The sequence below is a fragment of the Hevea brasiliensis genome, chromosome 9 (genome assembly GCF_030052815.1).
Source record: "Hevea brasiliensis isolate MT/VB/25A 57/8 chromosome 9, ASM3005281v1, whole genome shotgun sequence".
Taxonomy (NCBI): Eukaryota; Viridiplantae; Streptophyta; class Magnoliopsida; order Malpighiales; family Euphorbiaceae; genus Hevea; species Hevea brasiliensis.
Genome location: NC_079501.1, coordinates 4,881,946 through 5,168,526, shown reverse-complemented (window position 1 = coordinate 5,168,526; position 286,581 = coordinate 4,881,946). Strand labels below are relative to the sequence as shown.

Below are 286,581 nucleotides of genomic sequence, written 5' to 3'. Positions count from 1 at the left end.
TGTTATTGGTTTTTGTCCATTTGAATCTGATTCTTCTTCTCCTTCTTCTTCTTTGCCAATGAAGAAACAAGATAGTACGTAGACCTTAGAGCTCCACCACAAAATAATTCAACCCACCACGCCACAAAGAGGGGCACCCCTAACTCCCATATAAGCCAGGGAAAAGCAGTAAACAGTCCCAATTTACGCTATGGCTTATCTGGGGATTTTCATGGTGGCTTTCACGGCTCTTCTTATCTCAAAGATTTGGCAAGTGTTGAAGGTTTGCTTGTGGAGACCCTATGCTTTGACTAGAAGCTTTAGAAATCAAGGAGTTAAGGGGCCATCTTACTCCCTCTTCTCAGGTTCTCTAAAAGAAATGAAAAGGCTGAAGATGGATGCCATTCAACTTGTTTTGGATACAACCTCTAACGACTTCACTTGCAAAGTTCTGCCTCACTACCACAAATGGTGCCCACAATACGGTGAGTTTCACCTATAATAAATTTCCATTTGTTCAGAACAGAGGGCATATACTCACTGCTTACTGCTTAGGTGTGTTTTTGGCTTTATGGTCATTTGCCTATTAATTATCAGAGTAATTAGCTACTAGCCAACTAGTTAGGTGCTGTAGTATTATTGTCTATGATGGAGCACTGGTGTTTCTTATGACCCAGGAGAAACAATTCTTTATTGGCGTGGGACTAGGCCAGTGGTTTGCATAACGGATCCTGATTTGGCCAAGCAAATATTATCAAACAAATTTGGTTTCTATACGAAGCCCAAGTTTAATCCTGCAATAATAGCACTGACAGGGAATGGAGTAGCCGTAGTCAATGGACATGAATGGGTTAGACGCAGAAGGATTGTCAATCCTGCTTTCTCTGCCGACAAGCTCAAGGTCTTAATGGATTTGGAATACACTTATAATATATATATATATTTGTCTTTTTTCGAATTGATTATGCATTTTTGTGTCCATTGATCTTGGTGGTGACAGGTTATGATAAAGAAAATGGCAACATGTACTGTATCCATGCTTGAAGAATGGAAAAATCAGGCCAATGCTGCCGAGGATCAATGTAAGAAGATAGAAATTAATGGAGAATTTTGAAAGCTTACTGCTGATATAATAGCCCACACTGCCATTGGCAGTAGCTATTCTCAAGGGAAAGAAGCCTTTGAAGCACAAAATGAGCTCCAACATTATTGTGCAGCTTCAATTCTGGATATTTTGATCCCTGGCAGCCAGTAAATACCTCACTCCTAACCATATAATTTTCCTTACAATTTTGAATTTATCAAGTTTTCCTCTTGACTTTTTCTTTTCTTTCCTCCCTTTTTGGTTCTTTAATGATCAAGTTATCTTCCAACTTCATAAAACCTTCAACTATGGAAGCTAGATAGAAGAGTACGGGATTCTGTGAGGGACATCATAAAGAGAAGACTGAATTCCACCAATTCAGAATGCAATTATGGAGATGATCTACTTGGTTTGATGATTGAAGCATCAGAAAACACTGAAAGCAATAAGAGCACCAAGTTAAACATGGATGAAATAGTGGAGGAGTGCAAAACATTCTTTTTGGCAGGGCATGAAACCTCCTCCAATTTGCTAACTTGGACAGTCTTCTTGTTGAGCTTACATCAAGACTGGCAAACAAGACTCAAAGAAGAGGTGCTGAAAGAATGCGGAATGGGGATTCCTGATTCAGACAGGTTGGCCAGGTTAAGATTGGTAAGTAACCATTTCAATCATTCTAATTTATAAGGTTTCTTTGCTTGTCAAAAAAAGGTCTATATTGGCTACAATTCTATAGGTAAATTTGGTTCTGCTGGAGGCCTTGAGGTTGTACTGTCCTGTAGTAGAAATGTTCAGGGAAGCATCAAAAGACATGAAATTGGGGAACTTGATGATTCCAAAGAATGTACTAGTATCAATTCCACTTGCAAAGATCCACAGGAGCAAAGAATACTGGGGAGAGGATGCAAACGAGTTCAATCCAAATAGGTTTACGAATGGGATTTCCAAGGCAGCAAAACACCCAAATGCTTTTCTCGCCTTTGGAATGGGTCCAAGAACTTGTGTGGGGCAAAATTTTGCTATGCTGGAAGCAAAAGCAGTTCTTGCAATGGTTCTTCAGAGGTTTTCTCTCTCCGTCATCTGATTATAAACATGCGCCAGTAGACAACATAACTTTGCAGCCACAACATGGCCTCCCCATTGTCGTCAAGCCTTTGAACCCGAAGAACATGTAGGGCTATGGCAAGGCCTAAATGGGAAAGATGGTGTTGGTCTATAGCTAATCCATGTGAATTCTACATGTACGAATGACAAGGCCCAACAAGTCATTTCAATCAACAGCCCATTTACACCACTTATGGGCCTTGTCAAGAATTCATAAAGCTAGAAGTAAAATTTTCGAACTAAGTTGAAGCCCACCATAGTAAATACTAAATATATAGCCCGAGTAGTCTTTACACGATGTTTGAAAAAGGTTTTTTTGAATGATTTTGTATTAAAATGAATTATTTTTTGAGTCTCAACGGAAGTTAATTATGAAAAAAAAAAAGAAAAAAAATAAATTTATGTGAATAATATTATTAATTGATTATTTATTACATTGAAAATGGTAGATTTGAATATAATCATATATAGAAATGATGTGGGATGTCTTCCTTTTTGGGAATTCTTCCTAAAATGTTCATATTTGCTGCCTGTTTAGGATGTAATTATCGTCCTAATAAAAAGAGGTTTGTAGATATAGAGTATGTATGAGAGATTAGTGTTAGAGTTGGAGAATGGAAAACAAAGATCCTTGGTATTATGATTTCATGAAGGTAGGCAATAGCGAGCAAGAATCTGCGAAGAGTGGCGTCCCAACAATTTCAGACAATACCCCATCTTACAACTTCATCCAAAAACAAGCTTCTTCGTCTCAAGTTCAAGTTTATGCAACTGAGAAGCAATCCGAAGGAGGAGGCAATGTGAAAAGTGGAAATATCCGTAACATATTGAATAATCCAAGGGCCAAAGATTTTGCTCAAACAGTGTTGCGTAGAAGCCAGTGATTTATATATATACTTATGATCCAACTCCAGGGCCTCAAATTATATGGTATAATGATAAGGTGTATATATATATATATATATATATATTGCCTCCTTGATGCAATTCTTGAGACACCCACTAGCTTTTTGCCAATATTTGTTTATATTATGCAGAGGCTTTCAAGTAAAAATAAAAGAAAAGGGTTCCCAGTAGGGATTGTTTAAGAAACTTGCATATCTTGACATGAAGTATGAAAGAATAATTAGCTGATTAGAAAATCTAGTAAGCATTACTTTGATTATTATAATTTATCAAAACCACTGGACTGATTGGACTCAACTCATCGATTGCCGACCAAAATTAGATTAAGCAAAAGAATATGTATAATTATGGATCATTAGGGGATTAATTATGGATCATTAGGGGGATTAATTATCCCCTTAATCAAGGTCAATGATATTAGGGGGATTAATTATCCCTTAACCAAGGTCAATGATGTAATCTGCAATGCAAGTTGACTATCATTCCCCACTATACAGGCAAAAGGAGGACATCTAATTATTCTTAGTTAAGGGGGACAACCCCAAGTAAATTTACTTGGCAAACCCTTCTTTGACACAACTTTTTTAATAATTTAATTGAAGGGGGTTAATGCCTTAATGGTGTTTAATCCTCCCTTAAGATGCTGTCTTCCATTTCATTAAAAAGTCAATTTATCAATTATGATATCAACTTTCAATTTTATATTTTTAAAATATTCACTTTTAAGCAAATATGATTAAGGGCTTAATTAAAAAGTCAATGTTATTATTATAAATTGAGAATTGATGTAAATTGTGAACCAAGAAACTATTAGCTAATGAAAAGGACATGGGATATTTTTTTTTCTTAGATATGATTAAAGCTAATATGATTTCAATTGAAGGTTTAAGAAAAATACACAAGGGTGCCATGTGCAAATGTTGCTTGTTATACTAATGGGCCTAATAAGAGGGTTACATTAAGGGACATCTTGAATAGACCCTTCTCTGAGTGGAAGGACTTTAGCTAGGCACTCGAGAAGGTGAAAGGAACGTGGTGTCCTCCCTAAGAGAAATTATGGGTCATGATAATTTCTATTCAATTCATCTTACAAATATTTTTGTCATTTAAATAATAGATAATAATTTAGTGGTCGTGAGTCCTTATGTCGCAATACATGTAAGAGATAAAAGATTCAATTCCTTAACTCTTATCACCTTTGAAGACATGCAGTATATATTAATCAAAGAAAATATACAAATCCTTTCTTTAAACTAAAATCAGGTTAGCAGACTTCCTAGTATGCTCAATATGAATAAAAATTCCCATAATAAAAATTCAATCGCAATATCATATTTACTAAAAATTCGTCCTACACTTTCATTCCATTATTGGATTTATATTTGTATATCATCAAGGGCAGAACTATGCGACATCGCAAATTTGATGGGAAAAACATAGAACTATATGCATAGGTAAAGAAGAAATAAAATTCCAGAACTCAGAGAGAGTAGATGATAGAGATGGGACGGGACAGACCCAGTCGTGTGGACAACTATGCACCTATAAATTTATTTATGGTGATGGAAGAGAAATATAGCAAATCAAACAGCGAGCGTCATTCATTCATTGTCTAAATGGATATTTCCAAATCTCCACCAGGCCCCAACTCTGATACTATTAACACACCCTGCAGGGTACGTGCCCTTCATTATTTTTGCAATGAATTAGCTCCATCTCAATAATGCCTCTTTATCCACTATTTTGCAATTTTGTATTTGGAGTTTGGACCCTCCAATCATACCTCCAGGACCCTCTCATCATTTATGCAGATTCAATAAAACATAGCCTATTTTTCTATCTACATATCTACTCTACCCATTTCTTTTTGTTTTTTTCTTCCACTCTTGAATTTCACTTCAAATTAAAAATGTCAAATTCGTATGAAAATAAACCAGTAATTAAATATAAGTTTATATATATATATGAAATATGCAAAGTCAAAAAGTGGCAATTATTATTGTGGGATCCAAACATCAAACAGGAATAGCAGCCTTTCCTGTTCCGAGGACCTATGGGGGGGGGGGGGGGGGAGGGGGAGGGGAGGGCAACCAAAAAGAAGTACGGAGAGGAATGTGACGTTGGATTTACAGTTGGCTGAGGTAGTTGATGGGTCCCACTTAAGAATCGAGCGAAGAAGGTCGGTCCATGTATTTTTGGTTTGGTGGGTAAAAAATTTGGTGAAAATTAACAAACCAAAGCTTCTTTGGGCAATCATTGAACCGTTACGACACAAAATCTTTCCACCTTTGGTGGCTTGCGGGCCATGCTTTCTCTCTCTCTTTTTTTTTTTTTTTTTCCCTCAATTTTCAACTAAAAAGGCTGCGTTTGGTCCGTCTTCTACGTATTTCTCTCATATATATTTTGTATCATCTGATTAAATTACCATTTTTTTAATTAAAAAGACATGTGCTTTAAATGTCAAGATACGAACACCATCACTAATCAGGGATAATAATTTTCCTTAAATTTTAAAGTGTAAAAGGTAAAAAAATTTTAAATCCGAATCTCTTTAATTATTTATTTTAATATAATTTATTTTTATAATAAAAAATAAAATAATTATTTTTTATGTAATTTATTAATTATTATTTAATTTATTTAACCTTCATTAATGTGCTCTATGATATAAAATTTCAGAACATTTAATAATTTTTCAAATAAAAATTTAGTGAATATATATATATATATATAAAGAGTGCTGCTAAATAGCTCAATTTGAGCTGGCTCAAATGGTATTAATGTATGTAGTTTTACTATTATACCCTTAAAAGAAAGAGAGGAAACAATTTAAAATAAGATAGCTCATTTCATGGCTCATAGGAAAGCGTGCATGCAACAAGCTATTATTGCATGCACACCATTCAAGAACCGATGATTCGATGAGTGATTAATGCATGCACATATGAGCTAACACGATGAGCATGCCTTGGTTTTGCCTTCCTTAAAATATTTTGATACTTTGTTTTTGCCTTACTTAAAATATTTTAATTCTTTGTTTTTTCTTTTAAAGTTGATTCATTCTCTCGCTTTTTCAATTTTTGGAAGGTCATATCGTAGGCAATTGTTTGATGAGATATTTGATTTTAGTGAAGATGATAGTTTGTTCATCAAGATGTGGAGGAAGATGAATCACCGTGATCAAGATATGAACGAAGGAGGCATTAGAGCAAGAGCAAACACTAATGCTATTGAAGAAGGTCCTCTAACAGGATGTTATTTCACTATGTTCAACTTCTATAAAGAACATGCTAGATTGAAAGGTTTTAGTGTTTTCAAAAGATCGGTGGATCTCGCAAATATCAAACAATTAGTTGCGATAAAGGAAGGAAAGCAATTGGTGCGAAATCATCAAAAGGATAAATTGTCTGCAAAGATTAATGCAATCCTAAGAGAAAATGGAATGATTTCAAAAGTTATTTCAAGTCACAATCACGAATTGGAACCTTCTATGTCTAGATTGATGGTTGCTAATATGGATATGAAGAGGAGATTGGAGGCAAACGATATAGCATAAGACGCATTAGGTTGCTTGAAGTTAAACTTCATTGAGCGAAAGAGGAGGCTACGACTTGGTGATGGTGATGAGGCTATACGTAAGTTGTTTGTGAGAATGCAATAAACGATCCCGAAGTTTTTCTATTCATTTGATCTTGATGATGATTTTTCAAATGTTCTATGGGTTCATCAATTCAATGATGTTGTTAGTTTTGACACTACTTACCTTGTTAATCGATACAAGTTGCCATTTGCCACCATTGTTGGAGTAAATCATCATGGGCAATCTATTTTATTAGGATCGCCTTGATCTCACATGAAGATGTAAACACTTTTAAGTGGTTGTTCATGACGTGGCTTGAAGCAATGGAAGATGTTCATCCTAATTCTATTCTGATCAATGCGAGCATGAGGAAAGCCATTAGGAGGTAATGCCTAATACTAGAGATTTTGCTTGTGGCATATATTATGCAAGGTACCGAGAAGTTTAAATGATAGTGCATGCCTTGAGTTTAAAGTCAGAATATATGATAGCTTAACCATCGAGATGTTTGAGAGAAATTGGAATGAGTTTGTGGTGAAGCATGGGTTGGAAAGAAATGAATGGCTTTCCAAACTATATGTTGATAGGGAGTATTGGGTTCCAATTTATCTCAATCACACATTTTGGCTGGAATGGTTTCGACTCAAAGGAGTGAGAGCATGCATGCCTATTTTGATGGGTATGTTAACTCAATGAGCACACTAAAGCAATTTGTGGAGCAAGATGAGATTGCTATGTGTGACAAGAATGAAAAGGAGTTCTATGCTGATTTCAAATCAAAATAAATTGCATATCTGTTTTTAAATGGGAACAAAAAGGCATTTACTAATTCAATATTCAAGCTCGCTCAAGAGGAGATTAAACGAATGTGGTATTGCCATGTCATTCACCCAATCAAGAGGGAAGATAATGAGCCAGAATTGAGAGACATAAAATTATGGAGAAATCCATAATCAACAATCGTTTTCAGAGGGAGTTTGTTTATGATGTAAAATGGCCAATATTAATTGTAAGAAATTCGAATCAAAAGGAATATTGTGCTGCCATATCATGAGGTTGATGTCACTCAAAGACATAAAGTTCATCAACGAACGATATTTGCTTAGGCGATGGAGAAAAGATGTTAACCGTGTCCATAGTAAAAGTTTTTTCATGAGGGGTACCCACATATGACAGAGGAGTTTGAGAAATACAGGAGATGGAGAGGTTATTTCAAGAAGCATCCGATTTGGCTTACGATGACAATAAGATCAAATTTGTGAAACAACGTGGCTGAATTGAGCGGGATTTATTGAGCTGGAATGATGGAATGATTGTCCTACCAAGAATGCGTTACTATTGACACTAACAATGTTGATGAAAACGAAGAAAATGAAAGAGTTATTCTTAATCCACATGTGACTCGTCGTGGGACGGGCCACGAATAAGGAGATCACTCAACGAGCAAATTACGGTAGGAATAGAACCAAGAAACAATATTAACTCGAATATTGTATATATATATTTTTTAAATCACTAATGTTATTTATTTCATTTTTTTAGATATTTCATGTAACTTGTGTCCTTTTACATGTAAAGGTTGATAATAGCCAAACACCAAACACAAGGAAATGTAATTAATCCGATTGTTGGAACTATACCAAGCCATCATAGTATTAGGCATTAAGGAACCCATTATACTACTAAGCATTACAATGGAGTTAAGAAATTAGAATAATATCATCAATGTAATAGCAATTTTTTAAATTTTATTACAACTTATCTTATGAAATAGTCGAGTTGCGTTTATAACTTATCAAAATTAGTTAGCTAATTTTAGTCCTTATGTAAGCAAGACGTAGCATATTATATAATTTATTATAACTCGTAAGATCATTTTTCTTGTTAAGTTGAGATTACATTTCTGGATTATAATCATAGCCATTAAATGGCACAAATGTTGTGGCACAAATAGCACAAATGCTTATAAAATGACATAACTATCCTTATTAAAATTTTGAATGGAAGAGATGTCAAGAGATAGAGTATAATTTGAATTTTCATTATCTCTCTTCTATTTAACAACTACTTGAGTAAATAGGATGAAAGTTCCCATGCTTTCCTTGAGCTACCCACCATAATTAATATTATGTGAGTTCCAATTAATATTTTAATAATTAAGTGTTTATTATTTATGATAACACATAATAATAATTAAATATTATTTCTCATTAATTTAAAATAAAATATTTATATTATATATAAGATTTTTAAAAAATTTTATCATCTTAAGTTAACTTTTAAGATATAATTAGATTTAATTTATTTTCTTAAATATGATATCAGATTGAATTACTTATAAATGTGTTTGTCTATAAATTTTATCTTCAGATATTCATATTCTAAATATGTTCTCCTTGAGACTTTTAGAGTGAATTAAACTCAATTTATTTTTTTAATTTTAAATTTTTAAGAACCTCTTTTAACAAAATTTCGGTGAATTAAAAATGATATAGGAGATTTATTTCAATAGAGAAGACTAGTAAAGACATGCACCCCATCTACATATAAAAATGTAAACAGAATCATTCAAGTCATGTTCACTTTTTCTTTGTTTGAAATAATTTTCTTGGTTTCTTTCGATGACTTTGGCTCTAATATGTGTCTCTCTGCTTCGAAAACATCTTTGTATGGACAAATTTAATTAATTTATTTTCTTTCCATTTATTTATTTTTTTATCTAAGAAAGGAAAATTAATACAAAAATAGAAATTTACTAAGAGGACACACTATAAAGCCATTAAAATAAATGGCACAAATGTTGTGGCACAAATAGCACAAATGCTTATAAAATGACATAACTATCCTTATTAAAATTTTGAATGGAAGAGATGTCAAGAGATAGAGTATAATTTGAATTTTCATTATCTCTCTTCTATCTAACAACTACTTGAGTAAATAGGATGAGAGTTCCCATGCTTTCCTTGAGCTACCCACCATAATTAATATTATGTGAGTTCCAATTACCTTTTTGAAAAAGTTTAAAGAAGTATACTATTGTTTTATTGAACAAACCCTTATTTGCATCTATCTTCATCTTCTTTCTAAGAAACTCTTTATTGTAAAGCATTGTATCTATCTTTATCACCTTAGTAGATGTGACGGTAAAACAATAAATAAGCCTCAAGCTACAAAATGTCGAGAGGGGGTGCTAGAGATCAGTGCTTTCCTCTTACTCAATAGTTAATGCATATACACCAATTAGAAGATGCATAATTGGAACAAATTTTTTATTTATATATAACATCCTATGTATTCTTATAAGGACTTAATTTTCACAAATGAGGAAAAGCATTCCATCGAATTTTAATATATTGCGATATGCAATAACTTGAGTTTGAAAAGCAAAGGCTTGGTAACATAATTCATATACAATAAGCCAATGAAAATAAAAAAAAATATCCACTTCCAAACTTGGTAAGGATAAAAATTATGGCAAAACATTCGACACACATAGAGGATAGCATAGCATATTGTCTCATGAAACATAAACTTAGCATACTATATACATAAGACAACACCAAAAGGACCCTATCGAAACTCAATCCTATAGTCATCATCACAAAGTGAATTCCACCTCATCATCCTTTCCCAATTGGTTTTCCCGCACAAATGCACGCCATCCTTTTTCAAATCTTGCTTTCTTGAAGACTCCTCTTGACTAAACGAGTCACATATCGAACTTGAAATTGTTTGTACTTGTATGTGAACCAACCTCCCATTCAAGCCAAGAAACGCCTTCGCAAATTCAATTAGAATATTCTAGTAAATAACACAAGATACATTTTATACATGTCAATAACTATTTGAAAAATAATTTACATAATCAATAAAGTTTTCAACATAATTCGTAAATGGCTAGTTTACCACTTTGTATTTCCAATCGCGGTGTTCATCATACAAAGTTTGACCGAGTAGGAAGGGGTCTATAAAAACATGAAATTTAATAATAATAAAGAGAAAACAAAGCAAGTTCTTATTATTTTATTGGTTGCATGAAAGAAATAAAAAAAAAAACTCATAATGCGAAAGTCAAGACATTCACCTATTACATCATCATCATCCAAGATATTTGAATTACTTCCTAAATGGTGGAAATCCATAATCAATCTCAACTCCTTTTTATCGAACATTAACATCTCAAAAAATATGTTTCAACTTGTAGTATTTGATAAGTTCATCAACACCATCTGTAAAATATAAATTCCCATCTTTCTCATCCACTACAGCCATGAGTGACCTTCCAAACCTTTGACAAAAAGTGTTATGGTATCAAAATTTAAATCGCCAGATGAGTAACATGATTTGGAATATATCTCTAAAAAAATGGATGAGAAACAAATATCATATCAAATTATCACTTATTTCTATTTTATATTGACTAAAGAAAAAATTAGATAAAAGGATATAAAGAGCTTACGATCTGCTAGTGTTGCGCTCAACAATGAAATAGAACCTATCCTTTTCTCCCATGGTGCTCTTAAGAGAGGATTCTTTCTCTTTTAAAAATGATTATTAATGTTTGAAAGGAAAGATCTCACCATTTTCGATTCTCTCTCTCAATCTCTACGTTAGGTAGATCTTTGAACGTTTATTATTGTTTGAAGGGAACTTAATGGCAGTCAACAAACCCTCTCAACACTCATCTGGATATTAATTGCCCATTTAATAAACGGAAATGTAGTGGGAATAGTGATATTAAAAAGGAAAAAAATCCAATAATTTCTTCAATGGAAATGACTTTATCTTGTTAAGGTGTGTTTTAAAGGAAAAGAATAAGCATATTAGCCCTCATCCGATAATCTTTTGTATGAAAAATATATATACACACACAAGAGTTATTAAAAAATAAACACATATATTGATTTATATATTTCTATATCTCTCTCTCCACATGTTTATCTCTCTCTCCCTTTATTTATCTTTATATATGTGATAATCTTAATATCTCTGCCTATAACTCTTTTTATTTCTATCATTCTCTAAATATCTTTGACTATCTCACTCTATATTTATCTTGTTAAGGTGTGTTTTAAAAGGAAAAAAAAAAAAGAAATGGGAGAGGAGGGTTCAAACCCTAACCAATGGGGAAGCATGCTTGATCCAGTCGGGCAAATAGCCCTCATACGATAATTTTTTGTATAAAAAATAAATATACACACACAAGAGTTATTAAAAATAAACACATATATTGATTTATATATTTCTATATCTCTCTCTCACATGTTTATCTCTCTCCCTTTATTTATCTTTATATATGTGATAATCTTAATATCTCTGCCTATAACTCTTTTTATTTCTATCATTCTCTAAATATCTTTGACTATCTCACTCTATATTTATCTTGTTAAGGTGTGTTTTAAAAGGGGAAAAAAAAGCCAGTCGGGCTATTAGCCCTCATCCGATAATCTTTTGTATGAAAAATATATATACACATACAAGAGTTATTAAAAAATAAACACATATATTGATTTATATATTTCTATATCTCTCTCTCCACATGTTTATCTCTCTCTCCCTTTATTTATTTTTATATATGTGATAATCTTAATATCTCTGCCTATAACTCTTTTTATTTCTATCATTCTCTAAATACCACAACCCCCACCACCACCACCACCACTATCACTCCACTACCGCCACCACCACCACCACCACCACCACTTTACCACTACTACCACCACTATCACTCTACTACTACCACCACCACTACTACTATCACTCTACCACCACTCCATCAACACCACCACCACCACCACCCCACCACCACCACCCCCCACCACCACCACTACTCCACCACCGCCACCACCACCACTATCACTCTACCACCACCACCACCACCCCCACCACCACCACCACTCTAACACTACTACCACCACTATCACTCTACTACTACCACCACCATCACTCTACTACTACCACCACCACTACTACTATCACTCTACCACCACTCCATCACCACCACCACCACCACCACCAAACAATCCCCCACTATCACAGTACCACCACCACCACCACCCACCACCACCACTATCACTCCACCACTGCCACCACCACCACTATCACTCTACCACCACCACCACCACCACCACCACCACCACCACTCTAACACTACTACCACCACTATCACTCTACTACTACCACCACCATCACTCTACTACTACCACCACCACTACTACTATCACTCTACCACCACTCCATCACCAGCACCACCACCACCACCTTCCCACCACTATCACACTACCACCACCACCACCACCCACCACCACCACTATCACTCCACCACTGCCACCACCACCACTATCACTCTACCACCACCACCACCACTCTACCACTACTACCACCACTATCACTCTACTACTACCACCACCATCACTCTACTACTACCACCACCACTACTACTATCACTCTACCACCACTCCATCACCACCACCACCACCACCACTACCACTATCACTCTAACACCACCACCACCACCACCCCCACTCCATCACCACCACCAATAACATTATACCACCACTAGCACTCCACCACCACTACCACTCTACCACCACCACTATCACTCCACCATCGCCACCTCATCGCCTACCACCACCATCACCACCACTACCACCATCACTTCACCACTACCACCACCACCACCACCACCACCACTATCACACCACAACTATCACTTCACCATTACTACCACTCTATCACCACCACCACCACCAATACCCTATCACCACCACCACCACCACCACATCACTCTACCACCACTACTTCAACAACACCACTCCACCACCACTATTAAATAATTTAATATATATTCTTAACTTGATATATATACTTTATCTTTTGAAATTTATATCATATTTCAATATTTTATATATTGAAAAATTATAAATATAACTAGTTTGACCACACCCTACCCACACTAATCTAGCACCTCCATCATTTTCACTCCACCACCAATATTAAATTTCAAACCAATTTTAATATGATAATTACTTTAATATCAATATTTATTGTTATAATATTTAATTTCATTTTTAAATGCTATTTACTTCACTCAAATTAATATATATTAAATTTATATCATATTTCAAGTTAAAAAAATAAATATAACTTATAGTATAACTTAACATTAAAAATCAATATCTCTTATCTTATAACAAACATATTAAATGACATAACTTATAGTGTATAATATCTCTATATTTGCATATTTCCCATAGCATTAAATCAAAGATATTAATCGGATTGAATAACGAATTCCCTTGCTTTTGGAGATAGAACCACCATAACTCATCTCTTATCTCTACTCTCTCCTATTATCATTCTTATTATCATTCTCGGTTTCTCAATTCATAGTATTAATTATTATATCTTTATTTATTAAAATAATATTTTTAATTTATTTAAAATATAAAATAAAATAATTAAAATTTAAAGAAAATTTGGACGCTACTATAAGTAGCGCCCAACTTTTCTTAAATATTTTTAATTATTTTTTTAATTTTAATTTTTATTTTATTAAATTTTAATTTAATTTTAAATTAAAAATAATATTTATAATAAAATATTATAATATATAATATTATATATTATAATTTTATTTATTAAAATAATATTTATATTTTATTTAAAATATAAAATAAAATAATTAATTTATTTTTATTATTTAAAGGAAAACCTTTTTTGGTATTATTTTGTTTCGATTACACATTTTTGTCAAAAGCCCTTATTTCGCCTTGTGTGTTTTCTTTGTTTGGCTAAGGGACAATAGGGTTATTTTAGTTGGATGTGATGGGTTTTTAAACTATCTTTCATAAGACAATATGCTCTGTTTTCCTTTGTTTTTTAATGTCAATGTCAAACATTATAAATAACCATTGTTGTCACTTTTAATGTTCTTCCTTTTCTTTTATAACCAGATAATCCTTGCTTATGTTAGTAAAGCATAATAATTGAAAAACTATAAATTTTCTACTTGTTTGCTATAAAGCACTAAGAGCACCCATTTATTTCTTTATCTAATTTGAAAGTGGTGTTAAATATCTCTTGAAGCAAAGATTGTAGAAGAATATTGAACTAAAGCCTAGCATAAAAGGCACATAAAACAACAACCATAACGTAAACCACCATAATTTTAAAACAACCCAATAAAGCACACCAAATGCAACCAATAATAACAGACACCAAATTTGAAGAAGCAAGTACACACCAAGATGAGAAAAGCAAACAAGTGGATGACAAACAACCTAAGGACGACAAAAATAGATAAAACAATCTCATAACCATAGAATGAATAAGCCAACACAATCAACAAAATAATTTTTTTCTCATAAGCATAATCATTAAAATAGAATCAAGATATCCACCACAATGAATGTCCATTGCATGTCTATCATGCATGCACGTTAAACTAAGCTAAGAACCCTATATGAGAGCTACTTTACTCACCAACATGTCTTATTAAGTCTCACGTTAAACAATGAAACATTCATTCCCAATGTAAAAGTCTCCACGTTCAACATATATATATGGAGATTAAGCGAGTTTAGTGGTATCAATCTAATTACATTCATTAGCTCAATTCTTTCCCATGGATACAACAGAAGGATTAGGAGGTCCATTAACTTAAACAATGTACAATAGCACTATTGGAAGAGCTAAAAAAAGATTGGTTCTTGATATGGGTAAGGAATACATCTACCTTATTGGATGAGCCACCACTCTTGAAGTCTTATGATATCTTCTCAAACAAATGGAAATTCAACAAACAATGACAACAATGTTATTATCATCCAATCATTACCCTGTTGAGTCATTACTCATCTTTGAATGAAGAATGTCAAGTTGGCGTCTTGTGTGAAGCTATGGAAAGGATTTGTTTTCTAATTCTATGTTTCGTGGATATGTTTTGTTATCTATGGTTATGTTTCAAAAATTAGCTTGTTATCTTGTTTATCTTATTCTCTTGTCATGTTTCTCTATTATCATATTTCATTTGTGTTGTTTTTGTGTTAACTTTTTTGTTAATGAAGAGCTATGTTCCATGTTGTGTTAAATAATGTCTTATTTTGCTCAAACACGAAAAATGATTATGTTTTATAAAGATAAAGATTTGAAACTTTAAATGTTATATGTAAATATAAAACTAAGACCTTAAAATCTAAAAGCTATAGCCCTCCATGATTCAACAAGAAAGATTAGTAAGGTGATCCTTCAAACGTGGCTATCATATTTTTTTTTTACAATTGTTTTCCTTGTAACTTGCTTCATTTTATGCAAGCAATTTTGAATTGTCTTATAATCTCCTATGCTTCTTTGGCATTGTAATTCAAATCATTTTGATTGTAAAAAAAAATAAAGAAACACAATTTGCAAAATTTTTGCAGATATTTTAAATTTAAGGAAGTCATACCACAATTAAATATTTCTAGAAAATGAGAAAAATATCATGACAAAATCTTTAATCCACCAAAACAATTTCATAATTTAAATCTACTAATATATACATTAGGCTTTAAGATAACACATCAAAAGGGTAATCACTTCAGTTTTCTATAAACTACATCAAGTAACATCCGAATAAAACCCCAAAATGATCAGAAAAAGCACTATAATCCAATTTTTTGGACTCCATATTTCTTAATTACTTATTGAAGGAGATTCTTCACGTGGGTCTTCCTTTCCAAACATTAAGGATTTCTTTGACTCCATATTGATTGTCGAAAGATATTGTTGACATGGCTCTTCATTACCCAAAGTTGTTGAGATTCGATGAAGCAACAAGAGACATTCCATCACCACCACGATATGAATTCAATTGTTAGCATGATTGAATGCATGCAAGGCCTCCTCCATTGTGTCATATGATTTGTACAAGATTCTTGCCATGAGGTGTAAATCGTTGAAGACCATGGAAGACAACATAAAATTTTTCTTTTCTTCTATTGCTTGTGACCTCATATTTTGAGAAGGATATGAACGTTAGATGAATGGAAGAAGGAAGGTTATTCATCTCCATAAGTCATGAAGTAGGTATAGTCATAAAGAGTTTTCATGGAAGCTTTCAATTTTTAGAGTTCAAATGTATTAATTTCACATTGAAAAATGTTGTAGTTAAGTGGCTTATAAATGTTGTAGGTAAGTAGATATTAAATGAACAGACTTTATAGTTAAGTGGCTTATAAATGAGCTAAATGGCTTATAAATCTTATATCTTATAATAAATTTATTTTTGATATATAAAAACCCGAAAAGGCATGATATATAATAATGGCGGACAAGAGGGTGCAAAATCCATCACCGAACCGAAGACATAAATTCAAAGAGGTTAACAGTTAGACTGGTTAAAAATGGGTTTGCCGACAATAACTGTTATTAGTGATGTCACTTAATAGATATATTATCCTGTATTGCCTGATGCAAATGTATTGAAAGTAATTTCCAATTACGCAGTTGCTTGCATCCATCGTGTTTGCCGATTAGGGTGTAAACACAGAGAAAGCTGGGATGTCAGAATTTACCTAAAAGGAGCACAATAATGGAAATTTTCACCTTCGCATTTGCATGAGTAATGATAATCAACAATTATATATTGGGATTTTCTTTTTTTTTTTTTAACCTTTTCCATGCTATGCATCGCGTCATAGCATGCTCATTAGGGGGTCCCATGCATGCACGGCCGCGATCGCGAAGGCTCCACGTTACAGCTTTTGCTTGTAAAATATAATTGATGAATGGCTGTCCTGCAATTTTCTCCGCTTATCTTTTTTGTAATGATCGTTTTGCTCCGTTTTTGTGTACTTGACCGCAAGAATGCGACGCATGGTGCGCTGGGTCTTCTTTTTTCTTTTAAGGAAATTTCTCATAAATCTGAGTTATAATAAAAAAATTAAATTAGAGCTTCGACTAGTTCCACAGTTGTGCATGTTGCTACTGACGAAATTGATGCCATGTTAGAGTTTTTCTCAAGTTTTTAGGAGTTTTGCTCTTCACTCTTAAATTTGCCAACCTCACTCTGCATTTTCTGCATGCCATTAGACACTTTTGTCGAGAAGCTTCTCCTTTCTTTACAGTAGCCCATTCCTCCGAAAACTCTCCATCGCCTCACTGGCCTCACCTTTGTCGTCTCTGATATGTATTTGCTAAATTTGATGAGAAATTAATGCACTTTTCATCAATATGATAAGATTCATATCATTCTGATTTTCAAATAACATTAATGATATAACTATCGTAAAAGTAATTTGAAATTTCATCGTCAAGTTAAAAAAAAAAAAAAAAAAGTTTACTTTAGTTGGCTAGCCATACTGCAGGCATACATTTGTATTTCATAGTTTTGAGAGCTGCGAACTATATATATCCTATATCCCAACAGAGAAGCCTGAAACAAGAAGGGTGAAGCACAGTACAACTCCTATTTGAAGGCACCCGGCAGCTCAAGTTTTTGTGTAAACTTATTATATAAATCATAACAAATTTCCTTGCTGAGAATGGTTCTTCTCATTTTGGCTTTATTTTTGGAGCAAAATGATTGAGTATATGGCCCTATGTGGGGTTGAACTGGATTAATTAATGTCACATATTAAAAATAAAAAAAGACCCCACCAACACCCAAACCTTATCTAATTTTCTCCATTCATTTCCTTTCTCAAGTGGGGATAAACATGAAGTGGGCAGTGCTTTAATGAAGGGTTAGATTTCAGCAAGTTAAAAAATCCTCGAGTATAGCTTGTCAGCTCTCAGCCACTTGGGGCCTGGGGGGGACAAATCTGTACCATATACCTCAATTATATGATTCAAATTGGATTCGGTGATTTGAACACTCGTTTAAGCAATGAACCTAGACTACCCTAAATTCTATCTCACTCATGCTCGTATCAGATCTTCTATTGCATCTTGTCATTCCTGACTGACAACCCTTCTTGGACATTACCAGATCTGTGCTCTCAATTTCCCACTTGACGTTCAAAAAGAAGAAAAAAATTGCTGTCTTCCAGGAACCTTGGTCTCGTCTTTTCCAAGTTGGAGCCCCAGAAATGGGACGTCATGAGAAATTGGATTATATATTTACACATGGGTATGGGCTTTATATATACTGATTTGTAAAGCACTGTCAGTGCCCCCTCTTTCCAAGTATTTATTTTGGAGGTTTATTCATACAACATTTAGCATGTTTGTGCTTGGAACATTTCATGATCTCTCTTGGATTAATATCTTAACTTTGAAGGCCTACTCAAAAAGTGATTAAAGATAGATAATATAAGAAATTTAAATAATTACATCCTTGCAACTTGCAAAGTAAATGGAAACTCAATCATCTAATAAATAAGTCAACTAATTCCGCAGGAAAACAACAGGACAACTCTGAAAGTTATAAATATTCTCTTAAGAATTTTCTTGTTTTCTTATGAGGATTGAAACGTGTAGAAGAATTAAAGCAAAACCCAAAATCAATTGCGGTCCCGCCGCCATGGCAGCACTAGGACATGATAATTATTAACGCATGCTTTTTTTTTTTTTTGTATATCTTACTTAATTTAAGTGCCAACTGAGCTTATTCTTGAGATTAACAAATGCTTAATATTAATAAAACAGGAGTTAAGACTTAAGACAATGGTTGACGAGAGGAAACACCACATGTGCTTGCATATGATTAGCTCACGAGTATATGATGAATTATGGAGATTATAATTAAGCATCTTTTTATGGGTTTTAATTAATTTATAATTTGATCTTGTTGGAACTGGGACGTTGCTAAGGTCAAGGCCACGTTATAGCCTTACAAGCAGACAAACCATAACACCAAAATCAATTACTTATTATTTAGGGTTTTGCTTAGGGCTAGCTTTTATATAGTATTTTCTCTTTCTTTCCCAGTTAATCATTTGAGGAGAGGGAGATTCTCTCTTCACTATGGCTTTCATTGTCTCTATACAGAGCCGCAAACGATTCATGGAATATTTGCCTTTCCACGAACTATGCAATTAGCTAAATGTTTCTTTGCAATGACTTGTTTTTCTTTCATCGTTTTCATTTTCATTACAAGTAATTAATATATAATCAAAACCATTTATCACCCATGGAATCTTTCCAAGTCGCATTTTATTTAATATGACAAAAACGTATAGAATTTGCCTAAGTCGTTACAATATTAACGAAAATCAACTTTGTCCATTTCGACAAATAAATATACTTAATCAATAAATGAGTTTTATTATGTAATTAAAGCAGAAATTATAGATTAATATCTTAATCCAAGAATTTTATATAGAGAGAGAGAGGTTGGTTTCATATCGGCTTTGTCGGTGCAATGCGAGAATCTTAATTATTGGAGTTGTCCTGAAAATATTGATTGGCTGAGTTCTTAGTAATAAAAGTCAAGAGAAAGGGAAATGAATTAAAAAGTCAAAAAAATAAAAATATGAATAATAAAAATGAAGAAATAATTGGTGTAAAATGGCTGAAAAAGGCCTCAATCATATGAACAAATGTTTCCTTTTCATAATTTGAGACAGAAGGGGGCCCGGAAAGATGGCGTAGAGTTGTGTTATCTGCACAATATTTGCACATGCAGATGTTGTCTAGTGCCAAACGGGGTCCAATCCTCTTTCCAAACTTTTCCATCATATAATGCATCAATTATATATATATATAATTTTAATTAATAATATTATATCAATTGCATTTACAAAAACCCTGTGACCATTTGAGGCAACTATTAGTGGATTTGAATAATTGCATGACTTATTAAACAGGCCAATGTGATAAACTCACAAGGAAACATACATAAAAGATTAATTTGTGAAGGGAAAAATGATATAATTTTCTTTGTTCAAAATGATCAACGGCTAGAAGAAGAAGGATATGTTTAATTAATTAGTTTATAATAAAAAAATTATGAAGATTCCTGCAGGAGGCTTCATATTTTCAATGAGGGCCACAGTCTCGTCAGCTAATGATTTGGAATAATTGGTCAGTTTTTGCTCTTGTTAATTAATTTCTACACTGTACTAATTCATTTGCTTATTTTAATCTTCCCAATCTTCAAATTAAAATAATTAATTATAAAGATCTTTATAATTGATAATAAATGAGATAAAATTTTAGATTAAGCGAAGATGTCAATGGGTCATCGTAGTTTTTTTTTAAGTATCTTTCATATTAAATTTTATACTTTTAATAATTATATTCATTTACATGTTAATTTGTCAATAGTTTATAATTCCACATACTCTAACCCAGTTAGTAATTTCAAGGTAGGATGTTTACAGGTAGCTGCGGATGAAGAATCGGATACACCGGCTAGCGGCTGTAAAGCCATGGGTTGATTGGTGGAGGTGGCTTTATTAAAGTGGGTTGGCTAATGGCTAGGAGATTAAGGACGCAAAGATTCTAATAATTTCACAAAAGTACCCTTAGTTAACCAGTTAAGTACTATTAGGATGGGAAGGTATTAACTGGTAAAGGACAACATAAGATGATAGAACTAAAAATGGTGAATGAGCTGAGAAAAGAGAAGAATACAATCCAGGTGGTGTGTCTATACAAAAATAGGAAAAAAAATATATATATACATCTACGTAGTCACCTTCATTTGATAGGGCATTTGGTGGGTAGCCGTCTAGATATGTATCTCTATCTTGAATTTACAGGAAGCCAAAAAGGCAAAAATGAAGTTCAAAACTTTTTTTTTATTTTATTAAAGATTCGGAGAGCTCAAAATACATGTAAAAACATTATTTTTATTTAATTTTATGAAAAAAATATATTTATAAAATTGATATTATATTTAATTTAAAATCTTAAAAGTATAAATTTATAGTATTCTTATTTATATGTTTCTCACTCATTTTATATTATTTTTAATTTAAAAATTTTACATTTAAATATTTCCGACACTTTTCTTAATGAAAAACTTGGTGGAGTCGAGGAAATTTGTAACCCCTATTGGGATTTCTTCACTTATAGCAAGATATCATTTACTTTCAGAAAATCACCATATACCATCTCTTCTTTCCACGTAATCATCATCAAAACTTTTCTAACTTATCATGATTTTTCAAGAATTTCCCTGCAAATAATTTACTTGGAGGGAGGAAAACTTAAAAGAGATTGAAAAACAAAAGATTTTGCATAAACAAAGAATATTTTACTTTCAACTTTCAAAATTCACATAAATGTAAAGAAATATCAAAAAGAAAATAATTATAAATTGTCGGTTGTTGTATTGACAATGCTTACATAATTTAACTGTTAATAACTCTTTGTAAGCGTGAAATTGTAAGAGAAGAATTATTTCTTATTAGTTTTTTTAACCTTTCTTTGTGAGGAAAGTAGTGTGTGCATGAGAAGACATAGGTAATTCTAGCTCAAGTCAAATCTTTATCATTCCCTCCATATTTTCTTCATCCTATGGGTAAGCTTTTACGTGGGCTTTCAAGAACCCTGAAACAGAAAATCACCACAAGATAAAAGTTTTTACCATTAGTAGACTTTTGTTCATTTAATTACCACATTGAAGTGAGGATTAAGGCCTTTTTTTTTTCATCTGGTTTGTCATTTCACTGACTTGAATTTCAAGCATGGGTTACTATCAACTCGAGTTTTTCCTTTTCTCTTCGATGAATTATCAATAAAATGCCCCACTCTTGCAAAAGACATTAATTCTCAGACCTCTGATTAGACATATGCGACTCAGACTTTTAATTCATTTCTGAACCTTGCAAACTAAATTAAAAAATTATAAACTTCAGGGAAGAAAAAAAAAAAAAAAAAGAAAGAAAACAGAGAGAGAGAGATTAAGAGGTTATTGACGGCGACTTTTCTTTCTTGAAGGCTACCTTATATTAATTCAACTCCTTTTCCTAGCCGCTACTTCATTTTCTTGGCCTCCTTTTCAACTCTGGGTTCTTCTATGTGCGCTTACATCTTTTCTACCAAAGCATCTGCCTACAAATCCGTTTCAGAGCCACCTATGCTAATTGCTGACACTTCACCTAGGATTCAACAAACTTTGCTGTTTTAGGAAAGGTATCTCATCTTCCCCGTCATTGCTGGTGTGTCTTTCTCCCAATGGGGAGGCACTCTTGCTGCTACAAGCAGAAGTTAAGGAAAGGCCTGTGGTCACCTGAGGAAGATGAGAAACTTCTCAGGCATATTACTAAGTATGGCCACGGTTGTTGGAGCTCTGTTCCCAAGCAAGCTGGTATCTCACAATAACCTCAGTAATTTCCTCTGTTTCAAGCCAAACTACTACTGCTGCAATTCTCTAATTTCCATTTTTTTTTCTATTTTTGGTGAATTTGCAGGTTTGCAAAGGTGTGGAAAGAGCTGCAGATTGAGGTGGATTAATTACTTGAGGCCTGATTTGAAGAGAGGCACATTCTCCCAACAGGAAGAGAACCTCATAATTGAACTTCATGCAGTTCTGGGCAACAGGTATATATATTCATCAATAACTCTTTTTTGTTCATGAAAAGTAGTTAACGCTTTTGGGTTTTTGTGGATGCTTATTTTTCAGGTGGTCTCAGATTGCAGCACAGTTGCCGGGAAGGACCGACAATGAAATAAAAAATCTCTGGAACTCTTGCTTAAAGAAGAAACTTAGGCAGAGGGGCATTGACCCTGTTACCCACAAACCACTTTCCGAGGTTGAAAACAATGGACAAGACAGGAATCCAACTGCCAACAAGGGCCAAGAAAAGGGCTCTGGAGTATCCAGTGAATTGAACCTCCTCGAAGCCAGTAATTCTAAGCCAGGGCCAAATTTACAAGAAAAGAAACAATCTCCTGTTTCTGCGCAAGCCTACCAATTGGAGGGGGAAGGTTCTTCCAACTCCAAAAATATGAGCAGCAACCCCAACAACCATGGTAAAAACAGTAATTTGATGACACCCATAAGCAACAAGGACTTTTTCTTGGAAAGGTTCGCAACCTCCCGCCATGAAGGATCCACAAGCAACTGCCAACCTTCGGATTTGGTGGGGCATTTCCCTCTTCAGCAATTGAATTATGCGTCTAATGCCAGGCTCACAACCAACTCAATCCCCTCCCCCTGGTTTACACAAACCAGCAAATCTTTGGATGTTAACTCCGAATTCTCTTCCAGTTCAATACCCACCATCCTTCCACCTACAACAAGTTCATTTCTTTCTACATCGATGGCTTTCAAGCCCTCCGTTAGTGTTCCCTCCGACGACCCTTCATTGGCGTCTTTCCCAATCAGCAGTTCACGGTTTTGGGAAGCCGGTGCCCCGAGCAACAATAGTAACAGCAGCACTGGAAGCAGCGGCAACGCCGAACTGCAAAGCAACAGCTCTTTCTTTGAGAGCACCATCTTTTCTTGGGGATTGGGGGACTGTAGCTCAACGGAGAAAGATGGTCAAAGCCAGCTGATAGGAAGCCAACAAGTGGACGTGAAATGGCCAGAATATCTTCATAATCCATTGATAATGGCTGCAGCTTTACAAAATCAAAGTCCACAATCTTTATACAATGAGATAAAATCAGAAACGCATCTCCTATCCCAAAATTCAAGGTCTGTGTGGCCTCAAAACCAGCAGCAACAAGAACCTTTCCAAAATTCTGATATATGCCCTAAAGATATCCAAAGACTTACAGCAGCCTATGGACATATTTAGCTTTGATTGGCATGTGAGTGAAGCCACCGGTGTTAGAGGAGGAAACTGAAGAGGCTCGGTACGGATGCTTGCTAGAGCTCGCTCTTTATTTTACAGGTGTGTGCCCCAGATTTTTCTCTTGTAAATAGGTCTGATACAAAAACATTTATTACCCTCTGGTTTTGAAATATTTGTGAGCCAAAAACAATCTTTTCTTATTAATTAGCTTTCTTTTACTTGTTGGGTGTGGGAAGGTAGAATTGCAGAATAAGGCTTGTATACCAGTGCAGTTCTCCTCTTTGCCTCGTTGCATATGCATTACAGTGTTGCAATTCTATCTGGAAAAATCCCGGAAAAGAAAAAAAAAAGTGTCATTGATCCCTGGATGGATCCATCCTTTTGAAATTGGAAAACCAAATGGGGTAGTAGTAATTTTATCAGGTTATCCGAATTTCTACTTCCTTTAATAGTGAGAAAACTGAAAAATTATGTGAAGCTTCTTTCATGAATGCTTTCTTTTCCAGTTCAAGATTGATGGGTGCCCATCCTTGTCTCCAAGAGACAAAAGATTGTAATCACTTTTCCATCAGCTTTTTCACTTTCTAATGCCTTTAATTTTAGATGATTTCGAGGATTATAGTTGGCTGCTGCTTTCCCATTTAAACAACAAAACACCTAAAACAAGTCTCATTTTTTATTTCTTGAATTGCAATTGCAGGACCCTCAAGTCCCATCCTCTCTCTCTCTCTCTCTCTCTCTCTCTCTCTCTCTCTCTCTGTGCTCTGCACATGCACACCCACACGTGTGCAAATGTGAAATATAGGGAAGAGGTGATGGGCAGCAGTTGATAATAAAAAAAAAAAAAAAGGGGAAAACCCCAAAAGTGAAATGAGTGTTAATTCAGTTTCTATTCCGTACAAGAGGATAGTGACTCTTAATCTAATGAGGTCCATATATATTGGTCAAGTCTTGTAGCTTCTCAAAGAGATTAAACATTATCTTAAGAAACACTTTATCAAGTAAGAAAACTTCCACTTCCAGTGAAACTTCCACTTCAAGTGAAATATTAGTCGATTGTGCGGTGAATCAAGAAATTGCAAATATGGTAACCAAGTCATTTCCATCCACTTGTCTCCATATTTCTCTTTTCTGATATTCCTTAATCCTCAAGAACAACAGCTGATATGGGAACTTCTAATTTATCCCTCTTTTCTGTTGGCTGCAGTCAAAAGGGAATTTTTGGTAGTTGTGATTCTTAAATTCACTTTGAAGGATTTCTTGGAAGTCACAATACAAATGCTTTGAAATGGAATATGCAATGCCCTTTTTAAGCATTCAATCCATTATTTTTTCAATAATTTTTCTTATCTCCCTCTTTATCTTGAAGAAGAGTCTAATATTATAATAATATAAATAAATAATAAAAAATTAAACTAAAAGATTAAAAATTAACTCGAAAATAAAAATTGAAATTCATAAACTCACAATGCAAAATCAATTCTACTTCAATTGGACAAAGCACAATTAATTTGAGAAACCCATAGGCCTTTTCGGCCTGCTCCATATAACAGGCCCAGAGCTATCCCAGATAGTGGCCCTTTGCTCATCTTTTGTGGAAATCTGAATGGGCTTCCCAAATCATCACATGATTTGCTGCCAATTTGTAACTTGCCAATTCATTCTTATTCCTCAAATCTTTCATTTTCTTTTTCTATTTTTTAAATCGCTTTGTCACTATTTCTTTTCATTACCTCCCCAAGCAATTGATTTGAATTGCTAACAAAACACTAAATAAATAAATAATAGGGAGACTTCACAGGAGGCCCATATACAAGCTAGGGAAAAAAAAAATAATAATATCACCAAATCTATACCACGTTCCTATTATTAAACAATACCCTTCACCGTCCAACTTTGATCTTTTAATTAAATTTTTTCATTAATCAAAATTTAATTTAATTAATTTTTTTTATTAATTCCTATATTTAGAATAAAAATAATTAATTTCATGGGTATTCTACTTGATGCAATTCTTTGTTGAACTGCATTATCTCATTTAGTTTTCTTCTTCAATAATATTTATAAATTCAATACAAATTAAAATTTACATTTCAATTTAAAAAAACGTTTAAATCATAACATTTCTGGCCGACACCCTCATTGATCTGTTTATTTCAATCTGAATTTTAATTTATTTTTTTTAAAAAATTATTAAATTTGCCGAGAGTTGACCACAGCCCCAATAATTAAAAGGCTTTAATATTATTTTGAAAGAATAAAAATAAAGATCTAAATAATCATTTCAGCCACACATTCTGTGAAAATTGAAAATATAAATACAGAAAAAAAAAATGGAACAGTGACGCCCAACATGACGATGTATGGCCTAAATTGTGCGTTCACATCTCCAGAATAACAAATTAAATTTGAAAAAAGTCAGCATAATTATTTTCAGTAAAAGTTAAATATATCTAAAATTAAATTTTGAATCATATAAATCTTTATACTTTTTAAATTTATACATAATAAAATATTTTTTTAATAATAAAATACTTTTTTATTTTTAAAATTGAAAATTATTCATTAATTTTAGTTAAAATTGAAATTAAAAAAATTGAAAAATATAGTAACAAAAATGGTTTAATATTAAAATTATTATTTTTAATATTTATTATTTAAAAAATAAAAAGTTATTAAATATGAACTTATTTGGCCATAGTTAAAAAGGGTAAGATTTATTTAACTAAAAACTTAATTTTAAACTCATTTAGTTGACTGAAAATATAAAGAATTATTTTTTTTTAACTAATTTATTTAACTAAAAATTTAATTTTAAATTTATTTAATTGATTGAAAATATAAAAAATTATTTTTTAATTAAATTCATATTTATTTCTTTGATATTTTTATTTGTTAATATTTATTTTATTATTTAAAAAAATAAAATAAAGACATAGTGACTTTTAATTTCCTAATTATGTCATTCAAAATTTAATGATTAATTTTATTTTTTTATTACACTTATTTTTTTTAAAGAAAACTTTTTACTTATAAATTACATCAACACATCTTAATTTTACTAATTTATAACGACACATCATATAAATAACGTGATATATCAAGCCTACAAAATAATAATTTATAATAAATTTTGATAAATTAAAAAATATTTTAATTTTAAAATAATAATAATAAAAGTTTTTTATTTTTATTGTTAATTGAAACATGGGACCCATATCAAGTGCAATCCCATCCGCACGAACTCCGAGATGGCCTCGTTGGGTCACAACTCTGCACAGTTTCTTTGTGCGATCGTCTTCTTCTGATTATAAATAGTATGATACACTTTACACGTGGAAATATCTTATCGCCACAGAGTCTATTCCGACCGTCTATTTCAATTGCCATCATAAATGCCAGCTAGTCTACGGTCGGTGATCGGCAGTGTTTATAATACTTTTTTTTTGCCCCCCCGAAGAGTGTTTAGCAGTCGGCACTTATTTTATTTTTCCAAAAACGGAGTCAGCAAAATTCGAATAAAAAAATTAATTAGTTTATAATTTTTATTTAATTTATTAAAAATTTAATTTCGTTTGATTTTAAATATTTAAAATTAAATTTATTCACTTAATTCACTTTTTTATAAATTAAATAAATTAAATCAATTTTAAATTTGATTTAAATTTTAGATAAGTTTAATTTAATTTAATTTAATTTAATTTTTAATTTTCAAATTGATTTGATATTCTCTTCTAATTCAAAATAAAAAAAAATATATATATATTTTTCAAGTAATTATGTTTCAAATAAGTAAACAAATAAACAAAAGCAATAGCGGTTCTCGATGTGGTGGGCCCAAATGGGCCAGAGATAGGCTAACGCAGACAGCTGTCCTACGAAACGCGGTTTATACATCACTTGTGATAAAACCTCATTATCAAAATATCAAACACAGCCAAAATTTATATTCCTTATCCACTGCCGAAACTGCCCTTCGTGGAATGAATTTTGAGGTGGGCAGTTTCTGAAAAAGCGGAGAAGGAATGTTTGAGTAGGCGTCTACGTGAGAATCTTGATACGTTGAAACAAAAGTTGACGCAATAAACTCCACCACAGTAGCTTTAGTACGCTAAAAAAAGGTTAAAAAGTTATGCCAATTTGCACTATAATGCTACGTTTGGGCTAGGTCCTCTACCCTTCTACCCATTTCTTTCATATAATTAGTAGCATGGTTTAGCAAGACCAGAGAGTGAGGTGGGTAGATCCCAATTCTCCACTAGACAGTGATAAAAGAGCAATACTTGGACTACAAGTGTGTGTATAATAAATATTTAAGAGTGGTCCATGTAGCCAGAACAATCAGACCAAGCTGCTCATTAATTAGTGGCGCTTGGCAAGTGGACCCGTGACTACGTACTTGGACCCTTCGTTTTTTTTTTTTTCATTGCATATTTTCTCCATCTGCCTAGGATATCGTGCAGCTACCTCATTTTAACAGAAAGACCAGTTGAGTGGTCAGTGCGTAGTAGGAGAGAGTAAAATTTGATTTAAATTAAAAAATTAAATCAAGCTGAATTCGTTTAATTTAATTTTTAAAATTTTTAATTTTTAAATTTTAATTTTTTCAGTTTGATTGATCGTTTGCACACCTCTAGTGCTTAGCTAGTGTTACCTGTTGCAACCTGCAAGAGTTATCTACGTTACGTGTCACTGCATTACTGGTGTAGGACAGTCGCTCCTTCCGCTGATTCTCCACGCTTATCCTCCTATTATCTGACGCGTGCTTTTCTTAATCATTACTAATATCCAACCAAACGGCGAAACTTCTTACGTTAATTAGCATTTAAGAATTCCCATTAATCCCGAAGCTAATTACCATAATTACCCAATCAGTCTTGGAGTGAGGAAAAGTTAAGCATTATTGACACGTGGAAGGGTGTGTTGGAAATTACAAGGAAATGAGGCTTGTATAAATGGGAATGTTGGCCAGAGAGTTATGTTTACCTTCAACTTATCAGGAAATGAAAAACGAATGATTCACAGAAAACCAAAAGCCACATCTCATTTTTATACTTAAATTCACTTCTCCTTTTCCATACTTTGATCAAACACTTTCCCTTGTCTCTGCTTTTCTTTTTTCTTTCCCTTTTCTGGTTGATTATGGCGTTAGCTGAGAGCTCGAACTTGCTTTCTTATTCCTCTACTACCATGCTTGAAGACGAGGATGATCATGATACTGATGATGGGTATGATAATGATCATCAATCTCATCCCCATAATTTGTCTAGGTTGTCTGTCTGTACCAGTTCTATGTATACTATTGAAGATGATGATTGTCAAGATTGCGATCGTATGAGGATGTTCGTGTCAAGATTGTCCTTTGAAAGCTTCGATGCAGATGAGGAACTTTCCAATGACGAAGAAGGGATTGGCATGCTTGACCTCTCCTCGGATTCGGATGAGGAAACCGGTTGCTACTCGCTTCCAGCTACACCCCCTCGCCATAGAAATCGCGGAGGGCGGGTAAATAAGCTGCTTGTGGGTGTCAAGGAGTATGCCAGTGAAAATGAAGCTCAAAAGGGTGAGATGAGAAATAATCTGAGGACGAGGAGAAGAAGGGTTGTAAGAGAAAAATTGGTTGATGGTGATGATAAGAGTAAAAAGAAGGATGAGGAGAGTATGGCTGTGGGAATGGGTAATTACCATTGGTACTGTAATAGTTTTAGTGGGGAGAGTGAAGGCGGAGGGCTGGTGGTGATAACGAGGCCAAAGGGAGGGAGGAGGTCATTGTGCATGGACATGGAGGAAGTGAAGGCTTGCAGAGATCTTGGTTTTGAGTTGGAGCATGAGCGCATGCTGGAAATGCCTGGTCGTGTGTCTCTGTCAGGATCTACCCTCGATACAAGCAGCGGTGGCAATTCGCCTATCGCCAACTGGCGGATTTCTAGCCCTGGTTAGTGTTCGATATATAATCTCTTCATTCTCATTCTGGAGCATAATTTTGAGTCTAGAGATTGAAATGGGGACTAAGAATTAATTGAACACTTCAAATTATCACAGCTTTGCATACTGGGCTTGTGTTATTTCTTGCATTGTTGCTTAAAGCTGGAAACTTTGTTCCGATTTGCGTGTTTTTGAGTGTTACTTTTTTATGCAGGTGATGATCCACGAGAAGTGAAGGCCCGCCTAAAGGTATGGGCACAAGCAGTGGCGCTTGCGTCTGCGTCTCGACACTGCGGCATCTGACTGTTAATGTTTGTGGATTCTAATCCATTCCTCTTTTTGCAACTTTTTAATTTTTTTACATCTAAACCAAAAAAGAAATATATCTATATTTTGAAGGATACACATAGTCTTGATTTTCAATCTAGGTTGGAATTTGGGGATGGACTTTCTTTTTCCTTGGTAGAAAAATATTTTCCTTTTTTGAAGGTTATCCTGATCATTTTGTCGGTAGATTGTTGTGGTGTTGGGATTTCAAGGGGGAGTCTCTATCACTGCTTTCCTTCTGTACATGTTTCAGCTGTTGTAAATATGATCAGATGATCGGCGCTGGACGCCTACCGGTTGACTCAAAACAGTTGATTATTACTATTGTGATTTTTGAAGCTTGTATTAACCTTTCATTGTTGTTTGTTATTAACAGTATTGAGAGTGAGATTGTCTTGCAATGTGTTATAAAAAATGAGGGAAAGAAAAAGGTTAAGTTAATTTACTTGTGACTTTAGAGCTCTACGTTATCAATGTCATGTTGAAGTTTTATGTTATGAGCAAAACCAAAACATGACAATACTAAACATAGTCATAGATGATCTAGGTAACATTGGTGGTGTTGATCTGGGTAATATTAATAATGGACTTGCTGATTCCTACTCTTGGAAACCAGTTCTTCCAAGACCCGAGGAAGTTGAATAAGAAAGATGAGGAGAATTAAATTGTCATTAATCATTATAATAATTCTTTTGGAGGACTCTGATTTTATTAAGCAAAGACAGAAAATGGATTCACGAAGACAGAAACAATGTACTACTATATGTATAGGGGAATCAACAAACTTGCCTGTTCAACTATCAAGACCACCAACCAACCTTTGACTCTTAAGTTGGTTAAGAAGGTTTATAGTTAGGTCAGGTAAATGAATGCCAGCATCATGCAAAAAAAATGCGTTGTTGGTGAGACAGGTGAGAACCATCCACCTATTTTCACATACAGATATAATCCTATGATTTTAAAGAAATTCTAAAAAATTGCAAAAAAACAGTGTAGTTGATTACAGCACGTAAAGATATAAGAGTGAAAATGTATACCAAAACTGATTCTCGACAACAAATAGCTAATTGTTTTCTGTTCAGTTTCATGTGATGATAACTGTGGCAATTTGATACATACTAGAATACTCTGGCAGTTGCAACAAGTGACACAAGAAAGACAGGATACAATGGTTGCTGAAAAATGAGCCTTAAATTATGTATTTCACATTTTTGTTACTTGTAAGCAAGATGATCCACTTGTAGTTGCAACTCTATAGACTTCTCGATGTTTTAATCAAGTGTCATTGATCAAACTGAAACCCCATGGTGCTTTTGGAACATGTTAATGACATCAAGATGGAACTGAGCAGATTTAGCGTGGTAAAGGTTAATCTTGAGGACTGGGAGAATGGCATAGTTGAAGTAAAATCACTGCAGAGAAGATAATATTTTCAGTCTCTCACAATTGGAATTGAGAGAGAAAATTCAGAACAAAGATGGTGTACGGGTCTTACAGAAAACCAAATAAACACAAAGCTTGTATATTCCTTCAAATTAGGTTACCTTTATTTAATCCACAGTATATATATGGGCCAGGCTTGGGCCCAATTTGAGCCTCATCATTGAACAGGTCTAATCCTGACCCATAATGTTCATCTAGGGAGCAGATAATTTTTGGGAATTTATAACTTGCTGTTTAAGTGATCTAGACTTTGTATCGTGGCACAACATTTGGAAGGAAAGAAATAAAATAAACCACAAGAAATGGTGGCTATAATAAGAATGAGAGAAGTATAAAGCTTAGCTTTCTTGAAACATCTCAATTATATTTTATTTTTGAGCCCAGTGAACTTGAATGTTCTACTGAGATAACAAAGAACAACTAATGAATCATATTTTCAAGGGCATTGCAGAAGAATTATGCCAGCCATTGCATTGGCATTGGCATTCTTCAGCAAGTGATGACTCAAGGTCATGATGAATCATAAATGAATGTTACAATCTCTACAAATAGCAATTTGGGAGATGAATGAAAAGTAACGAGCAGACAAGTTCGTCACTCACTTGAAAACTAGATTATGGCAAGTGTTGTCACAGGGGTATGCACAGTCAATAGCTTTAACATCAACTCGATCAAAATACCAGTCTCCAACAGATTGAGCAATCCTCTGCATATAGATAATCGATAACAAAACATACTTACAATGGAAGGAATTGCTATATAATGATAGGATAAAAGTTTTATAAACACGATATGATTGCAGATGTATGCAAATGAGCTCATTCATTCCAGTAACTGGTACAGCCAGCTAAAGCAGTTAAAATCCTATACATGAAGCAGACTGTTAGAACAAATATATACTCTAGGGTCTGGACAAGAAGTAACATGCTCTCTCCCTCCCTGTACACTCACACACCTACTGTAACTCTGTTTTAGCATGGTAATGCACTCACTTCAACATACGATGCAGTTTCAAATCAGAGATTGACTCAATAAAGCTGTATAGCAATAGAGCAAATTTGAGAGGGAGAGAGAGATTAAAAACAGATTACATGTAGATATCTCTTCGATATTTGCTATGAAGTTTCTATGACAATAGAGTCGGTACCTTGTTATTGAGGAGGGGAGAATCATCAGCAAACCATGTATCTTGTGTCTCAGATTGGCAATGAGCAAAGCAAGAATTTATGAATAACCCATTTTGAGTTGACATTGAGAAGACATTTATGGCTTCCAGCATTTGATTCCTGAAGCCTGTACCATACAATTACAAGAGAAAGGAGAAGTCAATATATACATGTACCCATGTACATTAGTAATGGGAAACCAAGCATAAAAAGTATACTTTAAAAGTCACCTTGCAAAATCTGGATCTGCACTGAAGTACATTCTGCATTATTTTGCTTGCATTCATTCCAAGAACCCTGAGGATCAGCTGATTTTGGAGCTATACTAGCTTGGAGCTGATAAAATTAAACAGAAGAAATCCAAGTTATCCAATATTAGACAGAGGTAATATTCAATAGAGTCATCTTAGACTAGAATCTTCAACCCATCTTGACACAACTAGTCTCAAATTAGTTGAAGTTGGATTATTATTATTACTATTATCCCTGGTCTCTCATGTCTAGAGTCCTATACACCTTCAATTCTCTTCAAGAAAATAAACTATAATCTTTTTGTTTGAACCACAGTTGCTGGGGATGTAAGTGACAGAAGACGGTCCTTCTCTGGATATCTACCATCAACATTTGGTAGCTATTTAGAAAGTTTATATACAACGTTATCAACAGCCCTTGCCCAAAATATTAGTTGGCATACAAATTGCCATTAGAAGATAAAGTGAAATATAAAGAAAGATCACCTGCCATGCATCATAGGCTGCATTGAGAATAAATAATGGAGTCCTAATATTTGCAATCAAATTCTGGGGGAAGAAGCACTGCATGAGAGAGAGAAAGAGAGAGAGAGAGAGAGTCATTTATTCTCTTCTATTAACCTCTCAAGGATTAAGATCCACTAATGCAACAGAAAAAAATAAAGAAAAGATTGATGATTACCGAAGTTGGATCCAGGTGGCTGGTGCAAGTACTTGCCAGATTCTTTTGCACTTCCTAAAAATTCATATGGATGTCAATATTTAATTGATGGCTAAATGCTGAGCAGAAAGTTGTTAAAAACCTGTAAGAGTTAGAGAGAGAGTACTGCAACATATTGATACATCATTGTAAAACCTCAGATCAGGGGGTTCAGTTTCTATTAAAGATTATACCAAAATACTATAGATGAGAATAATTTTTCACAAGCAAGAAGGTAGCTCCACCTGCAAACTCACTACACCTTCATACATCTTCCATAGTGTGCGGTTACCAGACACATCAATTCTACAGCAGATTTAAAGTAAAAATGAGAATCACATGCATATATGACAAGTCAGCTATAAGCACCAATTGAAATCATAAAAGGCATATAAAGAATTGTTTCTCACACGTCAAGAAACAGTCCAGCATCACTTAAGCATTTCACTTTTGTTGATTGTGGAAATAAGTTCCTGAACTCATCACAGTGTATTATGGATGCCAGTCCTCCAGCAGAGCATCCTGAAAGAAGAGCCTGAAACACAGACGTTCACAAAGTGGCTGGAAAATTGAAAACTAAATGACAATTAAAAAGGACATAAGAAATTAAACACCTGAGTGGCATTTTGCATTCCTTCAGCCATTAGTTTCTCCATAGCAGCAGACCATATACGTTGCCCTCGAAAATTAAGCTGAGCAGCCTGAAAGGAAAGTTCTTTAAAATCTGTGCAATATTCTAATTGCAAATTCCAATTCGCTTTCCTTCCATAACCAGCAGTAAAGGAAATAAAGAGAAAAAGAAAACAAAACAGATCTTCCATGCCAGCAAAAATTTCTGATATCAAAAAATTTTACTGCCATGCTTTTAATAGATTAGAAAAGCTTAGTTTAGTTAATTACATAACAATATGATTAAAAATATTTTTTAATTATTCTTTGGCCCTTCTTTGGTGTAACTAAATTTCTCTATTTGTGACCTAGAGGTTATGGGTTCGAGCCATGATAAAAGCCTCTATGTGAAGCAGGGATAAGCCTGCGCACGTCAACCATATCTAGAGCCCATAAGCATGCACTAGGCCACCTTTTTTATTATTCTTTGGCCCTTCAAAGTTTTAATTCCAGATTCGTCCCCAGTGATATTGCCATTGTTTGACAAGCTAGGAAATCAGATTGATAGAAAAAATGGGCCTACTGGGGAGTGGAAGAAATGATCACCAAGATGAGCTTTATCAAGCACCTAACTTATTGAGACTAGCATTAATTGAATGTAACTGTGAGACTATCAGAATTTCAAGGAATGCCAACAACCAACAATAAGTATAAAGACCATATCCCATATCAAAGATCAAAATAAAACATGATTTGATACTCAAATAAGTTAGCGATTTAAGCAAAAAAGTGCATGATCAAAATATACCATTATTTATTTAAAAAGTTGTATTTGATGCATATCAATTGTTGACAGAATAATTGAGAATAGCATAATACTTCAACCAACCTCATTCTTACTGTCCCCACTGAAAGATGCCCCATCACAGTATCTTAGCTTGACCCTGTTCCAGTTAAAGAAATCTGCAAGCATAAGAAAGCACTAACCATAAGAATTCAGAACCTCTAATCAATACAGCAAGAGCAAAAGAAGTGTCATTGTCTTGGAGAAACCAGGATTTTCTTCTGCTTTATTGCTTAAAATCCCAGAGAATGGTATTTGCTTTTCCATAAATTTTGATGAACCACGGCGGGTAGTTTTCCGGTAAACACAATTCCTGATGGTATCGCACCACCCACCTCCCTGCACCAAGGCACCTTTTAGTTAAGTCGCATCTGCTAACTCTAACAAAGTAACAAAAAAGAAGAGACAGCAAAAACTAATGTTTTAATGAAATAATAAGCTATTTCTCATCAGAAACCCATAATGCCAATACCCAGAAATTGTCTCACATACCTCCAATTGAATGAGCCAGCTGTTTTGACCTGATCCAGACCCACGATGCAAGTGGTAACCAGGTAGTGTTCCATCCAAGCAGACTGGCATAGAAGACATTAAAACAAAACATTTCATGCTAGTATTGAAAATGAAGCATTCAGAAGCACAAAATATCATCAAACGACTCATGAACAGTATGGATAACCCAATTTAGTTTGATAAACAAAATGTCAACTTGATAGTACATATATAAGGAGAGAGAGAGTAGTACCAGCTCCTTTGGAGTCGGCTCCCTGAATAAGAGTGAGGTCGACCATAAGAGGTTTGGCAGCAGGTGAAGAAGGGGAAACCGCATCACTATCCAGAAGAGAAAGGGTTTTGAAATCTTCAAAAACATCCAGAGATCCGCCCAAAACCATCCCAATAACACTAAAAGCGTACAAATAGGCCGCCACTCTCCCCTCCCTCTGCTTCATCTTTGTCCACTCTCTGGCTATCCTAGTAAAAGGAAATGGTGGCAAACCAGAGGCAGAACCGAAGAAGAGGCTAGAGCTTGAGGCTTCCTTATTTGAATTGGCAACTCAGTGAGTGCTGGAGAAGAAGAATAGTTACGCTTAGACCACTATTAATAGTGAGTAAAAAATAATAACGACGTATGAATCAGCACAGGCCACCAACGTGGTCTTTTGCAGAGTGACTTTTCCGGGGAACACGAAGCCCACCAAAGACAAAACTTTGAAAACAGACCACTCCTTCTTTAGTGTTCTGCCATTTATCTCCTAAACATTCTACGCTCTACAGCTGTTTTCATCATCCCCTTTAACACATTTCTCCATTTGTGGCCGACACCACATATTACCTCTTGATTGCTCTCTCTCTCTCTCTCTCCTTCTGCTTTCTTTCCTTTGAAATTTATTTCAAATTATAGAGCGCTTTCTATTTTAAAATAACAATTAATTTATTAATATATTTTATTTGTGAAAACAACAATGTGTAAGTTATGAATATTTTCACTGTTGTCGTATCATTGTCTTAGCATTATGAAATTTATTTGAAATTTTACCCATTTTAATAAATTTTGTTTTAAATATATTTAATTTCATATAATTAAAATTATATTCTCTCCATCCTGTAAATATAAATTTACTTTTATTATTACATAATTTTAAAATATATAATTAATATAATTAAAGTAGTAAATGCTATTAAAAATTAAATTTTATTTAAATTTTTATTTATTTATCTTTTACTTATATTATTCAATTAAAAAATTAAATAATTTATATTACTAAATTATTCCTAAAATTAATAGGTTTTATTTTTTTAAGCAATTAAATAGGGGCATATTGCTGATAAACCATAACGGTTTGAAATATAAATTATTGTTTTAAAATAGAAATTAGTATATGATTTGAGATATATGAAAAAGTAAATTAAATCTATTTATATAGGATATAATTTGGGATTTGTGAAAAAAAGGAAGTAAATGTATTTTTATAGATATAATAATTTAAAACATATGAAAAATGAAAGTAAATCTATCCATTTGAGATATAATTTAAGACATATGAAAAAGGAAAGTAAATATATTTTTATAGAATATAACTTGGGACATATAAAAATTAAAATTAAATCTATTTTCGGTGGGATATAATTTGTGTTATATGAATAAAAAAAGTAAATTTATTTTTGTAGAATATAATTTAGGAAATATAAAAATTTATTTTTGTGGAATATTGTTTAGGATTAAAAAAAGGGAAAAGAAAATCTATTAATATGGAAAGGAAATAGAACAATTTAGACAACAAATTTAATAATTCCAAACATGGAGTTACTTTTAACTTATACAATTCATTTTTTTAAACATTATATTAATACTCTTTTTATTAATTGCGATCCTATACTGAACAGTACAATACATGTTACCTTATATTGTTAAAAAAGATAAATCAGACGGGAGATTCTAAGTCACTTCTTTCTATCTCCGCAGAGCATGCATCTCTCTTTTCTAAGGATCAATAACCTGCACCCTTCACTCCGACTGAGGCAAGAAAGATTTGCCTGAATTCTTTGATGAATGATTTCATCCCTCATTTTACTGCGTATCAAAAAAAAAAAAACAACGAATTGAGAAGCCTGTTAAGAAATAGAGCCACTTGATGATATCTCGTGTCACGACCCAACCTACGGGCCGGACCAGCACTAGGACCTATGAGCTGGATTAAAGCCCCCGAGACCCGTAATAAGCCTAATTATTCCTCAACCCAACTCTAAGGCCCATTTGGGCCCAATTTCAAGAATTCAACCGGATAGAGTCCAACCATAAAATGGACCATTCAACAGAGAGTTTTTAACTCACCCGACCTGTAAATACAATATATAATAAATTAGGGAGCTCAGCTCACCCTCCACATAATCAAAATGTCATAACTCAAATAGGAGCTCAGCTCCCTCATTTAATCCCATCATGCATACAGTTAATAATTTTACAGGTCTAACATAACTTTTATAATACAGGCCCAAAAAAAATAAAAATAAATAAAAATAAATACTTCTAACACATGCAGAGTCTAAAATTTAACTCAATTGTACAAAATACATTAAATACTATTAATGGACCTGCGAAGAAGAAGAGGAGGTTAGCCACAACAAATAATCCTCCTGTAGCCTGAAAAAATATATGAACAGGAGTGAGCATTCAACTCAGAGAGGAAAATACCAATTTTAATCATAATCTCTATAACTATCTAAAGCTAATACACCCTGTGGAATGAAATGCAACATCGTCATAATTTTCATATCATAACAACAAAAAGGCAATTTAGAACACTTACACACCCAACACTGTCAAGCAATACATATATGGGTGTCGCAAGGAGTTTTGCGGTCGCCTGAACGAACCCTCACCGAAGTGGGAAAGAGTGAGGAGTCGCCACCTTAGTTTTGAGGGAAACTAAAGAAAACCATTTGTGAAAATAGATTGAAATGAAACCACTTCAAGACAGAGATTCTAGGTTCGGGGTCCGTAAACGGGTGGGGAAGGTGTTAGGCACCCCACCTCGTCCCTCAATAAGGGCAAGTAGATTTAACTTCGCGTTTTTCATAAATTAGTTAGGAAGGCTCGGATGGAGATGTTAATCCTTTTGTCAAAAGGAAATTTTAATTTTTCACTAAATTCGGATCACCCAGATACATAAGTAAATGAGACAACCTTAGTGAGTTACTGTTGTATGTTAATTTTATTTGAAAGGAATATTTTATTAAAATTTAATTTAAGAATTGGATAAGAACTCTTCTCCGAACTCTTTAATTAAAATTTTGAGTTGAGACCGGATAAGAACTCTCCCCCGATCTCTATTGAATATTTATTAAAATTCTGAGTTGAGACCGGATAAGAACTCTCCCCCGATCTCTATTGAATATTTATTAAAATTCTGAGTTGAGACCGGATAAGAACTCTTCTCCGATCTCTATTCAATATTTATTAAAATTTTGAGTTGAGACCGGATAAGAACTCTTCTCCGATCTCTATTCAATATTTATTAAAATTTTGAGTTGAGACCGGATAAGAACCCTCTTTCGATCTCTATTAAATATTTATTAAAATTCTGAGTTGAGACTGGATAAGAACTCTTCTCCGATCTCTATTTAATATTTATTAAAATTTCCGATCTCTATTTAATATTTATTAAAATTTTGAGTTGAGACCGGATAAGAACTCTCTTCCAATCTCTTCGAAATTTGGTCACAGCTATATATCTTAAGAGCCTAGGTTTAAGAGTTCTAGTATTTAAAGATGCCAAAGGTCATAATAAGGCTTCCTTTAACTTATTGGTATTTTGTGACTAAATAAGGGATGCCAGACTGAATTTTACCGACCTCCCATGTGGTCGCCTTACCAGTATTCCCTCTGTTCCATTTTACTCATCTGAGATTTGATCTTTATTCCGTCTTATGGTGTTATGCCGGCCTATCTTCTACGTCAGCCTAGCGATTCGATTTAGCTATTTCCCCTGACGTGTTATTTAGACCCTCTTTTTTTTCAAAGAGACCTCTAAAATACAGTTACCTATTTTATCCTAACCACTTATATATTATTCAGGACTAGATGACTTGCGTTCCAAAATAATAAAGATCAACAAAAATATGATTTAGCCGACGTAGAAGCCAACTGAAGCACGACCTACCTTTGCATTTTCAAATGTGATATGACCTTAAAGGAAATAACATGCATAAAAAAAAAAAGGAAATATGCAAAATAAGAACTAAATAAAATGGCAATATGAACACTGACTTGTGAGAAATCGGATTTAGTGAGCTAATTACAGAATCACAGAACGTAATAAAATCGCAAGTCGGTAGCCAGGAGACTAAGGTCCGCCTTGAAACAAAGAGTACTTCACTAAATGCAATCGAGTCAGAATTATACCCGAGTTTAAATGAGATTGAACATGGACGACGGAAATAAAAATACAGGTAAACAGGAACTGAAAAAATGGGAATGCTACTGGATAATGAACGAGCTGAAAATGAAAAGTTCCAGTGTTCAAAATCTTTTAAGAAAACACTTCAGGAAACTGGTTCCAAAAGCTCTTCTTATGAAAGCAGAGTAATAATCTGAATTAAATTTCAGAGTTCTTCCACTATATTAACAACCTTCTTTCTTTTTCCCGTCCCCCTTGAACAGTTTTCATGCAGGTATTTATAGGAACCGGGTGCTCCCCATGAAGGGTCAGGATCTATTTTGAGGGAGATGGAGGGTCAGGATTTCGAAGGACATGATCTGAGGCTCAGGAATTAAAGAGGATCAGAACGGACGGCTGAGATCCTCTTTAGAAAATTTGTCATTTTCTTCTTCTAATCTGACGGTCCCAAATTCTCTTGTCCGGGGGGATCTGAGGGCTAGGAGTGAAAGGCGCTGGTTTTGTCATCTTCTTCTTTGATCCAAGGGCTCTGAGCTCGTCCTTACAAGTTGGATCAACGGTGGAGATTAGGATGTACAGCGCATGTCAGAAACGTGGGCGATTCTGGGGCGTGCGGTTGAGATTTTACCTGGCAATGCTTTAACTACCTCGGTTCTGATTATGGTGACAGCAGTAGGCGCCCTTTCGTTTTCTGTTCTCTCTTGCTTTCCGATCTTCTCAACATGGTCCTTCTCCGATCTTTCATGCCGATCTTCCCTCTTCCGATCTCTATTATTCCAATACTTCCCTTAACCAGGCCCGGTCCGGTCAAAGCATTAATTCCCCTCAATTCCCGAAGCGTCCGCTTCGTTTTCTGCTCAGCAATAAATGCTTGATTTCCCCCTATATATACCCCCTGACCCAAAACTTTCTCCATCTGATTTTCCTCTTTTCTTCTTTACTTTCCTATTCTAGTCGTTCCGGCCGTTGTTCTGGCAGGATTGTGGTTTTTGATCTTTTTCGATGGACCTTTTTATTCCCCGACTGAAAACTCATGACCCTGGTGATCGAATAATCGTGATGACCTTATCTGATGATGGTGAGAGAACTAAATCAATTAACCGATCTGGATTGCAGACCTCGATTGTATCGATCTCGAGTCGTTCAACTGGCATAATCGGCGAACCGATTTTGACCGAGCAAATTGTTGATGTTCTGCCGACCCTTGACGGTTGCTCTTCCAATTTTATTTGACTTCTCACCACATTGGGTGTTCCGACAGCGGCTTTCCTCCACATTGGGTGTTCCGACAGCGCCTCGGTTCTGGTCGGTGACACCCCTTCGGATCAGTCACAATGTTGACTTTTAACACAGGCCTCTTTTAGATAGGATGTTCCGCTGATCTTTTAGAGATCGGCCTTTTGATGTAATCAGATCTCTAATGTATTCCGATCTTTAGATCGCCCAAATTATGTAATCTGACTTTTGGAAATGTATTCCGATCTCTTGAGATCGCCCAAATGATGTAATCCGATCTTTTGGAAATAAAGATTTTATTTTGTCAATTATTATCTTATTAATCATTTTCCGAGCTCTAATATGATTATCCGATCTGATTCTTTACCTGAATGACACTTATCCGATCCGTAATTCGAAACACCCGGATCTGCCGCTCTATAATTAACCGATCTCTTTATGGAATCTTGGGAATATGCGTGAGACGTGTCAAAACAGCTGGCGAGTCCCGCTAACCGATGCAGTGCCTGGAACATCGTGAGCATTAAATGCTCGGACGAGTATAAATAGGGGGCGGGGTTAGCCAGTTGCTCTCTTATCCCATTTTCAGTTTCTCGCGAACAAACCCAAAATCCTCTCGTTTTCTCAAGTTCTTCCGACGCCGATCAGATTCCGGTAAGGGCTTTGATCTTTCTTTTAGTTTAAATTCTTTATTTCTTTTGAAAATGAGCGACGCCGAGGGTCAGAGAGCGATGAGCCCTCCTTCCATTCAGTTCTCGTGGTCGTCTGATGAAGAAGATGTGGTCGGGCCAAGCGCACGACCAGAACTTCCTAGGGTCTCCGTTCCACCTCGGGGGCGAAACGCACCATCGAGGCTTGTACCTTTTTCGGGGAGGGAGAATCTTCCTATAGACGAGCTGCCATCAATCTTGCAAGAATTCGATCTGCAATCGTTTAGCCAGGAGTACAATATTCATCCTGATTTGTACAAACTTATCTGGTGTCACGGCGATCACCGAGCCGATCACTTCTTTGAAGAGAATGACATGGTTATGGTATACGAGGAACAGTTAAAGGCCGATTTTCGGTTCCCTCTGGATAACTTCTTCAAGGAGGTCCTAAAATATCACCGAGTGTGCATTGCCCAAGTTCACCCTAACTCATGGCGGATCTTAGTAGCCTTCCGAGGTCTGTGCCGAGCTAAGGGAATTAGTCCTACGGCTAAGGTGTTCACCGAACTGCACAGGCTAACTCGCCGAAAGGACGATGAGCACTGGTTTTTTCAACCGAAGCCTCATTGTGGGCTCTCTACTGATCTACCCTCCTCTCTTAAGAATTGGAAGAACCGCTTCTTCATTCTGAGGGGCAAAAATCCGACCTGCTTTGAGGACTTCCCCCGTAGCTGGTGGCACCAGGGACCCTTGATTCCGAAGCGTATTACCCTGAACAAGGAGGAAAGCCTAATAGTGATGGAACTGAAGAATCAGGCGGCCACTCAGAAGTTCTCCTGTTTAGATGCGGTGACTGCCGAGCTGCACCATTGGACCATACAGCTGATCACTGGCCAAGATCGCGAACTTTCGCTCTTTGACCTCGGCATTGGTATTTTCTACATCTCAGATCTCAGGACCTTAGCGATCTCACTGACCTCTTCTTTGTGCAGGTATGGCGGGTGGTGAGGGTTCCAGGAAGCGGAAGAAAGAAAAAGAGATTTCCCGAAAAGTAAAAGAGATGAAGCGTTCGGCACTACTTCAAACACCCGGCCATGAACCTGGGGAGATACAAGGGGACCCGCCTCAACCTTTCGGACCGCCGATCGCAGAAGCTGTCCGATCTCCTCCTCGACGAGAAGAGCTGCCTCCACCTCCTCCAGTTGCTCCAAGCACAGAAGGGGGTCATTCTCGACCTCCTGCGAGGCCCCCTTCTCGTGGCGCTCAAGTGCTGATCGTTTTCCTGGAGAACAACCGGACTGTTCGGGAGAACCCCGATTTTGCCAAAGTCTTGGGGTCTTCTATCTGCCTTCGGGAGGATCGGGACAGACTGTCTCCGGACAATCTTGACGACATCCTGACCCGATCCATGAGTTTGAATGTAGAGTGCCCGTGAACCAAAGACGTAGTCCGAGAAAAGGCTCACCGCCTGGGTAAGGAGGTCGAGAAGAAGAGTCAAGAAGTGGCATCCCTCCGATCCCAACTCTCATCCGCTCAGGATTACATATCTCAAATTGAGGGGCGTATGAAGTACTATGAGGATAAGCTGGCCGAACAGACTCATGTTCTGGCTGAAAGGGATCATGCTCTTAGAGAAGTCCAGGCGCTCCAGGCCAACGAAGCTGCTCAGGTCGCTTACCCATCGAGGAGCTTAAGGCAAAAGATGAAGAGATGGTGACAGGAATAGCCGGTGCCTATGTGAATGCTCACAAGGATCTCTTGACCGAACTCCAGAAGCGTTACCCAGAGGAGGACTTCTCTTGGATGGCCGACCTGGCTCCCGGAGGCGAGGATGAAAGCGAAGAGGAGGCCGAGGGTGAGAGAGAAAATGAGCAAAATGTAGATCAGGCTGGGGGTGATCCCCCAGCCGAATGACTTGTACAAATGTTGGTATGAAATGAAATCGCCCTTTGTTCAATGATTAGATGTGATTGGAAAATCTCTGAATTGCCTAAGTATTTGATTGTCTGAACATAGCAAAACAAGAACTAAATGCAATTATTAATCTAAGCGTAAGAGATCGGAAAGCACAATAAGCATGAGATCGGTAGGGAAGAAATGTTGAACGGGACTTGATTAAAATTGGAAATTTGACTTGAACACTTAAGACCGGAATCCTCATTAAACCGGACCAAAACCTTAGCTCTTAAACTTTTGAAAGGGAGATCGGCAATAAAACTGGTAAGAAAAGATCTAGTGTCAGTTCATTTCATTTGTCAATAGAGATCAGGAATATACTTGACTGGTCCGGAGATTCGACAATGGGTTTGAGAGATCGGTAAGGCTTTGACTGATGTGAGGACTTAGCATTGATTCAATTCTTTGTGAGGAGAGATCGGAAATGTGACTGTCTATCAAAGTGGGATCGGAAATGTGATTAGCTGTCACAGGGAGACTTAGTACTGGGGATCGGTTTCGAAGTTTTATTGATTTTGGGGATCGACCAAAATATGGTGTCGACAGCTGCCCCTCTTTACATAATTTTTATCAAAGGAAAAAGAATTTCCCGTGTAAAAATTATGTAAAGATTCAGACCCATATTTTGGACGATTAAGTGCTCGAAGTTAGGGAACTAAAGCATACCCAAATTAGTGACCTAGAAATCGACAACATAAGTTAAATTAAAATCAACTTGAATCAAGGAACCAGAGGTTGATAACAGGAATTTTAAATTGCAGGAAATTAAAATTGGCAGGAAATTTAAATTGCTGGAAATTAAAATCGACTTAGATCAAGGAACCAGAGGTCGATAACAGGAAATTTAAATTGCAGGAAATTAAAATCAACTTAGATCAAGGAACTAGAGGTTGATAACAGGAAATTTAAATTGCAGGAAATTAAAATCAACTTAGATCAAGGAACCAGAGGTTGATAATAGGAAATTAAAATTGGCAGGAAATTTAAATTGCTGGAAATTAAAATCGACTTAGATCAAGGAACCAGAGGTCGATAACAGGAAATGTAAATTGCAGGAAATTAAAATCAACTTAGATCAAGGAACCAGTGGTTGATAACAGGAAACTTAAATTGCAGGAAATTAAAATCAACTTAGATCAAGGAACCAGAGGTTGATAGCAGGAAATTTAAATTGCAGGAAATTAAAATCAACTTAGATCAAGGAACCAGAGGTTGATAATAGAAAATTTAAATTGCAGGAACTTAAAATCAACTCAGATCAAGGAACCAGAGGTTGATAACAGGAATTTTAAATTGCAGGAAGTTAAAATCAACTTAGATCAAGGAACCAGAGGTTGATAACGGGAAATGTAAATTGCAGGAAATTAAAATCAACTTAGATCAAGGAACCAGAGGTTGATAGCAGGAAATTTAAATTGCAGGAAATTAAAATCAACTTAGATCAAGGAATCAGAGGTTGATAACAGGAAATTTAAATTGCAGGAAATTAAAATCAACTTAGATCAAGGAACCAGAGGTTGATAACAGGAAATTTAAATTGCAGGAAATTAAAATCAACTTAGATCAAGGAACCAGAGGTTAATAACAGGAAACTTAAATTGCAGGAAATTAAAATCAACTTAGATCAAGGAACCAAAGGTTGATAGCAGGAAATTTAAATTGCAGGAAATTAAAATCAACTTAGATCAAGGAACCAGAGGTTGATAACAGGAAATTTAAATTGCAGGAAATTAAAATCAACTTAGATCAAGGAACCAGAGGTTGATAACAGGAAATTTAAATTGCATGAAATTAAAATCAACTTAGATAAAGGAACCAGAGGTTGATAACAGGAAATTTAAATTGCACTTACAAAGCAAGCCTAATCCGGACACAAGAAGTTCTTCCCCAATGAAGTGTACTTAACAGAATCCCGAAGGCTGATGATGAATGGAGGACGAGTCGCAAGACTTGACCTATGGCCTCATTTTTCCAAATGCCCCATTTCTATTTTTTTTACTTTCTCCCGAAAAGCACCCTTGCGGGTTTTCACTTCCCCTTCGTCTATATGACTAGAAGCGCCCTTCCAGGTTTTCACCTCTAGTTTTTTTTTTTTTTTTTGAATAACTCACTTTTTCAGGATGCCTTTTCGGGTTTTCATCCTTCACTCATTTTGCAGAAGGCGCCCTTTCGGGTTTTCACCCTCTTTCCCACATTTTGCTAGGAGTGCCCTTTCGGGTTTTCACTCCTTTTTCTTTTTTTAAGGATGCCCTTTCGGGTTTTCATCCCTATTTTCCTTTTGTGTACCCTTTTCCTAGTCATTCCCTGCAAATCTCATAGTAAAGTATGTGAGGTTATCAATTGTTAAATCCTAATCTTATGGCAAAAATTTTAACTGATTAATAGCGCATTAAATAACGAGATTGCAAAAGGATAATGTTAAAGAATAAATATAAGGGAAAGATAGAAGCATAGGGAATGAAGTATGACTTTATTATGATTTTAATAAAAACAAAGATAGAGTTTCAAAGAAGAAGGGCACAAGGATAGATCTCACATATTCCTTGTGGCTGGCTTTGGAATTCCTTAACTGCCATTATTTTAAATTCTCTGAAGCCTCATGTCACGACGGTTTATTTCCCTTCTTGGTCTCATGCTTCTTTCCTTATTTCTCCCTTTTGGTTCTTGGGATGCCCTTGCGGGTTTTCACCCCTAGATTTTTTTTTTTAACTCACTTTTTCAGGATGCCCTTTCGGGTTTTCATCCTTCACTCATTTTGCAGAAGGCGCCCTCTCGGGTTTTCACCCTCTTTCCCACATTTTGCTAGGAGCGCCCTTTCGGGTTTTCACTCCTACTTTTTTTTATTTTTTTTTTTTAGGCATAATATCTCTTGACGGTGTAAGCGTTCACAGGCCTTGGAAACTCTTCACCGTCCATGTGGGTCAAGATCAAGGCTCCTCCAGAAAATGCCTTCTTAACCACATAGGGTCCCTCGTAGGTTGGTGACCATTTGCCCCGGGGATCATTTTGATTCGGCAGTACTTTCTTCAGAACTAGGTCCCCGGGTTGGAATTCACGTGGGCGAACGCTTTTGTCAAATGCCTTAGCCATTCTCCTCTGGTATAACTGCCCATGACATGCCGCTGTTAATCTTTTCTCATCCAGCAAGTTTAACTGATCCAACCTCGATCGGATCCATTCTGACTCATCAATCCCTGATTCCTTCAGGATCCTTAGGGTAGGAATTTCAACTTCTACAGGTAATACTGCTTCCATCCCGTAAACCAGTGAGTACAGAGTTGCCCCGGTAGAGGTTCTTACAGAAGTCCGGTATGCGTGAAAAGCGTAAGGAAGCATATCATGCCAATCCTTATATGTGACTGTCATTTTTCGGATTATCCTCTTTAGATTTTTATTTGTGGCTTCCACCACTCCATTCATCTGAGGACGGTATGGGGAGGAATTGAGATGTCAGATTTTGTATTGATCACACAATTTTTGAATCTTTGGACCATTGAGATTCGTGGCATTGTCAGTGATGATTTTATTGGGGAGACCATGCCGGCAGATGATATTGCTTCTGAGAAATTTGAGAAACGTATTCTGTGTGATGTGCGCATAGGATGTCGCCTCGACCCACTTGGAGAAATAGTCGATGGCCACAAGGATGAATCTGTGCCCATTGGATGCCTTGGGATTGATGGGACCAATCACATCGATGCCCCACATTGCGAAAGGCCATGGTGAGACGAGGTTGAACAACTTGTGAGGTGGCACATTTATCGGATCGGCATAGATCTGACACTTATGGCACTTCCGGAAATACTCGATGCAATCTTTTTCCATTGTGGTCCAAAAATACCCCCGTCGCATGATTTGCTTAGCCATCATATGCCCATTGGCATGGGTTGCACAATTTCCCTCATGAGTCTCAAAAAGGATCTTCTTCGCTTCTTTTTCATCCACACATCTCAACAATTCGCCGTTGGAGCTTCTCTTGTATAGGGTTTCTCCACTGGGGAAGTATCCCAATGCTAATCTTCGGATCATTCTTCTTTCGTTTCTGCTGGCCCCTGGAGGGAATTCTCTGGTTCTGATGTAGACCAGGATGTCATGATACCAAGGTTTACCGTCTGGTTCTTCCTCAATCATGAAGCAATACGCTGGCTCACTTCTTGCCTTAATCTTCAACATCTGAATCATCTGACCCTCTTCGATTTGAGCCATAACAGCTAGAGTAGCTAAAGCATCAGCAAATTGATTCTTGTCTCTACTAAGGTGAGTGAAAGAGATTTCTTCGAATTTCTTAATCAGCTCCAGTAAGTACTTCTGATATGGGATTAGTTTAGGATCCTTAGTTTGCCATTCCCCTTTGACTTGATAAATAATCAGGGCTGAGTCTCCATATACTTCTAACTTCCTGATTTTCATTTCGATGGCAGCTTGTAGACCCATCACACAAGCTTCGTATTCCGCGACGTTGTTGGTGCAGTCAAATCTCAACTTGACAGCTATCGGAAAATGTTTTCCATCCGGGGATATCAACACAGCTCCAATTCCATTACCGGACAAATTGACAGCTCCGTCGAAATACATTTCCCATACATCGGCTGACCCTCCTTCCGCGCAGTCTACTTCATTGATGTGCTCATCAGGGAACTCAAAATCCAGAGCTTCATAATCTCGATAGGATTTTCGCTAGAGATCAGCGATCACGCTACCTTTCACCGCCTTCCGGGTCATATAGACTATGTCATATTGGGAGAGTATAACCTGCCATTTGGCTATTCTGCCTGGCACGAATGGGCTTTCGAATACATATTTGATAGGATCCATCCTGGAGATGAGCCATGTCTTGTGATTCAACATGTAGTGCTTGAGGCGGTTTGTCAGTCTGTGCTAACGCGACAAGTCTTTTCTAAGAAAGAGTACCTTGACTCACCATCATTGAACTTTTTACTCAGGTAATAGATAGCCCTCTCTTTTCGGCCAGTGTCGTCATGTTGTCTCAAAACACATCCCATCGAGTTCTGTTGGACTGCCATATATAGGATCAGAGGCCTCCTTGCCACGGGAGGAACCAACACTGGTGGGTTTGATGACATCGCTTGATTGTCTCAAAAGCCTTTTGACAAACTGAATCCCATTGGGTGGTGTTGTTCTTTCGTAGCAGTTTAAAAATAGGCTCGGCTTTAGCGGTGAGATTGGAAATAAACCTCGAGATGTAGTTCAACTTTCCCAGGAAACTACGCACCTCCCTTTCTGTTTTTGGGGATGGCATCTCTTGAATAGCTCGAACCTTGTCTAGATCTACCTCTATTCCCTTTTCGCTCACTATGAATCCCAACAATTTTCCTGACCTAGCTCGAATATGCATTTGGCGTGGTTCTTTCAACCGATATTTCTGAGTCTCTCAAATACTTTCTCAAGACTGCACATGGCTTTCTTCTCCCGGATTTGATGATCATATCATCCACGTACACCTCCACTTCTTTATGCATCATATCGTGGAATAATGTGACCATGGCGCTGATAGGTGGCACCAAAGATTCTTCACCAAGGGCATGACCCGATAGCAAAATACTCCCCATTGAGTGATGAAAGCAGTTTTCTCTTTGTCTTCCTCATCCATTGGTATTTGATTGTACCCAGATGCCCCATCAATGCATGAGCACCTGCCCAATCCCGCAGCATTGTCTACTAACACATCAATGTGGGGGAGAGGGAAATCATCTTTAGACTTGCTTTATTAAGATCCTCGTAATCAACACACACTCTAACTTTCCCGCTCTTCTTCATTACAGGGACAACGTTAGCTATCCATTGGGGATATTTGACTACTTCTATGAACCCAAGTCAGATCGTTTCTTGACCTCATCCCTAACCTTGAGCAAGGTATCGATTCATTCTTCTTAGCTTCGCTTACCGGATTGTCCCCGGAATTAGGGAATTTTGTGCGCCACTATCCGGGGTCCAAACCAACCATATCATCATAGCTCCAAGAAAATACGCCTAGGAATTCTCTCGAGCAAACCGATCATATCTCCCAATTCCTCACTCTCCACAACCTTAAGTTCCTCTTTACTTCTTCCGTGCCTAAGTTTATGGTGCGTGTTTCATCTCCACAAGGCACGAGGAAGGTTTATCGCTTTTCATTGCTTTCCTCCGTGAGCTCCACCTCGTAATCACTTGAAGTAATGGCGCTATGGGGATTTCAAAATTAACCAGAGGAATCTCTGAGTCTATTGGATTATTAGGTGTTAGATGAAAGGTCCTGGATGAACGAAAATAGAATATATTATAAAGATGGAATTCAAATGAAGAGCATAAAAAGGATTTGGAAATAAATGCGCTATTAATTCATTAAAAATTTATGTCATAAGAAAAGGGTCCATTTACAACGTTACACTTGCCACCATGGACAAAATGATCAAGTGTAGATAACCAAAGGTACTTTACTCGAAATTGAGTACGTGGTCCTCTCCTCTGGCCCGCTTGTCCAGTTCTTGTCCCTCAGCTATTGGAGAGACCAGAGCCTCATACAGGGAATCCAGGTGAATGACATCAACGGATGGTTGATCAGGTGATTCTTCCACATCTGCCGGATTTTCAATGACTGGTTTAGTGAATACATCCGTGATTCTCGGGACTACTTTCATTCTCCCGATTTTTTGGTCGAATTTCTGATCCCGAAGTCTGTTTCTCATCCAGAATTGCCCATCCATGAGAGCATCTTCCTCATAACCCAATCCGCAACGGCCTATCTTCTGGATAACCGGTATAGGTTCAACGATTCCTTGTAATGTGGCGCCTAGGCCTTTGCCTTCTTCGTACCCACTCCTTGTCATTATCTTGGCTACCATAGCCATAGCCCCTCCATTTCTGGTTTCTTGTAACTCAAGGGCCTGGAAGGAGCTTTCCAACGATTCCTCAGCTGCTTCCACATAAGGGAGTGATTGTGGCTTGGTGACCAGCAAGGCCTCCTCTCCTTTCACTGTGATGATTTTGTCGTCTATAATATATTTGATCTTTTGGTGCAAAGTTGAAGGGACAACATTTGCTGAATGAATCCAAGGTCTTCCCAATAACATAGTATATGCAGGCTCAATGTTCATCACCTGAAACGTGACGTTGAAAGTACATGCATCGACTTGGATTGGCAGGTCAATGTCTCCCAGCACTTCTCTCCTTGTACCGTCGAAGGCTCTCACCACCATAGCACTCTGACGTATATCAGATTGGTCAACTGGCAGCCTGGCCAAGGTGGTATTAGGCAGTACATTGAGCGCTGATCCATTGTTAATAAGGACCTTGGCCACTATACAACCTTTGCATTTCACTGTCACATGCAAAGCTTTAGTGTGCGTTAAGCCAGCAGGGTCTATCTCTTCTTCTGAGAAAGTGACAAAACTAGATGCCTGGATTTGTCCCACTATCTTTTCAAACTGCCCCGGTGTGATGTCGGGGCTCACAAAGGCCTGATCCAGAATTTTCTGCAGGGCTTGACGGTGTACCTCTGAGCTCATGATCAGTGACAGCAGTGAAATTCATGCAGGCGTCTTCCTCAACTGTTCCACCACATCATACTCACTTTGTTTCATTATTTGGAGCAGCAGCTCCTCCTCTTCTTTATGTCCAGTAGGTTCTACTTCCTCTGTCTTTTCAACCTCCTCTTCGGTGTTCTTCAGTGACTCTCCCATCTTTACTTTCCCTTTTCTCTTTTCTTTCTCTTCGTTCCCGTAACACCTCCCACTTCGAGTTATGAACTCAACCTCTTGCTCAAGGGAGGAGGGTTTTGTAGCAGCGATGAGTTGGGGATTAACCTGAGGAGTAGCACTGGTGGTGGGTCCGGCATAAGTCATTCTAAAATGCTCATGAGGAGTAAAACATGGTTTTGGTGGTGCTGGAGGTGAGGCAAGATTAGGAGCTGATGTACTGCTCGACGCTCCTTGAGTGAAGACTTGGAAATTGTAGTTCCAAGGTATGGCGTGGGTGTTGGTAACAGGGAGCTGAGATGGGGCTCGGATAACCGTTACTGGCGACGAGGCTACTGGGGGTGAGAAGGTGATTCTGGGTTTAGAGGTAGAAGCATTCTGGCTGTATCTAGTTGTGTTCACTCCCTCTTCCATCTTCGACCTTGTCCGCATCTCGTAACCTTGAGAGACAACAAGTTCGAACCTCTTGCTGAATCCTCACACATGACTCATGATCACCGCCTCCATGATAAGGACACCTGCACCTTCTTCTAATCCCGCACGAGGGCAAAGGTAGCCTTCCCTCATTGCCACAGCAAAAATTTCTTTAAAGTAAGGAACCAGCTTGTCTACTTTCAGTGTTGATCCTTCTCCATCAGACTCTATCATATTTACACCACTGCCCGCATTATAGTTAGGCAGTGGGTTTGAGGTAACATTGGGGAGGAAACCATTTCCCTCAATTTTTAGCCATCCATTCCGGATTAAAGCGTGCACTCTTCCTCTGAGTGCTCCGCAGTTGTCAGTTGAGTGCCCTTGTGCTCCCCCATGATACTCACAACGGGCAGTGGCATCATACCACCTGGGATATGGAGGCTGAATTGGGTCTAGGGGGACTGGTACAATTTGGTTGATACCGACAAGGTATCGGTATATTTCACTGAGTGGGAGGGGAAGAGGTGGATTAGGGTTTCTTGGGGGTCTTGGGTTGTTTTGTGGTGGTCTTGGTTGAGCAGGAGGAGGAGGTGGTCTCGGTTGGTAATTTGTAGGTGGGGGATATTATGGGCGCGGGTGTGGATAATTTGGGAAAGGAGGCAGAATATTTGCGATGGTTTGGCCGTGAGGGGAATGATATGGCCGGTAATTGTTTTGAGGGAATGGGGAATAATTGTTTTGACGGGTGACAGAATGCACATCACCCTCCTTCTTCTTGCCAAAGTCAGCTTTTCTTCGCAGGTTCTCACCAACTCTGCAGAACCGTCACATTTTTAGATTGGCCTCTATTCTTTCACCAGCCTGTATGATGTCAGAGAAGCTGTTGGAAGTGTTCCCAATCATCAAATTGAAATAGGGGGCTTTCAATGACTCAATGAGCAGAGCCTACTCATTGTCGATCCGGAGGGTGTACTTCTGCCGCCTTTTCTCTCCATCTCTGGGCATACTCCTTGAAGCTTTCCCTGTCCCTCTGCACCAGGTTTTGAAGATCCCTCCTTGTGGGGGCCACATCGCAGTTAAATTTGTACTGCTTTAAGAAGGCATCAGCTAAATCCTTCCAGGAGCGCAGTTTGCTCCTGTCCAACTGAATACACCACCTCAAAGCTGCCCCGGAGAGGCTCTCATGAAAGAAGTGGACCAGCAGTCTGTCATCCTCTGTCAGAGCAGACATCTTGGCGATATAGGTGGCCAAGTGAATGCGAGGATCTGAATTCCCTGTGTACTTGTCGAAATCAGGGACCTTGAACTTGGGTGGCACCACCACATCGGGAACCAATCTAAGTGATGCCACATCAACTGAGCCATACATATTCAGCCCCTCTATCGCTCTCAATCTCTCTTCTAGAGCAGATAGTTTCTCGTTTTCTCTCGTCTTATTTTCTCCTCCCACTGTATGAAATGCTCCGCCAGCTGGGAGATGAGGGGTGGAGTGAACTGGAGGGATTAGAATGGAAGGGTATGGGTCGGTGTTTGAAACGGTTGGGTAATGAGAGTAAGGTAAGTCATTATTCATGGCAATGGATTGATGTGATTGTCGGGTCCGGAATTGGTGAATGGAAGGTAAAAGAAGTTGAAGCTTAGTGTGGATCATTTGTTTGAGGTGGTGGAGGAGGTAGCGGTAGGCTAGGCTCTGCTGTGGGTTTATTCTGGGACATTTCCCTCATTAGTCTCATAAGTTATGAGACCTGATCTTTCAATTCGGAAACCTGCCCTTGTAGGTTCTGTACTTGTTCCTGATCTTCCATTATCTTCTTTGTTCGAGATATTGTTAAGTACACTCGCTTGGGTTGAACCGTGTTTTTGGTCGGACTTGCCTTGTTTGAAGTAATGTTGATTTCCTGTAAAAAAAAAAAAGGTTTTTAAGGAATTTCGAATTTTGTAAAAAAAACTAAAAGTCCTTGTTCGGACGAAGGATACAGTGGCGTTTGGGAGCCAGAATGAAATCTGCGAAAGGATGATTGCATTAATTTTATCATGGCATCGTTCGATAGTCTGACCGTGAATGACTGGATTGAATGCGTATTTATGATACCTGTCCATATAGCGCACTCAATTTTTCACAAAACCCTAGCGAGGAAGTTCCTACGGGAGTCATATTATTCATTCACAAATTTGCTAAACAATGGTCCAAAAATCATCTCATTAACTGAATAATTCGTACACCATATTCTTTACATCGGCCTAGGTTCTGGGAGGTTCTTTATAATGAGATGACATTTTCTGAGATACTCATATATCCTTTCTTCTTGTTTGGCAGGGTTGAATGCTTTCAAAGCATACTCGGATTCAGGTAATAGCTCTTGTTTTCCCTGTGCTATCGTTCTCTCCAGCTGGTCAACATTCTCTTTCAGCTCTTGATATAGAGCAGCTTGTTTTTCTTTCTCTTTCCTTTCTTTAGCACACTCTTTCAAGATATCGTTGATGAGTAGTGCATGTTCTTTTAATTCGAGCTTCTTCTTTTTGTTTTCTTGTTTATACTCTTCAACGAATACCTCTTGGTATTTCATCTTTTCCTGAAGCTTACTATTCTGCACTTTCATTTCTTTGACCTCAGCTTGAAGAGAGTCTCTTTCCTTTTCCCATCGTACTCTTGCTCTTCGAACCCCATCTTTTCGGCCCTTGCTTCTTCCTTGAGCCTTCTCACCTTTCTTTTAAGTTTTTGCTGTTGGTCCTCCAACTGTTTTATTCGTTCTTGCAGTTGTGAGTTCTCGGTATTTGCCTTTTGTAGCGAGTTAACCAGGCGATCATCAGCTTCTTCTAATAGGACATCTTTGCGCGGATCGCTGTCTTCGAATTCTGTAGTTGAGTATTCTCGGTCCCTGTCAGCTCTCCATTTAAGATAATCGCCCGAGGCACTTGGGCCTTTAGGCGATCTCTCCATCAGAGTGATGTTTTCCCAAGACTTGCGAGCCATTTTCAACCCTTCCACTTCCCTGAGCTCATGGTAGAAATGACCTTGGTGGTATTCTTCAACGTTGATCCTGGTCTGTGTTGAACCAAACGGGCTCATTACCTTTGCCGGAGTGTATCTTGGGTATGCGGTTACTCGGTTTAGTGATACCGACTGATTACCTCCCGTGCTGATCAAAACGGATTGGCCTGACGCCCACAGCTTCCTCCAACAATAATCATAGCTATTGAAACTCAAAATCTATTCCCGCCACTGCTGTTCATTCTTCGGACTGATTATTAACCGGGTCATCTTCTCGATGGGAGGCTGGTCAAGGTACCAAGTCAATCCCTTTGTCTCCACAGGGCATATGTGACTGATAATCCAGAGATATAACAGTTGAGAACAACACTTGATGGACCCTTTACCTGTTATGCGCAGTAGGTAAGGGTTAATAAGGTCTCGCAAGAATTGCAGATCGAATTGACCTCCCGCCTTTCTACCGCCTGAATACTTCCACCGTGCTTGCAGTTATGATTCCTAATGGTCCCGGGAACAAAATTAGGCCATAGATTCCCAATGCGAGTGCTACTGAAGCTTGATCCCACTGTTTCTCTTGGAGGTATTGATCTAACCGCTTCTTGAGGTAGGTCCAATACCATCCATGCGTGTTTCCTTTGACAGTTTCTTTTGACTTTGCCTCCTCCGAAGGAATACCCAACAAATGTGTTAATCGTTTCAGTGTCCGCCTATGCTCAAGGTGTAGGTAGATCCGATTCTGTGTTGAGTAAGGAATCTCTAGTAATGCCTGATATTCTTCCATAGTGGGAACTGTATCAATATCATTGTAACACCCCAAAATTTTATTAATTATGAGTATTTTTGATATTTAAATTTTATTTAAATTTTAGGAATTTTTTTGAGATTTTTCGGATTTTAAAAATCGGGTTCGATTTTATGAAAATATAAACTTTGATGATTTTTAAAAATTTATTTAAAGACCACGTGGCAAAACTAAAAATATATTTGGAGTCTACGTATTTTGAGTTTTATGGAATTTTTGAATTTTTAGACCTCGTAGTAAAAATTCAAAATTTTGTATTCCGAATCGAGAATCGAATCGGACCAGATCGGACCGGTCGAATCGAACCGCCCCTTTCCTTTTTCTTCTCCAGCGCGTCTCTCTTTTCTCTTTCTTTCTCTCTCCTCCTCTCCATCCGCCACCGATTGGGGTCTTGTGTCCAAAATCATCTACTCGAGAGCTTTCCATAGACACCAAGAACGAAATCCATCGAGCGGATTGTCCGATTTTTGCTCGGGAAGATTTATTTCGACTTTTGGGCTAGATTTCAAAACCGTGAATCCCACGAGAAAACCGAGGCTACACGCTCCACTCGGCGAGGGCTTCGGGATATTAATTTCAAAATTTTCCGACAACGCTTTTTGGTGGGTCCCGAAAGTCGCGGTGTATTTTCGAGCATTAAATGAGCTTAGAAAATTCTGAAAAATTTATGTACTAACCCCGTGTTATGGGCTTCGTGTAGGTATTCTCATTTAAAATCGAATGATTGGCCGGTCTGCGAAAAAAATCGGGAAACAGAACCGTTCTGGAAAAGTCTCCGAGATTTTGCCTACCCCCATTGTCCGTCCCGAAGTCGGAATCGGCAAAGGTAAACCCGAACCTTGTTTTTCGTAATTTTCTAGTGCTTAAATAGGATTAAAAATCCGTAAAATATTCGTGGTAGCTTAGAAAATTACGATTCTTTTGCAATAGCTTAGTAATATTGCTAAGGACCGGGGCAAAGTTTTAGAATTTTTAGAGTTGATTTGGTTTTGCAAAAATGGTCAATTATAGGGACTAAATTGAAATTTTACATATTGTGATGAATGATTGATTTGGTGGGCGGAGGGGCTGTGTGATATGAGTGAGTTGTGGATATATGGATTGTGAGTATAGAAGTGTGTTTTGAACCCTTTTTGGGTTGGTTAGGTCCTAGGTATAGTGGGGACTCGATTTGACTTAGGACGTATTTGGGTCTTTTCTTGATTTGTATTGAGTCATTTGTATTAAATGATTGTAATATGATTGTGACCTTCTTCCTACCACCACAGTGATTTTTCGTTAATTCTGTGAGTAAAATATTAATTTTAATTATAATTTAGATATTATTATATGTTAAACATGCCCATGCATCACATATATGCATATATTTAATTAGTTAAACTCTAGGCACGATTTATGTTTCATTCATAATCATAAAGTGCCATGAATGGTGTTGCGGTAATTTGGAGCGTGCGTTGGCGTGCGTGTGATGTGGTGTGGACTATGGATAGGACGGGTAGACACGGCTTGAGTTCTTGGGACCGGTCCTTCCGGTAGACACGGCTTGAGTTCTTATTGGGACCGATTTGGTATTTAAGTGGAAGTCATGAGTTCTTACAGTTGGATTTAAGAGATATAGGGATCGGCCCATATACTATGAATGATGTTACAGGTGTGTGAGTGCTCCAAATTACCTTTTGATGCTATGATGTGAATATGGTGTTGACGTTGCATTTCACTCTACAGTTGCATTAGTTTGAGATAGTTATAGAGATTATAGTTAAGATTGATATTTTACTCTCGAGTCGAACGCTCACTCTGTTCAAAAATTTTAGACCCACGGGGAGGATATTTTGTTCAGGTTAACTTGCTTTTCTACCTCGCAGTTGTTTATCAATATTGTGTAATTTTAATTACTCCTAGAATTTCCGCATGTGTTAGCGGTATTTATTTGAATTTGTACGTCTGTAATATTTTTATCATGTTGGACTGTAAACTTAAATATGTTATGCATGTTGATGGATTGGATGAGGGAGCTCCCATTTATTTTATGTTGATGAGTATGTGGAGGGTGAGCTCCCCAATTGAGTATTTATTGTGTTTCAGTCGGGTGAGTCAAAACTCCCGTTGGAAAGTCCATTTGGACTGCTCGTTTGTTTTCTTGAAATTGGGCCCAAATGGGCCTTAGAGTTGGGTTAATGAATAGTTAAGGCTTACTACGGGCCTGGGGCTTTAGGTGCCGAGTCCTAGTGCCCATAGGTTGGGTCGTGAAAAATGTGGTATCTGATCTTAGGCTCCATATTCTTAGGGAATGTTGTCTAAAGTGTTGAGAAGAGTCTAATAGGAGTCACATGCGGAAATATAGGGTCCACATTCGTCTTGCTTTGTCATCTTTGCTTCTAGTTTCGCTCCATATGTTATGTATAAATATGAGTCTATAGAGTATAATGTGCGCTTTGAATTTTGTGGGCTAATCTTTGAATTGAAAATGAGTAGAAGCGGGAGAGATGTGCGAAGTGTGATGAGGCGCTGCCAGGAGGCGGGGTAGGAGGCCTAGAGTTGCTCAAGTAGAGTCCTTTATGGCACAGGGTCCCATGGACCCCATGGCAGAGAACCATCGACATGATGGCTCAAGATATGGTCCATCCTCCGCACCAAGAGAGGAATCTTACAAGCGATCATAAACTTTAAGAAGTTGGTGCGGTACTTATGATGTGTCGACGACGATATCGGTTTTTGGATTCTGATAGAAGATTGATAGAATGTATGCAGCACGTCATGGGGCCCATGCCTAGGCAATGGATGAATGACTACGTGTTACCTCGGATGGAGGGTTTGACATGGGCTCAGTTTGTGGAACTTTTTATCAATCGGTTTGTGCCAGAAAGCTTCAGAGATCGAAGCGGTGGGCCTTTGAGGCCTTAAGACGAATGGAGATGAATATGCGAATTGGATATGCCCCAAAGATGAAGGTGAAAAGATTCCTAAAGGGGCGGGTGCTACGCACTCATTTGTCTCCCCTGTGTTTGCCATGAGGTTGGGTAGAAACCCTACAACGTTAGAGTGCCCTTTGTCAGTAGCTACCCCACTTAGTGACAACATAGAAGTATACATGGTATTTCCGGGTAGCCCGGTGGTAGTGGATGGAAAGATCCTCCCAGACTTGGTTCCTCTACAATGGATTTGATGTAATCTCGGGATGGCTCATTATGCCACCTTAGAACAAAAAGGTGTATTTCCACATACCTGGTGTGGAAGAGTTTAGTTTTGATGGTGACAGGAGCGTGGCTACATATAATGTGGTGTCAGCAATTAGGGCTAGAAAAATGTTGAGGCGTGGATGCGAAGGGTATTTGGCATTAGTGAGAGATACATAGAAGGTGTCGCATGGAAAATGTTCCTGTTGTCGAGAATTTATGGATGTCTTCCTGAAGAGCGGTTGCCAGGGAATAGAGTTCTGCATTGATGTTATTCCGGTACAAACCCCATATCCATGCCACCTACAGGATGGCACTGAAAGAGTGAAGGAGCAACTACAGGAGCTTTTGGACAAGGGTTTCATACGTCCGAGCACTTCACGGGTGCTCTGTTTTATTTGTGAGAAAGAAGGATGGGTCATTGAGGTTGTGTATCGACTCAGTGAACAAGGTGTGAAGAACAAGTATCCACTTCCTCGGATCGATGATTTGTTTGATCACCCAAGGAGCTAGATTCTTTTCAAGATAGACTGCGGTCGCTACCATCAATTGAGAATCGGAATGAGGACGTGTCCAAAACGGCTTCGGACAAGATATGGTCATTATGAGTTCTTGGTGATGTCTTTTGGACTCACTAATGCACAAAGACCTTCATGGACTTGATGAACAGGGTGTTCAAGCCATTTTTGGACCGCTTTGTCATCGTATTCATTGATGACATTCCGCATACTCTCGGACCGAGGAAGAACACGTGTGGCACTTGAGAATGGTGTTGCGGGCGTTGAGGAGCACGCTATATGCCAAATTTTCAAAATGTGAATTTTGGCTAGAAAGCGTCTCATTCTTGGGACACGTGGTTTTGATGGCATTCAAGTGGATCCCAAGAAATTGAAGAATCGATTGGCTTAGGCCTACAACGAGGTGCGAAGTTTTGCAGGTTTAGCTACTATAGGCGTTTTGTGCAAGATTTCTCCAGGATAGCGGCTCCCTAACTAAGTTGACCGGAAGAATGTTCCATTCATTTGGATGATCGTGAGGTGAGTTTAAGCTTAAGGAGTGTCTAACCACGCTTTGTGTTGACACTACCGTGAGTGGTGAAGGATACACTGTGTATTGTGACGCCTCGAGTTGGCCTAGGGTGTGTTTTGATGCAATGAAAAGGTAGTGGCTTATGCTTCAAGGCAATCAAGAGACATGAGTAACTACCCCACCTATGATTTGGAAATGGCGGCTGTAGTCTTTGCACTAAAAATCTGGAGACACTACCTGTATGGTGAAGTGTGCGAGATATACACCGAACACAAGAGTTTGAAGTACATCTTCCAACAGAGGGATTTAAACTTGAGACAGAGGAGATGGATGGAGCTTCAAAGACTATGATTGCACCATCCAGGTACCACCACAGGAAGGCCAATGTTGTAGCAGATGCTTTGAGCAGAAAATCTTACATTTCAATAGAGAAGAGACCACGATTTCAGAGGTACATGAGTTGATGGATCAAGGTTTAATCCTAGATGGATGATTAGCTCACTTTTGAGGCCGGACTTGAGGATGAGTTAGAGTTTCGAGACCAACAATTGATGAAGATCATAGAAAGAGTGACAAACAGGTGATGGTGGTGAGTTTGGATTTGCCAATGATGGCGCCCTAGTGCAAGGTTCTAGAATATGTGTGCCCGATGTGGACAATCTCAGGAATGAAATCATGCAAGAGGCACACTACACGAGTTCCACCAAGATGTACCATGATGTGAAAGATAGCTATTGGTGGAATGGCATGAAGAGAGACATAGCAGACTTTGTGTCCAAGTGCTTGACTTGTCGAAGGTGAAGTTTGAACACACCGTCCCGGGAAGCCGAGGCAAGAGCTCCCTATCCCGAATGGAAGTGGGAAATGATCACTATGGATTTTGTGGTAGGTTGCCTCGTACTGCGAGGATATGATTCGATATGGGTAATTGTGGACCGCTTGACCAAATCAGCTCACTTAAAGACTACATACTATGCGGCTCTACATTCAAGAAATAGTCGATTGCATGGAATTGGCTTCCATAATATCCGATAGAGGCGATTCACTTCTCGATTTTGGAGAAAGTTGCAGGAGGCACTTGGCACACAATTGAACCCTTCCACCCTCGAAAGGACAATCCAAACGAAGACATGCTTCGCATGAGTGTCTTGGATTTTGGAGGTCAATGGGATGGCGACTAGCTTTGGTGGAGTTTGCCTACAACATTATCACTCGACATAGGGATGGCACCCTATGAGGCACTATATGGAAGAAAGTGTAGGTCTCCTCTGTGTTGGACGAAATGGGGAAGCGAAGGTGCATGATGTAGACCTAGTGCGACACTTGAAGTAGTTCCTTTAATCGTGGAACGATCGAGCGTAAGAGTTATGCGACCCTAGACGGAGGGATGTGGAGTTTCCTATGTATTCCTAAAGGTTTCTCCAATGAAGGAGTCATGAGATTTGGAAAGAAGGGCAAGTTGGCACCTCGGTATATTGGACCTTTTGAGGTTACCGATAGAGTGGGGGTTGGAGCTACCACCCAACCTCTCTCACGTTCATCCGTGTTTCACATCTCCATGCTCAGAAATACATTCCCGATCCTTCTCACGGGATGTGATAGAGCTAAAAGAGAACTTGACATTTGAGGAGCCATAGTGGACTACCAAGTGAGAATTTGCAGTGAGATCTAAACAGATCCCTATGGTTAAGGTTTTGTGGAGGAGTCAATCGGTGGAAGAGTGCACTGAGTCGAGCGGACATGCGTAGTATTTGTTCAATGTATAATCATGTACTTTATTCCTTGTGTAAAAATTGAGGACGAATTTTTAAGAATGTAACACCCCAAAATTTTATTAATTATGAGTATTTTTGATATTTAAATTTTATTTAAATTTTAGGAATTTTGAGATTTTTGATTTTAAAAATCGGGTTCGATTTTCAGAAAATATAAACTTTGATGATTTTAAAAATTTATTTAAAGACCACGTGGCAAAACTAAAAATATATTTGGAGTCATTTGAGTTTTATGGAATTTTTGAATTTTTAGACCTCGTTTGTCCCCGAGTAAAAATTCAAAATTTTGTATTCGAATCGAATCGCCGGATCGGACCGGTCGAATCGAACCGCCCTTTCCTTTTTCTTCTCTCTCTCTTTTTCTCTTTCTTTTCTCTCCTCCTCTGCTTGGCGTCCGCTCCGATTTTCTCGCCAAATCCGGCCGATCCGCCACCGATTGGACGGTCTTGTGTCCAAAATCATCTACTCGTGAGAGCTTTCCATAGACACCAAGAACGCCAAATCCATCGAGCGGATTGTCCGATTTTTGCTCGGGAAGATTTTCGCCATTTCGACTTTTGGGCTAGATTTGTGAATCACGAGAAACCGAGGCTACACGCTCCACTCGGCGAGGGCTTCGGGATATTAATTTCAAAATTTTCCGACAACGTTTTTGGTGGGTCCCGGAAGTCGCGGTGTATTTTCGAGCATTAAATGAGCTTAGAAAATTCTGAAAATTTATGTACTAACCGTGTTATGGGCTTGTGTAGGTATTCTCATTAAATTCGTTTTGATGGTGGTGCGAAATTTCGCGAACAGGACAGTTTCTGGAAAAGTCTCCGAGATTTTGCCTACCCCATTGTCAATCGGCAAAGGTAAACCCGAACCTTGTTTTCGTAATTTTCTAGTGCTTAAATAGGATTAAAAGTAAAATATTCGTGGTAGCTTAGAAAATTACGATTCTTTTGCAATAGCTTAGTAATATTGCTAAGGACCAAAGTTTTAGAATTTTTAGAGTTGATTTGGGCGCAAAAATGGTCAATTATGGGACTAAATTGAAATTTTACATATTGTGATGAATGATTGGTTTGGTGGGCGTGTGATATATTGAGTTGTGGATATATGGATTGTGTGTATAGAAGTGTGTTTTGAACCCTTTTGTTGGTTAGGTCCTAGGTATAGGGGACTTACTTTCGGCACGACTTAGGACGTATTTGTGTCTTTACTTGATTTGTAGTGAGTCATTTGTCATAAATGATTGTAATATGATTGTCCCTTCTTCCTCACCACCACGGTGATTTGTCGTCAAGTGTGAGTAAAATTTTTATTTTTATTGTAATGTCGTTATTATTATATGTTGAGCATGCCCATGAATCACTTATTTGCATATATTTATGTAGTTAAACTCTAGGCACGATTTATGTTGCATTCATAATCATAAAGTGCCATGAATGGTGTTGCGGTAATTTGGAGCGGTGCGTGCGTTGGCGTGCGTGTGATGTGGTGTGGACTATGGATGGGACCCACGGCTTGAGTTCTTCTTGGGACCCGATTTGGTATTTAAGTGGAAGTCGAATTGAGTTCTTTTGGATTTAAGAGAGTCAGATAGGATCACCCATATACTATGAATGATGTTACAGGTGTGTGAGTGCTCCAAATTACCTTTTGATGCTATGATGTGAATATGGTGTTGATGTTGCATTTCACTCTACAGTTGCATTAGTTTGAGATAGTTATAGAGATTATAGTTAAGATTGATATTTTACTCTAAGTCGAACGCTCACTCCTGTTCAAAAATTTGGAGGATATTTTGTTCAGGTTAAGCTTTTCTACCTCGCAGTTGTTTATCAATATTGTGTAATTTTAATTACTCCTAGAATTTCCGCATGTGTTAGCGATTTATTTGAATTTGGTCCGTAATATTTTTATCATGTTGGACTGTAAACTTAAATATGTTATGCATGTTGATGGATTGGATGAGGAGCTCCCATTTATTTTATGTTGATGAGTATGTGGAGGGTGAGCCGAGCTCCCCAATTGAGTATTTATTGTGTTTACGGGTGAGTCAAAACTCCCGTTGGAAAGTCCATTTGGTGGGACTTGTCCGTTACTGTCCGTTTGTTTTCTTGAAATTGGGCCCAAATGGGCCTTAGAGTTGGGTTAATGAATAGTTAAGGCTTACTACGGGCCTCGGGGGCTTTAGGCTGGCCCAGGTCCTAGTGTCGGTCCGGCCCATAGGTTGGGTCGTGACAATCATTGAAAGAGAATACCCCGTACTTAGGACTCCAAACCGACAGCATGGCCTTTAATGCCGGGATTTGGACCTTGACTCGCATTAAGGTCGCAATTCTCTCGTATTTCTTTTCAAATCGTGCCTTGACCTGATCGGGAAGTGACCTCCAACCATTAGATGCACTCGAGGTCGTTTCATTCTGACCTCAATTTTATTCAGGTCCCATGAAGGTAGTAAGCTAGCATGTGCCTTGGAAACATCGTTTTGCGGGGGTACTGGAGTATGAGTTGATTTGGACCAAAGTTTAGCATTCTGAACTTCTTCTGCCGACTGACTCGAGGATGCCATGATAAAAATGATGCCTATCCTTTTTACAGACTTTTGGTTTGGTGATGCCTGTGGAAAAACTAGTTAACAGGATAAATTCAGGTAATCTTGTATTATATTGTTGGCAGAGTGGTACCTACACATTTATCAAAGTAGGAAAATGTGCAGGTTTTCTTAACAACATGATTCAAGATTACCCTTAAAAGTAAGAACAAAGTAAAATAAACAGAATAGGGTAAGAGTAAGTATGCCCCTTTTGTCCTAGCATAGGGAGACCCCTGATACCGGATGAGTGCTATCTAATTGGATAGTTCTATCTTATAAGGTAGCTTACTACGGCTTTCAGCTATTGTGATAGTTTAGCTCAAGGTCTAATTTTCTAAAAGCCACAGGTTCCCAAATTGCCCCTACTGTAATAGTAGAGCCCCGTTCTATAACCATGATATTATCGAGAAAATTCCACGAGTATCACAGTGGATAGAACGAGATTCAATTTGAGCAGAAGCCTTCACGGATACTAACGGGGTAAAACCCACGGGTACCGCTACATGACCCCCTCCTACTTTCCTAAACGGGTAAGAAAGCCCGGGTATAGGACCGAAGTGTGTGAGGACATCGTGTGAGTGTTCAGTGTGTGAAGGGACACCTTTACCTCTTCCCAATTCAGGGGGATTTTATTCTTCCCATTTTTTCCTTTTTTTTTCTTTTTTTTTTTGAAACGGAGAGCACTGTAGGGAATAAAACAAGCAAAACAAGCGGAACAGTTAGTAGGAATAAACAAAAACTAACACATAAAATATTGCCGGGTGAGCCCACCTAACTATAATTTGATTGAAAAATAAAATCTACTTTTGGACCTTTAGACCGGGGTTAAATCTCAAGAATCCCCAGTGGAGTCGCCAAGCTGTCGCAAGGAGTTTTGCGGTCGCCTGAATGAACCCTCACCGAAGTGGGAAAGAGTGAGGAGTCGCCACCTTAGTTTTGAGGGAAAATAAAGAAAACCATTTGTGAAAATAGATTGAAATGAAACAACTTCAAGACAGAGATTCTAGGTTCGGGGTCCGTAAACGGGTGGGGAAGGTGTTAGGCACCCCACCTCGTCCCTCAATAAGGGCAAGTAGATTTAACTTCGCGTTTTTCATAAATTAGTTAGGAGGGCTCGGATGGAGATGTTAATCCTTTTGTCAAAAGGAAATTTTAATTTTTCACTAAATTCGGATCGCCCAGATACATAAGTAAATGAGACAACCTTAGTGAGTTACTGTTGTATGTTAATTTTATTTGAAAGGAATATTTTATTAAAATTTAAGAATTGGATAAGAACTCTTCTCCGAACTCTTTAATTAAAATTTTGAGTTGAGACCGGATAAGAACTCTCCCCCGATCTCTATTGAATATTTATTAAAATTCTGAGTTGAGACCGGATAAGAACTCTTCTCCGATCTCTATTCAATATTTATTAAAATTTTGAGTTGAGACCGGATAAGAACTCTTCTCCGATCTCTATTCAATATTTATTAAAATTTTGAGTTGAGACCGGATAAGAACCCTCTTCCGATCTCTATTAAATATTTATTAAAATTCTGAGTTGAGACCGGATAAGAACTCTCCTCCGATCTCTATTTAATATTTATTAAAATTTTGAGTTAAGACCGGATAAGAACTCTCTTCCGCTCTCTATTAAATATTTATTAAAATTTTGAGTTGAGACCGGATAAGAACTCTCCTCCTATCTCTATTTAATATTTATTAAAATTTTGAGTTGAGACCGGATAAGAACTCTCTTCCGATCTCTTCGAAATTTGGTCACAACTATATATCTTAAGAGCCTAGGTTTACTCGCCGAACTGCACAGGCTAACTCGCCGAAAGGACGATGAGCACTGGTTTTTTCAAGCGAAGCCTCATTGTGGGCTCTTTACCGATCTGCCCTTCTCTCTTAAGAATTGGAAGAACCGCTTCTTCATTCTGAGGAGCAAAAATTTGACCTGCTTTGAGGACTTCCCCCGTAGCTGGTGGCACCAGGGACCCTTGATTCCGAAGCGTATTACCCCGAACAAGGAGGAAAGCCTAATAGTGATGGAACTGAAGAATCAGGCGGCCACTCAGAAGTTCTCCTGTTTAGATGCGGTGACTGCCGAGCTACACCATTGGACCATACAGCTGATCACTGGCCAAGATCGCGAACTTTCGCTCTCTGACCTCGGCATTGGTATTTTCTACATCTCAGATCTCAGGACCTTAGCGATCTCACTGACCTCTTCTTTGTGCAGGTATGGCGGGTGGTGAGGGTTCCAGGAAGCGGAAGAAAGAAAGAGAGATTTCCCGGAAAGTAAAAGAGATGAAGCGTCAAGACTACTTCAAACACCCTACCATGAACTCGGGAGATACAAGGGGACCCGCCTCAACCTTCGGGACCGCCGATCGCGAGCCGTCCGATCTCCTCATGGACGAGAAGAGCCGCTCCACCTCCTCCGATTACTCCAAGCACGTAAGGGGGTCGCTCGACCTCTGCGAGGCCCCCTTCTCGTGGCGCTCAAGCGCCGATCGCTTCGAGAATAACCGACTGTTCAGAGAACCCCGATTTTGCCAAAGTCTTGGGGTCTTCTATCTGCCTTCGGGAGGATCAGGACAGACTGTCTCCGGACAATCTTGATGACATCCTGACCCGATCCATGAGTTTGAATGTAGAGTGCCCGTGAACCAAAGACGTAGTCCGGGAAAAGGCTCACCGCCTGGGTAAGGAGGTCGAGAAGAAGAGTCAAGAAGTGGCATCCCTCCGATCCCAACTCTCATCCGCTCAGGATTACATATCTCAAATTGAGGGGCGTATGAAGTACTATGAGGATAAGCTGGCCGAACAGACTCATGTTCTGGCTGAAAGGGATCATGCTCTTAGAGAAGTCCAGCGCTCGGCCAACGGCCGCTGTGTCGCTTACTCCATCGAGGAGCTTAAGGCAAAAGATGAAGAGATGGTAACAGGAATAGCCGGTGCCTATGTGAATGCTCACAAGGATCTCTTGACCGAACTCCAGAAGCGTTACCCAAAGGAGGACTTCTCTTGGATGGCTGACCTGGCTCCCGGAGGTGAGGATGAAAGCGAAGAGGAGGCCGAGGGTGAGAGAGAAAATGAGCAAAATGTAGATCAGGCTGGGGGATCATGACTTGTACAAATGTTGGTATGAAATGAAATCGCCCTTTGTTCAATGATTAGATGTGATTGGAAAATCTCTGAATTGCCTAAGTATTTGATTGTCTGAACATAGCAAAACAAGAACTAAATGCAATTATTAATCTAAGCGTAAGAGATCGGAAAGCACAATAAGCATGAGATCGGTAGGGAAGAAATGCTGAACGGGACTTGATTAAAATTGGAAATTTGACTTGAACACTTAAGACCGGAATCCTCATTAAACCGGACCAAAACCTTAGCTCTTAAACTTTTGAAAGGGAGATCGGCAATAAAACTGGTAAGAAAAGATCTAGTGTCAGTTCATTTCGTTTGTCAACAGAGATCAGGAATATACTTGACTGGTCCGGAGATTCGACAATGGGTTTGAGAGATCGGTAAGGCTTTGACTGATGTGAGGACTTAGCATTGATTCAATTCTTTGTGAGGAGAGATCGGAAATGTGACTGTCTATCAAAGTGGGATCGGAAATGTGATTAGCTGTCACAGGGAGACTTAGTACTGGGGATCAGTTTCGAAGTTTTATTGATTTTGGGGATCGACCAAAATATGGTGTCGACAATGGGAAATGATCTCCTATACAGCCCTCTTAATCCAACCTCTGCAAGCGAGTGTCTCTCAAGCCGGACTTTCGCTTAATAAACTAAATGCGGGGTCCCAGCGAGTGTCTCTCAAGCAGTGTCTACCCTGAAGAACCGGGTCCCAGCGAGTGTCTCTCAAGTCTTGTTTACCCTTCCTGTCCATATCTAATACCATACCACACACACGCCATGCGCACACACTGCTCCAAATTACCACAAATAACATCCATGGCAATTCAACAATTATGAATATAATATAAAACGTGCCTAGTGTTTAACAACATAGATACATATTTATAAGTGATGCATGGGCACGCTTGAACATATAATAATATCGAAATTACAATTAAAATTAATATTTTACTTACAAACTTGAACCGAGGTCATTGCGACGACTGGGCGGAGGAGGAAGGCTGTCCCGGCTCACCTAACAATTTCATTACAATTATTTAATATATTTGACTCAAAGACACCCTAAGTTGTGTTGAAAATCCGGCAGAGTCTCTCCTATACTTATGACCTAACCAACCTGCAAAATGGTTCAAATAACACTTATAAACTCAACACATATCTCATCATCATTATATGGCCCCTCCTAGGCTCTCCAAACTAAGCAATGATCACAACATCAGACAATTCAATTATAAGACTTCAAAACTAATATTTTTCAAAAACTATCCAAACTAACTTTAAAAATTCTATAACCTACCCCGCGGTCCTTAACAATATTATAAGGCTATTGCAATAGGAATCGTAATTTTCTTATCATCCACGAATATTTTATAAATTTTATTCTAACTCAGTACTATGCAAAAATTGAGTAATGTAGAGTTCGAGTTTACCTATGCCAAATCTGACAACTGGAACGCCTCCAGAACGTCTGAAAATGGTGGGGTAGCCTATAATCTTGACCCGATTCTGAAATGGTTCCAGCAGCTTATCTGCTCGGCCCAAAATTGCAGATCCGGGTGACGATCGAATTTCCACGAAATGAAAGTACATATGCGAAGTCCACAATACCAGGGTTAGAATAATATATATATATATAATAATTATTTAAAAATTAGGGATATTACATTCTTCCCCCCTTATAGAAAATTCATCCTCAAATTTTACACAAGGCAGAACAATGACACATAGTTGCATATCAAACTTATGAGTACTTGCTGCGCATATCCCGCTCTAACTTCCAAGTGCATTCCTCCATAGATTAACTCCTCCACAGGACTAACCATAAGAATTTGCCTTGACCAAAGTTGTCTCATCTGATAGTCTACTATGGCTACTAGTTGCTCCTCAAAGATCAAATTCTCATTTAACTCCATTGTGTCTGGTCACAGCATATGAGAAGGATCGGGAACATACTTTCTAAGCGTGAAAATATGGAATACTGGGTGGACATGAGAAAGGTTTGGTGGCAACTCTAACTGATAGGTAACTGCTCCCACTCTGTCCATGATCTTAAAAGGTCTTATATAATGGAATGCCAATTTGCCTTTTCTTTCCAAATCTCATAACCCTTTTCATAGGAGAAACCTTTAAGAACACAATCACCCACTACAAATTTTACATCTTTTCGCCTTAGATCTGCATGGATGGTTAAAAATTTTTATGTCTATTTGCCCTTGTCGTAGTATGCCAGCTACCATCCTCCTTTTAAATCTAAACCATCACATCTGACTACTCGTTTACCCCTCTCTTTTTTATGTCATCTATAGTACTCATTATAACTCCACTACTCTCGACTTGATATCTGATAACTTAATCAACTTTGGCACTTACCTCACTTTTATTACGCCCTAACGTGTCTTTTGGTGACTTTAGTCCTCATTCCTTTGTTTCAATAATCTCTGTTCCCCAAAAACATGACTTGTGTTCCTTACCCTATAGTATCCTATGAAATGCTTTCCTGTAGCACCTATCATATACATCTCATTCGAAACCTTTACTTATCCTATAACCTCAATAGTCAATACCTATAAATCTTCTCACTCCCATGATACTTCAAATTTTCAATCTCTTTTGTGTCATTACTAAGATCTTTAGACCAGCTCCTGTCCATATTATGTAACTAGTTATGTAGAACTCCATCCAAGTGTCAAGCGTACCCTACACCACTTATCAATATTGGAAAGTGAATTGCGTCTCTTCTCTTATAAGAAAAATGTATTTGTATTCCTTGATAACACAGTTAATGCAACTTTATCGTTTTCCACTCCTTCTCTGGAATGGAAATATCTAGACTTCTTCCTAAAGCTTTTCAGTATGTGGCCTACTTCTGACACATTGGCACTTAGATCGAGGCTATACTATTCTTTTAATCTATCATCTCATAATAACTTATTTCAAACATCTCTTAGTGTGTCCCTAGCATACCTATTCCTTCTTATCCTCATCATTATAACTAGCTCTACCGAGCTTTCTTCCTGTTCTTTGGATCTTATCCACTTTCTTTTCCTATTTCTGCTATCGTTGATATCTTTTTAACATGCTATACTTATTCCTTTATGTTAGTCCTATCTCACCCTTACACCTTTCCTTCAAGGATGTCCATCCCATCATCAATTTTTTTTTTTAATTTCTTAGTCTTATCTTGATTATTAGTACCATTACTTCGAGAATTCTAACTTTATGATTGACTTCTACCAGCACATTCTTCATATTACGTAACACTTGTAATTAACCATAGAAAATTCTTTTTGTACTCCTTTTCTAACTTAACTATTAGAACATTATCATTCCCTACCAGCCTTAATAGGAAATTGCTCATCCTGGATGGATAGGAGCCCCAGAAACTATAAGTTTCATCTGAACTAACACGGCTATGGAAAATATGTGCCATGCCTTAATTCTGAACAAGATACTTCACGTGTTCATTCTCCTTAAAATAATCACATATACTGCCCATAGCTTTCCAAACTTCAACCTCAACTTTTCCCATTAGCAACAATTTCATTCGCTGTAACTCATTAGCAAATAGCACTTCCTCCAGCTTATAGTTCACAAGGGTTGTAAGCCCTAGTAAGTAGCTCAATTTAACTCCTGTCACCTCTCTGATCATTCTTTCATACTTAACATTAGGTACACCATTATCGTCATTTTCACCTCAAAAGATTGGATATGTACTAACACCCACCAAATTTTCAATTAATCGGGTCACTTTGACATGACCTCTCTTCTTAATATAATCTCCTAGAATCGAAACACGAGCCAATTTGAAAAGAAGGAGAAATGTTCTCCCACCATTTATGATATACCATTGTTTGATAAACAAGATTTAGCTCATACCCCTTAGTCTCCCTTTTTAGTTTCATTATTTCTTTGTAATTATTGTGCGTTATTTCAAGATATCAGTTGTATCTACTATTTGTTATACTGTTGTCCTGCCTAACATATTATCTTAGAATTTACTATTTCCTTTTTACCCTCCATTTATCTTCTATACTTATAATTATTTGTCCAATGCTCCTTATACTTAGTTATATTCTAGAAGATAAAAGCATTCAAGGATTCTTTCAGTTCTACTCCAATCTTACCAATAATTACTCCTTTAATCCATGTACTTCTCAATATCTTATAATTACATCTATACCTATTTTGTCATATTCTAACCGTTATTAGCGTTCTATTACATATTATCATACTATTATTTATTTATTTATTTATTTATTATTACCCCTTTTTTTACATAATTATTCTATCGATCACACTGAAAATATATGTCTAACTCCAATTTTTTACTCTAGGTCTCACCACACTAAATTTTAATATCAAGTCTTTGTGACATTATCCCTCATCTTGCATATTTATATCCCTTATGTTGACTTTTATCCAACTTACTACTTACTAACTTCTTTTTCTCTGCCTAATTAGATATTCCGTAATACCATCGCACACCTTCTAGCTTTTGCTCATTATTATTGTATTCCTCGCCTAATCTTCTTGATACTGTTAATAAGTTAAAAGAATCTTGCCCCATTGCTATCCATTTCACTTTAGGAATAGGGAATAGATAGAGTATGATCCAATCATGCAACTCCAAGCACTATATTTTAGCCCCTGGCACTACCTCAACTACATCATGCTATGAGTATCACATTACTAGATTCCATACCTCCATCACTATTCTCACTAATGTGGTCCCATTTTGGGTTCTCCATCCTTGTCATTCACCTTGCCAAGAATAACACTTAGCCTACCCTATATCTTAACTTTGCTCCTTTTATTATGCGCTCTTCAGGTTGTCCTTTCATTTATTTCCTTTGTCTTACCCAAAATAGAACTTGACTATTCTATCCCTAGTTCCATTTTTCTTCCTAACATGATAGCTGTACTTGCTAACTATATCTTTCAGAGTCTCTACCACGTTATCACATATCTATGCTACTCAGATTTGGTCTTTTGACCACTCTAGCTAATACTTCCACTGGCATTTAGATTATATTGCATCTGCGATCAATTGTTCAAACTTTCATTCTGCACTTTCTCTATCCATTGGCCTTCTGTGATTTATCTTCGCTAATTTATTACTCTTAACACTATTATAATTAGATTATACTCTTGTTTTGAACAATATGAAGTTAGAAAGGAACTCAGGAAATTGCAGTCATACTTTTATTGTATGATCTCTATTCTTATCCTTTAGCTTACATAATACCCTTACTACCTCGAGAACTGATTCTGTAGTAATTTTATTTATTTGTTATTTTTTTTTCTTCCATGTTTACTCAATTAGCCAAAACTTAAGATACCGGGCACCCAAACCTGTCATCCAATTCAAAGAATTTACATCCATCATGATTTAATTATATATGATTCCTATAATGGAACTTGTATCCTCTCTAAGATACCCGAGCCAACTACTCTCTACCACACTCTACAGTCCCATCTGGGGCACTATTTTGTTGGTCACCATTATTAGTAATAAACCCCTATCCCTCTTGAAAGAATAAGACCACCTTACATCATAATTGACTACGAAAAAGGTACTACATCTTCTACCTTGCCAAAACCATGTCAAATTAATGACTCTCTTATCATATCATGGCTCTGTAAATCATCAATTCATAGTTCTGACCTTCTCTAGGTAGTAGGGTTGTACTTTACACCTTACTGATACATACAAGGTATACTATTCTCACTAAGCTCTAAGTAAAACGTCTGTCATACTGCAAAAACTATCCAAATTTTCATACCGAATACCAGATGGTCTCACTCTATAGATGTCACCTTTACTTTGCAACTAATTTGCAACCTCTGGTCTGATGGCAACTCTTGATATAACTCGAGCTTATGCTAGGGTAACCGAGTTACTGATTTTAGTTACCACCCAACTGTGACCTTTTGATATTCTAGCTCTAGATCCCTAACTAGGAGTTCCCAACTCCTCTGCAGATATAGAACTCTGTTCTGGCATAATTGTACCAAAACAGAGGCTATCTGCAAACACACTCATTATGGAGCACCACAGGGATGCACGCAGTTCTACACAATAATCTCATGTCGGTACTGTAATCTACAGCTTACAGAGCAGACATCGAGAATATTGTATAGTTACTACAATACGTCCTGACAAACTAGGTCTCCTAATCTCTTATCTCTCTTGAATCTACTATTATCATAAACTTACTCTGACTGGGTCATCCACTGACAACTGCCAGCAGTGGTATCCTCACCCTTATCTAGTGTAATTATACTATCAAAACTCACCTTTATGTACTCGTGCCTAGCACTAGATAGGCACAACACTTAGACCCATACTGATAGAAATATAGTGTTTCTTGGAGAACGTATTTCCATGGCAGACCTCAACATGTCTGCTAACTCTATTTCACACTTCTATGTACTTCACAAAACTGAGGTGCTAAACTGAAGCACTCTTATATTAATCGAGGAATAATGAAGAATCTAGAAATGAAGAATTACAAAAAAAAGACAAAACAGAATCCTATACTCCGCATGTGACAACTCTAGGTGCACACTTTTCCATGAATCTAAAGCCTAAGCTCTGATACAACTTTTGTCACGACCCAACTTATGAGCTGGACCGGCACTAGGACCTGGGCCAGCCTAAAGCCCCTGAGGCCCATAGTAAGCCTAACTATTCCTCAACCTAACTCTAAGGCCCATTTGGGCCCAATTTCAAGAATTCAACCGGACAGAGTCTGACCATAAAATAGACCATTCAATGAGGAGTTTTTGACTCGTCTAACCTATAAATACAATATATAATAAATTGGGGAGCTCAGCTCACTCTCCACATAATCAAAATGTCATAACTCAAATAAGAGCTTATCTCCCTCATCCAATCCCATCATGCATACAGTTAATAATTTTACAGGTCTAACATAACTTTTATAATACAGGCCCAAAAAAAATTAAAAAAATAAAAATAAGTGCTTCTAACACATGCAGAGTCTAAATTTAACTCAATTGTATAAAATATATTAAATACTATTAATGGACCTGCGAAGAAGAAGAGTAGGTTAGCCACAACAAATAATCCTCCTTTAGCCTGAAAAAATAGATGAACATAAGTGAGCGTTCAACTCAGAGAGTAAAATACCAATTTTAATCATAATCTCTATAACTATCTAAAGCTAATGCACCATGTGGAGTGAAATGCAACATCGTCATAATTTTTATATCATAACAGCAAAAAGGCAATTTGGAGCACTCACACACCCAACACTGTCAAGCAATACATATATGGGAGCTAATCCCCTATACAGCTCTCTTAATCCAACCTCTACCAGCGAGTGTCTCTCAAGCCAGACTTTCGCTTAATAAACTAAATGCGGGGTCCCAGCGAGTGTCTCTCAAACCGTGTCTACCTCAAAGGACTGGGTCCTAGCGAGTGACTCTCAAGCCGTGTCTACCTTGAAGGATCGGGTCCTAACGAGTGACTCTCAAGCCGTGTCTACCCATTCTGTCCATACCTAATACCATACCACACGCATGCCACGCACACACACTACTCCAAATTACCACAAACAACATCCATGGCACGTCAACAATTATGAATGCAATATAAATGTGCCTAGTATTTAACTACATAGATACATATTTATAAGTGATGCATGGACATGCTTGAACATATAATAATATCAAAATTACAATTAAAATTAATATTTTGCTCATAAACTTGAATCGAGGTCACTGCGGCAACTGGGCGGAGGAGGAAGGCTGTCCCGGCTCACCTGACAATTTCATTGCAATTATTTAATATATTTGACTTAATACAAGTTTAGAAAAATACCAAAGACACCCTAAGTTGGGCTAAAAATCTAGCAGAGTCTTCCCTATACCTATGACCTAACCAACCTGTAAAATGGTTCAAATAACACTTCTAAACTCAACTCATATCTCATTATCATTATATGACCCCTCCTAGGCCCTCCAAACCAAGCAATAATCACAACATTAGACAACTCAATTATAAGACTTTAAAATAAATATTTTTCAAAAACTATCCAAACTAACTTTAAAAATTCTATAAACCTGCCCTGCGGTCCTTAATAATATTATAAGGCTATTGCAATAGGAATCGTAATTTTCTTATCATCCACGAATATTTTATAAATTTTATTCTAACCTAGTACAAGGCAAAAATTGAATAATGTAGAGTTCGAGTTTACCTATGCCAAATTTGACAACTGGAACCCGTCCAAAACGTTTAAAAACGGTGGGGTAGCCTATAATCTTGACCCAGTTCTAAAATGATTCCAGCAGCTTATCTGCTCGGCCTGAAATTGTAGATCCGGGCGATGATCGAATTTCCACGAAATGAAAGTACATACGCGAAGTCCACAATACCAGGGTTAGAATAATATATATATATATATATATATATATATATGGTGACGAAAACTAGAGCTTTCTTAGCAGCGGAGGTGATTAGGGTTTGCAAATCAGCAGTTGCAAGAGGTTCAAGAGCCTGAGCACCTTTGGCGATCCCCTTAGCAACTAGAGAGAGGCCATTCACAATCCTCCCTAGGTGATTGAACGAATTCATTACATCATGCGCGCAGTAACTCAAGTATATAAATTGGTAGCAATTTTGGAATTTGAATATTATTTATAGTTTTGATCTTTTAATTGATTATCGAAATGTCGGAGATTAAAATGTCCGAAGGAGAAGTGGCAGTCCAGTTACGTGGGAGTCGTCCCGTCCATGAGATTCAGAGAAAGCAGGTGAAGTTTTGGAATGAAGCTTTTATGGGGGCCTATTGAGGACCTTGTAGAGTTCTAATCTGTGTTTGCTCCATGGGCTATTAATCTGTTATTTTTGTAGCTTGAAATTTTGATATGTTTTTCAAGGACTCAAATTGTGATCCGACCTGAAAGTTTCATGCTCCGATCTGATTGGGATAAAAAGTGAGATCTGTGGTGGTAGCGGCTCTAGCCCGAAGCCCACCACTGATCTCCTTAGGGTGCAGGGGCAATGCCCCCATGGTATGGATCAGTATAAATATTGTAATATTCTACCATTTGCGATAGAGTTGTGAAATATTCAGGAAATACACTAGGGTTAGGGTTTGAGAGTTCTGATTGATTGTGTCTTGCTCTTTTCATCATAGTGGAACTTTTTCTCCTATCTTGCCCGTAGACGTAAACCTTACAGTTGAACCATGTTAAATTCTGTGTTATTCTTCTTCTCTTTTCAATATTGTGTGTTTGTGCGATTCGTGTGTGTGCTTTAAATTTGCGTGCTTATTATAACAAATTGGTATCAAAGCTTTGTGCGCAAAACCTAAGATTTACAGATGGCGTCATCTTCAACAAAGTATGAGATGGAGAAGTTTGATGGTGGATCAAGTTTCAGTCTGTGAAATATTAAAATTAAATCTTCCTTGATCCTATAAGGTTTATGGAAGGCAATCGAAGATAACTTTCTAGAAGGTATGAAAGAGGCGGAGAAAGCTGATCTAAAGGAGAGAGCCTTAAGTGCGATTTTCATGAGCGTAACTGATAATGTCCTATGTGAGATTGCTAGTGAAAGCTCAACATCTACGGCATAGAAGAAATTAGAGGAGTTGTACTCTGCCAAATCACTGACCAACCGCCTGTATCTGAAGAAAAGGCTTTACAATCTGAGAATGAGCGAAGGTACACCCATTAAAGAACATTTGGATGAATTCAATTCAATCATTATGGACTTGAAGAATATTGATATTAAGATTGATAGTGAGGATCAGGCCCTTATTGTGTTATGTTCTTTGCCACCCTCCTATAAAACTTTTGTTGATACTTTGTTGTGTGAGAAAGACAATATTTCACTAGATGATGTTAGTAATTCTCTAAAATTGAAGGAGTTGAAAAAGAAATTTTCAGATAATAGAGAAATATTTGAGGGGGAAGGTTTGGTGAGCAGGGATTCAAGGGAGGGTTCTTCCAGCAGGAAGAAATCTAAGGCCAGATCTAAGTCAAGAATGAAAATGGCCAACTGTTTTGAGTGCGGGGAGCAAGGTCACTATAGGAGAGACTATCCTAAGTTAAAAAATAAAAAGGGAAAGCAACCAGAAAGTTCTGCGAATGTGGTTGATAGTTTTATTGATTCTAATGGTGATGACAGTGCTGGAGAGATTTTATTCATGAGTTTAGATCATGGATAAAATTTCTGCATTCTTGATACTGGTGCTACTTATAACATGTGTCCACACAGAAACTAGTTTGTCACTTACAAACAGATGAGTGGCAAGGTGTTTCTAAGCAATGATCGTGCATTATCTGTTGAAGAAATTGGTAACATCAAATTGAGGATGTTTGATAGTGTTGTCAAAACTATAGAGTATTGGCATGTTCCAGAACTAAAGAGGAACCTGATTTCTCTTAGGACATTTGACTCTCATGGATCTAAATACCATGCAGAGAATGGAGTTCTCAAAGTGTGCAAGAGCTCTATGGTACTCATAAAGAGCAGTTTAGTTCTAGGATTGTATTTTCTTCAGGGCACTGCAATTTTAGGAGAAGCTGCAATAGCATTTGGAAGCAATAATCAGAATCAGACTCAATTGTGGCATATGCGTCTTGGTCATATGAGTGAAAGAGGATTATCTATGTTAAGCAAGCGAGATTTGTTGGACGGGCATAAAACAAAATCTATGAACTTTTATGAACACTGTGTGTTTGGCAAACAGACGAAGGTGAAGTTTGATAAAAAGACAGTGTGCAAGACTAGAGGAACGGTGGATTATATCCACTCAGATCTATGAGGTCCTAATAGAATCCTTTCCAAAAGCGGTGCTAGGTACTTCATGATTTTGATTGATGATTACTCTTGGATGGTGTGGGTGTATTTTCTAAAACAAAAGATGAGGCATTTTCAACATTTATAAAGTGGAAGACGATGATTAAGAAGCAGATAGAAAAGAAGGTCAAGCATCTTAGAACTACTAATGGGTTGGAATTTTGTAATCATGAATTCGATGCATTCTGCAGTAATGAAGGTATAGTGAGACATTGCACTTGTACAAGGACACCACAACAGAATGGTATTGCTGAACGCATGAACAGAATGCTTTGTAACAAAGCATGAAGCATGCTCTCACATTCAGGATTAGAAAAGGATTTTTGGGCTGAAGCAATTAATATAGCCTATTTCTTAGTTAATAGATCTCCATCTACAGTTATAGAGTGCAAAACTCCTTTTGAGATTTGGTCCGGTTCACTTGCTAATTACTCTCGGCTGAGAGTATTAGGTTGCCCTGCTTATGCTCATGTGAGAGATGGTAAGCTTAAGCCAAGGGCAAGAAAATGCATATTTCTAGGGTATGCATCTGGACTGAAAGGCTACAGATTGTAGTGCAATGATCCAAAATCTCCAAGATTAATTATCAGCAGGGATGTGACATTTAATAAGTCTGCTTCATTGGATAGTCAGATGAAGAAGTCAATAGCATAATCAAATCACAGTGTCAGAGAACAGGTGGAGCTTGATATTGATACTTCAGCAGTTCAGTCCAGTGATTCAGAGGATGAGATACAAGATCCTGATCAATAAGAGGATGCACCTGAGCAACAGCAACAGGAACCATATAGCATTGCAACTGGTAGAGAGAGAAAACAGATTAGACTGCCGCAGAGATATGCATATGTAGATCTAGTTGTGTTTGCCTTGTCAGTTGCTGAAATAGTTGATGTGGATGAACCCAACAATTATAGAGAAGCTATTTCTTGTTCAGATGCAGATCAGTGGGTCGGTGTTATGAGTGAAGAAATTGAATCTCTTCACAAGAATCAAACTTGGGAGGTTGTAACATTGCCTAAGGGACAAAAAGTGGTAGGTTGCAAATGGGTGTTCAAGAAAAAGGAAGGCACTCCAGGGGGTTGAAGCAACTCGATATAAGGCATGGTTGTTAGCAAAAGGCTTTACCCAGAGGGAGGGGATTGACTTTAATGAAGTGTTTTCTCCAGTTGTGAAGCACAGTTCTATCAGAGTCTTACTTGTTATGGTTACTCTTTATGATTTAGAGCTTGACCAACTAGATGTGAAGACATCATTTTTGCATGGTGAGTTGGAGGAGCAAATTTATATGAGTCAGCTTGAGGGATTTGTCATTTCAGGTATGGAAAACCGTGTTTGCTTGCTTAAGAAATTTTTATATGGTCTAAAACAGTCTCTTAGGCAGTGGTATAAAAGATTTGATACATTCATGGTTTGTAATGGCTTTTAATAATAGTTCATATGACAATTGTGTGCATCATAAGAAGCTTTCAGATGATTCCTTTGTTTATTTGCTGTTGTATGTAAATGACATGCTTATTGCTACTAAAAGCATGTCACAAATTAACATTCTGAAAAAGCAGTTAAGTGATAAGTTTGAGATGAAGGATTTGGGTGCTGCAAAGAAGATATTGGGAATGGAAATTACTAGGGATAGAAGTGTTAGGAAGCTTTTCTTGTCTCAATAGGCCTATGTTGAGAAAGTGCTTAAGCGTTTTAACATGAATAATGTTAAGCCTATAACTGTTCCTGTAACACCCCAAGATTTTAAATTTTATTATTTATGAGTATTTTTGATACTTTAATTTTATTTAAATTTTAGGAATTTTTTTTTTGAGATTTTTTGGATTTTAAAAATCGGGTTCGATTTTCCGAAAATATAAACTTTGATGATTTTTAAAAATTAATTTAAAGACCACGTGGCAAAACTAAAAATATATTTGGAGTCTACGTATTTTTCTGAGTTTTATGGAATTTTTTCGAAATTTTTGGACCTTGTTTTCGGTCCCGAGGCAGAGTAAAAATTCAAAATTTTGTATTTCGAATCGAACCGGTCGAATCGAACCGGACTGGATCGGACCAGTCGAATCGGACCGGTCTTCTTCTCTTTTTCTCCTCCCTCCCGCGCGCGATGGCTCTCTCCCTTTTCTCTCTCGTTTCTCTCTCCTCTCCACCCCCAGCCGCCACTGGGCCAAGAGATCGGCCACTACCAGCCATGGCCGGCCACGCCTAAACGGCCGGAAAACACGCGCAACGCCCCTGCGGCGCTGCCAGCTTCCCCGCCAACCGCCGATCCGGCCACCGATTGGACCGGGTCTTGTGTCCAAAATCATCTACTCGGCGAGAGCTTTCCATAGACACCAAGAACGCCGAAATCCATTGAGCGGATTGTCCGATTTTTTTGCTCGGGAAGATTTTAGCCCATTTCGACTTTTGGGCTAGATTTCTCGAAAACCGTGAATCCCACGAGAAAACCGAGGCCACCAGCACGCTCCATTCGTAGAGAGCTTCGCAACGACATAAATTTTGAATTTTTTCGACACCATTTTTCGATGGGTCCCACGGAACTTCGCAGTATTTTTCCGAGCATTTAATGAGCTTAGAAAATTCTAAAAAATTTATGTACTAACCTCCGTGTTATGGGCTTCGTGTAGGTATCCTCGATTCGCGGAAATTCGACAGTTGACTAGGTCTGCAAATTTCGGGCCAGACAGACCCGTTACCGGAAAAGTCTCCGAATTGGACTGAGGTTTTGGCTAGCCCCCCATTGTCAGAAGTCCCGAGCGCGTTCCCGAAATCGGAATCGGCAAAGGTAAAGCCGAACCTTACTTTTTCGTAATTTTCTAGTGCTTAAATAGGATTAAAAATCCATAAAATATTCGTGGTAGCTTAGAAAATTACGATTCTTTTTGCAATAGCTTAGAAATATTGCTAAGGACCGCGGGGCAAAGTTTTATAATTTTTAGAGCTTATTTGGGCAGTTTTTGCAAAAATGATCAATAATAAGGACTAAATTGAAATTTTGCGTATTGTGATGGATGACTGATTTGATGGGCCCAGGAGGGGCTGTGTGACATGATTGAACTGTGGATATATGGATTGTGAGTATAGAAGTGTGTTTTGAACTCTTTTGCAGGTTGGGTAGGTCCTAGGTATAGGGGAGACTCTGCCGGATTTTCGGCACGACTTAGGACGTAATTGGTCTTTTTCTTTGTTTGTATTGAGTCAGATTGTATTAAATAAATGTCATATAAATGTCGTGAGCCGATGCCTTTCTTCCTCCACCCACCACAGTGTTTGTCGTCAAGTCTGTGAGTAAAATATTAATTTTAATTGTAATTTCGATATTATTATATGTTCAACATGCCCATGCATCACTTATATGCATATATTTATGTAGTTAAACTCTAGGCACGATTTATGATGCATTGATAAATGTTAAAGTGCCATGATGTTGTTGTGGTAATTTGGAGCAGTGTGCGTGCGTTGGCGTGCGTGTGATGTGGTGTGGACTATGGATAGGACGGGTAGTCACGGCTTGAGTTCTTCGCTGGGACCCGATCCTTCGAGGGGTAGTCACGGCTTGAGTTCTTCGCTGGGACCCTCGATTTGGTTTATTAAGCGAAAGTCCGGCTTGAGTTCTTCGCTGGCACCAGGTTGGATTTAAGAGAGTCAGATAGGGATCACCCCATATGTTATGATTGATGCTACAGGGTGCGTGAGTGCTCCAAATTACCTTTTTGATGTTATGATGTGAAAATGTTGTTGATGTTGCATTTCACTCTACAGGGTGCATTAGTTCTAGATAGTTATAGAGATTATGGTTAAAATTGATATTTTACTCTCTAAGTCGAACGCTCACTCCTGTTCAATATTTTTTTCAGGCTACAGGAGGATTTTATTTTGGTTAACCTGCTTTTCTCCCTCGCAGGTCAATTATTACTGTTTGTATAAACTTGTTAAATCTTAGAATTTCCGCATGTGTTAGAAATGTTATTTGATTTGGGTTTGTAAACTAAAATATTATTTTGGGACCTGTAAACTTAATATGCTATGCATGTTTGATGGATTGGATGAGGGAGCTGAGCTCCCATTTATTATTATGTTGATGAGTATGTGGAGGGTGAGCTGAGCTCCCCAATTGACTATATATTGTGTTTACAGGTCGGGTGAGTCGAAAACTCCCCGTTGGTAAGTCCATTTTATGGCCAGACTCTGTCCGTTTATTTTCTTGAAATTGGGCCCAAATGGGCCTTAGAGTTGGGTAAATGAATAGTTAAGGCTTACTACGGGCCTCGGGGGCTTTAGGCTGGCCCAGGTCCTAGTGCCGGTCCGGCCCATAGGTTGGGTCGTGACAAATGTGGTATCAGAGCTTAGGCTCCAGATTCTTAGGGAAAAGTTGTCTAAAGTGTTGGGAAGAGTCTACTAGGTGTCACATGTGGAAAAATAGGGTCCATATTCGTCTTGCATTGTCGTCTTTGCTTCTAGTTTCTACTCTATATGTTATGTATAAATATGAGTCTATAGAGCTGTGTAATGAGCAGTTTTGAATTTTTGTGGGCTAATGCTGCTGAATTTCAGGAAAATGCGTAGAAGGTGAGAGAGCTGCCATCGCACTGTAACTGGATGTGCCCGACGAGGTGTCCAAGACAGATGAGGCGCTTTGCCCGAGGAGGCGGGTAGGAGGCCTAGAGTCGCTCAAGTAGAGGAGCAGCCACCCCGACTGAGATCAGTCCTTTATGGCACAGGGTCCCATGGACCCCATGGCAGCTACTCTAGCTGGTCTACAGAGAACCATCGACATGATGGCGCAGTATATGGTCCACCCTCCACAGCAACAGCAGTCCACCGCACCAAGAGAGGAATCTTACAAACAGATCATAAACTTCAAGAAGTTGGTGCCTGGAACTTATGATGTGTCAGACGATGCATATCGGTTTTTAGATTCCTGCAGACAGGCAGGAACAGAATTACAGTTGACTGATAGAAGACTGATAGAGTGTGTGCAGCATGTCATGGGGCCTATGCCTAGACAATGGATGAATGACTACGTGTTACCTCGGATGGAGGGATTGACATGGGCTCAGTTTGTGGAACTTTTTATCAATCGGTTTGTGCCAGAAAGCTTCAGAGATCAGAAGCAGTGGGCCTTTGAGGCCTTAAGACAGAATGGCAGGTCTGTAGATGAATATGCTACAGAATTTCTGGAATTGAGCAGATATGCCCCTACAGCAGTATCTACAGAGACTATGAAGGTGAAAAGATTCCTAAAGGGGCTTGACAGGAGGTATGCGAACTCAGCCAAGATGTCCGATCGCCTTTTGATGTAGTGGTTGATCGAGCAGATGATTGAGATTAGTTATGCTGTGGATGACAGCGGTAGAGCAAAGAAAAACAGAGCGGAGGGTTCTTCAGGTGTTCCCCACATGGGTACTACGGATAGTGGTGGCCAAACTACTTACAGAGGAAGAAGCAGGAATAAGAAGAGTGGTTTTAGACACAAATCCCGAGGGTTCGCACTGTACGGATCCAAAGAAGGTACAGCTCAGGTATGGCGATTCAGCTCGTTCAGATCCTCTTTGGCACCTTGTGCACAGTGTGGAAGAGGACATTCAGGACCTTGTTTGATGGGTTTAGGAGTATGCTTCAGGTGTGGCCAACCAGGCTACTTTGCTAGGGAATGCCCCGTGTTCAGCGAGCCACAGATGGGGTCACAGGGTTCTGTTGCAAATGTTCCCCGCCAGTTGTATCCGGGTACTTCCAACATGGCAGGCAGTCAGTTTAGTGGCCAACAGGGCCGAGGACAAGGGGGACGTAGATTTGGAGGCAGATCAGGAGGTAGAAGTCAGTATCAGGGTTCTGCCACTCAGGGTAGGGGTCAAGCTCGAGTTTTCACCCTGACCCACCAGGATGCTCAAGCTTCAAATGCAGTTGTAAGGTGTATTCTTCTGGTCTGCTCTATGAAGCTCGTGTTTTGATAGATCCGGGTGCTACGCACTCATTTGTCTCCCCTGTGTTTGCCATGAGGTTAGGTAGAAACCCTACAACTTTAGAGTGCCCTTTGTCAGTAGCTACCCCACTTAGTGACAACATAGATGTAGATATGGTTTTTCCGGGTAGCCTGGTGGTGGTGGATGGAAAGATCCTCCCAGCAGACTTGGTTCCTTTACCAGTAATGGATTTTGATGTAATCCTGGGGATGGATTGGCTGTCAACTCACTATGCCACTTTAGACTGCAGGAACAAAAAGGTGTATTTCCACATACCTGGTGTGGAAGAGTTTAGCTTTGATGGTGACAGGAGCGTGGCTCCATATAATTTGGTGTCAGCAATTAGTGCTAGAAAAATGTTGAGGCGTGGATGCCAAGGGTATTTGGCATTGGTGAGAGATACATCTGTAGAAGGTGTCAGCATGGAAAATGTTCTGTTGTCGAGAATTCATGGATGTCTTCCTCGAGGAGCTTCGGGTTGCCACGGGAAGGGAAATAGAGTTTTGCATTGATGTTGTCGGTACAAACCCCATATCGATGCCACCTTACAAGATGGCACCAGTGATTGAAAGAGCTGAAGGAGCAACTACAGGAGCTTTTGGACAAGGGTTTTATACGTCCGAGCACTTCACCTTGGGGCGCTCCTGTTTTATTTGTGAGAAAGAAGGATGGGTCATTGAGGTTGTGTATCGACTACAGACAGCTGAACAAGGTCACTGTGAAGAACAAGTATCCACTTCCTCGGATCGATGATTTGTTTGATCAGCTCCAAGGAGCTAGATTCTTTTCCAAGATAGACCTGCGATCAGGCTACCATCAGTTGAGAATCAGGAATGAGGACGTGTCCAAAACGGCTTTCAGGACAAGATATGGTCATTATGAGTTCTTGGTGATGTCTTTTGGACTCACTAATGCACCAGCAGCCTTCATGGACTTGATGAACAGGGTGTTCAAGCCATTTTTGGACCGTTTTGTCATCGTATTCATAGATGACATTTTGGTGTACTCTCGGACCGAGGAAGAACACGTGTGGCACTTGAGGATGGTGTTGCAGATGTTGAGGGAGCACCAGCTATATGCCAAATTTTCAAAATGTGAATTTTGGCTAGAAAGCATCTCATTCTTGGGACACGTGGTTTCTAGTGACGGCATTCAAGTGGATCCCAAGAAAATTGAAGCTGTAACTGATTGGCTTAGGCCTACAACAGTCACTGAGGTGCGAAGTTTTCTGGGTTTAGCTGGCTACTATAGGCGTTTTGTACAAGATTTCTCCAGAATAGCGGCTCCCCTAACTAAGTTGACCAGGAAGAATGTTCCATTCAATTGGACAGATGACTGTGAGGTGAGTTTCCAGAAGCTTAAGGAGTGTTTAACCACTGCCCCTGTGTTGACACTACCTATGAGTGGTGAAGGATACACTGTGTATTGTGACGCCTCCAGAGTTGGCCTAGGGTGTGTTTTGATGCAGAATGGAAAGGTAGTGGCTTATGCTTCAAGGCAGCTGAAGAGGCATGAGCAGAACTACCCCACCCATGATTTGGAAATGGCGGCTGTAGTCTTTGCACTAAAAATCTGGAGACACTACCTGTATGGTGAAGTGTGCGAGATATACACCGACCATAAGAGTTTGAAGTACATCTTCCAGCAGAGGGACTTGAACTTGAGACAGAGGAGATGGATGGAGCTTCTGAAAGACTATGATTGCACCATCCAGTACCACCCGGGAAAAGCCAATGTTGTGGCAGATGCCTTGAGCAGAAAATCTTCTGGCAGTTTGGCGCACATTTCAGTAGAGAAGAGACCATTGATTCAGGAGGTACATGAGTTGATGGATCAAGGTTTAATCCTAGATCTTTCAGATGAAGGTATTGTTGGCTCACTTTTCGGTGAGGCGGACTTGAGGGACAGAGTTAGAGTTTCCCGGCCACGAGACCAACAAGCGATGAAGATCATAGAAAGAAATCTGACAAGGTGAAGGTGGTAATTTTGGATTTGCCAATGATGGTGCCCTAGTACAAGGTTCTAGGATATGTGTGCCCGATGTAGACAACCTCAGGAATGAAATCATGCGAGAGGCACACTACACACTGTACAGTGTCCACCCAGGTTCCACCAAGATGTACCATAATGTGAAAGATAGCTATTGGTGGAATGGCATGAAGAGAGACATAGCAGACTTTGTGTCCAAGTGCTTGACTTATCAGAAGGTGAAGTTTGAACACCAGAGACCGTCAGGGAAGCTGTAAGAGCTCCTATCCTGAGAATGGAAGTGGGAAATGATCACTATGGATTTTGTATTTGGGTTGCCTCGTACCACGCGAGGATATGATTCGATATGGGTAATTGTAGACCGCTTGACCAAATCAGCTCACTTCTTACCTGTAAAGACCACATACTCTGTGGCACAGTATGCCCGGCTCTACATTCGAGAAATAGTCAAATTGCATGGAGTTCCGGCTTCCATAATATCTGACAGAGGGCCCCAGTTCACTTCTCGGTTTTGGAGAAAGTTGCAGGAAGCACTTGGCACACAGTTGAACTTGATGCGGCTTTCCACCCTCGAGCAGACGGGACGATCCGAAAGGACAATCCAAACATCTGGAAGACATGCTTCGCATGAGTGTCTTGGATTTTGGAGGTCAATGGGATGAGCTAGCTTTGGTGGAGTTTGCCTACAACAACGATTACCACTCCAAGATAGGGATGGCACCCTATGAGGCACAATATGGAAGAAAGTGTAGGTCTCCTCTGTGTTGGACAGAAATGGGGGAAGCGAAGGTGCATGAGGTAGACCTAGTGTAGTACACTTCAGAGGTAATTCCTTTAATCAAGGAACATCGAGGATAGCTTTCGATGAGCGAGAAGAGTTATGCACGGACCCTGACGGAAGGATGTGGAGTTTGCAGTGGGCGACTATGTATTCCTGAAGGTTTCTCCAATGAAGGGAGTCATGAGATTTGGAAAGAAGGGCAAGTTGGCACCTCGGTATATTGGACCTTTTGAGGTTACTGATAGAGTTGGAGCAGTTGCCTACCGGTTGGAGCTACCACCCAACCTCTCTCACGTTCATCCGTGTTTCACATCTCCATGCTCAGAAATACATTCCCGATCCTTCTCATGTCATCGTAGGATGTAATAGAGCTAAAAGAGAACTTGACATTTGAGGAGCAACCTGTAGCCATAGTGGACTACCAAGTGAGACAGCTAAGATCCAAACAGATCCCTATGGTTAAGGTTTTGTGGAGGAGTCAGTCAGTGGAAGAGTGCACCTGGGAGTCAGAATGGGACATGCGTAGCAAGTACCCTTATTTGTTCAATGTATAATCATGTGCTTTATTTTGCCTTGTGTAAAAATTCGAGGACGAATTTTCTGTAAGGGGGGAAAAATGTAACACCCCAAGATTTTAAATTTTATTATTTATGATTATTTTTGATACTTTAATTTTATTTAAATTTTAGGAATTTTTTTTTTTGAGATTTTTCGAATTTTAAAAATCGGGTTCGATTTTCCGAAAATATAAACTTTGATGATTTTTAAAAATTAATTTAAAGACCACGTGGCAAAACTAAAAATATATTTGGAGTCTACGTATTTTTCTGAGTTTTATGGAATTTTTTCGGAATTTTTGGACCTCGTTTTCGGTCCCGAGGCAGAGTAAAAATTTAAAATTTTGTATTTCGAATCGAACCGGCCGAATCGAACCGGACTGGATCAGACCGGTCGAATCGGACCGGTCTTCTTCTCTTTTTCTCCTCCCTCTCGCGCGCGATGGCTCTCTCCCTTTTCTCTCTCGTTTCTCTCTCCTCTCCACCCCTAACCGCCCGGCGCCGACCAGCCAATGACCGGCGCCGCCCATTGACCACCGGCCCGCGCCAACGGCCGTAAACAACGCTGCGCCCCTGCGCGCGCGCCTTCACTTCACCTTCCGATCCGCCATCCGGACCACCGATCTTGTGTGTGTCCAAAATCATCTACTCGGTGAGCTTTCCATAGACACCAAGAACGCCGAAATCCATCGAGCGGATTGTCCGATTTTTGCTCGGGAAGATTTTAGCCCATTTCGACTTTTGGGCTAGATTTCGGCAACCGTGAATCCACGAGAAAACCGAGGCCACCAAAGACGCTCCATTCGTCGAGAGCTTCGCAACGACATAAATTTTGAATTTTTCCGACACCGTTTTTCGGTGGGTCCCACGGAACTTCGTAGTGTTTTTCCGAGCATTTAATGAGCTTAGAAAATTCTGAAAAATTTATGTACTAACTCCCGTGTTATGGGCTTCGTGTAGGTATCCTCGATTCGCGGAAATTCGACAGTTGACCAAGATGCGCAAATTTGGGCCAAATGGACTGTTCTGGAAAAGTCTCCAAATTGGACCGAGGTTTTGGCTAGCCCCCATTGTCAGACGTCCCGAGCGCGTTCCCGAAATCGAAATCGGCAAAGGTAAACCCGAACCTTGCTTTTTCGTAATTTTCTAGTGCTTAAATAGGATTAAAAATCCATAAAATATTCGTGGTAGCTTAGAAAATTACGATTCTTTTTGCAATAGCTTAGAAATATTGCTAAGGACCGCGGGGCAAAGTTTTATAATTTTTAGAGTTTGTTTGGGCAGTTTTTGCAAAAATGATCAATAATAAGGACTAAATTGAAATTTTGCGTATTGTGATGGATGACTGATTTGATGGGCCCAGGAGGGGCTGTGTGACATGATTGAACTGTGGATATATGGATTGTGAGTATAGAAGTGTGTTTTGAACCCTTTTGCAGGTTGGGTAGGTCCTAGGTATAGGGGAGACTCTGCCGGATTTTCGGCACGACTTAGGACGTAATTGGTCTTTTTCTTTGTTTGTATTGAGTCAGATTGTATTAAATAAATGTAATATGATTGTCAGGTGAGCCGGGACAACCTTCTTCCTCCGCCCAGCCACCACAGTGATTGTCGTCAAGTCTGTGAGTAAAATATTAATTTTAATTGTAATTTCGATATTATTATATGTTCAACATGCCCATGCATCACTTATATGCATATATTTATGTAGTTAAACTCTAGGCACGATTTATGATGCATTGATAAATGTTAAAGTGCCATGATGTTGTTGTGGTAATTTGGAGCAGTGTGCGTGCGTTGGCGTGCGTGTGATGTGGTGTGGACTATGGATAGGACGGGTAGTCACGGCTTGAGTTCTTCGCTGGGACCCTCGATTTGTTTTATTAAGCGAAAGTCCGGCTTGAGTTCTTCGCTGGCACCAGGTTGGATTTAAGAGAGCTGTATAGGGGATCAGCTCCCATATGTTATGATTGATGCTACAGGGTGCGTGAGTGCTCCAAATTACCTTTTTGATGTTATGATGTGAAAATATTGTTGATGTTGCATTTCACTCTACAGGGTGCATTAGTTCTAGATAGTTATAGAGATTATGATTAAAATTGATATTTTACTCTACAGTGACGCTCACTCCTGTTCAATATTTTTTTCAGGCTACAGGAGGATTTTATTTTGGTTAACCTGCTTTTCTCCCTCGCAGGTCAATTATTACTGTTTGTATAAACTTGTTAAATCTTAGAATTTCCGCATGTGTTAGAAATGTTATTTGATTTGGGTTTGTAAACTAAAATATTATTTTGGGACCTGTAAACTTAATATGCTATGCATGTTTGATGGATTGGATGAGGGAGCTGAGCTCCCATTTATTATTATGTTGATGAGTATGTGGAGGGTGAGCTGAGCTCCCCAATTGACTATATATTGTGTTTACAGGTGTTACACTCATTTCATATAGACATTTTAGGGTGGTTTTGCATCCATTTTGCCCTTATATTTTAGTATATTTTATGTTTTTAGCTTTATTTTAGCTTATTTGTTAACTTTAGATACTTTATATTTGATTTTCGTAATTTTGTTTTGTTAGTTTGCTACCCATTTCAAGTTATCTGTAGACATGTCACTAAAAACAGATTAGGAGATGGAGCACATGTCTAGTTTTTCCTATTCGAGTACTGTTGGTAGCATCATGTATGCTATGGTATGAACCAGACCTGACTTTTCACATACAGTTAGTGTTGTGAGTAGATACATGGCGTGTCCTGGAAAAGAGCATTAGCAGGCAGTGACATATATTTTGAGGTATTTGAAGGATACTACAGATGTTGGTCTGACATTTGACAGGGCCAAGATGAGTGATTCAGTTATTGGCTATGTGGATTCAAATTTTGCAGGGGACTTAGATAAGAGGAGATCTTTGACAGATTATTTGTTTACTCTTTCTAAAAGTGCTATCAGTTGGAAGGTAACATTGCAAGTTATAGTTGCTTTGTCTACCATAGAGGCTAAATATATGGCCTTAGCAGAGGCAGTAAATGAAGTTTTATGGTTACAAGGTTTGGTGGGTGATCTTGGGTTCATACAGAACAAGGCATCAGTGTTTTGTGACAGCCAGAGTGTAATACATCTCACAAAGAATCAGATGTACCATGAGCGAACTAAGCACATTGATGTCATATGTCACTTTATTTTGGACATTGTATCTCAGGGGACTGTAGTTGTGCAGAAAGTCTCTACACATGATAATCTAGCAGATATGATAACCGAGGGAGTCCCAGTCAGCAAGTTTAGGCATTGCCTAGACTTGGTTGGTGTTTGTAGTGCTCAGTAATGCCTTTGCGAGGGCATATGGCAAGACAGAGTGTGTTTGTGGTTATTTTGTTGATGGAAGAGGAAATTCAAGCCAAGGGAAAGAATTGTTATTTTTGTGGCTTGAAATTTTAATATGTTTTTTCATGGACCCGAATTGTGATTTGACCCGAAAATTTCGCGTTGCGACCCGATTTGGATAAAAAGTGAGATCTGTAGTGGTAGCGGCCTGGGCCGGAAGCCCACCACTGATCTCCTTGAGAGTGCGGGGGCAACGCCCCCACGGTATGAACCAGTATAAATATTGTAATATTCTACCATTTATGGTAGAGTTGTGAAATATTCCGGAAACACACTAGGGTTAGGGTTTGAGAGTTTTGATTGATTGTATCTTGCTCTTTTCATTATAGTGGAACTTTTTCTCTTGTCTTGCCCGTGAACGTAGACCTTACGGTTGAACCACATTAAATCCTGCGTTATTCTTCTTCTCTTTTCAATACTGTGTGATTGTGCGATTCGTTTGTGTGCTTTAGATTTGCGTGCTTGTTATAACATAATCCATGGTAATCTCTCTCTCTCTCTCTCTCTCTCTCTCTCTCTCTCTCTCTCTCTCTCTCTCTATATATATATATATATATATATATATCAACAAACTTATATCTGTCAATTTTTTTTAACTGTAAAAAAAAGAACTCTCCAGATATGACGATCATTACCCTTATGTCAAAGATCATTAGCTCTTAATTAATCATTCATAAGGGGATCTACCACTTAGCCACGTTGAGAATCCCTAAAGAGTCACGAGAATGGACTACCTACAATCATCTATCTATTCTTAGCAAAGGTAATATTTAATCTCAATGTAAGTGCAAAGAGTCGAATTAGAGTCAGAAGTTTTTAAGCCATCCCCCTCGATGATAAACTTAAATCCATCATTGACATGGCTATTTTTATTGCTTTTATATCTATCATCCTACAAATTTTTTTTATATTATTTTATTTCTTCGTATTTTTTAAATTTGTTTGTTTGCAATTAATTTCCTTATGTGTGTAATTAGATAATTTTATTTATAAAATGATTGATAATTTAATTTAAAAATATTTAATTTTAAATTATAATAATGTTTATAAAATTAAATTAAAATTCAATTATTTTTATGAAAATATTAAATTTTAATAATTTTATAAAAATATTTAAAAAATTAAATAATTATGTGTGATAATTATTCAGAATATCTTTTATCAATTATAAGAGTTCATAACGAGCAAATTTTACATGTGACATAAGTATAGGCTTATTGTATTCCATACACCTTGTGGAAGGAATATATACCCTACCAAATCTACAATGCCACAACAGGATTCCTAAATTCCACCAATTTGAGTTATTCTGATCACTCTCTTTTACCATTTTCTTAAGAAATGGCCAAATGGAATTTGTCATCTTCTATGCTCTAAAAGAAAAGAATCATGCTTTCACTCGATGACCTCAATATGTATAAATTGATTACCAGTGGGCAGCAAGCATTGTACCATTCGTTCTGTTCACACAAATGGCTAAAGTAGTGGGAAGAAAATTCTCCAATAGCATCTCCAAAATCAACGAAAACGACTGGTAACAGACAACAAGAATGGAAGATTACTTATAATATACCAATAGCATAGCAGATGAAATATGCTTACCACCTCAGATACAGCAGGAGTACTTTTATAAAAAAAATAAAATAAAATAAAGAAATAGTATGTTAAAAAACTATTTCACTTAAAGATTTAAATTTATAAATAAAAATTCAAAATAATTTTTTGTCTCTATCAACTTCATGCATCTGATGAATCAGCTCTTTAACTAATATAAATAGTCCCAGTGAATTCCTATTGAATTACACCATCGAGTTGTTATATTTGCTGTACAATTTATAGGTGGGTATTGATGCACCATCTATATATATTTTATTTATTTATTTATTATATTCTAAATTATTGATCATCATATGAGACATTGGAGCTACTATTTTGTTTCTAATATGAGTGGCTAATATTGATGTGGTTGGCAATGCTTTCACCATAATCAATGAGAAAATCTTTGGATATGCTATAACGTTGAAAATGGGATACCTCCAAGCTATCATATCCATAAATTGGAAGCATACTTAAGCATTTCATGTTTTACTAGCTCTTCCATTGCATTTCTTGATGGGTTCATTAGGTTATACCACTCATATCAAATTTTCTCTTCCTTTGGTTACATTACAGTGTGTTTTCATCAAAATGGCAAAATTTTCCTATCTTACAAGACCTTGTTGCAGGTACCTATTTGGAGATGGACACTGATGGGGGTGCCGATGGACTCAAATATGAGTGCTTGCTCTTTGGTATGTTAATACAACTCTCAAATAACTTGTATATTAATTTCCTGGTTTTTAACATTTCAAGGGTTCTATTGGTATGCTTTTCAGATTTGGATGATACTTTGTATCCTATGAGCTCAGGTCTCAACTTGGCTTGCCGAAAGAACATAGAAGGTTAGACCATGATAACTACGGAGAAATCATGGTAAATTTTTTGTAATACTGATTAAGATAAATAATGTGGTTGAGGTATTTTGCCTGCAGAGTTCATGTTGCATCACTTGCATATTGAAGAAAGTGAAGTTCCAAGGATGTGCCTGGAATTGTATAGAGAATATGGAACAACAATGGCTGGTCTGAAGGTGAAACGTTGTTTCCTGGATTACTCAGTAAAGTCCTTATTTCTTTTATTTTTAGTTTGGAATCTAATTGGTCTCAGCACTGAAATTCAGGCTCTTGGTTATGAATTTGATGATGATGAGTTCCATGCTTTTGCTCATGGAAGATTGCCTTATGAAAAACTGAAGCCTGATGCTGTATTAAGGAACCTTCTACTTTCCTTGCCACAAAGGAAAATAGTATGTCAAGTTTAAAATTTCATTCTTTCATTTAAATTTTAAACAAAAGAGAAATCCTCATCATGGTAGACAACACCTATCTAATTAAGACGTGATTTTGGTGTTTTCAGATCTTCACTAACGCTGATAAGGCACATGCAGCTGAAGTTCTGAAAAGGTTGGGATTGGAAGATTGTTTTGCAGGAATCATATGCTTTGAAACTCTTAATCCTCCTGTTGGAGCTACTAATTACACGGATGCATTAGAAAATGATGCGGTACTTGCAGGAGGTGAACCAAAGCTCATTGATCTTGATGATGCTGACAAAGAACGTTCCCACCCCAAGCCACAAATCCTCTGCAAACCCTCTCTGGAGGCTATTGAAGCCGCCATCCGAATTGCAAATGTTGACCCCAAGAGAACAGTAGAGACTCGAGACTTCTCTAAACTTTAGCATTTCTCAGCATAATTTTACCATTAAGGAAATCATAAAGGGTTATTCTTTTCACTTTTTCCTTCTCAGATCTTCTTTGATGACAGTGCTAGGAACATTGCAAGTGGAAAAGCAGCAGGCCTTCATACAGTTATTGTAAGATCAAATTTTGCTTTATTCGCAAAAATTAAAACCATCTGTATATATTTTGACACATTAAAAATATGAGAATGTCCGATGCCCAGATCGCTTCATCACAGAAGAAACGTTGAAAATCAAAGAAGATACTAACATGGCTGAATCATGATGGCAGGTAGGGAGCTCAGTCCTAGTGCCAGGTGCAGACTATGCTTTGAGCAGCATCCACAACATCAAAGAAGCAATACCCCAAATAATATGGGAGGGCGAAGGAGAGCAACAGGAACAGATTATCCAGTCTAGGGCATTTGAAACTGTTGTCCTTGGTTAGTTTTCTCCTTAGTTCATACATACATACAAAAATCCAGGTATCAAGGGGACTTTAAAGTAAAGGCTAAAGGAGGGGGACAATGGATGATGGCTAAATTCAAAACCATCATGTTGATTTCATTATAAATCATTATTAGAAGAGTTAGAAGCTCATTGTGTCTGATATGTTCATTTACCAAGCTAACCCCATAGGTGGTGGCACTAAGGACAAGGAAAATATGGTTACTATTAATCTAGCCAAGCCTTGTTCAGTTTAGATTGTAACGCAAAAAGTATTTGCATTTATGTTCACATAGCAGTAGTACATGCGCTTTTATCATGAGCCTTCAAAGCTTTCTTCTAGTTTCTCTGAATTCAAATGGCTGATTTTTCACGTACATGGCGTTGAAAAAATCCATTCCAGTCAAAAAGGTCATAGATCCTAAGAAAATTGGGGCGAACAATGCAAAAATTGCAGTCTCTGTGAGCATGTAGATCAGCTATCCAATGGTAGCTCACCACAATTGATAATCCTGCAAGGTGCTCGAGGGTAATCTGACCTGCTTGTCTCTACAGATTCCAGTTTCCGAACAACATCCATTCCATCAACGACATGTCCAAACACAACATGGCGGTTGTCCAACCATGGAGTCTACAACACATGAATTAAGAGAATAATTTACCCAAAAAACAAAGTTAGCCAGCTCAATCTAAAAGAACCTTTTCTCTAAATTTCGAAGCATGAAAAACCAATACAAAACTGCAAAATCTAACCAACGTGGCCCAAGATATCCAATGAAGGAAAGGATGAAGTTAGATGTGCAGTCAAACAAAAGAAAAAAATTGCAGCAGTGATCTCACCTTTACTGTACAAATGAAAATTTGACTCCCATTTGTATTTGGGCCTGCATTAGCCATGCTCAATACTCCAGGTCCAACATGTTTAACTGCAGACAGTAGCTTTAAAATATCAATACCATTCGAGGGATTCCCTCCCAAGGAGCCCCATTAAATTGCCAATATCAAAGAAGAAAATATGAGAGTGAAAAACAATGAAGTGGCATGAGCTCCACTCATAGAAGTTCAGTATCGCTATTGAGACATAGCAAATACTCACAATCAAAGCTCTCATCTTCAAAGCTAGAACCATATATGCTAATTCCTCCAGTTCCCTGCAGTTAGTTAACACAACAATTTCTGCTCAGTAAAATCAGTCTTCTACTAATGATGCAGCATCTTTTAGGCCTGCACAGAGAGAGAGAGAGAGAGAGAGAGAGAGAGAAGGGTATTACATCTCCTTCTGTGAAGTCCCCTCCCTGGATCATGAAATCTTTAATAATACGGTGGAAAGAGCATCCTTTATAACCATATCCCTTCTCTCCTGCATTCGATGCTTTGTAATTATTGATCAAATGCAATGCCACATAATGACATCCCAAATAACAATGATGCTTTTATGATATAGATAGCCAAATTCAGAGAAGCTTACCTGTGCACAAGGCGCGGAAGTTCTCAACAGTTTTTGGGATGACATCTCCAAAAAGACCCATAACAATTCAACCTACAGGTTCACCCCCAATATCAACATCGAAGAAGCACTTGGTTGTCACTTTTGCTTGCAGCTCAACATCCTGATACAATAGAATTACTTAAAAACAAACATGATAGACCAAGGCATGTACATGTACCAATATTGAAGCAAATTTCAAAGCTTCAATAAACACAGGAATAATTCTGTAGAAATTAGAATGGTATCATCATATTTAATTTCAAAAAGAAAAGAGGTGATTATTGCATATTTCAGAAGATATTTCAATTAAACACACCTAATTCCTTAAAAAGCGGAAAAATAATTCCTTGCTTATTCATGTTAATAACAGATAGGGCTGTGCAAGGTTCTTGGGGGAACTAAACCGAACCGAAGAACCGCACCGAGCCGATAAGAACCGTACTGAATCAAATTTATTTTGATATTTTGGTTCGGTTCTGATTCTTCACTAAGAACTGAATAAGAACAGTACCGAAACCGAACCGAATCGAGAACCGAATTTATATATATGCTTTTCTATATTTTTTTTAAAATGTATTATATACTTTCAATATAATTATATATACTTATGTATGTATATATAATTATGAACTAAATATAAATTAATATTGCATTTCATTTTTCTATATTTTCTTAATAATTTTAATTATAAATACATTAAATTACCTTATCATTCTTAATTATAAATATACTATTATCTTATATATATATATATATATATATATATATATATATATATATATATATATATATATATATATATATATATATATATTTATATTTTATAGTTAAATATTATATGATTAATAAATAGTTAAAATGTATATTATGTGATATACTATTATATTATATAATATATTTAATCCTAAATTATATATGCACCTTATAATTAAAGATTATATAATTTAGGTATAACTAAAAGATATATTATATGATATATTATCTATTAATAACTCAATTCAAAACTTAAATGTTAATTCAAGTATGACTTTTTAAGGAAATAATTACATAAAATTATTTTAAGAACCGAGAACGAACTGAAATCGTACCGAACCGAACTAAAACAGAAGCATCGAGAACTGTACCAAACTGAAACCGAAATAATGAAAAATCGAACCGAAACCGTTCCGAAATTTCGAAATCCCGGTTCGGTTCCGGTTCCTAGGCAAATCCTGAACTGAACTGGAACCGAACACCCCTAATAACAGATCCATCAGAATATTTTTGAGCCAGAAACTACAATCTTGGGCTAGAAAGTGAAATATAAGTTCCTATTCCTATAGTTGATTTACTCCAGATTGAGCAAATTCAATTGGAAAGACTATCAGCTCCCTTCCTATTCTGGGTTAATTCCATAACTAGTTTCATAGATTTGAGACCAAGCACAAAAGTCAATGAAAATCACCTATGAGAAGCTAGGAAATACATAGACCACAATCTCTGTTCTCTACAGCAGTTACAACTCTATAATCTACAGCATCATTCAACCTAGCATATACAGCAAAGAAATGAATTCAGATCTTAAGATGTCCAGATGTCAGAATTCTATCTTCAACTTCATGTGGCAGAAATTTGATATCATAATAAAACAAAATGCCAAGTAGTGAGATAGGATAAAGCAGTCACGTTTGCCATTGAGTTGACACACGCCATTCTCCGGTGCTTAACAGCAGGTGCTTTAGAAAGCTGTGTGATGGAGAAACTCAATGCATAGTGAGATCTTGACGTCAATGCTCTTCCAGCCCAACTCAAAGTCGCTGCAGATATCTTACATGGCCTACTCATATTTGTAAAATCTAAACCAAGCCTACCCTGCCAGAGACAAAATGAACACAAATTAAAATAAAAATGAAGAAGAAGGAAAAATCTCATATGTTCTGAAACTACGCAAAAACCTGCTTGTCAAGTGAGCTGCCTGATCATTCTTTTTATCTAACTTGTACTTTTCATCAGCAATTCTCAGTAACATATAAACCTTTGGTCATATTATGATACCTACCATGTTTCATCATCTCTTTCCCTTTCAATGATTTGGTAATGGTTAGAAAGAAAGAAGTTCCTAATAACTTTTCATATTTTCCGTTCAGTGAGAGTTAAATGTTGATTTTATTCGAACAATATGAGAATACAATTTTGTACATTTTTGTGTCCTAAACACATGTAATGAGTTATCTATTTAATTTTGTTGTTCACTCAAGACAATCCTACAGACCCAGCAAAAAATTGGAAAACAAAGTCATGTACCGCAAGCCAAGCGCGCAGCCTAAAAATTGCCAACCATCAACTTATATTACAAGGCTGTGATATGTACGATAAACTTGAAAAAAGATTCTAGAATTGGACAAAACCGATTAAACTTCTTTTGGATCGTGGTTGGGCTTGGGGGATAAAAATAAATAAATAAAAATTGTTGAACTCGGCGGACAAAATGGCACAATCTAATCTTTCTTGATTTCCAGCAACAAGTGACGGGCATATCACATCCATCTCATTACAATTATATTAGTATTAATTTTCGTAATAAGGGATCAAAATGATAGGTAATTAGAATAGGAGGAATGTACGCATATTTTATAAGAAACATTAAGCGAATTTTTATTTTTTTCTAATTATCTCTTCTATAACAAAAATATGAATGGTACATTTGCTATAAAATAAATAAATAAACGATGCATTGCCCCAATTTTTTTTATTAATTATATATATATATATATATATATATATATATGAAGATTTGAAATTAAATAAAATAATTAAATTAATAATTTTTATTGGAAAAGTTTAATTTAACCTATTTTTAAATTTTTATTTTATTTAATTTAAAATTTTTAATTTAAACTTAATTTAGCTTAAAAATCAAGAATTTAAATTTCTTAATTTTTAAATTTAAATTAAAAAAATCAATAAATTTAATCATAAAATTAAGAAAATAAACTTTTTAATTTTTTATTTAAATTAAGAAATTTAGCCCATAAATTTTAATTTTTTTGCTAAATTAAGTTTAAATTGAAATTTTTATACTAATGTAGACAAAAAATGAAAATTGACTAAATTAAACTTTTTAAATAAATGATGCTATGTTTGGTATAGCGTAATCAATTATAATATAATATCGACTGTATTACATATTTGATTATGTTGTTTGGTAACGCAAAAAAATTTAACGTAATAGAATGACAACTGCGTAACGTAATTAATTATATTTAAAGTAATATAGTAGTCATCACATACAAAAATATAATTATAGTTATTTATTTTAATTTTTTTATTTATTATCAATACTTTATAATTATTTGTTTTGATTTTTTTAATTTATTGTCAATACTATCACTACCACCACTTACCTACTATTACTATTATCGCCACTACTCATACTATGTCACCGCCATTATCACCGCTACCCTCGTTATTACTATTCTATTACCATTATTGCTATCACTATCACTTAATCATAGTTATTACTACTTAGTTATTTTCACCTAGTCATTATCGCTACGCTGTCTCACCTTGTCATCACCATCATCATTTAACTACAGTTGTCACCACCACTACCATTACTTAGTTATCATTACTACTCGACAACTAATCACTGTAATCATTATCACTTGCTATTATCATTATAAATAAATTAAATATTTAAATTAAATTATCATTATATTATATTATTTATATTTTTATTTTATAATTAAATAAAAAAATATAATCACAATTATACTATATTATATTACAAGTTTGATTATATTACATTTACATTCTGCTAAACGTAACCTAAATATAGAGGTTAAATTGCAAATTTTACTTAAAATAACTTGTTTATAGATTAGTGATAGGAAGAAAATATTAATAATCGGTAAATTTAACTCAAGCCCAATGATTATTTTTTATTATTGACGGTTCAAATCCAATCAATAATTTATTATTTAAAATGTATAATTTTATAAAAATTTAATTTAATTAATTTTTTAATAAAAAATTAATTATTTTTAATTTTAAAAAAATTGCAATTTACAAGAAGTAAAAATTAAGCATAATTTTGTGAGAATTAGATCTATACGGACAGTTGGCTTTACTGCTTTAGTCAATTATCTTAATCTTCAAGTTAGCTTTGATCATTTAAGTGATTAAATCAGCTTCTTCTTGTTTCTGAATCTGGAAGATAATTTATTTTTGTAAGTTTGTTGAATTTTGTTAGCTCTTTCAGGCTCATATAGCAGACTCGCCATAGGCTCTTGAGGTTTTATGGAATAATGACGTTGAACTGAACAGGGTCAGAACTGCAACTTCAAGTTCAAGATTGATATTTATTAGGGCAAAGCAATAAGACAAAAAAAAAAAGAAAAATTACACATTTAAAGAGCCATAAGTATGGAAAAATATTTAAAAAAATTGCGAAAATCAAATAAAAAATTCCAGCTTTTAAGGGACCGAGGGTAAAGAATTCACTAATTATAATAAAATTTTCAGCTTTCAGATGTTGACATTCAACGTGGCAGTTATACCGACGATATAGATGTCAGTATGCATATGTGGCAGTCTCCTAGGAAGTGTTCTCATAAATGTGCACCTCAATAAATTGTCTTCTAATTTCTTAGTTAAAAATGGCACAGCAACCTTTTTACCTTACTAAGACATGAGCCATGTAGAGTGGTTTGTCCGACATTTTGCTCATTCATAAATTTGACTCTAAAATCTGATCATTTAATATTTATTGACTAAATAATATCTGTCAATATCAAATTAAGATACTAGATAATTGTTGGAACTCTAAAATTAAAAGCTTTCATTAATTCTCTTTCTGACTATAATTTATTTTGTAACTTATGAAGATGAATAATTTCGATTCTTTGACTTATCAACGTCTCATATCATGCTGAACTTTCAAAATATGGGGCTCACAAACATTAAATGGAAAGAAAAATTTTATATTATTTTCCATGGCCTACGACCTAAGATCTATACCTCATGACAAGAATGCGCCCAACTTGTTATTGATAGAGGGTGTTCAATTTCAATTCGATTTCAAAATTTTGATATTGTTTGTGTTCAATTTCAATTCGATTTCAAAATTTTGATATTGTTTCGATTCGATTCTTTATTATTTTGATTTCAATTTGATAAGATTCTTAGTTCTTTGATTTTAATTTGATTCAGTACGATTTCAATTTCGTTTTTAATTTTAAAAATAATTTTATATAATTATTTCCTTAAAAAGTCATTATTGAATTAGCATTTAAGTTTTGATTTGATTATTAATACATAATATATCATATAATATATATTGTAGCTGTACTTAAATTATATAATTTTTAACTATAAAGTACATATATAATTTAGGATTAAATATATTATATAATATAATAGTATATGTATATCGTATAATATATATTTTAACTATTTATTAATCATATAGTATTTAACTATAAGATACAAATATAATTAAGAATTAATATATATATATATAAAAGATAATATTTTATTTATAATTAAGAATTATAAGATAATTTAATGTATTTATAACTAAAATTATTAAGAAAATATAGAAAAATGAAATATAATATTATTTTGTATTTAGTTCATAATTTTATATATATATATATATATATATATATATATATATATATATATATTGAAAGCATATAATACATCTAAAAAAATATAGAAAAATATATGTTTAAATTCAGTTATCAGTTTGGTACGATTCCGGTTTGGTTCTTAGTAAAGAACTAGAACTGAACTAAAGTATGAAAATAAATTCGATTCAGTATAGTTCTTCGATTCAGTTCGGTTCTCCCAAGAACCATGCACAGCCCTAGTTATTGGTGTGAGCTTTAGCTTATACAAATCATATGACACAATGGAGGAGGCCTTGCGTGCATTCTATCGTGCTAACAATCTGCCTATGAATTCAGATCGTGGTGAAGATGGAACGTCTCTTGTTGCTTCATTTGGAATCCCAACAACTTTTGGCAATGAAAAGCTATGCCAACAATATCTTTCTAAAATTAATATGGAGTCAAAGAAATCCTTAACGTTTGGAAAGGAAGACCCATGTGAAGAATCTCTTTCAACAAGCAATCTGCAGTCAAGAAATATGGAGTCCAGAAAATTGAACTATAGCATTTTTTTTTCTACAGATTTGTTGTTGGGATAATTTTGGGGGTTTTATTCGGATGTTACTTGATGTAGTTTGTAGTGACCAGGAAAAATTAAAGTGATTACCCTTTTGATGTGTTATCTTAAAGCCTGATGTACATATTAGTAAATTTAAATTATAAAGTTGTTTTGGTGGATTAAAAAATTTGTCATGATAATTTTCTCATTTTCTATAAATATTTGATTGTGGTATGAGTTCCTTACATTTGAAATATCCTAGAAATTTTGCAGATTGTGTTTCTTTATTTTTTTTACAATCAAGATGATTTCAATTACAATGCCAAAGAGGCATAAGAGATTGTAAGACAATTCAAAATTGCTTGCATAAAATGAAGCCAGTTACAAGTTAAATAATTAGAGAAAAAAATATCATAGCCATGTTTATTGCAACGGAATTAGCCTTCTTATTTACTAAGAAGAAAGCAATATGAGAAAAGTTTGGCATGTGGTTCTTAAGTGTGTGAATAGGAGCCTTGATTTGCCACGGAATAGGTGCATAAGGATCATGGAGTGCTGAAACAAAATTGACGAATATGTTTAAAGGATGGCCTTACTAACCCTTGTTATCGAATCATGGAGGGCCATAGCTTTTAGATTTTATGGTCTTAGTTTTATACTTACATGCAACGTTTAGAGTTTCAAATCTTTATCTTTATAAAACATAATCATTTTTCATTTTTTTAGTATAATAAGACATTATTTAACACAGCATGGAACATAACTCTTCATTAAAAAAAAAAAGAGAACACAAAGACAACATAAATGAAACATGATAATAGGGAGACATAATAAGGAAATAAGATAACAAGCTAATTTTTGTAGCATAGCCGTAGATAACAAAACATATATCCATGAAACAAAGAATTACAAAACACATCATTTCCATAGCTTCACACAAGGTACCAACTTGACACATCCTTCATTTGGCATGGGGTAATAACTCTGCACCGGGTAATGACTAAGCAGATGCTGAAGTATCAAAGATGACAATAACATTGTTGTCATAGTTTGTTGCATTTCCATTTGTTTGAGGCAATTGAAGGAAGATATCATAAGACTTTAAAACCAGTAGCTCATCCAATAAGGTGGCAGTGATGTATTCCTTACCTAAATCAAGAACCATACTTTTCAGTAGCTGATTCACTTCAGTTTTTCGCTCTTCCAACTATTGCTTAGTACTGGCGGTGGTGATTGAGTGGTGATGGTGGTGGTGGAGGAGTGATAGTGGTGGTGGTGGAGTGATAGTGGTGGCGATGGTGGTGGTGGTGATGGTGGTGGTGGTGGTGGTGGTGATAGAGTGATGCTGGTGGTGGTGGTGGAGTGGTGGTGTGATGGTGGTAGTAGCTGTGGTGGTGATTTCCTAATTTGTATTTACATAACTAAAAAATATCAAATTTGCTAAATTAATAATATATAGTAATAACTAATTTTTAAAATTAAAAAAAATAAATAATTTCACCACCACCACTACCACCACTCTACCACTACACCACTACCACCACTCCATCACCACCACCATCACTATCACTCCATCACTACCATCACTCCACCACCGCGACCACTATCACTCCATCGCCATCGTCATCACTATCACTCCACCACCGCCACCACTATTACTCCACCACCACCACCATCGCCACCAATATCACTCCACCATCACCACTATCACTCCACCACCACCACCACTCCATCACCACCACCACTATCACCATCACACCATCACCACCACCACTACTATACTTTAATATAAAGATTTATTATTATAAAAATTAATATAAAATTTAATATGCCAATTACTTTACTTAACCTTAAATTTCAAATTTATACAAAAGTAATTTTTTTGACAAACATAATATTAACATTTAATTAAAAAATGGCATAATAAAAGGCATAATTAGGCGGAGCATTCGAATTATGTGGTATTGGTTCAATCTGAACTGAACGCAAGCTTTTTTTTAGAAACCAAATCGACCCATATTTAAAAAAAAAAATGCATTTGCCGCCAACATTGATTTATCGTGGAGCCATGCATATTCAATACAAAGGGGTTATTAATACCATTACATATTTCCAATGACAATGTTGGACATATCTCTTCCAACAATAAAGAGCATCGAGCCGTCAAAAGTTATTGTCATCTCCACTTTTCAATGGCATGCTTATCCCTTTTCAATGGCATGCTTATCCCTTTCCAATGCTCATCATTCAAGTATCGACCTAATACACGTCTACCACCCTAGAACACGTCTGATTCACATATCTATCTGTAGTTGTTAGCTGATAAATGGGTATCATACCATCCTTTATCAAATCTTTATCTTATCAACCAAAGTAATAATGTCAGATACATTTGAGGTTTATATAACTGAGGATGCAATCAAATTCCAATCCATGGTAAGTAAAACCATCATCTATCATCTATTGTGTATGATTCACATACATCTTTCAAATGTGAGTTTTTTTTGTGTTTGTGTTCTTGCAAGTTAATCCCGTCAAGGTTTTTATGAGAGTGAATGGACCAATTTCAAGCGACATTTCATTTGCTCACACCACCAAATGAAACCTGGGAAGTGCTAGTTAAAGTAGGGCTAAGAGTATCTATAATGAACAATGGATTGTCAGAATTCATGGATTGCCACAAAGTAGGACTGAACTACAAATTGATCTTCACTTTCAATCCTCTATATGAATTTAAAGTGGTCATACTCAATTCTGGTGGTAGAGAAATTTACTATCTTAAGAGGATGCAAGAGCAGAACATAGGGCTGATCAATTTTTATCAAAATACAATGCATGCAAATCTAGGTACATGTGAGAAATTTCTTTTTTTTTTTTTACCCAATTATATGCTATTCATGAGAATGAATTGTTACGCAATTGTTTAAATTATTTGTACTGCCATATAGATCATTTGGTGTCACAAAACCCTGTCAATTCTTCTCAATGGTCATTTAAATTTATTTGCAAGAATTACGATTGGAAATATAAAGTGGCATGCTTTACTATCATTTGTAACACATTAATTTTCTATACAAACAATTTCAACTGTTGTTTTTTATTACTTGTAATTGTGTCAACTTTATTAGCCTGTTGCATCCATGCTTTCTTTCGCATGAGCCAAGAAATGAGCTACCTCACCAATTCCAAACTTTGAAGCTGTTTCAAATTGTTTTCTCTCTTTCTTTCAAGGATATAGTAGTAAAATTACATGCCCCCATTTGAGCTAGCTCAAATTGAGCTATTTAGCAGTGCTCTTCCTTAATTTACTTTCACTATTTTACCACTATTTCTGCAAAAGAAACAGGAAAGTGAAAATTAGCCATAATGTAAGCAAAAACACAAAACTCTAAGCATGAAAAAAAAAAAAATAGTTTTCTTTGCCAAAGCAAACAAGAAATTAAGTGCCTCATTAGACAAATTTTGCTCAAGAAAACTAGAATCTCAAAACAGAACAAGTAAAGCTGATCATAAAATTGCTATCAACTTTTAAAAAAAAGATAGAACTAAATTTGTAGCAGGAATTTATAGAAATTAGAAGACGAAGACCAGAAATGAAGAGTGACATTACAGGATCAATGCGAATAAAATGATCTCCAAAACAGGTAAGGTGATTAGAGATACAAAAGAAAATAAAATGTGAAATAATACAAAGAAAATGTGGTACGACGTGAGTAAGAAGCGAAATTATCTTGGGAAAATGAGAGAAAAAGGTGAATCGAGAGAGAGAGATTACATATGAAGCAAGGATAAGAAAAAGATATTTTAATAAAAAGAACGGTTAATTATTTAGTATTAATGAGTTAAAAAAGGAAATAAACGGAAAGAAAGAGAAGAGATTCTTGAGAGTTGAGACATTCTCCCTCTACCAAGATGGTGAGAAATGGCTGCTTCTCGCTTTATACAATCACATCTTCTCTCCATCTTATACTCCCACTGTTGTGTGGCGCTTTTATGCTGTTAGCTCGCTGTTGGACTAGAAATGATTACTTGTGATGCCAACACAGCTCCTTTTTACTTTTTTTTTTTCTTTTTATAATAGCTAATACGATGCTTGATCATTTTTAAATAATTTTAATTAAATTTAAATTCAAATTTAAATTTAAATTAGTCTGATTTAAATTCAAACTGAATCATATATAATTTACATAGATTTTGTGCGAGTTGATTAATACTTTTAAATTGGATTAGATTTATTAGGTTGCAAAGCACCAGCCTTCTTAAAAACATGACATTTACCATATCTACTCAGCTGGCTAAGCTTTGAATAATTTAAGAAACAAAGGATTTCTTGCCTAAATCTTCCAATGCCATTGCATTTACAGGTAGTCAATTCCAATATGGAGCTGGCTGCCCAAAAACCTCACCAACGAATAGTCTGCAACCGATGCTCATGAAAAAAAAAAAAATTTCACAACACCCAAGTTAAAGACCGAAGCATGGGGTGAGCCAATGCTGTAGAGCCAAATCCCAATTTCCTAAACATTGTGGTTGGGGTTGCAGTGAGTGGTTGGCTTGTGTATAGAAAATGGACCCATCATGTGATATATGAGTAAAGGAAGATCACCAAAAGCCATATGATCTGATCCTCTCACGAGGAAGTTTGTATCAGTTAAGTTTGGCTGATTATGATCTATAAGCACATAATTGTCAACACCTAAGAACTTTTGGCAAGTAATAATCAACTTAAAAACCATAAGTGGATTTGGAGAAAGAAAGTTGATTTACTCTAATATAATAATATATATGCAACATGTTTAATATAATTTTCACTTTGATGTAATTGTCCTCCATGTCTCATCTCTATTCATCCACCTGCTGATTATTAAATTATCAAAAGTGATATGTAGTTACGTTATAAGTCACAAGGTGTCAATTTGAAGATCATCTCTCTATATATATACTGATTATTAAAGGAAAAAAAAAACTTTGGTCGTAGATGTTCACTTAAACCAATTTTTATAAGAAAACAAAAGGCATTGTCATGAATATTGTGATTATTTAATTCCTGTGTGTTAAGATGGGCTGAAAAACAGTAACTTTTTTGATGGTAGTGACAGACATACATACGTTAATTAAATTAAATAACACAAAGAGTAATTAATTTAACGTTGAAAAGGTCAAAGAGAACAAACTGATACGAGAAAGCTCGCTCAACCTCATCATCTAGTGGATTTGGTGTCTATGGAGTGTGCTCGTTTTGTTGAAGTTAGGCATGCATGCGTATGACTGCACAATTTATATATATATGATAATATAAACTCCAACCCAATTAAAAAGAATTAAAAGAATATAAAATTTGATTATGTAAATGCAGTCATATTCATGAAACAGTAGCCTAATAATGGAGGATTTATTTTTATAGATTTGTCTCATATGGACAAATAAGTCAGATGAATGATAGATTTTATCAACAATAATATCATAAAATTAAAAACGTGCATAGCATATGGATAAATTTTGTTTTGGATGTCAATCAAAAGATTGTTTGATTTGTTAAAGTAAAGCGTAGAAGGTATCTTTCATTATCAAAACACTAGTACACAAAATACAAATTTGTATTATTATCCATTCATAATTTCCTATTTAAGAAATTATTGATTAGACATAATTTATTATATATTTAAAATACAAATATATAAAAATTATATATTTAATAAATAATATATATATATATATATTATATTTTAATTTCATAATAAATCAAAATTTGAAAAATAAAAAATCTTCATTAATACTTTTATAATGTCAATGTCCAAGATGCTTACCTTGATAAGGCATTTAAGTTGAAGAATAACAGAAGGTGCTCCACCACCCCACCCTTATTTCGGTACCTGAAAATTCCACCTATCAAATTTATTTATTTATTATTTTTTATTTCATTTACTTATAAAGAATATATATATATATAATGTGGTAGTCAAATCTTACGATCCAATCAATGACTGAGTCATTGATGTGTCTTGTGATACCATTCAAACAAGGAATATTAACTAAATTCGTTCAGTAACAAATGTCCCTCTCAACTCAATTCAACTCAACTAAACTTTTATCCTAAAAATTTAGATTGACTATATGGATTCGCTTTCTACACTTTGAACGATTTTGGGTTAAATCCTCAGAAATATAAAATGTTTCTAGGTCATGTTGTACTACTCTCCTCCAAGTCAATTTAGGTGTATCTCTTTTTTTCTTTCTATCCTCTAACCTAATGTGCTCCACTTGTCTAACTGGAGCCTCCGTATGTTTACGCTTCACATGACCAAACCACCTCAATCTCCCTTCTCTCAACTTATCTTCAATTGGCACCACTCCTACATTTTCTCTAATACTCTCATTACAGACTTTATCTAGTTTAGTATGGCCACTCATCCACCTTAACATTCTTATCTCTGTAACTCTTATGTGTAGGAAATTAATTATAATTTTTAATTTTATTTAAATATTTAAAAAATTTATTAATTTTTGATATAATTAACATTTATTCATTTTAAAAACATGACATTTACCATATCTACTCAGCTGGCTAAGCTTTGAGTAATTTAAGAAACAAAGGATTTCTTGCCTAAATCTTCCAATGCCATTGCATTTACAGGTAGTCAATTCCAATATGGAGCTGGCTGCCCAAAAACCTCACCAACGAATAGCCTGCAACCGATGCTCATGAAAAAAAAAAAATGTCACGACACCCAAGTTAAAGACCGAAGCATGGGGTGAGTCAATGCTGTAGAGCCAAATCCCAATTTCCTAAATATTGTGGTTGGGGTTGCAGTGACTGGTTGGCAATTTATTGATGTCCGTACAGTATCTACCCTATGACTATCGGTTTTATGGAAGAAGTTGTCAACCTGGTAAAGTTTAACCTGCTTTGGCAATTTATTTTGAATACCTCAGCAAATCTCGAATCCCTATAAACTCAAGGCCTTGAAACACCAAGATACAGTCAGTAACAGACTGACAGAGGGAAAGAGGGCGTGGATAGAAGCGAGCAGCAACTAGGATCTCGAAGTTTTCTGATTCTTGTTGATCCCTATTTAATTTCCTACCATGGACACAGGTATATGCTGCAATTTTATCTTTTTCTTTTACAGTTTCTATGTTCATAGAGTAGATGCATACTCAGAAAATGTGGGGATGAAGCTCTCAGTAACTTAACGTTTGAAAGATTCAAGTACTCACGTTCAGAATCTCTCGTTTTTGGTTCTTTGGTTGCTGTGCCTTGGGCATTTTCCTTGCCCTAAAAGCGGCTTCCCCTGCCCGGTAAGGGTAAGGGAGCTTCTCTTCCTGCTCGATTGTGGGTTACTTTCCTATCATCGGGTGGGTGTAGATACTTGATTTTGATTTTGTTTGAAGACAGTTTGAGCTTTAATGAGAGAGTATTACTTTGTATTTGTCATTTCTTGCTTGTTTTTCTAGTTTGGTGTTCTGATTGCTGTGGCTGTAGTGGGTTGGATCTCCTTGGCGCGTGGTATTTCTAGGTGAGATACGAGACGTTCGGCTTCTCCCTTCTTTAGGCCAGTTTTCTACGTTTTTTCTCTATGAGAGGAGATGATCTTTCGTATGATGGTACCTACCGTTTCAACTTTGAAGGTGACCCTTAGGCTTATTGTTGTGGACTATATATGCGTTTTATTCTCTAGGCCTGCTTTTAGATCCTTGGCTCCCTGAATTGTCATAGTATTAAGCTTTATTGAACTCAGATCTTTGAAGTCTTTGCATATTCTCTGCTCGGTAGTTAGCTACCTTCCTCGCCGTGTATGTCTTTCGTACGGTGGAGGTACCTTGGTGGTACCTCACGTAGATCTTTGGTAGTGGTTTCTGCAACCCATTATTTGCCGGGTTAGTTCTTTTCTTGGTTTAGGACCCAGGCTAGTATTGGACTTGTTCTTTGGGCCTTGGGTTTGTTGGTTTGGCCTTGGACTATTTGATCTGGGTTTGTACTTGATCTCTGGGGCTAGGATCTGTTGGTAGTATAGAGCTATGCTTTTTTAGGCCTTCGAGTCTTATATTGGCTCATGTACTTCGGCTCAGCCCATGTTTCTCCTCTGTTAATGAAATTCTATCTTTAGAAAAAAAAAAAAAAGAGAAAAAAAAAGAAAAGAAAAGAAGAAGAAGGCCCTCACTAACTTGGCGAATCAAGTAGGAGTCCTATAGAGTGGTCTTGAATCGAATGTATTTTTAGCACAAACTCCCACTCGCAGGCCCATTTGTTGGGCCCTGGCAGGAGATTAAGCTAATGGGCTACAATGGTAGATTTTCGCATTCTATTTCTATGTATGTCATGTTTGGTGGGTCGCCAAGCCCAATAATTTTTCCAGCAGCCCAACCGAAGTATTTGCTCTCTTTTGTGGCATCCAAATAGCGTTTCCCCACAAAGCTTGGTTGTTAATTTGTTATCTGCATTAGCTGCTGCCCACTGGGCGAGATAATGCGCGTCTTTGCTGTGTCAAGGTACCATACTTCTTTTCCTTGTGTCTTGCTTCAAGCTTCCACTGCCAGCACCAGCCCTTCACTCTTTCCTTCTAAATTTCTCAAGCTTAGCTCGCAAACTACTTCTTCTGCATCTCTGATATACCTTCTTTCTCAGTCCAGGCCCAGCCCCCACTGTTCCAACACAGATCCTGATTCATTGGATGAATATTACGACGATGATGATAATGAATATTACGACGATGATGATGGTTACTCGTTTGTAGGTGAGGATGGGATTTTTATTGAGATAAAGAAGCTTGGAACTAACTCCAGGAGAATTCGGTCCAAGATTGCTGTAAACGCCAGTTTGGATACCATTTGGAACATTCTGACGGATTATGAGAAATTGGCTGATTTTATTCCTGGTCTTGCCGTTAGCAAATTAATTGACAAGAAAGACAAATTCGCTCGACTTTACCAGGTTTTCTCTTGTTCCTGCTATAAATAATTTCCCCCAATTAACTCTTCAATTTCAGTTTGTTCTGTGACTTGAACTGAAAGCATAATCATTTTCAAATGGATTTTCTTTATAGTTCAGAACTTATCTGTGGCGTTGCATTCTATATCAGATTGGACAGCAAAACTTGCCGTTTGGGCTGAAATTTAATGCCAAAGCTATTTTGGATTGTTTCGAGAAAGATATTGAGACTTTTGCTTCTGGGAAAAAGCGGGATATTGAATTTAAGATGGCTGAAGGTGACTTCCAATTTTTCGAAGGAAAGTGGTCTATTGAACAGGTGAGAATTGGTTGTATATAGAATTGCACAAACTATACTTCTATCTTGTTTGAAAATTTCGGGTTTCTTGGACCACAACTCAAGATATAAATTTAATAAGATCACAATTGTTCTACCAGTGATGACTTCTGAATTTGCATTATTAAGCAGCAATAGGATTGCAAAATCTCCCTTTACTTGCTTGAAATTTGATACCATATTTTAAAATGCTGATTATGATATCAATTTACCTTGCTTGCTGTCGATGATACTTGTAAAAATAGGCTTGTATTTTCTTACTTCCCATGAAAAGATTATTGTAGATACTGGATATGGCATACACTTTTAGATCATTTACTATCTTATTTGGACATGCTTGAATGTGTGGGAGTCCAAAGTCCCATGTTATGAGGAAATGTGGAAAAGTGGAATATGTATGCATCAAAACCCCGTGCCTAATGATTCTAGGTTTACGTTTGTTGTCTGACACATATACTGACCTTCACATGGTGAGTTCTCCCCAACATATTATACAATCAGAGGATTCTGCCCAGTCGGCAAAGTTTTAACCACAATAAAATATGTTTTAGATGAAGAGTAAACAATTTTGTCACCAGCGAGACGCATGGTTTACATGAATGGGGCACATCATGAATACATTAGCAGATTTTTTTAGTGTGAAAGTTTGTTCTTAAGTTTATATTTTTCTTATTGCTTGCTCAACTCAAGTTCTTAGTTTCTTAATTATTGGGTATAAGAACTTTATTATTTTTTTTTTTTCAATTCAGCCTTATGAATGTGTATCTGCTATCAATTTTCAATAATTCATTTCTGGTCATTGCTTTGCCCATGTTCTTTTTGGCCTTGTTTGTATATATGTTCACTCTCCATATATATTCATTTTAACATTTTACTGGGCTCTGTTGCAATTGGCTGAGCCACGTAATAGGGCTTCTCACCATAATATTCTCAAATTAATTCTTACTTTATCACTAATGCATTCAAATCCCACTTTTACTTATATAAGAAATAATCTCTCATTACTTACATGTAAAATGTCTTTGTTGAAACTCCAGCATGACAAGTATGAAGTGTTTTATTCTTTTGGAAATTTGACCTGTGGAAGGTGCATTACCTTAAACATTAAAATAATTCAAGCATTCAGGCCAGCATCATGCAGGTGGATGTAATGTTGCCTTCATTGCTTCCTTCAAAACCCTGGGTTTTGCCTAATCTAAGGCCACTATTGATGACTAGTTAACTATTGATATCAAGTTACATCTTTGAAGAGGTTTGCCTTGATATCTTTGAGCGGGATTTATTGTTCTTTAATGCTATGCCTGATGATCATAATTATGATGAGTAATGCAGGTCGATAAACCAAGACCCGAAGACGGTGATTTCTCACTTGCTCAAGAATTTGAAACAACTCTTTCATATTTTGTGGATGTAAAGCCTAAGTTATGGCTGCCTGTTCACCTAGTTGAAGGCAGACTCTGCAAGGGGATACGGACAAACCTCTCATGTATCCGTGAAGAAGCACAAAAAGTGATTCACAACACTCTGAATACTCAATAGCGTCATTTACTTGACCAAATAATTGATGCAGTGTACCTGTATCAGGTGTATTTCATTTATGATTTCATCTTGTAAATTATGATAGAACAAATAATGCAATTTTCTTGTCATTTCTAGTGATATTAGGCTCAAATGCCCCGTTGTCAATGAGAGAACAGGAGATGTAAGAAAAATCCGAGTGAAATTACATACATCTACCTTGTATGATCTGTAGTTCATTTAGCGGGATTCAGGAATAGTGATGGTGATGTTTTTGAGCTGAGGCAGCCTTGTGGGTTAGTTCTACAGTTATCCTTTTTAAGTATGTCCTAGCAATTTATAATCATGGTGTCCCCTCCTTAACTAGATGGAACCCTGCACGATTATCCTGCCACGGCATACAAGTGAAAATCTACTTGGTTTAGGCACATCTACTGATCTAGTGATCCACCCCACAACCACAAGAAGCAATTGCACTGAGCCTACTCAAAGTTGCACTTAGATTGTGTATCAATAAGCAAGTGGGCATTTTCATTGCCTAGTTTTGTCTCAAAAAACTGCAGATAGGTAAATTTAATAGAAGGGAGGACAAAATAGATACAGAAGCCACTCAAATAAACAGGAATTTGCTAGCAAACCTAATTTAGTCCAGGAAAGTGGTATCTGAAACAGACGAAAATCATCAAGAAACCTAACCTATTCTTTGTGCATTGTCTGTGTTGTAGGTCTATGTTGTTAAAAGGAGTTCAAATTTCGAAATTGACAATACAATTCAACACATTGTCTTGGCAATTTTCGTTAGGACTTAGGTAGGTAATAGGTGGCAAATTTCGAAATTGACAAAAAAATTCAACACACTGTCCTTAATGTAACATCCAATCCATGGTAAAGCAGAGAATATATGTATATATCATAAAGGGAAACAAGAAAGTGAAACTTTATGAAAGCAAATCTAACAGACCGCAATCTATGGCGATTGAATAAGCAATTAACCGCAAAGAGTATATGAGGTCGGATCAAATAAAAAAAAAAAAAAAAAAAGTTCCTTTGTTACCTGGTGCACGAACTGGGGGTAATAATTTGGCATCGGCCTGAAAGGGAAGAAGGTGGATGTTAAACGAATCAATTGGCCTGGTGGGTCCAATTTGACAGGGACTTGGCCTTGTTCAATTACTGGCACACTGGAATTGGCAATTAAATGGGAACATCATTTGACATTATTTACAAGGCAAGAAGCTTGGTTGAGATAGGTCTTGCATTGGAAATTCGTATCATTGTTCAACAACTATTTGAAAAAAACTTGACTTTTCTTTTACAATTGCATTGGACTTTTATTCTTTTCAAAATTCATTAGATACAAAAGTCAAAATGTCAAATGGGTTGTGTTTCCTCCCTCACTTGGATTCGGTATCCACATCTTTAGGAAAAATTTTAGAATAATCCAATTATTCTATGTATTTATGTGATATGAAATGATAAATTAGTACGTAAATAATTTTAATTATTATTATTTTTTTAAATTATTTGATAGTATATGTGACCCATAGGCTTTATTTATTTCTCTTTTGCACGATGGACGGCAAGGACTTGTTAGATTGAGCAAACCCACAAATATAAACACATATAGATTTAGACATGATTCACAAGTAATTATGATCTATAAGCACATAATTGTCAACACCTAAGAACTTTTGACAAGTAATAATCAACTTAAAAACCATAAGTGGATTTGGAGAAAGAAAGTTGATTTACTCTAATATAATATATATGCAACATGTTTAATATAATTTTCACTTTGATGTAATTGTCCTCCATGTCTCATCTCTATTCATCCATCTGCTGATTATTAAATTATCAAAAGTGATATGTAGTTACGTTACAAGTCACAAGGTGTCAATTTTATGATCATCTCTCAATATATATACTGATTATTAAAAGAAAAAAAAAAACTTTGGTCGGAGATGCCCACTTAAACCAATTTTTATAAGAAAACAAAAGGCATTGTCATGAATCTTGTGATTATTTAATTCCTGTGTGTTAAGATGTGCTGAAATACAGTAACTTTTTTGATGGTAGTGACAGACATACATATGTTAATTAATTTAGCGTTGAAAAGACTAAAGAGAACAAACTGAGACGAGAAAGCTCGCTCAACCTCATCATCTAGTGGATTTGGTGCCTATGGAGTGTGCTCGTTTTGTTGAAGTTAGGCATGCATGCGTATGACTGCACAATTTATATATATATGATAATATAAACTCCAACCCAATTAAAAAGAATTAAAAGAATATAAAATTTGATTATGTAAATGCAGTCATATTCATGAAACAGTAGCCTAATAATGGTAGATTTATTTTTATAGACTTGTCTCATATGGACAAAGAAGTCAGATGAATGATAGATTTTATCAACAATAATATCATAAAATTAAAAACGTGCATAGCATATGGATAAATTTTGTTTTGGATGTCAATCAAAAGATTGTTTGATTTGTTAAAGTAAAGCGTAGAAGGTATCTTTCATTATCAAAACACTAGTACACAAAATTCAAATTTGTATTATTATCCATTCATAATTTCCTATTTAAGAAATTATTGATTAGACATAATTTATTTTATATTTAAAATATAAATATATAAAATTTATATATTTAATAAATAAATTTATATATATATATATATATATATTATATTTTAATTTCATAATAAATCAAAATTTGAAAAATAAAAAATCTTCATTAATACTTTTATAATGTCAATGTCCAAGATGCTTACCTTGATAAGGCATTTAAGTTGAAGAATTACACAAGGTGCTCCACCACCCCACCCTTATTTCGGTACCTGAAAATTCCACCTATCAAAAAAATTTTTTTTTTCATTTACTTATAAAGGAAAATATATATATATATATATATATATATATATATATATATATATATATATATATAATGTGATTGTCAAATCTTCCGATCCAATCAATGAGTGAGTCATTGATGTGTCTTGCTATACCATTCAACTATGGAATAATAATTAAATTCGTTCAATAACAAATGTCTCTCTATGTGTAGGAAATTAATTATTATTTTTATAATTTTTAATTTTATTTAAATATTTAAAAAATTTATTAATTTTTGATATAATTAACATTTATTCATTTTTAATGATTAAATGTTAGTATTGAGAAGGTTAAGTTTATCATTTTTTTCTTTAGAAATTAAAATTTATATTAGTAATATTTAATCTTTATTTTTTTTTTATTTTATAGTAAATGATGATAATAACGGTGATGGTGGTATATATCAAGGGTCGAAATTGAAAAAAAAGGTGGTCCCATTTAACCCCACGCATCCAATTTTGTTGATGAGGCTGCATGATGATGTTGATGACTGCCAAACACACCAATCATTTACAATAAAACTAAAAATAAATTATTTTTGAAATAAAATTTAATTTGCCGCTATATTTATTGAAAATATCTAATTTAGTTAATTTTTAATTTTTAATTTAATTTAATTTAAAAATTTTAGTTTATATATAATTTAGCTTTAATTTAGGAAAGTATAACTCTTTTATCACTTTAATTCTAATTTTTTAAATATTTTTTAAGTTAATTATTTTTAATATTAATTACTTAATTAATTAACTATAATTATTTATTTTTATATTTTACTTTTTAATATTAGTTAATAATATGGAAATTAAAAAATAATATTTTTATATTTTTAGTTTTATTTAATTATAATTTTCTAATTTTAAATTAAAACATGAAAATGTAAAAATAATATTTTTTAATTTAAATAATTAAAATTAATTATAATAATAAATTTTAATTAATTATATTAAAATATAATTTTTTTATATTTTCAGTTTAATTAATAATGTTGAATAATAAAAATAAATTTTTTATTTTTTATTGAATTAATTATATAATATAAAATTAATATTTTAATATTAAAAAAAATAAAATATTAAATATTAAAAAATAACATCTATTAATCAATTAGATTAATTTAAACATAAATCAAAATTTATGAATTAAATTATATTAAAAATTAAAAATAAATTAAATTAAGTCTCCTAACAAATACTGGAGCAAATTAAATTTTATTTCAATTACTTTTTACAAATCAAATCTCTCTATAATTAACCACTTCAACCTTTTAATTTTAATTAAAATTTAATTTATTTTAATTTAATTTTTTTTTTATTTACAGCCCCAAACCACCTGAAAAGCCCAAGATAGAGACCCCTCTTGGTGAACTCGAATTTGATTCACCATCATCACATTCACACCAAATACAACTTAGTCCACCTCCTTTTCGAGCGATTCGCTCAACAAGCTTCCCCCAACTTCCATTGCCTCTCCTTTCCATTGGCTTTGTCAAGATCATTGATGACCAATCTCAGCTTCCGAACTTCACCCACCTTCGACCTCTTTACCCTCAATCCCTCACTCACTCTCCATCTCCTTTTGAAAAAGTCATCATTGCCCTCAAGGCTCAAGGGAACCTCCACCGTTAAGGACATTGTTCCCTTTGTTCTTAGATATTGCAACCCACCCTCCACCTCCAAATTGAACTATAGGAGCTTGTCTTGCTTGAGGATGAATTAGTGATGCTACCAACTTTAATTCCCCTGCATTTGTGATATGTAACTCCCTCTCTCCCTTTGTCATGAGTCACCATCACTCGTCATCATAATCTATCAATGTATTACTATGAGCTACACATCTTTACCTTTGCTTTCTTTCTCTACTGCTTATTATTATTTTTCTCTTTTTTTCATTTGTAAAGTTTTGAAATTAGAGATTTCATCGTGAGTTTTATTTAGATTATTAATTTTTTTTTTAATTTATGCTTAACATTGGTTGTTTCCTGTAAAAGATATTTTGATTGTATGTTATGTTGATGATTTTTTATTATGGTGTGTTAATTTTGGGTGAGATTTGCGATTAGTTGATTTTTTTTAAATTTTCTATTTAGGCTTGTTTTATATATATTTGAGTTGATTTTAGTCAACCGAGGGAGAGAGAGAGAGTTAAAAAATAAAAATGATTCAATTTAATTATTAAAAGATAGGAATAAAATGCTCGCAAATATCAGGGTTCTCAGTAAATTGCTTTAATTTATTTTTAAATTTTTATTGTCACTCAATAAAAGGTCTAAAACAACTACCAACACTTCCTCTCTTCCTCTCGTCCCTGTTTTCCCTCTATTTCTTGCTTCTCCAGTCTCTCCAGAAAACCTATTCTGGGCTTTTCCCTCTCTTCTTGTTTGTTTTTTTGGGTTTAATCTTTGTGGTGTTGGACGGGTTTTGAGCAGTTCGAAGCGTGCGCATGATTTAATCGCATGGGTTCAAATCAATCTGCGTCGTGTTTTATATTTGGGGACTTTGTCAGATTCCACAAAGGAAAAAAAATCAAAATGGGTTTTGTGTCTTTGTTCGTATCTGATGTGTTCCAGTAACTTTACCTTTTAGACTGTCTCTTAGATCTGTTTGCTGCTGTGCTTGATCCACTGCTTTATTCCCTCTTTAACACTCCTTCTCAAGGTCAGATCATCACATTTTATGCTACACAACTATTACTTTAGCTCTGCATAGTTCTTTTTTTTTTCCCTTCAATTTTAATTGCTGATAGCATCGGTTCTGTTACTCTGGCTGAATAGCTAAGCTGGAAGTTTTTGCTGCTTTAAATATAAACGGGGTGTAGTTCGTTTTACATCGGGGGTTCTGGGTTTTAATGCTTGGAGCATGAGAATTTGATGATGTATAGTTACTTGAAAAGTTATAAGGTGGTTGGGGTTTTTAATGGGTTTTTGAGATTTTGTTTAATTTTTTTTCATTTTCTATATCCTTATGGTGCAAAGTGAGATAAGCCCTCCGTAACAGAGGTCCTGTATCTCTTTTTCGTGAGGTATATGTTTGCAAAATGGGTAACGGCACTTCTCGTGTTGTGGGTTGTTTTGTGCCGTTTAATGGCAAAAATGGTGTTGATTTAGAATTTTTGGAGCCGCTGGATGAGGGATTAGGCCATTCGTTTTGTTATGTTAGGCCATCGATTTTTGACTCTCCTGCCATTACTCCTTCAAACTCTGAGAGGTTTACAGTTGATTCTAGCACCCTAGATTCGGAAACTTTAAGTGGGTCATTCAGACACGAGACAATAGATGATCCCTCTGGTTTACATAGGCCAAACAAGACTTTCCCTGAAACTACATTTAAGACCATATCGGGGGCATCAGTTAGCGCCAATGTTTCAACTGCTAGGACTGGAAATCAGAGTGCATTGTTTGCTAGTGACATGCAAGAGCCTGCTGCATCATTTGAGAGCACCTCCTCATTTGCTGCTATCCCTTTGCAGCCAGTGCCTCGTGGCTCTGGACCTCTGAATGGATTTATGTCTGGGCCCCTTGAAAGAGGTTTTGCTTCTGGTCCTTTGGACAGGGGCAGTGGTTTTATATCTGGACCAATTGAGAAGGGGGTAATGTCCGGTCCTCTTGATGCTGCTGACAAATCCAACTTTTCTGCTCCCCTTGCACGTGGTCATAGAAAACCCCGCTTTCAGCGCCTAGTGAGAAGGGTGAGTGGACCAATGAAAAATACACTATCTCGGACATTCTCAAAACATTCAATTGGGGCAGGTTGGATGCAGAGGTTTTTCTTGCATCCAGTGGTCCAATTGGCCTGGCATGTTAAGGAGTCAAAGCTTCGACCAGAAGCTTCACAAAATCTCGAAGGAGGATCATCAGAAGGGGAGTATGTGAATAGTCATAACTTGCAATGGGCCCATGGGAAGGCCGGTGAGGATAGGATTCATGTTGTGCTTTCTGAAGAGCAAGGATGGTTGTTTATTGGGATATATGATGGCTTTAGTGGTCCAGATGCACCGGATTTTCTCATGAGCCATCTTTATAGAGCTATAGATAAGGAATTAGAAGGGGTGCTATGGGATTATGAAGATAAATCTGTAAATGGTCCAATAGAACCTGAACTTTCCAAGTGCATAAATGCTGAGGCTGGTTCCGAGTGTGGGAAGGAAAACCAGCCAAATTTGAGTCAAGTAACTTCTCATGGTTTAGAAGAATCATGCAATCCAGTAGTTTTCAGGGATCAATCTTCGAATTGTGAAATAGTAGAGGAACGTGATGATGATGTTAGTAGCAGTCAACAGCAATCATCTAATTGTAAAAAGCCTAGCATCACAGGCTTTGTTTCTGCTTCTGTTCCAACTGCCAACTTGACTGGCCAAGGAAGGAAAAGTATGCGACTGTATGAGCTGCTACAAATGGAAGCGTGCTATGAGCTAGGTTCTGTTTCAACGTCACTGGTTGAAAGTGAACAGAGTAATATGTGGAGTTGTCAGTCAAGTTCAGATCCTATGGATTCCAGACTGACTTTACAAGAACAGCAAAGATCTTGTACATTGAACAATGGCAATGGGGATGGTTCTATTCAACAAGTTGAAGATCCCTCGACATCTGGAGAGGATGGAGAGAATGGGTTTGAATCTAGTAATCCAGAAATAGCAACTGATCATTCTGTTTCAATGCAACGACAGAATACGAGAAAGTCTATTATTAGTTCAAAGATCAGAAAAATGTATAGGAAGCAGAAGTCCTTGCGTAAGAAACTCTTTCCTTGGAGTTATGATTGGCATAGAGAGGAGATCTGTGCTGATGAGAGAGTTGTAGAACCTCCCAGACCTATCAGGAGATGTAAATCAGGAGTTGTTGATCATGATGCAGTTTTAAGAGCAATGTCTCAAGCACTTGAACGCACTGAAGAGGCATATATGCAGATGGTGGAAAGGACCCTTGATAAAAATGCAGAGCTTGCTTTGATGGGATCTTGTGTTCTTGTGATGTTAATGAAGGATCAAGATGTGTATGTTATGAACCTTGGGGATAGCCGAGCAATCTTGGCACAGGAGAGGCCGAATGATCGCCATCCAAATCCAAGTTTAGCCAAGGATGACATAAGGCACAGGAACAGATCCAGAGAGTCATTAGTACGCATGGAGCTGGACAGAATTTCTGAGGAGTCCCCAATGCATAATCAAAATAGTCAGGTTAATATGATCAACAAAAATAGAGAGATCTCTATTTGCAGATTGAAGATGAGGGCAGTTCAACTTTCCACAGATCACAGCACGAGTATTGAACAGGTGTGCTACTTGAAAGTTTCAATCCAGTTATTATCATGACCTTTCTATGATTTTGCTTTATTTCTATCAATCCACTAACAATGTCTTTTTAAACTACAAAAATGAATGTTTCTACTTGAACATATATTTCTGGTCCAGCTTGTGAACAACGTTGCAATTCAGTTGTTATGAGAAAACAATAATACTTTCATTGACTTCATTTGCTCCATGCTTGTGTTTAATGTCCTTCTTGTATGCATATGACATGTGAGGTGATGTTTGAATTTAATATGAGCATGTTGTAATGGATTTCTTGTCAATGAATTCTATCTTCGATTAAAGAAAAAGGGATTTCTTATAGATATATTTGTGCTTTTATAGTTTCATAAAAGTTTAAACTTCCTTTTTAATTCATATCCAAGTTGTTTTAGATTGTATAATTGCTTTATCTGGTTAGAATGATCCTGAAAATTTTCAGCAGTTATTGATTTTGTATTTTTGTTTATAAACTGGATAGCATCCTCACATAATTCATGGTTTTACATGTTAGGATATATATATATATATATATATATATATATATATATATATATATATATATATATATATATATATATATATATAATGGCATTGCATCTATGGTGGCACTGCATACTCCACACTGTAGATGCAAGAAAATGTATATGATTAAGATAAACTTCTAATAATCAGTTGCCCATGGATTTTTAAGCTATTTTGGCTTTAGGTAGAATTACTTGGGGATTTTATGGAACTAAATTTGCCTAGACTTGTAGAGTTTAATGCAGAATTCTGGTTCAATGTTGCTATAATTGGAAAATAACTTTGAATCGTGTTTGCTTGCTACAGGAAGTGTTTAGAGTAAAGGCAGAACATCCTGATGACAACCAAGTCATTTTGAAAGATCGAGTGAAGGGGCAGTTAAAAGTAACCAGAGCATTTGGTGCTGGATTTCTGAAGAAGGTTGGTAAATCTTGTTATTTTGATGTTTGATCTACTTTCCTCTGTGTTTTCCAATGTACTTTGAGCTATCAAAAAAATCTTGGCAACGAGATTGCTGTAATTTATTTTCATATTTCAATTATTTTAAATAAATTTGTGAAATAGATAATTTTTAATAAAGACACAACAACAACAACAACAACAATGAATTCGGGAATTTCTGATATTTTCATTCACAATGAATTGTTACAATCCAGCTCCTCCTTTTGTATTACCTGCCCAACACACTCACACAACTAACTTGTTAGCAACTTTGCTAACTGACTTCCTTTTATGCAGCCAACCAACTAATATCAACCTTGACTTAAGCTTTGACTTGCTCCCTCCTCCATTGTAATTCATTCCTTATTGCTGATGAATGGAGTAATAAACATATATTATATAAATATAGTATTGGGCAATAAACTAGCTACATATCCAGAGATTAATTGCTGTTGAAGTCAGGCAGTATAAAGGGAAGAGTGAGACACAATACTTAACGAGTGTCTGAGAAGATATTTGTAGTTTCTTTTGGTGGAAACTGATTTAAGTGCAATTTTATGGGATATTGCTTGATGGAAAGTAAAATCTGTGCAGTTTGTGAATTTTTCCCAACACTAGTGGCCTGTATGATTGCGAATTCTGTGATATATTTTACATATCGGTACTGTTCCCTTATCTGATAGAGAATGTCTTCATGTCATCTAGTTATGGCCCAAATTGGGGTTCTATATTCAACAACGTGGGCAACTATTGATGTTTTAAGTTAAAGAAATACCTCTTACATATAACTTCTATTTGGCTCATTTGATACATGAAATGGGACATCTTTAATGCATTTGTCCAAATTAAGTTAATTAATTATTTTACTTTTTGTTGTTGGATTGATCTAGATTTGATCAAACTGTGTTGATTTAACTTGTCGGTTGCAGCCAACTTGTAATGAAGCTCTTTTAGAGATTTTTCGGATCAATTATGTGGGAACTAATCCATATGTTAGCTGCATTCCTTCTGTCGTTCACCATCGACTTTCCTCAAGTGATCGATTCTTGGTTCTTTCCTCTGATGGGCTTTACCAGTACTTCAGCAATGAAGATGTAGTTGCCCATGTCACGTGGTTCATGGAAAATGTACCTGAAGGTGATCCTGCGCAATATCTCATTGCAGAGCTTCTCTTCCGTGCTGCCAAAAAGAATGGTTAGTGGAGTAAATTTCCCATTCTTTTCAGTATCAATTGTTGAGGGATGAAATTGATTGGAAAAGAAAAATTATGATGAGAGGACAGTGGTAGAGCATACTGACTTTAGGCATCATAGATTGGGCAGCTGTAACAATTTGTATTAACCAAAGCTCTCATCTTCCCTGTGATGAGTTTGCCGTAAATTTCTTTTCAATGACTAAATTATCACTGATATAGTTGGTTCATGAGATGGCTGCATAATTTTGCTAAAAAGCCAAAATAGATTTTCACTGTAGAATTACATGCTATTTTAACTTCTTTTGTATCTTCACACTTTCTAGTTCGGGAATGACTACTATCCCTTTCAGTAATTGAACTCAGTAATTTTTTATGGCTTCACATTGGTTGTTGCAGGAATGGATTTTCACGAACTGCTTGACATTCCTAATGGAGATCGGCGTAAATATCATGACGATGTCTCTGTCATGGTTGTTTCTCTGGAGGGAAGGATCTGGAGATCATCAGGATAATTGTTTTCTCATGTGCATATTGCCTTCACAATGTAACCATTTCGAAGCAAGGGGAATCATCTATGCATTCCAGATTTAGAATCAGCCATGGCATTCTTGACAATTTTTTTTCCCTTTTTTAACTTGGGATGGTAAGATGTTAATCAAAAAGTTATTTTGCCATCCCGTCTTTCCCTTTGAATGTTCATTCCCCTGGGGGTCAAAGTTTTGCATCTACATCTGCCTTCCATTACTGAGTAGAGAGAGGATGCTTGGTTTATAGGCAAGATTCGCCCCCTTCCCACCCCCATACCCCCCTTGCCCCCCCCCCCCCCCCCCCCCCCCCACAACCCTAATTTTATTTTTTAAAAAAGCGAATCTAAATGTTAATGTAGATTCATCAACCCCAGGTTTCAAGGCTTTGAATCTGCAACATCATGTCCCCAAGAGAATTAAATTAAAATCTGGAATATGCTATAAGCTCCGCTATTTCCTCGAGCGGTAAAGTGGGTGTGCACATTCTTGTTCAACTTAGGCCTTCTACTTTGTTATTAGTTTAACTTATAAATGAGTTAAATTTATTTTTAAATAAAAAATTGTTTAGTTTAATTTATAAATTAAAAGAATTATTCAAGATAAATCAAAAGTTATAGGTATGTTTTATTTATTTATTTTAAAATTATTATTTAATAAAATAAAAGGTTATATTATGTTAATAATTTTTAAAAATATCAATATTAATTTTAATAATTATAACATTTAATTATATAATATATATTATTTTAATAAATTAAATTACTTTTAAATATTTTTTTAAAAAATATAAATGGTTTAAAAATTATTTTTAAATTGTTTTATTAAATAATTAATTATTTATTTTTAAATTTATTTATAAAATAAAAAATATATATATATATATATATTACTCTAGAAGAGAAACAAGGTTTGAAGTTCTGAGTCGGCAGATTTATGATAGTTTGTAAGTGGTGACGTATTAAAAAAATTCCGAAGTTTTACTACAATGTTTCGGTTGTTCTTCGAGATGGTTAATATTCATTAAGCAAATGCATGAGCCAAGATTTCTGGCGACTTTATCCTACCACCGCTGACACAGTTCTAAAACCTAACACCCTTCAAATCAAAATTTCAGGCCCACATTTCGTGATAAAATGAGTCTTCAACACACACGCACGCACATATATATTTTAGAGTTGTTATTATCTAAATTCGTTTGATGGCTTCTTGGGGTCAGGTAGTTTTACGAAAGACACTTTCCCCACCAACAATTTCATGGCTAACATACACTGCAATTTTCTGCTTTTCCTTTAATCATACTTCTATCTTTTCCAAGAAAAGAGACAAGAAACTGCCTCCTTTATTAACTTGAAGGAGTCCTGCTGTACCTGTAAGCTGAGAATAGAACACACACAGAGAGAAACAGATAACTCATAGACAGGACCTTTCAACTACTGCTACAGTCTCTGGTTTACCAACCCTTTTTAATTTTTATGAGTTTCCAGCCACGATAAATTGTTCAACCAAAATGTGGTGGTAGAGATGTCCTTTCTGGAGGAGGACCCATTTTTACGTGCTCCGGTTAGGTGGATTTTTTTGTTTTTAATGCTCTTTTGGCCGTCTGATGCACCAAACTTTTATGTTTCCATCTCTCTGCCTTTTGCCAATTGTCACTTACCTCCTTAGAATTAAATATTTTATTGAAATGCTATATTTAATTACGTCTTACTAAATATAATTTTAATAAATTTGATTATTATTATTATTATTATTATTACATTAATTGATTAATTCTATTGCTTTGTATATAAGTTGAGCATATCTCTTTTCCATGCTTTAATATCACATCTGTCTCTTTCTAACCAACCATGTCTATAATCATTCTCATTTCATGGACGAACTATATAATGCGAAGCAGAGCTATTCCTTCCCTATCCAGACCACAACTTTTCTTCTGTTCCTTTATGTCATAGACTTTTTCCTGTCTCCTTACTAGCCGTACTTCTCTTTTCAACAAGCATGGCAGCAGCTCTTTTCACATATTTATTCTTCTTTGCTTCCATCTCTACAACCCTTGCTTATGATCCTGACATGCTTCAAGATCTATGCGTGGCTGATAAATCTTCAGGTTTTTATATATATATTGGGGTCTTTTTTTTGATATCGGTGTTTTGTATATGTAAACAAATACAGATTTTGAAGGAGTTGCCATGTTTTTGCAGGTGTTAAATTGAATGGATTTCCGTGCAAGGCTGAGGCAAATATTTCAGAAGCTGATTTTTTCTTTGCCGGTATAGCAAAGCCAGGAGTTGTCAACAGTTCAGTGGGATCACTAGTTACAGGCGCTAATGTTGAGAAAATTCCAGGCCTCAACACTCTAGGAGTGTCGCTGGCCCGCATTGACTATGCTCCTGATGGTCTGAACCCACCACACACGCACCCACGCGCCACCGAAATTATCTTTGTGCTTGAAGGGGAATTGGACGTAGGATTCATCACCACTGCCAACAAGCTGATTTCTAAAACTGTAAAAAAAGGAGAAATCTTTGTGTTCCCTAGAGGTCTGGTTCACTTCCAGAAGAATAATGGTGACAAGGCAGCCTCAGTGATTTCAGCTTTCAATAGTCAGTTGCCTGGAACCCAATCCATTGCCTTGACATTGTTTACATCAACTCCAGCAGTGCCAGACAATGTTTTAACTAAAGCTTTCCAAGTTGGTACCAAGGAGATTGAAAAGATCAAATCCAAGCTTGCCCCCAAGAAGTCCTGATGATTTTATTCCTTTCTTGCAAAAATTTTCATGCCTAATAGTATTGAATTTATGTAAGCGGACATACAGATTTTTATGTTTCTTTATCAACTCAATAACGGAATTGAATATAAACGGATACTTGTAATCATCTCATAATAAAGTGAAATAATTCTTCAAAAAATTATGTACATATCATCACGTCTACCAGTAGCTGCAGCCTGCAGGGTACCGGTAGATGGCCAGTGGATTCTGTTTTGCTTACAAGTTACGAGCATTGTAGCATATTTCATTTTTTTTTTGGAAGGTTAGGTGTACCATTGACGGTGGCACTCTGCAACATTTTTCTTTTTCTTCTTCTCCATGAAATGCCGATTGCAACTTATACCTTTCTGATTATATACACGAGATTCATGTTGTGAAAGGATAATTTCTGAAGAAAGCTCTCAAGAGAATTTCCGAAAGAAAGAAGTCGGAGTTTCTATCCTTTTTTTTTTCTGGGTCGATTTTGTAATACCCGATATTATATTACCAAACTCAAACAAAGGATCTATCTAGTTATCTTTACGCTGCTCGAGTAGGCAGTATTAGGAGTCTCTTTTTTTTTTTTTATTAGTTCACATATGTAATTAATTTTCATATACTTGGCCAGCTACTTTGCACAATGCTAAGCCGCAACCCAAGTAATCAATCAATACAGAAGTGGTGAAATAAACACAAACGAAGAGACAGGTTGAAAAGGGACAATAAGAAACTTCTGAAACACCTATGAATTCTGGAATTGAACATTGCTTTTGAAGGATTGGCCAAACACCCAGTTGGAAGGAACCAAGTTCAGAGCAGTGCGGGTACTTCCGTCGCTTGCTTGGACTTTAAAGGACAAGCTCTGGCCATTCAGATAGCTTAGGCTCTGCCAATTGGCGCCCCAATTCCTTGACATGGCTTCCCATTGGTTGGATTCGGATCCTTTGATCCACACATTGGAGATCTCTCCTGCTCCTCCTACGTTTGATATAAGCACCAGCTCAAAGTAGTTATTTCCATTGATGGTAAATCTTATGCCCCCACTTCTCGTGCATCTCACCCTGATACACCAAAACAGAAGTTGTTATTCATTTTTTTTAACAACATTCATGTAATGATCATATCCTGAAAAGTTTCTTATAAATGTTAAGATTATGGATTACTCATGAGGATTGAGAACATACTTTCTGTAGAAAACAGGGACAATGCCAGCACTATACTTTGCGATAGTCTCGAAGGCAGGTTGCGACATGTCGAAGTGTGGTCGTGGGGGGTTGCACCACCCTCCATTGTCACTAGGGAGATTATAATTTGGTGGACAGAAGTTTGTAGCAGTAATCGTAATTGATGAACCCTTAAGGCACCATTGAGGAACCTGAGTGGCGTCGCAGACAATCTGATAGCAGCCACCACATGACTTGCCATCGTTGAATAGGGCTGTGCTCAGTGCAGCACTTTTGAATCCATAGCCATCGGTGTAGAGATTTCCATATCCACAGGCACCGCCTATGAGAGGTCAAACACTCAGCACATATATGGAATTGTCACAAACGTTAGCTAGTTAATGCTTGCATGGAAATTAAGCAGAATATAAATATATCTGTACCAATCAAAAGATGGGAAATGGACACTTACCCATTGTACCGGAACCGTCACTTCCACCATAGAAAGTTGCATGAGCTTGCAGCCAAACGGCTGATGCTACATATTGTTTTGTGGGAAATAGCCCCAGCAATAGGAACATAAAAAGCATCATTACCATTCTGTCTTCTTCTCAAAATAAATGGCGAACTGTGTCTTTCCTCAGATGAAGAAGAATAGAGCTGCGGGCTTGATGTCAATAAACGGCAGACTCCTCGGCTATTTATGGTTACTGCTAATGTCACGTCTGCTAATAAAATACTTTCATTCAATATAAAATTATGACTGCAATTATAATTGCAATTATTTTTGTTAAGTGCAGTCCGTAATCCTTGACGATTAAAATATTCCAGGTCAAATATCCTGAAATCCGTTGTATTGTAAAGAAACTGGTAAAAAAAAAAAAAACGGTAAAGTTACTTCACCACAAGAAGGAAATTTTTGTATCAAACTCTTTCTAGCACCCACAAGTGTGGGATATTTCATTTAGTGACCTTTTTAACATATCATATCAAAGCCAATAGTCATAACTATATATTAAAAAAGATATTATTGAAATAAAATTGAATTTAAGTGATTTTACAAATAAAAATAATCCAAATTTGTAGCCACACTAAATTTCATAATAAAATTAACTCAAAAGATATTAGTCAATATATAATATTTTGCTTATATATATATATATATATATATATATATATATATATATATGTGCTGCAGTCTACGAAAATCCCTTGTGAGTATGGACCCAGTGAGGACCCTTCGATGTTTAAATTAGAGATGATATTAGATAATAGTGTATTAGATTGATTAGGGAAAAATAACATACCTTAATATATGATATCATCTCTTTATATAGGATATAAAAAATGATTAGTTATGGTAAGTTAATTATATAATTATATGGATATTATTAGCTAGCACAATTATGAGATTATATTTCTATTTATAGTGTATAATTTTATAAATTGCTATATTTGGCGATCCTACTAATATTACTTATCTTTAATCAAGATTCTTTTCTTTTATTTAGTAGGTATTACAGTGATTGAATCAACTAAATGAATCTTATAGCTGAACTATTAAATATGATTAGACTCATAAATTATGTTAATTGAGTTACTAATTAATTATATATGTTTTGGGGTGCTACACATATATATAATGAGATTATATAGATAATTTCAAAGTAATTTATTTTTAGTTAATTTATATGGATAATCTCATGGTATGTGGGCATTTGACTTTTTTTACATTTTAAAGGTAATGCTCATTAATTTAATTCTTTTAAATTTTCTTTTTGTTTTTTTTTTTTATATTAATGTAATTTTTTTTAATTGATGGCATATTGACTATTCAAATCTGTATGTGAAAAGAGGATTTTTTTTTTTTTTTTTTAAGATACTATTTAGTTGATATAGAAGTGAAGTGACATGGTTGATTTGGAGACTGAGAATTCTTTTTAACTTATGCTGTTGAAGACCTTAATGGATTAAAGCCATAATTGATATAAATTTTTATAATTATTTTGTTATTTTTTTTCTTTTGATTTGTTTTTTTTTAGTTCTGTATTTTTTTTTGTTGCCGGATAATTCGCACAATAATATTTAAATTTTAAAATTATTTTGTATTTTTATATATCATTTCGTTATTATGATATTTTAAGTTTAAACTAGCAAAATAATCTTTACATAGTTAATTTTTTAATATTTTTTTTCATATTAATTTATTTTTTCACATTTAGTTGACGGCAACTGTCATCTTATTTTAAGTAATATTTCTTTTAATTTTTATTTACTTTTATAAATCTTGCTATAATTAGTTCAAAGCAAGTTGCTGCGATAAAGGAAAATAACAGAAATTTTAAGGAAAAGAAAATTAAAAGTAAAAAAAAAAAAAAAAGGAATTGTGGGAGAAATACAGATTAATTGCTAGATGGGGGAGAGATGTAGTTTAGGAAATTGAAAAGAGGAATTAATTATATGGGAGAGAAAAAAAAAAGATTATTTTGAGTTACCTGTAATTAATATTCTATTTTTATGTAATAAAATAGTTTTAAAATAAATTGTTATTTAAATTCTTAATTATTAAAAATATAAAATTGTCATAAGTAAATAAAACTTTTCTTTTATTTTTTATATTGTGATTTATGGATGATGAATATATAAATTAAAAAAAAATGGAATATTTTGCTTAAAAAAGAAATTTATATTTTTAGTAATATATATTTATTCCTTTTTAATGTTAAAAAGTGAAATATTTAACTATTAAATTATTATATTTTTATATAATTCTATTTTGAAGATTAATGTTAGCAACTTTTTTAATATTTTTATACTCATATAATTGTTCACATACATAAATTGAAAGAAAATTTGATTTTCAATTAATAACTTTACATGTAAGATAATATAATGTAAATTAATTAATAAATTAAACGGACAAAAATTGAAAAAAAAAATCATTCTCTCCTGAATATTAACATTATATCTTCTATATGTTGAAATTTTAAAATTTCTCAATTTCCTTAAGTTTTTTAAGTGTTTTGTCAATAATAATAATAATAATAATAATAATAATAATAATAATAATAATAATAATAATAATAATAATAATAATAATAATAATAAACTTTTTATTTATTTTAATTTTCTTAAATTAAGATGAAACTGTGGTTATGTATTTAATATATATAATATTATTATTGATCATGTTTATTTATTATTTTTATTAAATATTAATTTAATATTTAATAGCATCTATAATTCTATCTATAGTTTATAAAAGTCAGGATAAGGAAAATAATGAGATAGACAAAAATAATAATAATAATAATTTACTATTATGATAATAAAAGATTATATTTAATTAGTTATTGAAATTAAAGAGAATGATTTAAAACAATAAATCTAACTATATTTAAAATTAACAAACTAAACATAAATCAACATTAATTAGGGGTAAAAAAAAATTATATTAATTTATTATGATAATAAATTATTAAATTTAATTGGTTATAAAAAATTAATATATTACAATAATAATATATTACATACAAAAAATTAATAAAAAATTACATAGTAAAAAAGTTAAATTACAATGAAAAAAACGAATATAAATAACATTCTACGCACGTTATATATATATATATATATATATAAATTATGATAAAAGATGACAGTGATCAGTGATCACCATGCTCATAAAATTCCTTTCCAAGTTTGGTTCTTTCTAACCATGAATATATGCTTATTGCCTACATGAGCAAAAGCCAAAACTCGCATCAATATGGCGGATAATTTCAGCAGCCAGGAAATTCGCACCATGCATATATAGATATTATATTCCACGGGTTCAACTTCTTGGAATTTGGCGCGAAATTTATTAATACATATCATATGCTTTCTTGTACCGTTAGTTACAGGATCCGCCGTACGTTACAGTACAGGTTGAGATGCGAAGTGTCGAGCAGCTTGCAATAAATTAACTACTTGGAATAATATTTGTTCACAGGTTTAAAATATAAGTATTAAAAAATTATATATTTAATAAATAAATTTTATCATAAATTTTATATTTTAAATTTATAATAAATTTAATTTAAATAAAAAAATTTTTTATTTATGAAAAATTCTTAAGTGAAAAATGGGAAGAGAAGGGTATACGTATAGTTAATTATAAAGGTTTTAATGGCTGAAACTACACGTAGCAATGAAAATGACTTGTTTATCAAGAAATTAATTGACATACGTTTATAGAAGAGGATTAACGTAATTAATTAACGTAAGGTGTAAGTCCTTTAGTCATAACTAGCTAGGGTGCCATATATGATAGCATGTCCTGTGGAATCTTCACGTCTACAGCACATGGGTGATGACATCCCCAGTGAGATCACAACTCCACCAAATTTATCATTTACACATGGGTTCATATTGTTGAATTGAATTGCAAAGAGAAAACCATAATAATCGTTTTTACCAATTCATTGGCAGAAGTATCCATCAAGCAAACCCCTAGTTAAAATAGCTGCCGCATACTATTTGAAGGCATTCTATCTGCCCTAGCTACCTAACCCAGGTGTCCAAATTGGCGGCTTACTTCTCAGAACTTCTCTCCCATAAATGGTAGGAGTCTGTACATTTTGATCAAATTCCTGCAGATCTATTAATTTTTTTCTGGAGAACTTAAGGTAACATAAATATATCTCGAGAATTACCTTCAAGAGTCAATACTCAATACGAGGGTTCTTAAGTAAATATCTCGCATTATGCAGGATTACACTGGCCTGCTCAGTACTTTCCTGCCATTTCTCTATTAATTTGTTGCTTATGCATCCCGTAGGAAGGCATGAGTTTTAATATGAAAATGTAAATTATTTAATAGCTATGGTAATGTAAATCATGCATTTTATTATTAGTAACTGAAATGATCAACCGCTCTTCAAACTCATTACTCATCTCCTTTAATATTGCCTTTCCTAATTTTAGTAACTCTGATGAAGAGAAATGCTAGCAATATTCACTTGAAAAAGTGATCATCTTAAACTCTACATCTTGTTAGTTGATTGGAGAGTATTTATCAAAATAATCTTAATTCATTTTTTCTCTCTCCTATAATTAATTGTTTTCTTCTCTCTCATATAATTAATTTCTCTTTCCCCTAACTACATCTCTGTCCCATCTGGCAATTAAGCTGTATTTCTCTCACTATTCCTTTTTTTTTTTTTTTTTAATTTTCTTTTCCCTAAAATTTCTACTATTTTCCTTTGCTGGAGCAACTTGCTTTGAACTAAAAATAGCAAGATTTATAAAAGTAAATAAAAAATAAAAGAAATATTGCTTGAAATAAGATGACAATTGTCATCAACTAAATGTAAAAAAATAAATTAATATGAAAAAAATACTAAACAATTAGCTATTTAAAGATTATTTTGCTAATTTAAACTTAAAACATCATAATTACGAAATGATATATGAAAAATATAAAATACTTTTAAAATTTAAATATTATTGTGCGACTTATTCAATAATAAAAAAAAATACAAAATTAAAAACACTAATCAAAACAAAAAATAACAAATAATTATAAAAATCTATATCAATTATGGCTTTAAACCATTAAGGTTTTCAATAACATAAGCAAACAAGAATTCAGTCTTTAAATTACCCATTTCACTTCATTTCTGCATCAACTAAGTATCATCTTAAAAAAAAAAAAAAAAAATCTCATTTCATGTACAGATTTGGATAGTCAAAATATGCCATCAATTAAAAAAATTACATTAATATAACAATAAAAAATAAAAAAATAAAATAAAATAATTCAAAAAAATTAAATTAATGAGCATTACCTTTAAAATGTGAAAAAGTCAAACACCCATATGCCATGAGATTATCTGTATAAATTAATTATCTATATAAATTAAAAAAAAATAAAATTGAAATTATCTATATAATCTCATTATATATATATATTAACTCTAAGCCAATCAATTAACAAAATATGGCATTTTATGTATAAAAGAATGCCCACCTGACCTACAATGCAAAAAGCAAGTAATATGTTTTGAAATAGATTACTAATTTTTCAAACAACATATGCATTAAAAAGAAAAAAAAAAACAAAATATCTATTAAAAAAAAATACCATAGTGAGATAAAAGAAAAAGCCAATTGCAGTTATCATATAAAGTGTCCAGTAAATTTTGACCTAAATTTACAATCAATAAAATTACAAATGAACTAAATTTGAAATAATAAATAAAAAAATAAAAACAAATTAATATATTTACCTTGTTTTAAAATCCTTTAGCAAAAGCACTAACCTCCAAATTAAAATGTTTCACTGTAAAAAGCCACTGCAATAAAGGAAAAGAACATAATTTTTTTTTTGGGTAAATAAAAGAATATAAATTTTAGGAAAAAGAATTAAAAAAAAATGGTAAGAGAAATTTAATTGCGAGATGGGAGAGAATAATTTAAGAAAGTAAAAAAATAATTAATTATAAGAAAAAAAATGAATTAAAATTATTTTAAATTACTTATAATAAATATTCTTCAATCAATCAATGGAATTGAAAGTATTGGACAGTCATTTTAATTTGACTGTTGCCAATGCTAGCAGTCCTTCCTCCTGCATGAACCAGCGACGACGTAAAATTTCATGGGCACCGAAAATTCCGGTGTCACAATTATGATTCATACACCGTCTCCTAATCTGAGTCGATCATGGGCCTAATTCAAACTTTCAAATCCATGGGCAATTCATCTGATTGGAGGAAATGACAAATAATTTACAAAGGGTAGATCCGGCTACAAAGAATTGATCCAGTCAAACTTAGAATCAAAACCAGTCATGGACATGAACTGTTGTTCATGGATCCGAATTGGATCGAAACAATTTTGGAAAGGACCGGTCATGACACTTGAACTATGAGCTGGACCGAACCAAAACCAGTGGATGAACTCGGCGGTTCCAGCTCAAACAGTTTTTTAAAAAGAAAAATAAAAAAATATCATTTAAAGATAATAATTATTTCTGTATCAAATTCAATTTGTTTCAAACTTAATTAATTTTGTTCGATCCAATCTTGATTTTAATATTATGTGGCAAATATAAGGAGACATTTTCCCTATAATTCGCCACGAAATAATATATCATTATTTTTGTTAGAAATAATCTATTTTTATATATTTATCCATTTAAATATTATAATTTAAAAAATATATATACAAATATATTATTAAAATTATCTCTAAAACTTATATTTATAATTAATTTTCAAACAAATAAACTTATATTATATAATAATACATTAAAATGAAAGAAAAAGTAATCTGGAAACTCATCCAACCATTTGATTGCCTCAATCTAAATTAAGCTGAAATCAAACTAAAATTAAATTGAAATTCACAAGGCAGTCCAATTTGGTTCTCTCCTTTCATGTCACGACCCAACCTATGGGTCGGACCGGCACTAGGACCTGGGCCAGCCTAAAGCCCCCGAGGCCCGTAGTAAGCCTAACTGTTCATTAACCCAACTCTAAGGCCCATTTGGGCCCAATTTCAAGAAACCAACCGGACAGAGTCCGGCCATAAAGTGAACCTTTCAACGGGGAGTTTTTGACTCACCCGACCTGTAAACAAAATATATCATCAATTGGGGAGCTCAGCTCACCCTCTACATACTCATATCGGCATAAAAATAAATGGGAGCTCAGCTCCCTCATCCAATCCATCAAACATGCATATAATTTCTGAGTCCACATGACAATTTATATTACAGACCCGAATCATTTAAATATTTCTAACACATGCGGAAATTCTAGGAGTAAATAAAATTACAAAACTATTGATAAACAACCTGCGAAGGAGAAAAGCAGGTTAACCACAATAAAATCCTCCTGTAGCCTGAAAAAAATATTGAACAGGAGTGAGCGTTCGACTCAGAGAGTAAAATATCAATTTTAACCATAATCTCTATAACTATCTAGAACTAATGCAACCTGTGGAGTGAAATGCAACAGCAACCATATTTTCACATCATAACAACAAAAAGGTAATTTGAAGCACTCACGCACCCTGTAACATCAATCATAATATATGGGAGCTGATCCCCTATACTGACTCTCTTAAATCCAACTGGTGCCAGTGAATAACTCATTTCTGGACTTCCACTTAATAACCAAATCGGGTCCCAAATGAAGAACTCAAGCCGTGTCTACCCCGAAGGACCGGGTCCCAGCGAAGATCTCAAGCCGTGTCTACCCGTCCTATCCATAGTCCACACCACATCACACGCACGCCAACGCACGCACACTGCTCCAAATTACCACAACAACATCCATGGCACGCTAACAGTTATGAATGCAACATAAATCGTGCCTAGAGTTTAACTACATAAATATTTGCATATAAGTGATGCATGGGCATGCTTGAACATATAATAATATCGAAATTACAATTAAAATTAATATTTTATTCGCAGACTTGACAGCAATCACTGTGGCGGCTGGGCGGAGGAAGAAGACTGTCCTGGCTCACCTGACAATTACATTACAATTATTTAATACAATTGACTCAATACAAATCAAGAAAAGACCAAATACGTCCTAAGTCGTGCCGAAAATCTGGCAGAGTCTCCCCTATACCTAGGACCTACCCAACCTGCAAAAGGGCTCAAAACACACTTCTATATCCACAATCCATATATTCACAACTCAATCACATCACACAGCCCCTGGGCCCATCAAATCAATCATTCATCACAATATGTAAAATTTCAATTTAGTCCTTATAATTGATCATTTTTACAAAACCGCTCAAATAAGCTCTAAAAATTATAAAACTCGCTTGCGGTCCTTAGAAATATTACTAAGCTATTGCAAAAAGAATCGTAATTTTCTAAGTTACCACGAATATTTTATGGATTTTTAATCCTATTTAAGCACTAGAAAATTACGAAAAAACAAGGTTCGGGTTTACCTTTGCCGATTCCGACTTGAGGCAGCGCTCGGGATGCCCGACAATGGTGGGGTAGCCAAAACCTCGATCCAATTCGAGACTTTTCCGATAGCCGGTCTGTTCGCCGGAAATTACGCATCCGGACAACCGTCGAATTTCCGCGAATTGAGGATACCTACACGAAGCCCAATAATAATATATAAAAATCGGGTGTTACATTCTTCCTCTTACGTAAAAATTCGCCTCGAATTTTACACAAGGCGTAATAAAGTACATGATTACACATTGAGCAGATAAGGGTACTTGCTACGCATGTCCCGCTCGACTCCAGTGCACTCTTCCACCGATGGCTCCTCCACAAAACCTTAACCATAGGGATCTGTTTTGATCTTAGCATCTCACTTGGTAGTCAACTATGGCTACAGGTTGCTCCTCAAATGTCAAGTTCTACTTTAGTTCTATTACATCCGACTGTAGTACATGAGAAGGATCGGGAATGTATTTCCTAAGCATAGAGATGTGAAACACGGGATGAACGTGAGAAAGGTTGGGTGGTAGCTCCAACCGTAGGCAATCGCTCCAACTCTATCAAGAACCTCAAAAGGTCCAATATACCGAGGTGCCAACTTGCCCTTCTTTCTAAATCTCATGACTCCTTCATTGGAGAAATTTTCGAATACATAGTCGCCATCGCAAACTCCACATCCTCCGTCTGGGTCTGCATAACTCTTACGCCTCAAAAAGTCGTTACTGCTCGATTAAAGGAATTATCTCTGAAGTGTACTGCACTAGGTCTACATCATGCACCTTCGCTTCCCCCATTTCTGTCCAACACAGAGGAGACCTATACTTTGTTCCATATAGTGCCTCATAGGGTGGCATCCCTATACTGGAGTGATAACTGTTGTTGTAGGCAAACTCCACCAAAGCTAGCTGCTCATCCCATTGATCTCCAAAATCCAAAACACTCATGCGAAGCATGTCTTCCAGTGTTTGGATTGTCCTTTCGGACTGTCCATCTGTCTGAGGGTGGAAAGCCGTACTGAAGTTCAACTTTGTGCCAAGTGCCTCCTGCAACTTTCTCCAAAACCGAGAAGTGAACTGGGGCCCTCTGTCAGATATTATGGAAGCCGGAACTCCATGCAATCTGACTATTTCTCGAATGTAGAGCCGGGCGTACTGTGCCACAGAATATGTAGTCTTCACAGGCAAGAAGTGAGCTGATTTGGTTAGGCGGTCTACAATTACCCATATCGAATCATATCCTCGCGTGGTACGAGGCAACCCAGTCACAAAATCCATAGAAATCATTTCCCACTTCCATTCTGGGATAGGGAGCTCTTGCAACTTCCCTGACGGTCTCTGGTGTTCAAACTTCACCTTCTGACAAGTCAAGCACTTGGACACAAAGTCTGCTATGCCTCTCTTCATGCCATTCCACCAATAGCTATCTCTCACATCATGGTACATCTTGGTGGAACCTGGGTGGACACTGTACAGTGTATAGTGTGCCTCTCGCATGATTTCATTCCTGAGGTTGTCCACATTGGGCACACATATCCTAGAACCTTGCACTAGGGCGCCATCATTGGCAAATCCAAACTCACCACCTTCACCCTGCTGTACTCTTTCTATGATCTTCATTAATTGTTGGTCTCTGTGTTGGGAAACTCTAACTCTATCTCGCAAGTCCGCCTCACCGAAAAATGAGTCAACAATACCAACTCATCTGAAAGATCTAGGATTAAACCTTGATCCATCAACTCATGTACTTTCTGAATCAACGGTCTCTTCTCTGCTGAAATGTGCGCCAAACCGCTGTAAGATTTTCTCGCTAAAGCATCTGCTACTACATTGGCCTTCCTAGGGTGGTACTGGATGGTGCAATCATAGTCTTCCAGAAGCTCCATCCATCTCCTCTGTCTCAAGTTTAAATCCCTCTGTTGGAAGATGTACTTCAAACTCTTATAGTCGGTGTATATCTCGCACACTTCACCATATAGGTAGTGTCTCCAGATTTTTAGTGCAAAGACTACAGCCGCCATTTCCAAATCATGGGTGGGATAGTTCTGCTCATGCCTCTTCAGCTGCCTTGAAGCATAAGCCACTACTTTTCCATTCCGCATCAAAACACACCCTAGGCCAACTCTGAAGGCGTCACAGTACACGGTGTATCCTTCACCGCTCATAGGTAGTGTTAACACAGGGGCAGTGGTTAGACACTCCTTATCCTCATCATTATAACTGACTCTATCGAGCTCTCTTCCTGTCCTTTGGATCTTATCCACTTCCCTTTTCCTATTTTTTAGTATTGTTGATATCTTTTCAACCTGCTGTACTTATTCCTTAATTTTTAGTCCTATCTCATCCTTACACATTTTCCTTCAAAGATGTCTATCCCATCATCAACTTTAACTTTCATTTTGTTTCTTAGTCTTATCTTGATTACTAGTTCTATTACTTGTAAATTCTAACCTTACGATTTACTCCTATCAAGACATTCTTCACCTTATGTAACACTTGTAATTAACCATAGAAAATTTTCCTTGTATCCCCTTTTCCCAACTTAACTATCGAATATTATCATTCCCTACCAGCCTTAGTAGGAAATTGCTTATCCCGGATGGATATGAGCCCTAACTATAAGTTCCATCTGAACTAACACGGCTATGGAAAATGTGTGCCATGCCTTAATTCTAAACAAGATACTTCACATGTTCATTCTCCTTAATATAATCACATATATTGCCCATAGCTTTCCAAACTCCAAATTTCAACTTTTCCCATTAGTAACAATTTCATCTATTGAAACTCATCCATAAATAGTACTTCATCTAGCTCATAGTTTAGAAACGATGCAAACCTTAGTAGTTAACTCAATTTAACTCCTGTCATTACTCTGATCGTCCTTTCATACTTAACACTAGGTATGCACTTACTGTCATTCTCATATCAGGAAATTGTATATGAATTGGTGCCTATTAAAATCTCAAATAACTAGGTCTCCTTGCCTCAATTTTTGTTCCTTATACAGCCCTCTAGAACCAATAGCACAAGCTAAACTTGGATAGAAAGAAAAATGTCCTCTTATATTCAACTACGCTGGATTGTCCATATAACAACATTTAACCTATGTTTCTTGGTCTTTCTCTTAAAATTTCATCATCTCCTAGCACAATTGTGCTCTACCTATAAGATGTCATCTGCATGAACTCTTTACCGAACCATTGTCCTTCCTGACATAATATTTTATAATTTATTAACTTTACTTATACTCGACCTCTGATTCATATCCATCATCGTTTATATTGTGCCTTAACTTTTGTTGATTCCTGAAAGATTTCTCTTACTAATAGATTCTTCCAACACTAATTCTAATCTTATCTATGGTCATTAGTTTGATCCTTGAACTTTCTAGTGATTTATAACCACCCAGACTTGTCACTTCTCGTTCTACCCCTACTGTTGTCATGTCGTTATTGCTTCACTACAAAGTGATTCTGTTGATCACACTAAAAATGTTTGCCTGACATTCATAATGAACCTCTAACTACCTTGTCACTATCTCAAAAGTCTAACTTAAAGCCTCTGTGTCATTATCTATCATTCTTTTCCTCTCATCATACCTTTTTGATCCCTTAGATTAATTTTTATTAAACTTACTACTTACTAACTTCTTCTTCTCTGCCTAATTAGATAGTCCACAATATCATCGCACATCTTCTAGCTTTTACTCATTATTATTGTATTCCATACCTCCATCACTGTTCTTACTAATGTGGTCCCATTTTGGGTTTTCCATCATTGTCATTCTCCTTGCCAAGAATAACACTTAGCCTACCCTATATCTTAACTTCGTTCCTTTTGTTACGCGCCCTTTAGGTTGTCCTTTCATTTATTTCCTTTTTCTTATCCAAAATAGAACTTAACTATTCTATCCCTGGTTCCATTCTTTTTCCTAACATGACAGCTGTACCTGCTAACTATATCTTTCAGAGTCTCTACCACGTTATCACATATCTGTGCTACTCAGATTTGGTCCTTTGACCACTCTAGCTAGTACTTCCACTGGCATTTAGATTATATTGCATCTGTAATCAATTATCCAAACCTTCATTCTGCACTTCCTCTATCCATTGGCCTTCTATAATTTATCTTCGCTAATTTATTTCTCTTAACACTATTATAATTAGATTATACTATTGTTTTGAATAATGTGAAGTTAGAAAGGAACTCAGGAAATTACAGTTATACTTTTATTGTAGGATCTCTATTCTTATCCTTTAGCTTACATAATATCCTTACTACCTCGAGAACTGATTCTGCAGTAATTTTATTTATTTGTTATTATTATTATTATTTTTTTTTCTATATTTACTCAATTCGCCAATATTTAAGATTCCGGGCACCCAAACCTGCCATCCAATTTAAAGGATTTACATCCATCATGATCTTGACTATATATGATTCCTATAATGGGACTTATATCCTCTCCAGGATACCCGAGCCAACTACTCTCTACCACACTCTACAGTCCCATCTGGGGCACTATTTTGTTGGTCCCCATTGTTAATAATAACTTTCGATCCCTTCTGAAAATATAGGACTATACCCTAACTTGCTGCAACAAAGGTACTACATTTACCACGTTGCCCAAACCATGTCAAATTAATGACTCTCTTATCATATTATAGCTCTGTGAATCATTAATTCATAGTTTCGACCTTCCCTAGGTAGTAGGGTTGTACTTTATTCCATACTAATACACACAAGGTATACTATTCTCACTAAGCTCTAAGCAAAATGTTTGTCATACTGCAAAAAATCATCCAAAATTCCATACCGAAGACTAGATGGTCTCACTCTATAGGTGTCACCTTTACTTTGCAACTAGTCTGAAACCTCTGGTCTGATGGCAACTCTTACTGTAACTCTAGCTCATGCTAGGGTAACTGAGTCACTGACTCTAGTTACCACCCAACTGTGACCTTTCGATATTTTAGCTCTAGACTCTTAACCAGGAGTTCCCAACTCCTCTGCAGATATAAAACTCTGTTCTGGTATTACTGTACCAAAACAGAGACTGCCTGCAACATCCTCATCATAAGCACTACAGGGAAGTACGTAGCTCTACACAATAATCTCATGTCGGTACTGTAATCTGCAGCTTACAGAGCAGACATCGAGAACATTGTATAGTTACTACGATACGTCCTGACCGACTAGGTCTCCTAATTTCTTATCTCTCTTGAATCTTCTATTATCATAAACTTATTCTGACTGGGTCACCCACTGATGACTGCCAGCAGTGGTATCCTCATCTTTATCTAGGGCAACTGTACTTTCAAGACTCACCTTTATGTACTCGTGCCTTGCACGAAATAGGCACACCATTTAAACCCATACAGACAGAAACATAGCATTTCTTGGAGTACGTATCTTCATGATAGACCTCAACATGTCTGCTAACTCTATTTCACATTTCTATGTACTCCACGAAAATCAAGACACTAACTGAGGTACTTTTATATTTCCCGAGGTATAACGCAGAATCTAGAAACAAAGAATTACGTAAAAGACAAAATGTAATCCTATGCTCCGCATGTAACATCCTAACAAGACTCTTTTTTACACTCCCAATTATATTCTTTCCCATGAATCTAGAGCCTAAGCTCTGATACCACATTTGTCACGACCCAACCTATGGGTCGGACCGGCACTAGGACCTGGGCCAGCCTAAAGCCCCCGAGGCCCGTAGTAAGCCTAACTGTTCATTAACCCAACTCTAAGGCCCATTTGGGCCCAATTTCAAGAAACCAACCGGACAGAGTCCGGCCATAAAGTGAACCTTTCAACGGGGAGTTTTTGACTCACCCGACCTGTAAACAAAATATATCATCAATTGGGGAGCTCAGCTCACCCTCCACATACTCATATCGGCATAAAATAAATGGGAGCTCAGCTCCCTCATCCAATCCATCAAACATGCATATAATTTTACAGTCCACATGACAATTTATATTAGACTAATCATTTAAATATTTCTAACACATGCGAAAATTCTAGGAGTAAATAAAATTACAAAACTATTGATAAACAACCTGCGAAGGAGAAAAGCAGGTTAACCACAATAAAATCCTCCTGTAGCCTGAGAAAAAATATTGAACAGAAGTGAGCGTTCGACTCAGAGAGTAAAATATCAATTTTAACCATAATCTCTATAACTATCTAGAACTAATGTAACCTGTGGAGTGAAATGCAACAAAGAACCATATTTTCACATCATAACAACAAAAGGTAATTTGAAGCACTCACGCACTCGTAACATCAATCATAATATATGGGAGCCGATCCCTATACACTCTCTTAAATCCAACCCGTGCCGAATAACTCACTTCTGACTTCCACTTAATAACCAAATCGGGTCCCAAATGAAGAACTCAAGCCGTGTTTACCCCAAGGACCGGTCCCTGAAGATCTCAAGCCGTGTCTACCCGTCCTATCCATAGTCCACACCACATCACACGCACGCCAACGCACGCACACCGCTGCTCCAAATTACCACAACAACATCCATGGCACGCTAATGCTTATGAATGCAACATTAATCGTGGATAGAGTTTATCTACATTAATATTTTCATATAAGTGATTCATGGGCATGCTTGAACCTATATTAATATCGAAATTAGTATTAAAATTAATATTTTACTCACAGACTTGGCAATCACTTTGTGGCGGTGAGCGGAAGAAGGTCATCGGCTCACCCGACAATTATATTACAATTATTTAATACAAATGACCCAATACAAATCAAGAAAAGACCCAATACGTCCTAAGTCGTGCTGAAAATCCGTCAGAATCTCCCTATACCTGGACCTACCCAACTCGCAAAGGGCTCAAAACACACTTCTATATCCACAATCCATATATCCACAACTCAATCACATCACACAGCCCCTCCCGGCCCATCAAATCAATCATTCATCACAATATGTAAAATTTCAATTTAGTCCTTATAATTGATCATTTTTGCAAAAGCGCACAAATAAGCTCTAAAAATTATAAAACTCGCTTGCATGGTCCTTAGAAATATTACTAAGCTATTGCAAAAAGAATCGTAATTTTCTAAGTTACCACGAATATTTTATGGATTTTTAATCCTATTTAAGCACTAGAAAATTACGAAAAAATAAGGTTCGGGTTTACCTTTGCCGATTCCGACTTCGGGAACGCGCTCGGGATGCCTGACAATGGTGGGGTAGCCAAAACCTCGATCCAATTCGGAGACTTTTCCGGTGTAGTGCATGCCGGAAATTCACAGATCCGGACAACTGTCGAATTTCCGCGAATTGAGGATACCTACACGAAGCCCAATAATAATATATAAAAAATCAGGGTGTTACATTTCATGGACCGGAAAACAGTACGTCAGGTTAAATACTCTTCTTACTTTCCTAGTTATATAAAATATATAATTTTCCATAGCTACCATTTGAGCGAAGTAATGTGAGCAATATATATGAAGTTTCATCTCTTCATATTACCGAGTGCTTGTCGTTGTATGCAAAATATGATTGATTTTCCGTAAAAGTTAAATAAATTGAAAAGTGAAGGATGAACAGCCATACCCCAAGCTTCATACACTTCCTCAAAATTTCATCTGCTTCGTTTTCCATTTCTATTGCTGAAGTTTAAAGCTGCATTTAAACAACAAATATTTCCGGCAGCGACTATTGGAAGAAAAATACAACAAATTGTTAGGGTTGGGAGTGGGGGAGGCAAGAGAGAGAGAGAGAGAGAGAGAGGATAAAGAAATAAGTTAAGCAAACTGACCATGGTTAATTCCCGATGACGAAGGAGAAATTTCTTTTAATTTTAAAATGATAAAAAAATTTAAGATATTATTAATTTTAAATAAAACTACGTGGAAATATATGATAATCATTCTAAACATGTAATATTATATTAATACCATACATTTGTTATGTTTACGTTATTTAATAATAATTAATAATTTAAATCGAAGAAATTATTTTATATTAAATTAATAAAAATTATAAAATGTAAAATTATAAAGCATTTTTTTATATTTTCTTTAAAATTTTTGAATTATTTGGCGGGATTTCTAATTTAAAACTAAACGCTAGCCCCAGCCTATCTGGTGGCTAGAAGTTAAAACGGCGGAAAGGGTCAAACGCTTTTTGAATTTTGAGCCATTTGACGCGTGACGGTGGTGGGTGACAATGAGGCCGTTGAATGTGAGAGCGAGGCAGTGCCACTGTGAAGACGGCGTGGTTCAGACGGGCAGGGCAAAAAGGGACTTCCGCTCGAATTGAAACAGTGTCGTTTTGTTATGGACCGAAAGACACACGGTACGGTAGCATCGCGTTTGCTGATGTCGGCACCAAATAGGTCGCGGGCCCATTTTGACCATTACCCCAATAATCGTCTAACACGTGTTCGATTGGAGAGCCCAAACTGAACAATCGGGAAACACTAGCTCCACGTGTGTAACGGCGAGGCCAGCCCACGTCACCAAACAGTTAGGAATTTACTTTAATTTTAAAAAGGCAGTGGCAGAGTGGTAATTCCGTGAAATTAAAAGGCGGTAATAAAATTGAGGATTATACTGCTGTCACTGGATCGCCTCCGCTAGTCAGCGTCAGTGGAACAAAGGAAAATAAAAGGAGTTCAATTTTCTTAGCCTTTTTCGCTTTGGAATTTTACAATTCTTCCTCTCGTATGTCGTATCGTTGACGTTTCACTGTCTTTTTCTTCTATTTTTATTTTAATTTTTTTTTAACACTCTGCTGGTTCTCACTTCACCACCAACTAGCACACCTACCTCCATGGCAGACCTCAGGTTCTCGCTTCTCTTCTAAGCTTGGAAGAGAGGCTTTGTAGCTTCTCCTTCTCTACCATATCTCCTCTCTCTCTCTTTCTTTCCCCAATTCGAAACCAGAAAAAGAAAAAATGCCACTCAATTCTGATCACTACCATCTTCTTCGTGGTCTGCTCTGTAAATCTTTGCCTGTAGTTCTTCTTGTTCTAATTCTGTGCAATTCAGTTGGGTTGGTCGCTTCAAGTGTTGATGATAAGCAGGCATTGCTGCTGTTCAAGTCTGCCATCACTAGAGATCCATTAGGGCTCACCTCCAATTGGAACCCTAAGGATCCAGACCCTTGTTCCTGGAATGGCGTTACCTGCGACCGTCTTTCCCGTCGAGTCAGAGCCCTTAATCTCTCCTCCAATAACAATTCTACCTGCCCTCTTGTTTCTTTTTCTCCAACTTCAACAGCGACAAATGGTGTAGTGGGTAACTTCTCTTTGCTATTTCCTTGCTCAGGGTTTAACGAAGACTCGTCACCAAAATTGGCTGGAAAATTGTCGCCTGCAATTGGCCATCTCTCTCAGCTTGCAGTCTTGTCTCTTGGGTTTAATGGGTTTTATGGAGAGCTGCCTTTGGAGATTGGCCAGCTTTACCTGTTAGAGGTTCTTGACTTGGGTTTTAATGCTTTTCACGGGACTATACCGGTTTCCCTCCAAAATTGCACGTCATTGCGCGTTATTAATCTCTCTGGGAATCGATTAAATGGTACAATTCCTACATTTGTTAATCAATTTCCGGGTTTGCAAATTATTTCGCTTTCCTTTAATTTGTTGAGCGGTTCCATTCCGTATGATTTGGGCGGCAATTGTGGGAGCCTTGAGCATCTTCTTCTTGATGGGAATTCATTCTCGGGTTCAATTCCTTCTAGTCTAGGGTATTGCAAAGAGCTTCGGTCTTTGATTCTCTCTTCAAATTTGTTGCAAGATGGTATTCCTTCGACCCTTGGGCAATTGGGAAATCTTGAAGTGCTTGACTTGTCTAGAAATTTCTTAAGTGGGATTGTACCGCCCGAGTTGGGCAACTGTGGGCAGTTAAAGCTGCTTGTCCTAAAAAATAACTATGGTCCCCTGTGGTCAACAGATTTTTCAAGTTCGACAATTGAAGAAGAGGAGCGTGGGGAGGGGGAGTTTAACTATTTTGATGGCACGTTGCCTGATAGTATTACAAGGCTACCCAATCTCCATGTGCTTTGGGCCCCAAGCTTAAACTTTGAGGGCGAGTTTCCACAGAATTGGGGGTCTTCTTCTAACTTGAAGATGCTGAATTTGGCAGGAAATTACTTCACTGGAGCAATCCCTGTGTCCCTTGCTAATAGTAAGAACTTGTACTTTCTCGATTTGAGTTCCAATAACTTGACTGGGTTGCTTCCACAAGCATTTTCTGTTCCATGTATGGTTGTTTTTAACGTTAGCAGGAACTCTTTTACTGGAGACGTTACGAGATTTTCTAATGGCGGGTGTTCCAAGATTATTAAGTTGTCCATTTCATATGGTGATATTGTTGGCTTCTTCTCTACTTTCTTTTACACAAATGCTGTGACGGGCAGTGGTTCATTCTCTTTTCCTTCTGGTGGTTTGGCTGTATTACATGATTTGAGCAACAACTTTTTCACCGGGCCAGTTCCTCCCCTGTTGATTGCTTTGGGAAGTTTTTCTCATAGGCCCTTCTATGGTTTTTGGTTGAGTGGGAATAATCTTGAGGGCAATATTGCAACTTATTCCTTTGATTTGTGTCTTAGTTTAGATGGCTTGATTTTTGATATTGGTAACAATAGAATTGTTGGTGAACTCCCTTCTTTTGTGGGAAGCAGTTGCAAATGCATGAAAGTTTTCAATGTGGCAGGAAACTATTTAATTGGTTCAATTCATCGTGCCTTTAGTCATTTGGATTCCCTAGTTAGTCTTAACCTCGGTAGAAACAGATTACAAGGTCCCATTCCTTCCTTTGTTGGTTGGATGAAGGATTTGAGGTATTTGTCGCTTGCCAGCAATAACTTTACTGGTGCAATACCTTGGGAGTTGACTCAACTGTCTGCATTAGAGGTTTTGGAACTTTCTTCAAATTCCCTTTCAGGAGAGATACCGCCTGATTTTGCAAAACTTCAACATCTTAGTGTACTGCGGTTAGATCATAACCACTTATATGGAAAGATACCATCCAACCTTGGGAATACAACTTCACTCTCGGTATTTGATGTATCTTTCAACAATTTGTCTGGATCTGTACCTTTGAATTCAAACTTAATTAAATGTGAAAATGTGCAAGGAAATCCTAACCTTCAGCCATGTCATACTGGTCCATCATCCTCTGAATGGGAACAGGAGCATTCTGGTAATTTTTCCCAACAAGGAGCCAGTCCTCCCATTGGAAGCATACGGAGGAATAATGGTGCTTTCAATCCGATTGAAATTGCCTCGGTTACTTCAGCCTCAGTTATTTTCTCTGTTCTAGTAGCATTAATTCTCTTCCTCACATGCATGAAGAAATTTTTATGCAATTCTACATCTGGCCAAGGGCCAGGCAGGAAAGAAGTTGTAACTTGCAATGATATTGGTGTACATTTGACGTATGAAAATGTTGTGAGGGCTACTGGGAGTTTCAATATTCAGAATTGCATCGGAAGTGGAGGTTTTGGTGCCACATACAAAGCTGAGATTGTTCCTGGAGTTGTGGTAGCAGTAAAGCGGCTATCAGTTGGCAGATTTCAAGGTGTTCAACAGTTTGCAGCTGAGATCAGAACTCTAGGAAGGGTGCAGCATCCAAATCTTGTAAAGCTGATAGGTTACCATCTAAGCGAGTCAGAAATGTTCCTAATCTACAACTACTTTCCTGGCGGCAATCTAGAGAGATTCATCCAGGAGCGAACAGGGAGGGTTGTGGAATGGAGCATGCTTCACAAGATTGCTCTTGATATTGCACGTGCCCTTGCTTATTTGCATGATGAGTGTGTCCCTCGGGTGTTACACCGTGATATTAAACCAAGCAACATATTGCTGGACAACAATTTTAATGCATATCTTTCTGACTTTGGCCTTGCACGTATTTTGGGTACTTCTGAGACACATGCAACAACTGATGTTGCTGGGACTTTTGGATATGTTGCCCCTGAATATGCAATGACATGCCGTGTTTCTGACAAGGCAGATGTGTATAGTTATGGTGTTGTTCTTCTAGAATTAATATCTGACAAGAAGGCTCTAGATCCCTCCTTCTCTTCCTTTGGAAATGGTTTCAGCATTGTGGCTTGGGCAAGTATGCTTCTACGAGAGGGCAGGACCAGTGACTTTTTCACACCTGGCCTATGGGATTCTGGACCCCATGATGATCTTGTTGAGGTACTTCACTTGGGCATTATGTGTACAGGTGAATCTCTTTCATCCAGACCTTCCATGAAGCAAGTGGCTCAACGATTAAAGCGGATACAGCCTGCAACATCTTAACTGAAGTTTTTGACAATATATGTTTTGCGAGTTAACACTAATGATTTGTATTTTGCCATTTGTCTTATCATTCATTCTGCATTACATTTTTTTAACGGAGCCAACAGACTTATCCTTGTAATATATTGTAGTCAATTGTTCCCTTAAACTATATAAAATCTTGTATTTTAGTGGAAAGTATTCATTGAATCTAACTGCTGTTGCTTTTAGTTTTTCATGGTTTTCCTATAAAAATGTACTGGCAATAATGGAGATGCAGCCAATAATTATTAGAGTTCTCATTAAGCATTTTTCTATTAATGGCCTTATATTGGATATAGCCAACTATTGTGTTCTTGTAAGATTTAAGGAAGCCTAAAACATTTTATTGGAAAGCCATGAAATTGTTCTGCGTACTAAATACCTGATGAAGAAACAAAAGGGGCCTTAAACTCATCAGAACCATATCATACCCTTAAAGTGATGTTGGTCTCTGATGAAACCTTGGCCTCTAAAGAATAACAAGATAGAATTTCAGCTTGGGATTCTGCAAGCTTTGGGAGATCTTATTTACTTAACCATTATGTAAAGGACTAGTTTCTAGGTGTGAATTGACCAAACGTTAGAATTGATCAAACTACTTGATAGCTGGTCCATAATTTTGTGCACAAGAGGCTTAATATGTCGTGCAATCTAATCATTGATTATTTATATTTTAGTTTTCATAAAGTAATGCTTGTAAGGAGTCCTGTGGAAATCAAGAAATATAGGTTTGCTCCTGTCTACACAGAATATATGGTGTTTTCAGATTAAAAACCTAGTATTTTGCTCATTGGAAGGATAATTGATAGCCTGCCACAAGGAATTTGAAGTAGCAGCAGCCAGCTGCAAATTGATGGGGCATGTCTTTTGTGGCTGCAACTGGATATCATATCAGAATGGCTAAATCTTTGTTTTCCTCCCTCTCCTTGTAGAGTGTTCTGAGCATTAATAGTTTGCCCTTTGACGTGTTCAGCAATCTTTTAGCTACTTTTGTGCCACTATCTCTAGCTAGCATCTGTCACTCTCAGCCCGGCAGGCAACTTATTTTCTTGCATTGATATTTAATATTACCTCTGAGTCTGAGTTAGTGGATGAAGACATGAAGTCATGAAGATGCTCTTCTAAGGTTGTGGAAAATAGCTGAACCAAGGTAATCTTTTTGCCCCATGGATATTACTAACTAGTTTAGCCATCAAATAGCAACTAACACGTTAATTAGTCTTACTATACGTACAATAACACTTTCAGAGAGAATAACACTTTTAGAGACAGTTTGGTTACAAGGAATCAGGGAATGGAAATTCAAATGGTCTCTCATCATCCTCCTTATTTTGTTACGCTTGTCCCATATGTGGATATGAAAATTACTTATTAAAGCTTTTTCTTTTTCATTTTTGTCATCTCTACTTACTCTCATTATATGTATTTCATGTCACCAAGTCTCAAGGGCTGAAATAAAAGAGAGATCTATTATTGGTTAGTTCATGCCTCGTAACCAAGTAACATCTTGATACATTTTATTACTGTTTTAGGTTTCGTTTGTTTTATAAAAAATAATTTATATATGAAAAATATTTTTTATTATTTAGTTGCAGTATTAAATTATTGATATGTATTTATATTATACATTTTTAAGTGTTTTTATATTTTAATAAAACTGTTAAAATTAGAAAAATAGCTTATTATTTTAAAAAGAGAAAGTTATTTTCCTTAAAAATATCTTTCTTTTCTCACTAACCAATAAAATAATTTTTCGTTAGTCAATTTTTTGAGTACCCAAATATTTGAAAATATAAAAAATATATTTTTAGAAAAATATTTTCTGTAATACAAATGGAGCCTTAGTATGTTGAATTGTGAAACAGGAGATATTAGTAAAAACAAAAAACTATGGAGGATACTAGCTTTTTCCAGGGTTTAATGAACGCGTGAGTCATCAACTAAATATATGCCAGGCTTTAGGGCATATATAGACACAAGTTACACTGTTACAGGAAAGGCTCCCGCGTTATGTATGAAGAACTTGGAGGATTCAATATTTACAGTCAACAAGGCAAAATTTTTAATATCTGGCTTTTCAAAAAGCTATTTGTATCCCATTTCCCTAGTACTGGCAGGAAGAGCACCACTGACGTTTTCTTATGCTATGGTATAATTCACACATGATATTGTTTATTGCAGTTATAAAGCACAAGAGAGGAAAAGCAGCGAAAACTGGAATGGGAAAGTGGCAATCTCTGTACTTAGGTTGTTTGTCAACTCTCTTCCCATATTGTTCCCATGCAACTTTCTTTGCTGATGCAGTAGGGTGACTGCTGGTTAAACTGATGCAGGGTGTTGGGCCGTGTTGTTTTTGTACAACACCTTCATTTCGTGTTGTTTTTGTACAAGTAATAATTAGGTGCTGCAAAAAGATAAGAAAAAAAAAAAGAATTATTTTATCTTCAGATATTATTGATATTTACAATTTAATTTTTATATTTAAAAAAATGAATTAATTAATCCTCCATTACCATCTCTAGAAAAACAAAAACAAAGACAAAGAAGAATCTGAGCCATCAGTGGTGACAACCAGCTTGGCTCCGCTACTTACTCGTTTTCGGCTTGTTTAGCTTAGATTGAATAACTCAGTTTGCTCAACCTATTGCATTTTGTCCATTCTGAGTTTGCTAAAAATTCAGCTTCATGACATCAACGATTAAGTTTTGTATTTTAGCCGTTAAAATTGCGATGGCGCTAGCTTACTCATTTTGAGCTTTGCACGATTTGTTTTTCATTGAATTGAAAAGATGAATTTAATTGAAAGGATGGTCCACAGATTCAAAATCTAAACCCTTGAAATTGGGCTTGAAGGATTTTATGGGGACTCAAGGAAGCAGTTCAATGAAATGAATGCATTGCATCGGCATAGCAGGTTGCCAAGGCAGCGTTTGTGGACAGATTGGGTCAAAGCCCATATCCAAAACTCCAATTCAGTGCTGAAAAAACAAAACACTCGTTATTGGATGGTCTTCCAGGATTCCTGGATACAGCTTGCAGAAAAGATAACTATTTTGTGGAGATATATAGGCATATATACGCGTCCTAAGAGGGGCCCATTCAGTGGTGTCATCTTGGAGGATAGCCCCACCCCCACCACCACCACTGCCAGTGTCAAGCCATCATCTATTGCATGACATGACAAATGAATAGAAAAGGAAAGAAAATGCGTCTCATACATAGATGCAGGGAATCACAATAAATATGTAATCTATTAACTTTATTAGTAGTTTCCATCCAGAGGAAGAGAAAAGTTGCTACTCTATTCTGTGCTGGATGGAACATTGAATTCAAAGTTGTGAACTGACAATCCAAAAAGAGTACATTATCAATCGTTCCATGCAGCTTATTCCACCTAAAGCAATGTTTTTCTTCTATATATACAAAGTATGTATCTCTGATGCTCCTCCCTTTAGCCTTCACTTGTTAAAAAATGAAAAATAAATTAATAAAATAAACAAATCTTATATGGTCGTCCCGTCCTTTATTATGGAATTTTTCAAGACGACTGTTATTCCTGATCTAATGTAGAATCCCTCAGATGGCCTTTCTGCCTCTTTCACATGCTGCAGTTCAAACCATAAGTGAAAGGAAATGAAATGGTTAGATCAATATCTGTCACAGATATATTATAAACAAAGATGCATTTAACTGAAAATATTTAGTTGTGCAATGCCATCTCCTCTTCCAAAGAATAACTAAAGAAAGTTGGGGTGGAAAACTACTAGACAGCTGCACATTAATCCTTACATCCTTGTTTGCTATGATCACATTCTTCCCAATTTTTGCATTCTTGTCAATTATGCAATTCCTGCAGGATAAGATAACTCATCATATTTACCTTATCATGGATTAAATTCAGAGGAATTTGCATGATAAAAAATACATGAAGAAGCAGAGTCATAATGCGTGTGAGATAGAATGTCTTGTCTAGCCGTCTTTTCATATTGTTCTTCCAGATTTGCATGTCAACAAGCATATGAATTTCGACTACTTGCAGGAAGTAATTTCTTGACACTAAAAATTGGTGAAATAATCCTCACATAATTAGGCAATATAGCAGGTGCACTTTAAAAAAGATCGAAGAAATGGATGTCGAAATTAGAAAGCATTTGCAGGACAAGTGCATACAATTCAACATGATTTTATACTTGCTATGCACATATGCGATGCTTTGCCTCCCTACCCCAATCCACAAGACAATAGAACGAAAATTTTCCAGTCGAGATTTTGATTCAATATTGCGAGGAACTTACATAATTTTGGTATCTCTCCCAACACCTATTGGAACTTTTCCTTCAGCTAAAAAGGCTGCTCTCTCTGCCTCCGTTTGGTAAAAGTCAGCACCCATCATCATGGCATCCTGTAGAATATGATCTAAAGCTGTTATTCCTGATACAGAAGCAGCATCACAGACTTACATGATTTGATGGAATAACAGTCCACTGTTTACAGAATATACTTGTTGGAATTGAAGAGATTTTGCTGAAGTTGCTTTATGGCAATCCTTGTTATAAGGAAAATTAGTTGTACAAATTGTTGATCGATATACTATATGTTGGTGTGAGTTACCATGTAAGCAATGAATCTTAATGAAAAATAGGGTATAGAGATCGTAAGGATTGATTTGTCTTTATTGAAACCCATTTCTAGCTCCTTCTCTGATTTTCTAACAATTCTTCCCATCATGTCTTTTGTTAGATGTTTATCTAGTTCTTCCAAGCAAAAGAATGAAACAGAAAGAACATGGAAAATGGGTTACCTTCAGCTCAACCCCATATTCTAGTCTTGAGCGAATCCCTACAATGGAATGTTCAACACTGCACTCCCTTAAAAAGCAACCATGTGAAATTATGGAATCCTTGACCTATAATAAGAGTTATTGCATGAGCTCAGTGCACAGCAGCATAGCCTTGAGACTGCAGTATGCAAGCAATAAGTTTAAAATCATACCCGACACTTCTCTATTTTAGTTGGTGGTAAAAACCGGGGGCACGTGAAGATTGGCTTGAGCGGATCAAAGAAGTGAAACTTGGGAGGCTGCAAAACGATGTAAAATGATATGGTCACTTGTAAACACTCATTTGACCCAAACAAAATACTCCAATAACACACCTTAAAAGAAAACTATATACCTGATCTGTTAGGGCCAAGTTGGCATCAAAGAAAGATTTTATAGTTCCAATATCCTCCCAGTAGTCATTGAATAGATATGCCTGCCAAGAAATGAACAATGGCCACCTATCAGCAGTTTCCGAAGTAAAAATGAGAGTATTAGTTCACAGCACCCATTTACCCACATTCTCATATTAACATTCTGTGAAGAATAAGTTGAATTGTCTATCAAATCAAACTTTCCAATGGTCAGAAACTATCGTCAATTCAAGTAATACAGCATTCAGTTCCAAGGCCTAGCTAAAATGTGAGAAAAATTTTCAAAGAATTTACCCGGACATTATAATCTTTTGCAGCCATTGGAATAATTTCTGATCCAAAGTCATTGGCTGTTGGATAATGCCACCTAAAGAAACAAAAGTATAGGAGGAAAAGAGAAACATTATTCCATGTCACTCTATTGGAGATCACACAAATCACCATTACATTATTCTTTGATATTTGTGAGGCATTTTGTTAAAAAGTAAAAGCACCACTTCATTTACAAAAAGATTCACTAAATTATATCATCTTTCATATTTAAGGGGGAAGGGAAATTAATTTCATCAAACTGCAGATTATGTTGACACAAGTCCACAAATGCTGCTCTCTCCTTCAGGGTTCAAATGATGTACCAAGTAATAATCATGTTGTATAACATGTACTGTAGCACTACAGACATGACAAAGAAGTGAACTCTTCAATGATAATGCACTAATAAAGTAAGGAATAAGATTATCAATCCATTAGTGTAAGAAGGCATTTCAAATCACAATTGAGAAAGCTCAACAACAAACCCTGAAACAATAATAAAAATCTTAATTGGTTTAATTCAGGCAGTTTTTCTGCATGATGCTTAACCCAACTATTTGACTAATTTAATTTATCGCAGAACAGTCTTTGTACTATAAGCTCATATGATAGGATGGTTTTGTGAAATTATACTGGGAAGAATTTTGCCTTTTTTTTTTTCTGCTATCAAGGACAACATAAAAGGGGAAGACGTAATGCATTCCTTTTACTTTATTTATGCTGTAATACTGTAAATGACAGCCTTAAACTACCTCAGAAGTTTTAGTAGAACATCTGTCTTGAACAAATATATACCCATTGATGCAATGTATGGGAACTTCCTTGCATCTGGAGCTGATAATCCTAGAATAGTTGTATCTACTCTCTGAGGCAATGAAAATTGTTGATCAGATGCTGATTATTTTTGAAAATGACATCTAAACTTATGGTTAGATTTCAGCTAATTATCTCATGAAGCACAAAAAGGAGCAAAGTAACAAACCATGGATTTCAAATTTTCACCCTTGGGCTTCTCAAGAAATTGTGTGATTTGTCCTGTCTCATCAATCTTTATCAACCCATAATCGGAGGCTCGACTGTAGGCAAGAAGAAATAAATAGATAATGAAGAAAATAAATCAACTTCAAACAAGTATTTTTAATTGAAATTTGCTATCTTGAGTAAGGCATGAGAACATATTAAATGAAAGGCAGCTCAATCCATGCTTAAATATCAGTTTAAAAAACAAAATTATACTTTAGATCAGTTACCTGTCATCAATAGGGAGGCAAGAGACAGATATATCAGCACCTGAATCAATGTGCTTCTGCAGATAGAGATAATATACACAACAATTACAGAAATGTGAGGAAGAGAAAAGGAAAATTGATAATAAAGTTTGAAAACAATGCTTCAACCTGCACGAAATCCATATAATCCATTCGATAGAGATGATCACCAGATAATATCAAAATATTCTCAATGTGTCTGTGCTTTGCATCCTGCAAAGGATGAGAACGTCAAAAGCCATGAGTAAGTCACCTGACTTGATGAGATCATCATTATTTTACATATAATCAAATATCATTAACCTTCAATTTTATCATCAATACATTTCCCATACCTCAAACAACCAGATAAATTGTCTAACAGCATCTGCTGTACCCTGAAACCACTTCTTTCCAGATTCGCCAGGTGTTTGAGTAGCTGCTAATACCTTCGATGACAAAGCAAGCAAAATTAACTGTATAGGCAGGAATATGCCAATAAATGGCCCCAACAAAAGAGGACAAAAATATTACAGGCGGGTTATGCATCAAGCATACATCTGATACTAACATGGAAAATGACATCTTCGAAATACAGAATCAAATACCTCAACAAACCCTTCACCAAAGTTTACACCATTCCCAGAATTATATGTTCTAGCAATGTGACGGTTGAGAGATTGAGAATTGAACTGTGTGAGGATGTATATTTTGTTAATGCCACTGTTGATGCAATTGCTCATTGGGACATCAATCAATCTATAACATCCTCCTATTGGCACCTACCATGCCAAGAAGAAAAAATGTCAATGTTCATGGATTGAAATTAAAACTATCTTACTTGGGACCAAAAAAAAGGGGGAAATCAAAACCATTTCAAGTTTTCTTACAGCTGGTTTAGCCCTTCTATTAGTAAGAGGAAAAAGTCTTGTTCCCGCTCCACCGCCTAATATAATAGAGGCAACATTCTTTGGGTCTGCTTCTGGTTTTTCAAGCATTGGTGCTTGGAAATTCTAATATTGTGAGTACAAAAGGGCATGTGGATTAGAGGCACTTGACTAAATAACATGAACTCCAAATTTAAAAGCTCATAAGAAATTAAAGCTACCATGAAATCTTTAGTAACATCAGCAAGGACAGAAGTAGTCAAGAAGCGTCTGGTAGTAGCATGCATTTTCCTAGGGAAGTTGATCTTTCCTAATTGAACACCAGAAACAGAACTATATGAATACCCAATGCCTCCTTTTTGTCCAACAAATGGGGATGAAGGAAACATGTCATGGCGAGTTGGTTGCATCCGAGAAGACATTGAAATGAATCCTTGTAAATTAGCCACCGCCATTTTGATTTTGAGTATAACAGATAGAACAGTTAAAAAATTTACACTTCAAACTCTGTAGCTGCTCTTCTCTGCTCCATGGACTACAAAACAAATTTGAATCGAAAAGAAGCACTTGAAATCAGATGGTCCATAAAAGTAAATTTCTAATGCCAACAAGGGTTTGAAAACCCAGTTCCAAATAAACAAAGAATAAGGTAAAAAAAAAAAAATACCCTATCAGAATCTGCTGCTCTCAACCAATGTGCCCAGACATTACCCAAGCGATAAACAAGAAAAGGCCAAGATTAAACAATAAAGAGCATTCATTGCAATGCAATAAAATTTAGAAATGAAGACTAAATTATTGATGAAGAAATGGGATTACTTTATGGCCTTTAAAAAAAATCAAGTTGCCTCAAGATGGAGCAAAGAATGGCTCCAACATTAACACCATAACCATCAACACCTTTTTTGGTCTAGCAAATTAAAACAAACAAATTAAAAAAAAGGCGGTTGGGGGTGGGGGTGTTTCTCATGGGTCAAGAGAGTTATCGAGATTCGCAGCAGCTTAAAATAAAAGCCGCCCCACGACTCCATTTATGCAAAGTCCATTGCACGTTTAAGAACGCACGGTGTTTCCTCTTGGGTTTATGTTTCAATGTTTCAAAACTTGAAATACTAACTGCATGTGCATATGCAAATCTTTCTTTAGTTTTCAATAAAATATTGCGCTTTTCACACCCCATCAATCTCGATGATCTCTTTTTGAAAAGAAGAAATGAAAATGGCAATTCGAAGATTGATGACTCACCAATGCTTGGAATCACGTTCATGGAGGAGGCCAATCTAAGTTTCATAGGTTTTTCATCATTAGAAATACTTTAAAAACATGATATCTCCATTAAAGCTGAATTTGATGGAGTAGAATATAATATGTGTAAGGAGTAAAAAAAGGGGTTTAGTTTGAATTTCCAAACTCGAACTAGATCGTTGTGAGACCCGAAAAGGATGGTTGATTTGTTTAGCATAACCATCCATAATTTCCGCAGTCCCAGATCTTGAAAATACATGGTAAGTAATGCATATTTAGACCGCCATATTCCAAAATCTTCACAACACAAAGGTAGTTCAGATTTAAAAGGCTTCAAGTTCTGTTCTTTTTCTTTTCCATGTAAAAAAATTCAACTTAAGTATACAAAATCAGTTAAAAAGATTTTTATTTTATTATAAAATTTGAGTATTTAATACATATTTTTAATTAATAATGTAGTTTATTATTTTTATAAATTACTATTAGTATTTAAAAAAAAAAAAACTAATAATAGAAGAGGCCAATTGCACTAAGCATTCAAATTTAAGTATGCATAATCGTTAGCCGTTATTTTATTTTTTTTATTAAATTATAATTAAAACTATGCATTACATACTCAAATATTATAATGAAATTAAAAATCTTTTTAACCGATTATAATATTTTTTATAACTTTTAATAATAATAATAAATTAATTAAAAATTACTTACTAATAAAAAAATATGACGGTTGACAAATTATTATTTAATATGAATTAGATTTAATTACATATATAAAATACTTGTATGTTTAAATGCTTCAAGTGATCACCAAGTTAAGGAAAAAGCTTCGCGTGCTGAGAAAAGTTAGTTGTGGAGGATTACAAATGGAAGAAGAGAGACAAGAAAAAGAAAAGTTACTGTTTGAAGATTGCTTTGATTTTATCCTAAAGCTGCCACCCTGAGGACAGAATTTAGTTTTATTCATCATCCTTCCTCTACATCCATGAGTGGGTCAGACTGGATTCTAGATCCCTGACCTTGAATGCCTGCCCAAATTAAATTGAACTTCGGAACCCAGTGACCAGGTTTTATTTATTTTTTGAGTGATGCACTAGTTGCATACATCTATTAGCATGCACGCAAGCAACCAAGGGGAACTGGGGAAGGGCAGAGACTAAGAGAGGCTATTAATGAAGAAGCTACAACAGGCAAAACTTGCTGTACATAAATACATTTGAAGATTGCTCTATGCTCCAAATTACTTATCGATCCTGAGGTTATTACAAAGATGTCCTAGTTCAGGTCTTGCACCCATCCAAGATGTGAATCTTGTTTCGGTTGGATTAGCACAATAGAGATATGATCTGAATGTTATGAGATAGAAGTATCGCCTGCAAATGAAAAAAAATAATAATAATAATTACGCGATGTTCACTCAATTATGTGAAACAGAAAATATGCACAGTGAACTCTCTTTATTTCACAGGGAAAAAAAAAAAATCCAATTCAACTCTGTTAACTTACAAAGTAAATCCTGCAAGTCTTTTTGTTTAATTAATGGCAATGAATGAAAGACAGCTATGAACTAGCAGAGTAGGCTCACTGACTGATGGACAAGCACTAGAACTACCTAATTAGCAAAAAGATGTAATTGCCAAGGCATGTGAACTAACCTTAAAGCTTTAATGCCCATATCCATGATGTATGCACGTTGCTCATCATCATCATCTGGATACTTACTGAGTTCCTTACTGTAATATAGAATATCATCACGTAAATGCCCAGCACCCGCACACCTTTAAAACACAGGAACAAACTCAGCACCAGAAATCAAACCACATGAAGGAACAAATACCAAGAAAATATTGAAATAAAATAAACAATTGAAAATCACATAAAATAAAATAAATTGCAATTTGTAGAGATATTACTCCACTGAATTCAAGTGGAGAAGACAAGAATCAGTGAACCAGTTTTTCTTTTCCATGTCAAAAAGAGTTCTCTGCCTTTATGTGAAAAACACAGCTTTATGCTTTGATGGGTTTTGACATCATAGAAGCACTCATTTAGTTATCATTTTTGTGAGAAAAATGAGAGAGAGAAAATTACATACTTGTCAATAATAATGTCAACATCTGCTTTGCTCTTTGGACCATACATGAGAACTCTTGTAAGACTTAGAATGTCACGGTAATCACCCATCTTGAGTGTCTCTTCGTCAGAGGATTGAGAAGGTAAGTTCCCTCCTTGCACAGAAAATGACTCTGTACCAACCAATGTTTGTGGAATCTTTGCTGCGAAGTTTGCCTCTGCACCAAGTCTGATACAAATAACTGCCATTGCATACGCAACGCCACCAAACCCCGTGTGTGAAACAAAAAGGTAACTCCCTTCGCAGCTACAAACAAAATTTATTTTAGAACATTTCCAGAATAATGCTCAAAGGAATAACCCATTAATATATAAATGAAGAAAAGTTAAGTCCAAAATATTAAGACTCCACCGAATAACACAAAAGAAACTATTCAATCTTCCACTGTCAAAGTTGCGAATCTTTTTTACTAGGAAAATGCTTATTATAATATAATTCAATTCAATGAGGTTCAATAATTATTTAATTGGAGTGTTTGACTCGTTTAGAGAACACCTGCTCTTGGTACTGCAGACTACCAACGTAAAATGATCCTTTAATGAATTTCATTTGGTACCTAAATACACACGTGTGCACACACACACACACATGATGTGATATGGTGCATGTTTGTTAGCAGCTCAAAATTTTGGACAAATATGATGTTAATTCAAAACTGATTCTTTCTTTCACTTGTTTGGCATTATTTAGTGCCAATAAAATTGGTCAAGTTCATTATGTCAATGTCCCTAAAAAAGAAATGGCCTTTGTCTTGACTAATTTTCAGGTTGGAGCTACATCATATCTTAAAGATTCATTAACATTATGCAGCCAGCTTACATACTGCAGAGTAACAATCTGCCTAGTGATAATCTAGAATTTCAGGCTTTCAGATATTATGATAGCTTTTGGAAGAGCAAGAACGCAAGGAAAAAAGGACACAATTACCATACGACATAAACAGCCAGAGCGGTATGCTTTGAGGGAGTGCCGATCTTTATTATCTAAAGTGAATGCTGGTAAAGTTGACAGTTTGACAATAAAACTACTTTTTTCCCTTGCAATTTATAAAGGCTGACCAGGGAAGGGAGAGAATGTGAAGATAGGGTATGCTTGGCTTGAAAGACTGAGACAGCAAGCTGAAGGACAGGTGTCACCATTCCAACAACCCTGATTATTCAATTATTCAGTTGAAATAATGATAGCAGACTGCTAGTTTAAAAGCAATCTTTTTGTTTTTTCTTTGGTTCAAAAGAAAAAACACATGCTTTAGGGCACGGAAGATAGGAATTGATACTCACTCATCTTTGCAACACTGGATTGCATCAACATCAGAAGCTAAAGCCTCCCTCTCTCTAGTTAATGGTATCCTCCTATATGTTATATTATAGCCCTCATCTTTTAGGGCAGCATAAACTTCAGCTGGTGTCTTCACATCATCTGCAAAGATGTTTTCCCAGTATCCTATGACACTGGACTGGTTTGTTGCTGGGTTATATTCTTCACGATGTAAAAGCATTCTTCCTCCAGATTGCCTCACCTCAGATACTATATCCTCTTTTAGTCGTGCCTCCATATGTTCTACCTATATAAAGTTACATGAAAAGGAAGTAAAGAGAACACACTTGGCATAGTAATTAGTTCTTAGGACAAATATAGTTCACCAGTGACGTACCATGGGACCAGTAATTCCAACATGCTTGAGTGTATCAACAGGTTTATGCAACTCCCTGAGGACAAATGGTATGCCATTAATGTAAACAACTGCTTCTTCTCTGAGATCGGTCAATATCACTTTATGAGCAAATGATCCTTCTACCTTGGGCTTGGCACCCAAATATGCGAGCATCTCTTTAGCACCAGCAATTGTTGGAGTTGCCATGCTATACACAGGGTATCCATCCACCTGAAGCGTACAGAAATCTAGGGCTCAAAACCAGTGCCAAAGTTCTATCATAATGCAAAGTTTCTTCTTAGTCAAATCATCAGTTGTTCATAAAGCTTTATGTATATTTGTACGATAATAATTAGCATACGAGCGCATGCGCACACACACACGCACAGAGAGAGAGAGAGAGAAGCAATAATCGAAATAGAATGAGAAATGGATATTTCAAATAAATCAAATGGAGTACCAAAATGGACCTTTTAGCCAGTGATCCATTATCATCAGGCAAGGATGAATAAATATTACGTATAAGACCAAGGAATACAAAATAGGCATAGCTCCTACCTGCAAGCTGCAACATGTTGGTGGAGAACATCTAATATGGATTAACATTTGGGTAATGCCTGTCTTATGTCCAATATTATATTACTAATAAAAATGCAGAAAATATCAGTGTGCTGGTTAAGCTATCATATGCACACAGGCTTTCCCTGTGGCATCACAATTTCAAAGAAGCTGCTTGATACTACACATACCTTGTAAACATGTGGTGCTCCATGAATTTGTATGTGACTGGAAGTCCTCTGACCAGGAAAGAAATACATTTTAAGTATAGAGCCTGTTCCTAAAACTGAACCATTACGGGCCTTGATAGTGGCCTCCATTACTGCATCTCCATGTTGGGATTCCTGGGGTGCTCTCAACTCCTCCTGCATTAAATAGCATGTGCAACAATATCTAAGTTTAATTAGTAATAAATGGAGAATCCACAACAGGAAAAAAAAAAATTATATTAACCACCCTAAAATTCCCAATCAAAACGCAGAAGAAAAATATACAGGGATAGTGAAAAACCGCCCAGGCCTTAGTCTTATGCTCCATTTTATCGCTTGGACCTCAGGTCTTTGATGCAACCAACTCTTAAATGTCATCCTCAATTCTCCTTCACCACAAAATCCATCAAATGCTTCACTTCCAAGATAGGCTGCAAAAGCAATTAAACGAAAGTACCGCTCCAGATATTCAGCACCACGGTTCAAAGCCACTCTCCTCACCCTTGGCTCAACATGTTGTTGGTTGACAACCTTTCTGTAATGCAGAACAGCTTGCCGTAGATTCTGCAATGCAGAGCATCTATCAATTACAGCATCTAAGGCTTCTCGGCATTCCACCCCATTCTCAAATAATCTTGTTATCTTCCACAACAATAGGATATCATCAATGCCAAAAGCACGACCTTGCTCTGTTCCAGTCCTTACTCTGGTAACACTAGAGGGGGATGCAGCAGCATTGCCTCCAGTTTCTTCACCACTTGAGCTGCCACTATCCACCTCTTCACGGGTCATATCATCAACTAGGACTCTAATTGGTCGCCCATAATCTATTCTAAGTTTTAGAAGGCAAGCAATTACAGTGCCAGTGGTTGTCCTTCCCCTCCCCATCTGTGAAGATTGCAAAAGGCCATTCAGGTGAAAGAAAAACAAATAAAGAAAAAATCTAACACAAGAAGACACCAGGCATCTTTTTATAAATAATGAAGATCTATAGGCACACGTAGAACAGTGGCAGTGGAAGTAATAAAAATTTAACCTGGCAATTGAAAACAAAAGAAGTATCCTTGGAAGCAGAAGCAATATTTGCTGCCAATGTGTCAAAGTCAGAACTTTTGGGAGCTTTTCCATCAGTGATTGGCACACGTGCATACTTAATGGGAAGCCCATCAGCCTCTAGGCATTTGAAGACCTCAAGTGGGGTCTTAACAGAATCAGAATTCACATGTTCCCATGCATCAAAAATTTGTCCATCATCTGTTTCATGAATGACCATTATAGCACCTCCATACCGTTCAGCTTCTCGTAAGATATCTTCCTTCAATCGAGCTTCCATTCTCTCCACTCTCTCACGATCAATTCCCTGAATGCATGAATCATAATCTCAACTTCACTAACGGTAGCCCATGAAAATTGGGAAGAGAAATTGAGCAAGGCTTGCAAAATTCAAAAAAAAATCACACTTAAAAATAGAGCAATGCCTATGGGGAGGGCAAATTTTCTACACAAGTGCCCTAGACATGTCATACACAATTTCCTCTATCCCCATAAAAGGTAATGCACAATAACAATTTCCCAAAATATGAACATAATTTACTTCATTTTGATATGAGCAGCTTTTCTTTCACTGGTGCAGGTCCACAATTGGGCTCCACAAAATGTGAGAGAAGAGATTATGTCAGCTAGGCTCACCAAATAACTTCTGCTCTGTGTGTGTTTGTGATGTGTGGGGATGGGAGGGTGACGTAATTATCTTGGTAGTTGGTATTCAGGGATAAGATGGGGTATATGCATGACTTGTGTCTAATCTGTCTCAATGATATAACTAGGATAGGATAATAAGTAACAACACATAGTCCTAAATCATAAAATGCCGAACAGTCAACTCATGGTATTATATATAATAAGGCCACTGCATTTTCCAGAAATTTTACAACTTTTTTCTTATTTTTTTAGCAACATCTATTTATTCATATATGTTAGCGATAATGATAATTCTGGTTTCGTCATTTGTCAGTATGGAAGATTAAAAGGCGAAGTGTCAAAAGACTAGTAAACTCTCAGCCACATGGACCTCTAATTCACCTGCAGCAAAGACTAACTTTGAATAAATAGGAAAATGATAATCTTTACCGTGTACTCCAGCATGTTCTTATATGGTCTTTCAACTTCACGGAGCACAAATGGTTTTCTGTTGATGTAGATAACAGGTTCTTCTCTCATATTGTGCCAAAAAATAGGGCGACCACCTTTGGAGCTTCCAATCCTTTGAATTACAGAAAGAATACCATCTATAGTTGGATTTGCAACTCCATAAACAGGAAACCCAGGAACTTCTCTGAAATTAGGTGCACCCTCCACTCTCTCTGGTAAACTCGGGTTTTGACAACCAGGACAATGGTCACTCTTTAGAACAGTTTGACTTCCTAGAACCTCCCCATTTCTTAAAGCAGCAACAACGCCCATCTCATGAGGACGGCCATCAGCAGATTCAGCAATTTTCATCAGAGATGGCTTCAAACTTGCATATCCAAGTGCACCCATTGGATCTCTCCTAAGCAACCTACAAAGATGAATAATTGTAACAGAGTAATTACCTGTGATCTAATCTACAGTTAAAGGACATGAACTAACATATTTGGACACCTTGTTTTCACATGGACAAGTGAGAAAAACTATCAAAACTTTAATAATTGAGGGGTTACACGAGCATGTGGCAAACTTACAATATTAGAAATATATATTTAACCATGAATAAATTTGCTTGCTTAGGGATGAAAAATGGATAGTGAAGCAAGCATAAAAGTCATTTTCTCAAGAACATGCTCAAGATAATACAGTATACCACCCTGGATCATCACAAATGAAGGAAAATACTCACATGATCATCCATAAAAGTGTCATACAAGAATGGGTATGAGTCTTTAAGTGCTCAACACTACAGTATTCCAATTGAAGGTTTCAAAGAAACCTCAATGCATATTGCATGCACATAATAAATATGCATATCCACATAAGCAGGAAGAAAAATTTTAGCAATATAATGAAAATCCATAAATTTTAAATTACATCAAGGTGCAAGAAAATAATAGCTCACAGCATCTTCACATTCAAATTCAGATTATATAACCATCTGGTGCCACTTTCCAGAAATCAACCTAAATTCTCAGCTCTTAGGGAAGATTAAATCATATAATGAGTAAAAGTGTTGAAAAAGAAAAACACAAATCCAGACAATTCTGGGCTGATAAGAGCACAACCAAACATCAAGGGCCTAAGAGGAGTCCAATCTTGGGGTCCACCCAAGAAACCATGGTTCTACAATAGTGCAGATCAGCCTCAGTCCAGCTAAAAAATAGCAGAGGACTTGGACCATCAGTAAGTACCTTAACAAATCATGAAGTCTAAAACCATATCATTAACCTAAACAGTCACCATTGTAAACCTAAATGCAGGGAGAAGTATCAGATACCTATACAAATCAGCACTGCACTGACGAATTCAATCTGTCAGTAAGTTAAACTCACTTATTAGATTGAATGCATTAGAAATCCAAAAATGCATACTTATATAACTATAAGAGTATCACTGCTACGCATTTACTTACCTACGAATTATGCTATACAGCTCAGGCCGTGCTCTCATCCAGTCAGCAAAACTGCTATGGCCAAAAGAACTAGAACGGAGGGCATCTCTCTCTGAATGAATATATACAGCAAAGCATATCAGAAAGTAATATCTTTCCAAGTATTCCACAAAAAATGAAAGTGAAGCCGCTCTCTTCATCTCATCTGGTTGACGAAGAATGCTATTGCGATAATTGGCAATTGCTTCACGCAAGTTCTGTCATGAAAACGCTTGATTTAAGTAAAAAAGGAAAAAAATCTCATACATCTTATAGATCTATATCGGAATAGATTATGACATATTTTAGACCCATACCTGCATGGAGGCACACTTATCAATGACTTTATCCACTTGTCTTTTGCCTTCAACACCACCCTAAAGGCATGACAATAATTCATAAAATCTCAAGAATACGAAGTCTGTCAGTTGGAAATTAAGAGATAGAAATGACCAATAAGAACTGATATTAAATACCTCTAAAACCCTGGTCAAGCTTCTTATTACTGCATATTCTCCTCTACGAATTGCCTCCTCTGAGTTTGGCAAATTATCAGCGACAGTAGAACCAGCGTCAAAAACTCTCCCTATCGAATTGGTTCTTGGAATACCTATTTTACATGAAACAATAAATACAACAACAGACACTATCATGCTTTGGACACTTCCTAACACCCAGTCTCAGACAAATTAATAATAACAGTAAATTTAAAAAGACCAAAGTACTGACCTATTGAACATACAGCAAAAAAAGGAGTGGAGAAAGTGACAATCTTACCAGAAGCTCCAATTCGGTTGAGGTAAACCAAAGTCGCAATGACCATCCCAGTTGTCGTTCTTCCACGTCCCATTTGACAATTAAATATGATTTCTTTATTCAAGTTTGCGCTATAAATTTTATCAACCTGAATATATAAAGAAGAAAGAATAGTATAACAGTATTAGCAAATGGATTTCAAAAACACTGTGAATGCCTATCATAGTCCACAACTACAGCACCACCAAAAATTTGTGAAACCACATTCTTTGATGCACAAATGTTAAACTCCATATAGATACATGCATAACCAAATCTCGCATAGCCTAAATTGCAGATAGTCCTAAGTCCCGCCACAACAAATAATTAAATGAATAAGGTATGGACAGAACCATGCTTTCATAGAAGTTACAGAATCTATTTTTAAAACGAAATATAAAATTTTGAGAAATCATGTAGAAAATCCTCTTTCCTAGTAGGCATTCATTTTGTAACTATTCTATAGCAGTTCAGGCTAATTGCAGAGTTGAATTCATAGAACACTTGTAATTACTATATGCACCATTGAAGTTAAAGAAACAAATTCAGTAGAATTAGAAAATATAAAAAGAGAATCTGTGACCTCACTGCAATTTGTTGATATTGATCACTATACATCTGTAAACCATTTCACAACTTTATGACCCATAAGCAATTTTTGATATTGATTCCAGCACCCGGGATATTTCAAAAGAAATCCTCTCATTTGTCTTTCACAATTGATATTTTGAAGACAAGGCACTCTGAAATCTATCATATTACATTTCTTTTAATGTAGTTATTCATGGAATTCTACACTCATTTTATCTATATTACAGTAGAAAAGAAACTGTTGCCTTGTGGCACAACACCAAAATTTCCACAATGTAATAAAGTGATGCCCATGCAATCAACAAGTGTATTTACTCAAATAGGAATAAAATATGATTTCTCATGCAAACAAGTAACTCATTAATCAGGCTTTTAATATAAGATTCAAAACATGAAACTCACTAAGATATCAAAATCCTGTTCCTCCGGTGATTTTTCATCAGTTATAGGAACACGTTCATAGTCAAAAAGGTACCCCTCTAATTGCAGTTCCTCATTTGCCTACACCAAAGAATCAAGTTAGAAAATTGATAGATTAAACATGTTTCGCCATTTCACAAGCAGAATGAGTTCTATTGATCATGCCTCTAGTGGCGTCTTCACAGAATCACATGACACTGGTTCCCATTGGTCCACCATCTGACCATCTGGTAGTTCATCAGTGACAAGTATTTTATTTCCATATCTGCCACAAGCAAAAGCAATTGATGGTAAAACACATGGCATTCACAGGGACACCAAAGATAAACAAAGAATTCAACCAAAGAAAGCACCTTGCAGCTTCCATCAGGATATCTTCTTTTAATCGAGCCTCCATTTGCTCAACCCTAGACCTGTTGATTCCCTAATCCAATACAAAATGTCACTATCAAGTATGCAATAACAAAAATAAAGTATCATCAGCCACATAAATACAAACACAAAGAGGTTTGCATTAAATCAAGCAAACATATTATATTTGCAAAACTGCCTGATCAATCCAAAGTTAAATATGAAAGAAAGGCTCACCAAACTGTACCATAGTCAACTCAAGCCACAATGGAAGATGGACATAAACTTTGTAAACTATAACATCAATATAGTTGGACATTCTTTTAGAACTCGGCAATTTCTCACATTTGCATCGATTGGCGGGACCAGATTCAAGTATCAATACATCAAGGTTATTAAATATACAAGAGGTAGAATGCATAAGGAAACTTTGGAGAGCAAACATGAAATGCAACATGTGATAGGGAAAACGTGGAGATTGAGGTAAACCATGTATAAAAAGTAAAGTACTTACAAATAACATACCGTATATTCAAGATTGGAGAAGGGCCTTTCTACATCACGCAAGACAAAAGGACGTCCATTAATGTACACCACCTGTTTTGAAGGATTGAGAGATGTGAATCTGATATACTCTAAAAATAGTTATGTTAAAGATATCAAAGAATCCAGCAGTTGTTCACTTAGTATAGGTGCATGCTGTATAAAATTTCGTTTGCACTGCATTCATATGAGAGTAGTCAAGTACAAAGAGCTCATCAAGCATATTGCTTCTTTTCAAAATTTTACAAGCATGGTCTATGCAATCCCAATGATTCAGGAATGAAACAAAGAAAAGCAATGTACAGTCTTCACATGCCAATGACTTGAAATTAGAATTTAGAAATTGCTTCCTCAAAAGATTAATATAAGATAATAATGCTATTCAATCTAAATTATTTAAAATTAAGAGGAATTTTGTTGTTGCAAAGGACAAGTAGAAAAAGATCATCATATTGCAGATCGGGGGTTAGAAAGGCAAGGACTGTTTACAGATCCTGATCCATAAAGCTAAGCAAATAAGACTCTATTAACTATGTTAAGACAAAAGAACTCATAGGGTATTCATGATAATGAAATTGTTAGGATGCAGTGAAAATGGCAACTCATGATTCGAGAATTGATCATACCATTAAAATACTTAAAAACCAAGTTCAGCAGTTTGGGGAATTGAATGATTATCCTAAATGGCAAATCAATATCTGAACAATAACGATGGCTCATTACAATAATGCATAGGACAAAACCAATATAAGCACGGCGACAAAAATGCTTACTTATATATACAACAGAACATGCGTGCTGACAAATAGCCTTACCGGTTCCTCACGAAGATTAAACCAAAGAACTTGTGCCTGCTTCCCATCTTTTTGTGCCCCAATATGCTTAAGAACGTTACGAATACCCTCAACTGTTGGAATTGCAACACCGTGTACAGGCAATGAATCAGCCTGTTATAGAAACCACCAATAAAAAAAAAGATAATCAAAACAAAACAAGATCATTCAAATTAGTTCCAAATTAAACTAATCATGTGTATCATACAACATAGTTAGAGACATTTACAAAATGTCCCCAAAAAGGACTTAAGAGCATATGTATGCCTAAATCTCCACCAACAAATAGTTCGCATATTATACTCAAAAGCACTACACATGAGCATTTAGCAAAATATTGTACTCTTCTTATCAAGTTGTAAATTTGACCCAACATAACAATATAATAATTGACAAGCATTCCTCCAGTAAAAAACACAAGTTTGGGTTATTTTCACCTAATTACGAAGTCAAAGAAAGTAGAACAAAGCGTTCAAAGGTGGTTCATTGGAGGCAAATAGTAAATCAATTGGCAAGTGCATAACACGTTTCCCATTACAGCCATTGTAAATTCCAATCCACCCCCCCCCCCCCCCCCCCACCAAAAAAAAAAAAATCCCATAATAAAGAAAGAAAAGGCAAATGCAATGCGTAGATTTGGCATTCTAGAAATACCGCAATAACAAAAAAGTACCAAATAAAAAAAAAATAAAGAGAGAGAGAGAACCTGACGGTAATTAGGGGCGCCATCAATCTGAGGAGTTAGTCGCTTGTTTTGACAGCCAGGGAAATGGTCGCTCTTTAGAATGGTCTTCTTTCCCAGCACTGATCCACCTCTGAGCTTCATCACCTGCTCCAATTCCTTAGGTATCGACATGGCTCCTCCTCCTCCTTTTGGTAGTGCCTAGCTTTTTTAATTTTAATTTTTTTTATACTATCAATGGAACAAACAATTACTCACACTATTATGCACTGCTAAAAATTCACAATTTTCACAAATCCAAAATTCACCCACTCTCAGATTCTACTTTCTTCTGCACTAGCTCAACCTGGATTTCACTTTATTTTATGTGTATGTCCAGAGGCAATGCTGCAAGCAAATTTATAATCAAGCAGGCAGATGATTGTAAAAAGCTGTAAAAAAGAATTGTGATTTGTGATTGGGTTTGGCCAAAGAAGAACAACAAATGTTTGCAGGGGAAGAAAAGGGGGGAAATGTGATAAAGGGGAGGGATAAGAGAAAGGGATAGAGATAGAGATAGAGATAGAGACGGATGTATATTATAAAGCCCAGCAAGCAACAACTTTTATTTGGGTCTGGTCTGGAGCTTGGGGGCATTTGTATCCAAAAATATAAAATTTTCACTTTGTTTTGTGTGAGAGGTGGTGGGGTAGAGAGGCGCAAACACTGCAGTAATATTCCTCCATCATCCAGCTCCAGGGTTCATCATAATCGTCTGTACTCTCCTCTCTCTGCTCTCTCCTCTGCCTTGCCTGACAAAGAAACGTGGAAGGCGTGTAGTATTTAAATTGAGTTTCGAGTTTTCCTTTTTCGTTTCGTTTTATTTATGACTTCGCCGGAAGGAAGGGCGAAGGCGGATATTCTTTTTCTGTTGGCTGTGGATGCCCTTCCGCAAACCGCCACCTAACTTGAATTTTCTTTTTTTTATTTATTATTTTTATTCTCGTGCAGTTTTGACAAATTATTTTTAAAAATTCATAAAATTCCTCAATATTCCAAATGCATATATTTTTTTTCTTATATTTTAAAAAAATTATAATTTCATAAATATAAAATATATTTTTTTAATGCAGCAAAAACCTTTTATAATTTAGGAAGTGCGATCATTTATTAAAAAAAAATCGGATAAACTAAATATTTTCAATTAAAATTAATTTTTTAAATTAATTTATATATTTTCTAATTAAAATTATTTCTTTATATATATTCACGATAAACGAAACACTTATTTATATTGGTAAAATTAAGAGATATTTTTTTTGAGATGTCTTTAAATATATTAATTAAAATAAATTTAGAATATAAATTAAAAAACATAATAAAAATTATTTTAATATTAATTTCAAATTATTTTAAAGCTTAATAGTAAAACATATATCATAAAATTTAAAGTTTAAATTAAAAAAATAAATAATTTTTTCAATTTTTAATTTCGTACTCGTGATTCTTGAAACTTGCATCATTGGCAAAGTCATACAATAAAATATAAATTAACGAATATCTGAAGCGATAGATACGGCCAACAAAGCATAACAGGCAGCATATTTTGTTTAGAAAGCTTATAGGATATTGATCATGAGCGACCCACGTGAATGGAGAGAGCACTGTTCCATAAAATATAAAATATTTACCATTACGAAGACCAAATGCAATTTATTTTTAATTTTTTTAGTTTTTCTTTTGGAAAATATATATTTTTTTAGAATTATTTTTTAATTTTAATATTTAAAATATCAAAATAATATTTTTTAGATAATTATATGATTATTTCTTTAATATTAAATTAAAGTTAAAATTAATTAAATAAAAAAATATTTAAATTTTAAAAAAATCAATCATAGTATATAACATGCAGATAATATTTTCTCCTCATCTATATTCCTTTTTACTTAATAAATGAAATATGCATTTATATTATTTTTTCAAGTTTGCTTTTATTGTTTATTTTATTCAATTTAAAAAAAAATAATAATAACCACGTTCAAAATGGACCTCAACTGCCAAGTCAACTACGTCTGTTGTCACGTGTTTAAAAAATAAAAATAAAAGTTAAAAAAAAAGGAGGTTTGCGATCACATGTTGCTTAACAACTCAGGTCAGGACAACTGATTCTGAGAAATGGATATAATCTTCCAGAGTTCATATTGCTTTTATGAAGGAGATGCTGCTTTGTCTCCTGCTCACGAATCATAATCTCTTTCCCCTTTTTTTTTCATCTGATTTGGGATTGAGATTTGAGAGCTTATATTTTTAAAGATAATTTTAATTTTATTAAATTAAAACTAAATAAATCATGTTTCTTAAAAAATAATATTATGTTTGATAAGCATTAACTCATTCAACAAAAAAATTCTATACGGAAGCCTGGAATCTAATTGCAAGCCACAAACAGTCAAACACTCCATTAGCTGCTTTTACATGGTGGTAGGTATTAAGAAAATGGGTCAGCCTTATAAGTGGCACATCATCTCTGTCCCATATACCAATGTGAGATACTGACAGTAGGTTCCATCTTTGAGCATTATAATTGGGCAGCACCAAAAAAGCAGACTTTCTGCAACTGACCAAATTAGAGCCATTTCTGTGGAAACTTCCCATCATGAACAGGATAATTTCTTCTATCCTCTTATTTCTTTAGAAAAATTTTAACCACTTTAGGGCCCCTCCCGTTAGAGATCCAATGCCTAACTAATTATGAAAAGATTGGCAATGAATGTAAAATAAAAAATTATATGCAGCAAGCAGGTGAATCCCATTAGACATGTGAAGAATGAGCCATACAATAGTTACAAACTGCCCTTCTTACATGAACAATAATAAATGTCTTGTTGATACTAACAACAATCATACATTAGACATGTGAAGAATGAGCCATACAATATTTTACAAACTGCCCTTCTTACATGAACAATAAATGTCTTGTTGATACAAACAATAATGTAACATGGATTTGTAATCTGGTTTCTCTCTATTCCGGATAAATGTCCATAATTTATCTCTGCAAAGCATAAATTACAGAACTTGTGGTATATTGATATTCTATCAAGCAGATACATCCCCAAGAGCATCCACGCCAGCAACCTCTCTAACAAGATGAACATTTCTGGCTGAAGGCAAACCAGCAACCACGTTCCCTTCAATGCCACACTCATTTTTTCCTCTCCTCATCTTGAAGTAACCGTCCTGTCATTCAAAATAAAGTTTAGTAAGCTTTTGCGAGGGAAAAATTCCTATGATAATTTAGAGGAAGAAACTTAAGCTAGGAACCTACATCGCCCCAGCCTCTATTCCACTGGTTCGCAAGAAGCTGCAACAAAGAAGAGGGCACAAATGTATTAAACATCTTGATAAGTCATAGCTAAAATATCTGGAAAAGAAAATTTGAGCTGGTCACACATACCCAATAATCCTCTCCATCATCAGAAGTCCCCCACCCAATAAGCTTAACTGCATGGCCTCCCATTACATTACCAGTAATGTGCTTATAAACTCCAGATCTATAGTGAGCAAAGTCCTGTAAAATGGTAAAGAAAACATTTCATGCAATGAGCAAGTTACTAATTTGTAATTATCAGCTTTCATCAAGCATAAATCAAAAGTGAAGTACATATTAAAAAGGACAGATATTCCAGCAGTCAAAAAATTGTAAACTCTCATCAAGGCTGTTCCTGTGTGTGAAGCACTACCTCATGATTTCTTCAGCACAATAAATTAAGGCGGGAACAGCCAAAGAAGCAAACTTATACTTGAAGCAGCGCAGCAAATGCAAGCAAAGAAGAATCCATCAAGTGCATATTTTACCTCATAAACAGTGAAATCAACCTCTACTGGTCCATTTTTATAAACTTCTGCCATAATATCGTGAGGATCAGAACTAATTCTATATGCATTGACACCGTAATGCTTTGACCGTCTCCAGAGCTGGTTCTTGTTGATGCACTTTCTTACACACTTTGGAGTAGGAAATTCAGGGGTACAACCCGGGTGGGAACAGCCAATATCATCGAAGTATGGGTCACACTATGAGATGGAAAATTATCTCGTTGTTAGAAAAGTACATCAACCAAGATAAGAAGCCATTGCACTAAAGCAATGATAATTCTATAAGTCATTACATCAGAAACAGAACAAGAAATAATGAGAACGCTCAACTTTCCATTAAGCAATCTTATGTAGTCAAGACAATAGGCAAAGACAAAATTTGTACCTCTTCTGTGACAACACCATGGTGGACAAAGTATCTCCATGCATAGATAGGATACCCTCCATTACAACCATCTCCACACAAAAAACCACAGCATGCCAAGAGATCATTGACAGACAAAGATATGTTCTGCATTAAACAAAATCTTTGTTTAGTATGGACACTATAAGTAGTCAACTTGCTCAATATATTCAGTTACCAGGTCAAAATGGATGCAAAAGCGATCAGATAGTGATTCAACAGCACCAAACGCCCAACAAGATCCACAATGACCCTGGAATATAAAATACAAATGTGCTGAGCACATGTAAAGCTCACTTCAATGAAATTGATTGATTTTGAGAGAGAGAGAGAGAGAGAGAGAGAGAGATTTACCTGATCTTTTATTAGGAAATTGATCCAGCATTGCCACATATTGAGGAAAGCGTCAGCACCTTGATAAAAGGGGAAAAAATCAGGAAAAATAAAGAACCAAGTAAACAACTGACCTAGAATTCTTCCAATGGTGCTACATTGCCGCCAAGCTTTTCTTGCATCAAATTCTTTTGGCAACTTTAAGGATTTTGGATGACTCATAACAGGAACACCCCTCAATTCTTTTTTGGGAGTTGGCTTGACTCCAAGGATATACTTGAATTGACCAACCTATGCATCAAAATATAGAAATATTAGAAATCAGAAACTAGAGTCTGCATACATGTGAACCATGATCCAGAAGAGGACTTAAAATTATCTCAATATGTAATGAGTTGAAGACTCACAGTGTAATTGGAAAATTGAGGATTCATGGCAGCTTCCCATCCAGCATTGGGGTCTTCATTGATCTTTTTAATTATCGAGTCCTGAAAAATGAAACACGAAAAATAAATGATCTGCAATTCAACACAAAATTTCAGATTCCTTGAAGAATTGCCAAAAAGTAAAATACCTGAAGGATCCTAGAATTAAGCTTCGGCTTGGAATCTGGTGCTGCAGCAATCACCTGTTGACAACATAAACTCAACTCAACTAAGCCTTCATCCAAAAAATTTGGGGTCAGCCATATGGATTCTCTTTCTCCACTCTAAACGATTTTGGGTTAAATCCTCGGAAATGTATAATATTTCTAAGTTATGTTGTGCTACTCTACTCCAAGTCAGTTTAGGCCTACCCCTTCTTTTTTTTTTTTATCCTCTAACCTAATGTGTTCTACTTGTCTTAACTGGAGCTTCCGTATGTCTACGTTTCAAATGACCAAACTACATCAATCTCCCTTCTCTCAACTTATCCTCAATTGGCACCACTCCTACCTTTTCTCTAATACTCTCATTACGGACTTTATCTAGTCTAGTATGATCACTCATCCACCTTAACATTCTCACTTCCGCAACTCTTAGCTTAGACATATACGACTTCTTTAGTGCCCAACACTCACTACCATATAAGATGGCCGATCGTATGGCTGTACGGTAAAATTTTCCTTTCAACTTATTGAGAATCTAACGATCACATAAAACTCTGGTGGCACGTCTCCACTTCAACCATCCGGCTTTAATCCCATGACTAACATCCCTCTCACATCCCCCATCTACTTGAAAGACTGAGTCAAGATATTTAAAGTGATTATTTTGGGACAATACCACTCCATCCAAACTAACTCCTTCTCTATCACCAGTTTGGTCTTCACTGAACTTGCAATGTATGTATTCTGTCTTCGTTCTACTTAACTTAAATCCCTTTGACTCTAGAGTACTTCTCCAAAACTCTAACTTTCTATTTACACATCGCGTCTCATCTATCAGAACTATATCATCCGCAAACATCATGCACCAAGGGATACTCTCTTGTATATGTTTTGTCAATTCATCTAAAAATAATGTAAAAAGGTAAGGGCTTACAGCTAAACCTTGGTGTAATCCAACTGAGATAGGAAAATCTTTTGTGTCCTCTCCCACTGTGCGCACAATAGTAGTTGCTCTTTCATACATATCTTTCAACACTTGTATGTACCTAATAGATACCCTCTTTTGTTCTAACACTCTCCATTAGACATATCTTGGAACATTATCATAAGCCTTTTCCAAATCGATAAAAATCATGTGTAGATCTTTCTTCTCATCTCTATATTTCTCCATCAAGTTTCTAATGAGAAAGGTCGCTTCCATGATTGAACGACCAGGCATGAAGCCAAATTAATTGGGAGAGATAGAAGTATCATGACGAAATCGATGTTCCACAACTCTCACCCACAACTTCATAGTATGGCTCATGAGTTTAATTCCACTATGGTTTGAGCAACTCTGTATGTCTCCCTTATTTTTAAAAATAGGTACTAAAATACTCCTCCTCCATTCATCATGTATTTTCTTTGAGTTTAGAATTTTATTAAACAATTTAGTTAACCATGCCACTCCCATATCTCCAAAACACTTCCACACTTCAATTGGTATTCCATCGGGTCCACAGGCTTTACCCACTTTCATTCTTTTAAGTGCTTCCTTTACTTCTAAAAATCTAATCCTTCTAGTATAATTCACATTCTTTTCTATTGCTCTATAATCTATATTCACGTTATTACCATTTTGACTATTATTAAAGAGATCATCAAAATAATTTCTCCATATTTCTTTAATGTCCTAATCTTTCACCAACACTTTTCTTTCTTTATCCTTAATGCACCTGACTTGATTGAGATCTTGACATTTCTTTTCTCTCCTCCTTGCTAATCTATAAATATCTTTCTTTAGTTTCAAGTTTCTTATATAACTTTTCAAAGGCCTGCGCTCTTGCTTGACTAATTGCCTTTTTTGCTTCTTTCTTTGCTATCTTGTACTATTCATATGCCTCATTATTATCACACTTAGGTAATTTCTTATACCATTTCTTTTTTCTCTTCACTGCCTTTTGTACTTCCTCATTCCAACACCATCTCTCTTTTGAGGGTGGTCAATGTCCTCTAGACTCTCCAAATACTTTTCTAGCTACTTCTTTAATCTTTGATGCCATCTATATCCACATACCATTGGCCTCCATATCTAGCTTCCATGCTTCGGACTCGAAATGTTCATTTTTAAACTTCACTTGCTTTACTCCTTTAAACTTCCACCACTTTGTTCGAGCTACACTATTTCTTCTAACCTTACTTGAATTGTTCCTAAACTTGATATCCAAGACCACTAACCGATGTTAACTTGTTAATGCCTCTCCCGGAATGACCTTGCAATTCTTGCATAGAGCTCTATTTGTCTTCCTGGTTAAGAGGAAGTCAATTTAGCTTCTATGCTGCCCACTTTTGAAAGTCACTAAATGTGACTTTCTTTTTATAAAGTAGGTATTTGCTAATATTAGGTCGTATGATATAGCAAAATCCAAGATGCTTTTTCCCTTCTGTGACTTTCTTTTTATAAAGTAGGTATTTGCTAATATTAGGTCGTATGATATAGCAAAATCCAGAATATTTTTTCCCTTCTCATTTTGACTTTCAAAATCAAAACCTCCATGAATATTCTCATAACCTTGCCTATCACTTCCTATATATCGATTCAAATCTCCATCAATGAAAATATTCTCTTCATTCGGTATGCTTTGCATTAGATCATCCATATCTTCCCAAAACCTTTGTTTACTCTCACTATCTAGTCCTATTTGTGGGGCATAAGCACTAACTACATTTATTGTTTCTCCTTCTAATACTAGTTTTACCAGTATAATTCTATCTCCTACTCTTTTCACAGCTATTACAGCATTTTTCAATGTCATGTCTATAATTATGCCCACTCCATTCTTGCTTCTGTCCTTTCCGATAAATCACAATTTGTACCATGAATTACCCACTCCCTTGCTTTACAAAATTCAAACTTAAAATAGTAACTTTCAAAATCAAAACGTAAAGAAAGAAGATTCAGAATGAATATACTCCACATATCACGCTATGAAAAACAATAAGCACAAGACAACAATAGCAACATCTTCAGATAGACTTAAATACACAAACTATACAAGCTCCTAGCCCGTTATAAGAGAGTATAATTGAATATGTTCCTTTTAATTTTTCAGTTACAACTGAATTCGATGTATTCTTTGAGTTCATTACATGAAATTTTATCATGTACAATAAAGATAAATATAAGAATCCACAGTACAACTAAAAATTAAAATCTTTATCTCCCCAGTAAAAGATCAAAATTATCTATTTTCAGCTTAGATAGGAGGTAGCAAAAGGACAACTATCAGAAACTATCAAACTGTCCACAAAAAGTTATAAAATTCTCATAAAATCTAAAATTTTTCACTCAAAACTGAATTGAAAATGGTGACTTTAACTTTTAAACTCTATCATATACCATGGGCAACTACACATCAAGCATGATCGTACCCTAATATCAACGTTTTTTTCAACACATCCAGAAACTAACTCAATCCCCTCTAAATCTGGGGAGAAGACACGGGGGAAAAGAGTTAAAAATGAAGATAATCGGAAATTGAATAGATAAAGACGAGTTCATAGCTTGCAAGCAAGATACCTGGAGGTGAAAGAAAGAGATGGTCTCAAGGAACAGCAGAAGAGTGAAGAAGCATAGAGAAGTTGCCATTTGCATTGTTAAATTCCTTGATCGGTCACTGATGGAGATTCACGGAGGAAAGCAGGACGCAAAATGAAGGAGGATTGGCTGCCTGTAATAGCCCATATTATCGGGAGATGATAAATAGTTGAAAAATGGACAAAATGGAATCTTTAATGACATTTCGCATCCTGGGATTGCATCACTTCGACAGTGAATCCTGTACCTATGGTAAATTTATGCTTTATACTAAAAGTTTAATTTAACTTTTTTTAATTAAATTAATTTAAAAATATTAATCTAAAATTAAAATTTTTATTTTTTTTAATTTAAAATTTTAAAAATTAATTTCTTAATTTTATTATTTTTATATTAAATTAAATTTAAATTAAAATTTTTAAGATAAGTTAAGTAAAAAATTAAAAATAAATTAAATTAAATTTCTTTAATACATACAGATATGTAATTGAGATTTAAATTTTATTTTTATTAATTTATTTTTTTATATATTTTTTATTTTAAATTAATTTTTAATAATACTAAACCTGCTTTCATTTGCATATTTTTATGATAGTTAAAAAATAAAAATAAAATAAAGTAAAATAAAAATAAATTAATATATTTGACTAAATCTTTCCTTGTCTGGTACGGTCTAAAAATCAAAGTGATCATCCTTATAATATATTTTTTTAAATATTATCCTTAGCATGTAATTTAATTGCATTTTCCCTTTGAATTTAATTTAATGTAACCCAAATTATTTTGTTCTCTGTTGGGATGTAAGATGGCCTGTTTAGGGTTCACCAATTTTAAAGAAGAGTGTAAAAATAGCAATGAGGATGTGATATTATTTTTCTAAAATTTTATCTCTATTTCATTATTGGATTTATGCTGTTTAATTTTGTTCTCATTTCATTTTTTTTATGGCTATTTCTTTTTCATTGTTTTTAAGAAACAATATTTTCATGGTTTTGTTAATTCATTATTATTTTCCATGTCTGGAAATGTAAATGTGCGATAATCTTACTAATTTAGTTTAATTAAGACTCCATTTATTTGCAACAAATAAATGATATATATATATATATATATATGTTTTTAAATTTTAAAAATATTATTAAAATCTAGAAAATTGAAAATGACTTTTTTTTAAAAGAAAATTTCATTTTTTTTAAATGACTTAGATCTTGTTTGGTTTAATTCTATAATAAAATTCGTTTCATTTGCAAATGAATTCTATAATAGAATTCATTTAAAAATAAATTTCTTTATTTAGTATATTTTATATTAAATAAGAAATTTATTTCAAATGAAATGAATTTTATATTTAGAATAAATAAAATAAAATAAAATGACATATAATTATCTATAATAATTTTATTACTTAAAATATATATGATTTTAAGTTTAAAACTCATTTACAAATTTTATTAATTTTGATGAAATTTGATTTAGTTATAATAAATTTTGTAACACCCCAAAATTTTAAATTTTATTATTTTATGAGTATTATTGATATTTTAATTTTATTTAAATTTTAAGAATTTATTTGAGATTTTTCGGATTTTAAAAATCGGATTCGATTTTTCAAAAATATAAATTTAGATGATTTTTAAAAATTAATTTAAAGACCACGTGGCAAAACTAAAAATATATTTGGAGTCTACGAATTTTTCTGAGTTTTCTGAAATTTTTTTGAAATTTTTGAACCTCGTTTTTGGTCCCGAGACAGAATAAAAATTTAAAATTTTGTATCATGAATCGGACCGACCGAATCGAACCGGACCGGATCGGACCGATCGAATCGGGCCGGCCTTTTCTTTTTCTTCTTTCCCCTTCCCCGCGTGCGTCCGACCTCCCTCCCTTTTCTCTCTTTTTTTCTCTCTCCTCCCTCCCTTGCCGCGCGCCGCGCCTCCGCACCCCACTCACGCGCCCACCCCACCGCCCCAGCCATCGGCCGCCCAAACGGCCTGAAACGCGCGTGAACGCCCTCCTTACGCGCGCGACTTTTCAACTTCCCGGCCAAAATCCGGTCGATCCGGCCACCAATCGGACCGGGTCTTGTGTCTAAACTCATCTACTTGTCGAGAGCTTTCCATAGACACCAAGAACACCGAAATCCATTGAGTGGTTTGTCCAATTTTTGCCCGGGAAGTTTTAGCCTATTTTGACTTTCGGGCTAGATTTCTAGCAAACCGTGAATCCCACGAGAAAACCGAGAGTACTAGAGCGCTCCACTCGTCGAGAGCTTCACGGCGACATAAATTTAGAATTTTTCCAACACCGTTTTTCGATGGGTCCCACGGAACCTCGCAGTGTCTTTTCGAGCATTAAATGAGCTTAGAAAATTCTAAAACATTTATGTACTAACCCCCGTGTCGTGGGCTTCGTGTGGGTATCTTCAATTTGTGGAAATTCGGCGATTGTCCGGTCCGTGAATTTCCTGGCCAAACACTGCACGAAAAGTCTCCGAATTGGACCGAGGTTTTGGCTACTCCCCATTGTCAGATGTCCCGAGCGCATCCCCGGAGTCGGAATCGGCAAAGGTAAACCCGAACCTTGCTTTTTCGTAATTTTCTAGTGCTTAAATAGGATTAAAAATTCATAAAATATTCGTGGTAGCTCAGAAAATTATGATTCTTTTTGCAATAGCCTAGTAATATTGCTAAGGACCGCGGGGCAAAGTTTTAGAATTTTTAGAGCTTGTTTGGATAGTTTTTGCAAAAATGATCAATTATAAGGACTAAATTGTAATTTTACATATTGTGATGGATGACTGATTTGATGGTTCAGGAGGGGCCGTGTGATGTGATTGAGTTGTGGATATATGGATTATGAATATAGAAGTGTGTTTTGAGCCATTTTGCAGGTTGGGTAAGTCCTAGGTATAGGGGAGATTCTGCCGGATTTTCGGCAACACTTAGGACGTATTTGGTCTTTTCTTGATTGTATTGAGTCATTTGTATTAAATAATTGTAATGTAATTGTCAGGTGAGCCGGGACAGCCTTCTTCCTCCGCCCAGCCGCCACAGTGACCGTTGTCAAGTCTGTGAGTAAAATATTAATTTTAATTGTAATTTCACTATTATTATACGTTCAAACATGCCCATGCATCACTTATATGCATATATCTATGTAGATAAACTTTATGCATGATTTATGTTGCATTCATAACTGTGAAAGTGCCATGTATATTGCTGTGGTAATTTGGAGTAGTGTGCGTGCGTTGGCGTGCGTGTGATGTGGTGTGGACTATGGATAGGACGGGTAGTCACGGCTTGAGATCTTCGCTGGGACCCGATCCTTCGGGGGGTAGTCACGGCTTGAGTTCTTCGTTGGGACCCCCGATTTGGTTTATTAAGAGAAATTCCGGCTTGAGTTCTTCACGCACACCAGTTGGATTTAAGAGAGTCAGAGGGGATCAACTCCCATATATTATGATTGATATCACTGGGTGTGTGAGTGCTCCAAATTACCTTTATGATGTTATGATGTGAAAATATTGTTGATGTTGCATTTCACTCTACAGGGTGCATTAGTTTTAGATAGTTATAGAGATTATGGTTAAAATTGATATTTTACTCTCTGAGTCGAACGCTCACTCCTGTTCAATATTTTTTTAGGCCACAGGAGGATATTTTTGAGATTAACCTGCTTTCTTCCTCGCAGGTCGATTATTAACGTTTGTATAAACTTGTTAAATCTTAGAATTTCCGCATGTGTTAGAAATGTTTATTTGATATGAGTCTGTAAACTAAATTATTATTTTGGACCTGTAAACTTAATATTCTATGCATGTGTTGATGGATTGGATGAGGGAGCTGAGCTCCCATTTATTTTTATGCTGATGAGTATGTGGAGGGTGAGCTGAGCTCTCCAATTGAGTATTTATTGTGTTTACAGGTCGGGTGAGTCAAAAACTCCCCGTTGAAAGGTCCATTTTATGGCCGGACTCTGTCCGATTGATTTCTTAAAATTGGGCCCAAATGGGCCTTAGAGTTGGGTTAAGTGAACAGTTAGGCTTACTACGGGCCTCGGGGGCTTTAGGCTAGCCCAGGTCCTAGTGCCAGTCCGGCCCATAGGTTGGGTCGTGACAAATGTGGTATCAGAGCTTAGGCTCCAGATTCTTAGGGAATATTTGTCTAAAGTATTGGGAAGAGTCTACTAGGAGTCACATGCGGAAAAAAATAGGGTCCACATTCGTCTTGCATTGTCATCTTTGCTTCTAGTTACTGCTTCATATATTGTGTGTAAATATGAGTCAATAGAGCTGTGTAATGAGTAATTTTGAATTTTGTGGGCTAATGCTGCTGAATTTCAGGAAAATGCGTAGAAGGTGAGAGCCGCCACTACACTGAACCGGATGTGCCCGACGAGGTGTCAAGACAGATGAGGCGCCTGCCCCGAGGAGGCGGGGTAGGAGGCCAAGAGCTGCTCAAGTAGAAGAGCAGCTGCCTACAGTTCAAGATCAGTCTTTCATGGCACAGGGTCCCATGAACCCCATGGCAGCTATTCTAGTTTGGTTGCAGAGAACCATCGATATGATGGCACAGTATATGGTCCACCCTCCACAGTAGCAGCAGTCCACCGCACCAAGAGGGAAACCTTACAAACAGATCATAAATTTCAAGAAGTTGGTGCCTGGTACTTATGACGTGTCAGATGATGTATATCGGTTTTTGGATTCCTGCAGACAGGCAGGAACAGAATTGCCGTTGACTGATAGAAGACTAATAGAGTGTATGTAGCATGTCATGGGGCCTATGCCTAGACAATGGATGAATGACTACATATTACCTCGGATGGAGGGTTTGTCGTAGACTCAGTTTGTGGAACTGTTCATCAATCGGTTTGTGCCAGAAAGATTAAGAGATCGTGAGGGCCTTTGAGGCCTTAAGACAGAATGGCAGGTCTGTAGATGAATATGCTATAGAATTTCTGGAATTGAGCAGATATGCCCCTACAGCAGTAGCTACAGAAACTATGAAGGTGAAAAGATTCCTAAAGGGGCTTGACAGAAGGTATGCGAACCTGGCCATGATGTCTGATCAGTCTTTTGATGTGGTGGTTGATCGAGCCAGACAGATTGAGATTAGCTATGTTGTGGATGACAACGGAAGAGCAAAGAAAAACAGAGCAGAGGGTTCTATCGGTGTTCCCCAAATGGGTACTCCAGACAATGGTGGCCAGAGTAATTACAGAGGAAAAAGTAGGAACAAAAAGAGTGGTTTTAGACACAAACCTCGAGGGTCTGCACCAGATACTGATCCAGCAGTGGTCATAGTCTGTGGTACAGCAGCCTGGTTGGTTCAGATCCTCCTTGGCACCTTGTGCACAGTGTGGAAGAGAACATTCAGACCTTGTTTGATGGGTTTAGGAGTATGCTTCTGTGTGTGGCCAACCAGTCACTTTGCTAGGGAATGCCCGTATTGATGAGCCACGATGGGGTCACAGTGGTTCATGCAAATGTTCCTCGCCATTGTATTCGGTGCTTCCAAAGATGGCAGTCGCTTAGTGGCCAACAGGGCCGAGGACAAGGGGGACGTGGTTTTGGAGGCAGATCAGGAGGTAGAAGTCAGTATCAGGGTTCTGCCACTCAGGGTAGGGATCAAGCTCGGGTTTTCACCCTGACCCACCAGGATGCTCAAGCTTCAAATGCAATTGTGGCTGGTATTCTTCTAGTCTGCTCCTATGAGGCTCGTGTTTTAATAGATCCGGGTGCTACGCACTCATTTGTCTCCCCTGTGTTTGCCATGAGATTGGGTAGAAACCCTACAACCTTAGAATGTCCTTTGTCGGTAGCTACCCCACTTAGTGACAACATAGATGTAGATATGGTTTTTCCGGGTAGCCCAGTAGTAGTGGATGGGAAGATTCTCCCAGCAGACTTAGTTCCTCTACCAGTAATGGATTTCGATGTAATCTTGGGGATGGATTGGTTGGCAACTCATTATGCCACTTTAGACTGCAGGAACAAAAAGGTGCATTTCCACATACCTGGTGTGGAAGAGTTTAGCTTTGATGGTGACAGGAGCGTGGCTCCATATAACTTGGTGTCAGCAATTAGTGCTAGAAAAATGTTAAGGCGTGGATGCCAAGGGTATTTGGCATTGGTGAGAGATACATCTATAAAAGGTGTCAACATGGAAAATGTTCCTGTTGTCAGAGAATTCATGGATGTCTTCCCTGAAGAGCTTCCAGGGTTGCCACCAGAAAGGGAAATAGAGTTCTGCATTGATGTTGTTCCGGGTACAAACCCCATATCAATGCCACCTTACAGGATGGCCCCAGCAGAATTGAAAGAGTTAAAGGAGCAACTACAGGAGCTTTTGGACAAGGGTTTCATACGTCCGAGCACTTCACCCTGGGGTGCTCCTGTGCTATTTGTAAGAAAGAAAGATGGGTCATTGAGGTTGTGCATTGACTATAGACAGTTGAACAAGGTGACTGTGAAGAACAAGTATCCACTTCCTCGGATCGACAATCTGTTTGATCAGCTTCAAGGGGCTAGATTCTTTTCCAAGATAGACCTGCGATCAGGCTACCATCAATTGAGAATCAGGAATGAGGACGTGTCCAAAACGGTATTCAGGACAAGATATGGTCATTATGAGTTATTGGTGATGTCTTTTGGACTCACTAATGCACCAGCAACCTTTATGGACTTGATGAACAGGGTGTTCAAGCCATTTTTGGACCGTTTTGTCATCGTATTCATAGATGACATTTTGGTATACTCTCGGACCGAGGAAGAACACGTGTGGCACTTGAGAATGGTGTTGCAGACTTTGAAGGAGCACCAGCTATATGCCAAATTTTCAAAATGTGAATTTTGGCTAGAAAGCATCTCATTCTTGGGACACGTGGTTTATAGGGAAGGTATTCAAGTGGATCCCAAGAAAATTGAAGCTGTAACTGATTGGCTTAGACCTACAACAGTCACTGAGGTGCGAAGTTTTCTGGGCCTAGCTGGCTACTATAGGCGTTTTATGCAAGATTTTTCCAGGATAGCAGCTCCCTTAACTAAGTTAACTCGGAAGAATGTTCCATTCATTTGGACAGATGACTGTAAGAAGAGCTTCCAGAAGCTTAAGGAGTGTCTAACCACTGCCCCTGTGTTGACACTACCTGTGAGTGGTGAAGGATACACCGTGGTAATCGTGACGCCTCCAGAGTTGGCCTAGGGTGTGTTTTGATGCAGAATGGAAAAGTAGTGGCTTATGCTTCAAGACAGCTGAAGAGGCATGAGCAGAACTACCCCACCCATGATTTGGAAATAGCGGCTGTAATCTTTGCACTAAAAATCTGGAGACACTACCTATATGGTGAAGTGTGCGAGATATACATCGACCACAAGAGTTTGAAGTACATCTTCCAACAGAGGGATTTAAACTTGAGACAGAGGAGATGGATGGAGCTTCTGAAAGACTATGATTGCACCATCCAGTACCACCCTGGGAAGGCCAATGTAGTGGCAGATGCTTTAAGCAGGAAATCTTCTGGCAGTTTGGCGCACATTTCAGCAGAGAAGAGACCGTTAATTCAGGAGGTACATGAGTTGATGGATCAAGGTTTAATCCTAGATCTTTCAGATGAGGGGGTATTGCTGGCTCATTTTTCAGTGAGGCCAGACTTGAGAGACAGAGTTAGAGTTTCCCAGCACAGAGACCAACAATTGATGAAGATCATAGAAAAAGTACAGCAAGGTGAAGGTGGTGACTTTGGATTTGCCAATGATGGCGCCCTAGTGCAAGGTTCAAGGATATGTGTGCCCGATGTGGACAATCTCAGAAATGAAATCATGCAAGAGGCACACTATACACTGTACAGTGTCCACCCAGGTTCCACCAAGATGTACCATGATGTGAAAGATAGCTACTGGTGGAATGGCATGAAGAGAGACATAGCAGACTTTGTGTCCAAGTGCTTGACTTGTCAGAAGGTGAAGTTTGAACACCAGAGACTGTCAGGGAAGCTGCAAGAGCTCCCTATCCCATAATGGAAGTGGGAAATGATCACTATGGATTTTGTGACTGGGTTGCCTCGTACCACGCGAGGATATGATTCGATATGGGTAATTGTGGACCGTCTAACCAAATCAGCTCACTTTTTGCCTGTGAAGACTACGTATTCGGTGGCACAGTACGCCCGACTCTACATTCGAGAAATAGTCAGATTGCATGGAGTTCCAGCTTCCATAATATCTGACAGAGGGCCCCAGTTCACTTCTCGGTTTTGGAGAAAGTTGCAGGAGGCACTTGGCACACAGTTGAACTTCAGTACGGCCTTCCACCTCGATGCACGGACAGTCCGAAAGGACAATCTAAACACTGGAAGACATGCTTCGCATGAGTGTTTTGGATTTTGGAGGTCAATGGGATGATCAGCTAGCTTTGGTGGAGTTTGCCTACAACAACAGTTACCATTCCAGCATAGGGATGGCACCCTATGAGGCACTATATGGAAGAAAGTGTAGGTCTCCTCTGTGTTGGACAAAAATGGGAGAAGCGAACGTGCATGATGTAGACCTAGTGCAAGATACACTTGAGGTAGTTCCTTTAATCGAGGAACGATTGAAACACTTTTCAAGGTAGAAGAGTTATGCGGACCTGCACGGAGGATGTGGAGTTTGCAGTAGGCGACTATGTATTCCTGAAGGTTTCTCCGATAAAGGGAGTGATGAGATTTGGAAAGAAGGGCAAGTTAGCACCTCGGTATATCGGACCTTTTGAGGTTACGGATAGAGTTGGAGCAGTTGTCTACCGGTTGGAGCTACCGCCCAACCTTTCTCACGTTCATCCCGTATTTCACATCTCCATGCTCAGGAAATACATTCCAGATCCTTCTTATGTACTACAACCAGATGTAATAGAGCTAAAAGAGAACTTGACATTTGAGGAGCAACCTGTAGCCATAGTGGACTACCAAGTGAGACAGCTAAGATCCAAACAGATCCCTATGGTTAAGGTTTTGTGGAGGAGTCAGTCGGTGGAAGAGTGCACTGAGTCGAATAGACATGCGTAGCAAGTACCCTTATTTGTTCAATGTATAATCATGTGCTTTATTCTGCCTTGTGTAAAATTCGAGGACGAATTTTCTGTAAGGGGGGAAGAATGTAACACCCCAAAATTTTAAATTTTATTATTTTATGAGTATTATTGATATTTTAATTTTATTTAAATTTTAAGAAATTATTTGAGATTTTTCGGATTTTAAAAATCAGGTTCGATTTTTCGAAAATATAAATTTAGATGATTTTTAAAAATTAATTTAAAAATCACGTGGCAAAACTAAAAATATATTTGGAGTCTACGAATTTTTCTGAGTTTTCTAGAATTTTTTCGAAATTTTTGGACCTCATTTTCGGTCCTGAGGTAGAGTAAAAATTCAAAATTTTGTATCATGAATCGGACCGGCCGAATCGAAACTGACCGGATCGGACCGGCCTTTTCTTTTTCTTCTTTCCCCTTCCCCGCGTTCGGCCCTCCTCCTTTCTCTCTTTTTTCTCCTCCCTCCTCCCTTGCCGCCGCGCCTCTGCCGCCACTCCAGCTAGCGGCCACCACCCTCGCCGGCCCCACCGGCCGCCGCCCCAAACGGCCGGAAAATGCACGCGAATGCCCCTCCTTGCGCGCGGGACTTTCGACTTCCCGGCCAAAATTCGGCCGATCCGGCCACCAATCGGACCGGGTCTTGTGTCTAAACTCATCTACTCGTCGAGAGCTTTCCATAGACACCAAGAACACCGAAATCCATTGAGCGGTTTATCCAATTTTTGCCCGGGAAGTTTTAGCCCATTTTGACTTTCGGGCTAGATTTCTCGCAAACCGTGAATCCCACGAGAAAACCGAGAGTACTAGAGTGCTCCTCTCGTCGAGAGCTTCGCGGCGACATAAATTTCGAATTTTTCTAACACCGTTTTTTGGTGGGTCCCACGAAACTTCGTAGTGTCTTTTCGAGCATTAAATGAGCTTAGAAAATTCTGAAAAATTTATGTACTAACCCCCGTGTCGTGGGCTTCGTGTAGGTATCTTCAATTCGTGGAAATTCGATAGTTGCCCGGGTCTGTGAATTTTCGGCCAGACAGACCCGTTACCGGAAAAGTCTCCGAATTGGATCGAGGTTTTGGCTACCACCCATTGTCAGACGTCCCGAGCGCATCCCCGGAGTCGGAATCGGCAAAGGTAAACCCGAACCTTGCTTTTTCGTAATTTTCTAGTGCTTAAATAGGATTAAAAATTCATAAAATATTCGTGGTAGCTCAGAAAATTATGATTCTTTTTGCAATAGCCTAGTAATATTGCTAAGGACCGCGGGGAAAAGTTTTAGAATTTTTAGAGCTTGTTTGGATAGTTTTTGCAAAAATGATCAATTATAAGGACTAAATTGAAATTTTACATATTGTGATGGATGACTGATTTGATGGGCCCAGGAGGGGCTGTGTGATGTGATTGAGTTGTGGATATATGGATTGTGAATATAGAAGTGTGTTTTGAGCCATTTTGCAGGTTGGGTAGGTCCTAGGTATAGGGGAGACTCTGCCGGATTTTCGGCACGACTTATGACGTATTTGGTCTTTTCTTGATTGTATTGAGTCATTTGTATTAAATAATTGTAATGTAATTGTCAGGTGAGCCGGGACAGCCTTCTTCCTCCGCCCAGCCGCCACAGTGACCGTTGTCAAGTCTGTGAGTAAAATATTAATTTTAATTGTAATTTCACTATTATTATATGTTCAAGCATGCCCATGCATCACTTATATGCATATATCTATGTAGATAAACTTTAGGCATGATTTATGTTGCATTCATAACTGTGAAAGTGCCATGTATGTTGCTGTGGTAATTTGGAGCAGTGTGCGTGCGTTGGCGTGCGTGTGATGTGGTGTGGACTATGGATAGGACAGGTAGTCACGGCTTGAGATCTTCGCTGGGACCCGATCCTTCGGGAGGTAGTCACGGCTTGAGTTCTTCGCTGGCACCAGGTTGGATTTAAGAGAGCTGTATAGGGGATCAGCTCCCATATATTATGATTGATATCACTGGGTGTGTGAGTGCTCCAAATTACCTTTATGATGTTATGATGTGAAAATGTTGTTGATGTTGCATTTCACTCTACAGGGTGCATTAGTTTTAGATAGTTATAGAGATTATGGTTAAAATTGATATTTTACTCTCTGAGTCGAACGCTCACTCCTGTTCAATATTTTTTCAGGCCACAGGAGGATATTTTTGAGATTAACCTGCTTTCTTCCTCGCAGGTCGATTATTAACGTTTGTATAAACTTGTTAAATCTTAGAATTTCCGCATGTGTTAGAAATGTTTATTTGATATGAGTCTGTAAACTAAATTATTATTTTGGACCTGTAAACTTAATATTCTATGCATGTTTGATGGATTGGATGAGGGAGCTGAGCTCCCATTTATTTTTATGCTGATGAGTATGTGCAGAGTGAGCTGAGCTCCCCAATTGAGTATTTATTGTGTTTACAGGTCGGATGAGTCAAAAACTCCCCGTTGAAATGTCTATTTTATGGCCGGACTCTGTTCGGTTGATTTCTTGAAATTGGGCCCAAATGGGCTTTAGAGGTGGGTTAAGTGAACAGTTAGGCTTACTACGGGCCTCGGGGGCTTTAGGCTAGCTCAGGTCCTAGTGCCGGTCCGGCCCATAGGTTGGGTCGTGACAAATTTTATGGAATTGATTATTAAGAATTTAAAATGAATTTTCATTTAAATTAAACACTAAAATTTTATATTTACAAATAAATTTCACAAAATTTTATAAAATTCATTTATATTAAATACTTCCTTAGTTAATTTAATTTTTTATTTAATTAGAAAAATATTTTCTGATTACTCATATTTTTTAGTACCTCAAACACTAGAAGATATAGAAAATATTTTTCATAAAACAAACGAGACCGAACTTTGATAATATTATTTCTTTTTAAAAATTATGATTTTTTTTTCAATTCATTTTTTTTAGATAGAAAAAAGACTATTTAAATTTTTTTTTCTCGAATTAAAGTATTTTTTAATTAATTTGAAATGAAAGAAGATAGCAAGAAAGAAAAAAGTATTATGCCAAAGTTTCAAACATTTTCAGTTTAACATTCTCAATAAGTGAATGTATAGAAGCAGTAAAAAAAATTAAGATTTTACTAATGAGTTGTAGCTCAGTATCATTGGAGTTGTATATATATATATACACATATACTCTCTCGTAATTGCCAGAAGTTCTATACTGGCAAGAAATCTTGAATTTGTGTTTTATAGAATCTGTTATTTAAAAAAAAAATTATATTTTTAAAAACCTTCAAAATCAATGATTCAAGAAAGTTTTCTCCTTAAAATCTGAGTACTTTTTTAAGGTAAGATATTTCTTTTGAGACTTTTAAAATCCTCTAATAACTTCCATTTTCTAAAGCACTCAACTGACAAGTTTTTCTTTACAAAATCTTCAAAAATATTCACTTCCTCTGGAATAAAACAAATATATATAGTAATTTATGAATATCACAATACATCCTTGAGCTTTCTTATATCAGAGTACATCCTTAAACATTCTTCTGCCATGCCAACAGCAATTTAGAGAGAGGGAACGACAGAGAGTTCATGCCCTACATCATAGTGACAGGGACTTCCCCAATAGAGTCACGAGGGCGCTGTAAAGCCTCAGTTAATTGCTTGAGTGCTTTGTCATATGATATAAACCCCATAAACCAGAACTCATGATCGTCTGTTGTTACAATTTGGATGTACTTTCCAGAAGGATTAATTCTGCTTGCAGAAGGATTTACCGTACTCAACTTATCGAGCTGCACCGCCACCTACAGCACACATTGCCACAGTTTAACATCTGAAGTTTATTGCTAGAAGGTCAAAGTTTAATATTCAACCACTTGATCAAAATTAAAAAGTTTCAATATGCTCCTACCAAAGCTTCAATTTTTTACTAGCTTCTACGTAAATTAATCGGTCAACGGCTTGACCCAATCTGAGACTCAAGAGTCCATATCAATTTCTCAATTGATATGTCCTTAGCTCCTTGATACTAAAGTTAGGCCTAAGCATCTGTGCAGGCCAAACAAGAATAGGAGGGACTGGCTACGAAAGAAAATTCTCATCAGGATAGGCAACAGGAGAAGTGATGGGATATGTTCTCCGGTGTTCAAAAATATCAAAAAAGGGGAACGGGGGTTGGAAGAGAGAAAAAGGGAATCCATCGAAGCAGCACAAAACTACTTATCACAAAAGGATCGCTGATAAGAAAAAAGGAAAGAAAATTGAACATCATTTGTCAGCAGCAAGCTACTAAAGTTGAAAACCACTGAGAAGAACTAGCTATTTTAGACTACTGATTTCAATTATAACAGGCAAAACTTTGTTTTGTTGTTGAAGCACCAGCGATCCAAGTAATCCAATACTGCAAAGTATGTTATGTTTTGATGCCAATCTAGATTCATCAACGAGAAATAAAGTAGAAGGTAATACCTTGTAATACGTCCATTGCTGCTGTCCAGTGGGAGAATAATAGCAGAAGGGATAATCGCTATAAAAGGCCACTCTTTTATTGGATATATAAAGCGTCCCAATCACAGGGCCTGAGAATGTTGACAGATAGCAAACATAGGCCTTGATGAGCTTCTCTCCAGGCAAGCTCCCAAATGTCTGCTGGAATACTTTGTCATGCCCTCCTTCAGTAAGCACCTTTGTCCCTTGAGCAATCCTTGCCATTGCTGCATCTGTGAAACTGGCGCCAACTTTGACTGTTGTTTGCAAAGAATAAAACTACATGTTAGAATCTAAATAGCATACATATCTGAAGTTTGTAGAAAGCCGTATGCTGATAGAGAGAAAAAGAGAAAAGGCCTCAAATTCCTCAAATCGTATAGCCAATATCATTCTACAGATCAATTATTTTCTTCATCAGTTCCTCCCAATAAATCATAGAGTAAACCGCCATGAAATAATTCTTTAACAGCAGAAATAATAAACCTAATGACGTAGAATATCCTAATTTCATATTTGAGAAATGGTTGTCAAAGTAAAGGAACTATTCTGTTCTCTGTTTTCCTCTCTTTTTTAGCCAAAAAAACAGTTCTATCAATCAAAGACAGACAATTTCGTTGGTCTGCTCCATGTTCCCCCCAAAATTCAACCATTATAATGAAATTCCATGTTTACTTCATTAAAATAAAATTAAAGAAAATTAAGTCATGCAAAGTGTTTTTGTTGGATAAATTCTCAATGGAATGGCAATAGTTACTTATCCCAATTCGACCCGCTCTATCTAAGCAATTTTCTTTGACTCCACCCTAATCTTGATATTATGCGGAATGGAAACAGGAAGAATATCTTCCTATTCTGAATCTACCTAATCCATCCCAAATGATATATTATTGTTTTTTTATTAAAAATTTAATTTTTTATATATTTATATGTCATATATATATATTATTAAAATTATGTTTAAAATTGACTCTGCTATGTGGGAATGGGAAAGCAATCCACCGACTCGCCTCGCTCTGCCTTATTGCCATTCCTATCCTTCAACTAGGTATTGACAAGTATCTTGTCGTTGCAATCAAGAACAAACTATTTTGCTTCACTTCTGAAATTTCAATGACAGTAGTCACGATTTTAATATTAAAAAAAAAAAAAAAACTTATGCGAGCTAAGGTATTTGCCAAGTAGTGATTGAGTATGACTCTACGCTATGTTTGAATAAATTATTGGATAGGAACGAAAATAAAAGAACATTCTTCTTATTTTCTATCATTTATTTTTCTTTTTATATTTAGATAAATAAAAAATAAAAGATGAAAAATAAAAAATAAAAAATAAAAAAAAGTAAACTACTTTTCCTCTTCAAATTTATGAGAAAATAACCTGAGGAAAATATACCCCTTCTTATTTTCCTTCTTCTATCTAGACAATGGAAAATAACTTTTCAACCTTATTTAAACACCGCCTTCCCTTCCCTTTTTCACCTATCTAAACAAGGTGTAAACTCCTTAAGAACATTAGGCAATGTAAAATTTTCCTTCATGTATTTGTTTACGACGGACAAGCAATAGAATTAATGGGTTGTTTGGTTTACATGTTGGGTGCAGTTAATAGCTGATAGACACCCAAACAGATAAATTATAGTGTTTGGTAAGCTTAAAAAAATAAAGCTGATAGCTAATGGTAACTAATATGATACCCATCAGTTGCAGTTATATCAGTTCTATTTTTAGAGCCGTTTCTCATCAGTTGATTGCTGATTTGGTTTTATTTTTTATTTTGATCATATTATCCTTTTTTATTTAACTTGAAAATTAATATTATTAATATTTTTATTTTTTTATTTATAATTTTAACATTTTAATTAATGTATTTTAATTTTGTTAAAAAATTTTTTATTAATAACATAAAATATAAAATATTTATTTATATCCAAAAACTTAAAATTAATTATAAAATTTTCTATTAATAATAATAATTATTTTATTATTTTATCTATAATTTTAAAATTATTTAATTATCTTAAAAAATAATTATTTTCTTATTTCAATAATAAAATAAATGATATAATATAAAAGATTAATAATTATATATTTATTTAAATAATATAATATATTAATTTAATAATTATATATTTAATTTAATAATAGAATAAATAATATAATATAATAAATTTATAATTTTATATTTATTTAAATAATAAAATAAATTATATGATATATACTCTTATTAGTCATTTTATATATTAACAGTAACAATTAAATATAATTTTACCAAACACTTAATATAAAATAGCTATCATCACCTATCAACGGTTAAACCAAATAGACCCTCAATTATCATCAACGGTTAAATCAAATAGACCCTCAATTATCAGTTATAACTATTAGTTGAATATAACGGTTAAACCAAACAGTCTTAAAGGAATCATAGTTTCTGCTCTCTCAGACCACTACAAAAAGAGTGTTCAAAACACCATCTTTCTAAAATGGAAAAAAAGAAAATGCGCTGGGAGGGTTTTGCTGTCAAGTTTAACCCATGAGAGCAACAAGAAAGCCCCCATAGAAGAACGATGATGCTTATTTTCCGATGTAGCGAGAATTTAAACTAGAAACTTACCATGGTGCCAGACGTTATCAGCGTAGACCTCTGCTTTCCTAGTGACATCTTCAACCCTTTTCCCACACCGATTCAACATATCGCATATCCTACTCATTGGCCCTGAAAAACCAAATAATTAACCATGTATACTCTCTCCTAATGAAAATTAACACTGCAAAAACTCAACCATTATGATCAATCTTACGTCTGCCATATGGCCCGGATCCATTGGCAGGAAGCGGCGCAATCTGGATGTAAGGATGGGAGTTATTGTTGTTATAGCGGTTATCCAACATGTTGTTGTGCTGGCGGTTGTTTGGATTTACAGAATTAGGTTGGAGCTGCCTGCACTTATTGCTATGCTTTGGAGCTTTTCCACCACCGTTCCACCGCCATTCCTACCAGCTCCACTCCCTTATATTCTGGATTTTTTAGAACTAGGTGGGATTGGTCAGAGTTGGTTCTGCGAATATGCCCCGATTAGGATCATGGTGGTGACGATAAGTGCTGACGATGGCGATGCTAGTTTACGGAAAGTAGAGGCAGAACCGCAGAAAAGCCAATGTGAAAAACGCCCACTCACTCTCCTGGCTAATGCTTCTCTAATCCACTTTAGTTGTGGCACTGAACTTTTTCTGATTCCATCGATTTTAAAATCTGTATTCACGAATCACGCTTACGAATTTATTCCCAAATATTTCATTTTTAATGACCGGATCGCCAGATATCATTGCAAGGGGGATGGAATTCTTCGATGCCATGCTTTAAATAATAACGCATGGCGAGCGTAGTTGAGGGTGAGATGTCTTGAGATCGAGCCTATCTATCTATTCTAAAATTATATACATGAAAAATGGAGATTCTAACCATCAATTATTATACAGCATAAAATATTTCTATAAACCCTAATTATAAGAGAATACATTTTATAATGTAGATTGGTATATTTAAACTTGAGGTATTTTCATCCTCTGTATTTTTAAATGGAGGGAAGAGGATTCAAATTAACCACTAATTGGACCTTAATTTTTTTACTGTTAAATCAAGGTTTTGATAATGTTATTGAATTTCTTATGAAAACAAAAACCTAGGTTTATTTATTAGGTAATTTGGATGACCTACTAATAAGGGTAATGCATAGTTTTTAAAAATCTCAAATCAAATTTGAAAAAAATCAAACCAAATTAATTAGAATTATAATGAATTAAATATATTTTATTATTTTAATTCAATTATATTGAAATGAATCACAATTTAAAAGAAAATTTTATTTCATTCATTTGTTTTTCTATGATTTTTTAAATGTATTATGTATTATCAATATAATTATATCTATTTAAATGTAGTTAAAATTATAATATATTTTATAATTATAATATTATATTTTACATATATATTAACTATATACTATATACAATGTAACGTTATCTTTTATTGCTATACTTTCGCTTAATAACTTTAGTTATAAATACATTAACTCATCTTATATTTCATAGTTATAAGTCATTAGTGTATTAATATATTATATAATATGCTTTATTTTTAATTAATATTATATAATTAATAATTAATTGAAAGGCATATTATATGATATAATTGTCATTAAGAACCAAACTTGTTTTAGAACCTAAAATTTAAATTAAATTGAATTGATTATAATTAAAACATTGAAAATTAAATTATAATTGAAATATTAAAATATGCAACTAAAATCAAGTAAAAAATTTAATTTAATTTTGATTTATAAACAAATTTCCAAATAGAATCGTAACTACACAACCTACAACTAATGCTGGAATGTGATGCATTATTTTTCAACTTTTTAAGCTTTTTTTTTAAATAAATTATTTAAAAAATTTTAATTGAATTTTTATACAACCTTCTTTATTTATATTTCTCTCAAAATAAAATTTTATTAAATTAAAAAGTATAGGATTTTTTTATTATAAATATGAAAATTGATAAAATTAATTAAATTAAATTTTTATAAAATTCTAATTATTCTTGTATGACTATCATGCTCCACCAAATCATTAGAAGAGATAATTTCTCATGTCCATTCAATACCCAATACTTGGCCAAGATGAACATATCCTCCATTGTGGCCATATAATGATGATTTTATTGATCTAAATCATAAGATAAAAAATATGACATGCAAATCATATCATTTATTAATATAAATAAATAATTATGTATTGTAATCCTATATATAATACTGTTAAATATTCTCTCAGTCTTATTTCAATAATTTTTAAGATCTTTTTATAAAAATTGATTCGATAATACCATTTTTATATAAAAAAAATGAATAAAATATTTTTAAAATATCATTGAAATGTAGAAATGTGTTAAAAAAGATAAATGTATTGACAATAATAATAAACAAGGATAAAATTAGAGAAAAATAATTAATATTTTCTTATTTTTTGAAATATTAAATAAAGTGAGATAAAATTTTTTTCTAAATCATCTATTATAATGGGACGAAGAGACTGAAATTTTTTTCTTAATAAATATGAACAGAAACATAGTAATTATTTTTTTGAAAGGTAAAATTAGAAAGTATTTTATTCTATTTATTTTTAAATGTTCAAAATTTTGGAGAGTCAAATCCCATTATTTGTCATTTGACCAAAAAAATAAAAAATAAAAGGGACCAAATGGAGATTTAAGAGGTGTTAATTGCAACATTTGGGTACTTTTGAACTTTTTTAATCGCAAAATCAAAAAGTCAGGGGTTGTATTGTGAAAAAGCGTAAAGTTAAAGGAGTGTTTTCCTTAACGCATAGAAAGTTTGTTTTGGTAAAAGACAAACGCGGCCTTAGATTATAAATGACTGGACGACCCAACAGTCGCAAGGAGACAGGGGCCCTCCTGCTGTTTAGTTAGTTAACTAAGCATTTTCAAAGTAATTAAATCATATATATAAATCAATTGAATTAAGTTGATTGCGGAAAGAGCAAGAATCATATCGCTGTTTCAGACTATGGTATTGCCTCACGCTCACTGGACACACAGTGGAAAGGTTAACAAGCGAAAATACAGACAAAAAAAAAGAGGCGAAAAAGGTAAATAAAAGGAAGGCAGAAATAAGGTGGGCTTGAGAAGTAAAGCTAAACTAAAATCAAATGGTGCTCGTACGTTGTTGGGGTTTCCATTCTCACCGATTTCACCCAAGGTATTGCGCATTTTCTCTGCTCGCTTCTTTCTCAATCACTCCCCTTCAATTTCTTTGTTTGATTTCACTTGTTTTGCCTTTTGCTCTCTCCCAACTCTTGAAATTGATAATTTGTTTGGTTCTGAGTTTCCATGTACTGTAATTAGTTGAGATTTTGATCAAGTAGTTCTTTTTGGTACTTGGTTTTCTGGATGTGTTGAAAATCTTATGTTTCTAGTTTGTCATAAGCATTATCTTTTGGTTGCTTCTTCGGGGGGTTTTTGTGAATGGGGGAGTCTAGGAGTGCAGATGATCTGTTGGAAATGAATACCCTTGTATGTGCAATGTATTTATATGCATGTATATAACACTAATCGCAGAAAATGCTTGTGTTAGAATACCATCTCCACCTCACTTCCCATAGCTCTTATATATGTACAAAACATTTAACAGGTCCATACCCGCACACTGAAATGCATTTGTTATGTATAATGGCTCATCTACATGGAATATTAATCGCAGAAAATGCTTGTGTTAGAACACCATCTCCACTTCACGTCCCAGAGTTCTTATATATGTAGAAAACATTCATCAGGTCCATACCCGCACACTGAAATGCATTTGTAATGTATAATGGCTCATCTACATGGAATATAAGAGAGTTTGAATTTCTGTGGTATGCTTGCTTGCTAATGTTTTATACTGCATGCTTGTTTCATCGTTCACTTTCCACATTGTTATCATTTTGAGAAACTTGATCAAATTTCTGCATTACTCTCAACTTTATTTTCTTTTATGCATTGGTACCAATGTAGGTAGTTGGGGAAATTGAAGGCAGTCAATTGCTGTTGTATCTTTATTGTGATCTATTTGAAGCCTCGGGTAGTTCATGAACTATGGATGTTCTCATGATTCACAAGATGGTGTACATATTTTCCTATGGAATTTTAGGATCATTCTCCAACACATATCTAATGGTTTAACATATTAAAGAATTTCTTGTATAAAACTGATTTGATGGCTAAAATGTTCATGTCCTCTTCAGGGATCTTAATTGTGGCTTTAAAGTTTTCACATTGGAGATCTCACTTCTCCTTATAATAGATCCTTGAGCTCAGAAGACCTTCTGCATCAATGAGAATTCAAAAGATTGGCCATCAGAGTTCCAAACATAGTAAAACTTTTTCCTTATCCAAAGCAGAAGATAACCCTGTCTTTGGGGCAGACTCAGGTGATGATTCTGATGATTTTGAGCTCAATGAGTTGTGCTGTGAGCTTGGCTTGGTAGAAGGTCAGCTGTGCAGCATACCTTATGAACTCTTTGATCTGCCAGATTTGAGGGAAATATTATCTTTAGACACTTGGAATTCTTGTTTAACAGAGGAAGAAAGGTTCTATCTCTCAGCTTACCTTCCAGATATGGACCAGCAGACTTTTTGTTTGACTATGAAGGAACTTTTTGATGGCAGTGATCTATATTTTGGGAATCCATTGGATGTGTTCTTCAAAAGATTGAGAGGTGGATTCTATCCTCCGAAAGTGGCTCATCTCAGAGAATGTTTGCAGTTTATACAGAGGAAAAAGTATTATCATTCATTAAGATCTTACCATGACAGGATGACAAAAATGTTCACAGACATGAGAAGGATGTGGGATCAGTATGAAATGAGCCCTGGTGTTGAGGAAAGGATTTTGATGTGGAAAAATAAGAGAAAACAGAGAGCCATAAATTTGCTTGATCTTAACAAATTTCCCAAGGATGATCACCTGTTAAGTGAGGAGGTTAGCTTGCACATGAAGGGACTGAAGCCAGTAGAACAAACGACAGCAAAAGATGTTTTGCCTTCTCTCTCTGCAAGTGAAATGAAATTTGCTTCAAACTGCAGAGCAAAAGGTTTTTTAAAGATAAAGGTATCTGGGAATGGCTTATTACCAAATCACAATCCAAAAATAATTGGCAGTGACGTTTCAGAGCAGTGTCGATCTGTACCCAAGGGATTGTTGAAAATAGTACCTAAAGTTACTTCTGTCCAGCTGGAACAATCAGAAGTGGTGCAAAGGGGAGCACAATCGACATTTCTTGTCAGGGACCAAGGTTTACTGGATTTTAAGTTTTCTTCCCTGCCAGCATATGTACACTTACCAGATGCAGGTGGCCTTCATGAATCACCATTTTTAAGGCAGAAGGTTGATGGTGGAAGGCTTCATTCAACTCTAAACCAACCTCATTGTTTACTGAATCAGCAAGATTGTACTATGAGAACCTGTCATCACTCAGAGCCTACCAGAAAAATAGAGAGGCAAATAATTCCTTCTTCAGATGACATTTCGGTTTTAGGAAAACACACTTTGTTGGCAGGTGATATCAGAGGAGACCCTAATGAGGAATTTCCACCAATGTATCCAATGGGTGCAAGGAAGCATCCCTTTGGTGTTGAAAGTTTGGGGCCAAATTTGCACAAAGGAACTGAAGACTTTTCCCTGAGATCCTTGGAATCACACCCATTTGGTATTCAATATCACCGCAGGCAACAGCGAATAGCACTCATGAAAGACGAGCATATCACTGTATATCCAAGAATTCTAGAAGCAGTTCCCAGAACTTCAGCCATTTCTAATGTTAAGCAGGAAGTGTTAATGGCATCTTCTTCAAATCCAATGAGAAGTGAGACTGACTTCGGTGCAAAAAAATCAGACAAGTTATTAAGTAAATCCAGTATTTCTGAGGGGTTTAAAGATGAATCCGTTCTGCCTTTGACATACAAGCGTAGAAAGGCTCTAGCTAACACTAACTCAATAGACAGTGGCAAGACTATAACAGCTGGAGCTGATTTGAGCTCTAATCAACGTTTGGGGAGGGTACAAGAGCAGTGAAGATGAAATTTCTGAGGGTGGAAGTACATGCCCTTGACCACGGAACCTTGAGCAACAAATCATGGACTAAAATAGGTATTGTTACTGATATAATAATACTAGTACCAAATTTCTGTTAGTAGTTTTCACGAAATCTCTGTATTATATGGTTGTCAAATGTGTAAATGAAATTATAGCAGTAAATGGTTATTCCCCTGAGCCAATATATCCATGGGAGGGTGCACCTACATGCCTTGCATCTTTTCTAGTTGGCCACATAGCTAGCATATAACGTGGTTGAGAGTGTAGTCCATCTCTGAAATGTCCTACTGTGCTCCATGCATAAACGGTCTTGGCCTCTGGGGTCGTTGCTTCCTATGCTTTCATCTAAATCAATTGTTAATAGTCCTTGGCTCCTGGGACTACTAGTTGAATGTTGATGGAAATAGTATGTATTGATTCCAACCTCCAAGGCCTAAAACAAAGCAGTTCTGAAAACAAGCAATATATCAACACTGTCCTTCATGGCGGCCTACTTCTATTGGTACTAATCTTTCTTTCTTTCTTTTTTTTCCTCTCTTTTTCATAAAGTTCTATGCGGAGGAATTTGAAATTAAAAACAAACCTTTCCCTTTAGAAAATTAAAAGTAAAAAAAGGTAACACTGTAATAGTTCTATGTTGGATAATGGTGGGCCTGGACGCGAAGATTTCGAGTTGCCAGGAAAGTGGATTAAGTCCTGTCTCAATGTCCACTGTTAGCCCTATTTACCTTATCCAAAGAATTGGCGGACGACGAGGTTGGAAAAGTGCACACGCGTCCCTCATGCTTCCAACCGTTAAATATTCCCTGATCCGCAACCGCCATCAGGAGCTGGAGCTTTCCAACTTCAGCTTCTTCGACAATGAGAATGTGACTGCTCTCCAGCCTCCACAGAAGGGGGACAAAAAAAAAAAAAAAAAAAGAATACACTCGAGCTTTAGGTTTTCCATACTGCTTCATGATCCATGTTATCTCTGCAAAATTTCACCGGCGCCACTGCTTTATCATCCTCTACGCATTCATCGGCAGCTCGCTATCTGTTCTCTTACCGTTTGGTGTTAAAGACGGATTCTACACCCAGAATTCCTCGATGCTCTCTGAGAGTCCAGGAATTGTCCATGGAGGAGCCTCTAGAATCGCAGCTTGATATGAGCGAGGTTTTTACATTGATGCAGAGTAATAAGAACGATCGAGTTCCAAGCGAAGGACCAGAGCAATTACAAGAAGAAGAAGAACAGGAGGAAGAGGATGAGAAGGGAATTTCTAAAATACGAGTGGCGAGGCAAAAATACATCCCAGTTTCCAAGGCAGAGATCTTGGATGCCATTATACTGAAGTTATTTGAGTCTCAAGATGATGCCAATGAATTTCTCCTTCTCTCTTCGTGAGTTTAATAGTTTAATATATTCGTTCTCCTTTTCTTTTTCCCTATTCTTTCAACTGTGCAGTTTATAAGGGGTGTAAGAATCTGTGTAACTACAGGCGCTTGGATTCTATTCTTCACGCTGAGCACAAACGCATTTTAGAAGAAATGCGAACTGATTATTTCCTCAGTCATTCCGTAAAAAATGAGGAGACGAATGATAATGGGTTGGCCAATGCAGATGGAAAATCTGGAGTTAATGGGGACAATTCCGACTCTGTCAGCGATAGCATCAATGGAATTGGAAGCATTGGGGACTCTGGGGAGGAGCCTGAAATTGACATGCAATTAAATTTCAATTATGGTCTGGACTTGAGGAATCTTTTGGGTTCTTCAGCGAAAATTGACGAGAGATGTTCTAACGGGGAATCCAGGTGTGTAATAAAGATGTTTCTTGTCATCTTAATATTGTTAACTGCTATTTGTAAGCTTGATATTATGTTTCATGTTTAACTCGTTATGTTAAATCATTTGTAGACTTGCTGTTGCCACTCGTTTCCAGCGTGCTTTCATGCAGCTTCTTGATAATGCTCAGTTTCAAGAACTATCGGCTCGGGATTTGATGTTGACATGTGCCTTGAACTCGGATTACCTTCTTACTTTGCCAATATATGTGGACTGGAAGAAAGCATCTGAATCCAATGCTATAATATTCAGGTATTTTTTATTATGCTTTTTCATGAGTATATATAGTTCTAAAAGAAATTCAGACAGCACAAATAATGAGGGATATTCCATGTGATAACTATGGAACATCTGCCACTAAGCCTTTCCTGTGACCTCACTTATATACAAGAATGCCGTTCCATTTTTCTACTATTAAACATATATGCAGATGTTTTACTTTTAAGATGATTTCCCTTACAGGAGAGGTTATGCAACTGAGAGACAGAAAGGTCTGCTAATTGTTGAAAAACTGGACTATATACAGTCCATACTTCTGAAAAGACTATTCTTCATTGTATCAAAACCACTGGAGAAAGTTGGCAAATGGATAAAAGAGGTGGGTGTCTTTCCTTGATTGCTTTATTGCTGTTTGTTAGAGAGTCAATGTCACATTTAGGAACGGATAACAAATCAATATTTTTATTCAAAATTGGCCAAAAATTGAATGGCTGATAGCAATATCAATTGAGGAAAATCAGCATTTAGATTTCTGAAACTGTTGGAGCAATAGGCGAAGCAATCCCATGAATTTGAAGAAAGTGCTTATGGAGATACAGTTTAGACTTCACAACTATCTTCATGTTAGATTTGTGATTCAAATCTTAGCAAGATTTAGATAGACTTTTTCCTAATTTGACTAGAAGGAATATTTCTTAATAGGATAGAGCTATGTTTTCTGTATGGATTAGAACGCCTAAGGTGGAGAATGGCATAATCTAAGAGAAATAGGCTATTATCTATTATAGTTGAAGACACACTTTATGATAAAGGGTGATATAGTAGTTAAAGTAGTAAATATATTGGATTATTTCTAGAAGAGACGTAGATGACTAGCTAATGTATTTACTAAGAGTAGTTATGTAGTAAGGATTTTCTTGAGTGTAACTGGGTTAATGGAGTAGTGTAGTTTTGAGCTTGTAATTGATGATTTATTATTATTGATAGTGGAAAATTGTATACCTGTATATGTAGTCCTATGTTTCTTTTCTTGTTTTAATTTCACATTGTGAATTACTTGAAGTTGTTTCCATAGATTATTACACCTTACATGCTCCATCCTTGGAATAGGCTATCACTAATGCTTCTCAGACCCAAGAAGCACAAGATTGGTTCAAGAGTGTGACCTTTTGGCTTGAGGAACTATCACTTTTTAAGAATTCATATTCTAATGATGGACAAGCCTCTGATAATCCTCTGGAAGTAGACCAAATATCGGATAGTGATGTTCCTATTTGGCTTGCAGCGCAGAGGGCAGTAAGTCGTTATGAAGGATTTCTGTCTCCAGTTGGACCCAGAGGAAGGCTACTCAGGAAGTTGCTCACTTGGATTGGCCTTGTACCTCCTATACCAGCAACACCATTTGAACTTGACAGTGACAATAGTACTTCTGAGCCTCATTTAAGGTTAATGGCATTTGAATTTCTTCTTTCTCCTATCATAACTCTCTCTTTCTGATTTTCTCTATCCAAGGATTAAGAATTAAGTGTCTGACATGAATTATAGTTTGGTATGATTTTATGTGATTTTTAGGTGCATAGAGAGAAGTCTAATGCTTTGTTATGAAATTAGTTTGACTGTAATACTCATCACAGGTTGTATCTAGTATGTCAAAAATTGATCTGTTTATTTGCACTTTGGCATTGCAAAGAGACTAGCTCATGTATCATAGACTATTTGTCTCCTCAAGAATGCTGTCCACTTACCTCATGGTTGGGATGCAATAAAGTTAGTATAAAGAGAGATGGCTCTAGATGACCTAGAAATTCAGACGAAATGAATAATAATAAGAATGTTTTTTAGATTACTGAAAATTCCTTCAGAAGAGTCTACTTCTTATAAAGAAAAATTATACTATCCATTAAAATTGTAGTATTATCCTAGTATAGTAGTATGAATTTGGAGAGTTACCGAAATCCTAGAGTTATAAATTTTCTAAAAGTCATTAAATTATTAAAACCATTTTTTTTTTTTAAAAAAAGAAAGGCCAGTGCAATGTGTTATCCATAACATGTGTTCTCTTAAGGTTGTGGGTAGCTTTTTAAATGGGATTTATTTTATGATAGCATATTGTGACCTGACTGGATAGTAATAGAAAAATTGTTCACTCAGGCCAATTTTCTTATCAAGGATATCACTTAGTGATATATGGAGACCTGCTTCAAGAAAATACTGTGGAAATGATCTTTGGCAAATGTTAAAAACTTACTTTTCCATTCTTCTATCATGGACAGTCCTTGAGGTATCCCTTGTACAAAAAATCCTTGAATACCTTTTTCAATTTCTTTTATTGTGTAATAGTTCTGTAAATATATATTGATCGGTATGGATGTACAAGTTTTACTTTCTTTTGCCCATACAAATGTTTAGGCACCATTTGAACATATTAAGCAATATTGGCAAATTTATTATGTTTGTAAAATATTCTTAATGAGATCATATATGCATTGTTCTTGATCATCGTCTTTCCTTATCAGGAACCTGCATTCCAAGAATTGATTTTGCTCTATACCAAGGAAGTGACCGAAAGTGACATTAAGGATAAAGCTGAAGTTCCATCATTGCAATTAAAGATCTATGAGAGAATTCCTATCCCGGAACTACCAGTAAATACTTCTAACACTGAAATGTCTGTTGATACACTCTTATGCTTGTCTTGTGTTTGTGATGATTCAAAGTTTTCTCATATGAACTCTCAAAATATTAGCAAATTATTTTGCAGGTCATTTTTCCTCACAAAAAGCTCTCTTTCCGAGTCATAGATACAGTATGTACAAGTTACATACCTATTTGTTACATCTTTGAAATGTTATGTATAGAAGCATTGTGAGTACTTATGAAGGCTTAATGTTTAAAGCTGCAACCAGTAGTAGTTGTATTAATTTTGTTTGATATTACCTTCTTGACTGGATATTATGAAATCTGTAGGTACGCCTGGATGTGGCCACAATATTGGGACTTTCGGCATACTTCATCAATTACAAATTTGAAGACATCTTATCTTCCCCGTATGAATCTTCTAAGTGTTTATACCAGAACTTTTGAAATATCAGCCCATTTCACAAACTATTGTGCATATAAAAGATGGTAATTATATCTAAAATGTTGAGTCCATGATGCAATTCAGAGGAAAGGAATACAAGTTTTATCATTATTTTCCAGTCCCTGAAGTCCTGTATTATATCAGAATTCTAAAAACCAATCATGTCTTTTTCCCCCTTTTGGATTTGGACTAGTTCTTGAAATCATTTAATGCTTTGAAGTTGCATAGAGAAGCATATTGCTTTTTTCTCTGCGTTGCAGATCAGCAATATTTCTTGATGTCGTTGCCATCACTGCACTGATAATTTATGTGACCCGTGTGGCTTTGGGTTACAAACAGACGTGGGATCGATATCAAGTGAGTTACCCCAATATTCTCTTTACAGTATTTGAGATTATTGACTTACTGTTACCTAAGTTATACAACTAGATTTAGTTCAACTTTATATCTGCTCAATTCATTTTATAATTTCTTATAGGATTCCATTATTGCAGCTACTTGTTAACAGGACACTTTATGAGAAAACACTGGCAAGTGGCTTTGGGTCTGTTCATTTTCTTCTGGATGCTTCTGAACAGCAGCAAGTAAGAGTAACTTTAATTTTTGCACAGTATATAGATTAGAATAATTATAGAAGGTAAATGTTAAGTTCTTTAAGGTATTTATGTTTCCTAATATTTCTTCTTCTGAAACTATTTTATGCAGTACAAGGAAGCTATTTTAACCTATGCAATCTTGCTTAAAGTGAAGAATGGCCAGGTCTGCCACTTCTTTTTTTTTTTTTTTTTTCTTGTATAAAACATGTTACTGGGAATTGTTCTTGCTGCAGGTTAATTGTCACAAAAGTGTTGGTGATGAATGCGAGAGATTTATGTATGATGTGTTAAAAGTAAAGGTAATGGAAGGACTTTCTCTCAAAAGAAGAAGTATATCTGGCGGCAGCCACATTATTTATTATTTTTCTTTATTGAAAAATAGCAATTCATTGATAATAAGAGGGCTTATAGCCCAATGCAGAAGACGAATGTTCCAATTTTTTGTTAATTATTGTGTTGTAACAAGTGCAGGTTCAAATGCCAGTTGACAAAGCGGTAAGCACTTTGATTAGGCTGGGCCTTGTTATAGAAACATCCATTGATGGAGAAATCAGACTGCAGGCTGTTCCTTGTAAAAAGGCACACGAGGCCCTTAAAGAACGTTGGAATACTTTGCTTAGATAAACAAGAAGATTAATTCTTGTAAATATATTTCTAAAGGATAATATGTGTAAAATATACGCTGTTAAAGGTAAATACAAAATATTAAAAAAAAAAAAATTGTCTTCATTTTATTGATTTATTTATGCCAACCGTTTGTATAGAGCAGGTGCAGGGCATTATTATTTTTGTTTGGTATTTTTTGTTGGGTAAATTATTCATTCAAATGAAGTAAAATAAGTTTAAAAAAAAAAAGTTTAAAAATATGTGAAAAATATATATATATAAAATAAAATATAAATATCTAATAATGTGTTATTTGGTTTTTTTTTTTTTTTTTTTTTTTTATTTTTGTTGTTAATTTTTTTTTTTTTTTTTTTTTTTTTTTTTTTTTTTTTTTATTTTTTTTTAAAATTAATTTTTTTTACTTTTTTTTTAATTTTTTTTTTTTATAATATTTTATAAAATAAAATTTTAATTTTTAAAAAAAAATAAAAAAATTAAATAAAATTTTTATTTTAAATAATTTAATTATTTATTTTTTTTTTTTTTTATAATTTTATTTTATTATTTATTTTTTATTTATTATTTTAAAAAATAAATAATAAAATAAATATAATATATTATAATAATTATATAATATAATATATAATATATATATATATATTATTATAATATATATTAAATATAATAAATAATATAATAATTAATTATATAATAAATAATAATATAATAATAAAATAATAAATATAAATAATTAATTTATTATTTTAATAATATAAAAAATATAATATAATATATATATATATACATATTATTATATATATATAAAAAAAAAAAAAAAAAAAAAAAATAAACACAAAAAAACAAAAATATCATATCATATATATATAGTTATAGCCTATCAATATCATTCAAAAAGTTAATCCAAACATGCCCCAAGATACTGAACATTATTTGCACACGAGTCGCTGAAAATGGTCGTTGTTGCCCATGCTTTCACTGCCAATCATGTATCTATATGCATCAGCATGAATGGTCAGATTTCACCCAAAGTCAGTGACCACTCCCTATGGTTTCTCCACAAATTTACATGAAAATCTTATAGCAATTAAATAAACCAAGTATTAATACACATAATAAAGCGAGAGGATTCCATTCTTTTCCCTCGTGTTGGAATTTCCTTTTCTTCTGTGGAACTTCGAAGTGTTAAAAAAGAAAAAAAACCCACATGAGGGCATTGGTTACTCTGGAAATACGTCTTACTGTTGGCAGGTATTGGACACTTTTTCTTGGTCGATGCTTGATTTTAAACACCGCACTTTCCTTCTTGCCACTTTCAAATCAATTTTTTGGTTTCTAGATCCTGGGTAAAACAAGGTGCTGTAGGTATAAGATCTGACAAGTTTGTTTCTCATAAGTCCAGAGGCTGAGCTTTAGTAAAAACAAATACTCCACCACCTCCAACAGCACGCCCTAAAAGCATATTGCTATCCAGATAGGAAAGATAATATAGTCCTCCCACAGATCTCCTGAAATTCAAAGTATGTTTTACCACCCATGTGTATATTGTAAATATAATTTTGTTTATATATAAAAAAAAATACATGCACACATGTTATACCTCCCTGGATTTGCTGGGTTTCTTACAGGAATTTGTGCCTTGAAAGTGCGTATGAACTGCAAAATCTGCATACAAGGAAAAATATACTAACTGCATTCTACAGTCACAAATTGCTTTTACTTTCCCTAATTTAGAATTAGGAAACCTAAAACCTGCATCCAGTTGTAAGTAGAAGCATTACTGAGTTACATGACGTGAAGAGAAAGGCATCAAAGTAAATGTGCTCTTCCTATATGCCTTTTTTTTTTCCTTTCCCTGGTTACCTTGGTGAGAACAATCAAATGTAGGTTAAAATTCAAAGAGAACCATCCAGTTGATGGTATCAAGAGTATCTGAGACCTAAGTTACTCTAATTCATATGCAGCACACAAAATTAAAAGCTGCAATATCAAATTAGTGATGCAAGTCATTTACCTGTAGGCTTAGGAATGTGCGTGGTAGTAGTGCTGGAGCTATTAAAGCTTGCAGCTCTTCGCTAATTTTAATATTTTGAACACTTATCTGCCAAAGGCCATATGCAGGCTTCAGGCTTTAACATAAATAAATGCAAAATCTAGATTCAATGTGGGAAAAAGAAAAGAAAATGCAGTGATTCTTGTGCAGAAGGAAATGTATAAGCAGATTCAAAAAGTCGAGCTTTCAATCATCACAAAACATCAAATAATTAATATAACAAAGATAACAATCACAAAATATGCAATGATTTATTATTAATATAATACCACGGATAGTGTGTCTTGGAAAAAGTTAACTGTACAGTAAAATGGTTGCATGTGATACCTTGAACTTTTTGGAGTCATGTTTTATGAAGGACATAGAAGCTGACCTCTTGAAACTGAAGATAGATGTTGCGCACTGAAACAACATCAAATTTTGCAGAAACAAGGAGAGTAGCACCTTCTTGTTCCTGAAAAGCATAAAACCAACAATATATTCAATCATTTTTAGATTAAGAGTTCCAGAACAAAGAAACTACTTCAAAAGTGGAGGGTTAACATCCAAGATTAAATATTTATAGCTATAACAAATGTTGAAATAACATCAAAGAAGGTGCAGTGGAGGAAGGGACAACCAAAGCTTACCTCTAACAATGTTGGAACACTCCACTGAACAACATTACGAATGATACCTCCATTAGACTGATTGCGACATTCAAACTTCTGGAAGATCTGCCCGACCTATTCTCACATTGATGGGCCAAAAACATAACAAATCAAGAAATTGAGAGAGAGAGAGAGAGAGAGAGAGCGCATGAAACTCCATGTAACAATTGACAATTAACATTTCAAGAATGCGTTTCATGTAAGAATAAACTAACTACATAAGTTGCGGGGAATGGGGATAAAATTGAGACATTTCAGTTAAATCAAAAGTAAAAGGCCTCTTCAAGCAAAGAGTTTGTATTTCATTTGTTAGTGAACTCAACCACTGATCCTCTTCTAACACAGAACAAAGCTCAATTACTCACACGACACATGCAGACAAGAAAAAGAAAATCAGAAGAAAGAAATAAAAATAAGGTAAGAAAATAAGTTAAGATAACATAATTTTGAGTAGATCCTGTGATGCTCATGATTTTGATACGAAAGTTTTTTAGGTTTTAGGCTATCATATTTTACACCTGCAAGAAAGGAAGCCTAGCAGATGATTCCAAAAGAACAAGGACATCGGGCGCAGAAGTATATTGCAGGCGCCATGTCCCATCCAACTTCACCAGGTCAATTGGCGCACCCATGTTATAACCCTCCAAGCTCACCTGGCAGAGTTATAGAAAACCAATTTAAGAAATTATTGTTTATCCAGTGCTGTCCATTACTTGAGCACCAAAGGTAGATGGAGAGGTAAACAAAAGCAAAAGCAGAGAAAGAAAGACCAAGAATTTTTAGCAGAAAGAACATGGGAGAAACAGACCAGAGCCTCTTCAATGAGAGAGCGTTGATCAGCAGTGGTAACAAGCCCTCGTTGTGTGTCTTGGACAGCTCTTAATAGATCATGCTTTTTGTTCTCTATGTCAAACTCAGATACCTAAAGCCCATAGAGAATCAATCACTCAGAATGCAAGAAGAATAGACCAACAGAACACACATCAGAGAAGAAAGAAGGCAAACCCGACTCATATCGGCAGCTATAGTTGCTGAACAAGGAAACTTTTTCCGAAAGGCCATTTTTCTGGTCGCATCAAGGCTTAAGCTAGAAGGCTTAATCTTGATAAAGGCTCTGTCTCCACTAGCTGGACAGAAGGATGTAGAAAACGCCAGGTTCATTTCTTCAATAAAGAGGGTATAAATTAGTAATAATGAAAACGCAGTATGAAAGAAGCAAATTATATCCACACAACTGATAACTACATCAATGTAGTAGCTTGATAAGCTTTTTGAGTCGTACAGTTTCAAGATTCCCCAAGAAATACGATTTAGCTGAACAATTTTGCATTATTTAAAAAGTAACGAAAAGTCCGAGATTGGAGAACGGTGAGAGATGAAAGTAGCGAGAAACAGCAACAGCAGTAAGCAGGTGCATAGAGGAATCCAAAAGAAGGAAAGAATAAGAGTAAGAAATGGTATACCTGCACGTAGCTGCGAGAAGCAGCGGTGAAGAGCTGTGAGATTTTGGAGTTCCCCTTCTACCAGTTGAGGTCACAGGCTTCGTTATCCCATTTCCCTTTCTTCTCTTGCCCTGGAGAGCTAATATCAGTGGGACCCGTTAGACATAACTGACGACGCGGCAGCTGCAGCGGTGTCCTATTTTTTCTATTTTTTTCCTAACTGAATAAATTATTGGACTAAATAAAATAATTAAATTAAATTTCAATATAAATTATTTTTTTTTCATTCTTTAATTATATTTGACTTCTTTAAATTAAAAAATCTCTCTATCTGTAATTAAAATACAAAGGTTAAATTATTAAATTTTAAAAAAATAAGAAATTTTTTTTAATTTAGATATAATTTAAAAATAAAAATAATTTACTTTTAAGAATTTTTTTATATTATTATATATTTTGATATTGATTTAATTTAGTATTTAATTTTAGTTTTAATACATATAAATTAATCGAGACAATGTAATCATAAATAAAAAAATATAGATAAATCTAAATATGTATAATAATTTCAAAAATTGTTATGAAAGACCTGCAGCTGGTTAAGCGGGGGCTTAGCGTCATCCAATCCAATTCCAACAAGACCCGACCGAGCCCAACTCGACCGGACTATCATCAAGGGCCAGTTGCAGTTAGCTCGAAGACTCTGAAATGGCAACCGCCTGGGCGCTTCATCGTTGCTCTTCCTTAGCCTACCAACGCGCCGCTTTTGCGTCTACTGTTATCTCAGGGAGAACCCAGGGAATAACGGTATCAAGTCCAAGCGGTGTCGGCGGTTTTAGGGCATGGAAATCGATTTGTCTCGCCAGAAATTACTGCTACTCTCCCACCAGCACCGACACCGCAGTCGTGGTTGCAAATGACGACAAGTACGGTAAAAAACAGATCATCAGCCTCACTCCTCGCCTTTACGATTATATTCTCTCCAACGTTCGGGAGCCGGAGGTACTCTCATTATGAATTTCTTTCTCTAATGATTCCGTTTGTTGTTGCTCTTTTGTTTTGTGACTCTTTTTATTTCAGATTTTGCGGCAACTGCGAGAGGAGACTGCTACTTTTCGTGGCAGCCAGATGCAGGTAATCGACAATAAAACTGCGTAATTTCAATTTCCAAGTTCACAGAACAAATTGACGAGGCAGTGCTATTTCGATAGGTATCTCCTGATCAGGCACAGCTGCTTGCCATGCTTGTGCAGATAATTGGTGCGCAACGGTGTATTGAAGTCGGTGTTTATACTGTATGTTTTCTCTCCATCGTGTTAGAAATTTGTTTACATTGTCTCCATGGATTATTAGCGAGAGAGAGAGAGAGAGAGAGAGAGGTGCTTGATGAAATAACAAGTTACTGTGTTCTAGTTCTAATTACTTTTTACCATTTCTTGTTCAGGGGTACTCATCGTTGGCAGTTGCTTTGGTGCTACCGGAATCAGGTTGTTTGGTTGCCTGTGAAAGAGATGCCAATTCTCTTGATGTTGCAAAAAGGTACTACGAGAGAGCTGGTGTATCACACAAGGTAATGTATATTTCCTTCTCGTAATGTTGCAATTGGGATTTCCACATGGAAATTTGAAAGCCACCACCACCTCTCAAGAAGCATACTTTGTTGTAGTTCCCTTCTGTCTACGCTGCACTTCTACAATTCTGGAGTATATTATGTGTATAATTTTTACAAAATCTCTTGCTACGTGTTATCTACTAATAATTCTTCTAGTGATCACTGCATAATTCCAAATGGTTCTTTGATATTAGGTCAATGTGAAGCATGGAATGGCGGCAGACATTTTAAGTTCTCTGATTATGAATGGTGAAGCTTCCAGGTAATGATAAAGTATGACATTTTTGTTCCCTCCATTTCCTGGAGACCCTCAGTCAAGATCTTCCTCACTTAATTTTCTGACATACTTCATATAGCTATGATTTTGCATTTGTTGATGCTGAGAAGAGAATGAATCAGGAGTATTTTGAATTACTACTGCAGCTGGTAAGAATGATATAATGGTACCATCTACGTTTGTTTTCTTATTTACTTCGATTTGTTTGTTGAATGTTCTTATTAGATTCTATGCTTGCAGCTTGTAAGAATGCTTATTAGTCTCCTTGCAGGTGAGGGTTGGGGGTGTCATAGTAATCGACAATGTCCTTTGGCATGGAAAAGTTGCAGATCCATTGGTAAATTATTGACTGTGATTTATAGAATTTGTCCCTCTGGATAAATTTATGTGCGTGTTATCATCTTTTGAGCAGGTAAATGATGCTAAGACTGTCAGCATCAGGAATTTCAATAAAACCATCACGGAGGACAAGCGTGTAAGCATCAGTATGGTATACAACTCAACTCAATTCAATTAAACCTTTATCCAAAAAATTTAGGGTCAGGTATATGGATTTTCTTTCTACACTCTAAACGATTTCTAGGTCATGTTGTACTACTCCCCTCCAAGTCAGTTTAGGCCTACCCCTTCTTTTCTTTCTATCCACCTAATGTGTTCTACTTGTCTAACTGTAATTTTCGTATGTCTACGCTTCACGTGACCAAACCACCTTAATTTACATTCTCTCAACTTATCCTCAATTGGCACCACTCCTACTTTTTCTCTAATACTCTCATTACGGGCTTTATCTAGTTTAGTATGACCACTCATCCACCTTAACATACTCATTTCCACAATTCTTAGCTTACACACATACGTCTCACTCATTCAGTATCCAACACTTAGTACCATATAACATGGCCGGTCGTATGACTGTACGTTAAAATTTTCTTTTCAACTTATTGAGAATCTTGCGATCACATAAAACTCTCATGGTAGGTTTCCATTTGAACCATCCGGCTTTAATTCTATGATTAACATCCTTCTCACATACCCCATCTACTTGAAGGACTGAGCCAAGATATTTAAAGTGATTACTTTGGGACAGTACAACTCCATCCAAACTAACTCCTTCTCTATCACCGGTTTGGACTTCACTAAACTTGCAATACATGTATTCTATCTTTGTTCTACTTAACTTAAATCCCTTTAACTCTAGAGTACTTCTCCAAAGTTCTAACTTTCTATTTACTTCTCGCGTCTCATCTATCAGAATTATATCATCCGCAAACATCATGCACCAAGGGATACCCTCTTGTATTTGTTTCGTCAATTCATCTAAAATTAATGTAAAAAGGTAAAGGCTTACAGCTGAACTTTGGTGTAATCTAACTGAGATATGAAAATCTCTTGTGTCCCCTCCCACTGTGCGCAGAATAGTAGTTGCTTCTTTATACATATCTTTCAACACTTGTATGTACCTAATAGATACGCTCTTTTGTTCTACCACTTTCCATAAGACATATATTGGAATACTATCATAAGTCTTTTTCAAATCGATAAAAACCATGTGTAGATTTTTCTTCCCATCCCTATATTTCTCCATCAAGTTTATAATGAGAAAGATCGCTTCCATAGTTGAATGACCGGGCATGAAGCCAAATTGATTGGGAGAGATAAAAGTATCATGACAAAGTCGATGTTCCACGAGTCTCTCCCACAACTTCATAGTGTGGCTCATGAGTTTAATTCCCCTATAGTTTGAGCAACTTTGTATGTCTCCCTTATTTTTAAAAATAGGTACTAAAATACTTCTCTTTCATTCATCAGGCATTTTCTTTGAGTTTAGAATTTTATTAAACAATTTAGTTAATCATGCCACTCCCATATCTCTCAAACACTTCTACACTTTAATTGTTATTCCATCGGGTCTATAGGCTTTACCCACTTTCATTCTCTTAAGTGCTTCCTTTACTTCTAAAAATCTAATCCTTCTAGTATAATTCACATTCTTTTCTATTGCTCTGTAATCTATATTAACGTTATTATCATTTTGACTATTATTAAAGATACCATCAAAATAATTTCTCCATCTTTCTTTAATGTCTTCATCTTTCATCAACACTTTTCCTTCTTTATCCTTAATGCACATAACTTGATTGAGATCTTGACATTTCTTTTCTCTCCTCCTTGCTAATCTATAAATATCTTTCTCTCCTTCTTTAGTTCCAAGTTTCTTATATAACTTTTTAAAGGTCTGCGCTTTTACTTGACTAACTGCATTTTTTGTCTTTTTCTTTGCTATCTTGTACTATTCATATGCCTATGCCTCATTAAACCTTTGGGATATTAGGTACCCATAGGAGATGGCATGATGATCTGCTGCAAAAGATGACCTTGTTACTAGTTTAATCCACTTGAGTCAGCAGCTGATTCCACTTGCTTTAAGATTTTTCTGTGTTGCAAAGTTTAAGAAGGATATATATTCACAATGCCATGAAAATGCATAGCGCCAGCATATTGGTTTAAAACATTTGAGTACGGAGTTGTTGCAATGACGACCTGGTCTAGCAGTAAAATTTGAAGGTGACTGAAACTTAGAATGCGATCCTGAAATTAATATGCAATCTGGTATATGCTGCTCAAATTTTGTGTTCCCACTCACAACAATGGGTGATGATCATGCTGGTGAACATTGTACAATTGATTGTCACAACAGATTTAACATGGAAGTTTTATTGTTCAAGCTGGGTTTTTGTACATTAGAAGTTTCTTTCTTTGATTCATTGTGCCTTGTTAGGTACAACAATACTCTTTTCTTGTGGTCTAAGCTAGGCGAACAAAGCATTGTCACCGTGCTTGAAAGAATATTCAGTTTAAGTGATGTTAAATGTTGTCCATTGTGTCTTACATACTGTCACCAGACTCGGAACAAGGATTAGATGCATACTTTGCTAGCATGCTGGCAATGATTTAAGTTGCTAGGTACCAGCACCAGATAAGGTATATTAAAATAAAACAAAAGGAGTGGTCAAATTTCACAAGAGAGATTCTTTGTTACTAACGGAATTCACTATTGATAAAAGAGTATGACTATCAAAAGTCAAATTGTTCGCTCGCAGAAACAAAGGCTTCCTACCTCAATAAAACACTACATATCAATTCCTCATAGTTTCTGATTTAATATTCCTTTTCCTTCTCTCTGCCAGGTTTAACCTATTAATGGGAACTAGAGGAAAGGAGGAAGCAGCAACCCACCCTAAATACCACGAGGGTCCTCCTTTTCGGAATCAACACACCCCTGGCTGAAGATGGCTTGAAACTTTTTAGGTCTTGTCTGCTTCTGCTGTCCAGGAATATTCACTGCCCTTTTCGGCATGGTAGGTGGAGGGCAGGTCTACCCAACTGCAGCCAATAACGCGAATATTGATTGGTGGTAGCATCAATAACATATTTGGTCCCCGTCTCACCCTCTCCGCTGGCTGCTCTACTTCACGCTGGCTCTTTCCTTTATTACAACTACCACCACCACAGCCAACATCAATGGTTCCCTTCTCACCCCACCTTCTTTGGGCTGGATAGGGAGCTTTCAATTTTAGACCCCCTCACCCTCAATATCTGTTCTGGACTATTTTCAACAGGGGTGGCGTCATTGGTGGTTGAATTCCTTCTATCCCGAGTTACTGCCACATCCAGGGGGAACAAAGCTAAATTATAGCCAATAATGAGAAGAATTTTCATCTTATTTAACTATCTTAAAATTTCAAAATGTTAACTTGATATGAAGATTACTAACATTAAAGTCTTTTTCTGTTCATATCAATTAAATAAATAAAATTAATATAAATACATAAAAGACATGCATTGCAAATTTACCCATAAATTTATTATTATTAGTTTTTTTTTTCTATCAACACTAATTCTTCAAATGGCTGCATCGATAATTAAGATGGCTCAACTAGCCAGTGGAATGTGCTGGCATTCAAAATGTACTTAAATCACACAACAAGCTTTAGCAACTTGACTACTTACCCGTTTTGATTGAGTGCAGTATTAATAATATTTTTTTATTTAATTAAATAGTATAATAAAATAAATATAAAATTATTAATTTTTATTATTATAAATGTATAAATAATTTAAAAATATTTATTTAAATAAAATATTAATTTATAAATAATGTTATCATAATAATTATAGATACATTTTATTTTTTAATTAATTAATGAATGTGACATGATTATACTTTACTTCATTTAATTAAAATAATATATAATTAAAATTTTATAAATTATGTAAAAAATAAGAATACAAAATTTTTAAATTATTTTAACCCATTAAATTAGTGATTTTTGCGATTCAAAAGTTTTTTTTTTCAAGAACAATTTTTCTAAATAAAGAGAGAAATCATATCATATATTATGAAACTATAAAAAATCATTATCCAAATAGAATGATAGGCACTTATTATTATTTTTACAAAAATGATTTAATGGTGTACCAAGTAACATCTTAGTAAATCGGGAAACTTATCTTTACATGCCATGAGAAATACAATGAGCTAAAAAACAAATTTAAAAATAATAATAATAATAACATAACGAATTCAGAGAACAATTTTGCTGGAATCGAAGTACCTCTTAACATGCAGTTTGAATTCAGCAGTAGAAAGGGAATTTATCCGTATCAGTGATGTATTAAGAATAGATTTGTTATGTTCTCATCATAGTGCAGCAATTTTCAACTTGCTGACTCCAGCAAAAAGAAAATATCTACATATGGATGATATCAACATAATGTAAGAAAAGCCAAAGTTCCCTCCTGCCTCATTTCCCATCTGCTAGAGCAAGCACATTACATTGCTAATTCAGTCCTCGTTCCTTTGGTCATGTCCATTAACTTGGTTCTCTACATTGGCTCCTACATCTTCTCCAGCCCCATAGTGAACCCATGGCAACATTGACTCGAACAAAACAGCCAATGCATGGCGATTTGCAACATCACGTGGAGCAGGACCACCAGCAGGTAGATTGGCAATTTGGCCTCCATTTTGCTCAGCTTCCCTCAGCCTTGGATCAACCATGAAATTTTGCAGGTTCTCCGGTGGAAGAGTTGGTACAGTATCAGAAAAATCTGAAACCAGCAAATGGCTATACCTGTAAATACAATACAATCAATGTTAAACTAAGATATCTCAGTTCAGTCCTATGCTGATTCAGCATATTTCAATTTTGGCGCACAACCATAAACTTCACTTGGTCCTTTGTAGGACACATGGTTACCAAGAAAATCATAGAACATATTAAGTGCTAAACAAACATAGCAACAAGCCAATAATAGAAAATACTTACTCATTGTTCTCAGATGAGAAAGCCTCTTTTCGCACACAAGCCCAATCCCTAGCTTCACTGCTTTTATGTTCTAGAGTTTCAATTACTTGCAAAGCTGCATCACGAAGCAACTTCTGCAAATCTGGAAGCCTCCATATGATATAACTTCTCTCTATGTATATATTGATAAGATGGTCCAAAGATGGAGACCCCGTTTTCTCTGATCTAAAAAAAGCATGCTTTAGCATATTGGCCCATGCCTGATCTTTTAAAGGTACCTTGTCTACAAGCTTTTTAAGAACAGAAGGGTAAAGCATCAATGCCTGCTTCATCAAATCTACTGAAGTAGACTTTGTAGCAAGCACAGAAGTATCCTTTGCAGGTTCCTCTCGCTCAAGATAAAGTCGGCATATTGCAAGGGAATATGAGAAATTTGGAAACAACCATAAGGAATTATCACCTTTATAGTCTTCTGAAAATCGTTCCAACCATGCATACTCCTCTGCCCTCAAACTAAAGTAGTCAATACAGAACAACGCCCCCATTGGATCATCTAAATCCAGTGAAAGCAATAATTTGCATACTTCAAGAGCAGATCGATGGCATCCACGCCTATCCATGTTTTTCATGTGAGTGAAAAGTGTTGTGAATATTGGCTTGTTTGTTTCATGGCTGATCTTCAACTGGCAATTGCCTTGCAAGAGGGTGAACATGGGATGCCATGCACATTCCAAGGCATACAAACTCTTTGCAATAGCATCAGCTGACATTTGATGTTCACCCACAAATTTGAAATAGTCTGCCATTGTTATAAGTGAATCTAAATGATATGGGTTGTATAACAAAATGCTTGCTATGCCATTTAGATCATGAATAGCTTTGGCAGCTTCAAATGCTCTTTGAGCTTGATCATAGGAAAATGAGCGCACATACCTACATGAATAAAACATATCTAAAATTACGAAAGCTAAATTCAAAGTGATGATATTAAAAACCAACAAGATAGTATGCTAACTTAGGAAAAACTAGAAAAGAGGAGAAATAGATTCAAGAAATGGGAGGGGAGATCATGTAACAAGCAGAAATGAGTGAATGCAAATACCTTAGCTTTCTTAAAGGTGTAAAGCAGAAAACACTACAAAAGTTTAACTTCATTAATGGGGCAGAAGCAATGATTCAATTAAAAAAAAAAAAACCCAAAAACCTGGCAACCCATATCTGATGAGCATATATAGAGAACCCTAAAAAATACAAAAGAAACCAAACTCCTAAGTCCAAATCAGCCTGAGAATCCAAAAAGGAAGAATGGAGAGATCACACACATAAGAAAAAATAAAATTTCAATAAAACAAATCCAGTGCACAGTTGGCATTCTCACCTCTTCACACGCACTGCAATCTGACCAGAATATAAACCGCTCGAATTTTTTTTTTCACCAAATGTCTTTTTCGCACATGGAAGATCAATTGGATGTCAAATATATACAATGTTAAATTTTAGGGCACGTGGCAAATAGAATCTATAACTGATAACAGCAATGTTATAACTATTTCTCAACTTCAGAACATGGACATACTCCTGCGAAAGCATGAGAAATAAAGGAAACATCCCAGGAAATAAAGCAGTGAAGTGGGAAATTCCCAACAGTATCAAGCAATAAAGGATATTTCTTTTACCTAAAATGATGATATCCATCCCTAGTCTCCAAAAATTCCATAGATAGAGATCCATCCCAGCGAGGCCAATGTTCTGATGGAGAGACTAGAATAGTCTTTCTGGTATGATGGCTTCCACGTCTTGCCCCACGAACCTGCCTAGAACTGCTGGCTTGATTACTTCTCTCAAAAGATTTCACCACCTTAGAACCAAAAATTCTTCGCAACTCGTTCTCAGGATTTAGACATTTGGGATCCACTTGTAGGATGGATGGCGCACATTGCTTAGTAAACTCTTCACGAAGTTTTGCATTTTCTAGTCCGGTTTTGACAGGGTCAGGTTGATTTCTTGAAGAATTAACATCCAAGGACACAGTTTCTAGTGCCTCATCCAATAGTTTTTCACCTTTATTTGTACTTGAAGATGGGGCTGCCTTGTTTTTCTTCTTCTTCTTTTTCTTGGATTTCTGACTGGATGATGACACTACACTAGCCAAGCTTTCCGTCGCAGAGGGTTCTTGTTTGTAATTGTTTCCCATCAAGGATTCATCAGTAATTTCTGACTCATTCTCCTACAGCCAAAATTGAATATTAACAATTGAAACAAAATAAAAAGGGGAAACTGTGTGACTGCCTTGCTAGCACTGATATTCTTTTGATGTAAACAGTTAAAAGTTAAAAGTTAATACTTCATTTCCGACTATGGAATTATTTCTGAAAGCATTTATAAAATGAGAAAGAATAGTAAAAGCTTCCTAAGTGCAGGTATATTCGCTTTCCTGTTTTCCAATGTTCTTGAAATATCATGCAGAAATCCATTCCTAGGCATCCAAACCAGAGGCGGATCCACTTTATTAAATAAGAGGTCAATTGACCCCTCTTTTTATTATAATTTTCCATGTAGATATATGTGTAGTTTTAAATTGACCCCTCATAAATTTAATTACTAAACCCTCTTTTTGATAAACATTAAAATAAATGACTTATAATTGTATGACTTGCTTGAATATGGTAGATCTTTCTCTTCTTTTCACATAAAAATATTAGTTAGATTGACTAAATTTTATCCTATTAAATTTTTAAGTCAAACTCTTAATACTTGAAAATCAATTTAAAAATTTTATTTTTAATATCTATATTTCTTTTAATATATTGACCCTAAAAAATTTTTTTTCTAGATCCACCACTATTCCAAACACTCTATACTGTATGGACAGAGGGATCTCTTTGGCAATAGCACGAGATCACCAATGTACCATATCAGGTACAAAATCAAAATTACAATGCTTCATAAACAGGAAGAAATGGAAATAGCCAAAAAAAAAAGTATCTATGGACAGAAGGATCTCTTTAGCAAGAGCACGAGATCACCAATATACCATATCAGGTACAAAATCAAAATTACAATGCTTCATAAACAGGAAGGAATGGAAATAGCCAAAAAAAAAAAAAGGGATAGACTAATTCGGTATTACAATATGAAGTCAATGAGTGTCAGTTTTTCTGCCAGCTCTCGTTATTGGGTTACTTGTACCTTTTCTGTTTCAAAATTTCTTCTTTTTTGAAATGGACACATAAATTAATTACATATAATAGTAATGGGTAGATGATGCAGTATTCCATTTTTACAAGCAACAAAACACGAGATAACAGAAATTTATTGGAAGCCCCTGTATAAATTTGAAGGGTTCAACTTCACAAACACTTACAATTTATAAGAAGGCGGTTCCAATTGCATGAAATCAATCCGGCTTCGTATCATTAATAAGCCAAGATAAATAAGTAGCAATCACGGTAATGTAATTCGCAAATTTGGTTTTGTTTAATTAAACGTGCTACGTATAAACACATAAATAAACAAAAATCCATTTGGAGAATAGGGTTGGGAAATGAACCTGATCAGAGTCATCGTCGTTAAGGAGGTCGAAAGGATTTATGGCAGGGAGACTGGACGAATCAGAAGATTCTGCTTCCTCTTCTACTTCGTGGTGCTGCAGCTGGCGCTCCTGTTCTTTCAAGACTTTCTTCAGCAACCTAGCTGACATTATTTTTATACGTGAAATTATCAACTTCCGAATCGGTGCGGAAGGACGAGAATATAAGCTCTGATAGGTTGGATGGATTCTTGGTTTCTAAACGGGAAAAGTAAGTTAAAACAAGAGCAATTGCTTCGTCGATGGCGTGATGATGGTGGCGGTGAAGACTGAACTCTGGAGAGATGGCGTTCAGCTGATCTCGAGCATTGGTTGCCTAAAAGCTGTGGTGATATGCTGATATGGGCTCGTCAAACCCCTCCTAACTTCCTACGTACTAGGTGTTTGGGTCTATCGAGTCTCGGCCCACTTTGTTTTCCATTTTCAATTGTTTAACACTATGTTTGGATCGGAGGAAAGTAAGGAAGGAAGTAAAATAAATATATTTTCTCTCTTTTCTTTGTTTGGGAATGAGAAAAAATTAAAAAGAGTGAAAAATAAAAATAAAAAATAATTAATATATTTATTATTTATTTTCTCTCCATTTTAAAATTTAAAAAAAAAAATAAGTGAAAAAATCATAAAATTATTTTTTTATTTTTATATTTATTTATTTTAATTTCAAATAAAAAAAATAAAATGAATATTTTACTATTTAAAAATTATTTTTCCTCCTTATTTTCCTCTCTAATATCCAAATAAAGAAAGAAAAATAATTTTTACATTATTTTTATTTTTTTTCTTTATTTTTTCTCCTTTATTTTCTTTCTCTATTTTATTTTCCTTCCCCCTTTCCAAACATAGTGTAAAGAGCAGGGTGGCCTTTCAAATTTTTTTTAATATTATATTTAATATCTTAATATTTATATAATATATAAATCATAACTAAATATTTTTTATTTATTGACTATTTTTAATTTAAAAATATTTAATTTAATGTATTTTTATTTTGTTTTAAATATATTTTATTATTTTTTAAAAATTAGTGAATGAAACAGACTGAATTATTAATTCAATACTTATATTAATAATTTTAATATTATAAATTACTATTAATATTAATAATTCTAATTATAATATTAATATTTTTATATATAAGTGCATCTTACATACCTTGAGTTTAACACCGCACCAAGAAGATCCCAACAAAAAATTTTGGTTTGACAAGTTCATCTGTTCTTGGAGCAGCCAGCAAACCAGAACGGCATATACCCTTTCCCTTCTCTTCCTTTCTGCGCAGTTGGCGAGAGAGAGCAGGTTAGTCCCAATTCACAGTTCTCCAAGATATTTGATTTCTTATGCTTCTTCTGTATCTCACATATGCACTCAATCAATTAGTTTTCTGTAGCTGCATTTCATTTACACTCTTAGGGTTTAGGGTTTTATCCTAGACGAAAATTTCTTTTCTCACTTATTGGATTTTAATCGCTGCATCCCGTCTCCAGAATTCCTACAATTTCATTTGGCAATATGTCCCGTTAGATGTCGGTTGAGAGCTTGAGCTATTAATTTGGCTTCATTGTTTCGTTTCAGGCATCAATGGGTTCCATTATTCGTGAGTGGGTCGGGTTTCAGCAGTTCCCTTCTGCCACGCAAAGCAAACTCGTGGAATTGTTTGGCAAATTAAAGGAAGAGGTCTCTCTTTTATTTTTAAATGGTTCATTACATTCTTGCAGTTTCAACATCCATTTCTAGATGTTTATCTACCTTGACCATAAGTAATTGCAGGGTGCAAGCACTTTGACCATTCTTGTTATGGGTAAAGGTGGAGTTGGAAAATCTTCCACTGTCAATTCTGTCATTGGAGAGCGAGTGGTTAATGTGAATTCCTTCTCGGTGTGTGTTTGCTTTTACCTATTTCCCATGTTTAAGTCATTAGGAGTCTTCATATAGTTTGTTATAATAACATTATCTACATTGCAGTCAGAGGTGTCAAGACCTGTAATGGTTTCACGGACCCGGTCTGGATTCTCATTGAACATCATAGACACCCCGGGCCTTGTGGAGGGTGGCTATGTTAGTTACCAAGCTTTGGAATTGATTAAACGGTTGGTACTACTAGAATACCTTGACTCGAGTTTAATTGATGCCCACCTAATTGTTGCCTTTTGGTTTCTTTTAATGTGACTTTTGCATTTCTGGATTAAGTTTTTCATGACCTGCTTAGTTTAACCGTATGAGGCTACTAATGCAGGTTTCTTTTGAACAAGACTATAGATGTTCTTTTGTATGTTGACCGCTTGGATGCATATAGAGTGGATGACTTGGATAAGCAGATAATAAGTGCTATCTCTGATAATTTTGGGAAAGAAATATGGCGTAAAAGTTTGCTTGTCCTCACCCATGCACAGCTCTGCCCACCCGATGATCTCAGTTATGATGTTTTTTCAGCTAGAAGATCAGAGGCAGTCTTAAAGACAATTTGTGCAGGATCAAGGATGAGGAAAAGAGATTTTGAGGTTCATTTTTCACTTTATTTATATATAAAACCATTCCTTCTTCTACTTCTTTTCCTTTTAGAATTAGGTAGTGCATATTGACATGCAGCTATATGCTGAATTCATTCCTAATGGAAATGCATAGTCCTGCGCATGCATGTAGGCTTCTTCTTCTTCTTCTTCTTCTTTTAAATTTATGAGTGGTGAATTGGAGAGGTGGTTTCACATTGCATCCATATTCCATGTTATCTTCCTAAAAGAAATATTCCCACCCTGACTTTCAGCAACAAACGCTTATGAATGCACATTAGGACCAATAAATACTGTCATTGTAACCATTGCTCGACTCAGTACCCCTGCCCGACCTGCATCTTAAAGAATGGTGTGAAACATACAGCTATAAATACCTAGCATATGCATCTCTCTCATTTTCTCATGTTCACAAGCCATGGCATTCCTAGAAATTGTCCTTTCATGCCGTTTTATGCCAAGAACCATCATTGTCTTGTGTATTTGTCTTCTCCAATTTTCCCTATATGTTTTGGTTAAATAAAAAGGAATTTATTATAGAGAAACTTCTTCAATTTCTATTACTTGTACGAAATTTTGTCTAACTTTCTGAGTGAGTTTTGTGAACTCTTCTAAAATTTTTATTTTGTAGTAGTGCTTTGAAGTATTGTCATGCAACATTCATGAATCATAGAAAGGTTTTATTTATTTATTTATTTGTTTGTTTGTTATGTCAAAATGCTTTTCCACATTTGAAATTGACACGTAATGTTTTGTTGAATTCTTTCATATTTATGGTACAGTATTTTTCAAGTAGTTTGTACTTAGCGGTCCCAAACCCGGATAAAAGAGCAGAGTTGCGGTAGGTGACAACCAGTGTAAAAATTTCAACCAGTGTAAAAATTTCGTCACACCTTATGATATGGATCAAATGATATAAACGTTGGGGCGTCCTCTACTTACGACGCGCTACATCAGAGCTCGGGCGTAGTAAAAAATATGCAAGGGTATAGGATGTTCACCGAAAGCAACGCGCCATGCCGGCGCTTGGGTGTGATGTTAAATGAGTAAGGATTCTCACATCATGGACGGGTGTGGGTAAAGCAGCTAGTCCATTGGACAGATAGTGGAATAGAACACAAGATAGGCATAGAGAATAATAGAAGATATCATAGAAGGAGATCAATTAGGAAAGAACAGGATAAGAGGAGAATTAGGGTTGGTACTTGGAATATGTATCACTTATAGAAAAATTAATGGAGCTTGTGGATACCTTGAAAAGAAGAAGAGTGAATATTGCTTGTATTCAGAAGACTAAATTGGTAGGAGAGAAAAGCAAGGAAGTGGGTAATTCATGGTACAAACTGTGGTTTACCAGAAATGAGAGAAACAATAATGGAGTGGGCATAATCATAGACAGGTCATTGAAAGATGCTGTAATAGCTGTGAAGAGAGTAGGAGATAGAATTATACTGGTAAAAAATAGTATTAGAAGGAGAAACAATAAATGTAGTTAGTGCCACAATAGACAAATAGATAGTAGATAGTAAACAAAGGTTTTGGGAAGATATGGATGATCTAATGCAAAGCATCTGAATGAAAAGAATGTTTTCATCGGGATTTGAATGGACATGTGGAAGTGATAGACAAGAGAATGGTTCATGTTCATGAGAGGTTTGGTTGTAGGTGTGAAATGAGGAGGTAAAATTCTGATTTGGCATGACCATTTGGCATAAAATACCTACTTATAAAAGAGAGTCACATTTAGTGACTTTCAAAAGTAACATAGAAGTTAGATTGACTTCCTCTAATCAAGAAGACAAATAGAGCTTCATTAGAATTGCAAAGTCATTTTAGCACAAGTGAAGTCATTAACAAGTGAATTCAATAAGTAAGGTTAGTTAAAAACAATGTCAGAAAAAAAATAGGTGGGAAAAAGAGTTTAAATGAGTAAAACAAGTGAAGTTCAAAATGATATGAAGATGAAGCTAGATATGGAGGCCAATGGTATGTGGATACAGATGGCACAAAGATTAGAGAAGTAGCTAGAAAATTGGAGAGTCTAGAACAGAGACCACCCTTGGAAAAGAGAGATGGTGGTGGAAGAGGAAAGGAAGTGAAGAGAGAGAAAGAATGAATGGTATAAGAAATTATAAGTGTGATAATAATGAGTCATATGAATGCAGTAAAATAAAAAATAAAAAAGAAAGGGGCAAAAAGCTTAGTTAGTCAATCAAAGTTATATGCCTTTGAAAAGTTATAAACTTGGAACTAAAGAAGAGAAGAGAAAGATATAAGATTAGCAATGAGAAAAAGTCAAAAGTCAAGATCTCAAGTTAGGCACATTAAGGATAAAGAAAGAAAACAGAAAAGATAACATTAAAGAAAGATAGAGAAAGATGATTTGATCTTTAATGATAGTCAAAATGGTAATAACGTGAATATAGATTATAGAGCAATAGAAAAGAATGAATTATATATTAGATTAGATTTGAAGGATTAGATTTAGAAGTAAGAAGGAAGCATAAAAGAGAATGAAAGGTAAAACCTATGGACAGATAGAATACAATTGAAGTGTGTGGAAGTGTTTGGGAAATATGATGGCATGATTAACTAAATTGTTTAATAAAATTCTAAACTCAAAGAAATGCGATGAATGGAGGAGTATTTTAGTACTATTTTTAAAATTTTTAAAAGTTGGGAAATTATATTAAAAACTCATGAATTAAACTCATGGAACATAAGACAATAATGAGAGTTGTGAACATCTCTCTAATACTTCTATCTCTCCCAATCAATTTGGCTTCATGCTCGTTCAACTATGGAAGTGATCTTTCTCATTAGAAGCTTGATGGAGAAATATAGAGATGGGAAGAAAGATCTACACATGGTTTTTATCGATTTAGAAAAAAGCTTATGATAGTATTCCGAGATATGTCTTATGGAGAGTGTTAGAACAAAAGAGGGTATCTATTAGGTAAATACAAGTGTTGAAAGATATGTATGAAGGAGCAACTACCATTGTGCGCACAGTGGGAGGGGACACAAGAGATTTTCCTATCTCAGTTGGATTACACTAAAGTTCAGCTGTAAGCCCTTACCTTTTTACATTAGTTTTAGATGAATTGACGAAACATATACAAGAGAGTATCCGTTGGTGCATGATGTTTGCGGATGATATAGTTTTGATAGATGAGACGCAAGGAGTAAATAGAAAGTTAGAGCTTTGGAGAAGTACTTCAGAGTCAAAGGGATTTAAGTTAAGTAGAAAGAAGACAGAATACATGCATTGCAAGTTCAGTGAAGGTCAAACTGGTTATAGAAAATGAGTTAGTTTGGATGGAATGGTACTGTTCCAAAGTAATCACTTTAAATATCTTGGCTCAGTCCTTTAAGTAGATGGGAGATGTGAGGAAGATGTTAATCATAGGATTAAAGCCGAATGGTTGAAGTGGAGATGTGCCACTGGAGTTTTATGTGATCGCAAGATTCCTAATAAATTGAAAGGAAAATTTTACCATACAGTCATACGACCGGTCATGTTATATGGAAGTGAGTGTTGGGCACTGAAGGAGTCGTATGTGTCTAAGCTAGGAGTTGCGGAAATGAGAATGTTAAGGTGGATGAGCGGCCATACTATACTAGATAAAGTCCGTAATGAGAGTATTAGTGAAAAGGTAGGAGTGGTACTAATTGAGGATAAGTTGAGAGAAGGGAGATTGAGGTGGTTTGGTCATGTAAAGCGTAGACATACGGAAGCTCCAGTTAGACAGGTAGAACACATTAGGTTAGAGGATAGAAAGAAAAGAAGGGGTAGACCTAAACTGACTTGGAGGAGAGTAGTACAACATGACCTAGAAGCATTTCACATGTAGAAAGAGATTTTAATTTAAATTAATTATTAATATATATATATATATTATATATATATAATTATATAATTGTTGTACTAATAAGGAAGAAAGAAAAAATAAAAAAAGAAAAATAAAATAAAAAAATGAGAAATATAAAATAAGAAGAAAAATATAGTGATGATTTTTTTTACTCCCCTCCTAGAGAGTTGATAGATAGATATTCATCATGCCCAACTTTACAAATGTAGTCAATCCTAGCTCCATTTTTTTTTTTGAAAAATATCTTCTAACTGCTCTCTAGTTTTGATGTGTCCTGTTGAGATGATCCGTTGTTGAATCTTTTCACGAATAAAGTGACAATCAATCTCAATATGTTTGGTCAGCTCATGAAACACCGGATTAGAAGCAATATGGAGAGCAGCTTGATTATCACACCACAATTTCATAGGCAGAGAGGTCTTAAAACTTGTCTCATTTAGTAATTGAAGTATCAACATTACCTCACATACTGATTGTGCCATAGCTCTGTATTCGGATTTAGCACTAGATCGAGAAACTACACTCTGCTTCTTGCTTCTCCAAGACACCAAATTTCCTCCAACAAAAACGCAATATCTAGTAGTTGACCTCCTGTCAACCTTAGATCCAGCCCAGTCGGCATCTGAAAAACATTCAACATTCAAATGCCCATGATTACCATTTAACAAACCTCTTCTTGGAGCGCCCTTCAGATAACACAAGATTTGTCCCATGGCTTCCCAATGAGCAACAGTTGGGAAAGACATGAACTGACTTACCACACTAACGGCATAAGCAATGTCAGGACGAATGACTGTAAGGTAGTTCAATTTTCATACCAATCTCTTGTATCTCTCTGGATCTTCAAACAACTCACTATCCCCTGCTAGCAGTTGTAAATTTGGAGTCATTGGTGCAGTACAAGACTTAGCACTTAATTTTTCTGTCTCTGTCAATAAATCGAGGACATTTTATTTGAGATAAGAAAAATACTCTTCTTACTTCTCATAACTTCAATACCTAAGAAATACTCTAACAATTCCAAGTCTTTAATCTGAAACTGGGTTTAGAGTAAGGTTTTAAGAGATGAAATACCTGCAGAGTCACTCCCAGTGATGACAATATCATCCACATAGACTACCAGGAGAATTAGACCAGCCTCAGATTGCTTATAAAATACTGAGTGATCACACTTACTCTTTTGCATACCAAATTCCTGTACTGCTTCACTTAATCTTCCAAACCAGGCCCTAGGACTTTGTTTCAAGCCGTAAAGAGACTTCCGAAGCCTACAAACTTTACCCAACTCCCCCTGAGCAACAAACCAAGGTGGTTGCTCCATATACACCTACTCCTGAAGATCACCATGAAGGAAAACATTCTTGATATCCAATTGGTGCAGGGGCCAATCATATGTAGCTGCTAAAGAGATAAACAAGCGTACAGAAGTAAGTTTAGCTACAAGAGAAAAAGTGTCAGAATAATCAACCCCATATGTCTGAGCATATCCTTTTGCTACAAGGCGTGCTTTTAACCTAGCCACAGAACCATCAGGATTTACCTTTACTATAAATACCTATTTGCAACCAATAACTTTCTTACCAGTGGGCAAAGGCAATAGTTTTCATGTACCATTAGCATCTAAAGCCTCCATTTCTTCTTTCATAACAGCACACCAGCCAGGATGAGACAGTGCCTCACCAACAGTATTAGGGATAGGAACAGAGTCTAAAGAAGTAACAAAACACCGAGAACAAGAAGACAATTGATTATAAGAAATAAAAGAAGAGATGGGTTAAGTACATGAACGTTTACCTTTACGAAGAGCAATGGGTAAGTTTAGATCAGAATCATGATCAGTATGAGTTACAGGATCTCCCAACGAAGTAGCTGGTGGAAGATCTGAGTCAGGAATCTCCAATCTCCTGGAATAAACATGAACAACAGGAGGTCGAATAGGTCTAGAGACAGAAGGAACAGGCTGTGGGAGAGGACTAGACATTGGTTGGACAGTATATATTAAGAGATTATCCTTCTCCCCCTGACTCTCATACACAGATGATTGAGGAAAAAATGGAGTACACTCAAAAAATGTGACCCTTTTTGTAGCCGAGAGCAAGAGTAAGAGAGAAATAGCGGTACACATTTGAGAGACTTTGGATCCAATTTAGTAACCTGTGGACCAACATCACGCACAAAACAGGTACAATAAAAAATACGGGGTTCAACAGGGAACAAAGATTTTGTAGGAAACAAAAAAGTATAAGGAATATCCCCATTAAGGTCAGAAGACGGCATACGATTGATAAAAAAACATGCCATAGAAACTGCATCCACCCAAAAGTATTTAGGAACTTTCATCTGAAAAAGAAGAGTACGAGTTACCTCAAGAAGATGCCAATTTTTTCTTTCGGCCACGCCATTTTAGGATGGGGTATCCACACAGGAAGACTGATGAAGAATGTCATTTTGTGTCATATAAGACTGAAATTGTATTGAAAAGTATTCTTTGGCGTTGTCACTTCTTAATATGCGCACAGAAATATTAAATTGAGTTTTGATTTCATTACAAAAGGCACAAAAGATAGAAAATAACTCAGAACGATTCTTCATTAATTATAACTAGGTAACACGAGAGTAATCATCAACAAAAGCAATAAAATAACGAAATCCAGTTTTAGAAGTAACAGAATAAGGACCCTAAACATCATAATGAACTAACTCAAAAGGGGATGAAGCCCGTTTATTAACTCTAGACATAGAAGGCAAACGATGATGTTTTGCAAATTGACACGACTCACATTCTAGTACTGATAGAGACTGAAACTGAGGACACAGCTTCTTCATGGTAGACAAAGAAAGATGGCCCAATCTACAATGAACTTTAAGAGGTGTTAAGGTACTGGAGCAAACAAGCGACCACGGTACATGATTTTCCAAAATGTAGAGATCACCTGACTCACGTCCTCTACCAATAATCTGCTTCGTCATAAGATCCTGAAACAAACACTGGTCAGGAAAAAAGAAAACAGAACAATTTAAGGTACGAGTAAGTTTACTAACAGAAAGAAGATTAAAAGAAAATTTTGGTAGACACAAAACAGATGACAAAGAAATTTCGAGTTAACCCATGACACAAGAAGTAGAACAATCAGCTAAAGTAAAGGAAGTGAGATTAGATAGAAGACTAGAATTATCATGTGATTTGTCGCACTGAATCAATAACCCATTTGGATGAGGAAGACACAAGGCATGTAGTGGATTTTAGGCTTTAGAGATGCAAAATAGTTTTCTGAGGAATATCTCAGAGAATCCTCGCCATATTTGCCATCTGTGATCGCTGATTTTTCTGTTGTGGACAATTATATTTTGTATGGCTCATGACAATAATAACAAATGACTCATCTTGAGTCGATTAGAACTAGCTTCTCCATTGTAATTCTTCCTCTACTTCCTCTTCTATTATCCTGTTGTCCATTTGGATTACGGCTAATAAGAGCACTACTGGCAGGCTGTGAAGATTGGGTACTCTTTGTACGAGGGACCCATGTGAACGTTTCATGCAAAGAGAAAATCTCAGAACTGGAGAGAATCTGAGGTTTAGCAGTCTCATACTCTGAAAGAAGGTCTGCAAGAAAATTCATAACAGCCAGTTGCTCCCGTTGGGCTTGCTGAACTTTCACATCAGGACTAAAAGGCAACAATACATTAAGTTCCTCATATACCTGTTTAAAATCCATAAAATAAGCCGTGAGAGACTTATCCTCTTTCTTAGCACGATAGAATGCCTTACAAATATCATAAATACGGGAGATATTCCCTTTATTAGAATACATAAAGTCTAAGTAATATATCAATTCCTTAACAAATTCACAGTGATTAATTAAACTAATTACCTCACTGTGAATCGAGTTCCGAAGCTGCAAAAAAAAACCGCGCATCCTCCCTTAGCCAAGTTTGTCGTGTATCATCCGTAGGTGGATCTTTAGTAAGGTGATCATCCTTATCAATGCTACGCAGATAGATCATAACAGTCTTACTCCACTCCAGTTAATTCGAACCATTAAGTTTGTGTTCCGTGATCTTAGTCATCACTGGAATCACATCAAAAATAACATTCTTATTGTCTGTCATTTGTTGAGACAAAGAAAACTAACCGAAACGCTAATTTAAAGTGCTTACAGTAGCAAAATAACCCAAAATCACAAATCAAGCAAATACCGAAATAGTTAGAAGTCCTTTAATGGTGTATTGGATCAGGCAACAACACACAGTGGTGGAATGAGGGGGTTGAGGTGACGTCGGCGATGTTGATCGGAGTTGAAATAGCCGGTCGGCGGCCAAGGTCTCTCCTGAGCTGGGTGGTGAGAACAAATAGTCACCCTAGATAGATGACCTGCTCTGATACCATGTAGAAAGAGATGATTCTCATATATTTCAATTAATCTGTACATGGGTATTTATATACAATTGATTTCTATAATTGTGTTATACTAATTAGGAAGAAATCCTAAATAAGAAATCCTAAATAGGAATACAGAATATACACAGAAATAATATAATGATTGACTTTCCATAACACTCCCCCTCAAGTTGGAGCATAGATGTTAATCATGCCCAACTTGTTACAAATGTAGTCAATCCTAGCTCCATTCAGAGCTTTTGTAAAAATATCTCCTAACTGCTCTCCGCTTTGATATGTCTGTTGAGATGATCTTGTTGAATCTTTTCACGAACAAAGTGACAATCAATCTCAATATGTTTGGTCCGCTCATGAAATACGGATTAGAAGCAATATGGAGAGCGACTTGATTATCACACCACAATTTCGCAGTGGGGGTCTTAAAACTGTCTCATCTAGTAATTGAAATATCCACATTACCTCACAGATTGTGCCATGGCTCAGATTCGGATTCAGCACTAGATCGAGAAACTACACTCGCTTCTTGCTTTTTCAAGACACCAAATTTCTTCCAACAAAACGCAATATCCAGAGTTGACCTCCTATCAACCTTAGATCCTCGGCATCGAAAAATATTCAACATTTAAATGCCCATGATTACCATATAACAAACCTCTTCCTGAGCTCCCTTCGGATAGCACAAGATTTGTCCCAAGGCTTCCCAATGAGCAACGGTTGGGGAAGACATAAACCGACTTACCACACTAACGGCACAAGCAATGTCGGGATGAGTGATGAAGGTAGTTCAATTTTCCTACCAATCTCTGTATCTCTCTGGATCTTCAAACAACTCACTATCCTTGTAAATTTGGAGTCATTGGTGCACTACAAGGCTTAGCACTTAATTTTCTGTCTCTGTCAATAGATCAAGGACATATTTTCTTTGAGACAAGAAAATACCCTTCTTACTTCTCATAACTTCAATACCCAAAAATACTTTAATAATCCCAAGTCTTTGGTCCAAACTGGTTTGGAGGAAGAGTTTAAGAGATGAAATACTGCAGAGTCACTCCCGGTGATGATAATGTCATCCACATAGACTACCGGAGAATTAGACCAACCTCAGTTGCTTATAAAATCGAGTGATCACACTTACTCTTTTGCATACCAAATTCTGTCTTGCTTCGAATCTCTCAAACCAGGCCCTAGGACTTTGTTTCAAGCCATAAAGAGACTTAAGCCTACAAACTTTACCCAACTCCTTGAGCAACAAACCCGGTGGTTGCTCCATATACACCTCCTCGAAGATCACCATGAAGGAAGGCATTCTTGATATCCAATTGGTGCAGGGCCAATCATATGTAGTGCTAAAGAGATAAACAAGCGAATGCAGTAAGTTTAGCTACAGGAGAAAAAGTGTCGAGTAATCAACCCCATATGTCCGAGCATATCCTTTTGCTACAAGGCGTGCTTTTAATCTAGCCACGAACCATCGAGATTTACCTTTCAGTAAATACCCATTTGCAACCAATAGCTTTCTTACCAGTGGGCAAGGCAATAGTTCCCATGTATCATTAGCATCTAAAGCCTCCATTTCCTCTTTGATAGCAAAGACACAGATGAGACAAAGGCCTCACCAATGATTAGGGATGGGAACAGAGTCTAAAGAAGTAACAAAACACCGAGAACAAGAAGACAATTGATTATAAGAAACAAAAGAAGAGATAGGGTAAGTACATGAACGTTTACCTTTACGAAGAGCAATGGGTAAGTCTAGATCAGAATCATGATCAGTATGAGGTACAGGATCTCCCAACGAAGTAGCTGGTGGAGGATCTGAGTCAGGAATCTCCAATCTCCTGGAATAAATATGAACAACGGGAGGCCGAGTAGGTCTAGAGACGGAAGAAATAGACTGTGAGAGAGGACTAGACATTGGTTGACAAGATATATTAAGATATCATCTTCCTCCCCGACTCTCATACACGGATGATTGAGAAAAAATGGAGTGGACTCAAAAATGTGACATCTGCAGAAACAAGATAACGATTAAGAGTAGGAGAGAAACAACGGTACCCTTTTTGGATCCGGAGTACCCAAGGAAGATACATTTGAGAGACTTTGGATCCAATTTAGTAACTCATGACGAACATCACGTACAAAACAAGTACAACAAAAATACGGGGTTCAACGGAAACAAAGATTTTGTAGGGAACAAAGCGATAAGGAATATCCCCATTAAGGATGAAGAAGGCATACGATTGATCAAAAACATGCCGTAGAAAGCGCATCCGCCCAAAAGTGTTTAGGAACTTTCATCCAAAAGAAGAGCACGAGTTACCTCAAGAAGATGCCGATTTTTCTTTCGTCCACGCCATTTTGGGATGGGGTATCCACACAGAAGATCGATGAAGAATGCCATTTTGTGTCATATAAGATGAAATTGTCTTGAAAAATATTCTTTAGCATTGTCACTTCTTAATATGCATGTAAATATTAAATTGAGTTTTGATTTCATTACAAAAGGCACAAAAGATAGAAAACAACTCAGAACGATTCTTCATTAAATATAACCAGGTAACACGAGAGTAATCATCAACAAAAGTAACAAAATAACGAAATCCAGTTTTAGAAGTAACAGAACAAGGACCCTAAACATCAGAATGAACTAACTCAAAAGGGGATGAAGCCCGTTTATCGACTCTAGACACAGAAGGCAAACGATGATGTTTTGCAAACTGACACGACTCACATTCTAGTACCGATAAAGACTGAAACTGAGGACACAACTTCTTCATGGTAGACAAAGAAGGATGACCCAATCTACAATGAGCTTCAAGAGGTGTTAAGGTACTGGAGCAAACAAGCGATCATGGTACATGATTTTCCAGAATGTAGAGACCACCTGACTCACGTCCTCTACCAATAATCTGCTTCGTCGTAAGATCCTGAAACAAACACTGATCAGAAAAAAAAGAAATAGAACAATTTAAGGTACGAATAAGTTTACTAACAGAAAGTAGATTAAAAGAGAAATTTGGTAGACACAAAACAGATGACAAAGAAATTGACGAAGTCGGATTCGCAGTTCCAGAACCCATGACACAAGAAGTAGAACCATCAGCTAAAGTAACAATAGAGGAAGTGGGATTAGACTGAAAAGTAGATAGAAGACTAGAATTACCTGTCATGTGATCTGTTGCACCAGAATCAATAACCCATTTGGATGAGGAAGACACAAGGCATGTAGTGGATTTACCTGACTCAGCGATCGCAGTGATAGGGGAGCTTGTAGGCTTTAGAGATGCCTGATACTGGGAAAACTGTGCAAAATCCTCTGCGGATACCAAAACAGTTTTCTCAGAGGAAGATACTGTAGAATCCTCTGCTGCCATATTTGCCATCTGTGATCGCTGATTTTTCCTCTGAAGTTGCGGACAATTATATTTTGTATGGCCAGTCTCATGACAATAATAACAAATGACTCATCTTGAGTCCTGATTAGTACTAGCCTCTCCATTGCCTGTAATTCCTCCTCTACTTACTCTTCTATTACCCTGTTGTCCATTTGGATTACGGCTAATAAGAGCACTACTGGCAAGCTGTGAAGATTGGGTACTCTCTGTACGAAGGACCCGTGTGAATGTTTCATGCAAAGAGGAAATCTCAGAACTGGAAAGAATCTGAGATTTAGCAGTCTCATACTCTAAAGGAAGGCCTGCAAGAAAACTCATAACGACCGGTTGCTCCGTTGGGCTCTTTGAACTTTCACATCGAACTAAAATGCAACAATACATTAAGTTCCTAATATACCCGTTTAAAATCCATAAAATAAGCCGTGAGAGACTTATTCTCTTTCTCAGCACGGTAGAATGCCTTACAAACATCATAAATACGAGAGATATTCCCTTTACCAGAATACAGAAAATCTAAGTAATCCATCAATTCCTTAACAAATTCACAGTGATTAATTAAACTAATTACCTCACTGTGAATCGAGTTCCGAAGCTGCAAAAACAACCGAGCATCCTCCCTTAGCCAAGTTTGTTGTGTATCATCAGTAGGTGGATCTTTAGTAAGGTGATCATCCTTATCAATGCTACGCAAATAGACACTAATGATCTTACTCCACTCCGGATAATTCGAACCATTAAGTTTGTGTTCGTGATCTTAGTTATCATCGGAATCACATCAAAATAACATTCTTATTGTCCGCCATTTGTTGAGACAAAGAAAACTAACCAAACGCTAATCCAAAGTGCTTGTGACAACAAAATAATCCAAAATCACAAATCAAGCAAATACCGAAATAGGATCGAGAGCCAAACCTCGAAGTCCTTTAATGGTGTCTTGGATCGTGCAACAAAGACACAGTGGTGGAATGAGGGGATTGAGGCGACGGCAATGTTGATCGGAGTTGAAATAGCCGGTCGGCCAAGGTCTCTCTGGTGGGTGGTGAGAACAAATAATCACCCTAGATAGATGACCTGCTCTGATATCATGTAGAAAGAGATGATTCTCATATATTTCAATTAATCTGTACATGGGTATTTATATACAATTGATTCCTATAATTGTGTTATACTAATTAGGAAGAAATCCTAAATAAGAAATCCTAAATAGGAATACAGAATACAGAATATACACAGAAATAATATAATGATTGACTTTCCATAACAGATACCATGTAGAAAGAGATGATTCTCCTTAATTTCAATTAATCTGTATATATATATATATATATATATATATATATATATATATATATATATATACACAATTGATTCCTATAATTGTGTTCTACTAATTAGGAAGAAATCCTAAATAAGAAATTCTAAATAGGAATACAGAATACAGAATATACAGAGAAATAATATAGTGATTGACTTTCCATAACAACACATTTTCAAGAATTTAACTCAAAATCGTTTAGAGTGGAGAAAGAGAATTTATATAGCTGACCCCAAATTTTTGGGATAAAGGTTTAGTTGAGTTGAGTTGAGTAAATGAGACGAGAGTGAGTCAATAGAAAGCTAGAGCTTTGGAGAAGTACTCTAGAGTCAAAGGGTTTTAAGTTAAGTGGAAAGAAGACAGAATACATGCATTGCAAGTTTAGTGAAGGCCGAACTGGTGATAGGGAAGGAGTTAGTTTGGATGGAGTTGTACTGCCCCAAAGTAATCACTTTAAATATCTCGGCTCAACCCTTCAAGTAGATGGGGGATGTGAGGAGGATGTTAGTTATAGGATTAAAGCCGGATGTTTGAAGTGGAGAAGTTCCACGGGAGTTTTATGTGATTGCAAGATTCCTAATAAGTTGAAAGAAAAATTTTACCGTACAGCCATACGAGCGACCATGTTATATGATAATAAGTATTGGGCATTGAAGGAGTCGTATGTGTCTAAGATAAGAGTTGCGGAGATGAGAATGTTAAGGTGGATAAGTGGTCATACTAGATTAAATAAAGTCCGTAACGAGAGTATTAGAGAAAAGGCAGGAGTAGTGCCAATTGAGGATAAGTTGAGAGAAAGGAGATTAAGGTAGTTTGTTCATGTGAGGCGTAGACATACGGAAACTCCAGTTAGACAAGTAGAGCACATTAGGTTAGGGGATAGAAAGAAAAAAAGGGGTAAGCTTAAACTGACTTGGAGGAGAGTAGTACAACATGACGTAGAAGTATTGCACAGTTCTGAGGATTTAACTCAAAATCGTTTAGAATGGAGAAAGAGAATCCATATAGCCGATTCCAAATTCTTAGGATAAAAGGATAGTTGAGTTGAGTTGAGTTGAGTTGAGTTTAAAAATATTTCTATTTATCTATTATGCTTTATAAAGATCTTTTGATTAGAATTAGAAAAGGAAAATTGAATGCAATTTTTGAAAGTGAAAATTTAGATCTGACTGTGGTGGATTGGCTGTACTGTTTTCTTCCCTTCTTTAATCTTGTTAGTGGAAGGAAAAGACCTCGTTTATAATGATCTTGATGTCTAGCATTGAAGTCTATGCTAAGAGTTAAGAAAAGGTCTTGTAATTAATAGGCCTTATAATCTTTATTTTTGGATTTTGAGAACTGATTGATAGAAATCTTTTAGTTGGTATGAAGTATATTTATCGGGTTTCAGATTTTCTTTATGAGTTAACATATGGTTATTTGGGATACATCAATAGAAAACAAACCTATTGTCTGCTTCATGGATGGACAGTTGTCTACGTGATCGAACTGGAAGCTTGTACGCATGTTTGAAAAATCAATTGCAATGATGAAATATGCATCCATCTGTATATATACTTGCATATCTAATTGATGAATAGTTCATTTCTTTCTATGCTTGGATCATGCTTTAGCAATCACTTACTTTTGATGTTTCTAGGATACTGCCATGCCAGTTGGTTTGGTTGAGAACAGTGGGAGATGCAATAAAAATGAGAATGATGAAAAGGTAAGCTGTCATTGCTCCAAACTTGTGGCCATTTATTTTTCTGAATGCCTTGGTTATTTGCTGAAGCCTCATGAATTGGGGTGCCACATTTATATATTTAAATGCCTCATTGCATGTGTATTATTTTTATCATCATTATTATTATTATTACAGATTCTCCCAAATGGTGAAGCGTGGATACCAAGCTTGGTAAAAGAAATAATTGGGGTTGCTACAAATGGGAATAAATCCATTGTTGTTGACAAGAGGTTGATAGATGGGTCTGAGTCAAATGACAGGGGGAAGGTGTTGATTCCCCTCATACTTGGAGTTCAGGTAAGAAATTCTCAGGTTCCTTAACTGAGGTTCTGTACTTGTGATGGACGTGGTGCATATCATCATTATTTTATGCTTATATTCTATGTTGCAGTGGCTTATCGTGAAATGGATTCAAAGAGCAATTAAAGATGATATTGCAAAGGGGGGCAAGGCCTTGTGAGCGCTGCTCAATTTGGTTCTGATCAAGTATAAGTTCTTACATGGCTCTTGGATATTTTCTCTTACTTCCTCTCTCCACTACTCAATTCTTGTTTGTCATCTGGCATCACCTCTTGAAAATTCAATCTATGATACCTGTGCGTCCTTGTTTTGGTTTGTTAGTAACGGAATATTAGAGATAACGGATTCTTAGTCCTTCGGTTGAGTATATTTTTGTTTGGGAGCTTGATCTAATTTTCATTTGTTGAAATATTTTTCTTTTTATTATTCCTTCTCGGTATTTTATAAATTTTTTGACTGTTGGAAGGCTTGAATCATCAAACACCACTGATGCACTCAAGCTGAAATACCACAAAGCTACGGGGCTGACCATCACAATCTCCTTCCAAGTAAGATGGTCACCCAGTAGTAGCATCTGGGTGCGCACTTTATTTTCAATTGCTTATATAAATTGGACTAATTATTTTTATCCTTTTGCCCATCTTGATTCCTGTATGGGGCCAAAGAGCAATTATTGTTGCGGCCACAACTCAAATTAGCTTTACTTGATTTTTGAAGTACCATCTCTACCAGCCTATCCAAGCTAGGAGAAATGGATTCCGCGGACCTACTCATGAACTAGGATAAAAAAAAACACACATACTTCCTTTGATTGTGGACCCTGCGTCCGCCGTCATTGTGCTTAAGCTTAAGCTACGGTGCCTCGATGATCATCCAGTAGTCGTGAAAATGTGATTATGGTTCCGTACAGGCGTGGCGCCTGCGCAATAAAGCTGTTCGGACGTCTTGCTGCGGAGATTGCGGGAATTTCTTTTGCTTTTTATGTTGTCAATGGATTGAGTTAAGGGATGGAAGGAGGGAGGGAAGAATCGAGGAAGGGTGGGGGGCCAGAGACTGGGAAAGATGTCTTTTACTCCTTATATTATGGTTGGTGGGAGATGGGAGCGCATATGATTAAGCTCACCACCACAGGCTGCAAAACATCATTACTAGCATCACAATCATGGTAACGATCTCATAATTATATATTGTCACCTATCTCGCATGGATTCTCGTTATTGTTTTGGATTCTTATATTGCCACAAAAATGTCAAAATGTTGCCTTAATTACTTTTTACCAACACTGACATTGCCTTGCTCTGCGTTGTTATAATAATATAATCTGTCATCCCCTTCACTAGTAATCTGTTTCCAGCTCGCTGTGCCAGAGGGTTACATGCGTCTCCTGTCTCATATTCAATTTCTGATCAGATTTTAATAGGGAGTTTCAGAGGTAATGTCACGTTGAATGAGGGGACAAGGAGGATTTAGAAAATCTTTGACCTTACATGACCCGTAATATTAGAATTTCTCCCAACAAGATAAGTGGCTTTGTTACCCTTTAATTTGACACGGGAACAAGTCCACTAATTAAATCATTTTATTTGGTTATAAATCTGGCTAAAGGTCCAAACTTTCTCAAACGTCTTCGAGGCACACAAATCTTGTTATGCCAATTACAATTTCATGTGTATTTGCAGTCAAATAGTGTATGAATTAGTTTTATAAGCATCGTCTTTTTTCTAAATTTATTGGATTAAATCCACTTACGTACACTATATTGAAATTAAATTTTTTGTTCGAGCAATGTTTAAAATGTATTTTATATTTCATTATATCAACATAACTGAGATTGAAAGCGCACAAAATAATAGATCAAGAGTAAATCTACTATCACTTGGACTAATCCATGAGATGTTACACAAGAGAAAGATACTTCAATTATGATCGCGGGAAGAGATTAGATTGATAAACCTAGTGCACCGAATGACTTCACTGGCAATTAAAAAAAAAAAGAAGCGCCTAATCAAAGCTAACAATCATAATCTTCCTTTTTTTAAAAAAAAAAATCATAATCTTGATAAACCATGCGGCCACCTTCTTTTTTTTTCTTTTTTTTTTTTTTTTGACCTTTTGGAACGTTGCGAAATCAGAAGCTATAAAATGCAGGCTTCCATGAGCGAGTGAGTGCGTGCATTCTAAAGCAAAAAGCAAATACCAGTACCAGAGCTTGGGAGAGCGAGAATAGACGTCATGGGTAGTAATTTGAAGAACGCTGTGATTGCTTTTCTGGTGCCACTTCCTTCTATTTTCTTCTACCTTTCCCTCCTTAACCATTATCATACCAGCCTTAATGATGGCTCTGTTCTTTCTCCTTTGTGGGCATGGTGCGTTTACCACCCTCTTCTATTGGCCAACATTCTCTTCTTCTTCAACGTCAATGTCCTCTTCTGGCTCATCAGTCACATCCAATCTAGTCACTGGGTATATGCGTTGCTTCAACCTTTTATCTTTTTCTACTCTTTTGGATTTCTTCCTTGGATTTAATTTTTTTCTTCCTGGACGCAGATGATAGATCTGTACTGGACTGTGATACCGATATTGCTTGTTTACTACTATGCAACTCACCCTTTTGCCCAGTATAACTGGCAGAGGTCAAGAATTGTGATAACATTAACATGGGTGTGGAGTTTGAGGCTTACCCATAACTACTTTAGGCGGGAAAAGTGGCAGTGGGGTGCTAGAGAGGACTGGAGGTTCACTGATATGCGTGGCCAGTATGGCAAGCACTGGTGGTGGATTTCCTTTTTCTCTGTCTATTTCTCGCAGCAGGTAATGTATCTCTGCTTATTTCTATTGGTAGAGTTGATGCTAGTTGTAGTACATCTACTGAATTTTGAACTCGATATAAATGCTTGATGAATTGCCGCAATGAGCTTTCAGTTCCCAGGAGACATTTGAAGTATTTAAATTGCACCCTATAACTTTAGCTATTATAGTTTAAACTGCCAAGAATTGGTGCAGGTAGTAGAAACGTCTCAAAAAAAATAAATAAATAAAGGCTGTGTGACCGTATTTTCTTATTTGGTGGCCCATAAGTTTGCAGGTTTTTCTGATCGGAGTATGTCTGCCATTTTATATTGTTCACTCGGTTGATAAGCCATTGAATGTATATGATTTTGTTGCCGTTGCCGTCTGCTTATATGGTGTTGCGATAGCATACTTCGCTGATACACAACTCCATGAATTTGTGACAAGAAATAACAAATTTAAAGAGCTTGGAAAGCCAATGGTGCCCAACCTTGATAGGGGCTTGTGGTGTTACTCACGGCATCCTAACTACTTTGGAGAGCAGTTGTGGTGGTGGGGACTGGTTATATTTGCGTGGAACCTTGGAAATGGGTGGACCTTTGTCGGGGCTTTCATTAATAGTTCGTGCTTAGCATATGTTACTGTGCTTGTAGAGCAGCGGATGCTGAAACAACAGTACAGAGCTGAAGCATACAGGCTGTATCAGAAGACAACTTCAGTGTGGATCCCCTGGTTCAAATCATCTGCCTTTGCCAACGAAGTTAAGAAAAAATGATCTGATTTAGTGATTTGCATTCCACTGATAAATTAAATTTCAATAGTTGTTGCGTATCTGAATTATTAGTATATTCTATTGTTCCTCAGCAATTGTTCATGTGCTTAGTTGTTTATCTAAAATTATCTGCTTTTAGCTAAATAGACCACTCTATGAAATTGTTTAAATTTTTCATTTTGTATGAAGTTCTACTTTGTCTGTTGAATCTTTTGAGTTTTTGAAAGAAAACTTGGATTTTCCATGGATTTACCCTTTTAACAGGTCATATTGATTTGATCTTAAAATTAAAAAAAGAAAGGAAAAAAAGAAAAAGATTCATCAACTATGAGTTAGCTATAACGGAAAGTTTATTACCTAACTGCCACATGATTGCTGAAGCAAAAGTTTGGCTATAGAAAGGGAAAATATTTTGCCAACTTTTCTATGTAATTAATACTAATTTGACCCTTGTAATCTGATAGGGTAAATTCACCTTTATTCCTACTAACAAGATATCAAATTATGGATATGTTAAGAACCATAATTGGAAATCTTGGTAGAGATGACAGCAAAGTCATTTGTGCATTATCATTGTTAGCAGTTCTTGAGAGTTCTTAAACCATATTTTCTTCCACCATACACCTGGTAGAATTAAGTTACAGTCTTGCAGGGACATAATTCCGTTATTTCACAATACAGGTGGTGTACAGTAGCCATCCTACAACCTGGATTTATTGGCTTTAACATTGGAGGCTTTTCTGGCACTGCGAGAGCAAGGGAATGATGAATGCGGCTAACTTCTAAATACTAGTCTGTCAATCTGCTCTGCATATTTTAGTAAAGTTTATTTAAAAAGCTGGCTTAATTGGGTTGTTGTCTTTGCACCTGAAATGAGCTGCTGGGGAGAAACTGATGGTTTTGTTTTCATTCTCTTTCACGGATCCCAGCCACTGATGCTTGCAGGCTTCACATGAATGTGATATTGGAAACTAAAAGGAGGAAAGGGAATCAGGTAATACAATATTTGAAATGAAAAGCACATCATGGTCCGCTTACAAAGCTAAGCTAACTTAGTTGAAGTAAAAAATTATCAAAATTTGGATATTGATGTTGGGTTAACTGTTCAAGCCCCAATTTGGGTAATTTTTAAATGCCTGAAATTATCACATCCGTGACTAAGTATCAAGAACAAAAAGGACTTTGCCAGTGAATTTATTGTCTTTAGTTGTTGACATTTTGTCAGAGGATGTTGTTGATTGGTAATTAACTAATGGAACTAAAGCATATCTTTTGTGAAAGTGATGCTATCCATGAATCGCCTTGCTTGTGTGGAATTAGGGCATAAAGTAGGCAGAATGACTGTGTTGAGATAATAGGTGGCTGTGAGGTGCGGTATCTGTGATTAGGCTTCATGTATGCTTGGTTATAGGTTCAAGTAAGTTGGACACAATTTTTTAATCTAAGCCTTTGTGGTACAAGTGGGTATGGTTGAAGAACAGGTGCAAGAATTGCTCTTAATGCTTGGACCGTGCAAGCGGGAGCTTTTTTTTATAATAAAAAAAACTTTGGAAAGACTTGAGTATAATAAAAAAATACTTAATAAATAAATAAAAATTGCTTAATATAGCCAAAAGTATTTTTTATTTTCATAAAAAATAATTTTTTTCCATTTATACATTTAATATCAAAGTGGATTTCTTTAAAATGAAAATTTAATGTGGGAGTTAGTTGGGCAGGGTTGTCGATTTTGACTTTATTTTCTGCATTTATTTAGAAAGCTTCGACCACTTTGGTTTTGATTATAGTTTTTTTTTTCTTTTTTAATGAGTAGGTGATTATAGTTGAATGGTAAAAAATTATTTTTAGAAATTATTAAATAATTAATTTAAATAATTATTTAATTATTTTAAAATTTTAATAATTAAAATATATTAAATTTAATTTTAAATTAATTTTTAATATTTTCCAATATCAAGAGGAATAGGATTAGAGGAATAATTATAAGTGCATTGTATTTGATTTTGATGCCGTTTTGGTACGTTTTCAGTGAGGACCCAGAGTCAGCCAAAGCATTAAAATCAGCGTTAATTATTAAATACTATTAAAAATTAATATTTTTTTTATAAAAAAATATATTATTTTTATAATATAAAAAATAATCTCACGTTGTTTTGATAATTTCTCCAAAACCAGAGCATGAAAATAAATTCGGTTTGATTAGCTGTTGGCTTACCTGTCCTATTCCTTCTTCTAGACGAATGAAACTCGATTGGCTGCATTCAATTATTTGTTTGAATGAAAGCTTTGTTTTGTTTGTGTTGTTGTTACGTTGATTTTGCGTCGTGGACTTTGAGGAGATCCAATATAGCACCTTGTTTCTATTTCTATTTTTGCACGGCCACGGGGGGACTTGCGGAGTAGATCAAGAGATCTGGAACTAGAAATAAAGAACGAACACTTCAGGAAATGGGGGCGGGGAGAAAAATTTCATGTCTTTCCCTTTGTCACTTGGTTGCAGCGTTAGCCTTTTCTCACATGATTGCTGTATTCGGGGCGAAAAAACAGCTGCGTTTTGGGCAAAATGGACAGTTCAAGATACTGCAAGTGGCGGATATGCATTTTGCAGATGGCAAGACTACTCCTTGCTTGAATGTGTTCCCGAGTCAGATGCGTACTTGCTCTGACCTCAACACCACTGCCTTTGTCGAGCGCATGATTCGAGCTGAGCAGCCCGATTTAATTGTTTTCACTGGTCCGCTTCTTCTTTTTCCTCTAGTTATGAATTTATTTCCCTAATTTGATTACAGATTTAACATATGCAAGTATTCACTTTTCGCCCAACAGGTGATAACATCTTTGGATTTGATGCCACTGACGCAGCTAAATCACTTACTGCTGCGTTTGCCCCTGCAATTTCTTCGAACATACCATGGGTGGCTGTTTTGGGGAACCATGATCAACAATCGACCTTGTCAAGAGAAGGAGTTATGAGGCATATTGTTGACCTTAAAAACACTCTTTCTCAAGTCAATCCTGCGGAGGCGCACATTATTGATGGTTTTGGAAACTATAACCTCGAGATTAGTGGGGTTAAGGGTTCCAGATTTCAAAACAAATCAGTTCTCAATCTCTACTTCCTTGACAGTGGAGATTACTCCACCGTTCCATCAATTACTGGCTATGGTTGGATCAAACCTTCTCAGCAGTTTTGGTTCCAACGCACTTCTTCAAACCTCCGGGTAATACGACCCTGCCTCTCTTGTGTGTTTTTACGAGTTACTTCCACTATTTATCAGTAGCTAGACTCACTGCTGTTTCTACAGAGTGTTTTGCTCTCATAAGTTGAGAGTAGCTAAATCTTTGAAAGTCGATATAATACAAAGATTAGAATCAGCATTAAACAGATTGTTTAACTTCTAATTTCTGATCGGTTTGATGCCTTGATAATGATCAATTAAATAAATTTTCTTTCCTCTGTTCACTGCAGAGAGCATACATGAGCAACCCGGAGCCTCAGAGAGGACCTGCACCTGGGCTTGTGTACTTTCACATCCCATTGCCTGAATTTGCAAGTTTTGATTCGTCCAACTTCACAGGGGTGAAACAGGAAGGCATTAGCTCTGCGTCTGTGAATTCTGGTTTCTTCACGACCATGGTGGAGGCAGGGGATGTGAAGGCTGTTTTCACAGGACATGATCATCTGAATGACTTCTGTGGTGAGCTAACTGGTATACAACTTTGTTATGCTGGGGGCTTTGGATATCATGCCTATGGGAAGGCTGGATGGTCAAGGAGGGCCAGGGTGGTGGTAGCATCTTTGGAGAAGTCAGAGAAGGGAGATTGGGAAGCTGTTAAGTCAATCAAAACATGGAAACGCCTTGATGATCAACTCCTCACTGCTATAGATGGTCAAGCCCTCTGGAGCAAGAGCCCTGCAGGTAAATTCATTTCTGTTTAAAAACCTTGGATTGTCTTCTTTACATGCAAGAATTATACTGTATTAGACATACAATGGATATCATCCAGTAAAGATATCCATATAGAGCAAATCGCATGAAATTTTGTCTATTAGGTTATGCCAACAAACTGCTTCATATTATGATAGAAATCTTCTTCCTTTTATTGTTGGAATATTGATGCTTTATATGTGTTTGCATATGTGCTGACAATGAATTGAAAATTGTACTTCAGATTGATGAATTACATACTTGTTAACTTCTGTGCATCAAAAAAATCTTTTGCAGCCATGCAGGCCACATGCCTGTTATCAATGGATATTATAGTTCATTATTTCATACTTCAATACACCATGTGGTTGAACATCCATGACAAATAACTCACATGCCTTATGATGTCGAACATTTAGCACATGATCAGACAATGAGCTAAATTGAAATTTACAGGCTACAAAGACGTGTGCACGTTGTCTAAACCATCATCTGCTATAGTGAAACTAAAGCCAGATGATTCATCATAGAACAAAAATAGAGAAAATAAGGTTTTCTTTTAATGCAATGACTCCTGCTAATTGTCTGAGCCATTGTCTTAAGATATGAGGTAGAAAATATTTTAATTTTTCTTTTGATAGTTAAAAATAACAAAACAGGGAAATAAAATATATGGTTTTAATTTCATAATAGCAGACAATGCTTCAGCCTATAGTTCTTTGTGGAACAAACAATGGAGAAAATAAGATATTGGAACTCGGAAGTGTACAGGGTGTATAGACTTTAGACTCTCCCTCTGCTTTTATGCTGGAAAAGAACTTGTGATTTTTCTATCAGCCCTTTCACTAAATTATAAAATTAAAATAGTCATATCCCTGTAACAAGGTTCTCCTATCTCTCATTTCTTGACAAGTGAGGCACCTTATTACTGGTCTCAGTTCCTTTCTCTTTTGTGTGATATAATCATGGACCGAGGTCAAAGATCGGTGCCTGTTTAAGTAAGATTTTTGATACACTATTGTGCTGTTTTCTAGTACATTTATCCATTTTCATTTATAAACTTTTCATTTGCATTGAGCAGGAGGGCGTAGAAAGAAACATGTTGTTGGTGCTTGAGTAATGGAGCATGAGAGAAACCAAGAAGTACTCGACTGGAGGTAGTATGTTTTGAATCTAGTTAGTCATGAATGTTCTGAATGTTATAAGGCCCTTTACAGATTGAGACATGTTGCAATTAAGTCGGTCAAAACAGGGAAAGTAAATTGCTGGACAATAAATGGATATATTTGTCTACAGAAAGATCAAAGATTTGATGAATAAAATGCTATGCAGTTATTTGTGGGCAATGATCAGTAAGTACTAAGCGGATGCAGAGTTTTAGAAAGATTGAAATTGCTTTTTGATGAATGAGTATCTTCACCTAAAATTTAGGTCACCTAAAATTTAGGTTTCTTGAGCTGATTTGTTTGATCATATGCATGCTACTGCTAAGCCTGCCCTGAATTCTGGAATCAACTTGTGTAAATAAGGTAATTAAAATGTTACAATCAGATAACTTGCAAGACAAAAATTGTGTGGTTGTAGCAAGGCTGCTTGCGTGCATTTCATAAAAGCGGCCATAGATAACAAATAGACGAGTAATTGGACTTTTTGATCTGCTCATCTTGCCGCCTCTGAATCAGAATATTAGCTAAAGATTGCTGGAGACGAGTTCACGTTCCTTGACTATATCATGTCTTCCTCTATATATTCACCCACCATCCAGTAATCCAGCCTCACAATTGCTTTCTACCTTTCCAAAGAATTAATCTTTCTTCCTTTATCATGGCCTCATTCAAGAAGATGGTAGCCCCCTTATGCACGATGGTCCTCATATTCTGTGTGTGGCTGTCAATGGTACAATCTGAAGGTGTTAATCTTTGCCCAGGAGCAACTCCAGCTCCAGAAGAATGCCCCATTGCTTGCTTCCGTCCTGACCCAGTTTGTGGGGCAAATGGAGTCACCTATTGGTGCGGTTGCCCTGATGCTTTGTGCGCAGGTGTTCCTGTGGTTAAGTTTGGAGAGTGCTAAACTCCTGGGCCTAGGCACTTCTGTTGACCCATCTATACATATTTTGTGAAGTCTGAATCATCATCATGATGATCATCCTGCTGCTCAATCGTCTATTTCAGTGTCTGCTTTACTTTCCTTTTTTTTTTCTTTTATTTGGAGTTGCTGTTATAGTTGGCATTCCTGCCATGCATACATATATATAAGCATTACTATTCACCAATAAAAGATGGGTTACAGTTTCAACATTGGGAAATTATGCGGTGCACCAAGTTAATTAATGTTGATTGTGTATTCTGATACTATCTTATATTCTAAAATAATAATCATTCAATTATTAATTTAATGATAATATTTTTAATATAAACTGGAATTCACTGCACTGAAACTCAACTTATCACATTATTAATTATACATAAAAAAAAAAAAAAGAGCAGCCCTGTTGTGCATGATCATGGCTCTAGCATTGGGGCTTTGCTTGGGCATGGGACAAGCAAAGAGGGAGCAGCTTAACTTGTGTGCGGGATTCGATCCTCCAGTAGGATGTCCTATCAGGTGACGCTGCCTGCGCCGGTGTTCGAGTTGTCAAGTTAGAGGCTTCTTTTGGTTTCATTTGTTTCCCTGTACTTGTGATTTTACTTGCGGATGACTTGTAAATTGCCAGCTAAAAATTGATGATAATAAAGTGGGGAACTAATAAAGATATGGGATATTTGCTATTGTGTAAGGTTGAATTTGTATTTTTGTTTTTCAGAGTTTGCTTTTGCATATGGAGCATTTATGCCCTGCACTTAAGCAAGCGCAAAAAGATAACTAAATAATCGATGCTATGAAGAACGTAAAACTGGGCTTAAGAAATTGAACATTACAGCTATTGGGGATATCGTCAAATTTTTCATATCTGTCAACATAATTCATGTCAAAGGGATTTTATATATGTATAGTATCAATAGTGATTAATAAAAGGGAAATTTCTGATTTGATTCTTGGGTTTTGCCTATGATACACTTTAGCCTCTAGGTTTTGAAAAATTAATTATTTAGTCCTTGAGTTCTGCATTATATTACATTTTAGTCCTTGAATTTTGAAAAATGAATTATTTAATCCCTTTAATTTTAATATATAGAATAATTTAGTCCATATAATTTTCATATTTACAATAATTTTATCCGTTGACATAAGTACTAAATTTGTAACACTTCTAATTTTTAAATTAATTATTTTACGGGTCAATATTAATATTTTATTTTATTTAAATTTTGAAAAATTTTTTGAAATTTTTTGGATTTTAGAAATTGGGTTCGATTTTCAAAAAATATAAAACTTTGATGATTTTTAAAAATTAATTTAAAAAACACGTAGCAAAACTAAAAATATATTTGGACTCTACGAATTTTTCTGAGTTTTCTAAAATTTTTTCGAAATTTTTGAGCCTCGTTTTTGGTCCCAGGGCAGAGTAAAAATTCAATTTCGGGTATTTTGAATTGAACAGGACCGGATTAGACCGACCGAATCTGACCAGCCCATTTTCTTTTTCCTTCTTCTTCGCGCGCCCCCGACACCCTCCCTCTCTATCTCATTTTCTTTCTCCTCTCTCCTCCTCTCGCCGCCCCAGCCTCTCCAGCTCGCCGGCTCACCACCTTAGCCCGTCCCCTCACCCGCTGAGACCTGTAGCGCTGGAAAAATGCGCCCAAAGGCGCTTACGCGTGCAGCGAACCGCTTCGCCTTCCCTACGCGATTCCAGCCAATCCGGTTACCAATCAGACCGGGTCTTATCCCAAAACACTTCTACACCTCGAGAACTTTTCATAGATACCAAGAACACGAAAATCTATCAAGCGGTTTGTCCAATTTTTGTTCGAAAAATTTTAACCCATTTTGATTTTCGGGCTAGATTTCTCGAAAACTTTAAACTCCACAAAAAATCTGAGAGTATCAAAGTGCTCCACTCGTTGAGAGTTTCGTGGCAATACCCATTTCAAATTTTTCTGACATTGTTTTTCGGTGGGTCCTGCGAGACTTCACAGTATTTTTCCAAGCATTAAATGAGTTTAGAAAATTCCGTAAAAATTATATACTGACCCTCGTGTTGTGAGCTTCGCGTAGGTATCTTTAATTCACGGAAATTCAACAGTTACTCGGGTCTGCAATTTTAGGCCCGGCAAACAGGCTACCGAAAGAGTCTCCGAAATTGGGTCGAGGTTATAGGCTACCCCATCTTTTTCAGACATCCCGGACGCGTATCCAGGGTCAGAATTGACATAGATAAACCCAAACCCTCATTTTTCTTAATTATCTAATACTTAATTTCGATTAAAAATCTATAAAATATTCGTGGTAGGTTAGAAAAATATAATTCTTTTTTGCGTTAGCTCTATAATATTGCTAAGGAACGCGGGGCAAAGTTTTAGAATTTTTAGAGCTCATTTGGGTAGTTTTTTCAAAAAGGGTAATTGTAGGGACTAAATTGTACTTTTTCAAATTGTGATTGTTTACTGTTTGGGTGGGCCCAGGAGGGGCCATGTGATGTGATTGAGTTGTGGATGTGTGGCTTGTGAATATAGAAGTACAATTTGAACCATTTTTCAGGTTGGGTAGGTCCTAGGTATAAGGGAGACTCTGCCAGATTTTTGACACGATCTATGGTGTTTTTGATCTTTTTCAAGCTTGTATCAAGTAAAATATATTAAATAATTTTAATAAAATTTGTCAGGTGAGCCGTGACAGCCTTCCTCCTCAGCCCAGCCGCCGCAGTGACCTCAGTTAAGTCTGTGAGTAAAATATTAATTTTAATTATAATTTCGATATTATTATATGTTCAAGCATGCCCATGCATCACTTATAAATATGTATATATATAATTAAACACTAGGTACGTTTTATATTGCATTCACAATTGATAAAGCGCCATGGATGTTGTTTGTGTTGATTTGGAGCAGTGTGCGTGCGTTGGCGTGATTGTGGTATGGTATTGGATATTGACAGGATGGGTAGACACGGCTTAAGAGACACTTGCTGAGATCCGATCGTTTATGGATAAGTCGGGGTAGACACGGCTTAAGAGACACTCGCTGAGACCTCGCATTTGATTTATTAATCGAAAGTCCGACTTGAGAGACACTCGCTGGCAGAGGTTGGATTAATAGAGCTGTACAGGGGATCAGCTCCCATATATGTACTGTTTGTACAGTATTTGGTGGGTGAGTGCTTTAAATTGCCTTTTTACTGCTATGGTGTAGTTTGTATGAAAATTATGATGATGTTACATTCCATGCCTTAAGATGCATCAGCTTTAGTTAGCTATAGAAATTGTGATTAAAATTAGTATTTTACTCTTTGAGTCGAACGTTCACTAATGTTCATATATTTTTCTAGGCTATAGGATAATTACTTGTTGTGACTAACCTGCTCTTTTTCTTCGCAGGTCAATTAGTAGTATTTGATGTATTTTGTATAATTGAGTTAAATTTTAGACTCCGCATGTGTTAGGAATATTTTAATTAATTTGAGTCTATAATATAATATGGTGTTAAATTTGTAAGATTATTAATTGCATGTATGACTGGATAGAATGAGAGAGCTGAGCTCCCATTGGATTTTTGATATTATGAGCATGTGGAGGGTGAGTTGAGCTCCCCAATTTATTTTATATTGTGTTTATAGGTCGGGCGAATAAAAAACTCTACTTTGAATGGTCTATTTTATGGCCGAACTCTCTCCAGTTGAATTCTTGAAATTGGGCCCAAATGGGCCTTAGGATTGGGTTGAGGAATAGTTAGGCTTACTACAACCTCGAGAGCTTTAAGCTGGCCCCAGGTCCTAATGCCAGTCTGACCCATAGGTTGGATCGTAACAAAATTATTTTATATATTAAAATTACAGGAATTAAAGTGTGATATAATATAAAATTTAGAGACTAAATAATTAATTTTTAAAAATCTAAAAATCAAAGTGTAATATAATATAAATTCAAAAAAATAATAAATTTTTTAAAATCTGGAGATTAGAGTATAATATAGAGTAAAATTCAGAGACCAAATTATAAATTTTCCCTTAAAATGAAATGGTATAGGAATATGAAAACGTTAAGCAATACAAGTGTAATCATACCATTGGATTAAAATGAAATGGTATAGGAATATGAAAACGTTAAGCAATACAAGTGTAATCATACCATATTCCAATATATATATATATATATATATATATATATATAGTTTTTAGCTACTATCTGCATAGCTCAAAGTCAATTTATCTATTCATCAAGAAAAAAAAAGTCAATTTATCCATTCATCTCAGTCAACTATTTGGGTTGTGTAAACTGGCTTAGACATTAGCCCGAGCCGTGATGGAGGACAAAGACACCTCTATGTTTAGATTGTTGGACAAGAAGGATCTCGGTCAAGAAAAGCAGCTTTCTATCCTTATCTCTGACTATAAGCATCGCCATTTTAGCTTCTTTTGACTTTCCTTTATATATATATATATATATATATATATATGAATGCATCCACCTTTCTATTCATTGCTTCCTGGGCTCTGCTTTAGCAAGAAAGGAAAGCTTTATCCTTTGCCTTTCATTACACTATGGCCATCCTCAAAAAAGTAGCCTGCCTGTGCATGATAATGCTAGTAGTGGTGGGTCTTCTCTTCACAATGGGACAAGCACAGAATTTGTGTTCAGGATTCGATCGTCCTGGAGCATGCCCTATCAACTGTTTTCGCCCAGATCCCGTCTGCGGGGCTAATGGGGTGACTTACTGGTGTGGCTGCCCTGATGCTGCCTGCGCCGGTGTTCCAGTTGTCAAGTTAGAGGCTTGTTAATGGTCTCAACTGGGCTCTCTTATATGGGTTCTCTCAGTTGCTTCTGTTCCTCTTAATTTCCCCAGTTGCCTTGTGTGTGAAAAACAACTGCTGTTGTATACTTGTATTTGTGCACTCTGGCTTACCTAATAAGAAGGTTACGTTGGTGAATAAATAGACATTCATTTTTACTATTAACCGTTAATCCTTTATTTTACTGTAAATTATACATGAAAGTTAATATATGCTAAAATTTATATACAACCACCAAAATAATATAAATATATGTTTTAATATACATATACATAAAAACATTACTTAAATGTATAACAAAGTTCAATTTAATATCAAAATTATTAGAAATATGATTTTTTTTTTTTTACAATTAAATGCCCTTTAAGAAACAAAACTTTTAAAATAATTCATATTGAATATTATGAAAAGATTAAGTAATTATTGCTCTCTCAGTATTAATAATTAATAAATATCAAATGAGTTGAATGATTCCTAACTGCTATTAAGTGATTCAGTGATGTATGTGTTATTCTGCGGGAGGCAAAGATTTAAATCATGGCAATCAAATTATAATTTATATATTTAAAAAACAAAAATCCCAGCTGGACCGGGTTGCTCCATCACCGTGTGGGCTGGGCGAGGCCGCGAGGGTATAACGGGAATTTGGTCGTACGTGTTCACGGGCTAACAAGGGTGCATCGATTAGATTTAACTCTAGTGGGCTAAAACCACCACCGGCCTCTGAATTGGTCAACCAAACCCTTTTTTTTTTTTTTCTATTTCCTTCTACTTTCCCCCGTTTCAGACCGTTGTTGATCACCAAATCCTACAATCCCGTCATCGTAGATCGTCTAATCTTCCTAAAAATCCTTTGCTTTCGATTTGTTTCCTATACTCGTCCAACAAGCTAAGGTTACGGCGATTAGCCTCCTGATCTCCACCGAATTTCACCGTTTCCCTAACAATTATTTAATGGATCCATCGGCGCCCAATTTATCAATTTTGGCCTCTTTATGTCTCGCCGTTGCCATTTTTGGACTTTGCTGGCCGGTCGCCCAATCTAAACCTGAAGATGGAATGGTGATTCAGCAAATTACCAGCAAAGAAGGCGGTGCGTGCGCCGGAGTCACTGCTCCAGCGTCATGCCCGATCAATTGCTTCCGCATGGACCCCGTCTGTGGTGTCGATGGAGTGACATACTGGTGTGGGTGTGCTGATGCTATGTGCGCTGGTACTCCGGTTTCCAAATCAGGGGCTTGTGAACTGGAAAATGGCGGCAGCGCTTCTCTTCCTCGTCAGGCGCTTCTTTTGGTCCATATTCTCTGGCTTATCTTGCTCGGTTTTTCTTTATTGTTTGGTCTTTTCTAATCTGAAAGGAACAGAGTTTACAGTTGTTCTCTTTCCTTTTGTTCTTATGCTGTTGTGTTGTATGTGGCCGGGATTGTTACAGTTAGGCATTGTGCGAGAGAGATTTTTTTCATGTATGTAACTTCTTTAATTAAATAACAATTGCATTATGATTCTTTGTATTCTCTTCCTAAATCTCTGCTAGAATAATGCAAATTGAAAGTCTGGTGCAGTGTGTCGTTTCAACCATGGCACTTGATGCTACTGCAATTGCTATTTGAGTTTCCATTTTCTTGCTTTACGCTATACATAATTACATATGAGCAATTTACTTGTTGAACAGCAGCTTTATGTTCGCATTAGTCAGTGGGCTTTAATCCTTTCAGTGCTGGCTTTGCTCTAATTTTATATGCCTTAACAATTCGAAAAATATAAAAGTATTCTGATTGTTTAACGAGATACATGAAGAAGAAATGTGCAAAGCTTCAAGGAATCAATCATTTAATGATATATACCCAACCTAATACATAAATTTAGCTTCAATCTGCCTTGGATAAATTAGCAGTAATAATCCATTTTGATGATCAACAGACATGGGCTTCAAATTAAGTCGCTTTTCAAGTACCCGTTCCTGATGTTATATTTCTCCTGAAGGGCAATATTGAACTTCAAGCCGTTGGAAGTACTAATTGAGCCTTCGCAGTATGATGACCTTTTGCAGAGCGGCACATCTTCCTCTAAATTATATCAAGCAACCAGGTACACCATCTAGGGGAAATCCGTGAATCTGAAACATGCAATGAAACCATGGGATGACACACAATCGGCTAATTTGATATTAATCTGTGCATAGGTGGCTAGCAATTGTAGAATGCTGTTCCAATCTGTACCATTTTGCATTCTTCTGGTAACAGTACAGAATTTACTAGGAAACATTGAATTGGAATATGAAGTGGAAAGCATATAGCTCAAGATGGCACCTGACGTAATTCCATTATCGGTTAAAATGTCGGGTCAGTTCCAAGAGGATCTTCTCCTGAAAGACTTGCTACTGAGGATTTTCGGCTGAAACACTCACTATCTGATAATTCTTCAACCAACCTCTTGACTCATGAGTAAAGATACCTCAATTGGAATCATCCTTCTCACCCAAGATTGATGCCTTTTGGTACCTTTTTTTCTCAATCTCTATTGCCAGGAAGTCCAAAGTCGTGTCAGTGACATGGTTTGGCAGGCAGCCAGCATCCAGCATCATTTTTAAGAACTTATATGCGTCCTTCAAACGACCTGCCTTGCTATGAACTTCAATCAGAGTATTGTAAGTGACCACATCGGGATTTATTCCACTGCTTTTCATCTGTTCAAAAAGCACTTTAGCTTCATCAATCCTGCCAGCCTTCCCCAATGCGTTAATCAGGGTGTTGTACATAACTGTGTCAAGGTAACCACCTTGCTTCATTAGCTTATCTAGAACAGAGCTGGCAAGATCTGCCCTTCCCATCTTTCCCAACCCTTGAATTATCATATTATATGTTGCTATATCTGCGGGGCAAAACTTTTCACCCATTTCATTAAGGACATCCCATGCCTCACTAAAATAGCCTTTCTTGACAAAAGAACTCATGATAGAATTGTACGTGTAACTCACGGGGTTCACACCCATATCACTGAATATCTCAAACAACTTGCAAGCCAAGCTCAGCTTTCCCTTGGCCAAAAATATGGACAAGAAAGTGTTAACCATATCAATATCAAAAGAGTCTATCCTCTTAACTTGAACTCTTCGGCCTCTAGCCAGTGAAAATAGCTGAGAAGAATGATCAGTAGACTCAACTTGATTGGCTAAATGATCCATATATGGGGATGATGACCACCGATCAGTTTCACTAGATGAACTGTTCTCATCCTCAACTGCACTACCATCTGAACTACGGTTCTCTAAGTAAGGGTATCTTAATAAACTCATAATCTCATTAAGGTTGCCATTAGATGGGAACATGGGTGTATAGTCCTTTCTTCCGCTCTGCGGATTTTTCAATGAAGCCTCCATGTTCGCCTGCCAGTTGAGAACATTTGGTACTAGATTACCGTATCTTATGTGCTTCATTAACTTCTCTGTGCAGTCCCACCTACCTTGTTTATGAAATTCAATCAAGAGTGACGTTATAGTAACTAGGTCAACAACAAAGCCTCTCTCCTCCATTTCTTCCACCAAGAGTAGTGCTTTCTCAAGTTGACCTTCCCTACAAAGTAGTAGCACAACAATGCTGTAAGTAACGGCATCCACAAACTTGCCCTTCTTCTTCAGGTCACAAAATAAACTGTAACCGGCCTCAGCCCTACCATTCTTACACAACCCATCAATCAAAATATTGTATGTCCAGGATGAGGCCCTCACTCCATCCTGAACCATCTTCTCAAACAACTGGCATGCTTCCATTACTTTCCTTGCCTTGAACATCCCATCAAGGAGAGAATTGTACACCTTGGTATCTGGAAGGAACCCATTGTACTGCATCTCGCTAAATATCTTTGCTGCATCATTCATTCGACATGATTTAGAGCAACCCTGAATAAGTATTTGATATGTAAAGGAATCGGGCTCATGACCAGATACTTTCAATTCCTCATAAACAATCGATGCATCTTTCACCTTTCCATGCAAGCATAGTACATGAATGAGGCTATTATACGTGCACAAATCAGGACCAAATGATCCAGAACCCAAACTCTTTTCCTTCATCTCTTTGAAAAGCCTTAATGCGGTGGCCAGATCACCCCAACAACCAAATGCATGAATGGAAATATTGTAACCCCATGTATCCAACTCAAAGCCCTTTGCCCTCAGTTTGTCAAAAACCTTTCTGAATTCTTCCCTCATGTCTGCCTTTCTAAGTGCAGCAAACAATGCATTACATGCAATGGAACCAGGCAGTGAAACACCAACAACATTACCAGCAGCATCCTCTTTGTCCATACCATTGGAAGCTTCCAGGTGCTTAAAGAAGATGGACAAGGCCAAACCTACCTGATTTTTCCTAGCCAGTGCCACAATGACAGAGTCATATATGTGGGTATTCAAATTAGTTCCTAATTTCTCCATGTGATCAAGGATCTCAAGTGCAAAGTCAAATTTACCCGATCGAATAAATGCATCTAGTAGAAACTTAAAGGTATCAGAACTAACAACTACACCATCATCCTTCATTGAATTTAGAAAATTGGGGACCTCCTCAAGGTACCCAGCGCGGCACAAAGTGCGAAACATGTGCGAATAGGTGCACTCAGAGTGCTTGTAATTATGTCTGAGAGAACACCATTTGAAGAAATCAATTTTCCTAGAGACGTGAAGCGAGCTTTTTCGTAGGATTTGAAGAACAAAATGCTCTGAAAGAGGAATGGTATCTGGGTCGAGATTACGAGTGCCAGACTCAGAGAGGTTCTTGGTTAGAAATGCCACCAGGAGAATGTTCTCCAGTTGGGATGGCGATGATGATGAAAATAGGCCAACTCTGATGCAGTGTGATGTGGGGTTCAGTTTTGGGCGTTTCACTAATAATCCAAGGCAGGAATGCCTGAGTTTTTTGATAGTGGTGGTGCATCTTGACATTGACTAACTAGTTTCCTCTAGCCTCAGCTCCAGTCTACGAAGGAAGAGTATGCGTTAGATAAGAAGAGAATGATGAAAGGATGTGATTGTGTATCTGAAGCATGGCAGTGTTGAGATTGGGGGTGTTTGAATTGAAGATCCCACAGCACAAAGCCACGAAGAACTGAATTGAAGAAAAAAAGAGCGGGATTTGGAAAGGTCCGCCTTTCAGAACTTCCGGGTTCAGGGAGAAATTGAATTCCGTTCCGTTTGCTCGCATTTGGTCCTTCTAGGTGATTTGGGATCCATGCTAATTTTTCTATTTCTTCGCCGATATAATAATAATAATAATAATAATAATAATAATAATAATAATAATAATAATAATAATAATAATAATAATAATAATAATAATTGATATAAGCACTTAAAAAAAAAGAAATTCAATTTGGAAAATGAATGCTTTGAACTCTTGATATTTTTAAAGATATATGATTAATTGATATAAGCACTTAAATTCTTTTAATAATTGAATTGAAATAATTTTCAATAAAATAATTAAAAATTTTAAAATATTTAATTGTTAAAATTAAGAATATTTTTATAAAATTGAAAAACCCCCTCTTTAATTCAAGGATTTTTAAGTAACCCATTCAAATCAAATTTTCAATTTTATAATTTTTTAGAAATAAACATAAAAATGAAGAGAATATTTTATTTTATTTAGCTTATAAAAATGAATAAGATCAGAATGGTAATAATTTCCTCTCGCGGAGATTTTCAATCTCACTTATAAAAATTTATTTCATTATTAAAAAATAACTTTTATTAAAAAAAAAATACCAAGGTAATTTCTATGGGTAAGATTAAAAACATTAATTTTCATGTTTCTTTCCAAAATAATCTAAAAAATCTACCACCAATAACTTGAATGATCTAAATGATATCACCTTAGATAAAATTATAAAAATATCTTCATAATTTTTTTTATAATAAAATTAAAATAATAAAAAATTTAAATTTAAAACTGTGAATGATATAATTTTAATTATTAAACTAATTCAGCCCTCATAACTTACCTTAGTTATCTTTAACTTTTTAATCTCTTTTTTTTTTTCTAATTTAACACTTCAAGTCTTCAATTTACAATAATGCATAACAATAATAAGCAAACAATTATTATTCAACTTCAATACTTATTTTATAAAAAATAAAAAAATAAAAAAAGAATAAATTTATATGAAAAGGAAAATTATTATTTTCCTTCTTATAATAAGAATATTTTCCAACTTATTTTTTATGAAAAGAAATTATATTACATTTTTATCATTATGCACATATAAATAAATAAAATTATATTACAAAATAAATTTAAAAAATTATTTTTAAAAAAAACTATTAGAGAAAAAAAATGATATAAAGAAAAAAATAAAAAAATAAATATTATTTTTCACTTTTTTTGTAACACCCCAAAAATTTTAAATTTATGAGCATTTTTGGTATTTTAATTTTATTTAAATTTTAGGAATTTTTTTGAGATTTTTCTGATTTTAAAAATCGGGTTCGATTTTCCAAAAATATAAACTTTGATGATTTTTAAAAATTAATTTAAAGACCACGTGGCAAAACTAAAAATATATTTGGAGTCTACGTATTTTTCTGAGTTTTCTGGAATTTTTTTTGGAATTTTTGGACCTCGTTTTCGGTCCCGAGGCAGAGTAAAAATTTAAAATTTTGTATTTCGAATCGAACCGGACCGGATCGGACCGGTCGAATCGGACCGGCTCCCTTTCCTTTTTTCTTCCCCGCGCGCGTCGTTCCCTCTCCCCTTCTCTCTCTCTTTTCTCTCTCCTCCCTCCCCCGGCCGACCACCTCCCACCTGCCACCCGGTAGGCCGTGCGCGCCACCCGACCTCCCGGCCAGGCCGCGCGAGCAGGCGGAAAAAGCGCGATCTCCCTCCCTCGCGCGCGCGTCGTTTCGGCTTCTCCGGCCAAAATCCGGCCGATCCGGCCACCAATTGGACCGGGTCTTGTGTCTAAAATCATCTACTCGGCGAGAGCTTTCCATAGACACCAAGAACGCCGAAATCCATCGAGCGGTTTGTCCGATTTTTGCTCGGGAAGATTTTAGCCCATTTCGACTTTTGGGCTAGATTTCTCGAAAACCGTGAATCCCACGAGAAAACCGAGGCTACCAGCGCGCTCCACTCGTCGAGAGCTTTGCGGCGACATAAATTTCAAATTTTTCCGACACCGTTTTTCGGTGGGTCCCACGGAACTTCGCAGTGTTTTTTCGAGCATTTAATGAGCTTAGAAAATTCTGAAAAATTTATGTACTAACCCCCGTGTTATGGGCTTCATGTAGGTATCCTCGATTCGCGGAAATTCGGCGATTGGCCAAGATTGCAAATTTCGGTCGAACAAACCGATTCTGAAAAGTCTCCGGGTGGACCGAGGTTTTGGCTAGCCCCACATTGTCGGGCGTCGAGTGCGTTCGAAGTCGGAATTGGCAAAGGTAAACCCGAACCTTGCTTTTTCGTAATTTTCTAGTGCTTAAATAGGATTAAAAATCCATAAAATATTCGTGGTAGCTTAGAAAATTATGATTCTTTTTGCAATAGCTTAGTAATATTGCTAAGGACCGCGGGGCAAAGTTTTAGAATTTTTAGAGCTTATTTGGGCAGTTTTTGCAAAAATGGTTAATTATAAGGACTAACTTGAAATATTACATACTGTGATGGATGATTGATTTGATGGGCCCAGGAGGGACTGTGTGATATGATTGAGCTGTGGATATATGGATTGTAAATATAGAAGTGTGTTTTGAGCCATTTTGCAGGTTGGGTAGGTCCTAGGTATAGGGGAGACTCTGCCGGATTTTCGGCACGACTTAGGACGTATTGGTCTTTTTCTTTGTTTGTATTGAGTCTTTTATATTAAAAATTGTAATGTAATTGTCAGGTGAGCCGGGACAACCTTCTTCCTCCGCCCAGCCGCCACAGTGATTGTCGTCAAGTCTGTGAGTAAAATATTAATTTTAATTGTAATTTCGATATTATTATATGTTCAGGCTGCCCATGCATCACTTATATGCATATATTTATGTAGTTAAACTCTAGGCACGATTTATGATGCATTGATAACTGTTAAAGTGCCATGATGTTGTTGTGATAATTTGGAGCAGTGTGCGTGCGTTGGCGTGCGTGTGATGTGGTGTGGACTATGGATAGGACGGGTAGTCACGGCTTGAGTTCTTCGCTGGGACCCTCGATTTGTTTTATTAAGCGAAAGTCCAGCTTGAGTTCTTCGCTGGCACCAGGTTGGATTTAAGAGAGCTGTATAGGGGATCAGCTCCCATATGTTATGATTGATGCTACAGGGTGCGTGAGTGCTCCAAATTACCTTTTTGATGTTATGATGTGAAAATGATGTTGATGTTGCATTTCACTTTACAGGGTGCATTAGTTTTAGATAGTTATAGAGATTATGGTTAAAATTGATATTTTACTCTCTGAGTCGAACGCTCACTCCTGTTCAATATTTTTTTCAGGCTACAGGAGGATTTTATTTTGGTTAACCTGCTTTTCTCCTTCGCAGGTTGTTTAGTAATTTTATTTACTCCTAGAATTTCCGCATGTGTTAGAAGTATTTATTTGATTATGGTCTGTAATATTATTATCATGTTGGACCTGTAAACATATAATGATATGCATGTTTGATGGATTTGATGAGGGAGCTGAGCTCCCATTTATTTTTATGAGGATATGAGTATGTGGAGGGTGAGCTGAGCTCCCCAATTGAGTATTTATTATGTTTATAGGTCGGGTGAGTCGAAAACTCCCCGTTGGAAAGTCCATTTTATGGTCGGACTCTGTCCGTTTGTTTTCTTGATATTGGGCCCAAATGGGCCTTAGAGTTGGGTTAATGAACAGTTAGGCTTACTACGGGCCTCGGGGGCTTTAGGCTGGTCCAGGTCCTAGTGCCGGTCCGGCTCATAGGTTGGGTCGTGACATTTTTCATCCAATTTGAGTGGAAAATAAAATGACTCAAAGAGTATTTTTTGTACAAATCATCATAATTTTTTTTTCTTCCCCCTTTTCTGCTTACAAAAACAAAGGAATTGGACGTTTATTTTTTTTTTCCTTCCCACAAAATAAGAAATTTATTTTTTTTCCTTCCCCACCGTTTTTCTTTCTTTTTTTGTCACTACAAAACAGGCAATAAAGCTCATTGGTAGTCTTCAATTACAAGTTTAAACGTTTATATTGTATGATTTGTAATAGCCTTTAAAATTAAAATATTAAGCGTGTCAATTTGCTTAAACCAGCTTTTAGTTTTTAGATTTTTTTTTTTTTTTTTTTTAGGGTTGGCTCTTACCAAAATTTGAGCCGGCAACTTTACATCCTATAACTCCAATGTCACTGTGCTAAAATTAATTTTTAATTTTTAGTTTTAACCAAAATTCTCAACTCTTCTGTTGAGCATGTACTCAATAATGAGGAATGTACGTGTAAAATCATACATACCAATTTTAGCGAGAGTGTTGCAGAATAAAAAGCTGTAGAAATGGAAAAATTATAATTTCCAAACTGTCTTAATAATGGCGTGTTGAAACTCTGCTGAGGAGTGCTTTCCAAAACTTAACATACAAATGCTTGACAGGACGAGCTTGCGCACAAATTACAGTCAGAAGCATCCCAGCGCTTCATAATGGAAAGCTGGAGATTTGACATATTGTTCTTACACTTGAAAAATAGCAAGAAATGGTCAATCACTGTTTGGAAACAGGTATTGGATGCTCAGCAGAAAAGGATGCTTGGGTCATTTCCTGCTTCCAACTTTTCTTGGAATGTGCTGGTTTAGTTACTGCGTATCTATTAATTGGCGCCTACTACAATTAATAATATTATAGCCGAAAGATATCATTAGCCAAATTGATCACTCAAAACTCGTGAAGAATCTCTGAAGTCATGAAGGTGACCATGTCTGGCAATTGGCTTATTATATATTATATATATTATTATTATTATTATGATCATGTAATCTTCTTCTGCTGAAAAAGACCCTCCAAAAGAGAGCAGAAAGAGAATATTAGATTTTTAAAATGGTAAGTTGATTGCTTTAAGACACGATTCCATGCTTAATATTCAATCATGTGTATTCCCATTTTTGGAGTGGTTATGTTCTTAGAAGCAGAAAGTTCTGTCGTTTATTTTATATCTCAGTGGTGACTTAAGGATCCTGCGTTCCTGCTAAAGAAAGTAGGCAGAGAACATTAGTTAAATAAAAAATTAAAAAAAAAAGGTCATTGACTAAAGTGTGTATTCGATTTTGTGTATCTTAACCTGTCCCTCCTCGTTTTTCAGGTACTTGAATAGCCTATATATGTAGAAGCGTGGAAATTGGAGTAGTCGGATTGCGTTTCTGATAACACAAGAATCCGATAGAGAGAAGAGTTGCATTTGCATAGCACATATATATCTGTCTGTACGTAGCATTAGCACTGCACTTGTAGACTTATTATGGGTTGCAGAGGGCAATTGAAGCCTGTTTTTGCAATGATTTTTATTACTTTTGCCTTTGCAATTGTGAATGTACTTCTTAAAAAGGTTCTTGATGGAGGAGCTAACCAGATGGCTATTGTTACATATCGACTGTCAATTTCTTCTATTTTCTTGGCTCCTATTGCTTACTATTGGGAAAGGTAAGTAACAGCTTCATAATCAGCCTATTTCCTTAACTTGTTTCATTCCCTGAGCTCAATTGATAACCATTGTTTATAGTTTTCTTTCAGGGAAAACAGACCCAGGCTTACATTTCAGATCTTATGCTACCTTTTCCTTGGCGCTCTTGTCGGGTCAGTACTTGTTCTGTTAATTGCTCATTAGTTTGAATTACTATTACCGCAATTTTATCACTAAGAACTTGTGAGACGAATTAATTAATGTATGTTTTTAAGGGTAACGCTCTCACAGTACCTGTTCCTTCTGGGACTCGAGTATACTTCTGCTGCGTTCTCCTGTGCATTCCTCAACATGGTGCCTGTAAGCACCTTCTTGTTGGCTCTACCATTCGGGTAAGTATTTAAGCATAAACAATAATCACATTACTATATATATGATTATTGGTTGCACGATAAGTAATTAATACATTGAACTTTTTCAGTTTAGAGAAAGTGAACATGAAGATCAAGGCAGGAAGAGCTAAGGTGTTGGGTGCAGTAATTTGTACGGCCGGAGCTGTTCTATTAACCCTTTATAAAGGAGTTCCCTTGACCAAACCTCATTCTGGAGACATCAAAAACCACGCTGATACAATGATGTCTGATAAGAAGACACAAAGATGGGTTATAGGTTCTCTATTTTTGATGGCAGGCAGCCTTATGTGGTCTTCATGGTTTCTCGTACAAACCAAAATTAGCAAGAGATACCCATGTCAATATTCTAGCACAGCCATTTTGTCCTTCTTCGGTGCAATCCAATCTGCTATTGTAAGTTTGATTGTTGAAAGGAACATTGCCATGTGGATTCTGAAGGGGAAATTCGAAATTATAAGTATTGTTTATGCTGTACGTATTTTCTTTAAGTGAGTTTTTTTCTTGTAGTTTCATGACTTGAATTGAAATACAAGTCCTGAAACATAATATTTCATGTGTTGACGCAGGGGGTGGTAACATCAGGCCTGTGCTATGTAGGGATGGCATGGTGTGTGAAACAAAGGGGCCCTGTATTCACAGCTGCATTCAGCCCTTTCACCCAGATATTTGCTGCAATTTTCGACTTCTCTATCCTTCATGATCAAATTTATCTTGGAAGGTCGTTGCCTGCTGCCCTTTAGATTCAGTGCTATGTAATCATGTATTGTTCTGACATTCTTTATTTTATAATGGACAGTGTTCTAGGATCTATCCTAGTTATACTTGGCCTGTATATTCTCCTGTGGGGCAAAAGCAAAGACGCAGAGGAATGTGTGATGAAGCAAAGCCTAGCCACGGAAGATCGCAATAAAATTGGTGACGTAGAATCACAAGCTTCTGTAACCATCAATTCAACTAGTTCATAAAACAATGATCAACCAGTTCTCTTACCAATAAATTTTGTAGCCTCATGCAAATCCAAGGCAGCATGACAGTGTTATTACGAAATGAAAACGGCCATTAACTGAATGATTTAACAGCAATTGCTATACGTAGCATAGCAGAAGCCATATGTGTATATATATATATATATATATATATATATATACACCAAAATTTTGCAAATGTTCCGACTTCTATGCCCATATATAGGCACGTGCGTGGTCCAATTCTGGGCTAGAATTAGATTGGCCTAGGGATGACAACGGGTCAGGTTTTTATAAGTGTCCGATCCAATCGAACCCTAATAAGACAGATTTGGGACATGTTAAAATTTGAAATTTAATACTTGTGACAGGTTTGGATCGAGTTCGGATTGTACATGTTGATTATCCGTTATCCAAACCCGTTTATATAAATATTTAATTAAATATAAAATATATATTTTTACAATAATATTTATAAATTTTTATATATCTTATTTTATACAAAATAAAATAGAAATATTTTATGGAATTATTAAATTTTTAAAAATAAATTATTAATAAAAATTATTTTTTTATATAGATTATTAATTAAAATATATACAATTAAACGGGTTTATATATTTACTAAGTAATAATAATCGGGTTTGGAACAAATTTAAGTAATTGATAATAAATTTTAATTAGGTTTTGGACAGGTTCAGATTCTGATAATATTAATCAGGTTTTGGTTTCGGGTAGTATGATTTCGCAGCTAACTTACCTATTGTCATCCCTAATTAGCACCTCCAATCCTAAGAATAGAGACTTGGAATTAAATTGAAAGGTTCCTTCAATTCTAATTTAGTTATTCGATTCAATTTAACTAAATTTGACGGTTAAAATTTTTTATTGAATTGGATAAATTAGTCTAATTCAAAGAAATTCTGTTAAGGGTAATGCTATATGATACAACTATACATGTCTGGCTTGTTCTACATCTCTCTTTATATATATAATTTAACCCTAAAAATTTAAACCTAAAATTTCTAAACTCTAAAAAGCTAAATTAATTTTAAAAATCTAAACCCTAAACCCTAATATTATAAATCCTAAAATTCTAAACTCTAAATCCTAAATTCTAAGCCTAAACCTTAAAATTTTAAACCCTAAATCCTAGAAATCTAAATGTAACATTCTAAAATTTTAAATTTTATTATTTTATGAGTATTATTGATATTTTAATTTTATTTAAATTTTAAGAAATTATTTGAGATTTTTCGGATTTTAAAAATCGGGTTCGATTTTTCGAAAATATAAATTTTGATGATTTTTAAAAATTAATTTAAAAACCACGTGACAAAACTAAAAATATATTTGGAGTCTACAAATTTTTCTGAGTTTTCTGAAATTTTTTTCGGAATTTTTGGATCTCGTTTTCGGTCCCAAGGCAAAGTAAAAATTCAAAATTTTGTATCTTAAATCGAACCGGACCGGATCGGACCTGTCGAATCGGACCGGTCTTCTTCTTTTTCTTCCTCCTCCCCGCTCGCGTCCCGACCTCCCTCCCCTTCTCTCCCTTTTTCTCTCTCCTCCCTCCTCCCCTTGCCGCGCCGCCGCCTCCCCTGCCATCCCAGCTCGTCGGCGCCCACCCCCAGCCGTCCCAGCCCACCGGCCGCCGCCTGGCAAGCCGGAAAATGGCGCCTAAAATGGAGCGATGCGCGCGTGACCGTTCGTCTTCCCGGCCGAAATCCGGCCGATCCGGCCACCAGTCGGATCGGGTCTTGTGTCTAAACTCATCTACTCGTCGAGAGCTTTCCATAGACACCAAGAACACCGAAATCCATCGAGCGGTTTGTCCAATTTTTGCCTGGGAAGTTTTAGCCCATTTTGACTTTCGGGCTAGATTTCTCACAAACCGTAAACCCCACGAGAAAATCGAGAGTACCAGAGCGCTCCACTCGTTGAGAGCTTCGCGGGAATATAAATTTCAAAATTTTCCTACACCGTTTTTCAGTGGGTCCCACGGAAATTCGCAGTATTTTTCCGAGCATTAAATGAGCTTAGAAAATTTTGAAAAATTTATGTACTAACCCCCGTGTTGTGGGCTTCGTGTATGTATCCTCAATTCGTGGAAATTCGGCGATTGTCAAGTGCGTGAATTTCGGCCAGACAGAACCCTTCTAGGAAAAGTCTCCGAACTGGATCGAGGTTTTGGCTACCCCCCCCATTGTCAGACGTCCCGAGCGCGTCCTCGAAGTCGGAATTGGCAAAGGTAAACCCGAACCTTGCTTTTTCGTAATTTTCTAGTGCTTAAATAGGATTAAAAATCCATAAAATATTCGTGGTAGCTTAGAAAATTATGATTCTTTTTGCAATAGTCTAGTAATATTGCTAAGGACCGCGGGGCAAAGTTTTAGAATTTTTAGAGCTTATTTGGGTAGTTTTTGCAAAAATGATCAATTATAAGGACTAAATTAATATTTTACTCTCTGAGTCGAACGCTCACTCCTGTTCAATATTTTTCCAGGCCACAGGAGGATATTTTTTGAGGTTAACCTGCTTTTCTCCCTCGCAGATCATCTATTTATGTTTGTGTAATTTTATAAACTTTTAGAATTTTCGCATGCGTTAGAAATATTCATGTGAATTGGGTTTGTAATATAAATTGTTATTTTCGACCTGTAAACTTATTATTCTATGCATGTTGATGGACTGGATGAGGGAGCAGAGCTCCCATTTATTTTATATTGTTATGAGTATGTGGAGGGTGAGCTGAGCTCCCCAATTGATATATATTGTGTTTACAGGTCGGGTGAGTCAAAAACTCCCCGTTGAAAAGTCCATTTTATGGCCGGACTCTGTCCGGTTGAATTCTTGAGATTGGGCCCAAATGGGCCTTAGAGTTGGGTTAATGAATAGTTAGGCTTACTACGGGCCTCGGGGGCTTTAGGCTGGCCCAGGTCCTAGTGCCGGTCCGGCCTATAGGTTGGGTCGTGACAAATGTGGTATCAGAGCTTAGGCTCCAGATTCATAGGGAAAAATTGTCTAAGTGTTGGGAAGAGTCTACTAGGAGTCACATGCGGAAAATAGGGTCCACATTAGTCTTACATTGTCATCTTTGCTTCTAGTTTATGCTTTATATATTGTATGTAAATATGAGTCATAGAGCTGTGTAACGTGCAGTTTTGAATTTTGTGGGCTAATGCTACTGAATTTCAGGAAAATGCGTAGAAGCAGGAGAGCTGCCACTGCACCAGAACCAGATGTGCTTGATGAGGTGTCAGCACAGGATGAGGCGCCTGCCCCGAGGAGGCGGGGTAGGAGGCCTAGAGCTGCTCAAGTAGAAGAGCAGCTGCCAACAGTTCAGGATCAGTCTTTCATGGCACAGGTTCCCATGGACCCCATGGTAGCTACTCTAGCTGGGTTGCAGAGAACCATCGACATGATGACACAGTATATGGTCCACCCTCCACAGCAGCAGCAGTCCACTGCACCAAGAGGGGAACCTTACAAACAGATAATCAATTTCAAGAAGTTGGTGCCTGGTACTTATGATGTGTCAGACGATGCATATCGATTTTTGGATTCCTGCAGAGCGAGGAAACGAGTTGCTGATTGGTGATAGAAGACTTATAGAGTGTATGCAACATGTCATGGGACCTATGCCTAGACAATGGATGAATGACTATATATTACCTCGAATGGAGGGTTTGTCGTGGACTCAGTTTGTGAAACTGTTCATCAATCGGTTTGTGCCAGAAAGCTTCAGGGATCAAAAGCAGTGGGCCTTTGAGGCCTTAAGACAGAATGGCAGTGCAGATGAATATGCTACTGAGAATTTATGGAATCGGCGGTATGCCCCTCTGGCAGTAGCTCTGAAACTATGAAGGTGAAGAGATTCCTAAAGATGGGCGGAAGGTATGCAAACACGCCATGATGTCGTCGATCTTTTGATGTGGTAGTTGATCGAGCCAGACAGATAGAGATTAGCTATGCTGTGGATGACAGCGGAAGGGCAAAGAAAAACAGAGCAGAGGGTTCTTCAGGTGTTCCCCACATGGGTACTCCAGATTGTGGTGGCCAGAGTAATTTCAGAGGAAGAAGTAAGAACAAGAAGAGTGGTTTTAGACACAAATCCCGAGGGTTGGACCGAGTGCGGATCGGCGGTGATCACAGTTCGAGTGCAGCGATTAGGTGCAGTTCAGATCCTCCTTGGCACCTTGTGCACAGTGTGGAAGAGGACATTCAGGACCTTGTATGATGGGTTCAAGAGTATGCTTCAGTGTGGCCAACCAGTCACTTTGCTAGGAATGCCCGTGTTGATGAGCCACAGATGGGGTCACGAGTTACATTGCAAATGTTTCGCTTGATTGTATCCGGTGCTTCCGGCATGGCGGCGATCGGTTTAGTGGCCAACAGGCCGAGGACAAGGGGCGTGGATTTGGAGGCGGTCGAGGTAGAAGTCGATGTCGAGTTACGCCACTCGGGGTAGAGTCAAGCTCAGGTTTTCATCCTGACCCATTAGGATGCTCAGGCTTCAAATGCAGTTGTGGCAGGTATTTTTCTGGTCTGTTCCTATGAGGCTCGTGTTTTAATAGATCCAGGTACTACGCACTCATTTGTCTCCCCTATGTTTGCCATGAGATTGGGTAGACACCCTACAACCTTAGAATGTCCTTTGTCGGTAGCTACCCCACTTAGTGACAACATAGATGTATATATGGTTTTTCCGGGTAGCCCAGTAGTGGTGGATGGAAAGATCCTCCCAGCAGACTTGGTTCCTCTACCAGTGATTGATTTTGATGTAATTTTGGGGATGGACTGGTTGGCAACTCATTATGCCACTTTAGACTACAGGAACAAAAAGGTGCATTTCCACATACCTGGTGTGGAAGAGTTTAGCTTTGATGGTGACAGGAGCGTGGCTCCATATAATTTGGTGTCAGCAATTAGTGCTAGAAAAATGTTGAGGCGTGATGTCAAGGGTATTTGGCATTGGTAAGAGATACATCTGTAGAAGGTGTCAACATGGAAAATGTTCCTGTTGTTAGAGAATTTATGGATGTCTTCCCTGAGGAGCTTCCAGGGTTGCCACCAGAAAGGGAAATAGAGTTCTGCATTGATGTTGTTTAGGGTACAAATCCCATATCCATGCCACCTTATAGGATGGCACCAGCAGAATTGAAAGAGCTAAAGGAGCAACTACAGGAGCTTTTGGACAAGGGTTTTATACGTCCGAGCACTTCACCTTGGGGCGCTCCTGTTCTATTCGTGAGAAAGAAAGATGGGTCATTGAGGTTGTGTATTGACTACAGACAGCTGAACAAGGTGACTGTGAAGAACAAGTATCCACTTCCTCGGATCGATGATTTGTTTGATCAGCTCCAAGGGGCTAGATTCTTTTCCAAGATAGACCTGCGATCAGGCTACCATCAGTTGAGAATCAGTAATGAGAACGTGTCCAAAACGGCATTCAGGACAAGATATGGTCATTATAAGTTCTTGGTGATGTCTTTTGGACTCACTAATGCATCAGCAGCTTTCATGGACTTAATGAATAGGGTGTTCAAGCCGTTTTTGGACCGTTTTGTCATCGTATTCATAGATGACATTTTGGCATACTCTCGGATCGAGGAGGAACACGTGTAGCACTTGAGGATGGTGTTGTAGACTTTGAGGGAGCACCAGCTGTATGCCAAATTTTCAAAATGTGAATTTTGGCTAGAAAGCATCTCATTCTTGGGACACGTGGTTTCTAGTGAAGGTATTCAAGTGGATCCCAAGAAAATTGAAGCTATAACTGATTGGCTTAGGCCTACAACAGTCACTGAGGTGCGAAGTTTTCTGGGTCTAGCTGGCTACTATAGGCGATTTGTGCAAGATTTTTCCAGGATAGCGGCTCCCCTAACTAAGTTAACACGGAAGAATGTTCCATTCATTTGGACAGATGACTGTGAGAAGAGTTTCTAGACACTTAAGGAGTGTCTAACCACTGCCCCTGTGTTGACACTACCAATTAGTGGTGAAGGATACACCGTGTATTGTGACGCCTCCAGAGTTGGCCTAGGGTGTGTTTTGATGCAGAATGAAAAAGTAGTGGCTTATGCTTCAAGACAGCTGAAGAGGCATGAGCAAAACTACCCCACCCATGATTTGGAAATGGCGGCTGTAGTCTTTGCACTAAAAATCTGGAGACACTACCTGTATGGTGAAGTGTGCGAGATATACACCGACCACAAGAGTTTGAAGTACATCTTCCAACAGAGGGATTTAAACTTGAGACAGAGAAGATGGATGGAGCTTCTGAAAGACTATGATTGCACCATCCAATACCACCCTGGGAAGGTCAATGTAGTAGCAGATGCTTTGAGCAGAAAATCTTCTGGCAGTTTGGCGCACATTTCAGCAGAGAAAAGACCGTTGATTCAGGAAATACATGAGTTGATGGATCAAGGTTTAATCCTAGATCTTTCAGATGAGGGGATATTGTTGGCTCATTTTTCAGTGAGGCCAGACTTGGGAGACAGAGTTAGAGTTTCCCAGCACAGAGACCAACAATTAATGAAGATCATAGAAAGAGTACAGCAAGGTGAAGGTGGTGAGTTTGGATTTGCCAATGATGGCGCCCTAGTGCAAGGTTCTAGGATATGTGTGCCCGATGTGGACAATCTCAGAGATGAAATCATGCGAGAGGCACACTATACGCTGTACAATGTCCACCCAGGTTCCACCAAGATTTACCATGATGTGAAAGATAGCTATTGGTGGAATGGCATGAAGAGAGACATAGCAGACTTTGTGTCCAAGTGCTTGACTTGTCAGAAGGTGAAGTTTGAACACCAGAGACTGTCAGGGAAGTTGCAAAAGCTCCCTATCCCAGAATGGAAGTGGGAAATGGTTACTATGGATTTTGTGACTGGGTTGCCTCGTACCACGCGAGGATATGATTCGATATGGGTAATTGTAGACCGTCTAACCAAATCAGCTCACTTCTTGCCTGTGAAGACTACATATTCTGTGGCACAGTACGCCCGACTCTACATTTGAGAAATAATCAGTTTGCATGGAGTTCCGGCTTCCATAATATCTGACAGAGGGCCCCAGTTCACTTCTCGATTTTGGAGGAAGTTGCAGGAGGCACTTGGAACACAGTTGAACTTTAGTACTGCTTTCCACCCTCAGACAGACGGAAAGTCCGAAAGGACAATCCAAACACTGGAAGACATGCTTCGCATGAGTGTTTTGGATTTTGGAGGTCAATGGGATGATCAGCTAGCTTTGGTGGAGTTTGCCTACAACAAAAGTTACCATTCCAGCATAGGGATGGCACCCTATGAGGCACTATATGGGAGAAAGTGTAGGTCTCCTCTGTGTTGGACGGAAATGGAAAAAGTGAAGGTGCATGATGTAGACCTAGTGCAGTACACTTCAGAGGTAGTTCCTTTAATCAGGGAACGATTGAAAACAGCTTTCAGTAGGCAGAAGAGTTATGCAAACCCCAGATGGAGGGATGTGGAGTTTGCAGTAGGCGACTATGTATTCCTGAAGGTTTCTCCAATGAAGGGAGTCATGAGATTTGGAAAGAAGGGCAAGTTGGCACCTCGGTATATCGGACCTTTTAAGGTTACTGATAGAGTTGGAGCAGTTGCCTACCGGTTGGAGCTACCACCCAACCTTTCTCATTTTCATCCTGTGTTTTACATCTCCATGCTCAGGAAATACATTCCAGATCCTTCCCATGTACTACAGCCGGATGTAATAGAGCTAAAAGAAAATTTGACATTTGAGGAGCAACCTGTAGCCATAGTGGACTACCAAGTGAGACAGCTAAGATCAAAACAGATCCCTATGGTTAAGATTTTATGGAGGAGCCAGTCGGTGGAAGAGCGTACCTGGGAGTCAGAACGGGACATGCGTAGCAAGTACCCTTATCTATTCAATGTGTAATCTTATACTTTATTCTGCCTTGTGTAAAATTCGAGGACAAATTTTCTGTAAGAGGGGAAGAATGTAACACCCCAAAATTTTAAATTTTATTATTTTATGAGTATTATTGATATTTTAATTTTATTTAAATTTTAGAAAATTATTTGAGATTTTTCGAATTTTAAAAATCGGGTTCGATTTTTAGAAAATATAAATTTTGATGATTTTTAAAATTAATTTAAAGACCACGTGGCAAAACTAAAAATATATTTGGAGTCTACAAATTTTTCTGAGTTTTCTGGAATTTTTTACAAATTTTTGGCCTCATTTTCAGTTCCAAGGCAGAGAAAAAATTCAAAATTTTGTATCCTAATCGAACCGGTCGAATCGAACCAGACCAGATCGGACCGGTCTTCTTCTTTTGCTTCCTCCTCCCTGTGGGCGTCCCGACCTCCCTCCTCTTCCCTCCCTCTCTCCTCCCACCTCCCCTTGCCGCGCCGCCTCCCGCCACCCCCCACGGCCGCCCACCCACCCTCCCAGCCCACCGGCCACTGCCTCGAACGCCGAAAAACGACACCCGAAGTAAAGCGACGCGTGCGCGCGACCGTTCGTCTTCCAGGCCGAAATCCAGCCGATCCGGCCACCAATCGGACCTGGTCTTGTGTCTAAACTCATCTACTCGTCGAGAGCTTTCCATAGACACCAAGAACACCGAAATCCATCCAGCGGTTTGTCCAATTTTTGCCCTGGAAGTTTTAGCCCATTTTGACTTTCGGGCTAGATTTCTCACAAACCGTAAACCCCACGAGAAAACCGAGAGTATCAGAGCGCTCCACTTGTTGAGAGCTTCGGGGGGATATAAATTTCAAAATTTTCCGACACCTTTTTTTTGTGGGTCCCACGAAACTTCACAGTATTTTTCCGAGCATTAAATGAGTTTAGAAAATTCTGAAAAATTTATGTACTAACCTCCGTGTTGTGGGCTTCATGTAGGTATCCTCAATTCGCGGAAATTCGATAGTTGTCCGGGTCTGTGAATTTCCAGCCAGACAGACCCGCTACCGGAAAAGTCTCCGAACTGGATCGAGGTTTTGGCTACCCCCCCATTGTCAAATGTCCCGAGCGCGTCCCCGAAGTCGGAATTGGCAAAGGTAAACCCGAACCTTGCTTTTTCGTAATTTTCTAGTGCTTAAATAGGATTAAAAATCCATAAAATATTTGTGGTAGCTTAGAAAATTATGATTCTTTTTGCAATAGCCTAGTAATATTGCTAAGGACCGCGGGGCAAAGTTTTAGAATTTTTAGAGCTTATTTGGGCAGTTTTTGCAAAAATGATCAATTATAAGGACTAAATTGATATTTTACTCTCTGAGTCGAACGCTCACTCCTATTCAATATTTTTCTAGGCCACAGGAGAATATTTTTTGAGGTTAACCTGCTTTTCTCCCTCGTAGGTCATCTATTTATGTTTGTGTAATTTTATAAACTTCAAGAATTTCCGCATGTGTTAGAAATATTCATGTGAATTGGGTCTGTAACATAAATTGTTATTTTGGACCTGTAAACTTATTATTCTATGCATGCTGATGGACTGGATGAGGGAGCAGAGCTCCCATTTATTTTATGTTGTTATGAGTATGTGGAGGGTGAGCTGAGCTCCCCAATTGATATATATTGTGTTTACATGTCACGACCCAACCTATGGGCCGGACCGGCACTAGGACCTGGTCCAGCCTAAAGCCCCCGAGGCCCGTAGTAAGCCTAACTATTCACTTAACCCAACTCTAAGGCCCATTTGGGCATAATTTCAAGAAATCAACCGGACAGAGTCCGGCCATAAAATGGACCTTTCAACGGGGAGTTTTTGACTCACCCGACCTGTAAACACAATAAATACTCAATTGGGGAACTCAGCTCACCCTCCACATACTCATCAGCATAAAAATAAATGGGAACTCAGCTTCCTCATCCAATCCATCAAACATGCATAGAATATTAAGTTTACAGGTCCAAAATAATAATTTAGTTTACAGACCCATATCAAATAAACATTTCTAACACATGCGGAAATTCTAAAAATTTATAGAATTACACAAGCATGAATAAACAACCTGCGAGGGAGAATGCAGGTTAACCTTAAAAATATCCTCCTGTGGCCTGGAAAAATATTGAACAGGAGTAAGCGTTCGACTCAGAGAGTAAAATATCAATTTTAACCATAATCTCTATAACTATCTAAAACTAATGCACCCTGTAGAGTGAAATGCAACATCAGCAACAATTCATATCATAACAGTAAAAAGGTAATTTGGAGCACTCACACACCCAGTAATATCAATCATAATATATGGGAGCTGATCCCCTATACAGCTCTCTTAAATGCAACTTGGTGCCAGCGAAGAACTCAAGCTGGACTTTCGCTTAATAAACCAAATCGGGGTCCCAGCGAAGAACTCAAGCTGTGACTACCCCGAAGGACCGGGTCCCAGCGAAGATCTCAAGCCGTGTCTACCCGTCCTATCCATAGTCCACACCACATCACACGCACACCAACGCATGCACACTGCTCCTAATTACCACAACAACATCCATGGCACTTTAACAGTTACAAATACAACATAAAACGTGCCTAGAGTTTATCTACATAGATACATACATATAAGTGATGCATGGACATGCTTGAACATATAATAATAGTGAAATTACAATTAAAATTAATATTTTACACACAGACTTGACAACGGTCACTGTGGCGGCTAGGCGGAGAAAGAAGGCTGTCCCGGCTCACCTAACAATTACATTATAATTATTTAATACAATTGACTCAATACAAATCAAGAAAAGACTAAATACGTCCTAAGTCGTGCCGAAAATCCGGCAGTCTCCCCTATACCTAGGACCTACCCAACCTGCAAAATGGCTCAAAACACACTTCTATATTCGCAACTCATATATCCACAACTCAATCACATCACACAGCCCCTCCTGGGCCCATCAAATCAATCATCCATCACAATATGTAAAATTTCAATTTTGTCCTTATAATTGATCATTTTTGCAAAAACTACCCAAACAAGCTCTAAAAATTCTAAAACTTTGCCCCGCGGTCCTTAGCAATATTACTAGGCTATTGCAAAAAGAATCATAATTTTCTGAGTTACCACAAACATTTTATGAATTTTTAATCCTATTTAAGCACTAGAAAATTACGAAAAAGTAAGGTTCGGGTTTACCTTTGCCGATTCCGACTCAGGACGCCTTTCGAGACGCGTCGACAATGGGGTACCCAAAACTTCAGTCCAATTAGGAGACTTTTCCGTAGCAGTGCATGCGTAGGAAATTCACAAACCCGGGCAACTGTCGAATTTCAGCGAATTGAAGATACCTACATGAAGCTCAGGACACGGGGGTTAGTACATAAATTTTTCAGAATTTTCTAAGCCCATTTAATGCTCGAAAAGACACTGCGAAGTTCCGTTGGACCCACCGAAAAACGATGTTGGAAAAATTTGAAATTTATGTCGCCACGAAGCTCTCGACGAGTGGAGTGCTCTGGTACTCTCGGTTTTCTCGTGGAATTCACGGTTTGCGAGAAATCTAGCCCGAAAATCAAAATGGGCTAAAATTTCCTGGGCAAAAATTGGACAAACCGCTTGATGGATTTCGGTGTTCTTGGTGTCTATGGAAAGCTCTCGACGAGTAGATGAGTTTAGACACAAGACCCGGTCCGATTGGTGGCCGGATCGGCCTGATTTTGGCCGGGAAAATGAACGGTCGCGCGCGCGAGGGAGGGACGTTATCGCTCATTTTCCGGCCGTTTGGCGGCACACGTGGTGCAGGATGGTGGGGTTGGCGCCCGAGCTAGGGAGGCAGGAGGTGGCGGCGCGGCAAGGGAGGAGGAGGAGAGAGAAAGAGAGAGAGAAGGGAGGAGGCCGGACGCTTGGAGGAAGAAGGAAGAAAAAGAAAAGGCCGGTCCGATCCGGTCCGGTTCGATTCGGCCAGTCCGATTCAGGATACAAAATTTTGAATTTTTACTCTGCCTCGGGACCGAAAACGAGGACCAAAAATTCTAAAAAAATTTCAGAAAACTCAGAAAAATTCGTAAACTCCAAATATATTTTTAGTTTTGCCGCGTGGTCTTTAAATAAATTTTTAAAAATCATCAAAGTTTATATTTTCGGAAAATCGATCCCGATTTTTAAAATCCGAAAAATCTCAAATAATTTCTTAAAATTTAATAAAATTAAAATATCAATAATGCTCATAAAATAATAAAATTTAAAATCTTGGGGTGTTACATTCTTCCCCCCTTACAGAAAATTCGTCCTCGAATTTTACACAAGGCAGAATAAAGCACATGATTATACATTGAACAGATAAGGGTACTTGCTACGCATGTCCCGTTCTGACTCCCAAGTGCACTCTTCCACTGACTGGCTCCTCCACAAAACCTTAACCATAGGGATCTGTTTTGATCTTAGCTGTCTCACTTCATAGTCCACTATGGCTACAGGTTGCTCCTCAAATGTCAAATTCTCTTTTAGCTCTATTACATCTGGCTGTAGTACATGAGAAGGATCTGGAATGTATTTCCTGAGCATGGAGATGTGAAATACGGGATGAACGTGAGAAAGGTTGGGTGGTAGCTCCAACCGGTAGGCAACTGCTCCAACTCTATCAGTAACCTCAAAAGGTCCAATATACCAAGGTGCCAACTTGCCCTTCTTTCCAAATCTCATCACTCCCTTCATCGGAGAAACCTTCAGGAATACATAGTCGCCTACTGCAAACTCCACATCCCTACGTCTGGGGTCTGCATAACTCTTACGCCTCTTGAAAAGTTGTTTTGATCGTTCCTTGATTAAAGGAACTACCTCTGAAGTGTACTGCACTAGATCTACATCATGCACCTTCGCTTCTCCCATTTCCGTCCAACACAGAGGAGACCTACACTTTCTTCCATATAGTGCCTCATAGGGTGCCATCCCTATGCTGGAATGATAACTATTATTGTAGGCAAACTCCACCAAAGCTAGCTGATCATCCCATTGACCTCCAAAATCCAAAACACTCATGCGAAGCATGTCTTCCAGTGTTTGGATTGTCCTTTCGGACTGTCCGTTTGTCTGAGGGTGGAAAGCAGTACTAAAGTTCAACTGTGTGTCAAGTGCCTCCTGCAACTTTCTCCAAAACCGATAAGTGAAATGGGGCCCTCTGTCAGATATTATGGAAGCTGGAACTCCATGCAATCTGACTATTTCTCGAATGTAGAGTCGGGCGTACTGTGCCACAGAATATGTAGTCTTCACAGGCAAGAAATGAGCTGATTTGGTTAGACGGTCTACAATTACCCATATCGAGTCATATCCTCGCGTGGTACGAGGCAACCCAGTCACAAAATCCATAGTGATCATTTCCCACTTCCATTCTGGGATAGGGAGCTCTTGCAGCTTCCCTGACGATTTCTGGTGTTCAAACTTCACCTTCTGACAAGTCATGCACTTGGACACGAAGTCTGTTATGTCTCTCTTCATGCCATTCCACCAGTAGCTATCTTTCACATCATGGTACATCTTGGTGGAACCTGGGTGGACATTGTACAGGGTATAGTGTGCCTCTTGTATGATTTCATTTCTGAGATTGTCCACATCAGGCACACATATCCTAGAACCTTGCATAAGGGCGCCATCATTGGCAAACCCGAACTCACCACCTTCACCTTGCTGTACTCTTTCTATGATCTTCATCAATTGTTGATCTCTGTGCTGGGAAACTCTAACTCTGTCCCGCAAGTCTGGCCTCACTGAAAAGTGAGCCAACAATACCCCCCTCATCTGAAAGATCTAGGATTAAACCTTGATCCATTAACTCATGTACTTCCCGAATCAACGGTCTCTTCTCCACTGATATATGCGCCAAACTGCCAGAAGATTTCCTGCTCAAAGCATCTGCCACTACATTGGCCTTCCCAGGGTGGTACTAGATGGTGCAATCATAGTCTTTCAAAAGCTCCATCCATCTCCTCTGTCTCAAGCTTAAATCCCTCTGTTGGAAGATGTACTTCAAACTCTTGTGGTCGGTGAATATCTCGCACACTTCACCATACAGGTAGTGCCTCCAGATTTTTAGTGCAAAGACTACAGCCGCCATTTCCAAATCATGGGTGGGGTAGTTCTGTTCATGCCTCTTCAGCTGTCTTGAAGCATAAGCCACTACTTTTCCATTCTGCATCAAAACACACCCTAGGCCAACTCTGGAGGCGTCACAGTACACGGTGTATCCTTCACCACTCATAGGTAGTGTCAACACAAGGGCGGTGGTTAGACACTCCTTAAGCTTCTGGAAACTCCTCTCACAGTCATTTGTCTAAATGAATGAAACATTCTTCCGAGTTAACTTAGTTAGGGGAGCCGCTATCCTGGAGAAATCTTGCACAAAACGCCTATAGTAGCCAGCTAGACCCAGAAAACTTCGCACCTCAGTGACTGTTGTAGGCCTAAGCCAATCAGTTACAGCTTCAATTTTCTTGGGATCCACTTGAATGCCGTCACTAGAAACCACGTGTCCCAAGCATTAGATGCTTTCTAGCCAAAATTCACATTTTGAAAATTTGGCATATAGCTGGTGCTCCCTCAAAGTCTGCAACACCATCCTCAAGTGCCACACGTGTTCCTCCTCGGTCCGAGAGTATACCAAAATGTCATCTATGAATACGATGACAAAGCGGTCCAAAAACGGCTTGAACACCCTATTCATCAAGTCCATGAAGGCTGCTGGTGCATTAGTGAGTCCAAAAGACATCACCAAGAACTCATAATAACCATATCTTGTCCTGAATGCCGTTTTGGACACGTCCTCATTCCTGATTCTCAACTGATGGTAGCCTGATCGCAGGTTTATCTTGGAAAAGAATCTAGCCCCTTGGAGCTGATCAAACAAATCGTCGATCCGAGGAAGTGGATACTTGTTCTTCACAGTCATCTTGTTCAGCTGTCTATAGTCAATATACAACCTCAATGACCCATCCTTCATTCTCACGAATAAAACAGGAGCACCCCAGGGTGAAGTGCTCGAACGTATAAAACCTTTGTCCAAAAGCTCCTGTAGTTGCTCCTTTAGCTCTTTCAATTCTACTGGCGCCATCCTGTAAGGCGGCATTGATATGGGGTTTGTACCCGGCACAATATCAATGCAGAACTCTATTTCCCTTTCCGGTGGCAATCCTGGAAGCTCTTTAGGGAAGACATCCATGAATTCTCTGACAACAGGAGCATTTTCCATGTTGACACCTTCTACAGAGGTATCTCTCACCAATGCCAAATACCCTTGACATCCACGCCTCAATATTTTTCTAGCACTAATTGCTGACACCAAGTTATATGGAGCCACGCTCCTGTCACCATCGAAGCTAAACTCTTCCACACCGGGTATGTGGAAATACACCTTCTTTTTCCTGCAGTCTAAAGTGGCATAATGAGTTGTCAACCAATCCATCCCCAAGATTACATCAAAATCAATCACTGGTAGAGGAACCAAGTCTGCTGGGAGGATCTTTCCATCCACCACTACTGGGCTATCCGGAAAAACCATATCTGCATCTATGTTGTCACTAAGTGGGATAGCTATCGACAAAGGACATTCTAAGGTTGTAGGGTGTCTACCCAATCTCATGGCAAACACAGGGGAGACAAATGAGTGCGTAGCACCCGGATCTATCAAAACACAAGCCTCATAGGAACAGACCAGAAGAATACCTGCCACAACTGCATTTGAAGCTTGAGCATCCTGATGGGTTAGGGTGAAAACCCGAGCTTGACCCCTACCCTGAGTGGCAGAACCCTGATATTGACTTCTACCTCCTGATTTGCCTCAAAATCCACGTCCCCCTTGTCCTCGGCCTTGTTGGCCACTGAACTGACTGCCTGCAATGCTGGAAGCACCCGGATACAACTGGCGAGGAACATTTGCAACAGAACCCTGTGACCCCATCTGTGGCTCACTAAACACGAGGCATTCCCTAGCAAAGTGACCTGGTTGGCCACACCTGAAGCATACTCCTGAACCATTCATACAAGGTCCTGAATGTCCTCTTCCACACTGTGCACAAGGTGCCAAGGAGGATCCTGAACCAGACCCAGAACTGCTGTACCCTGAACTGTGACCACTGCTCGATCCATACCCTGGTCTGAACCCTCGGGATTTGTGTCTAAAACCACTCTTCTTGTTCCTACTTCTTCCTCTGAAATTACTTTGGCCACCACTATCTGGAGCACCCATATGGGGAACACCTGAAGAACCCTCTGCTCTATTTTTCTTTGCTCTTCCGCTGTCATCCGCAGCATAGCTAATCTCTATCTGTCTGGTTCGATCAACTACCACATCAAACGACTGATCAGACATCATGGCCAGGTTTGCATACCTCCTGTCAAGCCCTTTTAGGAGCCTCTTCACCTTCATAGTTTCTGTAGCAACTGCTGTAGGGGCATACCTGCTCAACTCAAGAAATTATGTAGCATATTCATCTACAGACCTGCCATTCTGTTTTAAGGCCTCAAAGGCCCACTGCTTTTGATCCCTGAAGCTTTCTGGCACAAACCGATTGATGAACAGTTCCACAAACTGAGTCCACGACAAACCCTCCATTCGAGGTAATATGTAGTCATTCATCCATTGTCTAGGCATAGGCCTCATGACATGCTGCATACACTCTATTAGTCTTCTATCAGTCAACTGTAATTCTGTTCCTGCCTGTCTGTAGGAATCCAAAAACCGATATGCATCATCTGACACATCATAAGTACCAGGCACCAACTTCTTGAAATTTATGATCTGTTTGTAAGGTTTCCCTCTTGGTGCGGTGGACTGCTGCTGCTGTGGAGGGTGGACCATATACTGCGCTATCATATCTATGGTTCTCTGTAACCCAGCTAGAGTAGCTGCCATGGGGTCCATGGGACCCTGTGCCATGAAAGACTGACCCTGAACTGGTGGCAGCTGCTCTTCTACTTGAGCATCTCTAGGCCTCCTACCCCGCCTCCTCGGGGCAGGCGCCTCATCCTGTGCTGACACCTCGTCAGGCACATCTGGTTCTGGTGCAGTGGCAGCTCTCCTGCTTCTACTCATTTTCCTGAAATTCAGCAGCATTAGCCCACAAAATTCAAAATTACTCATTACACAGCTCTATAGACTCATATTTACACACAATATATGAAGCAGAAACTAGAAACAAAGATGACAATGCAAGACGAATGTGGACCCTATTTTTCCGCATGTGACTCCTAGTAGACTCTTCCCAACACTATAGATGAACATTCCCTAAGAATCTAGAGCCTAAGCTCTGATACCACATTTGTCACGACCCAACCTATGGGCCGGACCGCCATTAAGACCTGGGCCAGCCTAAAGCCCCCAAGGCCCGTAGTAAGCCTAACTATTCACTTAACCCAACTCTAAGGCCAATTTGGGCTCAATTTCAAGAAATCAACCGGACAGAGTCCGGCCATAAAATGGACCTTTCAACGGGGAGTTTTTGACTCACCCGACCTGTAAACACAATAAATACTCAATTGGGGAGCTCAGCTCACCCTCCACATACTCATCAGCATAAAAATAAATGGGAGCTCAGCTCCCTCATCCAATCCATCAAACATGCATAGAATATTAAGTTTACAGGTCCAAAATAATAATTTAGTTTACAGACCCATATTAAATAAACATTTCTAACACATGCGGAAATTCTAGAAATTTATAGAATTACACAAGCATGAATAAATAACTTGCGAGGGAGAATGCATGTTAACCTCAAAAATATCCTCCTGTGGCCTGGAAAAATATTGAACAGGAGTAAGCGTTCGACTCAGAGAGTAAAATATCAATTTTAACCATAATCTCTATAACTATCTAAAACTAATACACCCTGTAGAGTGAAATGCAACATCAGCAACAATTCACATCATAACAGCAAAAAGGTAATTTGGAGCACTCACACACCCAGTAATATCAATCATAATATATGGGAGCTGATCCCCTATACAGCTCTCTTAAATCCAACCTGGTGCCAGCGAAGAACTCAAGCCGGACTTTCGCTTAATAAACCAAATCAAGGTCCCAGCGAAGAACTCAAGCCGTGACTACCCTGAAGGACCGAGTCCCAGCGAAGATCTCAAGCCGTGTCTACCCGTCCTATCCATAGTCCACACCACATCACACGCACACCAATGCACGCACACTGCTCCAAATTACCACAACAACATCCATGGCACTTTAACAGTTATAAATACAACATAAAACGTGCCTAGAGTTTATCTACATAGATACATACATATAAGTGATGCATGGACATGCTTGAACATATAATAATAGTGAAATTACAATTAAAATTAATATTTTACTCACAGACTTGACAACGGTCCTTTGTGGCGGTGGCGAGGAAGAAGGTCGTCGGCTCACCTGACAATTACATTATAATTATTTAATACAATTGACTCAATACAAATCAAGAAAAGACCAAATACGTCCTAAGTCGTGCCGAAAATCCGGCAGAGTCTCCCCTATACCTAGGACCTACCCAACCTGCAAAAGGGCTCAAAACACACTTCTATATTCGCAACTCATATATCCACAACTCAATCACATCACACAGCCCCTCCTGGGCCCATCAAATCAATCATCCATCACAATATGTAAAATTTCAATTTTGTCCTTATAATTGATCATTTTTGCAAAAACTACCCAAACAAGCTCTAAAAATTCTAAAACTTTGTCCCGCGGTCCTTAGCAATATTACTAGGCTATTGCAAAAAGAATCATAATTTTCTGAGTTACCATGAATATTTTATGAATTTTTAATCATATTTAAGCACTAGAAAATTACGAAAAAGCAAGGTTCGGGTTTACCTTTGCCGATTCCGACTCTGGGAACGCGCTCAGGACGTCTGACAATGGGGGGGTAGCCAAAACCTCGGTCCAATTCGGAGACTTTTTCGGTAACGGGTCTGTCTGGCCGGAAATTCACAGACCCGGACAACTGTCGAATTTCAGCGAATTGAAGATACCTACACGAAGCCCATGACACGGGAGTTAGTACATAAGTTTTTCAGAATTTTCTAAGCTCATTTAATACTCGAAAAAACACTGCGAAGTTCCGTGGGACCCATCGAAAAACGGTGTCGAAAAAATTCAAAATTTATGTCGCCGCGAAGCTCTCAACGAGTGGAGTGCTCTGGTACTCTCGGTTTTCTCGTGGGATTCACGGTTTGCGAGAAATCTAGCCCGAAAATCAAAATGGGCTAAAACTTCCCGGGCAAAAATTGGACAAACCGCTCGATGGATTTCGGTGTTCTTGGTGTCTATGGAAAGCTCTCGACGAGTAGATGAGTTTAGACACAAGACCCGGTCCGATTGATGGCCGAATAGGCCGGATTTTGGCCGGGAAGACGAACGGTCGCGCGCGCGAGGGAGGGACGTTCGCGCACGTTTTCCGGCCGTTTGGGGCCGCGGCCGGTGGGCTGCGACGGCTGGGGGTCGGCGCCGGCGAGCTGGGGAGGCAGGGGAGGTGGCGGCGCGGCAAGGGGAGGAGGGAGGAGAGAGAAAAGAGAGAGAGAAGGGGAGGAGGTCGGACGCGCGCGGGAGT

The 286,581-nt window shown here is 36.6% G+C and overlaps 24 protein-coding genes, 1 long non-coding RNA gene and 2 pseudogenes across 48 annotated transcripts; 17 read left to right on the top strand and 10 right to left on the bottom strand.

Moving 5' to 3' along the window:
* LOC110653381 (cytochrome P450 709B2-like) overlaps window positions 1–2,526 on the top strand; it is a 2,542-nt pseudogene extending 16 nt beyond the window's left edge.
* A 19,974-nt stretch (window positions 2,527–22,500) lies between these two features.
* On the top strand, window positions 22,501–24,543 carry LOC110653378 (transcription factor MYB61). The gene is made up of 3 exons (XM_021808982.2): window positions 22,501–22,893; window positions 22,997–23,126; window positions 23,209–24,543. Exons 1-3 carry the CDS (start codon window positions 22,761–22,763, stop codon window positions 24,326–24,328), a joined length of 1,383 nt encoding a protein of 460 aa, XP_021664674.2. The 5' UTR covers window positions 22,501–22,760; the 3' UTR covers window positions 24,329–24,543.
* A 4,756-nt stretch (window positions 24,544–29,299) lies between these two features.
* On the top strand, window positions 29,300–30,926 carry LOC110653379 (uncharacterized). Its single transcript, XM_021808983.2, has 2 exons — window positions 29,300–30,260; window positions 30,465–30,926. The coding sequence occupies exons 1-2, from the start codon at window positions 29,468–29,470 to the stop codon at window positions 30,551–30,553; spliced, it is 882 nt and encodes a 293-aa protein (XP_021664675.2). The 5' UTR covers window positions 29,300–29,467; the 3' UTR covers window positions 30,554–30,926.
* Window positions 30,927–31,587: 661 nt separating this feature from the next.
* Window positions 31,588–36,952, bottom strand: LOC110653377 (pectin acetylesterase 12). Its single transcript, XM_058152546.1, has 13 exons — window positions 36,336–36,952; window positions 36,083–36,165; window positions 35,800–35,929; window positions 35,636–35,709; window positions 34,752–34,838; window positions 34,548–34,672; window positions 34,383–34,443; window positions 34,120–34,173; window positions 33,924–34,001; window positions 33,417–33,522; window positions 33,168–33,313; window positions 32,623–32,726; window positions 31,588–31,989 (listed from the first exon to the last, which is right to left on the bottom strand). The coding sequence occupies exons 1-13, from the start codon at window positions 36,538–36,540 to the stop codon at window positions 31,860–31,862; spliced, it is 1,383 nt and encodes a 460-aa protein (XP_058008529.1). The 5' UTR covers window positions 36,541–36,952; the 3' UTR covers window positions 31,588–31,859.
* A 56,278-nt stretch (window positions 36,953–93,230) lies between these two features.
* On the top strand, window positions 93,231–95,492 carry LOC110653375 (uncharacterized protein C24B11.05). 2 transcript variants are annotated; one of them, XM_021808977.2, is made up of 8 exons: window positions 93,231–93,286; window positions 93,673–93,738; window positions 93,823–93,888; window positions 93,979–94,076; window positions 94,167–94,292; window positions 94,403–94,696; window positions 94,796–94,861; window positions 95,019–95,492. In XM_021808977.2, exons 2-8 carry the CDS (start codon window positions 93,687–93,689, stop codon window positions 95,172–95,174), a joined length of 858 nt encoding a protein of 285 aa, XP_021664669.1. In that variant the 5' UTR covers window positions 93,231–93,286; window positions 93,673–93,686; the 3' UTR covers window positions 95,175–95,492. The 2 variants fall into 2 exon arrangements, with proteins under 2 accessions (XP_021664669.1, XP_021664668.1); XM_021808976.2 differs by lacking the exon at window positions 93,231–93,286 and adding an exon at window positions 93,387–93,572.
* On the bottom strand, window positions 95,383–99,007 carry LOC110653376 (uncharacterized; annotated as a pseudogene).
* A 10,457-nt stretch (window positions 99,008–109,464) lies between these two features.
* LOC110653374 (uncharacterized) lies at window positions 109,465–113,883 on the top strand. Of its 4 annotated transcripts, none has more exons than XM_058152545.1 (4): window positions 109,465–109,908; window positions 111,548–111,744; window positions 111,857–112,060; window positions 113,411–113,883. In XM_058152545.1, the coding sequence occupies exons 1-4, from the start codon at window positions 109,899–109,901 to the stop codon at window positions 113,615–113,617; spliced, it is 618 nt and encodes a 205-aa protein (XP_058008528.1). In that variant the 5' UTR covers window positions 109,465–109,898; the 3' UTR covers window positions 113,618–113,883. The 4 variants fall into 4 exon arrangements, with proteins under 4 accessions (XP_058008528.1, XP_021664665.2, XP_021664663.2 ...); XM_021808973.2 differs by lacking the exon at window positions 109,465–109,908 and adding an exon at window positions 109,948–111,302 and having other exon boundaries at window positions 111,444–111,744; XM_021808971.2 differs by lacking the exon at window positions 109,465–109,908 and having other exon boundaries at window positions 109,948–111,744.
* A 4,772-nt stretch (window positions 113,884–118,655) lies between these two features.
* On the top strand, window positions 118,656–124,663 carry LOC110653373 (protein phosphatase 2C 32). Its single transcript, XM_021808970.2, has 4 exons — window positions 118,656–121,759; window positions 122,606–122,719; window positions 123,670–123,934; window positions 124,332–124,663. Exons 1-4 carry the CDS (start codon window positions 119,525–119,527, stop codon window positions 124,445–124,447), a joined length of 2,730 nt encoding a protein of 909 aa, XP_021664662.2. The 5' UTR covers window positions 118,656–119,524; the 3' UTR covers window positions 124,448–124,663.
* A 1,667-nt stretch (window positions 124,664–126,330) lies between these two features.
* On the top strand, window positions 126,331–127,374 carry LOC110653371 (germin-like protein subfamily 2 member 4). The gene is made up of 2 exons (XM_021808968.2): window positions 126,331–126,569; window positions 126,664–127,374. The coding sequence occupies exons 1-2, from the start codon at window positions 126,461–126,463 to the stop codon at window positions 127,209–127,211; spliced, it is 657 nt and encodes a 218-aa protein (XP_021664660.2). The 5' UTR covers window positions 126,331–126,460; the 3' UTR covers window positions 127,212–127,374.
* A 502-nt stretch (window positions 127,375–127,876) lies between these two features.
* On the bottom strand, window positions 127,877–129,101 carry LOC110653372 (putative expansin-A17). The gene is made up of 3 exons (XM_021808969.2): window positions 128,850–129,101; window positions 128,399–128,720; window positions 127,877–128,275 (listed from the first exon to the last, which is right to left on the bottom strand). The coding sequence occupies exons 1-3, from the start codon at window positions 128,974–128,976 to the stop codon at window positions 127,957–127,959; spliced, it is 768 nt and encodes a 255-aa protein (XP_021664661.2). The 5' UTR covers window positions 128,977–129,101; the 3' UTR covers window positions 127,877–127,956.
* A 16,892-nt stretch (window positions 129,102–145,993) lies between these two features.
* Window positions 145,994–149,826, top strand: LOC110650399 (LRR receptor-like serine/threonine-protein kinase RPK2). Its single transcript, XM_021805361.2, has one exon. The coding sequence runs from the start codon at window positions 146,293–146,295 to the stop codon at window positions 149,647–149,649; it is 3,357 nt and encodes a 1,118-aa protein (XP_021661053.2). The 5' UTR covers window positions 145,994–146,292; the 3' UTR covers window positions 149,650–149,826.
* Window positions 149,827–152,902: 3,076 nt separating this feature from the next.
* LOC110650396 (glucose-1-phosphate adenylyltransferase large subunit 1) lies at window positions 152,903–159,014 on the bottom strand. 4 transcript variants are annotated; one of them, XM_058152543.1, is made up of 16 exons: window positions 158,555–159,008; window positions 157,531–157,844; window positions 157,313–157,435; window positions 157,031–157,204; window positions 156,779–156,871; window positions 156,573–156,656; window positions 156,426–156,481; window positions 156,158–156,251; window positions 155,928–156,040; window positions 155,158–155,230; window positions 154,845–154,925; window positions 154,663–154,749; window positions 154,472–154,576; window positions 153,966–154,072; window positions 153,460–153,520; window positions 152,903–153,275 (listed from the first exon to the last, which is right to left on the bottom strand). In XM_058152543.1, the coding sequence occupies exons 2-16, from the start codon at window positions 157,762–157,764 to the stop codon at window positions 153,174–153,176; spliced, it is 1,587 nt and encodes a 528-aa protein (XP_058008526.1). In that variant the 5' UTR covers window positions 157,765–157,844; window positions 158,555–159,008; the 3' UTR covers window positions 152,903–153,173. The 4 variants fall into 4 exon arrangements, with proteins under 4 accessions (XP_058008526.1, XP_021661048.2, XP_058008525.1 ...); XM_021805356.2 differs by having other exon boundaries at window positions 152,903–153,520; window positions 158,555–159,014; XM_058152542.1 differs by lacking the exon at window positions 158,555–159,008 and adding an exon at window positions 157,977–158,468 and having other exon boundaries at window positions 152,903–153,520.
* Window positions 159,015–159,723: 709 nt separating this feature from the next.
* Window positions 159,724–171,331, bottom strand: LOC110650395 (uncharacterized). 3 transcript variants are annotated; one of them, XM_021805352.2, is made up of 19 exons: window positions 170,971–171,331; window positions 170,247–170,378; window positions 169,414–169,485; window positions 168,891–168,961; window positions 168,703–168,802; window positions 168,520–168,618; window positions 167,509–167,635; window positions 167,208–167,341; window positions 167,049–167,108; window positions 166,714–166,949; window positions 165,240–165,669; window positions 164,146–164,469; window positions 163,395–163,997; window positions 163,092–163,265; window positions 162,343–162,573; window positions 161,969–162,252; window positions 160,650–160,934; window positions 160,210–160,332; window positions 159,724–159,927 (listed from the first exon to the last, which is right to left on the bottom strand). In XM_021805352.2, exons 1-19 carry the CDS (start codon window positions 171,118–171,120, stop codon window positions 159,795–159,797), a joined length of 3,768 nt encoding a protein of 1,255 aa, XP_021661044.1. In that variant the 5' UTR covers window positions 171,121–171,331; the 3' UTR covers window positions 159,724–159,794. The 3 variants fall into 3 exon arrangements, with proteins under 3 accessions (XP_021661044.1, XP_021661046.1, XP_021661045.1); XM_021805354.2 differs by lacking the exons at window positions 170,247–170,378; window positions 170,971–171,331 and having other exon boundaries at window positions 168,891–168,950; XM_021805353.2 differs by lacking the exons at window positions 169,414–169,485; window positions 170,247–170,378; window positions 170,971–171,331 and adding an exon at window positions 169,126–169,395.
* On the top strand, window positions 170,970–171,796 carry LOC110650397 (uncharacterized). The gene is made up of 2 exons (XR_002493938.2): window positions 170,970–171,110; window positions 171,326–171,796. It is a non-coding gene; the product is annotated as an uncharacterized LOC110650397 (long non-coding RNA).
* Window positions 171,797–173,768: 1,972 nt separating this feature from the next.
* Window positions 173,769–179,876, bottom strand: LOC110650398 (cathepsin B-like protease 2). The gene is made up of 10 exons (XM_058152541.1): window positions 179,692–179,876; window positions 176,118–176,171; window positions 175,951–176,031; window positions 175,565–175,834; window positions 175,389–175,463; window positions 175,193–175,318; window positions 174,787–175,005; window positions 174,386–174,499; window positions 174,257–174,292; window positions 173,769–174,168 (listed from the first exon to the last, which is right to left on the bottom strand). The coding sequence occupies exons 1-10, from the start codon at window positions 179,764–179,766 to the stop codon at window positions 174,028–174,030; spliced, it is 1,191 nt and encodes a 396-aa protein (XP_058008524.1). The 5' UTR covers window positions 179,767–179,876; the 3' UTR covers window positions 173,769–174,027.
* Window positions 179,877–192,207: 12,331 nt separating this feature from the next.
* Window positions 192,208–196,581, bottom strand: LOC110673576 (GEM-like protein 1). Its single transcript, XM_021836717.2, has 4 exons — window positions 196,043–196,581; window positions 195,856–195,957; window positions 193,222–193,496; window positions 192,208–192,557 (listed from the first exon to the last, which is right to left on the bottom strand). Exons 1-4 carry the CDS (start codon window positions 196,131–196,133, stop codon window positions 192,348–192,350), a joined length of 678 nt encoding a protein of 225 aa, XP_021692409.1. The 5' UTR covers window positions 196,134–196,581; the 3' UTR covers window positions 192,208–192,347.
* A 2,209-nt stretch (window positions 196,582–198,790) lies between these two features.
* LOC110672324 (uncharacterized) lies at window positions 198,791–202,069 on the top strand. 2 transcript variants are annotated; one of them, XM_021835075.2, is made up of 2 exons: window positions 198,791–199,018; window positions 200,043–202,069. In XM_021835075.2, exon 2 carries the CDS (start codon window positions 200,132–200,134, stop codon window positions 201,869–201,871), a length of 1,740 nt encoding a protein of 579 aa, XP_021690767.2. In that variant the 5' UTR covers window positions 198,791–199,018; window positions 200,043–200,131; the 3' UTR covers window positions 201,872–202,069. The 2 variants fall into 2 exon arrangements, with proteins under 2 accessions (XP_021690767.2, XP_021690761.2); XM_021835069.2 differs by having other exon boundaries at window positions 199,813–202,069.
* A 141-nt stretch (window positions 202,070–202,210) lies between these two features.
* Window positions 202,211–208,345, top strand: LOC110672303 (uncharacterized). Of its 6 annotated transcripts, XM_021835040.2 has the most exons (15): window positions 202,211–202,394; window positions 202,558–203,275; window positions 203,374–203,688; window positions 203,792–203,971; window positions 204,182–204,317; window positions 205,049–205,383; window positions 206,090–206,219; window positions 206,455–206,583; window positions 206,685–206,744; window positions 206,906–206,985; window positions 207,281–207,377; window positions 207,515–207,604; window positions 207,726–207,779; window positions 207,850–207,915; window positions 208,088–208,345. In XM_021835040.2, exons 2-15 carry the CDS (start codon window positions 202,857–202,859, stop codon window positions 208,238–208,240), a joined length of 2,244 nt encoding a protein of 747 aa, XP_021690732.2. In that variant the 5' UTR covers window positions 202,211–202,394; window positions 202,558–202,856; the 3' UTR covers window positions 208,241–208,345. The 6 variants fall into 6 exon arrangements, 2 of the variants coding, with proteins under 2 accessions (XP_021690732.2, XP_021690736.2); XM_021835044.2 differs by lacking the exon at window positions 202,211–202,394 and having other exon boundaries at window positions 202,444–203,275; window positions 206,700–206,744; XR_002498266.2 differs by lacking the exons at window positions 207,726–207,779; window positions 207,850–207,915; window positions 208,088–208,345 and having other exon boundaries at window positions 202,211–203,275; window positions 206,685–206,803.
* A 959-nt stretch (window positions 208,346–209,304) lies between these two features.
* On the bottom strand, window positions 209,305–212,565 carry LOC110672335 (probable plastid-lipid-associated protein 10, chloroplastic). Of its 3 annotated transcripts, XM_058152538.1 has the most exons (10): window positions 212,407–212,565; window positions 211,949–212,106; window positions 211,752–211,865; window positions 211,462–211,596; window positions 210,923–211,018; window positions 210,667–210,747; window positions 210,255–210,341; window positions 209,841–209,905; window positions 209,678–209,748; window positions 209,305–209,582 (listed from the first exon to the last, which is right to left on the bottom strand). In XM_058152538.1, the coding sequence occupies exons 2-10, from the start codon at window positions 212,102–212,104 to the stop codon at window positions 209,479–209,481; spliced, it is 909 nt and encodes a 302-aa protein (XP_058008521.1). In that variant the 5' UTR covers window positions 212,105–212,106; window positions 212,407–212,565; the 3' UTR covers window positions 209,305–209,478. The 3 variants fall into 3 exon arrangements, 2 of the variants coding, with proteins under 2 accessions (XP_058008521.1, XP_058008522.1); XM_058152539.1 differs by having other exon boundaries at window positions 209,305–209,748; XR_009151119.1 differs by lacking the exon at window positions 209,305–209,582 and having other exon boundaries at window positions 209,656–209,748; window positions 209,841–209,992.
* Window positions 212,566–212,971: 406 nt separating this feature from the next.
* LOC110672359 (uncharacterized) lies at window positions 212,972–217,998 on the top strand. Of its 5 annotated transcripts, none has more exons than XM_021835159.2 (9): window positions 212,972–213,387; window positions 213,466–213,519; window positions 213,597–213,680; window positions 213,830–213,955; window positions 214,192–214,259; window positions 214,354–214,423; window positions 214,546–214,611; window positions 214,687–214,749; window positions 217,463–217,998. In XM_021835159.2, exons 1-9 carry the CDS (start codon window positions 213,094–213,096, stop codon window positions 217,466–217,468), a joined length of 831 nt encoding a protein of 276 aa, XP_021690851.2. In that variant the 5' UTR covers window positions 212,972–213,093; the 3' UTR covers window positions 217,469–217,998. The 5 variants fall into 5 exon arrangements, 4 of the variants coding, with proteins under 4 accessions (XP_021690851.2, XP_021690831.2, XP_021690846.2 ...); XM_021835139.2 differs by lacking the exon at window positions 217,463–217,998 and adding an exon at window positions 216,607–217,151; XM_021835154.2 differs by having other exon boundaries at window positions 212,973–213,387; window positions 214,687–214,764.
* An 812-nt stretch (window positions 217,999–218,810) lies between these two features.
* On the bottom strand, window positions 218,811–223,571 carry LOC110672398 (uncharacterized). Its single transcript, XM_058152537.1, has 4 exons — window positions 223,134–223,571; window positions 221,260–221,810; window positions 219,605–220,516; window positions 218,811–219,409 (listed from the first exon to the last, which is right to left on the bottom strand). The coding sequence occupies exons 1-4, from the start codon at window positions 223,281–223,283 to the stop codon at window positions 219,121–219,123; spliced, it is 1,902 nt and encodes a 633-aa protein (XP_058008520.1). The 5' UTR covers window positions 223,284–223,571; the 3' UTR covers window positions 218,811–219,120.
* A 740-nt stretch (window positions 223,572–224,311) lies between these two features.
* Window positions 224,312–241,115, top strand: LOC110672404 (translocase of chloroplast 33, chloroplastic). The gene is made up of 8 exons (XM_021835186.2): window positions 224,312–224,468; window positions 224,745–224,846; window positions 224,940–225,047; window positions 225,135–225,259; window positions 225,406–225,670; window positions 240,303–240,371; window positions 240,525–240,686; window positions 240,781–241,115. Exons 2-8 carry the CDS (start codon window positions 224,751–224,753, stop codon window positions 240,847–240,849), a joined length of 894 nt encoding a protein of 297 aa, XP_021690878.2. The 5' UTR covers window positions 224,312–224,468; window positions 224,745–224,750; the 3' UTR covers window positions 240,850–241,115.
* Window positions 241,116–242,786: 1,671 nt separating this feature from the next.
* Window positions 242,787–245,545, top strand: LOC110672409 (uncharacterized protein C594.04c). The gene is made up of 4 exons (XM_058152536.1): window positions 242,787–243,152; window positions 243,237–243,500; window positions 243,775–244,239; window positions 244,933–245,545. Exons 1-4 carry the CDS (start codon window positions 242,922–242,924, stop codon window positions 244,975–244,977), a joined length of 1,005 nt encoding a protein of 334 aa, XP_058008519.1. The 5' UTR covers window positions 242,787–242,921; the 3' UTR covers window positions 244,978–245,545.
* An 874-nt stretch (window positions 245,546–246,419) lies between these two features.
* Window positions 246,420–250,475, top strand: LOC110672425 (probable inactive purple acid phosphatase 29). The gene is made up of 4 exons (XM_021835204.2): window positions 246,420–246,985; window positions 247,078–247,472; window positions 247,721–248,171; window positions 249,262–250,475. The coding sequence occupies exons 1-4, from the start codon at window positions 246,700–246,702 to the stop codon at window positions 249,294–249,296; spliced, it is 1,167 nt and encodes a 388-aa protein (XP_021690896.2). The 5' UTR covers window positions 246,420–246,699; the 3' UTR covers window positions 249,297–250,475.
* A 5,276-nt stretch (window positions 250,476–255,751) lies between these two features.
* LOC110673430 (uncharacterized) lies at window positions 255,752–256,576 on the top strand. The gene has a single exon (XM_058152534.1). It carries the CDS (start codon window positions 256,020–256,022, stop codon window positions 256,413–256,415), a length of 396 nt encoding a protein of 131 aa, XP_058008517.1. The 5' UTR covers window positions 255,752–256,019; the 3' UTR covers window positions 256,416–256,576.
* A 239-nt stretch (window positions 256,577–256,815) lies between these two features.
* On the bottom strand, window positions 256,816–260,309 carry LOC110672431 (pentatricopeptide repeat-containing protein At4g01570). 2 transcript variants are annotated; one of them, XM_021835216.2, is made up of 2 exons: window positions 257,375–260,309; window positions 256,816–257,278 (listed from the first exon to the last, which is right to left on the bottom strand). In XM_021835216.2, exon 1 carries the CDS (start codon window positions 260,002–260,004, stop codon window positions 257,521–257,523), a length of 2,484 nt encoding a protein of 827 aa, XP_021690908.2. In that variant the 5' UTR covers window positions 260,005–260,309; the 3' UTR covers window positions 256,816–257,278; window positions 257,375–257,520. The 2 variants fall into 2 exon arrangements, with proteins under 2 accessions (XP_021690908.2, XP_021690915.2); XM_021835223.2 differs by having other exon boundaries at window positions 256,816–257,181.
* Window positions 260,310–265,222: 4,913 nt separating this feature from the next.
* On the top strand, window positions 265,223–267,130 carry LOC110673587 (WAT1-related protein At3g30340-like). 2 transcript variants are annotated; one of them, XM_021836723.2, is made up of 6 exons: window positions 265,223–265,686; window positions 265,777–265,839; window positions 265,942–266,058; window positions 266,148–266,550; window positions 266,646–266,797; window positions 266,876–267,130. In XM_021836723.2, the coding sequence occupies exons 1-6, from the start codon at window positions 265,505–265,507 to the stop codon at window positions 267,042–267,044; spliced, it is 1,086 nt and encodes a 361-aa protein (XP_021692415.1). In that variant the 5' UTR covers window positions 265,223–265,504; the 3' UTR covers window positions 267,045–267,130. The 2 variants fall into 2 exon arrangements, with proteins under 2 accessions (XP_021692415.1, XP_058010117.1); XM_058154134.1 differs by having other exon boundaries at window positions 265,570–265,686; window positions 265,766–265,839.
* Window positions 267,131–286,581: the final 19,451 nt, after the last annotated feature.

Bases quoted from the DNA above. Each gene is read 5' to 3' on its own strand.
- LOC110653378 (XM_021808982.2), top strand. From the start codon at position 22,761: ATGGGGAGGCACTCTTGCTGCTACAAGCAGAAGTTAAGGAAAGGCCTG. The intron at 22,894-22,996 runs GTATCTCACAAT...GTGAATTTGCAG, and splicing joins CTCTGTTCCCAAGCAAGCTG to GTTTGCAAAGGTGTGGAAAG. The intron at 23,127-23,208 runs GTATATATATTC...CTTATTTTTCAG, and splicing joins CATGCAGTTCTGGGCAACAG to GTGGTCTCAGATTGCAGCAC.
- LOC110653379 (XM_021808983.2), top strand. From the start codon at position 29,468: ATGGCGTTAGCTGAGAGCTCGAACTTGCTTTCTTATTCCTCTACTACC. The intron at 30,261-30,464 runs GTTAGTGTTCGA...TTTTTTATGCAG, and splicing joins CTGGCGGATTTCTAGCCCTG to GTGATGATCCACGAGAAGTG.
- LOC110653377 (XM_058152546.1), bottom strand. From the start codon at position 36,540: ATGAAGCAGAGGGAGGGGAGAGTGGCGGCCTATTTGTACGCTTTTAGT. The intron at 34,673-34,751 runs GTGTTTAATTTC...TCTGTGTTTCAG, and splicing joins GAATGCAAAATGCCACTCAG to GCTCTTCTTTCAGGATGCTC. The intron at 33,523-33,923 runs GTGATCTTTCTT...TAATTTTATCAG, and splicing joins CAGCCTATGATGCATGGCAG to CTCCAAGCTAGTATAGCTCC.
- LOC110653375 (XM_021808976.2), top strand. The intron at 94,077-94,166 runs GTGAAACGTTGT...ACTGAAATTCAG, and splicing joins CAACAATGGCTGGTCTGAAG to GCTCTTGGTTATGAATTTGA. The intron at 94,862-95,018 runs GTAAGATCAAAT...TCATGATGGCAG, and splicing joins CAGGCCTTCATACAGTTATT to GTAGGGAGCTCAGTCCTAGT.
- LOC110653374 (XM_021808971.2), top strand. From the start codon at position 111,280: ATGCGCGTCTTTGCTGTGTCAAGGTACCATACTTCTTTTCCTTGTGTC. The intron at 111,745-111,856 runs GTTTTCTCTTGT...TTTTCTTTATAG, and splicing joins AATTCGCTCGACTTTACCAG to TTCAGAACTTATCTGTGGCG. The intron at 112,061-113,410 runs GTGAGAATTGGT...TGAGTAATGCAG, and splicing joins GAAAGTGGTCTATTGAACAG to GTCGATAAACCAAGACCCGA.
- LOC110653373 (XM_021808970.2), top strand. From the start codon at position 119,525: ATGGGTAACGGCACTTCTCGTGTTGTGGGTTGTTTTGTGCCGTTTAAT. The intron at 121,760-122,605 runs GTGTGCTACTTG...TGCTTGCTACAG, and splicing joins ACAGCACGAGTATTGAACAG to GAAGTGTTTAGAGTAAAGGC. The intron at 123,935-124,331 runs GTTAGTGGAGTA...TGGTTGTTGCAG, and splicing joins CCGTGCTGCCAAAAAGAATG to GAATGGATTTTCACGAACTG.
- LOC110653371 (XM_021808968.2), top strand. From the start codon at position 126,461: ATGGCAGCAGCTCTTTTCACATATTTATTCTTCTTTGCTTCCATCTCT. The intron at 126,570-126,663 runs GTTTTTATATAT...ATGTTTTTGCAG, and splicing joins CGTGGCTGATAAATCTTCAG to GTGTTAAATTGAATGGATTT.
- LOC110653372 (XM_021808969.2), bottom strand. From the start codon at position 128,976: ATGGTAATGATGCTTTTTATGTTCCTATTGCTGGGGCTATTTCCCACA. The intron at 128,721-128,849 runs GTAAGTGTCCAT...GACCTCTCATAG, and splicing joins TGACGGTTCCGGTACAATGG to GCGGTGCCTGTGGATATGGA. The intron at 128,276-128,398 runs GTATGTTCTCAA...TTGGTGTATCAG, and splicing joins GTCCCTGTTTTCTACAGAAA to GGTGAGATGCACGAGAAGTG.
- LOC110650399 (XM_021805361.2), top strand. From the start codon at position 146,293: ATGCCACTCAATTCTGATCACTACCATCTTCTTCGTGGTCTGCTCTGT.
- LOC110650396 (XM_021805356.2), bottom strand. From the start codon at position 157,764: ATGGCGGTGGCTAATTTACAAGGATTCATTTCAATGTCTTCTCGGATG. The intron at 157,436-157,530 runs GTAGCTTTAATT...TCACAATATTAG, and splicing joins ATGTTACTAAAGATTTCATG to AATTTCCAAGCACCAATGCT. The intron at 156,657-156,778 runs GTATGGGAAATG...CATCCTTTGCAG, and splicing joins AATTTATCTGGTTGTTTGAG to GATGCAAAGCACAGACACAT.
- LOC110650395 (XM_021805352.2), bottom strand. From the start codon at position 171,120: ATGTCGATACCTAAGGAATTGGAGCAGGTGATGAAGCTCAGAGGTGGA. The intron at 169,486-170,246 runs GTAAGGCTATTT...CCTTCAAAACAG, and splicing joins TTAATCTTCGTGAGGAACCG to GTGGTGTACATTAATGGACG. The intron at 162,253-162,342 runs GTACGTCACTGG...AACTTTATATAG, and splicing joins TTGGAATTACTGGTCCCATG to GTAGAACATATGGAGGCACG.
- LOC110650398 (XM_058152541.1), bottom strand. From the start codon at position 179,766: ATGCAAATGGCAACTTCTCTATGCTTCTTCACTCTTCTGCTGTTCCTT. The intron at 176,172-179,691 runs GTATCTTGCTTG...TGTTGTCAACAG, and splicing joins TCTCTTTCTTTCACCTCCAG to GTGATTGCTGCAGCACCAGA. The intron at 174,500-174,786 runs GTAAAATATGCA...ACCATTTTACAG, and splicing joins TTGATTTCACTGTTTATGAG to GACTTTGCTCACTATAGATC.
- LOC110673576 (XM_021836717.2), bottom strand. From the start codon at position 196,133: ATGTTGGATAACCGCTATAACAACAATAACTCCCATCCTTACATCCAG. The intron at 195,958-196,042 runs GTAAGATTGATC...TTGGTTTTTCAG, and splicing joins ATCCGGGCCATATGGCAGAC to GGCCAATGAGTAGGATATGC. The intron at 192,558-193,221 runs GTATTACCTTCT...TGTGTGCTGTAG, and splicing joins AGCAATGGACGTATTACAAG to GTGGCGGTGCAGCTCGATAA.
- LOC110672324 (XM_021835075.2), top strand. From the start codon at position 200,132: ATGAGAATTCAAAAGATTGGCCATCAGAGTTCCAAACATAGTAAAACT.
- LOC110672303 (XM_021835040.2), top strand. From the start codon at position 202,857: ATGTTATCTCTGCAAAATTTCACCGGCGCCACTGCTTTATCATCCTCT. The intron at 207,378-207,514 runs GTGAGTTACCCC...CCATTATTGCAG, and splicing joins AGACGTGGGATCGATATCAA to CTACTTGTTAACAGGACACT. The intron at 207,916-208,087 runs GTAATGGAAGGA...TAACAAGTGCAG, and splicing joins ATGATGTGTTAAAAGTAAAG to GTTCAAATGCCAGTTGACAA.
- LOC110672335 (XM_058152538.1), bottom strand. From the start codon at position 212,104: ATGAACCTGGCGTTTTCTACATCCTTCTGTCCAGCTAGTGGAGACAGA. The intron at 210,748-210,922 runs GTAAGCTTTGGT...TATGCTTTTCAG, and splicing joins GTGTTCCAACATTGTTAGAG to GAACAAGAAGGTGCTACTCT. The intron at 209,906-210,254 runs GTAAATGACTTG...CCTTGTATGCAG, and splicing joins GCACATTCCTAAGCCTACAG to ATTTTGCAGTTCATACGCAC.
- LOC110672359 (XM_021835131.2), top strand. From the start codon at position 213,094: ATGGCAACCGCCTGGGCGCTTCATCGTTGCTCTTCCTTAGCCTACCAA. The intron at 214,260-214,353 runs GTAATGATAAAG...TACTTCATATAG, and splicing joins ATGAATGGTGAAGCTTCCAG to CTATGATTTTGCATTTGTTG. The intron at 214,765-216,606 runs GTATACAACTCA...TTGGGATATTAG, and splicing joins AGCGTGTAAGCATCAGTATG to GTACCCATAGGAGATGGCAT.
- LOC110672398 (XM_058152537.1), bottom strand. From the start codon at position 223,283: ATGTCAGCTAGGTTGCTGAAGAAAGTCTTGAAAGAACAGGAGCGCCAG. The intron at 221,811-223,133 runs GTTCATTTCCCA...TTTTGGCTGTAG, and splicing joins ACGACGATGACTCTGATCAG to GAGAATGAGTCAGAAATTAC. The intron at 219,410-219,604 runs GTAAGTATTTTC...TTGTATTTACAG, and splicing joins TTCTCATCTGAGAACAATGA to GTATAGCCATTTGCTGGTTT.
- LOC110672404 (XM_021835186.2), top strand. From the start codon at position 224,751: ATGGGTTCCATTATTCGTGAGTGGGTCGGGTTTCAGCAGTTCCCTTCT. The intron at 225,260-225,405 runs GTTGGTACTACT...CTACTAATGCAG, and splicing joins GCTTTGGAATTGATTAAACG to GTTTCTTTTGAACAAGACTA. The intron at 240,687-240,780 runs GTAAGAAATTCT...TCTATGTTGCAG, and splicing joins CCCTCATACTTGGAGTTCAG to TGGCTTATCGTGAAATGGAT.
- LOC110672409 (XM_058152536.1), top strand. From the start codon at position 242,922: ATGGGTAGTAATTTGAAGAACGCTGTGATTGCTTTTCTGGTGCCACTT. The intron at 243,501-243,774 runs GTAATGTATCTC...ATAAGTTTGCAG, and splicing joins CTGTCTATTTCTCGCAGCAG to GTTTTTCTGATCGGAGTATG. The intron at 244,240-244,932 runs GTTAAGAAAAAA...TTCACAATACAG, and splicing joins CATCTGCCTTTGCCAACGAA to GTGGTGTACAGTAGCCATCC.
- LOC110672425 (XM_021835204.2), top strand. From the start codon at position 246,700: ATGGGGGCGGGGAGAAAAATTTCATGTCTTTCCCTTTGTCACTTGGTT. The intron at 246,986-247,077 runs GTCCGCTTCTTC...TTCGCCCAACAG, and splicing joins CGATTTAATTGTTTTCACTG to GTGATAACATCTTTGGATTT. The intron at 248,172-249,261 runs GTAAATTCATTT...TGCATTGAGCAG, and splicing joins CTGGAGCAAGAGCCCTGCAG to GAGGGCGTAGAAAGAAACAT.
- LOC110673430 (XM_058152534.1), top strand. From the start codon at position 256,020: ATGGATCCATCGGCGCCCAATTTATCAATTTTGGCCTCTTTATGTCTC.
- LOC110672431 (XM_021835216.2), bottom strand. From the start codon at position 260,004: ATGTCAAGATGCACCACCACTATCAAAAAACTCAGGCATTCCTGCCTT.
- LOC110673587 (XM_021836723.2), top strand. From the start codon at position 265,505: ATGGGTTGCAGAGGGCAATTGAAGCCTGTTTTTGCAATGATTTTTATT. The intron at 266,551-266,645 runs GTACGTATTTTC...GTGTTGACGCAG, and splicing joins TTATAAGTATTGTTTATGCT to GGGGTGGTAACATCAGGCCT. The intron at 266,798-266,875 runs GTCGTTGCCTGC...TATAATGGACAG, and splicing joins GATCAAATTTATCTTGGAAG to TGTTCTAGGATCTATCCTAG.